Source organism: Puntigrus tetrazona, chromosome 13 (assembly GCF_018831695.1).
Source record: "Puntigrus tetrazona isolate hp1 chromosome 13, ASM1883169v1, whole genome shotgun sequence".
Lineage (NCBI taxonomy): Eukaryota > Metazoa > Chordata > Actinopteri > Cypriniformes > Cyprinidae > Puntigrus > Puntigrus tetrazona.
The window spans coordinates 15,105,373-15,342,025 of NC_056711.1; the positions used below are offsets into that span (position 1 = coordinate 15,105,373).

The 236,653-nt window shown below is 36.6% G+C and overlaps 7 protein-coding genes across 18 annotated transcripts in view; 5 read left to right on the forward strand and 2 right to left on the reverse strand.

The window, feature by feature from the left end:
• Positions 1–1,085: 1,085 nt before the first annotated feature.
• Positions 1,086–121,350, forward strand: LOC122357077 (collagen alpha-1(XIX) chain). Of its 6 annotated transcripts, none has more exons than XR_006252421.1 (52): positions 1,086–1,300; positions 2,830–2,954; positions 5,188–5,259; positions 6,478–6,577; positions 12,105–12,228; positions 12,435–12,710; positions 12,907–12,987; positions 15,306–15,425; positions 15,794–15,856; positions 35,958–36,011; positions 39,373–39,408; positions 41,259–41,288; positions 42,053–42,079; positions 42,409–42,462; positions 69,990–70,034; positions 73,064–73,099; positions 80,483–80,545; positions 80,663–80,707; positions 80,911–80,943; positions 83,993–84,028; positions 84,477–84,524; positions 85,359–85,394; positions 85,521–85,565; positions 86,035–86,088; positions 87,451–87,504; positions 88,761–88,850; positions 90,713–90,754; positions 91,373–91,450; positions 91,948–91,983; positions 92,176–92,220; positions 92,357–92,410; positions 92,650–92,691; positions 95,648–95,752; positions 96,165–96,218; positions 96,532–96,585; positions 96,975–97,028; positions 97,139–97,192; positions 97,999–98,043; positions 98,594–98,644; positions 98,754–98,798; positions 101,804–101,830; positions 103,676–103,729; positions 104,574–104,618; positions 105,398–105,442; positions 105,556–105,618; positions 108,294–108,329; positions 111,351–111,395; positions 111,737–111,883; positions 114,922–114,988; positions 115,650–118,114; positions 118,957–119,034; positions 120,763–120,811. XR_006252421.1 is itself a non-coding variant. In XM_043256264.1 (52 exons), coding segments are annotated over exons 1-52 (3,372 nt in total). In that variant the 5' UTR covers positions 1,086–1,298; the 3' UTR covers positions 120,876–121,350. The 6 variants fall into 6 exon arrangements, 5 of the variants coding, with proteins under 5 accessions (XP_043112199.1, XP_043112200.1, XP_043112203.1 ...); XM_043256264.1 differs by having other exon boundaries at positions 115,650–115,793; positions 120,763–121,350; XM_043256265.1 differs by having other exon boundaries at positions 84,480–84,524; positions 115,650–115,793; positions 120,763–121,350.
• A 609-nt stretch (positions 121,351–121,959) lies between these two features.
• col9a1b (collagen, type IX, alpha 1b) lies at positions 121,960–147,985 on the reverse strand. Its single transcript, XM_043254618.1, has 38 exons — positions 147,847–147,985; positions 147,591–147,658; positions 147,199–147,282; positions 146,988–147,120; positions 144,937–145,333; positions 143,163–143,246; positions 142,640–142,660; positions 142,258–142,314; positions 142,110–142,145; positions 141,957–142,019; positions 141,412–141,465; positions 140,732–140,767; positions 140,411–140,434; positions 140,278–140,331; positions 140,051–140,104; positions 139,658–139,693; positions 139,424–139,480; positions 139,130–139,183; positions 138,545–138,598; positions 138,382–138,435; positions 137,635–137,688; positions 137,372–137,425; positions 137,032–137,085; positions 136,793–136,846; positions 136,642–136,695; positions 135,974–136,018; positions 135,343–135,396; positions 135,215–135,268; positions 135,058–135,111; positions 133,069–133,140; positions 132,470–132,505; positions 132,285–132,329; positions 132,142–132,174; positions 131,799–131,945; positions 130,455–130,509; positions 128,121–128,309; positions 127,471–127,548; positions 121,960–126,712 (listed from the first exon to the last, which is right to left on the reverse strand). The coding sequence occupies exons 1-38, from the start codon at positions 147,855–147,857 to the stop codon at positions 126,507–126,509; spliced, it is 2,769 nt and encodes a 922-aa protein (XP_043110553.1). The 5' UTR covers positions 147,858–147,985; the 3' UTR covers positions 121,960–126,506.
• A 1,716-nt stretch (positions 147,986–149,701) lies between these two features.
• fam135a (family with sequence similarity 135 member A) lies at positions 149,702–169,862 on the forward strand. Of its 3 annotated transcripts, XR_006252370.1 has the most exons (23): positions 149,702–150,006; positions 150,408–150,462; positions 152,393–152,519; positions 157,979–158,058; positions 159,043–159,182; positions 159,286–159,356; positions 159,526–159,699; positions 159,887–160,013; positions 160,564–160,717; positions 162,036–162,113; positions 162,506–162,555; positions 163,255–163,413; positions 163,595–163,668; positions 163,767–163,921; positions 164,431–166,231; positions 166,856–167,016; positions 167,114–167,205; positions 167,424–167,521; positions 167,954–168,105; positions 168,192–168,302; positions 168,385–168,498; positions 168,692–168,990; positions 169,434–169,862. XR_006252370.1 is itself a non-coding variant. In XM_043255710.1 (22 exons), the coding sequence occupies exons 3-22, from the start codon at positions 152,443–152,445 to the stop codon at positions 168,895–168,897; spliced, it is 4,074 nt and encodes a 1,357-aa protein (XP_043111645.1). In that variant the 5' UTR covers positions 149,702–150,006; positions 150,408–150,462; positions 152,393–152,442; the 3' UTR covers positions 168,898–169,862. The 3 variants fall into 3 exon arrangements, 2 of the variants coding, with proteins under 2 accessions (XP_043111645.1, XP_043111646.1); XM_043255710.1 differs by having other exon boundaries at positions 168,692–169,862; XM_043255711.1 differs by lacking the exon at positions 162,036–162,113 and having other exon boundaries at positions 149,703–150,006; positions 168,692–169,862.
• Positions 169,863–172,987: 3,125 nt separating this feature from the next.
• On the forward strand, positions 172,988–189,822 carry zgc:172136 (uncharacterized protein LOC566376 homolog). Of its 3 annotated transcripts, none has more exons than XM_043256261.1 (14): positions 172,988–173,105; positions 177,494–177,711; positions 177,941–178,031; positions 180,112–180,191; positions 180,457–180,533; positions 182,403–182,598; positions 182,966–183,121; positions 183,741–183,806; positions 184,793–184,861; positions 185,309–185,483; positions 186,515–186,784; positions 187,193–187,324; positions 188,154–188,221; positions 188,299–189,822. In XM_043256261.1, the coding sequence occupies exons 2-14, from the start codon at positions 177,634–177,636 to the stop codon at positions 188,548–188,550; spliced, it is 1,710 nt and encodes a 569-aa protein (XP_043112196.1). In that variant the 5' UTR covers positions 172,988–173,105; positions 177,494–177,633; the 3' UTR covers positions 188,551–189,822. The 3 variants fall into 3 exon arrangements, with proteins under 3 accessions (XP_043112196.1, XP_043112195.1, XP_043112197.1); XM_043256260.1 differs by lacking the exon at positions 172,988–173,105 and adding an exon at positions 174,070–174,301; XM_043256262.1 differs by lacking the exon at positions 172,988–173,105 and adding an exon at positions 176,673–176,873.
• Positions 189,823–190,476: 654 nt separating this feature from the next.
• On the forward strand, positions 190,477–209,284 carry tarbp1 (TAR (HIV-1) RNA binding protein 1). 3 transcript variants are annotated; one of them, XM_043256048.1, is made up of 29 exons: positions 190,477–191,462; positions 191,553–191,650; positions 192,188–192,257; positions 192,363–192,508; positions 192,636–192,688; positions 192,769–192,866; positions 193,002–193,137; positions 193,469–193,565; positions 193,884–193,973; positions 194,085–194,250; positions 194,494–194,745; positions 194,825–194,922; positions 195,141–195,299; positions 196,482–196,690; positions 196,794–197,004; positions 197,602–197,790; positions 197,889–198,088; positions 198,415–198,486; positions 199,055–199,175; positions 199,358–199,468; positions 200,201–200,353; positions 200,535–200,621; positions 200,695–200,897; positions 203,832–203,913; positions 204,115–204,286; positions 204,478–204,657; positions 206,094–206,218; positions 206,689–206,825; positions 208,770–209,284. In XM_043256048.1, exons 1-29 carry the CDS (start codon positions 190,586–190,588, stop codon positions 208,930–208,932), a joined length of 4,755 nt encoding a protein of 1,584 aa, XP_043111983.1. In that variant the 5' UTR covers positions 190,477–190,585; the 3' UTR covers positions 208,933–209,284. The 3 variants fall into 3 exon arrangements, 2 of the variants coding, with proteins under 2 accessions (XP_043111983.1, XP_043111984.1); XR_006252400.1 differs by lacking the exon at positions 206,094–206,218 and having other exon boundaries at positions 208,770–208,907; XM_043256049.1 differs by lacking the exons at positions 203,832–203,913; positions 204,115–204,286; positions 204,478–204,657; ... (1 more) ...; positions 206,689–206,825; positions 208,770–209,284 and adding an exon at positions 201,991–202,484.
• A 157-nt stretch (positions 209,285–209,441) lies between these two features.
• Positions 209,442–212,805, forward strand: LOC122356934 (beta-3 adrenergic receptor). Its single transcript, XM_043256050.1, has 3 exons — positions 209,442–209,959; positions 210,539–210,699; positions 211,540–212,805. Exons 1-3 carry the CDS (start codon positions 209,812–209,814, stop codon positions 212,803–212,805), a joined length of 1,575 nt encoding a protein of 524 aa, XP_043111985.1. The 5' UTR covers positions 209,442–209,811.
• Positions 212,806–214,284: 1,479 nt separating this feature from the next.
• slc35f3b (solute carrier family 35 member F3b) overlaps positions 214,285–236,653 on the reverse strand; it is a 50,694-nt gene continuing 28,325 nt past the window's right edge. Inside the window, 6 exon segments of the mRNA XM_043254637.1 lie at positions 214,285–216,187; positions 216,893–216,982; positions 217,083–217,275; positions 217,887–218,012; positions 220,485–220,704; positions 223,539–223,881. Of these exon segments, the coding sequence (XP_043110572.1) occupies positions 215,949–216,187; positions 216,893–216,982; positions 217,083–217,275; positions 217,887–218,012; positions 220,485–220,704; positions 223,539–223,881 (1,211 nt within the window). The 3' untranslated portion in view covers positions 214,285–215,948.

A 236,653-nucleotide genomic window follows, 5' to 3' on the forward strand; every position in this document is an offset into this window, starting at 1 on the left:
TCATATGAAAGCCTCCAGAAGAATAAACAAGCTGTGGACTTATAGATAACTCTGTGTGGACAGTGTCGGAATTCATATCTTGAGTAGCACGTACCACAAATCTCCTCGACAAATCTCCCATATATTGAAGATCTGCGATATTTGTATTGGAGACTTGTAACGTAAGTTGCATTTGAAAATCAATGTTTGACTCGAATCATAGGGTTTTTGGTTGCAAACTCAATGCGTCGTTATTCAAAAACATTTCATTTTAATTTGACTTTTGTTTAATAATAATTCTATAATGTGGTATTTATTGAGTGATACACACAAGAAAACAAGCCCAAATTAAACAATGGCTAAAACTGACACGACACAGGATCGATAAACCACTAACAAATGAGAAATCGCAATCAAAAAAAAAAAAAAAAACATAAAAAATCCGTAACGAATTTGAAAAACAATGTACTGTATTAATGTAAAATTATTTCTTTTTTTACCTGTGTTTTGTAATTTTGCACTGCATCAAGCTATGTTGAAATGTATGTAAAATATGAATATTTTACAGATTTATTTCTTACAGTACAAGATACAAAAAAAAAACTACAGGCTGAACACTTCAAAAATAAAAGACAAGACTTTGCTCACATAAATAAAAAAATTCTAAATATAGGTTTTTTTATGTTTTTTGTGTCAAAAATTGTTTAATTTTGTAGCTAAAGACTTTGTTGCATGTGCTAAAAACACCCTGATAATCATTTAATGAAAAAGAATAATACTATTATAATATTTACACTATAATATATTTACATGATCAATAATATAATGTGCACTGAGATATAACAGCCATTCACAGTCCAAAATGTTTGCCGATGCAAATTAAATGTATTTTAATATTTTTATCATTATGCATGCAGCATGCACTGTGCATACAACCGACTAGAAATGTGAAAAACTTCAACTTAAAAAAAATACATATGCATTTTTTCCTGTTATTGGAAGTCTGCCTTTAAATGTTGACCTCTGATTTGAAGGAAAAGTTAGTACCCCTGCTATTGGTCAAGTAGCCCGTGCACTGTAGCGTGTTCCACAGGGAGCCCCTCAGAGTGTCCTGTCCGTCCTGATGTGTGCTGCTCTAATGAGTGGGTGGGAGGGTCAGGCAGTGCGACAAATAAGGACACGGTTCCTGCACGAGCTTTCATTCTCACTTTTATTTGCAAGTGCGCTTTGGACCCACAGCCGCCTAAAATGCGCTAATTAACCAAACAGGATTCGCTCGTGCTGTGTGTTTACGCCGGAATAATAAACTTTCTCAGCAAATGTAAGTAGCCCCGTGTTCATCTCTCTCTCTCTCTCTCTCTCTCTGTCGGTTGCTGTGACTTTGTAGGTGTTTTTTTTTTTTTTTTCTTGCAGAGTATGTGTGCGGTGTCATTTTTTTAATGATCATGTTTGATGTCATCTGAGTTTAACGCTGTCGGCGTTCGCGTGCTTGAAAGAGAGAGAGAGAGAGAGAGAGAGAGAGAGAGAGAGAGAGAGAGAGATTGAATGTTTTGGCATTGCTGATTTATCATCATTCGGCACACAGAGAAATTGCAGTAAGCAGGAGCTTTTGACCATTTTCGTGTAAATTAAATATTCGCAACTGTGCTTTCTTTTTTTTAAAGCGTGCTAATGAGACATGTGTTGGGTTTTTGTCTATTGCTAGTCAGTTTGGATTAAGTTTTAAGAAGCGATTTTGATCATTAATCATGACGTTTTGATATTAAACGATCTGGTTGAGGTGCACGTGCCGTTTGAGCATTGATTAGTTATGGATTTATATGTATGCGTGTGTCATAGATTCAACTTTCAAGCTTTAACGTTACATCAGATACATACGGTTAGTCGTGCAGAGTAACTTTCTCATTTTGTCTTTTTAACCACTTCAGGTACACTTACTATTGAGGGGGGAAAAGTAGTGCAAATATCCTAGTTAGTATGATTAGGCATGTCTAAATGAAAGAGAAAGGTTATTTGCTTCCATCAGTTTTTTTTTTTTTTTTTTTTTTTTTGGTAATATGTCATTTTTGCTTCAAAAGTGATGTGTAATGAAGTTATGAATGCAGGGTGAAAGTGCAATTTTAAAAATGTGTTGTTTTTATTTGTTTCCAAAAGTTTTAATTCGCTACCTGACATTGTGTGAAATACACCACCCGTGTAATGCAATGTTCGGTTTACAAAAAAAAATATAAAAAAAAAGCAGCTTTTCATATCGCTTTGTCATTATTTGAAAGTCAGGCTCTGAACTTGAGTTTGAAGTTCACAACAAACCATTTTGCCGCATGTTTACATGCAGAGATGCGCTAATGATTGAAGCCTGCAAAACAGCATGTGCTTCAAAACTCCATAGCACCGGTGTTTAATTATTTAGCGCAATTTGTTTGCCCTGTTACTTAAGAGCTCAATAACAACAGTCAGCGGTGGGTAACGGATCGTATTGGTTTACAGGAATCTGGCACTGGGTCCCCAGAAGCACCTCATGCTTGGAAACTTACTCTGGCCTGGAGTTTATTCTGAGGAGTGAAATGTCACACTTGACATTTTGCGTTAAAACGTTTCACCGCATAATTTGAAGCGCTGGACCGATTTTACAAAACACGATCTGTTCCCTACATGTTCTGTAAGATGGCTCGTTTTTCGTTTGCTGTCGGCTACGCTCGAAGATTCGCCATCCGGTTAAAGTTGAAATGGGTCAAACGTATTGAAAAGTAACTGTGTGAACGCACTGCAGTCGTACAGACGGTAACAAGTGGTGTTGCGTTACCCAGATCATCAAAGAGTTGTAAAAGTGACGTTGTTTTCTATTTCTAGGTTTTCAAGGGGCCCTTTCTCATGTGCCAAAGACGTCATGATTCGCTGTCTCGGATGGACTGTTTTCCTGTGGATCGTAAATTCCGTTCCTTTTACTTTGGGAATGACAGTGAATGAGAGACTAGGTATGTATTCCGTCACAGAAAGGTCCGCACCGAGATGTTTGCTTATCCTTCTCCTAAAGGTTTGATTAGAAGCGATTACATCTGTTTGGGTTTTTTTGAGCCTTGTTCGAGGTCAATGTTGACTTCGGCGCTCTGGTGCAGTGCGCCGCTGTCATCGCCTTTAATTAGCGCTCTGTTTAAGCTTTCTTGTTTGGAATCCTTGTATGCAAATGAATTGTTTGTGATGAAAGACGTCGAGCCCTCCTTTAAGAAGCAGGGACTCTTGCACGGCTATTTGAAATTCCTGCTCGCGAGGACATGGCGTCAAGCCCTTGACCTGGGTGGCATTAGTCAGAAGGCACCAGGACACATCCGCTCTGGTGTTATGTGTCTGATAGAATTGCTTTATTGGCCCCATTCAGATTAACCCGAGGCGATTAAGGAATATTATTGCACAGTGTAAATGCCCGCGAATGAGAGTCCTCTGAACAAGAGGACAGGCAAGCAATATTTTTGCCAGCTGAGTGAATTGCTATCTCCCGTGATCCACTGTGCGAGCGTGACATCCAGGAAGAGATTTAGAGAGGATTTACAGCATGTGTCTCGTCTCCTTAAGAGTCGGCAGTTTGCCAGCAGATGTGCTGATTTTTGGAATTTCCTGTTAATGCTGTGTTTCGTGGGTTTGCGGCTGTTGATGTAGATACGTTTGTGTGTTTTTGCATTTGTGTCTGTGTGAACGTCCTTTTTTATTTGGGATAATTGTTGTTGATGAAGCAGAATTCGTCCTTCAGCAATATCAGCCTGCAAATGTCATGGGAGGGGAGGCTGGGGCTTGTTGTTTCAATGGGATCTCGGCAGCTAGTAGGCTTTTCATGAAATAAAACCATTATTTGTTTCAGCCCAGTGTTATAAAAATGTTTTGCTTGATGCGAGTTTTCATATTTTCAGCTTGATTTTTATTAATCAAGGTGGATTTTATATTCCAATTTGGATCATGTTCTCGGGGGCAAACTGTTTTAATTAAATATCAGGTTGGGGAAGTTGAAGTTTTAGACTGTTGATGTGTTTACAACGTTTGTCAGCCAAAACAACTATTTGAAGTTTTTGAATGTTACTTTATTTCTTTACTTTTTTTTTTAGAATTGTTTTACAGCTTTGCTTTTGCTAAAAAGGCTATAATAGATTACAACAGTTTGGTTTTGGATATAAATATTCTGTTTATTTTATCAGTAAGGAAATTGATTTTTCAGCCATAATTTAAACTGTTAAAGACATAACTATGGTTAAGGTAGTTAATTTAATGGTACACTAGGCTGTATGTATGCTTTTGCAGGCTATATATATATATATATATATATATATATAATATATGCATATATATATATATATATATATATATATATATATATATATATATGTGTATGCATGTATATGTTTAACAGAAACATTTCTGGAGGTAAACTACATTACCCATAATTCTGCAAAAAATCATGCCAAAATAACTTTTTAGTGCTCCCTCATGCGAAGCCATGCGAATTATGTGATAGACTTCATATACTCTGAAATTGCGTACATGTTGTCATATAAATATGCAGGGTTTGCAAAAATATAAAATATATATTGGTTCTGTATACATAATCAACGTCTTTAAACCAAAAGTGTTTGAATAAAAGCGATGGTTAAATATGTCGTTCATAGAGTTTCGTGTGGTTGCATTAAAGACAAGCAGGTTTACACCTGTTGTAAAAAAACTTTTTTTTTTTTCTTCAAATTATGATTTTTAATGTTGTGATTTTACATTGTAGCTGGAGGGGTTAGGTTCATGGCTTATAACTGTTTGAATAAAGACTTACTTAAAACGTTTCTAGATTAAAGTGCTGGAAAAAGTGGACGGACACAGTTGCAATTTATGGGCTTGATGTCATAGTGTCATAGTTTCAATGTCCAGACACTCAAGCAAGCAAAAAAATCTAATATATTATTTTAAAAGCTAAGCTTAAAGATGTGCTCAAGTGAATAGTGCTCATGACATTATGAAAGTGAGTGGATGCTGCTTTTTATTTATTTTTTTATTTAGGGTACATGACTACACAAAAATAGATTTTTTGATACAAACCTACCCTTAGAAATATTCAGTGGAGTAAAAGCTGTGACTCTAGCTGTGGTCTCCTCTGTGCCGAATAACCTAAAACATTGGCAGTTTGTTTTGTTTTTTTTAAACTTCATTAACGCATGATATTTCTCTCCTCTGCAGATCATACATGTCCGCCCATGAAGCTGGAAGAGAAATGGCATACCAATGTGAACATCCACAGAGAATTCACAGGTACAAACAAAGAATCCTGTATATACAAATAGAAATCAAGAGCAGCTCGTCCTTACACAGTGCTGTTAAACATCACACTGGCTGTTTAAAACATCCCTAATGTTGCACATGGCTGACGCTGACAGAGCAATTTATACAGCTAATTTTGCATTTCCTGAAGGAAGTGCCAGTTCTTGCAAGCCAGCTAAAGAATACTGTCAAAGTTGTAGGTGAGCTGAGTTTTTTAAAAATGTGGTTCTGTAAAATCCAGCGTCGGAGGGTTTGCTATCTGTTGGCTGCACACAAAAATCAGTGTAAAGATGTCTAAATATAGTTTGGGGTTGGTAAAATTTTATAAATGATTTTGAAAGACGTCTGTTATGCTGACCAAGCAAAACAAAAAGACAGTAAAAACAGCAATGACGTAATGGTTACAGTTTAAAATAATTGTTTTGTATATTCCAGCATTTATTCCTGCTAAGCTGACTTTTCAACAGCCTTTACCTCAATCTTTAGTGTCACATTAGAAATGATTCTAATATGCTAATTAAGCTTAACAATGGTGAAGAGTTATTTTTTTTGTGAAAACTGAGATTTGATGAGTAGGATGTTCAAATGAGCAGCATTTATTTGAAATAGAATGTTTTTGTAACATTATAAATGTCTTTACTGTCACTTTTGATCCATTTAGTACACCCTAGCTGAATAAATATGCATATATATTAAAATAATTGACTGTAATGGTAAGGAAGACGTCAAGAAAGTAAAGACAAATCATTGTTTGATGTGCAAATACCTCAGTCCCTTTATCAATGTATGTTAGATGCTAGTTGTCAAATACTAGGATTTTAAAAGTATAAAGTGCATTAAAAATGGTATACCTAAGGCTGAAATCTACAAAACAAAGTTTGAATAGAATCTCTACTAATCGCAGAAGTTTAGAATAAGCCCCAAACCAAAATGTTTAAGGAATAACAATAGCGTTGCCTTGCTAATACTAATCATTCCAGATAAAAGACTACAAATGTGTGCCCAACAGTTTGCACAGGACAACATTTGCTGAAAATCTCTTTAGCCTAAAGCCAATGTTGTTCCTTTAGCGGAACATGGTGGTAACCGCTCTAAGGTCGTGTTTTCAATTCCCAAAATGTTTACACAATATACAGTTGCTTTGGATAAAAGTGCCTGGCGAATGCACAAACGTAATGTATGTTTGTCTTTTTCATCTCTTGTTTACAGGGTTTGATTTAGCTGAGAAGTTTCTTCTCAGAAAAGGCACTGTGACGGACAACAGGCCGTTGTTGAGACTGGGGAGTAAACCCTTGTTCAAACCGACAGAGTAAGTTCTGCAAACGTTGATGTGGTTTTGATAGCGTGCCATTTGTTTTCCACTCGCACATCGTTCAGGGGTTTGTTTTGTCTGAAAGCAATGTTAACTGTGACGGCCGAGCTGGACGTTGTTGCAGCAAATGCGCGTATCCATATGGATGTTTACGTAGTTTGGACGTGATCGACGATGTTCAGAATCTCTAGCATCTGGAGAGCGGAAAGTAGGACAGTTCCTTGCAGAATCGCTGCCGTGATGAGCATGTTATGATGGTAGTTTGAATTAATGCCCACTTCCACATGTTGCATGTTTTGGTTAGCCTTTCTGACAGCTTCTCGTATAAATCTCTGGACGGGAAAGAGCGCGGGTTGCCTCGCTGAACTACTGCCTGCTCTGAGCCATTCTCATTGCGTTTACCCCACTTAAGATTTGAAAATATGCCAAGCTGTTATTGGGTTTCTGCGACGCAAACCAATGTTTTCCTCGCTTTCTCTTCAACCGGCGTCCGCTGCAAAACTCAGGAGATGTCTTGTACGCTTTTAATGGTGTGTTGACATGGAATGACCCAGATATCGCGAGCTTGCTGAGATAATTCCCCTCGCATTGGTTAATAAGGATAAACTGTGAGGTGAGCCGTGAGACATGTTGAATAATTTGGACAGAATTAATTTGCAGACCGTGGGCAGTGGGCTCGACCAAGGAGAAAGAGAGGTGACTGTAATGGAGTACCGCCTAGAAGAGAAATCAAGCAGTAATGGGGAATCATGTCCTGTATATTAATTGCCTTAAAATGACTTTAATAACTTATAGCTCAAGGGTGACACCAAGTTCAAAGAAGGCTTCTGTGTTAGTTAGACTTTTCAGGTATGTTTAATATACGTAGAAAAGCCCTGGACATGTTGAGTTATGTAGGTCGTGTTCCATCAAGGTCAGCTGTCCAAACCGCGTGAACCCACAGCGTATTCATGAGTCCAAAGAGCTCAAATTGATGCTCAAAAGAAGTCTTTTGTATTTTGATGAAAAGCTTGTGGGATTGTGGAAAGTCGGAGGTGGGAAGACTAGAGTTGAAATTCCCCACTTCCGACCTCAAAGCGTTCCAATCGTCCGTACGTCATGGTAAACCGTAAACAAAATGGGGCGGCGGCATGATTTACGATAATTATGACAAGCATTAAAAGTGTGGTGTTTGCACTACAAACATCTGACAAAAAATCTTGGGTTGGATTATCAGGAAATGCAAGAACTGAAAGTCTTTAGGTAAAAGTGTCTGCTAAATGCATATGCAAATTACATTTAACATAATACCTTCTCAGAAGAAAAGGGATGTTTACACCTTTTTTTTTTTTTTTTTTGATGCTGTGAACATGACTATATAATATTTTATATTTTATGACAAAAATTATTTTTTAATAGTTGTTGATTTCCATAACTTTTTCCCTCACTGCTTAGCACTTTTTTTGCCGTAGTGTTGGAAATTACATCAAATTATACTCGTATGATCTAATTAAGTCAGGATTGATTATTCTTCCCCATTTTTTTTCACCAAAGTCTGTTGTTGAGCTTCATTCCCATGGTTGTGGAAGTAAGTTGGAAGTAAAGAATTCAGAGTTGTCTGTAACATTATTTTCTTAATTGTTTTATACACTGCAGGCCGCTGACTACCAAGACCACTATCTTTTATTTAAAAAAAAAAAAAAATTAATAATTGTATTTTTGTTTTTGGTGAACCTTGTTCAAAAAGCTCTGATAAATAAAAATAATTGTAAAATATATTTTTGTTTGATTTTTATTGTTATTTAAATATATTCAAAAATGCTGATTTGCTTCTCAAACAACGTTTATTATTATAATCAGTGTATTATTATTATAATCAGAAAGTGATACATTTTCCAGGATTCTTCAAATGGGAACTTCCAAAGCCCTGCATTTTATTTGGGATTAAAATCTTTTGAAACATTAAACTGTAAATGTCTTTACTGTTTGTTTTTTGATTGATACTTTTATTCAACAAGGACGCATTTAATCAATTTATTTAAACAGTATTTATTTGTACCATTTCCTCTGATTAATATCACTGTACCATACATAATCTCATTATTTTAAGTTGCAAAGCATTTAGACACTTTCAGTATGTTCTTAGTTAATGTGATGAGCTACATCTGTGTAAACTTGAAGAGAACCGACTACATAAATCCATTTAAAATGTCCCTGGGACCAGTTAGTTAAATGTAATCAACAGAAGAGGTTCTGAGAAAAGTTTTTTTTTTTTTTTTTTTTTGAATGCCACTGATTTGATCATTTGTTATCTGAAACAAAAAGATGAATTCATTTGCAAGCATCTAAGATTTCAGGGCAGTACATTGCACGATAAAGCAGTACATTGTTTAATATTTTTAGGTCATTTGTTCCTTTGTGTTTCATCACAGTATTTAGCTCAGTCTAACTGATTATTTTCTCTGGTTTTAAGCACACCTGCTGGTTTGGCCGTAGAGATTTAGAACCCAGTAGATGTCTCTTGTACCTCCACACAGTGAAAAATAACACCCAGTCATCAGCACAGGGAAAGGGGGGATATTTTTAGCGTTTTTTTATACAACTGTAAACACACTGTTTGCTCCCCGGGACCCTGATGGAGTCATGGGTCAGATGATTTGTGATCTGTTGCTCTATCTGACTCCTGGTGGTCAGTGGCCTGCTGTGGGGCCTTCTATCTGCTGCTCAGACCTGCCCTCACAGACCAACTGTGAGTCTTTTTGGCTGGAGGTGGAGTGCAGATTTGAGGGATGAGAATGCCAAGTTGTCTACCCGGACACACACACGCTCAGACACACGCACAGACACACACACACACACGCACAGATGCACACGCACACGCACAGACACACATGCACAGACACACACACACACACACCGCCAGACCTCAATTAAGCTGAACTCTGACAGGTGATGGCGTTAGTCAGCTGGATGTATCGGGGGAGGAGAAGGGGGTCAAAGAGCCCCCAGCACAAACTCCAAACATCTCTCACTTTACTCGCAGGAAATGCAGCCAGGCCCCGTCGTCCAGTTGATACGGTCACATGGAAAGAGGAGGCTCCACTCCTCCAGACTATTTTCCATTAGTTGATTCACAGATGACTCTGCTAAGAAGTGCTAATTGCATGTTTGGTATTTGTTTTTATGAGAGGCAAGGGGTGTGGGAACGATCTGAAAAGTGTTGGGGCAGGCACAATATAAAGATTGTAAACTTTGCTCGTGAATATTAATTTTGTGATGTAATGTTTGAGGGGTAGTCCTGACTGAGTTGTTGAAAGGAAGATTATGATAAAGTAGGCGTACTTCCCGTTTGTTCATGTCACTGCTTGTTTCTGTGTGGCCAGTTCATTATTTTATTTAATTACAAAAAATTTTTTGTATGGGGATTATATTATATTTATTGGATGCCAGCCTTTATTATGAAGTTAGATACTTTTTAATAATGTTTTATTACATTTTTAATTTGTGTGTGTGTGTGTGTGTGTGTGTGTGTATACACAAAAGAAAGATGTTTGTATAAATATATTGTGTGTGTGTGTGTGTGTGTAATAGAATATAATTAGCATAGGGGAATGAACTTAGGCCATAGGTCTTTTTTTTTAGCAGTTGTATTATTTGTTTGCTTATTAATCTGCATGTTCAGAGATTAGTTTAATATAGGCTGCATTAGAGTGTTACATCCCATCATATTTGGCATATGGCCTCTGATGTTCCTATTTAACAGCTCAGTGATGAAGTGAATTGATGTCATGGTGCCCAGGTTGGTGCGCCTCGAAACGCTGCACTCACTTATGAGGTCTCTCTCGGCACAAGTCCATTCCACCGGCTGGCCATATCAAGTTTAATTTAGGGTTGCATTCATAAAATCAATTACTCAACGTTTCCAAAAAAAGTCTTTATTCTCTAATTTTAAACCTGTCACCGCCTCCTTTATCTAGATAAATGCTAGATTGAGTTTCTAAAGCCGTTCCAACGAGACTTTATTTCTTATGTGGAATGCATAGAAGATGGTTTGAGAATATTATTTTATTGTATGCACAATTTTCAAAGCCATGTGATATTTTTTTGGCGTTATTCACAAAAATTTGTCACATCCATTGAAATTTTGAAACTTTATTCACGTTTCCTTACATCTCCCTTTGTGTTCCGCTGTATCTTCAGGGTGAGTAAGTGATATTTTGAGTAGATATAATTAAAAATTTTGTGGACAGTTTTAGTAATATTCTGGCCGTTGTCCTGTAATACATCTGTACTAGTTTCCAATAAGACCCTCTCCTGTGACTTCATCTTATCCCAAATCATTTGATTTTGCCAGCATGTAAAGTCAGAGTATATATCATTTTAATAATGTGCATTTCCCTCACTGTGCCTGTGAAAGCAGGAGATGCACTATGCAGACGTGCCTAGAGAGAATAGAGAATGATCTATTTGAGAATAAACTCATTTTCAGCCTGTCTCTTGCAAGCCTGATCTCTCTCTCTCTCTCTCTCTCTCTCTCTCTCTCTCTTTCTCTTCTGTCCTTTCATACATGAAATCTTCTCATTGTCAGTTTTGCTGACTGTGTTTGATGAAGTGCCAGTAAATTACCAAATAACGTGTGAAAGAAATGAAAAGGGAAAACTAGTAATTCTTACTTACAGTGTTATGAGATTCACTCAAAAATGTAATATTTCTCTTTCAGCAATTTTAATAACCGAATGAACGCTTTTAAAAGTGTTTTTGCTTGCTTTCTTGTACCATGAGCTTTCTTTAAATCACAGTTGCCGTCTTTTATTCAGAAAAGTGAAAAGATCTTGGTGGTTTCAAACAATGCACAGACAGTCAGAATGATCTCGGTTTATGAAAGAACACGTTCACAGTGTTTTCTGTTAAATTCATCTGATAAATCTTACAGGCAAGACTAAAGAGAAAAATGCAGAGGAGAACATGGATGCCAGTGCGCTTGGCTTATATAAGCTTTTAATAGAAGTTTTTGCTAATTGAAATTAGCACTTTATTGCTGAACTGATGCAGTAATTAAACACTCTTGAGAGCATTCTTGTGCTCTCTCATGTGGCATTAGGGAAGTGTGATTCAGTTACTGAGTCATTTTGTTTTCAATATGCAGTCGTTTCTTTCCACAATTTAGCCAAAATTTTGGTCAATTTTCTATTAATTTTGTATTAACTTATTTTAAGCAATAAGCTTACTTAAAATCAATTAGAAGTAACTTTATTTATCAATGAATCCTAAGAAAATGCATTACAGTATTAATAAAAAGTATTAAAAGTATCAGCGTATTAGAATGATTTCTGAAGGACCATGTGACACTGAAGTCTAGTAAAGATGCTGAAAACTTTGCATTACAGGAATAAATGTTTAAATATGGAAAAAAAAAACATTACTTTATAACTCTAGTTTTTAAATGCTCTTACTATGACTTAAATGTGGTCTTAATGGTCATATTTCTTTTTGTGTTCTACTTTTTATTTTAATAAAATTTGTTGTCTCTTTTTTTTTTTTAAAGATCTGTGTTCCCAAATGGTCTTTCTCATGAGTACTCCGTTATTGCCACGTTCCGGCTCAGAAAAACCACAAAGAAAGATCGCTGGTTTGTTCTGCAGATCTTTGATAAAGGTGGAGATACACAGGTATGTGAAAAAAAGATTTTATTTGGCTCTGCAAAAAATACATTGATCAAGACCACATTCAAAACCAATAAATCCTACGAGGCCGGCAAAATAATCATTATATAAATGGCACTCACACTACAGTCGCTTCAGACTTCAGTCAGCTTATCTCATTAACTGTCTTAATGAGCCACTAATGTTCATCCCTTCTTCTCTCCTTCATTTAGGTGTCATTAATAGTGGATGGAGCTAAAAAAACTGTTGAGTTTTTGGCTCAGGGTTTTCTGAAAAACAGCCTCTTGTACGTGTTCAAGAACCGAGACCTGCATGCCCTCTTCGATCGACAGTTTCACAAGCTAGGTGTGTCTGTCGAGAGCAATGGAGTCTCCATCTACCTGGACTGCAAATTGATCGAGCGTCAGGTGACCGCTGAAAGATCTGGCATGAACGTGAGCGGACGCACATTCATCACCACTCGAGTGGAGGATGGACGTCCAGTGGATGTGAGTTGGATGAAGGTTCTCATCGCTTGCTAAATCTGAATATGAATGCAAAGCTTTACTTTTAGTGATTGTTAAACTGTTTGAGGGAACTTCACTGACTTCATGCCAAATTGAGTAGTTTGCTGCAAAGTTGTTAGATTGATTTGTCACGTATGTCTGTGTTCATGCCCATAAATGTCAATTTAACAATTAACAGATTGAACTTCAGGAGATTCTGATCTTCTGTGACGCTAGAATAGCTGACCTGGACAGATGCTGCGATTCTCCTGGAGTTACGGTAAGATGTTCAGGTTTATGGTGCAGCAGTGTTAAAGGGTTTAATTTTTTGTTATTAAGTACTTAACCCCATGTCGTTTCAAACCCATAAAAGCTTTGTTTGTCTTTGGAACACAATTTAAGATATTTTAGATGAAAACTGTCCCATTGACTACCATCAGTGGTTCAACCACAACGCTACTGGAATACTTTTTGTATGAAAAGAAAACAAAAATAACGACTTTACTCAACAATTCATCACCGTTGCGCCATTTTTGTAGAATATCCACCAGAGGCAAATTGAGCATGCTGTTCCGTGTCGGATGCAAAAAATGGTGCTACGGTGACAAATTATTTTATGATGCTAAGGCTGAACCATCAACTTGACAGTGTCTTTTATACTTTTCTGGACTTTGACAGTGGTGTTTATTTGGCAGTCAGTGGGACAAACCTTCCTGTTTTCATCCAAAATAAAATTAACAAAGCTTTTATGGGGTTGGATGACATTGAGGGTAATATTAGTACTGAAATTAGGGGCATGAAATATTCATTAAATAAAACCAGGACAGTCACATTTCAGCACTGCTTACTGAATACCATTAATAATTCTGATAATGTTCGAAAATGGAACTGTCTCTTTGCAATTTCCTGTGTTGTGGTAATGTGGTCTAGGTAGCTTTTTGAAGAGGTCAAGTCAAGTGACTCACCTTGCTGCCTACTACCTACAAAGAAAACCGCCTCATAAGGGCTCATGTTTATCCGATCTGGAACGCTCTACATAGGCAGCAACTTTGTGTGTCTTTGACACCACTGAACAATTACAAAGTCATTCTGATTCTGATTCAATTTGTTCCTAACATATTGCTAAGCTGTTGATGTGATATACTAATAAACGTAAAACTACACCGTGCACTGAAATTGGTTTTCTGAAGAATACCATTTTCCATTGTTTTTCATCTCATTGCCATGCATTTCGTGATTTCCTTCTCTGAGAAGGATACATGAAATTCTGAATTTGGCCTAAAAAAAAGATATTACAACTCTTAAAATGTCATCCACGAAGGCAAAGATGTAGGTTTTGGGATAGAGTGCTTGTGATTTCTATGTATTTTTCTTGGACCGATCGTTTCCACTGTGGACAAAGCCCTAGAGGGCCTCCTTTTAGCTCGAGTTGCTCCGGTCGATAATTTCTAATTAATTAAAGGCAACATTCTGTCTTAAACGATTGGATTAGAGAAAATCCACAGCCCTGCTCAATGCTGTAATTGGTACATGGTCTTTACAGTTGTGTGCTAATCCCCCCTCTCAGCGTTTGGGATAATGTTTCCTTAGTGTTTTTCACATGGAAGTGGAATGGTCCAAATGGCCAGTGGGGCCGGTCATGTAATTAGGCAACACAGATGATTGCCTAGGGCACCAGCTCTTGAGGGGCCACAGTTTACTGAGCTCATTTTTTTTGAGGCATTAGTTAGGATGGGAAAAATTTAGAATAACAGTTTTGATTCCTCTTAACAATTCAGATTCATGACTCGAGTAAAAAATGTGACTTTGAAGGAATGTAAAGGAATAAAAGAGAAGATAAATTTAATTTACTAAAATATTCTTAGTTTATTTAAGCTGCTTTATTTAAACCCTGCCATTCAGTGTCTGACATCAGGATTTTATTTTAAGAAAGGATACATTAAATTGACCTAAAGGGACAGTAAAGGTATTTGTAGTTAGTGAAAACAAATCAACAATTAATCTTTGATATTAAGAAATGATAGTTAATAGTAAGAAATGATTCTTGATCAATAAATCAGCATATTAGAATTATTTGTATGATCTTATGACACTGAAGTAACGGCTGCTCAGGAATAAAACAGATTACTTAAAATATGTTAAACTATCTTAATTTCTGATACATTTTTTATACTATTATAGTTATTACTATAATATATGCGGCCGTGCTTAACCCAAATCTTTGAACAGTAGTGCATTTAGGCAATTCTTGAGACTTTTTAATTAATTTTCTTTAAGTTTTGATTCTCTGTAACTGAAAAGATTTTACTGAAGACGCTGCAAATGCTGCTCCTAAAGTCATTAAAACGGAGCTCTAATGCAGATAATTTTTTGCCCGCGTCACATTAATGTGACTTTACTGAACCAAATGATATATCAGGTGGTAGAATTATGCATTACACAAGAAAATGCATACATGCATGCATAATGTAGAAAATCCCCATAAATCCCATCTTTATGCAATTCAAAGTGTATAATTGATTATCCCGTTTGTCTACATTTGAATAATTTAACACTAACCCATGTATTTATTTTTTTTTATTTTTTTTTTTTAACCAGTGTGAACCTGTAGTGACCCACAACCCCACAGCGGCCCCACTGGTCACAGGATACCTCCACAGAATGCTGTCCATGCCTGCCCAGCTGCCCAGCGACCGATGCCACTGTCCCTCTCTGAAGGTAAAGTTAAACCACGAAGGCATGCTATAAGTGAGCGAGTTAGATCTCCACAATGGATCCTGAGGTAATGCCGCATACAAAATGAATGGCCAATTAAAGGACATTTATGCCAGTCCGTATACCTGGATGACAGCCAGAGGCAGAAATAAAAGCTTATTAGAAGCAATTTAGCACAAATAAGGGGGTGTTTGGGCACAGACATGCACTTCATCAGCGGGTGATGTTCAGCTAATCTCTTCTGAAGTACAAAGAGCCAGAGTTCAGGCTAGGACTCCTCTTTGAATTTTGATCACAGCGTTTTAGACCTGATACAGGCAGCCGATTTAGCATATTAACATTGAATAATGTGACTTATGTGTATTTGAAAGGGGGATCAAGGGCTTCCAGGTTTGGCAGGACATTCTGGACAAAAGGGAGATAAAGGACAAATGGTAAGGAATGGGTTTCATCAAAATCACACATTGATTTTTTTTTTCCCCCTTTAATAACACAAAATTGCTTAGCTCTTTGTTCAGTGACATTTTAATAGATTTTTCTTTTAAATGACAGAGTTCATGTGAATTACAACTTACAATCTGTAGTTTTCAGTGCAGGTTTTTAAATAACTTCATGGCATTTTTTTAATAACATTTAAGTGTTCACCTATACATAATTTCTAGTAGGCTTTAGTGTTTTTTTTTCCCAGAAGTTATATTATTATCCCAACACTTTGGCTTCTCTTTAAAGTGTGAAGTATCTTAGCAGTAAATGGCCACGTTCTCTCCCTCGTGTTTCATTGAGACTCGAGCCACTGCAAGAATGATTGAAATCCGTACAAATGAGCAGCTGATGATATGTTTGTTGAGGACAAATGGTCTTTAAGGTCATTTGCCTAATTAGTTTGTTGTGTTTTGGAATAGAGATGTTTCTCGACAAGTAACACTTGCTTAGTTTGGGGTAGAAACTTCCTCAGTACTGTTTGAGAACAAGCAGCCAATAAATTGTACTCCTATAGGACCAACTTCTAAGGAATTTTTCTTTACTTCCTGCATAATTAATACAGCTGCTTCCCAACATTTTTTTTGGTAGAAATCCAGTAGGAAATGAGACTACGGTTGTAGTATTGATCTTTCAAATTATACTGCACAACAGATGCATTACTGTAGGCCGTGTTGCAGCGCATATGAAAATGATTGTGTTGTTGCATTTTGATGCCGCCTTCTGCTTCAGATGCCGCCTTCCTCTGAAAGCGACTGTTCAATGTCAAACTGAACTACATTAATTTGTTGATCCCAAATATGATGCTGTATTTTTCTCAGTCTAATAGAATACCGAACAGGTAATTACTTTTGGAACGTGACATTTTTGTTATTAGCACATACTGAATTTATGATGCATTTCCAAGACGTTGTATCGGTGCTACGAACATTTTAATAGAGGTCTGCTGAAGGTGAAAGTGATTTTATTGTTTTGTAGGTGCCTCTGGGTTTGATAAAATCATTGTTTGGGCTACTGGAATCTCAAGTATTGTTACACTAGACAGGCTAGATAATTGGCTAATTCAGCATTTCATGACACTCAAGGCTATTGTTTTCTTTCCTCGTGGCTCGCTGTAGATGTTCATGCTCAGGTTCTCAAATTGTCACGGCTGGAATGCTGCACAGCACCCATGGAATAAGTGGACAATCCCATGGGATATTCTAGGATCGGGTTTAACACTTGTCAGAGAGTCAGATCTCCATTTGCAGTAGTTTAAAGTCAATAGGTCATCACAGAGAATTTTGTCTTTCATCGTGCTATTTTAAAATGAGCATTCTCGCGTATCTATCTTCTGACTTTTGTCTTGTCACGGTAGGGCGGTTGTTAATCAGCGCTTGGTGTCAGAACTGTCTGGACACACTTAATTTGTTGCCCGTGTAAGTGATGGTATTAGGCAAAGGGACATTCTCATTCTAGAAAGCATTTTATTGGACAAAGAAACCATAAAAGCTGCAGTGAACAAGTTATTTTGTCCCATTTGGTAAAAGCTTATTTTGTCAAATTTGAGGAGCATTTTGATTATGCGAGGGGCTTATTTCGATGGCATCTTCTCATCTAAACTAAAATAATCTTGCATATTTATCTGTGGATACAATGAGCCGCTTATTGTATACAAACCTAATTTTCCTTAGAGCTCACAGATATTGAATAAAAAGCAGAAGTTAGATTTTTAATTACATGGGGTCTTTTCGAGTTTTATTATTTTTTTTTTTTTTTTTTTTTTGTGGCTGTTGCTTTGCTGCTCATTAATCAATGTTCACTGTCAAAACAGTCTGGACACTTAATTTGTTGTCCAATTTTTTTTTTTAGTACTCCATCTGGTTTTAAGGCTTTCCTGAATGTTTACTGTGATTAAACAGCAATGAAAATGATGATTTCATGCGTACATATAATTAATCTATCATTTACTAGTCATATACTCATAGGCTTAAACTCATTTAACACTAGATTAAGTGGGCGTTAAGTTTTGTAAACAGATTATAATGAATTTCGGGCCAAGCTCATTTTAACAACTTATTTTTCTTTTTATGACCCCATATAATCATTGAAAAATGGCTTTTTCTTTCCTGTCGCACATTGATGCTGATATACTATACTATAGTCAGTAGTTTGTTTTTAGTAGCATTTGCTAATGCTAGCCGGTTTCAGATTTAATGGGGAGAGACAGTCTCATTCTAGAAAGCAGTTTATTAGATAAACAGTTTTCTTCCCCTCTACAGTCTTTTTGGTTTTTCCGTATCCATGTTTTTTGCCATCTTTCAGTAGTATGCTGGAATATCACTGGAATCAGCGCAGAGCTAATGGATACAAACTAAAAGCCACAAAAATGAGATTTTTTATTACATGGCTTCTTTATGTAGATGAAAGTTGTGGTTACATAAGCCTATTGTGTGCATTTGCCACATTTACATTAAACTCGTAACGAAAGCTCACGAGAATCTAAGCCCCATGTTTCTGACGTTACGCTTAAGCCAGAAGGCTCGTATCCAGCATTGAGAGAAGAATCTGACCCATATTTCTGCTATGTGGGAATTCATGAATGTTGGAAACTGAAAACGCATTACAGATAAACGAAGCACATGCATTTTATGGCTGGTGATATTTTCAGAGCCTCCCGCTGTTTCTGTTCTGTTATTTATTCCTCAAAGAGAAACATTTGAATATCATAGACAAGCATGCTGGGTATCAAACGGACATTTCAAGCTCTATGTTTGCAATGTAATTTGTCAATGACACACCATTCTTTCTTTCTTTTTTGGAAAGAAATGCAAAGTTATGGAGGCAGGGAGAATGGGAGAGTCATGCATATGCATTAAAGCACAGATTTGGTTTACTGCAGAACGGGAGAAAATAAAATCTTATATTTATAGACTGCATGCAAAACATATTTACTAAAGTGTCTGTCTATAAATTGTCTGATAGTATTTCTAAATATATTGACTTGCTTGGCTTGTACAGCATCTTATGTGCTGTTCCTTAGTGTTAAAGGGTCTGTATTTTTTATATATATATATATATATATATATATATATATATATATTATATTATATTATATTTTCTATTTAGTGCTGTCAATTGATCAATCACAATTAATTGCAACATATGTATATATAAATACAAAACCCACATTTGTATGTATATTTAAGAAAAAGTTTATACATTACATTTATATGTAATATTAAAATATAAGAATATAAATATATACATGTATGGACAAAATTGTTGGTACCCTTTGGTCAATGAAAGAAAAAGTCACAAAACAGAAATAACTATTATCTGACAAAAGTAATATAAATAAAAATATAAACAATGAAAGTCAGACATTGTTTTTCAACCATGCTTCAACAGAATTATTTTAAAAAATAAACTCACGAAACAGGCATGGACAAAAATGATTTACCCTAGAAAACACTGAAAATAATGTGACCAAAGGGACATGTTAATAAGGTGTGTCCACTAATTAGCATCACAGGTGTCTACAACCTTGTAATCAGCCATTGGGCCTATATATATGGCTCCAGGTAATCACTGTGTTGTTTGGTGATATGGTGTGTACCACACTCGACATGGACCAGAGGAAGCAAAAGAGTTGTCTCAAGAGATCAGAAAGAAAATTATAGACAAGCATGTTAAAGGTAAAGGCTATAAGACCATCTCCAAGCAACTAGATGTTCCTGTGACTACAGTTGCACATATTATCAGAAGTTTAAGATCCATGGGATTTAGCCAACCTCCTGGACGTGGCGCAGGAGGAAAATTGATGACAAATCTAAGAGACGGATAATCCGAATGGTAACAAAAGAGCCTAGAAAGACTTCTAAAGAGATTCAAGGTGAACTTCATGCTCAAGGAACATCAGTGTCAGATTTCGTTGTTTGAGCCAAAGTGGACTACATTGACCAAGGAGGACACCATTGTTGAAAACGAATCATAAAAAGCAAGACTGGAATATGCCAAACTACATGTTGACAAGCCACAAAGCTTCTGGGAGAATGTCCTGTGGACAGATGAGACAAAAATCGAAGTTTTTGCCAAGGCACATCAGCTGTATGTTCACAGACGAAAAAATGAAGCATATCAAGAAAAGAACACTGTCCCTACTGTGAAACATGGAGGAGGCTCTGTTATGTTCTGGGGCTGCTTTGCTGCGTCTGGCACAGGGTGTCTTGAATCTGTGCAGGGTACAATGAAATCTCAAGACTATCAAGGAATTCTAGAGAGAAATGTACTAGCCAGTGTCAGAAAGCTTGGTCTCAGTCGCAGGTCATGGGTCTTGCAACAGGACAATGACCCAAAACACACCGCTAAAAACACCCAAGAATGGCTAAGAGGAAAAAATTGACTATTGTAAAGTGGCCTTCTATGAGCCCTGACCTCAATCCTATTGAGCATCTTTGGAAGGAGCTGAAACATGCAGTCTGGAAAAGGCACCCTTCAAACCGGACACAACTGGAGCAGTTTGCTCATGAGGAGTGGGCCAAAATACCTGCTGAGAGGTGCAGAAGTCTCATTGACAGTTACAAGCGTTTGATTGCAGTGATTGCCTCAAAAGGTTGCGCAACAAAATATTAAGTTAGGGTACCATCATTTTTGTCCAGGTCTGTTTCATGAGTTTATTTTTTTAAATAATTCTGTTGAAGCATGGTTGAAAAACAATGTCTGACTTTCATTGGTTAACATTTATAGAATTTTATTTATTATTACTTTTGTCAGATTAAAGTTATTTCTGTGACCATTGTGAGTTTTTCTTTCATTGACCAAAGGGTACCAACAATTTTGTCCACGTCTGTATATACGGTAAACATATATTTAGATAGACATAATATACACAGTGCAAAAAACATTATGTAAACAAACTTATTTTCGATGTGATTGCGATTTATATATTATATTACAGTTTTTTTTAATAAATGATCATGATTCTCATCCTTACCTTGAATTTGCATGCATAATTCTTTCATACTTTCAACCAGTTTTGCACCGTTGTTTAAACTATGTATTTTAACCCAATTATGTTAATTGAAATGCGGTTTAAATGAAACATGAGCTGTATAAATGAGCCCGATAACTTAATAATATTGCAATTCAAGTGCAACGTCAAAACGTGTTCACGCTAGCCAGGTGTTTTAATAGACCAATTAACGGTGTCAGTTCTATCTGTTTGAAACGGATAGAGAGTCATAGTCTTTGACCGTGAACAGGGTCACCTTTTAACCCCAAAGTGAGTATAAAACGCTGCCAATTTGCAAGGTAAGTTGCGACCATTACAGTGTTCTGAGCTATTAAGCTCACATAATGTCACTCAAAGGTTAATTGCAGGGACCTACACAAGAACCTTTTTTTGTGGATCACTTTCGTATGTGTCTCTTGAAAGAGTTTGTACCCAGCGATGAAAATTGCCAGTCTCAATCGTGTTTCATGGATTGAGTGAAGTGGGATTAATCGCATGAGGCGTTTCTGTTCAGAGCGAACCAGCGTTTCTAGATCCTCAATACTAGCCCATGCACAACACGTCCAAAATGCAATTACCTGGGCTGGGTTTGTTGTTATGGAGATCTACTTTCTAACCACACTGCCTTCCTAAGAGCTCGCTCGCTCTCCTTGTAATCCAATATTCAACTAGATACCAAAATGACGTGAGTGTTTTTTGGCCAGAAAAACTGAATTCAGGGACCACCGGCATGCTTGAATTATTTATTAACTGGAGCAGGTTTTTTTTAATGGCCTCGCAATTCATTAAATCTAACTCTATATTGTTCTTTGTAAACTGATTAAAATCTAGGGAGTTTCAAGGTTGTTTTTAGGTGAAAGTGACGGCGCGAGTCCGGTTTGATTGATAGACCCAGTGGTTTAATAAAAAAATAGGAAGTTGTTTTTGATATATTATGAAAAAGTACATTTTATATTATTATTTTGTTAGTTCTCACATTCTCTTCTCAGTTTGACTCGTAGTGAAATACTTCCATCGTTTAAAAATGTGTGTTTGTTTGTATAGATATTTTAATTATAAAAATATTTAATTGCTATTGTTCTTTTCTGTGTATTAAATCAATAAGCTCATAAATAAAATCATAGCTTTAAATATCAGTTTGTATTATTTAGTTATAAAATGTGTTATATTATTTTAGTTAATAAATTACCATTTAGTTTACTAAAAGTACTGTGGCTTATGTTGGATTTTTATTAAACTAAAATAAGAAATTAATAAATGCAAAACTAACACACAAACTGAAATCAGTAATAAACTGCAATGTAATTTTATATAATTTATAATAACACAAAAAAAAATCTTAACACTAATCTAAAATAAAAGCAATAAAAACAAACACCTATGTAATTAAATATGGGTTTATTAGTTGTAGTTTGCATATTTTTTAATTCTATTTTATTTTGTGCTTTGTGTGTGTTTTTATATTTATTTATATACCCACACACACACACATATTTTATATATATATATATATATATATATATATATATATATATATATATATATATATATATATATATATATATATATATATATATATATATATATATATTTTTTTTTTTTTTTTTATTTATTACTTTAAACTACTAAATAAAATCGTAGTTTGTATCATTTTTTATTTTGTATATTACTTAGATTTATTGTTTTGTTCAATTTCTTAGTTTAATAAATCCTAAACTAACATATTGTAGTTTAATTAATTATTTCATTAGTTTTGATTTATTGATTTTAGGTTGTATATTTGTTTATGTATTATGTTTAGTCATGCATTTATCTGTATTTGTGTTGTAACTGGTCCCTGCCAGAGACAACATCCCAAAACCAAGGCACCCTCAGAAAAACCCTGCTAGTATTACACGCGTACCCTTAGACTTGCAGTAGTTTTACTCTATTAACCTTGACTGTAATGTTCTCAAGCACGTCAAACAAGGTTACTGCGGGTCTTGAGCTTGTAGCCTCCCAATTATCGAGTAATATTATCCAGCTCTGCAGCTGCTGGCCAGTGTGTTACAAAGAGCCCCGGACAGCTGTAACGGTGCTGCGGGAGTTCAGAGCACTAGACCTCAAAATCCACTGCTTAATGTGTCAATACGGGATTGTCCACCAGCATGCCCATCTGCCATGTCTTCTCCAGAGGGATTCAGGGAGAGACAGACCAGGAGAGAAGGTATGGCATTTTGAGTGGCATCGCTGCGGCGTGAGTTTGTTAACCCGAAGATCTGAGTTGTGTCTTGCTGTAAGATTGATGCCACACGAACAGATTTGTATCATCTCAACGTGCTTGAGAAATCATTAGTCTGTCATTAGTTTCTTTCCAGTGTCTTCTTGGGTGATAATAATAGGTCCACGGTCTGCAAATCGCACCGTTAGACGTCGTGAACGCATTTTAGGAGGATAGCTGCAGAAATTGCGAAGGGATTCCTGTGAATTTCACCGTTCTGCGTGACAGCTGGTGAACAAAGCCTGATGTTTCTCCGCAGATGTTATGATGATCTCTCATGAAATAACTTTGGTAGTGCAAAGCAAATGAGTCTAAAAGTCTTATAAGAGTAATTTGCGTGGTTTTCACTACCAAAACTAGTTTTTAAGGCATCACATGATTATTCATGTCAGTGCTGCCTTCACATATACCTTATTTTAACCAATGTTATTTGCTTATGGAAATGCTAGATTGCACTTAAAAAAAAACCTGAAAAAAATATGTGGAAAATGAGAGAAAAAAAAGTACATTTTATAAATACTTCCATTCAAAGGTTAGCAGGATCATTAAGATTTAAAAACTTTTTTTTTTTTTTTTTTTTTTTTTTTTCAAGTCTCTTATGCTCACCATGGCTGCTTATATTGTCAAATATAATTAGATTTTAAAATAGCTGTTTCTGTTTGAATACGTTTCATAATGTAATATGTTTCTGTGGAACGTTCCAGTATTAAGCTGAAGTAGTGTTCTTATTATTAATGTTTAAATCATCTGCGCTGCTTAATGTTTGTATTAATATTGAGCAATATTTTTCTTTAGGATTCTTTGAGTAGATAAAATGATCTTTTTGTAACATTATAAATATCTTTACATTCACTTTCAAACAATTGAATGCAGCCTTGAGGAATAAAAATTTCTTTAAAAAAATGTACAAATTTGCTCACCCCACACTGTTGAATAATAGCATTTTTACTAGTTTTACCAATAAGTTGTTTTTGGTTTTTTTTTTATGATATAAAGTTTTATGCATTTTAGAATACACTACACTAAAAACTATTTAAGAAATGAATCATTTGAATAATAATTATAATTTTAATAATATTATAATGTTTATATTAATTACAAAAAATGGCAAAACTGAGTGGAAAAACTAAAATATTATCTTGTAAAACGGTTAAATGTTTTTCACAACTCTGAAAAGTAAAAGTAGCACAAACAAAAGATTTGTGTTTTTAAATAATATTATTGTAAATAATATTATTACAACATGTTTTATAACACAATATTATTTCAATCTTTAATTGAGCGTGTTACTTTCCATATCTTTGTATTTATTGTAATTATTTGAATGGAGTAACATAATTGCCAATATACATTCTACTAAATCAGCCATTTATGAGTTCATATTTAAGTAAAACTAGGCAGTTCACTGGGTTTTGAAACCAAGCTAAAGTGTCCATTGAGAGATTCACAAGTCCCATAAAGTTAAGCAGGTTTTAAAAAGCTTCTAATAGCTTTGCAGCAGAAGGGACACATATTCCAGAATTTTATTGCTGTTGTAAATTTTAAGAAAACTCTGTAGAGAAAATTAGCCCATGAACCTCGATTATGATAGACATCATTACCTAATTATACTTTTACAAATCTTCTCGGTTTCAGACTTGTAAATTTCAAGCAACCATTTACACATCAAAAACCATTATCAGTCACAGATAAGCAGTGAGAGCAGTATTTGTCAGATATGGCCACAGCATTTGGTGTTTTCTGCTGGAAATGAACTCATTCGTCTTTCTTCAGGGTGCCAGTGTTTTAGCCGCTTCTCCTGATCTGGATGGCCTTTCTGACAGCAAGGTGAATCTGTGTGGATAAAAACTCTTTTATGAATTGTTGCGGAGAGTATAGGTTGTCTACAAGACTTTTAATAACGTCTTGCAACTAGTAAGTGGTTTCCAAATAGAGTTTCCATTGCTGGTCTGAAATGGTTCTTCTCACTTCACAATGCTGCTCCGTTCTGTTTGAGGAGGCGTTTTGGGAAAGAGCGTTTTTGTCTGCCAGTGGATCTTCACCAGATGCATATAATCTGCTAGAAAGGTTTATTTTATCCTGGGGTGTCTTGAGAGACCTGAAATCAGATTACTGCGATGGGATCTTTTCCATCAGTCGGCTGGGATTAGATGCTGACAGACCACAGGGGACAAAGTCTGCAGATTCATGGTTTCACATGCTTTGTATCGGACTGAGCTGTTCACTTCTGGAGTCTTAATCGGAGAGTTGCTTTGTGGAAGAAAAGGCTTTGATTGAAGGGAATTACTTCCTGGAAGTGCTGTAGCTGCTGGAGATGGGCTTTACAGTTTTGGCAAAGTTTAAGACGACTCTGACGGAGTTTAGGCTGGCAAGATATTAAGGTCCTAAAATGTGGCTTTGTTCACAGGGCAGCGCTGTATTGAATTAAGCTTGAATTAGCTTGAATTGTTTGTTTTCAGATTGTTTCAAACTTTCTGCATTTTGTACATTTTATATTAAAACGTTTTTTTTTTTTTTTTATTAGACATTATACGTAATTTCAGTAAGATTAATTACATGTACAATATTTGAGACCAGCCTCCAAACTGAGTTAACTGAATATTACGTAAATTTTATTGTGGCATAAAATGTGACTTTACTTGTTTACTGTAATAATAACAAGAAAGGAAAAAGTAGGCTAAAAATGACCATTTCCATTACGTTTATGGCCATGTTTCAATTGTAACACGATGAATAGATATGCAAGTAAAAACAACAACACTTTCAAACACTTATAAAATAAATTAGTTTTTACTTTACTTGCTCAATGACTCCCAAACGATTAGTTTAGTGATTTTGATTTTTCTAAACCAGTCCGATTGGTCTCATTTGCCTGATAAAGCATGTTTGTGAGTGCTGCTTTACGTACCGCGTTACCGTGGAAACTGCTATTTTAAAGCTCCAAAAGCAGCACCTAGTGGCAAAGATTGAATTTGCATTTTCATTCAGACCAACGTGAAAATACCAACAAGTGTGCGGGGAATATGCCGTTTCATGTTGACGTCAACATGACTGCTTAGGAATCGTTTTAAAACGACTTCAGTGATTCGACTCTTTCTTTTGAAAGACAATAACTTCCAATAATTTTCAGTAACTTGGAGCTGTTACACACTGCATCAAAGGTAATTTTCAGAAATTCATAGTAGGAGCACTTTAAGGTGTCATGAGCTTCAGTTAAACGTTTCTAAAAAGCCCTGAGTTCCTTCTTCATTTTGCTGCAGACTTCCAAAACCATGAACTTGGGATTGTAAGCTTCGGTTACTCTTAATCGCGCTTCATTTTAAAACGCGTATGCAGAAGCTTTCCTTAAACTACGACATTGTTCTTTTATTTCCGTGCAAGCACTGGATAAATTCTTTCCTCGAAAGGGAAGTTTTCTTCTAGTGAACAGGTAAACCTGGCCTGACGGGATAGCAGAGCATTGCAGGTGAAAAGGTAAACAGCTTCGGTTTATCACCTTGAACGCAAGGAGAATTCGCATTCTGATTTCCATTTCGTGCTATTAATATTTGATTTAGCTGCAAAGTCACGGCTACGGTGGAGTCTGGGTTCATGCTGTCAGTATTTCTACAAAGCAAACGCTCTCCTTTCTCCTACGTTCTCTTTTATTGCGTTACAAGCAAATAAACAAACACATTTGCATAGGCTTGCTGTGGCTTGGAAACCAATGGAGCTCTGTTAGGAGTTTGCAATGAACCGCATACATATTCATGTGTATATAAATCCCTTTATGCAGACGGGCAATTTAACATGCTGTAATTAAGATTGTCCAATTCGTAATCATCTCACCATGATCAGACCAAAGAGAGCACAACTGACTTGTAGACAGAAAGCGAGAGAGAGGGGCTGTGTTTCTTTGGCCCCTGGAGAGCATGGGGTGGCACTTTGTGCATCACAAAGAGTGAACTGTAATTATGAGCTGACGCAGAACCACTAAAACAGTTTAATTGAATCTCATTAGAGAACAATGGGCTGTTTTAGTAAACACTCAAAACAGGATAGCCTACAGTAAAGAACCAGAATTATCCACTGTGAACTATAGATGCTGCTAAAACCATTACAGATGTAGCGGTTTCATACAAAAGAAGGTGTATTTTTGGTAACATGACTAATTTTGAATTTAATTTAGTTTTTAATTGGAATTTACACATTTCATTCTATGAACCACACTATAAATAAAGTTGTAAACACATTAGTTTTAATTCAGCGTGTTACTTGCTGTTTCTTTTTAATTGTTAACTTTGTGGGTGAAACTTTTTTTTTTTTTTTTTTTTTTGTCCAGTGTATATGTATAGTATAGTGTTATTCTTTTGAATAACAGCAATTACGTTTATCATCAGTATAGACTCCAATTTTGATGTCTATATGGATATTTAGTTATCTAAAATCAATGTTGAGATGACTTTGTGGCGCAATTTAAATTTGAGGTTAGTTTTTGTTGGGTTTTTTTGGTGAACTTTTATTCAAAATGTTGTTGTTTTTTTTTGTGCTGTCAAATGATTAATTGTGATTTAATCACATTTTTGTTCACACAATATATGTAGGCTACATTTAGGCATATTTACTGTAAGCACACAAATACAGCATATGTTTTAAAAATATTTGTTTATTTTCATATAATTTATTTATACCAATATTTTAAATATATACACGACACTTTTTTTCTTAAATGTGCGTGTATATATATATAAGGTTAAGCAATACACTCCTATGTTATTTAGACTCAAGCTTTTACTTTGGATGCGATTTGACGGCGCACATTTTTTTTAATATATCGGAGTATAAAATACAGAATAACAGAATATTGTTTTCCAATGCAAACACGCTCTAGATGGACATTGCGCTCACATTTCGCACGCAAGCATTGCATTTTTGGGACTCCATGTCAATTTAAGAAAAATTCAGAGAAGGCCTTTTAGATGCTAAAACACGTTCTGTGTGAGAGGCCCCTTGGTCCAGATTAATAAAGCAAATTATGATTTGTGACTCAACTTGTGTTGAACTCTTTCTGCTGTGACTCTTAAAATTCACTAAATTCAACTTTACCTTTCAAATTTGGTCTCCTGCGCAGCTTTCCGAATTCGATTTAAATTCTCACTCCTAGCACGAAAGGCAGTCGGTTCTCACATTGTTTTTGCTCATCCCCGTACCGAACCGTTAGATCCTTCCTCTGGCAATGCGCACAGCTGCATTGTTACACATCACTAAGGGACCACAGTCCAAATAGTTTGGATCGGCTCTCCAATGAATCAAACGTAACTGAGAGTTGTCGTGACATGTTGCAGAAACCAAATGCTCAGCAAGGTGCACATATTCTCGGCCATTCTCACTGCTATCACATATTAGCGTCTTCTGAGGTCGACACTCAGCTGTCAGCCTCACCTGCTAGACCATTAAGCACATCTGATCCTTTAGTACACGCCGGTACATCGATTGCAATTGTAAGTTCACAGACACTGTATAAAATGTGTATATTGCTTTTTGACAGATCTGAGCACTGCATGTGATTTTTGAAATCTTATAGGGGACGTATCTTTTGTTCAGTCAGAGACAGAAATTCCGTTACATCATCCAAGAACTCCAGACTACGATGATTTTTCAATAATTAAATAAAGAGGAAAAAAAAAACATAAATAAAATAAAAGCAAGTTCTTGGAGGAAAACTTACAAAATGTATTTTTTTTTCTGTTAATATTTTAAGAATCCAACACTTTTGGATTAGCAAACTTGTATAAATCTATAAAGAGATGTGTTTTGAATGTGTTCATCTTTTTTTTTTTTTTTTCTGGAGCTTTTTGGAAATTAAGGGCAATACTTATTTATTTTTGTGGGACGTGTGCAGGAGTGTCAGCGTTACATCATATTTGATGAAAATATGAACCCAATGAATCATTAACAGACTAAAAAATTTAAAAACAATAACACTCGTTTTCCTCCGACATTTACTGCAGGACATAAATACAAATATCATACCTAGTGCTTTTTGAAAAGGGTTTACGGTAAGCATTTTTTTTATTTCTACACAAGAAAGTAGTTCAGCATAGAGCACATTGCTTTTATAATACTTGCATATGCCTGTTTTTCTGGACAACTTGTGTGTATAATGGATCAGATGAGAAACTTCAAGTGGTTGTCATCTTTTATTTTGGATACTGTCCGTTTTTTTCCTCCAGCCAGGGACATTGGCAAGGGTACTGTGGCCCCATCCTTGATTATATTGCTTTGGTGACAGGCAGTTTTACAGCCCGTCTGATAGATTTAGCCGTACTTTTGGGAGTGTGTTTAGACTGAACAGCCTCCCATGTCATTCAGCTGGCCATCAAAGTGTCTCAGAAACACCCATTGTGGCCAATTCCAATTGAGGTTTGAAATGAAAATAAACTCTTTTCGCCAGACTGCCGCTCTTGCTAAATAATGTAATGGAGGGAAGAGATTTTAGCTCTTAGTAAGAAAGAACTTACTGATTTCTGCTTCAGTACGGAAAACATGGATGAATATATAGATTTTCAGATCTGGTTCTGATGAAAGTATTGCTTACTTTAGGAGGCCCTTCTCGTTTGGTTGTTTATCTTAGAAATGAGGCAGATGAATGTCGATGTTGTCGGTCAAATGTTCTTTCTTTCTTGTGTTTTGTGTACCATGTTGACTTTTTGTATTAAATTATCCCTATTCCAGTAAGAGAATTAAATCTCCAGGTTTAATTTCGGATGCGTAAACAATGTTTTTTCTGTTGTTTTCGTCGTTTTTTTTGATCAGCATCTTGATTTTTGCATTTTTAAATGACTGAAATTTAAATGTAAAAATCTAAAAATGCATCTTAACACCCTTCGGTCTGATCTATTCTGCTCCTCCTGTTTTTGAAAACACCCTATATGACAAATAGCTGTTCAAAGAGAGAGGTTGGGCGAAAAGCCTTTATACGGAGATGGTTGGGTTGTGTTATGCAGATTTCTAGCTTCAGGCATGTGCTCAGTTATCCATAATAATCCGCATTCATCAATATTAGAATGAGGGTATTTATGTGCATGCTTAAAACAAATATAAACAAACATAAATAAACACATCCCTGTTCAGTATATGCACACTTGGCTTGAATCTGGAGGAACACAGTTTTCTGTACATAATTATTAGTCTTATTAGTGAAGTCAGCTCGCGTTTGGGAGTCAACAGGCCTTTATCTTTGTAAATACATTCAGATTTTTACACCCAGAAATGCTTTATGGCAGATGTAGCCTACTCCGCTTCACTTAGTAGACATTGACACTGTATCATCAGTGCTTAGTTCACAGCTGTGAGACGAGCATTTTGTGCCAGTGTTTTGCACAGTTTGTTGAGCAATCCGGGCAGAGGCGTGCATTCGGTCTAGCGGTATTTATATGACGTCAGTGTGAGAGTTGCAGTTGTTTAAGAATGCGAGTGTGCAATATCAGATACGAAACACAAAGAATACTTTGACTTTTCCTTGGGAAAATCCGTACTGCGGTTATGAATGGCTATTTCATAAACACGACCGGCAGATGGATTGGAGATAGCATCGGCCGAGGCTTTCGAGTTACTTCCTCTGAAAAAGGAGCGAGTGGATGCACAAAAAAAACGAACTCTTTTTAACGAAGCTACCTTCAGCTGCTCTTTGAAAATCGGCTGCGTTTTCTTAACATAATGGAGGCATTTTCCTAACTTCCCTCATTAAATATGATTGCCCTTGATGTTGAAAATTCAGAACTTTCCAGTTTCCGTGCTTTCTTTGACTATACGAAGTGCTTTCAAATCGCACATTAATTGAGCTGCAGCCTTGTTTTGTACAGTATGTTAATTGCAGACAGCCAGACAGCTTATGTGCATGTGCTCTGATTTTGTTGCATCCGCATGTAGATACTTGTTCCACTTTTCTAGTGTTAAAACATGCAAACAGATATAATGTAGGATACACAAAACGTAAATTCAGTTCAGGATACATATTACATGTACCGTAATAGAACATAAAGCTTTATGAATATCATGATTCAGATTACTTAAAAAAACAACAACAATATAATTAGGTTCAGAAATGGTCAACTTTCTGTGCTGTAGCTTTTCAATAATTTACGTTCAACTTAATTGGACTAAATTATGTTTTTGTTAATTGCTATGTAGGAGTTAATTAAAACTGCTATACTTTATCAACTGTTATTAAATTGTTTTATATATAACATCTGATATATAAGAATTTATACATGAATTTATACATAAATATAAATATTTTATATAGCCCCGACTTTTTTACTCCCGTAGGGCTGGGCTTGGGATCTGCATTCAGATGCACGCAATAGTCTTGCCGCAAAGTCCCAACAAAAGTAATTAAAAGTTTCAGGCAAGATTTGAGAAGGCTAACTTGATCAATCATAGTTTATTATGAACTCACTGTCTGCTGCTGGTCGCTTGGTCATTACTTTAAAGAAACACAAACTTATATTCTAAATTAGTTTTCTAAATTAACTAAAAAAACTAGATGAAATATAATCATTTTGCCATTATACTCAAAACTGACTATATTAATAGCCGAAACCATAGTCGGCTATAAGATTGTTGGTGTTAAGGGAAAAAAAGACGAGCTCGGGCCGATAATTCACACGGGCCTAAATTTGAGGCCCCTTCAAGGCTCTAATTCATATGGCTAAATTATGTATTTAAAACTGTCTTTTTGAAAAGAGTTAGCTTATGTGAATCATCTGTGTGTGAAATAAAATAGTTTTGCTGTGATTGTTTTCAGTTTCAACGCACATTAAATATTGATCCGATTCTTCTATTAATCTCATAAATTCTGTTTATTGTCTTGGTAGTATTTAATTGTATTTATATTTCAAATATATTATGCACTTTTTGTATTTTGTTCTTTTTAAATTATTATTTAATATTATAATTTTTTATTTTTTTTTTCCTTAATAGTTTTGTTTGGATTTTATTGCTTTTAATACATTTTTATGTATTGTCAAACCAGTTTTGCAGCGTGATTGTTGTCTACAAGTGGCGAGGACACATGAAATATTGATCCGATTCTTCTATTAATCCCATAAATTCTGTTTATTGTCTCGGTAGTATTTTGTGGCACCCGGTCTTTCTGTCTCATCACACTCAATTCAGACGGCAAGGCCACAACTCTGCTAGAATGTCACGGCGCTGTATATTCAGTGTGTGTTTTGATGCTGTGTATCATTACTCTGATTGCAAGGGTGAAAAGGCAGCAGCTGGAGAGCCCGTTCCTGTGGGATCACCTGGGGAAGATGTAAGAAATTTGATTAATCTACTGTACCTCAAGACATATGGCGTTATTCACAGAGAGTCACCACCCTGAGTCAATTCGTTCTAATGGCTGACTAATTTAAGTCTTTTAAAGTCAATACCTGATATCTGAGGCCCACGGGGGTTACATGAGAACGCTTCGAAAGGAATGTGCATGACGCCTTGTATCGCTTGTCCGTTGAGACGCTCCGAGCATAACGTGGACATGTTAGTTACACTATCCTTCAGAATATGACAGGTTACGTGTCGCGTTAATTTAGATGTCCTGAGCTATGAAAAGATGCAAATCGGTTTTTCAGTACTCGTAAGCGTTTGAGCATTTGAGTTACTTGAAATGTTTCTTTAAAATGTAGAGTTGCGGTGATTATTTATGATTCTGATGGCAATGGTGAAGCCATGCTCAGCATGTTTTCCTAAGTTAAAAAGTTTGATTCAGATAGCATCGTCCTGGGCTCCACTACTTCAAACGTTTGTAGCAATGAATCGCTGAGCAAATGGAAACTCACAAAAAGCATTTCCTGGCGTAACCCCCTTGGCATTTGTGGCCAGCGCTTGAGATATCTCTGTTACTCCACTGGATCTTGTTCCAAAGGTCTTTGAAGGCCTGCCATTCAGCATATCAACAGTTCTCTCTGCTTAAAACTAGCATGCCTCTGAGATGGGCTGTGTTCAAATTAATTCAAATTTAATCTCAACCAAAAGCTGTGGAAATCGGTTGCTGCATATTAAATATGCATTTGAGAGGTGTTGTAGGATGTTACATTTACTAGTGTTCATGTCTGTAAACATGTCTGTAAGTATCAGTGAGATTACATTAGCCAAATTTGCACAATTTTAGATAATTACACTTAATAAAATTATAGCTGGCTTCTCCAAACGAAAGCATGCTAAATCTTTTCTTAGATCTAACTTATTTTAACGAAATGGTGTCGATGTGAATATGAATTTGTGTTGATTTTGGTAGAAGCCTGTGTTTTAATCTAGTTGTATCAGTGTGTTTCTTTTTGTTTTGCTTTCGTGTTTTTGTTTTGTACAGTATAACAGTACAAAATCTATCAGTATAACCCTAATGTATAAGTATAACCCTATGGGTTTCAGTGTATTGTTTTGAAATTTGAAACCTATGGAAGCCTGTTTCAACTGTAGGATTTAATTTAATTTAATTTTAATTTAATTTTATTTAAATTTATTTAATTTTATATTTTATATTTTATATTTTATTTAATTTTTAATTTTATTTAAATAAAAAGATTGAATATTTTAAATGCCAAATATATTCAATTCAATTTAATTAAATGTAAAATAAATTAATATATGCATTAATTAGTAAATTATAAACCTGCTTCCAAATCTTTTTGTGAAATGTTTTAATTGTGCTATAGTTCTTTAAAACAAAATCAAAGCTGCTTGATTTAATCTCATGTGATGATATTCATAAATTAAGAGCTGCTACGGTATCCAGACACTTCTTGGGACTGCTGTATGTGTGCGCCTCTGTATTGGGAAGAAGCCAAATTGTATTGTGACCTGGCCTGTTCTGCAGCCAGGACGCACTGTGCAGTACATAATTATCAGGCAAGCGAGCAGAGATCCCTGCGGCATTTTGACCTCACACTTGCGTGACGAGACAGAGAGAGGGACACAGCCCTGATTTTAACCCATCCTTCACCTCACTGCTCTTGCTGAAATGCCCAAGGCGATCAGAGGCTAACTATGCAGTCATTCTCTCCACCGTCGCTCCCGAGGTCGGAACAGCCTGTAGGCCTGGAGCTCAAATCAAGTCCCTCTGAATAGCGCAAATGCAGCTGTTCTTAACTGGGGCTGCTCTTGGGGAGGTGGGACAACAAAGGAAAGGTGCACTGGTTCCCTCAAGGAGTCATTAGATTGTGCTGAAAGCAGGACGGGAATGCTCTCTCCTCTGAACATACATCTTTTAAGAGCAATCGAGGTCTAACCTCCATCATGCCGTCCCAGTGCGAGCTCCCCTACACCTGTGTTTTCACAGTACTATACTGATCAAGTGCAGATTCTTGCTTGCATCCATCTTTGATAGCTTCAGCCTAAGTTTGGTCGGGAAACGATAGATATAAAATAATCGCTACAACAAATGCTTTAAATTTGTAGGATACAACTTTGTCACATAAAGAGTGTTGCATGTGATTTAGGGAATTTTTTATTGTATTTATATCTAAAATATATAATGTACTTTTTTTTCTTCTTTTTTTTTAATATTAATCTTATATTGGAAGCAGTTACATGAAGTTACATTTTATTTCTTTTTTATATTTTATTTTATTCATTTTTTTTGGTTTGGATTTTATTGCTTTTATTACATTTTTATAGATTTATTATTCTATTCTATTCAAGTATGGCCCGAATTATCAAGCAAGCAACAGTGCTCTCTTGCAATTTCAATTCACCCGTTGTTCAGAAGAGCGCAAGTGAATAGGAACTGCTAAAATTGCACATCTAAAATATCATTCATATACAATAATTCATTTTTTTAGAATAAAACCTCTCTCATAAATTTGACAAAGAAGAGTGTTCAGTCAGACAGCTTATTTGTATTGATCTTGTTTTATGGAGAAGGTTCCAGATTAGTGTTTTCAAGCCTGTGCTTTCACTCAGCTGTCTTGACAAGCCTCGCCATCATAAGAGTAAATTAGTCGCATCTCTATCCGTGAACTCTGAGACATTATTTAAAAAAAAAGGGCCGTCCACTCATCTGGCCCTAATATAATTCAGTATTAATAGTCTCACTCCAAAGCTTAACTAAGACAAATTGCTGTATTTTGAAGGCCAGCGTTCCCGTCTCCCTAAGTACCTTCTGACTTATTTCAGAAATCTCTCTCTGTGTAGCTGCCGGTCTTGATGTGTCACACCTAACAAGAGCCGCTGTAAATTTAGCCTGTCGATACGTGTCAGGCCTCATTTATCAGCCACCTCTGCTCGGCTGGTTTTCCCTCCCTTACCTTCTTGCACCCCCCCCCCTCCACCTGTCCGCTCTCTTTTGCTTCTCAGCGCTAGCGGTTTTGACTTTGCCTGTGGTTTCGCCTTATCTCCAATCAGATTCCCTCTCACAAAGCCCTGGCAGGCAGGTGATGGGAATTCTAATCCCGGCTCCAGCCAGAAGGCTTGAGAAAACGAGAGCGTGGTTGTGCGTGTGCGTGCGCGCGTGTATATTCGGGGTGTGCAATTTGTGCAAATCATTCGCTAAAAAGCACAGAAGCGAGAAAACCGATTTGTCATTTAAATGAGGCCGTCTTAACACCTTGAGACACTCATTCTCGCCATCAGTGAGATAAGCCGCTGTGCTTCACTGACATGATTTTCGCTATATGATGGCTGGAGCGGCTCTCCGCTGAATTCCTAACACGGGGGAAGTCAAACTGATACATTGTCTGCCGACTGGAAAGATTTTCCCCAAAGTTATCCTGTCCGGACTCTGTGATTAAACTGCTTCTTGTTCTTTATGTCTCCTCAGGGTTTAAAAGGAGATCCTGGACCTCAAGGCCTACCTGGTCTCAAAGGCGATAAAGTAAGTTGCCCTGCATGTTTGATTTCTTGTACCATCTTATACAAACTGTAGCACAGAGAGAGATAGAGGCAGAGTCTCTATGATCCTAGGGATGTTTTTCAGTCAGTGAACTTTCCGGAATTTTTCTATGCAGCATACAGAAAGCCACAGAGGTCTGTATATGTGAATCATACTTGCCTAAAACATTTTCCAAGGTTTTTTTTTTTTTTTATCTTTATCGTTTTAACATTTTAAAGTTTGAAAATGTCACTGCTAAACTTTCTAGATTTTATTTAATTTTTTTTCCATCTCAGGTTCAGGCCTTTACTACCAGAGACTCCCACAGACCAATATTCAGATTAGCGGTCAACGGATATTGGTTTCTCGGTGGCAGATTCTGCAAGCCATCCAATCGTAAATATGTGGTGACAGTCTTGCAAAATGTCAATAGGTATTTGTTAGAACTCAAATATGACGTCAGAAAGGTCAAACTATAGGAGGAAATGTCTGCGTAGTTGGGTTGAGCAGAAAATGAGTTTATGCTTATGAGAAGCTGCGCAAAACGCTTTTCATGAAAAAAAGGTTTTTTTAAAAATTTAAATAAATTATGTAGTAATGTAATGATGGGATGTTCGTGGGCTTATACTATAGTAAAAAAAAGTTACACTAACGATCAAAAGTCTGAGGTCTTTCCCCCTTAAATTAAATTTCTCATGTCAAGATAAAAATATAAAATGTGTCTCTAATAATGATGTGTAGTTTCATTTTCTGTTGATTTATATCAGTAGTGATCAATGTGGACATAAATGGGGCACAGATGACACATTTTCATGAGAATGACGGATGTTTACTGACACTGATTTAACATGCTATGTGCGCAAGACCGAATCCAGAGATGCGAGTTTCAGCATCAAACTATAGTACGTTGTTTCACGAGCAATACATTTCATATACTGTATATATATATATATATATATATATATATATATATATATATATATAACATAGATCAATATCAAAGCCACCAGGGAACACAGACCTTATTACTCTAGTAATTGTTTGTATCGGTTATTGGTCGTGGAATGCAAAGGCATCCTTTTTATATCATGATATTAATTTACTGAAATCCTTTTAAGAACCCTGACCGCTGATGGTACAAGGAAACATGCAATCATTGATCATATTGCCTGCTCTGCGTGTAGCATATAGTAAATGCCCCTGTAAATCAGGCAGATGAAATGCTGCTCCGCTTTGTGGGATGTGGGGATCAATTTTATTACTGGAAGTCCCATTTGTAGTGACCAGGAAAACTATAATGTACAACAAAAAACAGAACATTGAAAATGTAGTGCGACTTGTATTGTGTGTAAATATTAAAAGACCGTTTTCGGTTATGATAACGTTAATCTTTATTTGCAGGATCCGTGTAATGCATTTGATTAACGCAGATATTAATTAAATTTTTTTTTAACAAATATGTTTATATTAAAATGGGCAAGGAATCCCAGAGCGTTTCAAAATCTCTTTAAAATGTGTATAAAAACAAGACAAACGTTTAGCTAATTAGCCAATAAAAATATAATTCACTTCTTTATAAAAATAAAAAAAAGTAAATAAATACAATTTCATAAATTATCTGAGATTGTCTTATGATTTTTCTTTTCAAGTAAAAAAAAAACTGCAAGGCTACTGGAAGGCAGTGCAAAAATACTTTTAATCGCAATTAATCTCATCCGAACAAAACCGTTTTTGGTTCCATAATATATGTGTGTGCACTGTATATGTTTATTATGCATATAAAAAATACAAACAGATAAAAATATATATGAATATATACAGTACGCACACACATATTGTAAACAAATATTGGATGCGATTCATTTTTTGCACTATTGGAAACACATTTTTTTTGCGCCGTTTACTTCGAGTTCCAGTGCAATGCCCTTCCACAATCACTTTGGTATTAAGTGTATCAATGTACCGTAAACATCACTTTTGTTTGTTTTTACGTAATAGACCACACGTCACACATGCTGCTGTTAAAACACGAGTCGCCTTTAATCTGGAACTTTCCTTTAAAATACCTTTCAGAGGTTCAGGCTCATCCAGACATACCTTCACAGCAGGAAAGATGTGACTTCAATGAAACAGAATGTAGAATAGAGCTTCCTACTCTGATATCTGATTCCCCAACCCCCACCCCGCACACACAGACACATATGCTCACACACACACACACACACACACACACAGACCACAGCGGGACTGCTTTCCAAACAATAGATCAAATGTTATTCGCTAATTAGCTGCCATATTACCCATGGTCTTTTACAGTATTGGGGTTCTTTGTTTGCCTGCGTGCTTGCGTAATTGTCAATGCAGTGTTTTCAAGCCTTGAAGTTCTAATGAGCTCCTCTGCGTTAGAGCAGAGAATAACCAGCTTCTTTTCATCTCATCTCCCAGTCAGACAGAGGGAGGGAGGAAAACCGTTAGTTCGGATTGAAACTGACAGTCGGAAAGACACGTCACGCTCTTCAAACATAGAATGACTCGGAATATCTTCAAACGGGCCAGCTTTAGGTGTTCACAACTTTATATTTCGGCAAACTTTGATGTGGAGTTTCTGTGGATTTAAAATTGAATTTGAGGAAGGCTCTGCCTGTTTTTGTCAAGGGGTTTGACTTAAACTGATGTCTCCACTTGTATTTCATAACCTTGAATATATGAAAGTCCTTCGTTTAAGAGCAGATAAGCACAGATACAGGAACAGCCCGGTCGTATTATTATGATTTTTTTTTTTTTTTTTTTAGGTATGGCTCACAGAATTATTAAAGGAATTATTTTCCTGAAAACGAAAATTTTGTCATCCTTTACTCGCTCTCGTGTCGCTCCAAACCTGCGTGACTTTCTTTCCTTTCAGCAGCACGGGAGGAGATGTCTCTCTTTTTAAAATATGGTAGAGTTTTCAGATAAATGTGTAACAATAGTTTTACTTTTGGGTGAACTATTCCCAAAACTGCGTACCCTGAATAAATATGTGGAAATGGGAGTTGAAAACCACAGTGCAGATTAGTTTAAGGGAATTATTTACATTTGGATTTGCATAATTTCTCAGTATTGTAACGCTCTGAAATATTAGATGCTGATTGGTCAGTCAGAAGAATGTGTTGACGCATTCTAAACTGTGTAATAAGTGGGATATTGTACATTTAAGCTGATAATTATGCTAAACTGGCTATATAAATAACGCACCAATGATGTGTTAATCGTACATTATCCTTTACTTATCTCTGGATATTTTAGGAGCGGGATGCTGCTGTTTTGATGATTTGCTTTTATTTGTACAGTATCCACTGCTCTGAATTTCGTCTTTGTGTTGCAGGGGGAACCAGGCCCGTCGGGTCAAGGAACACTCTCGGTACGCATCTCACTCCTTCATACAGCAACAATGCATGTTATTTCGTAGCTCAGTTTAAAACTCACTCTTTTTCAATGAACCTGCATTATTAATAATATGCATTAAGCACTGCAGTGAAATTAAGGAGAGACATTGCTAAGGTTTTAGGAGATGGTTAATGCTACTAATTTAGGTGCTAATATTAAATGTTCTCAAGCAGGGTGTAATGGTACAAATAATCTATTGAAACAGTTTTTAAAGCAAAGAATTACTTTTTAACTCCAGCTCCATTTGAGTATGGCCATTTTTCTCTGATCCTGATGAAGCACTTTTTTTTTTTTTTAATATATTTTACTTGCTGATTTAGTCTGGAACAAAGTCTAAGTTAAAATGAACGCTATTTTTTTTTTTAAAGCATTTCATTTGTTCAGTAAGGATATATATATATATATATATATATATATATATATATATATATATATATATATATATATATATATATATATATATATATATAATATTATGTTTATATATTAAATATAGTTATGTATAATATAAAATATAAATATATACATAAATTTTATGTATGTGTGTGCATTTATATATACTACACAAAATAGCACTAAAAATATTACACAGCACAGTTTTTTGATTAAACATTGATTAAACTTGGAAAGTTTCTTGATCACCAAATCAACATATTAGAATGAAATCCAAAGGATAAGACACTGGAGTATTGATTTGGAAAATTTAGCTTTGCATCACAGGAAGAAATTGCATTTTAATATATTTAAAAAAAATATTATTATTATTTTAATAATATTTCACAATATTTTTACTGTGCAAATGCGATTTTTTTTTTTTTTTTTTTTTTTTTCCCGAGACTTCGCTCAAAATAAAGTTTTATAAAATGTGTTATGATGTTTCATGTTGATTTTAATACTGAAAAGGCTGCACTCTTAAGCTTCAATTAAAGCAAATAAATAAAGAGCCCACACATCAGTCAGGGGCGACCAGCGGCAGTGCGGACAGACTGAAGGTTAAACGTGTCCTGCAAGTAGAGAGCTTATAATTCCACACGTTATACGAGGGACACATCCGATCTCATAAGAGACCAGAAATGGGATGCATGTTCTTTGTGTGTGAAAATATAGTACTGCAGCTCCTGCCCTTTATGTAACATAAACATTAAACTAACCCCAGCGGAACTATATCAGGGCGTAACAGTTATTTACTCATGCTAATTTTACATTTTATGAGGACAAGCAGGAATACCAGGCGTTCAAACGTGAGAGCCGACAACACACTTGGCATATCACCACTCGCTTTTGTAGTCGAGTTGTAAATCGTACAAGACAAAAACATCTAAAAAGTGACTAAAATTCATGTTGTTTAAACAAATAGCCGACATGTTTGATTGAAAGTTTTAGGTTTCTATATTGCATTATGGATATCTGTGTTATACACGTGTCACTCTTCTTTTTTTTTGACCTCTGACATTACAGGCCGTCTCTCCCCTGTTACATTCTGTCAGTTTTAGGAGCTTTTAAAGCTCTCGTTCTCCCGACTTTCCCCCGAACACAAGAAGTGAATGGCTATTTTCGCAGCTGTTTTTTAAGATGTGTCAGTATTTTCAAGAATGCCAGATGAAAGATGACACCACACTGTTTTACTCTGCGTCTGAAAGGCCGTCTGTGTGTGTGTGTGTGTGTGTGTGTGTGTGACTGGTCATGCGGTTTGTCCTTTTCGGTGGGTCGTGTACTGTAATGATACGTGTTCCTGACCTTTGTTCTAACGGTGTTAACAGCTGACTTTAATTGCTGTCTTCGTTTGATGAAACGCGTGATTACCTGTCTTCTGCTTCCTTCCAGGCTGAGCAGCAAGCTCAAAAAGGCGACCAGGTAAAAACACATTTGGTTTTTTGTGTTTTAAAACTGTACGTGTAACAGTGCCGAAATTGACTGATTTTACTGGATAATTGGGTAACACTTTAGACATTCTACTAACAGTAAGTAACTTCGCAAACTAAGTATATGGCGGCAGCATGTCATCTGCAGCACGCAAATAATTACTTCATTGCAAACACTCACTTTTCCAAATTTAATTACTGACTTTACACAAGACATTTTTATATTTACTTCTATTAAGAAGATCCAGATTCCTCTTCATTAAGAAATTATTTCATTCAGCAAGGATGCTTTGAATTACAAGGAGAAGGTGACTTATGAGGACAATAACCTCATGTTATGTCCCACTTTTCATAATGCTTCTAAATCATACAGAGTGAGATTTTCGAAAATGTAAATATGTATTTTTCTGTAAAGGGGTAGGTTTAGGTGTAGGATTGGTGTATGACAATAGCACATACAGTTTGTAAAGTGTAAAAACCATGTCCCCGCAATTCACAAAGCAATTGTGTGTGTGTGGGTTTATGTGGGTTTATATTATGTATATGTATGTTTTACTGATATTAATTAAATATTTTACTTTCTATTCATCATAGAACCCTGAAAAAAGTTTACACAAAAATATTAAACATCTGTTTTTAATCTTTATGATTATAAAAATAAATGTGCAACAAAAAATGTTGCTTAAATAGAAACAAATTTGGATGATTTGAAATATTCAGGTAATCTATATTTATTTATTTTAACTCTTTTTGCAGGGTCCCCCCGGAACTCCTGGAGAAAAAGTAAGCGCTTCAGCATTTTCATGAATTTATTTAATCATTTTATGTTTTCGCCTTCCTTAATGAAGTTCACCCATGAGTTGTGAACATGTTGTTTGAACATCTGTCTCCCAGCACTTAAGTAAGCGCCGGCATGTAAACCAGTCCAGGCAGAGCCAGCTGCTATGTCCTCATATTTAACATTAATATTGCTTCTGGATGTAATCACGTTTTTTTTTTTGAGAACATTAATGACCATGGACAGGTGGAAACCAAGAACCAGATCCGCCTGCTTTATGTACTGCGATGCTTTCTGAGAACTGAAACCCTGATCCTTTACCCATCATCCCCAGGGAGAAGCTGGCCTGCCCGGTCAACCAGGAGTACCAGGGAAAGAGGGCAAAAGGGTGAGTAAACCGAAGCAGGTCTCCGCCTGTGTGGGCTGGATCCATGTTGCGTATAAGTGTTTGTGCGACCGACCCATCAGCGAGACGGGCCTCCGGGAGTGACCCGGCAGCAGCTGGAACGAGAGAAAGATGAGGAAGCTCTGTGTGGGCCTAGTCTCATGGGAATGACTGTGAATATTCAACTGTAAGGTCAATCGTAGACTGACGGCACGTGTGGCCGACCCCAGCAGGAAACGGTCTCGAGGGTGATTTACGGTTCAGTCGTGACATGCTCTAACGTATTGAGAAAACGATACCGTTTCATTATTGATTTTATCCTTTGTTTCTCAACGCCACCGGCCATGGGTTAAATTGCTGGTCTGCCCACGGCGCGAATGCTTTATGCGAAGTTTGACTGCCTGCAACAAATTGCAGTTGCGCGTTCTGCTTATTTGAATTACCTAAGCCGCTGAGCCATTTCACTAGAGGCGCGCTAACACCTGTTAACGCAAATGTTATCTCGGCTCCTTGAGTGGTTAATGGTCCTGAATGCCGTACAGTTGTTTCTCGACTCCCTTGAATGTGATAAAAAGTATTAAAAATGCATGCCACTTAGATGGAGGAGAATACTTGGGCCTGCCGCAGGGACTGTAAGCACAGCATTAAGCCCATTCAACAGAATGAATGAATATTTATTATCCTCTGCAGTGGTGTTCACTGGAGTGTTATCATGACACTGTTGGGTATTTTCAGTTCAATGATGGATTGAGTGATGCACCGTACCATAGACATCTGGATTTTGTCCACAATGGTTGGGAGCGTTTCCACTCGGAAAGGCAGTGTAATTCCTTGCTCAAGTTCACAGTTGGTGTGTGTGTTCAGTTTGCAACAATCATGATTATGGATTTTTCCATTTGTTAATTTTTTTTTACTTTTTTTTTTACTTTTTATGTTATTAACTTTTGAAAATTGCCTAGAAATAACAAAGGTGAAAAATATACATATGCTGTATCTAACGCCACTTAGATTATAATAGTACAATAATACATTGATAATTGCAAACATTTTTTTATGCTACAGGTTTAAATACGAAATGTACGCTTTGGTTAGTTAAAAGGTTTTACAGAGGGAATTTTGGGCTCCGTAATTCAGAAAATACTTAGAACAGACAGAAAACAATACATTTTGACACTTTTTGGAGGACTATTATCAAGCAAATTATATATGAACAAATCTTTCTTCAAAAACCTTATCCTTAACCTTAGCGGAATAGAGGATATAATAAAAAAATAGTAGTTTGGTTTGCTGTGTGTAAGTACTACTGAAGTGGAGATGTATGGCTTAGTGTAGAAGAAAAAAACTCCCCAAAAAACAGCCTTTAAAATATGTATTGTAATTGATACAAATAGAGAAAGTAATATCAACAAACACTTAACAGTTTCTTTTGGATGTCGTTTTTCCATTATCTGAAAAAATATTTTATGAAAAGCCAAAAACCCAAAATCTCAAATTGACTGGTGCATGAAAAAACGAGTTTTGCCTGTAGTGTGTCAACAATTTTGTTTTAAAGCTATAATAAAATATTACAAATTTTGATTGCATGCATATATATATATATATATAATTTATTTTTATTTATTTAATTATTATTTTTATCATTTATATTATAATTAATTATTATAATTAATTATTATTTTTATTTCTGAAAGTAAATTCTAACAGTTATACAGCTGTCTACCTCCACATAAATTCATGAAACAATTACGAATTTGTTTACAATTCACTTTGTAATTATGTCTAAAAGTTTGATAGAAATGAGAAATAATACAGCTATCTAACTCTACATAAATTCATGAAAATGGTTGTTAAAGAATAGAAACTTGTTTGCAACAACATATTTACATGAATTCTACATGAGTTCTTGAAAGATTGATTGAAATTATACATCAACTCTTATACAGAAGCTACTGTATAATCAAATCATTACTAATTTAAAACTTTTTTAAAGATTTTTTTTGAAATCACGCAGCTCCAACTAAATTTATTAACACAATTTTTGCTGGAAAACTAACAAAAGCATAATAATTTTTTCTGAAAAAATGTAACCTGTCCTTAATCTTACCTATAATCTCACCCACCTCAATAGCAGCAAAAGTGTTTTGCAGTACAATATGAACAAACAGGTACTTTGTGCTTATTTTTTGGTGTAAGTACATAGTGGTTAGCATAGCTTTCTAGCGATTATCGTCGATTTGATTACAGAGACGGTCTCGCATTTAATAACCAATTGTTCATTCATGTCATTATAGCATCCCTATCATTGTAGTCTCCCATTTGATTCTGTTCAGTGCTTTGATACAATCTGTATAATTAAAAGTGCTAGATAAATGAAAGTGATCGATTGATTGATAGCTAAGGCCACCTAATATAAAGTGTGACCAGCTCTGGTATTATTAGTCTCGCATATCCAGACATTTGGCATTTGATCTGTTGTACAGTGCAGCTTGTTCTGGCAGAGATCCAGCCAGACCAGGAAGAGGTTGACCATCCACAATTCACACTTGTTTTATGTTGATCCGAAAGTGATTATACCAGGAACGGGAGAAAGTGTTTTCAACAGAATTTCTCTCTCCAAAATTCAGTAGCATTTCATAGTACGGGGAAAAATCACCAAGAAAGTGAAAACTTTCCTCACTTTCATGTTATTCCAAATTTTAATTGGTCACCCAGCATTGCTTAGACCTCGGTGTTCTTCAGAGTAGCTTATTTTGTGCTTTGTAGAAGAAAGGAAGTCGTACAGGTTTGGAATGACACAAGGGTATGTAAATAATGACAAATTTTTCGATTTTGAATGAGAATTTCCTTCAAAGCAGAACGTGCTGTTCTCTAAACGGTGTCTGAGTCTCTTTTAGGTCGCTCTTGGATAGTGCTGTCTCTCTCAGAGACCAAAACAAGAAGTGTGCTTTCGAGTCACTATGACCCATCCGCATTTTCTACAGTCAGTTAAACATTTTATTAAACTTTTCTCTGAAACGAGCGCAATGTTGTTGTATCTTATAGATTAAAAGGCCACTACAAACCCATGACCTTTCGTGGAAAATTCAGAACGTAATGTCAGCTTCTACCAACATGATTCCTCTTTAATTGGTTGGCGTAACGGGAAAAAAAAGCTGTTTAGAATCCAGACGCTGTGTTCTAATGAACTTGTGGGGTGCCGACTACGAATTCATTAAAGTTCCTGAGCTCGCAAGGGATCGCGCTAACGTTTTCCGCCCACGTGAGTTAGTTTGCCCAAAGACTGAATTATTTTCCCGCTGCCATTTAAATCAGCGTCAAGTATGTTGTTTTGTTGCAAAAGACACTGTTTGGCCCTATAAATAACTTTTGCTTTGATGACTGCAGAGCTTCCCGGCGAGCAGAGATGTGGTAAGGTTTCGGGTTATATTTGGCGAGTCACATGCAGCCGGGTAACTTCTTGAGCAGGACTGCGGCGCTCTGCAGTCTTGGAGGCTATTTGGGGAAAGGAGGGACATGGGGTCATTATTACTGGCCTTCTAGACGAGAAGACGAGCCTCTGCTGGCGAGAGACTCTCACCCAATTAGCAGCTCTCATTTTCCACGCTGCTATCGCTCATGCACGGCTGCCATCTTTGCGGCAGTGAATTTTTCACTGCTAGCAAGGGGTAAATCTTTGGCCTTTGTCACATGTCAAGTTAGGATTTATTTGCGTGTAGTTATTTTGTTAGCCAAACCGTAGTGTTGTATAACAGAGCGCAGTTGCATGTACAATTTTGGTGCCTTTTTTTCCTTGCTCAGAAATCAAAAGAAAGTGTTAAAATACGCTTGATCAATTTTTTTTTTTGCGTTATATACCTTTACAAAAAATATTTTCTGAATCAGTATTTATATTAAATAAATTCTGATTCAAATAAATCTATCTATTGATCGATCGGTTTATACACTTTAAGATAAATGTGTATGTTAAGTTTTTTTTATATATATATATATATATATATATATATATATCTCCACTATATCTCCACTATATATAGTCTTTTTCTGCTTTTCGCTAATGTGCTGATTATGCATGCAGATTGAAACAGGCCTTAGCCTTTAATAGTTCAGAGTTATTGGAAGAGATCACATTACGGTTACCTGCCTTCCTCACTGATTAAGCAAATACAATATCTCTTATAATATATTCAGGAAATTTGAGACGTGCGGGCTAAATCAATGTTCATAGAAGAAAGCCGGAAAGCCTTTCTCATAGATTTTTTTTGGTAAAGGGGTCAAAAGAGTCAGCCCTCCTGCCATCTGACTAATGAAGTTTAGTTAATAATGTCTGAATGTCAATATCTGTAATAACTCAAGCATATAGCAATAAAAGACACCAAAATAACAATGGAAATGGATCCGAGCACCCATGGGATAAGAGCTCATGCTAATTATAAGATGGAAGATCAGAGAGAGGGCAAGAGAGTTCTCACACTGCACAAAATCATTTCATTAATTGCTGTTTTCTTCAGGTTTTCTTGTCGAAAATATCCAAACACTCTTTAAATAGGATTAATTTACTTGAGATGCCAAGTTGCATAATGCTTGTTTTCAGACAATATATTTTTTCTTTCGCATTCTACCAAGTATAATACCATACACGGTTATTGTTTTTTAACTGTCCACATGTCTGGATTCTGTTTATATAGTGCTGTTTAGCCCCCCCAAAAACAGGATTTAATTGGTCCAAAATCCCACTCCTCCTTTTTTTTTTTTTTTTTTTTTGGATAGCCCTAAATATATTTCTTGTATATTTGTTACATTTCTCACAGAATTATGAGCACATTTGGCAGGGCGTCCATGCAAAAAGCCTTGTTATAATGGCTCATCGGTGCCACTTTCATGGGATTTTTCCCGCTTTCCCTTCTGCCCGCCCGCTTTTCTCACCGAAAATGAATTGCTACCTAGAAGGCAACTTTTTCGGAGCAGCTCCAAGCACTGTACTTCACCACCCCCTCACACTTCTGCTGCTATCTGTCTGTCTGCCCACAGGGGAAAAAAAGAAAACCTATTGGAAGCCGCATTAGTGTCATTCAGTCTCGGTAAAGTCAATCAGATCACTGAATTATGCACCCAAGTTTTCTTATACATATATACATATGTATTATATAAGTATTGCTTGTTATAAATATAAAAATTTATGTTTTTTAAATAAAAGTTTTAAAAAGCCATTAAAACATTCAGATTTGTTCATCTTTAGTTGATATTTTATCCTTTCCAGTATAAAATGCAACTCTAGTTTGAATTGTTTACTTTGCAGGCAGCTTTGCATTGCGCTAATGGGCTAAGCCTCCGATGTTATTTAAGTTTAGTGACGCCCCTGCTAATGAGACCACTTTGGTATGTGTTTACATGTGCGTGAATAAGTCTGAGTGCGTTTATTTACGTGTCTGTTGGAGGGTGGCATCGGGTTGATTTAAATAATAATGCGTTGCGACTGAATTGCACTAGAAGAAAAGACATGAATAGTAATGCGAAGTGCTTGCTTTTATCCATTATGGATGGCACTGACACCACATGATGAGCAAAACTGGAGGACTTTGGGACCATGTGACACACTACAAGAGATCAAACAGGAAGCAGAGGAGAACCAGCAAAAAAAAAAAAAAAAAAAGGATCTCTCTCCTTCCCGATGGCGGCACACTGAAATATTCATCAGTGCTTGGAATGGGGTGCAAAGCTCTGTGCTGCTGGCTTCCTGTGCTACAGGACGCAGAAAAGCACAGGCACGCATGCCATGGCAACGAGTCTGCCAGTTTACGTTACACGTAGTCAACTGGCAACTTCAGCTGACATACATTTGCGTAATTAGTCAGAATTGAGTTGGAGAACGGCTACTTGTGCTGCAGGTGTGTGTAGGAGTGTGTTTGTGCGAGAGTGTGTGTGCGCGCGCGCAAGCTCGGGTAAACAGAAAGGGCACAAACCTCAGTAATACACCCACAGTAAATAGATGTTTTTATTATGGTTTTATTAGGAGACAGAAAAGCAGCAGCCCACACTTGCGTATCACAGTGCGCTCGCCCCTGAGCCAGTACATACACAGAGCATGTTCTCTTTTAATGTTCTGCCAAGTTCTCCAGCGCTCAGTGCTGCCCTGGCTGCCGTACAGTCATGTGTGGGTTCAATGTGTGCGTTTACCTCACTCTCACACATATCTGTGTTCGTCGGCTGTTTAGATGGTGGGATGCAGAGTATTATCAAATAGGAGCTTCAAACTCTTCACTAAGCGGCTAAGGACACGGAGAGCGCACTCTTATCTGTCATGTACAATTCTGCTTTTTCGCAGAGTGTGCAGCACTGCAGTACAGAACACCTGAGAAAAAGTCATAATTAAATCATCGTTTTGGATCCATTTTGTAAAAGCAAAGGAAAGCAAAAGAAAGTCCTGAAATGAGATAAGAAGAACCCAGTTGAACAAATGCAATTTGATCCCATGACGAAAACATACCTGGGGAAACCTTTTAATGAAATACTTACCAGTAATTATATATATATATATATATATATATATATATATATATATATATATATATATATATATATATATATATATATATATATATATATATATATATATATATCTCTACACTCTTAAGATTTCAGAAAGAGTTGTTGTTGTTGTTGTTGTTTTTTTTTTTAGAGTTTGAACTTAAATGGAGGAAATTCAGGACCACTGTTGCCCTTCCCAGGAGTGATCGGCCAACAAAGATCAGTCCAATAGCAAGATATGAAATAGTCTGCCAAGGTTGCAAAGGAACACAGGGTAACTTCTAAGCAACTAAAGGCCAGTCTCACATTGGCAAATGTTAATGTTCATGTTCATGAGTCCACCATCAAAAAGAACATTGAACAACCATAGATTGCGCGGTAGAGTTGCAAGGAGATGGCCACGGCTCCTAAAAAAAAACGACTGTCGGCAGTTTGCTAAAGATCATGTGGACAAAAGCATAAGGCTACTGGATACAATTTTTGTGGATGGCTGAAGGATTTTGGTCTAAATGAGAAGTGTTCTGTTATCCCAGAACCTTATCCCATCTGTAAAACATAGTGGTGATGGTATCATTGTTTGGGCCTCTTTTGCTGGCTTGCCATCATTGATGGAGCACAAATTTCTGAATTATACCAACAAATTATATGAAATAAAATGTCAGGAAATCTGTACATGAGTGACAAGAGAAAATGGGTCATGCAGCAAGACAACAACCTCAGGCACACAAGTAGTTCTACCAAAGGATGGTTGAAGTAGAACAAAGTCTGGACTTTAGTTTAAAAGAAATGTAGTGGAAAGACCTGAAGCTAGCAGTTCATAGAAGAAACCCCACCAACATCACAGAGTTAAAGTGATTCTATACTGAGCAATGGGCTAAAATTCCTACATCCCTGCTGTGCAGGTCTGATCAGCAATTACTAGAAACTTTACCTGCAGTTATTGCTGCAAAATGAGGTCAAACCAGATACTCAAAGCAAAGATTCAAATGCTTTTGGTATGTAACACTGGATTATTTTTGATCACAAGTGTGAGTAAATATATATATATCTTTGTATACTTTCAGAACTTGTGTGAAAATCTGATGATGTTTTGGGTAATATTTATGCAGATTTTTTGTAAGTTTTGTAAAGGCATGATCAGTTTGTGTGGGTATCTGTCCCATGACTCTGGTCTTGGTAGCACCAAGCTCTTCCAGTTGAGTTACTGGTTTAAGGTTTATTCCCCTGTTTATGACCCTGCGACTCTTAATATGTGCACAGAAAATGCTGAGATACCGACGTGCTGTATTTTCTGCTGTAAGACTGGAGCGGTGGGTGCAGGCATCATAATTGCTCCTTTTATCTTAGCAAAAGTGTTACTCAGAGAAAAAGGAGTATAATGAATCCGCTAATTGTGGTGATGTATGTAATTAGTGACTCTTGGGCTAATTGTAGTCGAGTCAGAATGTTAATGAAGATTGAAGACTGCAGCTGTAGAAAATGAGCCGTTACTGTAGCTTGTAATGTTGCCAGTGCTGTAATACCTCATCCATACTGTTCAATGGCAGTGATGCGTTTGGGCTTTTATCTCCAGTCGGCTGTAAAATGTCCTGACATGCTCAGCCAAAAGAGCAAAGCACTATAGGAAGTTACCATATACTGTACTATTTTATTCTTCCCCATAGATACTGTAATCTTACTTGTATTGCATTCAGGTAATTTTTCTCTCTTGGTTATAGATGGGTTAAGTTTCAAACCACTGATGTGTTTAGCTTGTTCTCTCTATGATCTGATATCATTCGAAGTATACTTAATTACTCAGATCTTTCATTCAATGCTTAAATCCTTGGGTACTGATTTAAAGTCTTGTTCACTCAAGCATATATGTAAAGAACATGTTCGCCTGTTTGGACATCCATTTATTTATTAATTAATGAGATTAATATACAAGAAATCCCTTCAAACCTCAACATTTTGCTTATTTGTTTTTGTCAAGGCAATATTTCAAGTTTATCTTTAAAGTGTTAAATAGTTTTTATTGCAATTGGATGAATTTTAATAAAATGTCATGTAATATTAACACTTAAGTAAAAGTGTGAAGAACATATCTGACAGTTTCGGTTCCTACATTCCAGCTGCTGGATCAATTGTAAAATGTAATTAAATTTAAAAAAATATATGATGACATTCATGTTACGTTAAGTATTTTAATAAAATGGTTCCATATAAACGGCACCCATTAAAAAGAAAATGATTATTGATTTATAAGATTAATGAAAATATATGATATATGATTAAGAACAATTATTCATATTCCTTGTCCTTTTAATTGTATTGATTTCCTCTTTTAGACCTATAAAAATAAATGTATTTAATCCCAAAAACACATTTGGGATTTTACGCTTAGCTGTGTTAATGATGATGATAATAATTAACGTCACCACCTTAATCTTACAATTAAATTTATTTACATAATTTAGTTTACATCATCTAGTCAAATCATCTCTAGTTTGAATTACTAATTATAGTTTTAAATTATGTACTGTGGTATTTATTCATTCATTCCTAAAACAAAAACCACTTCAACAACAACACATTCTTTTTTTTTTTTTTATTTTATACTTATGTTAACAACAATAATTTAAGTGACCTTCCAATGACTCCCAAAATTGCACTATTAGCTCCAACAGATGGCATGCGTCCGGTTCTCTACGCAGCTCAGCCGACATCAGCAGGCGCCTAGAAACCATTAGCCATGCGATACGTGCTATAAAACATGAGGGAATGAAATGGGAGTGAGTACTAGTGTATAAACCAGTGAACGCGTTACTAGGTCACTCTATGTCATGTCATGGAAGTTTTCCCCAGCTGTTAGAGGTGGTTGACCGCTGAAAGAGAATATTACCTCGTAACCAGAGGATCCAGCAGCAGTGATATCAATTTGTGCCCTTTAAATAATTGATGGGAACCTCGTGCTGCGATGTGCAAAGCGGATGGCCACGGTTTCTTTATAAGTTATTTGACCTGCAGATTTGACACTTCAGCTACTGTGAAAATGTATTGCAATCATCCAGACGTTTCCGTAAAGCATTACAGATTTGGTATTGTCGTCGTATAACATATTGCATGTGTTTTCTAAACAATGGCAAGTAATTGCGTTCTATTCTCAGCCAGTGATTACAATATAAACAGACAGTAGATGGTGAAGCTCGGTGGAAAGAAACAATTTTGCCTAATTTAACGTACAATGCTATCTCGAGTGGTACTGAAAAGCAATTTGCATACAGTAAGGAAACTGTAGGTTAATTTAAAGTGGATGCCCTGCTGTTTGTATAAGAGACGGAATGAATGGTAATTGTACATATTTACACTGACACAAACGTTTTCCGGTGGACCGTTTCTCTAGTGACAGCTCCTGCTGGCGACTGCAGCTACAGAGAAATGTTTCCACACAAGGCTACATTTAAGTTAAATTGTCATTTTTGTTTTCAGGTTTCCACTTTCCAAAGGACTCTCGCTGTAAGCATTACTTAAGTCAATGCTGATTGTCCTGAAGTGCTTCTACAACCACAAACTTTGTTCTTTTAGGCACTATGAAATCCAGTTTGGAGTTTTGTGGCTTTTATTTTGTGACTGAATTTACTACAAGCATTCGTACAATGAAAAACCTTTTTTTTTTTTTTTTTTTTTTTTTTTTCGGTCACAACTACTACTTATATCAGGGCGACATACTGAATGTAAGTGCATGCTAATCTTTAGCAGATAAACGCATTGTAATATTTTTATTATTTTGATATCATAAATTAATGTAGCATTCTTATACTAAAAGCATAGTTATTTACTTATTCAATTGTTTATTTTTACATATAAAATTCTTTATTAAAAAAAAAATAAACAATTTAGAAAAATGTATATACGTTATCTAAAACGTTAGTTAAGCAACTTTAGGAAATGTCTGAAATAGTCTGAAGTTGCAATACAAAATGTACTTCTTGTAATATTAATGTTACATAATCTGAAATGCAAATTATTCATAAAATCGGTTACTTTATCAATTCATTTTTAGATGAAATCATTACAAAATATACCTGTATAAAGATTGCAATAAAGTAAAGAAGTTGCTAAACAACGGAGTTGTTCATTCTTTCTGTGTTGGCATATTTCTTATTCAAACAGAGAGCAACTTTAAAATAAGTTCCACCCACTTTATTGCTGTAAAATACAACATCGCATATATCCAAACAAACTGATGAACTATGACTTTCTATTTGAAATTGCATGTCACATGGTGATATTTGTAATTTAGGGGAGTGCATTTATTAGGGGACACCCCTCAATATAAGAGCCATAGTCGTAATTTTTTTTTTCCATTATGCTAGATGAAAAAATTTCATATTTTATTAGTATGCTAGCATATAAACAAGCTTTACTGATTGGGATAATGCATTCAGTGTTGGATTATTTCCAATATTTTCATCAACGACATGTAAGTGTTTGTAGACGTTTATGTGTGTCTGCTGACATGTTTCTGAAGCAGGGTTCTCTAAATCAAACATCATTTCTCTTCCTGAGATGATAGCCACAGCCTCACATTGCAGAATAACCGGCTTTATGCATGTTTTTTTCCTTTTCTTCCCCCTCTCCATTTCTTCTGAACTCTGTGTGTGCGGACAAGGTGACACAAGGTCACCGTCCTCCTCCTCTGTAAGTCTCCTCACGCCTTTGCAAAGTCTGCGACTACGCAGGCAGAACAGCGATTAGCTTTTCCGAAACCTCATGTCATGACAATCTCTTAACACTCGGTGCCGCCCAACTGGGCTGTGTGGTCAGGAGCCAGATCTCCATTTTGCATTAAACCTCAGGATAAATTCTATATACTGCTAGTTTTGATGGTGTATAAAGCAGTGGCTTTTGTCTTAGCACTGATGTTGCTAATAATGGACGCCCTGTGGACCGTTCCGTATGTGCATTGCTGTGCGCGTCCTGTCAAAGACAGACAGCTAGGAGAATGAGACGTACCAGCGGGATGTGGAGCTGTTGGCAGTGCTTTTCATTGGCTCGCTGTGTTAGATTAGGCTGCGCACATGCCAGTGACCTCTCGATGGGCACCTGTAGGGTGAGGTTATTGGCCGGCAGACTCCTGATGCGTCTGCCACCCCGCTCTGTTTGGACATGCAGTGGAGGAGGGCCAGGAGATATTTAAGCCTGTGTAAATGTTGGATAATTTTACCTTGGTATGAGTGGTATGAATTTTGAAGCGCAATGTTGCAGGAATATTTCGGGTTTGGTGCAAGATAAACACCATCAACAGAATATGTGTTGTGTTGTAAATTCTTCCATGCAAAAAGTGTAATTTATTTGAGGTGTGTTGTTTTTGGACCGTCTTTTCGTCTATCACACTGGCGGTTAGAGATTGCAATAGAGTGGACTACTTTATGTTGAAATGTTTTATTAGAACAAACATTGTAACAAAAAAAGAGTTATTACACAATATTACCTTTTTTTTACATATCAAAACAATATTACACAACAAATAAAAAACATTTAAATAAAATGCAATATTTATACACAAATTATATTTTAATTTGACCTAACATGTGGCAAATGCAATTGAACGGTATATGATTTGGAAAGGCACACGTCATAATAAAAGACCTAACATCCAAAAACCGCCGGACTGCAGAGACAGGATGGCTTCAAACCACACATGTGGGAAAGGGTTTAGAAAATCCTATTGAAGCTTCACAGAAGCGTGTGGCCTCCATTATCCATAATGGAAGATGTTTGGAGCAACTTGGAGCCTGATGAACCTCAATTCCGAGCATCATGTTTGAAGGAAACCATCACCTGCAGAGAATCATGCCAAAAGTAAAGTGTGTTTGTAGCCGCTCATGCTGTGGGGCTGTTTTTCAGCGACAGGGACTGAAGGACTTATCGGAGTAGAAGGAACACTCAGTGCAGCAAAATATAGAGCTAGCCTGAATTTAAACCCAGTCCAGAGCATTCGGAAACTCAGACTGGGGAGATTATTCACCTTCTAACACACAGTAAGAGTGGTTTATAGACAACTCTGATTGTCCTTGAGTGACCCAAATCAAATATTTCTATAGAAACATGAAAATGTGTCAGACAGGGCTTGAGAGATGAACAGATGAGGTGAAGAATGGAAGATAATTGCCAAATGATGATGAGCGAAATTATCATATTATACGCCAAAGTACTAGTAGGTTTGAATACTTATGCAATGCACTTATTTCTGTTACTAAATCTATTTAGTAATATTTTTTTACTAAATGTCTATACACTAAGATTACATTTATTTTATGTTTACTGTATTGGATAAAAACATTTCAGCTGTCTTATCAGTGAAGTTTCTTATAATAGAACTAATGCATTAAGCAGTAAACAATGCGTGTTTGCCGACTTTATCTTCATTGTTTCAGCACCTAATTTGGCGGATATGACATTGTCTGAGACCTTCTCTATTTATATCCGCGTTGGAATACTCGAAGCACGTTCCGTTTTTAAGGCATCTATTTTTTACATTGTAAGAGGCACACATGTGTCTAGTGTTTATGTCTCTGTCCTTCAGATTACCATCTCAAGCTCTCCTATTTTCTAGTTTCTATACTTGTGGGTAAATTTGGATTATGTGAATGCGAGCAACAGGAGAAATATATGTACTTTCTTATTTACAATGGTACTGAATGATTACCATATTCGTATACCATAGTAACTTTGGCACAGCAAGATACTCATAAATAATACAGCGCTCCCATCATAGTACATGTCCAGAAAACTAAGAAACCTGGTAATGTCTTGAGTTTTTGTTGTTGATGAAACTAAAGTAAAACAGCAATTTTTAAAAGTCATCTCACTTTCCTGTGATATTTGCACCTTGGTAAATTATCCAAAAACAATTCTACGCCATTCGTTTATACCATGGCCTTAATTTTGCCCTTGAAATATATATACTGGTGGGTTTTATTTATATGCATTTACTGGCATATATCTTCTCCGTGTTAGCATAATTTTCATTTTCAGGTAAATAAAACACTGGAAAAAATCCAACCAGGCCGTATGGAGATTTCCAGAGTTGATGCTCTCACAGCGGGAGTTTACTCCTAGATTTATGCCCTTCACAGGTAGGCTGGCTTCAGTTAACTATTTGTGGTCTAACATTGCGGAACCCAGTGCAGTGACCTTGTCGTACGGCGCTATTATCTGAGCAATAGATCTGAGTGTGTAATATTAACCTATGGCAGCAGCCTGTGGAAGAGGTAGACAGAGACAAACGTCCTCACCCAAAGGAAAAGAATTGCTTGAGTCTCCGATGAGGAGAAACGGAGGGAAAAAGAGGGAAAAGCGGAGAGAGAGGGAGGATGGATGGCCGCGACTGGGGACAGATGTGCCGAGTGATGATTTATCTGACTGTCTCAGACTGTTCCCAGGATGCCTCGTGTAGCAGGAGCCACGCTTGCATGGGATAAACACATTAAGCGGCCAGTTAATTAAAGGGGCCGCACGGGTGACCCAAGACCTTGAGGGTTTGATTCTGCTGGTTACGGACTAGATACAGTATGCAATCAGGATGTGTGTGTATGTGTGAGGGGTGTGTGGTGAAATGAACTCTCTCTCTCTGTGATACTGTAGATGGGTAATGTAGGTCAGAGCATCTTGCTTAAACGAGGAGGAGGATTGCTCAATGGCCGTAATGCAGTCCGGATTGGACCTAAAAAATTTAATTCATTCGTTGACTCAAAGGGTGGTGTTTCAAAGTAGAGTTTTTTTATGTGTGCGCTCTGTCAATACTTTTGATATAATAAATGGGGTCCAAAATGATAAAAAGCACCATGAATGACTCATCAAACTAGTTCTTAACTCGTATGCAGTATTCAAAGTATTTGTGTTAGGAACAAACGGAAATTCAAGTCATAAGTAATGTTCACTCAACTGTAGCTTTTTGCCATAAGGTTTGGTTTACCTTGATTAATAATAGTTGTGAATAATTGTAATGCTGCCAAAATATCTAACCTAACATGTTGTGCGTAAAAGCACCATATTTAAATCAGCGCAGATGATTAAGGGCAAGATTTTCAGGGATTTCCTGTTTAATGCTTTTTCAAAGCTGTCTTGTGATTCTGGAAAAAGCGAATTTAGTCATCTGAACTAGTTTTATAATAATTTAATAGTGTTTTTTTATAGCAGTGCACAGAATGGCGCAATATTGTTTATTGGCTAATATTATATCTCTCTATCATTAGCTCTGAAACAGTTCTGCTCAGTCTTTTTGATCCAGAGACCTCCGTTGTCAAGCACAATGTTCAAAACTCCCCCATATACACACAAACAAATTAAATAAAAATATTTTTTATTAATAGGAACTGGGACACTTCGTTTTTTGATTCCAGATGTTTCAAGAACTGCATGTTCTTTATGAAAACAGATGTCATTGAGGGGTGAATCATTAAACAGTCGCAATTACTTTTGTAATATCAGTGATTTAAATTATTATTTTAATGTCTTTAAATCATCCTGTGGTTCCCTTGTTTGCTGTGGGCCGTATTTAAGAACCCCTTGTATATGACACAGTACATTTACTAATTAGTTTTACTAATTTAAAAATACTTAAATTTAATTTTAAGTATTAAGTTTGTTCCTTTTTTCCCTGCTTTTAAAAGTTCTGATCCTCCTTTTTCATTATACTGGAAAAATGTGCATGCTAAAGTAAAGTATCGTCTAAAAAAAATCTCTTTGTGTTCCATAGAGGAAAAAGTGATATGGGTTTTGGAACGACCCATTGGTTAGCTATTTCTTTTTAACAGTAACTCAGAATGAAATGAGCCGGCGCTAAAGAGAACAACAATTTAAAGAGCAGCAATTTTTACGCTTCTCCTGTCACGCACTGGTGTTGCTGACGGATGTTTGTATACAGTGAAGTTAATTGGCTAGATGACAGCAAATTGCCTGATTAGCATTTAGTCGTCTTTCATTGAGCATTTGGACCTTCTTTGATTACAAACTACAATAACAGTTGTCACACTAGCCTGTTGTGTGACTCCACTGTCTGACCTTGTTTGTTCAAGTTGCCCGAGGCAGGAATCCTGGCCCGAGTCCTTCAGTGGCACCAATCTTTGGTCTGCGGGTCAGTCCAGTTGCTGTCCGGTAAGGTCAAGGGGTAGAACGATGTGACCTCATTATGGTTTCCAGTGCCGACATAGGGTTTGAAGACTTTTGAACCCCGTGCTTTCTGACGTCTGCAGACATGTGTGGCGTCTGGGCATGCGGTGTTGGGCTGGGGATGGCCAATCAGGAGCCAGGACCCTTTCACAGAGGGCAGGATTGGCGTAGACAGTGTTAGCTCTTTCCTTGAACCCCCGTGAGGTCAGTGAATATAGAAGTTAACGCTTCAGCGTGTTGACGTTTTTATCAAGTTGTAAAGTAGCTAGTATAGTCATTCATTCATACCGTTGTATTATTGAAAGTAATATACTGTAGAAGAAATGTTGGGTTGGGTTGGATTGGATTTAGACCTGCTTTGCTGGCTTCTTTCAACCTCATGCTTCACTGGTCCAGTGCCAGTTTACATTTGTGCATTTGTGCATTTGTGCTTTAAGCAGCATGCCACTGACTGGCGTGAGACTTTTCCCAGATGGTGTGTGTGCTCTGCTTTAATCTACTCTGCCCATCCGCTCGCTTAAGACCTGGAATACAATACATCCGGAGCTTTGAGAAAATCTCTAGTAATTTGAACTGAATCTGGATTCATAAAGTGTGGTCTTTCAGATGCACAGTGGGCTTTGCAGTATGTCACTCATCTACATTTTTAGTCAAGTGCTCTGCGAGGTGCACTAAAGGGTTACGCTCCGGGCCCCCAGTCAGTTGAGAAGAGAACCAATCTCGCAAAAAGGGCACAACAGATCCGCCTGTGAAATCTCGAAGAGCCATGACTGATTATGACTTACTTTTAAGATAGGAAAGCATTCTCAAAACTCTCACGTTTGTGCATGCACACGTGTGTTATGCCATCATTGCACGTAGGCGGTATAAATGCATTTACACAGCAATTGCTAATGCACAAATAAGGATGTAGATGTGAATTTAAAACGTATTTTTCACAAAAATGTTGAGTGGCACAACCATTTATAAAAATAATAAGATATTCGTTGAAAATAATAAGAAATAATTTATTTGAAAGATGGGACACTGAAGGTGTTGTCATTACAAGTATATATAATGATTATTATTCCATATTTTTGTATATAAAGATGTCTCTGAATGTTTTGTCATATTTTGCTTACTTCTCAGGAACATTTTGTCCCCAAAGTATAGCTAAGCAAGGAAGATGAGAGGAGGAGCGAAATTGGACTCAACACTAAATATAACATTCATTATGTTTCATACCACACAAAAAAATAGAAATTTGCATAATGACGTTAGCACAAGTTGTTAACTTTGATGAGCTCTTAATTGAGAGAGTGTAATATCCCTCTTAAAAGTGGCATTGGAACCCATTCTGTGTACGAGCAAACATTACATGTATTTTAAAAAGAGGTTATTTTAAGATGTACTTTGGTGCTGTAATAAGAAATGTGGCTCATTAATTTATTTTTTGATATCCGTCTCATGGCCAGCATAGAAAAGACTTCCCCCTTTTTGGTCCATCTCTCCACACCTATTTACCATTTGTATATTTGGTTAAGTTTGAACCTTTCAGAGCTCTAAATCATCATCACGTTACAATCAAGGCAAGCATGTACACAAGCTCCTTCTCACGTACCTCTAATTCCACACACGTGTCCTTTCCTTGGCTCGCAATAGCCTGCTTCATTCGCGCTTCCCAGAACCTATCCATGGAACCAGTTCGCCATCCAGTGGCCATCGGTGGAACGGTTTTCCAGTTCGTCCTGAAGTGATCTGCGTAGAATGGATCAGAGGGTGACAAAACCATCCATATTGAGCCTGAAGACGTCAAACAAAGCAGAGAGTGAAATGTTGGAGCTCCATTTTGGCCAGAGTGTGCTGAAGCTCTGCTCTTGACTGTCAGTCGTCTCTTTATGTGTGTGGGGATAGTTAGATGTTTGGAGGGTTGAATAGTTGCATTGTGTGCCACTCAGAACAGGGTGAACGTTAAGCTGCGTTTGAGAGGCTGCCAGGCAGCTGTCAGCTTTAGCGCTAACTATCTCTCTCTCTCTCTCCTTCTCTCCGTATACCCCCAGTAAACAACTGGAACAAATCCTGTTTTATTGAAGTTTTGCATTGTGCCAGTGCTGTGGGTGAGCCGTGTTGATTTAAGCCATAAATACTTCTAATGTTTGCACTGAAATATAGTGATTTAGTTTTTGTCGCTGTATCTTTAAATGACCACTGTTCTGATCGTAAACTACTTGAAGGTTAGTCAATTGTTCATCAGGGCGGTTTAAGTTGCTGAATACTGAGCAGGAATTGATACGTAAATGTTAATACGTTCATGATCTTGATGTCACAACCCTAATGATACCACTTTTTTTTTTTTTTTTTTTTGCATTGTGGCTCTGTTCCAATCCTTGTAAGCTGCCTTGTTTTCTACTGCATGCATAGGCAGCATCCCAGCATCCCAACCAATTTGGAACCTCATTAGTGAAAGATTTAAGCGCTATGCTCATTAGTAGGGTTAGCGCGTTGACAACTTTAAAGTTGCGTATTCTATTTTGGATTACTTTTAACAATATTTTTGTATTTTGTGAGTTTTGTTGCTGTAATGTACCATTGTTTTATCTCCGCGTTAGAAGAAAGCAAAGTGAAATACATTGACGCACATATATTAGTGGAGTCCAAAAATGCTGATTATGAATTTTATGCACGCTTCTTTCAAAACCGAAAAGTATAATTAAATCACTGTTATGAATGTTTCATGCATATTAAAACATCACGCTTAGTAACATTCTGTCATACTAGGAAGAAAGTACGTCCCTATTTTTACATTTTATAAAATGTTCAGGATTTGCCTTTTTCATACTTGCTGAGGGTAATGGATGAAATGTAGTTTGACCAGTCGAGTTCAGAAATGGCAAATAATTGGCCAATCATGGCATACAAGAATATTGGATGAATGGACAACGGTCAAAGTAATGCAATTACACACACACACACATATATATACTGGAGAGCATGTCAGTAGAAAACAAAACCAGTTTAAACTGCACATTTTTGGCAATTTAGAAGCTCCAGCCAAGAACTTTCCAGGAAAAACAGTTTAACTGTTTTGTTTAGTAGGCTGCAGATCTTTTCCTCTGTATACCTGTGCTGTGTTTTGTTGTATACACATCCAAGTGAAGCAGATTATTAAAAAACGAGAATATTGAATATCCATCAGCTGTTGATTTGGATGGAGCTAGATTTGAACGCGATCTTGCAGGTGTTTGAATGGATCTTGATGGTGTGACAATTTACTAGGTCAAATTTCTTTTTAATAATAAAAGCATGAATGAAAAAGGTCAGTAACATGCATTTAAAACAATTGCAAAATTACAAATATTAACTCCTAACCTAAACTCGAAACCTGATATAACATTTGTAACACATTGTTTATTGCGATAAATTCAGTCCAGCGATCGATCAAACTGTTTTTGACAGCTGACTGTGTGATTCAGTCGAACAACGAATTTGCTTTGAATTAACTTAATGGAAAAAATTCTCTCATTTTTCGACACAAGGAGAATGTGGAGATAAATCTCCCATGATATTCCATTTCAGTTAGGATGCTGTGTTAAAGACATAGTTGACCAAAAAATACTGTCACCATGTTTCAAACCAGTAAGACAAAAATTACGATATTTTTAATGGCATTCGAGAGCTTTCTGACTTTGCATAGATGGCATTCAGGGCCTAGAAAGACATTGTTAAAATAGTCCATAAATCAGTGGTTCAACTGTAATATTGCGCTCTCACAAAACAAAAATAATGACATCAGCAATTTCTTCTCTTTCTTGCTCGTCTTCAACACGTTTGTGATGATTAACAGTGCATGCGTGTGAAAGCATAATGCCTAATTATCCCTAATCTGGTTTTAAAAGTCAAGTAGTGCATTCCAGCCTCGCTAGCCATGTTTGGATCAAACTCTTCATCATATGGAACATTATCTGTGAGGTTACAAATTCGCTATATTACTGTTGATATTTCAGTGCTCCGAGATCCGTCTCGTAATCTGAAGGCTGTCAGTTCAGTTTGAATGCTAACCATGTTTTTGTGTGTATGGTTCATGAACTAAAGCAGTGCTGTTACCATCACTGTGCCTGGAGCAAGTCACTTCTCCTCAGGTTGCTCCAGGGTGACTGAACCTTCCAGTCACTTTAGATAAGAAGGTGTCTGCTAAAACACTTAACTGTATTGGACATAACGAGATCGCATTTGACTGTAATTCAGAGAAGAGCGCATTCAGAGCACATATCAGAACTAAATCATCTGCTCTCCTTGTCAAAAACCGCGCTACCCCAAAGGTGTGCTCACAGCGCAGCTCAAATGTTCTCTGGGAAGAAAACATCTGCAGAAGGGGGGGGAAAGACGACATTTCGGAAATTAATCTTAGTTACAGAATTAATTAGCTGTGTTTGCCTGCTGCTGGTAGACAGTTGAGGTAATTGCAAGTGTCTGGCAATTATGAATGTTGAGATGGGAAAGGTTAGCGTCTTGTATCCTGGTTTGACCGAGAGGCTGATCAAAGGCGCGTGTTGGGAATGTCTCACTCTTGCCGGTTTTTCATCAGTCAAAGGCCAGACATCAGTCGCATCAGTTCCAGAAAGGGAAGGTGCCATGGCAACCGCTGGGATGCTGTGAGATGATGCTTTATTCTTTGCTCACGTGTGTGTATGTCCACATCAGCTGCAATATTTCCAGTTATATAAGGGGCTTTGTATGTTTGTGTGCGAGTGCGTGATCTTGAATACCTCAAAATGTGCGGTAGAATCCTTTTGGAAATTCTATCTATCCTGATTCCTTATATTAAAAAGCTTATTTTCTAACAGTACTGTTAAGATTCCCAATAGGATAAAAGCCCTTGTTGGATATCAAAATGAAAATAAAGGAAAATCTTTCGGCGGTTTTAAATCTGCGGCAGCTCCCAGAGCAATTTCCTTTGACTGTCCCACGGCAGAACCTTGCTGTGTTTTGTGTTCCAATACCAGTAGGGTTCTGATCAAGATTGAGCGATATCCTATAAGACTATAGGAATCAAACAACGAGGATTGAAAAATCTTGTAGGACTTGCCATTTCATCCAGTAGGATTTTGTTTAATTCTTACAGCATTCTTACTTGATTCCTTTGAAATTGGTTCCAAATTATGATATAAATTCCAGTCGGAATGCTGTGTGCATTACTTTACTTTTTTTAGATTTAATCGTAATATATTCCAAATGGTAAAAGCGCAGTATATTGTGGCTAAATATAATATTTATGATGTTAAATAACACTAAGATCTGTTTTGTAAACAGCTATTCTTAAAGGTGTTATGCAACACTTTTGTCAAAGGGTGCTATGTAGGATAATAAGAGGAACACTGTTTTTTATTTGTGTGTAACCAACATTTATTATGGTTCTCGTGGTTCTTTTCCAGGTTTATATACATTTGTTTTGAAGAGACATTTGTTTCGCATACATCGTGTGCCATAAATGTGTACATCTCTAACTTATAATCTGTTGTGCGGGTCTGACTATCCGTCCGTGGCTATGCGACAACTGAGTGTGAATGGGCAGCGCACACAAGCGCTTGCTCCGCTCCAGAATGACTCACAGTGACACCAGTGGTGAAGCACAGGATCAATTGGCACAAAAGAGACTTCATTTCATCAGGCATCACTAGAAGAGCAACCTGTAGCCATGGAGACAAGACACTGGCTGGTGGCTGTCATGTCCTGTAGTGTTGGTTTCACGGGTATATCGCATTGCATTTGAGCACTGTAAAAACATCACTTTCCTTGCCCCAAGCGTGTACAGGCAAGGTCTCTTCAGTGGTGTCTTTACACAAACACACTCGTGCAGTATCGTCGGTAGGTTAACCGTAATGAGTGATAAGTGCTAAACTGCGCGAGGTTGTTTTGTTAGCTGCTCGTTGTGCAGATTTTTAATTACACCAATTACGGAAAGAGACCACTTTATTTTCAGGACTTTCCGAGCTTGACTGTTAGGGGGAAAAGCGAGTGCAGAAAAAAAGACTGCATGGAAATGTAATAAAGAAAGCCGGCCATACTCTTTCCTGGTTGACGAGCTGCCCATACGTAGACGGCATTTAAGTATACTTGTGTGTTTTTATTTGCTTGCATGTATTTCTACTTTTATCCATTCGCATTCAGTGTATATAATGGATGCTCATTAACGTAAGCTTTGTTGAATCATTAACAGTTGCTGCTGTTATCAGAAATTGCAGACTCATTGAAAATAAATTATTTCCGGATGCTTCGTCGTGCTCGTCACTGTAAACATCCCTTTATGTTGCAAATGAATCGTTTTGCTGAGAAGTTGATCCCAAAATGCACTGCAATAAGTACACTCTCAGAAAAGGTACAAAAGCTGTCCCTGGTGCGTTGCCTTTTTAAATGTACTAAAAGGTAACATTTAGGTACACATATGTACTTTTTACTTACTCCTAATATGCATTTTTTTATTAGGAGTAAACGAGGTACAAATGTGTGCTTCCTCAGTGACAGCATTTGTATCTTTTTTTTTTTTGTCTGAGAATGTAATGTTAAATTATAAATATAGTAGCCTACTTACGTTTCACACAGTAGTTTTGTTAGTACATTGAAAAACATTTAGTAGAAACGATTTTCACTCAGGAAAAAAAATTTAAATGGTCACAAAGAAATGGCAATTAACACTTTAAGAAAAATGTAAATATTATAGTAACTTTTTTGTAGTGTAAGGTTATTTTGTAATTGCTGATGCCAAACCTTTAAATTGTGTTGTAAATGTGCATATTTACGTATGTATTTTTATTGTCAAAACTATTTTACTATCAAGCGATTAATTGCATCCAAACAAAAGTTTTATATATATACTGTAGGGGTGTATATAAGTATTTAATACATGAACATTACATTTTTTTTATATATATATATTTTCATGCAGTATACACAAAAAAATACAGCAGAAAATTTTGAAGAATATGCCGTGGGAGTAAAAGAGACTTCCCAGGCTTGTTAACAGCTCATGGGAAGTATATTTGTGTGTGCGTGTGTGTGTGTATATATATGAGTATATAAGAGTGTATAGAGGATTAGACTCTTTAATGACAGACATTACAGGCTCTCTCTGGCTTATCATCTGACCTCTTCTTGGTAGGAGAGTGTGTGTTCACTGCAGATTACTGGAGCTTTTGAAATGCTAGATCTGCCTTTATGTCCGTCATTCCCTCCTCCTCGCCCCCCATACGTCCCTTTAACACATTTTCTGTAATCCATGGCACCTGACCCACGCGGAGTCTCAGTGAGACTGTTGACATTTCAGATCAGGATTAGAGGGCTGCTTTAAAGATTACCCAGGTTGATGTTTGTTTGCTTTGCTCCTGGCGAGACAGAAGTGGGTTAGATGTAAGCAACCCGTTTCATCTTAGTGTACTCCGTCCAGCGGGTACGCTGGCATTCTCCGGGCCCGTCTGTGTGAGGCACAGTTCAAATGAAAGATTAAAGCATGCGGTAAAACCGTCAGATAAGGCTTTGCAAGCTTCTGTCCTGAATGTGGAGATCGGGTGCGTTTTGGTTTTATTAGCGGTGCTGTAATTTTTCCACTGGATGCCGAACACTCTGCCGATACTTAGAGGCTTGAATCTTCTGTACCACAGCAACAAAAATTGTCGTTATCATTTGAGCAAGTCTACAGTGACTAAACAATTTAAAATGCAATATATTTGTTATGGCAAAGCTCGATTTTCAGCATGATCCTTCTAATAATAATTTTAATACGCTGATTTGTTGCTCAAGAAACGATTCTTATCAATGTTTTTTTCAGAATTCTTGGAATAGAAGGTTCAAAAGAACATTATTTAAATTAGAAATCTTTTGTAACATAAATGTCTGTCACTTTTGATCAATTGAATGCTTCCTTTCTGAATAAAAGTGCATTACTTTTCAAAATAAATATAAAAATAGAAATCTTACTGGCCCCAGACTTTTGAATGGTATGTGTAATATACTAGAATTGCAACCAGAATTGTTCATCTCATATGATTCCCATTGACTCTTTGTATACATAAAGATCTTGTTGAGAAATTGCGTGATGCAAATGTAAACTGATATTTTCGTAGGATTACGGAGTTTACAACTGTCATTAAAGTACTTTCAGACTCTGCAAATGGATGAATTTATTCAGTGTAAACAAGCATTAATCACACTATCTCTTTGTCTCTCACTCACTCACACACACACACACACACACACATGTTCGTGGGGACATCCCATAGGCGTAATGTTTTTTTATACTGTACAAACTGTATGTGCTATTGCCTTACACCTACCCTATACCCAACACCTTACCCCTTACAGGAGGCTGTGCATTTCTACTTTCCCCAAAAAATTCATCATTGTATGATTTATAAGCCTTTTGAAAAGTGGGGACATGCAATGTCCTGAAAAGTCACCTTCACCTTATAATGCCTGTATTATTATTATATGTCATACCTGTGTTATTATACAAAATCATGTCCTGATTTGTGACAGAAAAAGCGTCCGCACCTCCCACATCCCCCACATCTGGCCACTCTATAATGTATATCTGTGACCTAAACTTGGCACCTCGCAAGAACTCAAATAATAATCAAGGTTTCGGATGTTGTCAAATTCACAGGCCACTCTTTGTTGCATAGCAACAGGCAGCGCAGTGCTGAGTGAGAGAGAGAGAGGTGATGCTTTGTGTGAGTGATCTGAGCTCTGTGTGAAAGGCTGAAGTGTCATACAATTGATCTCTTTCTTTCTGGCATGCAGAGGACGCCCTTGTCTGACCAGGTCAGGACCAGCCAACGTCCACGGGCTTTCTTTCAATTAAGATGTAGTATGCAGTAGTTGTTTAGTAGCTCTAGTAGTTGCAGTTGATTATCTTAATAAACTGACACTTTTATCTTTCAGCATTTGATGACAATTCCCATAGCTGTGGTTGCAGGCATTTCTCAGAGCCTTTATTATAAAATTGATCCACCAACAGCTCAAACTTAAATTTGTCCATCCATAGTCATGTTCTGCCATTGAATCTGTATGTTCTTTTGCGCAAATGAAACATTTTCTTCTTAGCCGGAGTCTGTTTCTCTTTGAAACTCTTGTCTAAAGACCAGTGGCAAGCTGATGTTTGGTTGGAACTTTTCTGTCTGTCTCTCAAACTAGTTGCTCTGGTGTACTTTTGTTGTTGTGCATCTAGGCCTTCCACGTCTCTTGCGTAGCTCCAGTTTGCTTTCTTTTGGCAGAATAGTAGCGTGTGAATAGCCTTATCTTTTAGAAGAACTACAGGGCAACGTGTTTCCAGCGCATTTGCAATGTGTTTGGTCAGAATTTTACTTATACGTGTAATGTAAAGTGAATTGGAAAAATGCTTGAAAATTTGCTTAGTATTTCATAAAAAGGTTTCACACTTGAAGTAGTTTTTTTACTACCAGATGGGTTCATTATTAGGATTTTTGTTTAGTTTAATGATTTAGTTGAACAGATTCTCATAGTAGATGGATACATATTTTAATACATATAGTAGAAATTATATTATATGGTAATGTGTACTGTGTATAATTATGTATATATCAATGCAACATGTATATATTTCATTTATTTTTATATATAAAATATATATATATATCAAATTTCTTTATACATATATTTAGATTTGTAAATTATATGAACAAAAAAATAAAAATTTATGTTTGTGTGTGCGTTTGACAGCACTAATTATATTATTATTAATTTTGATTGTAAAATTTCAAATTAAAATATTTTAATTATAATATTAATTTATAATTACATCTAAAGAATATTAATTAAATATTTACAGATAGAAATACTATTTCTTTATTCACAGTAAAATTTACTTCTTTTTTTACAGCTTCTGCTTTAGTGCATTATTTAAAAAAAAAAGTGTTCAACATTCAGAATCATGGTATTGTTGTATTGTACATCTTTTGACTCCCATTTAACACATTATTCCAAATGTATTTATTTTTTAATTCATGAGCGCTGTTATGGCATATATTACAGCCACCAAGGTATTATTATTCACAGAAGAGCTTAATATATTTTAGAGGATGATTAGAAAATACATTATTCATCATCGGTTTTGTTTAATAGGATTACGAAATATTTAGTTTTATTTTTTTTTTTAGCTTCAGTTTTCTTGTGTTTTTCAGACGGCACAGACTGAAACCGGAACAAACTGTTCATTGACCTGTTTCACCATCTCTACGCAATGTTAACGTATCATTACTGCTGATAACAACCTGCTTGGTTTTCACTGAGCAGTATAATCAGATGATAGATTTAAACTTTCAGAGCCATGGGAATTACATATTACAACTTTGCCGTTAATATATCCTCGTGTTCTCTCTGTATAATAATGCCTCACTTACATAATTGCGATGGCATTACTGAACTACTTTAGCTAGTAATTAATATTTTACTAAAATACATCCTATTGCTGTAAATGAGTAGGAGGAGTTGAGGTTGTTCTTATTGCTTTCGGTTGGATTACAATGAAAATCCAATAACTCATTTTCACTTGCTTTTTTTGAAGTTAGATATGAATGGTACATTTAAAATTGTTTGTTGAATCGAAGCTTGTTGAACTAATGTGGTGAGAAGACTGAATTAAAAATCTGCTAGTTTCTAGCAGGTCCAACCTGGATATTAGTCAACCATCTACCGTTTTCCATAAACTACCTACTATGTTTCAAAACCATTAAAAGAGGGACTCAAACCGTATCAAGAAACTTTAGGTATAATTTATTTATTTATTTAGTCACGAACAGCAGTTAATAATTTTATTCTTCAGAATGTTCTTTGAATCTGGCTGAGGGCATGAAGGAAGCAAAAAAAAAAAAATCTAAGCTTTTTTGATTGTTTCGTCATTAAGGTTAACGTTTCCTTATTGGTCTGAAATTGCCAGCAAACACCTCTATTCAAACATTGCCTGATGATGACAGCGGTTCATTCATCGGGATTTCTTTATGTTGCAGGTAGCGAAAATATGACAAAACGCTGGCGAACTCGACATCATCGAATCAAAGAGTATGTAAATGAACAGTTCTGAGGACACAGGCGAGCCGCTGGCTTTTGTGTGCACGTTCCACTTCCTCTTTCATCCAACCATGAACGGCGATCTCACAAACACTCCCCACGCACACAAAAACGGACAAAAAAAAAAAAAGCTCTGGTCCTCCGCCTCCACCTGCTGAATTCTTAATACGGTGTACATATTGCTGAAATTGCACCGCGCGCTTGTATATAAAACGTCTCCATAAAATTAATTCAGCAAAGAAGACGCAGCCATCAAAGAAACGTCCGGCTTATTCATCGAGGGACAATGTGGAAACTAATTTCCCCGAGGTTGCCACACCGGCTGTCTTTATGTCATTTTTTCGATACGCTCGTGTCATCGCGGCGCGGCGAAAATTAAACCGGTGACTGGCAGTTTTGACGGCTTTCATCGAGCTCACCTCATGCACTTTGCCTTTTCGTGTGTTTCGAGCATACGAATTGAAGGCGCTTATTATATTTGTGAATAGTCCATTATGTCCAGGCGAGCATTAGGGGCCGTGCTCAGGGGTCTGTTCTGTTTGTCACAGAGGGCCTGTTATGATTGATGTGGTCGTGGTTTGTCACAGCTGGAAGGGAGGTGGTAGACTTGGGTGGTATGGAGAAAGCCATGCACCACACAGGGCTCTGCAATTAAGCTGTTTTCTTTCTGTTAATTAAAAGCAAATTAGTCACTGCAACGAGAGGAGCCGTCTTCTCATAATTGCCACCCAGCATTGCCAAACATGAACCTGTTGTCTTTTCTTACACTTTCATTTTCTATCTTGCAGGGTCGACGGGGGGAAAGAGGAGAGAAAGGGACCCCAGGACAACCGGTAAGACTTTTTTATAGTTTTATAGTTTATAGTTATAGAAGCGCAGAAAAGAAAATGACCAAATATCCAGTCCCGAGAAAGGCCAAAAGGGAAGGTTTATTGACTTGGCTGCTGTAAAAAGCTGAACGGCCTTTCCAAACCAATCATGAGCTTGGCATTGCAACAGAAAAAAATTAAACTTAATTCAAAATATATTCTCAGTAATTCAACATTATTATTATTTTTCTAACAGTTTTTAACTGAATTTGCAAAGACCCAAAAGTATTGACAAGAAGTCTGAATTATAATTCTGTTTTGGTTCTAAAAGTGTGCCTTTGCTTTATTCCCGTGTGCCTGGTTTGATATTTTACATAATACAATATAATTCATCAGTTTCAATGCAATGTAGTTCAACATTTCAAGTGTCCTGCATCTTGTTTTAGATATGTTTAGATATTGATTTGATCAACAGTAGCAAATAATAAACGGAACAGGTTTGTTTAGAGGATTTTCTTTTATTAAATTAGTGCAGAAAAGCGCTAATAATAAATAGAAATAAATAAATTACTTTGAGGTTGATACGTGATACTTGATGTATATGAGCATTAATATTGAGCCCACACATAATCTTTGCCCGCGAAGCTCTGCAGAAATCTCCACATATTTCTATGCCTGTCATTCAAAAAGTTTTAAACGCTGTGGGTTTTCTCTTACATATTTATTTTAGTGAGATATTTCAGCTACTAACAAGTGTAGTAGCTCCATTTTATCATATTTAAATCCATGCTCCAACTTTCTGCAAAATTTCTAGAACTTGAAATGTGAAGTCTGAAAGGCCAAATGTTTCAGGTTTGGAAAAGTTTTGTTCCTAAATATGGTTGAGCTCATTTCCTCTTAATTCAATGTAATTAGAAAATGCGTAAAAATTAAATTGCTGAAAAATAAATGTAGGCTACATGCAATTGAATATAGGTTTTGAAATGCAGCTCATTCGTACCGTTTCATTTATATCACTTCTCTGTCTAATTTCCTCCCCCTGCTATTCGTTTCAGATTCAGAAAGCGTAATTGTCGTCATAAATCTGCTTCAAAAGCAAACAAAATTTGTCATTGTGCATAATGGGCAGATACCTGCTGCTATATTCATCCCCCTACAGATGAGTTTATGCGTTGGTTCAAGTGAAACCTCCATCACGTGCAGTGTTTGGCTCAACGGTTCAAATTACGATTTCAAGCAGCCCAGAGGGCCATATTAAGAGCAGTCCCATGCATAAGTGTTATTGAAGATCCTGATGAGACTCTCAAAGGGGCCCTAGTTTACCGCTTGATAAATAGTCATCTCATCAAAGCCGTGGCATCAGTATGGAAATGTGTGTGACATAAAAATCACACACACGCACACTTCAGGCATCGAAACGTATGTTGCATCATAAATTTCTGGCATATTTACATTGCCTTTGGCTTTGTGGTTATACGCGCATATATAGAACTGGATAAGCGTTGCCCGTTTTACTGATTCTAAGTGGGAAATGAGTGATTAATACATTGCTACATTGAAAGAAAACGTAAAGTAATACTTCCCCCGAAAATGGAAATGCTGACATTTATTTGCTCTCTCTCGTATTCTAAAACAGTTTGACACTTTTATTTATTGAGACTGACTGTGCAGGTTGCTCTTTACCATGCAGGTACTATAAATAGGAGCTATGTAAAGAAACTCTACACTTTTTTTTTGGAAATAGGCCAAGTTAATAAGTCGAGTTTTAGCATTTTGGAATCTATTCAGCCCGTCTCCGGGTCTGGCGAAAGCACCTTTTAACGTAGCTTAGCATAGATCATTGAATCCAATCAGACCAGTAGCGTCATGTCCAAAAATTAGTTTCAATGAGTACGGCAGCAAATTTCTTTGATTGATACGCTGAGAGTGTAGTTTCTAATCATATCTAAAAAATCTAAACTTTTCATTTCACTCCAGTCTTAGTATAATATATAACTACAGAAGAGTCAGGTTTTAAGTTTTTTTTCATTTTTGTACGCTACTGGTCTAATTGGATTCAATGATCTATGCTAAGCTAAGCTAACCTAAATAGATTCAAAAACGGTTTGGTTTAATTATCTTTTGAACTACAGTAGGTCTTTTGAAGTAATTTTGTCGGCAAGTCTGATTTTATTAAAGTTCATTTTAATTTATGAAATGCTTTGTACTATACATTAAACATTTAAAGTACATTATTAATGCAAACTTTAAATATGAGATGAATAAAAAGTATGCTCCAAGCTGCTCAGAAAAGCAGCGTTGGATTTTTATGCAGATTAAGTTCAATAATCAATTAACGTTTATCAATTATAAAACAAATTTGATGGATCATATGGACCGCAATATTTACTTTTTTTTTTATTTTGGATTCAGCTGTTTCTTTAAGCATTCACTAAGCTGCGAAACGAAGCAAATGCTGCCTGATCTGCTCTGCATACTAACAGTGACTGATCGTTTTAGTTTCACACATGCTACTGTAAATGTCTGCCGCTTTCCATTACAGGAAAGTTATAGAGTGGTGGGCACAAAGTCATAAGAGTCGGGAGGGAAGTGGTTGTGACATTTTTAAATGGCAGTGTCTCGATAATTTCCGTGGCATGTGCCAACCTTGCTTCTGTCCTCGGGAGCTGGCATTTATGAGTGGCCTGTCATGGGTGGTTGTGGGGAGGAGGAGGGCCCCGGGCGGCACAGGCATCCTCCCCCAGCCTCGAGGTGTTGAGGAACGCCATGTGCGGTCCAGGAGGCCCTTATCTCTCTGGATGTTTACTTGAGCTGATGTGTCTAGTGACCTTTGTCAAGGACATTCGCAGGTGTTGTTGCTCCAGTCGTTGGCGACAGAGGCTAATACTCAGCAAATGCTGTCCTGGTTGAAGGGTCAGGCTGAATTTCATTTTTTTATAATATTGGGTTTCGATTAAATAAGCTTCCTTGCCCAAGACATTTTGAAATGATCTCCCGAATGTAAGTGTAAGTTATTTGATTTACTTGTAATGAGATTTATTTCTTTAACACAGGGTCAACCAGGAACATGTGATGCTGAAGCTGTCAAGGTAAGATTTAGATGTTCTTCAAAATTTAAACGTGATCATTTTTGTTTTAAAGCAAAAACACTAATGTAGGTTGTGTGTGGCACTTTTAAAACATACACGCCATGTTTAATCAATCCGACTGGCCTTGAATAGCAACACCGACTCAACCACTGGCATCGGGACAACCTTATTTTTGACCAATAGTAGATAGGATGTGTTCAGTATTTTTGTGGCTCTGTTGTATGACTCTAATGACGGTTTGAAGTGAATTAGATTAAAAAAAAAAAAAAAAAAAAAAGGTTTTACTTTCGCACGGCCTTATAAGTTGAATGTTTTTTTTTATTATTATTCTCAATGGCCTTGTTGTCTAATGTTCCCTTTTATGTATGCATTGAAACCTGTAAGACCGTAGGTTGTTTACTTGTTTATTGATTTAGAAGGATGCTCCCAATTGTCCCTTGAGGGCCGCCATAAGCTCTAACCCAAAATGAAAATTCTGTTATTAATTACTCACCCTTATTTCATTCCAAACCTTCATTTCCGTTCATCTTCTCAACACAAATTAAGATATTTTTGACGCATTCTGACAGCTCTGACTGTCCTATAGACAGCAATGTAATTAAACATCCAAAAAATACTTAGCAAGGAGATCTGTAAAATAATCCATGGGACATCAGGGTTTCAACTGTAATTGTACAAACCTATAAGCATACTTTTGTATGCGAAGAAAACCACTGACGTAAATAGAATGTACTCTTTGATTTGAGTGAAAACAACCCTATAATTGTTCCATTTCAATAAATAAGGAGATAATATATATATATATATATATATATATATATATATATATATATATATATATATATATATATATATATATATATATTATTATTATTATTATTATTATTATTATTATTATTATTTATTTATTTTTTAATACTTTAATTCTACAAAATATTTAATAATAAACATTGATAAATTAGCGTATATCAAAATTTTACAAAATTAACAAAATAACAAATTAAAACTTGATCAGGTCATGACAATCATTTAGCATACTAATGTATTTTGGAGTAATGTAATGGTTTTATTTACTATTTTAAAGAATATCATAAAGAAAAAACAGTGTATACTGCACAGTATTTAGTGAGTAGTAAGATAATAATATCCCATTGTGAACATAGACTTCAATAGATATCTGAGTTGTTGTGAGGTCAGTAGAAGCACATGCACCACTGTCAGTGACCGAGAAGACTGTTTAGACACATGCGCTGTCTTTCTGTCTGTAAGGTGAGATGAAGCATTTATTCACTGCTGTCCTCCTGAGAACAGAGAAGGAAGGACATGCTCACATCCTACCGATTGGCTTCCCTCAGTCAAACGCTAGCTGTCTGCTCAGCATGTTAAACAGCCACACACACACACACACACACACACACACATATATCCTGCATCACTCCTCAGTCTCAAGCCTGACAGATGGTAATTATGAACAGTGCTTTTGCAAAAGGTCTGCAATAATTTTCATGAAGCCCAGGGGTGTCATATCTCACCAGGGGCAATGGCAGTGTATGAATATAAATATACAGTATATAAATATATATATATATATTAAACGGAGCAAGAGTGAGAGTTTACATGCAGCTCCTTAACTTGTTAGTTGACACTCACAGCTGACACTCAGTCAGGTCTCAGGGTGGACCGTTTGCCTCTCTGACCTTTAACCTACTTTTATAATATAAGTTATGCTGTTTGCTTACAATTTGATTTCTGTTCACCTGACTTTTTTGGTCAATTAATTCCAAAGTACTGACATGCTGCAAAACGAATTTAAGTTATTGTTGTTGTTTTTAACCCATTGCCAATTTCTTTCTTTTTTTAAATAATAAAACATTTATTTTTTCATTTATGCATACATTTTTTTGGTAGTGGGATAAGACAAAAAGACTATCTTACGCAGTCTTAAATACATAAATCTTGTTTTATAGATATTTATTTTAATGAATTATTTTGTTTTATGTTTTACTATGCAATTATTGATTTAGCAAACAATATTTTGCCGTGCTGTTACTTACCTATTGATATGGATCTCTTCATCTCGTGCTCATTACGCCAGAATTGTGCCTGGATAACTTCATTAATTAAAAGATGTTTTATAACCTACATTTTTCTTTTCCAGTCAATTTGATATAACCTGTTTCAAGTCCCTCAGTTTGACGAGAACAGTAATTAAAGAGAGTTAATTTTATCTTTCAGATGGTGTGATGACAAACACTAGATTATTTTTGAGTCGTTCTGTTGTCAGCAGACATTTTAAATCAAAATAATCTTTCTTTATTTCCTCTAAGTGACAGTAATTACTGTTTCAGTGTAGTCAAATGGACAATATAACCAGGAGCATTGTTTACTTGATCCCAGATAAACCCACCTGACATCTAACTCGGGGCAAATGATTCAGGCTTGGGTGTAATTAAATGAACATTCTGGGTTAAAAGCAGGTTAAGGACTTTTAACAGCGTTTGTGACGTACTGTTGATTTCCACAGAAAGAGATTTCATCTCTTTCCCCAGTTTTGTCAAAACAAACATCAGTTTTACAGCCATTGAGTTACAATGGTAGTCTATGGGATGAGTCATTTCGAAGAGTTTAAAAGTAAAAATCAAAATCAAGTTTATTCCTCTATTTAATAAAAAAATATAAGATATAAGCAGCAATTTTCTGCTTTTAACTCCCCAATAGTCTTTCAAGGTAACTGGAAACTGATTGAAGTCCGATCTATTTTCTTGCTTTAAAACTGGACCATTAAAAATGGAAGACCTTAATAGTTTATCAAGAAATGTGTGCTTTAATTTTGGAAGCCCTTGAAGCTACGGATGTTTTCAAAAACCGGACATGCCATGATTCAACTGCACCAAGGCCCGGAGGGCTAAAAGCACAAGGACAAACAATGTAGGCTGATTTATTGTTGTTAAATATAGAATTTTGAGAATTTTTCTGTTATGACGTCTAATGACTCACTGTGGCATTATCTATTTTTGTAACATGTTCAGTTGAAGTGTAGTGTCTTAGCAACAAATAATTGTCAAAGATGCCTGCGTGCATTAGCCAATTATAAAACTTTTTTTTTTTTTTTTTTTTTTTTTTAGCTGTCAATCATTTTGGATTTGTGGGTGGGCGGGGTTTTGTAGGAGTGCGTAGTCTATACAGTAATGCTTCTATGCGGTAGGGCAGTTGAGTTTGCTGTAGGCAAGATGCACACACACACCAAACCGTTATGTGGAGAGGAGTTAATTTTAACCAAGAGCTGAATTCAGAGATGAAAGGTTCTTTGTCATCTGAGTGGGGCTCGGACCCTTTGGCTTTGCATTTAAAGTCAGTCTGTATCATATGGTATCAGGGCCGTCTGTCAATGTTTGACCTTCTAGTTGTCCTTTCATAGAACAAACTGCCTCGGGGTCTTTGGTATTTTTGCATTGCCCATTAGGAATACAGACATATTAAGAGAGCCAATCAGAAAGGCTGTTGACTTGTTTTCAAAACTACTGCTGAAACACTTGCTCATTGGTTAAATTCTTTGCTCACCCCAGAAACCCTTTGCATCATACTATAAGAAATGTAAGAAATGTATTTATTTTTGCCATTTTAATCTTTAAATTGAGAGAAATCAGTATTGCACAAATTAAAAATGTAATATTATTTAATATTTAAACTTTAATATTATTTTATCCATTTTAAAATCCTTATAAAATACGTCAGTTGTGGAATCATTTTCATTTTTTATTTATATTTTTTTTTAACCATGTCATGTTTGCCAAACTAGTTGTGATAGAAATAATATCTTTTGGATTAAATAAATGGTTCAGAGAAATAATTAATAATGCTTCGGTAACACGTGTGGGCAGCTTTGAAAGTTTAAGTGCATTTTAAGAGAATTTACATTTGTGATTTTGTTCAGTCTTGCTTTCGAGAACTTTATAAGTCAACAGGGCCAAAGGTTCCCACTGTTGAAAAGTGCCTGTGTAATAGTAATTTCCTTGCTGGAGAAAGCAGCACAAACAAGGGGTTTCGGGCACTCGCCGACTGGTTTTAGAGTGGTCAGGCTTCAAGACCCCTAAACCATCTAAAATAGCTGTTGTGACAGACCGCAAGTCCAACAGACCTCCTTAGGCTGGTTCAAGTTGCTTTTCTCCGCAGGAGAGCCCAACGTGAGAAGAGCAATTGTGCGGTCGAGCTCTTAGTAGAGCTATTCAGGCTCCGTCCATTCTGTGTGGCTTTTATTACTGATCACGAGTGACCGTCTATCATCAGCTGGCCGTAAAAGACACTCTCTTCCCTCAGCGAGAACACTTCCTATAAATCTTCACGCAGGGATTCAGGATCACATAGGGGTTTGGCGAGGGAGCTGATGCTTGACAAAGAGGACCAGAGGGAGAGGCTTTTTGCTTCACTGCACCTTTGAGCTCAGACAGAAGGAAAGTGTGTATGTAGTGCTCCAATTTGCTCTTGTGAGAGCTCTGTGTGTGTGTGTGTGTGTGTCATCTCCACCAGTTCACACAGGCATTGGACTGTGACTGGACTCTGAGAACAGTGAGAGGGCTGTGTAGCATCTGCATACGTTTGTCCTGACAGTGCAAAGAGAGCGCTTTGACAGACTCGCGCTACAAGAGTTCGGAGCTCAGTCATTGCTGCTCTTGAATTGTTCTTGGTCAGTACGCACGGTGTGGTTAACATACTTTCAACCTTAGCGTTCTACTGCGGGTCGAATATCTACATCATAGCCGCTTGTATAATAGGTCACTTGTTTGGCCTAGGACACTTATTTAAGTGCGTGTTGCCCTAAATGGCATTCAAATGTACACTTTTCATTAAAAAAAATACTGCAATCGTTTATAAAGTGTATATAACAAGGTAATAAGATTGTAACAAAGAAGCCTGGGTAGTACAGAATGGTCCTGAGGGGTGGCAAATTAATACATTTTTAAAAATACAAATGTTTAATAAAATATTAAAATTAGGTTATGAAAATTGTATGAGCAATAAATATTATAACATTTGAAATGGGCTGTTATGAATTCGTCACACCACTGGACATTTTTAAATTAGCCTTTGCAGATAACAATTAGCATTGTTTCCTTAATCTAATTTTATTTAAACGCATTTGATATGCTTTTTTCCAAAATTATTTTTGGATATTATTTAAATATTTTAAACCTCAACCTTAGTTTGTTTTTCATTTGTTAGTTAGCTCATTTTTTATTAGTTTCTTTTTTCGGATTGTTCCAGATGTCAGAAAGCCTAGGTAGTATTAGCTGTGCCAGTACTAAAACAGTTTGATAAATAACATTTAAATCATTTGAGGAAAAAAAAAATCTCTGAATTATTTTTTTTTTTTTGTCAGTCATGTTTAAGTCAATGAAATCCAAAGCTATATATTTTTTTTTTCTTTTTAATTCTTTATTCTTCTTATTATTATTTAAATAAAGTTCTTATGTGATATTCAGTGGGGACATACCGTTATTTCAATAGCTTTCTCAAAATTGCATCACGAAATTCAAAAATATTCAGAAAGTTACAAAAGAAACACATCATTGTTTGTGAAATACCAAAATATTTTTGTCTTTTTTTTCATGAAGCGCTGTCAACTTCTTTTTTTTTTTTTGTTTTTTTGTTTGTTTGGACTGATTGGATTGCTATAGTGCAGAGTCTCCAAAGTGCAATCAAAACGGATAGCAATCTGATCACTCAAGAGGTGGTTTGGGAGGTGGAAATTACAGAGGAACAGAGACTGTGAGCTTTGGCATTACACCAAACACACTGCTATCTTTTGTGTGCACTCCGTTGTGCTTGTAAGCAATATTATGAAAAGGAAAAAACTGTACAACTTGGGGGAATTGCCTTTTCCAGGTTGAGTAGACAAATTGTATTACCTTTCCACAGAGTTCCCCTCAGGAATGTTAATGTACATACAGCGTTCAGTCAAGTCTGACACCACTAAAGTCACCGCAGGGACGTTTCGTGACGGTCCCTTCTCTCCTCAACACTTCCTCTCAATGATGTTTGTTTTGAAAGATTCAGTTCCAAATTGATCTAAATCTTCATATCTTTACGTCGTTTAGCTATAAATCCTTTGTAGCACAAACTCGGTATATAGACACTAAGTGCTCAGCGAATCACCTGCCGGCGTAAAAAGATGCTCGGTTTGCATTGTCTTGAGAGAGGACAGCGTCTCAAAATGGATGCAGAGTGAGCGAGACAGGAATTTATCTTCAGTGAAAAAGTGCCATCTATTGGCCAATAAATTCCTGTCCTGTCTGTGTGACATGATGTACTAGGGTGACTTGAACAGAACATTGATTTCATGTTTAGTGGCTGTAATTAAGTGGCACACCGGCATGTGTGATGTATGCAAACATGGGCACATTCGTGTAATGGAAGTTGGATTAAATAAGGGTTTAAAGACCGGTTTGACATTTAACATTTAAATATTCTAGTTCGCTGTGCCACATCACATCGCATCAACACCACCAAAGAAAATAAGTGTGATGTTTGCGCCGCTGGATGCTAGACTCCCAGCATGCATCACAGCATGAATGAATCATGCTTATTACAGCTTCATTGCTTTTTCAGTGTTTGAAATGGTGTTGTTTTGCGTGTTGTTTCCATTGACTTATGTAATAACATAATGTGATTTTGAGTTTCGCAGTCATTGCTGTCATTACAGAAAATTGTGATTTTTCCCGTCATGAGAAAGGTCAAGGGAGTGTCTGCGCTGAATGTTAATAAACAACATTGGAAAAAAAAAAAAAACGGTTTACAAAAAAAATAAAAAAAATCAAATCAAATAAATCTGAATCTAGTAGTCATAAATGCTTGGAAAGGTCAAGTCAAGAAGGTCAAGAACTTGTATTAAATGCAAAAATTAAAAGCAAAGTGTGTGTGTGTATAATGTAAGTCATAAAAAGTTGTTTTTGCAAATAAACTACTTTTTTTTTTCCAAAAATAACGATTTTTATTATGTTTTTGTGTTAATTAGCTGTATTTTTAGTTATTTCTTAACCTAATTAAAATAACTCAAGGAGTTGGTTTCATTTAAAAAAAAAAAAATTAATAAAAAAAAAAATATATATATATATATATATATATATATATATATATATATATATATATTCTCAAAATTATCATATAAATGTTCTTTCAAAAGTATATCAACTGATTAAATAACTCTAAGAAGTAATAGCACAAAAATAACTAACATAACATAAAATAACAGTAAAGTAAAAACATTTTGAAGTTGATCTTTTGTGCCAGTGGTTGCCTCCTTGCAGATTATTCACCCCTAGACAGTATCATCAGTGTGTTCACATGTTGTATGCATATGTGTAATTATTTGTCCTTGATTTTCAGGGTATGAAGGGTGACCCGGGTGTCGCAGGAATAGATGGACAGAAGGGCGATAAAGGGGATTCTGTATGTAACATCTCAGAACTCTCATTAAAAATCCCATCACAGACACAGCCATCAGTTTTGTGTGTGTGCTTATTTACCTCCTGATACATTGGTCTCTTCTAACATCTCACTCCACAGGGTTTGCCTGGCCTGGAGGGAGCCGGTGGAATAAAGGGGCAAAAGGTGTGTAATGCATGTTTTATTTTGTTAGTTTGTGTGCTGGGAGGAGGTGAGTCTGTTCACTTGTTTACCAGTTCTGTCTAAAAAAATCATAGCCTTGCGTAGAAAACCTGCTGACTATAACTGAGGTTGAGAATCAGTCAATTCTGTGCTTCATTTGATTCACTTTTCTTTGTGTTTGTTTTTCTTTAACGTTGTTCCTTTAGGGTGAGGAAGGACCCCGAGGACCGCCGGGCCCCGTGAGTACTAGAAGTTTCTCACTCAGAGGTTTCTAAGCATACAGATATATCACATACAGTATAACACACACCAGACTCTACATATTACAGGGCTTCCTTCTAAACAGGTAACTTGGAGGTCTTTGATAGACACATTGATCCTCACGCCATGAACGACTCCACTGAGATGACTCAAGTCCAATAAATGATTCAGAGCCACCGCTGTAGGATTCGTTCGAACATTTTAAGTTTATTTCGAACTATTCCAGGCAGCAAAGTTAAATGCACTATTGTTTAAAACTTTGGAGACCGTCATTAGAAAAAGAAAAAGAAAAGTACTTTATAAAGGTTAAAATAACTTTTTCATTGGAACATATTCTAAAATGGAATTCGTTCAGTGTCACAGAAATCTAATTTGCTGAAATAATTCTAATGTGCTGATTTGGTGCTTAAGAATATTTTTTTTTATTATTAGCAGTGTTAAAAGCCAGTTCATTTTTATTATTTTTTTAACTATGATAGTTTTTAAGATTCTTAATGAATAGAAAGTTCACATAACAGCCTATGTATAAAATAAAATAGCATTTATAAATGTTAAATTTGCAACATAAATTACTTTACGGTCATGTTTGATAAATTTAATAAGTACATAAATAAAAATGTTAATTAAAAAAAAGTACTGATCCTAAACTTTTAAACAGCGGCACTAAAAAAAAGGCAATCTTTAAGTTAATGTATATCATGCTTATTAATTCACATTGCACTTACCGACATTTCATTGGAGGTTTAACATCACCTATATTACTTTCATTAACAAGAACCCTGTAGCAATCAATGATGAATGTTAATACCAATAAAATGAAGCTGTAATTCTTTTAACTTAATTTAACAGTGTATATGTTTGATTGAGGACAATTCACTTCCTTTCAGACATTCAGGAAGACCACAATTTGCTGTTTGTTCTGCGTTTAATGTTCGTTAGAGTTACAGTAACTACCGCCACAAACATCTTCCTCCGTATTGACGGTGTGTAAAGAGCACTGCTCATCGACCTCATCTCCGCTGACTGGTCGCTAATCAGAAAACCTTTGAGAGCTGAGAAGCCAAAAGCTTTTTGGTTGCACTTAGCACAAAATTTGCAGGTTTGGAACTGCGTTGCCTGTGTCAATTAAATCAAAAGAGGGAGACGAAAGGTGCGATTTGACAGCAGGGCACAAAATCAATTGATGCTGCCTGCTGTGTGAATCTCTAGCTAAATGGGAGAAGTGAGATCACTGTAGCCCTTTTAAACCAATTTACAAAGGTTCATGAAGAATGGAACACCAAAGAATCCGATGGATAGTGTTTTCTCCTGTTCTGAGATGGCTAATTACAATAATGGGTGACTCAAATATAAACTGGCTTTTAAGAGTTTGATTATTCTCTCATGGTTTCCTCTTTAGTTTGTAATTTGATTGTAGCTAGCTCTGAATGGAGCTTGTTGTTTAGAGCTACTTCTGTTTTAATTAAGGATTTGTAATTAATGGGGGGTTTTTTTCTGTCCAAAGACAAAAAACATGCTTTGAACAACTGTAACCCAAATCCCATTTCAAGATTTTAATTACATTCTAGCTCATTGTTAAATGGTAATTAGCTGTTTTTCTGAGCTCATAGCATGTATGGTTGGTGCAATATTTAACCCTAAAAAGGGCAGATCCGCAAAGAGACATCAGAAAAGAATTAATGTTTTTAATGTTATTGGAACAATTTCATTTTTTTTTTCAAAACTTTTGTGTTTATGTGTGTGTGAGTATATGTATATATGTTTTTTAAATTTACATTTTTTTGTTTGTTTTATGATTATGTGTACCACCTAATGTTAAAGTAAAATTTATTGTACTGAATAATTATTTATTATTCATCAGGCTTATAATAAGCACAACAAATCAGCATAATAAAATTATATTTGGAGGATCAAGTGACACTGAAGACTAGGAGTAATGATGCTAAATATTCAGCTTTAATATCACTGGAATGACATTTTAAATTATATTCAAATAAAAAACAGTTATATTAAGTTTTTTTTCCTTTTTTTTCCAATTTAGTGAACATAAAAGACTTGAAAAAAATATATATATAAAAATTGTACTACCAAACATGAATGATAGTGTTTAGCATATTTAGCTTTATTTATTATTAAGAATAATAACAATACCGTTTCTCACTATTTTTGTGCACTATGTTTTTGTGTTTATTATAATCTGTCATTAGCAACGTTCTAACACTTAATCCAGTATTTCAGTCACTTGTGAGGTTCGTTTTACCTAACATGATGTATTTGTAGGGAACTCCACGTGAAGAGATTAAGATAGGCAGCTCACTAGGTTTGGCGCAGAGCTCATATATTTTACATGCATTTATTCAGCGCAATGAATAAATGTACAAAACAGGAACAATTCTACTGTTCACTGTCTAGACCAACTTTGTCTTGAAGTTACATCAGGCCTCCTGTTGTTTCATCTTTATTCATAGGCTTCTGTTTTACAGCACATGAGACGCAGTAAATGAATCCACGGATACATCTAACAAAACAATCTGTCTTTCACCGCTGACTGAAAGCCGTCACAATGACTGACAGGCTATTAAACCAGCTGGTAGTTAATGGGAAAATGGAAAGCCGTATAGCAGATTCAGAATAGGCAGTTTTGGGTTTATATTTGCAGGCCACTTGTTGCAGTAAAAGGCTCTTGCCATTTTAAATGCCATAAACCCTGGATTAATGTTAATCTCTCGCATAGAGGCCATCCAGACAGTTGAGAACGAGAGAGGAAGCTTTTATTTTATGCTAGTGTAGAGATGTTGAGGTTATCACTGAACTGAGATCTAAGAGCGGAGCATGAGAAAGCATTAAAGCATAACTGATAAGGTCTTTCTAATGATATTTGATACCCGATCTTCCCCTTATCAAACTAACAAAACTCAACACCTACTTCTTTTTGCTGGTCCTGGGTTCATTTTAACACATGGTAGTTTTCTGTAACAGTATAAGCTAACATAAATATTTAAAAAATATATATTTTTCTTTATTAAGGTGATGACACCACATGGACTGAGACTTTCTGGACCTGTAAGTTTAGAAACTATTAAAACATATATTTTGAAATATTTTTGTATCGACCCGCTAGTGAAAATGCGTGTTTTGCATTTTTTTCTGATATTTTACCTTTTATTTTAATTTATTATCACAATTTAATACATTTTAGTTATATTAGATTTTAGTTTAATACTTTATTTAATTTTTTTATTATTTTTGCAAATCTGTGATTCAAAATGATCGAACAGAAAATTAATTTAGTATTCATTTTACATACTACCATTAAATTATGTTGTTATTCTTCTTATTAAATCCTAAAACGTCCATGTTTAATTACATCAATCCTAGATTTGTTTTTACATAATTTTAATTTTTACTGACTGCCATTGTGTTCATTATTATTATTATTATTATTATTGTAACCATGCGATTCCTTCTAATCTCTATCTATTGTTTTGTCTGTTTTCTCCTTATAATCCATGAGGGGGATGGAGGTGAGAAAGGCCAGAAAGGAGAGAAAGGAGACCAGGTTAGTAGCCAAGTCATTACCGTTGTTTGTCATGCATCCGCAATAGACTTTAAAATCATTAAAATGTTGAACTTGTACCTGTTTTGGCAGCCTTGTGTTAAAATGAAAAGGAAAATATGAAAGCTGTGCTAAATCAATACAGTGGACAGTCAATCAAAATGCTCAATCTGGCTCTCTCTTTAATCTGTCAGATGTTAGTAGAGACACAAAGGTTTGAAAAGGAGGGACGTTTAAAAGAAAACATTCTGAAAGCATGGACACATAAAAAAGATGTTTTTCGACCTTGGTCTCTTGCTCTACTGTAGGTCCTCTCAGGGCCGTACGCACATTTTCTAAATACCGTGTTCCCAAAACGGAGATTATTAGTGGGGTTAAGGTGGCATGCTCCTTGAAAATTTAGATTTTCCTGATTTACAGGTGTGCATTTTAAGACATTTTAAGGATCCTAAATCAAATAATAATATAGGTTAAATCAAACCAAGTCAGTGGGTAGTAGTAGCATAAAAACGTTTTCAAGATAACAGATTCGTAAGCATCGTAAGCAACAGGTTCGTAAGCAACAGATTCGTAAGTCATTTAAAAAGTTGATTCATTAAGGAACCAAACACCGTCATGTTGCTCAGAGATGCAAAACAGAGCTGTGGCTGCTTTTGGATTTTTTTTTGTTGAAAGCAAAGGCAACAAAAACAGGCAATATGGTCTCTTAATTAACTTTTAGTTTGAGCTGTTGTAGAAAAAAGCACATTTGTAATCATGATAACTGAGAAAAATGGATGATGGATTGAAAATGTGATTTTTACCGACCGCAGTCAGCATTTTCTCCTCTTTCACCAGGGCGAAAAAGGTCCTGAAGGCTCAAAAGGTCTACAGGTGAATAAAGTGCACCAACCTTTGACTTAACGCACATCAGAGGAACAGCATGTCATTCAATGTTTAAAGTCTGTGAGTTAAAAAAAAGTTCTTTCTCCTTTTTCTCCTTTTATAACTCTGATAAAGGGCAATACTGGATTGCCTGGACTTACAGGGCCGCCAGGACTTGAGGTAGGAACTTCTTGTCTCTGTAAACCCTCCACACGGGCACGTTATGATTTAACCAAGATAGAAAGAACATTAAAGTCTCTCTATTTTAGTGTGATGGAATTATTGCGGACCTTGTCAGTGTGGTTGACCAGTAGGATAGCAGCTCTGCCGTGATCTCTCTGATTTACTGCGCAGTGCCAAAAGCTTTCTTACGGGTGGCTTATTGCAATCAGTTCTTGTAAAATGGGTTGTGGCATGCTACCAAGGTCACAAAAAGCATCCGATTGCAGCCTTCATTTTAGTTAAGGGAACAGATAAGGACCTCTCAGAATAACAAGCGGTTGAAATGCCAAACAGCCTAAGTACATTTCATTCAGAGTTAGGCACAAACTGAATTCACATTATTTCATAGTATTCAGCTAATGACATAGTTTCAAACTTGAAATAAGGTCATGAGAAGAGATCTCAACATGCGTTTGTGTTCTTACAGGGAAAACAGGGTCCGCCTGGCTCTGTTGGCCTACGTGGTCTTCCAGGAGATCTGGTAAGCAGGAAACGGTTCAGTTTCTCAACTCGTCCCACGCTGCTTGGATAGATTTTGTAACCGATCAAAAGTACACTTTTGGCAGGCAAATCAGAAAACGCATGATAAAATACTGTAAATGAGGCAACCCGAGACCAGAATATCATACGCACTTAAAGAAATAGTTCACCGAAATAAAAATATACTCACCCTCAGGCCATCCGTTGTTACTTCATCGGAGTGCAGGTTGTTTTAACTTGTTTCTTCATTGAAATGAATTTTGAGAAATTTAGCGATACATCACTTGCTCACTAATGGATCCTGGATGTTGTGAATGGGTGCCGTCCGAATTAGTGCCAAGTTGTGAGTCTGTAATACATAATAATGCTTCCTCTAGTGAAAAAGTCCATCCTCTGCTTTCTCATCAAAATCCACCAACATATTTGTTCAGAAATGGACTGACTGGTGGATTTTTGTATATTTGCATATTTGTTCAGAAATGGTGCACACTCTTTTTTTCCACTGGAAAGAGCAATAGTGTGGATAGAAGACATTTTAGGTAGAAGCAGTAGGTTGATGAATTAGTTTATTACAAATGCTTTTCGCTTCAAAAGAAATGAATTGATCTACTAAGAATTATGTGGATTATTTTGACTTTATTGTTAGTTATTTAAACACTAATTCTGAGAGCACCCATTCGCTGCTGAGTTTCTAAATGGTGAGCAAGTTATATGTGTTTATATATGCTAAATTTGTCCAGATTTATTTCAATAAAGAAAGAAACAAACAAACAAACTGATCTATCTTGCAAGGTCTGAGGGTACATTTCCAAAAAAAAAAAAATTTGGGCAATGAATAATGATTTCAAAAATGAGTTTTTGGAGTAATGCCATACAAGAACAGTTTTGGGTTCGTAAGTATGAAGAATGTGTTTTGCAACTGAAAGAGTCTTCATAGTGCCACACACTTTTACATTTTCATGTGGTTTCTGGCCATGCAAAAGTCTGGTTTTATTTTATTCACGCACTCCACATCTAGTTTTTCCCTCTTGCTCTCTCACAAACAGAAAATGCTCGTATAAATAACAGAGGTGAGAAAAACGAGGATGCAGAGCTGTAAATTGTCGCACAGACAATCAGTAATCAATCGGTAATCTGAAAATTAATTTGCAGGGACGGGTACATCTGAGTTCTCTACGTGTGGGAGGAAACGGCATCAGCATCACAATCTGTTCTCGGCACCTGCTTCTGCTAACGAGCATCTGCCTTTATTCCAAAAAAGATGGGAACGCGGGGATGGGGGTGTTAGGGATCAAATTAAACGAACAAAGCGGGAACAGACAAAGCTGATAGGCGTGTGTCTTGTCTTTTCTGATTTTTCCAGGGCTCTCCCGGTCAGCCAGGACTGCCTGGAAAAGATGGAATGAAAGGAGAAAAGGTACTCGAGCGCTCTGTGACTGGTGCTGCATGTTTATAACGTGATGTTTTCCTTGTTTCTGCATATGTTGAAGCGCTAGGTCATGTTCGGTACAATTTGTTCACGTGAGACTTCACTGAGCTGTTTCGCTTGTAGATCTCGAGAGTTTGCACCAGCTGTAAGCAGATAAAAAGGTGCAGGCTGAAATTGTTTCAGAGTTAAGATCGATAGTAAGGTCACTTGAGGTATCTCAGAGAATTACAGCTTTGTGTTTGTTATTTATTGGGGTCCTTTGGAAGGCAAAATGTGACAAGTCTGTACAGATATTGGAAAGTATAATGAAAGTGGAAATTTAGTCTAAAGCATAACAAACTACCTTTGTTCTGAAGACTTGGCCTACAGCAAAATTGATTCTTGGATGATATTAAGAACTAAAGAATGGCTGTACATTTTACTAATTTATTTCCTGTGTTTTCTTCATATTAGAGTAACAACATTCATCACTGAATATTTTAAGTACTTAGAATAATTAATATGCGTGTTAAAGCAAAATAGCCAATAAAAAATAGAATAGTCCAATAAACTGATCTGCATCAGTGATAATTATTTGTATAATGTTGTAGATTCTTTTAACATTTTAAACTTTTACTTTATATACTTGTATTTTTATATTTTTATCGTAGTTTGAGTTTTTGTAATTTTTATTTTTTATTTGAGTATTATTTAGTTTCAATAACTTCAATCTACAATAATTTACATCAAGAATTTAAAAAGCAGTCTTTTTCTTGTAATGTAAATATTTATATTATGTTTTAATTGCTAAAAATATTCCAATTGAGATATTGATAACTAAGGTTGGGAGGGGGCATGGTGTGGGGGGCATTTTATTTTCCTGCAAAAATAATTCCAAATTTGCTCATATTTTATTTAGACGGCTAAATTAAATTTATTGTGAGAAAGTTCACTGGTAAAAACATGCTTCAAATCGTCAAATTTTGTGCATTAACTACAGCATCTCTAATATAGTGAGCGTTTTCAGCACAGCAGATGTTTAGACTGCTTTTTTTTTTTAATCTCACCTCCATAGCTGCGTGAGGCGATTTCCGGGTTGGTGGCATTTGCCCCAGATGTCTGTGATATTTACGTCCAGCACTTGTTTTGTATGTGCGTGTGAAGGAAGGCATGTGTGCGCATTTGTGTGGCGCTCCTCAACCTGTCAAATGACAAACCTGAGGTGACAGCGACTCTAAATGCCAGCTGTCTGTGTGTGTTTGCAGGGCGATGCAGGCGGAGCGGCGGGACCGATAGGCCCCCCGGGCCTCAAGGGTGAACCAGGTGAACCCTGCTCTGTCGGACCTTGCAATGGGGTAGGTGCACAACACCGTTCCTGTTTTCCTCTTTCACTTCACCTCCATGTTCCCCACTCGGTATCTTCTCTTTCAGCGCTCTTTTAAGACACAAACAGAATATCACTCGACGCTTATCAAATGTCCCACCGCTTTGATGACAGCTCCGATTTAAGAGGCACACTGACAATGATGTTATGCACCTGTAAATCTGCAACACGTTGGCGCGCACGCATTCTTCCTCCGCCAGCGGCCGGGTTATTGATGACAGCTCCTTGTTTTCCACTTTGACGATGAAATACCGTTCATGCTAATTCACAGCTTTGGTAAAACCTCTAAAAAAGCCTTTGCCGCCCTTACGGTACACCTGTCAGCTGTCCAAGCCATGAGAAAGAAAAATCAGCTATGAGATCTGCAAAAAGGACTCTGTGGACTCTGTGAGAAGCAAATCAAGACTTTTTGCTTTAGTCTCCTACTTAGTTTTCGCAAATAAAAAACTACTAATCTCAAGGTTTCGTCTGGAGAAATCTCAATAATGTCTAACACTTTGGACAAGATACTAGTATTCCGTCTGTCAGGAATCTCGCAATTCTCATCCTTTCAGAACCATTGTCTGGTCCAATCTTTCTTCTTCTTCTTATTATTATTTCTTTTATGTTAGAAGCAACATCTTGGTAGAAGCTATTCTGTTGATATAATCTGGGGTGTTATAGATGTGGTCAATTATATATTGTATAAACACTATTTAAAGTTGACATGAAACAGATGTAGTCTTTTGTTCCCCATTGTGACATATATCAAATTGAAATGGCTTCTAGAATGAGAAGAAATGTAGTAGCAGCCGGTTTTATTGATGACACTACAATTACAATTTTTTTTTAATGTCATTTCCTATTGTAACATATGTCTTAGTGAATCATCCTCTTGAACAATTCGCCACTGTCATTTGCTATTGCGTTTTATTTTGTGCTAGTTACGTGCCGGCTGAACTCTGACTTAAGAAGTGATGTTTGTTTGCGAGGGAAGGCGATAAACTGTATATTAACTGTAAAGGTGGTGAGTCATCCAGCACGAAGCTTATAGACAGATGGGCGGTGGGCAGACGGAGCACTTGTTGACCAGTTGAATGATGGTTTGCTGGACTGAAATCAATACAGCATGAAGCCGTCAGCCACCTTTGTCTGTTCTGATTTAGTGGAAGCGAGAAAGACATGGAAATTTACAGCGACGCAAACGAATCAAATCAATTCTGACGCCATCTACGTACACCCTCTGCTTTATTATTATTAGTTTTATTCTTATTATTATTAATTTTGTTGTTATCATTTTTAATGCCCACTTTTGATTCTGTCCAACTTCCCACAAGGGCCTCGCTGTGTTTATCTAATCAGTTCACTATACTTAAGTATCCTGTATTTTGACTTCATAGGATGCAAAAAGTCTGTTTACCTTCCTGCTGTGACAGCTTCTGCATTGCGAAAACTACTTGCTAATCTAATTCTTGCTGACCACAAAAATCAATTTTCCATCAGTGGCGTATAGCGAATAATGCTTACTGTAACTCTTTCACACTGTTGGCTCCTACGGTATCACTTGCAAATCACACCGAGAAAAACAATTAAAAATTTGCTGTGAATTGCACCAAACTCGAGCGCGCGATATTTTTTTAGCGACGTTGAGGAAGCTGCTTGATATTGTATCTTGTATAGTGTATAAATGCTACACTGTTCTTTTATTTACACCGTTTTAGTCGCGTCACCACTTTTTATATTCTCAAGCACTGTTTTCTTTAGATGTGTGCTTCTATAAAGGTTTCTGGCTGAAATTGAGTCTTATGTAAGTTTTAAGAACAGTCTTCGTTTGTGTTTGTATTTCATCTCTAGGAGGAGGTCGCGTCTGGTCTTCGGGGGTTGCGGGGCCCTAAGGTGGGTCACTGTGAAAAGATTCTTTTTAAAGTATTCAATTTTTGCTCTTGTGAAGTTTATCTGTAAAGGAACATCCCCAGAGTTCATATGAGCCATATTTCTCTGTGCTGTGCTTTGTCTTTTAGTCCAGTTTTTATGGTGTGAAAAGATATTGTCAGCATTGTGGATAATTAAAAGGACCATTTCAGTTCAAATTCTTATCCGGTTGCATATGTGACACAAATTTTTACCGCAGGAAACCATTTTGACTCATTCCCAAAATTTAAAACAAAGCAAAATACAGTTTTCAAGTCAGAATTTTCTGCGGTAGTAGAGCTTAACTTGTATTAAACCCTGAAAATGTATTTAAGCCAGTTACATGCTGTCATAAATGATTTGCTTATGCGGAACGCCTCGTTAAAGCTCTCATTTTACTGCTGTGTAAGCATCTGTTTGTAAGGGTTTGATTTTAAATATATTACTACGTACTGACTAAAGATGTTCAGGGTGTTGCTATGGCAGCACGTTCATTTTAAAACACAATTATTATGTAGCCAAGCGTTGTTACATAAACCGGCACTACTTGAGTTTTGGAGTTAATTTAGTTTGGATGAATGAGCTTTTTTTGCTCTCCACCAGGGCGAGCGAGGTGTACCTGGAGTCCCCGGAGATGCTGGAGAGAAAGGAGAACCTGGTATAGGAATCACTGGACCCCCTGTGAGTACCTGTTTGAGAGTAACTTCAACAACATTGTATTCATTTAAAAGGATAGCGTGCACAAAACAGAAAATAGTCATTTTCTCACTTTCATGTTGTTCCCGAACGTTCTTTGGCGGAACACAAATGCTGAAATTTCAGTCTGTTCCACGTACCAAAATATCCTACAGCATCAAAAGTGTACAAGTCAGCTGAACAACTGTTATGATAGTTTTTGTCAGAATTGGAACTTGGCAATGGCTTTGTTCTATTTCAGTGAGTCATACAGGTTTGCAACGACAATGACTTTTCATGCAGAAATACACAGTGTGCATTATCCTTTCTTCATCCCACACATTTCTCACAGACAACCACAAAGTACACATTATATAAAAGCTTTCAGGAGTAGCTTTAGATCTTAGCATTTAGCCCTTTTGCTTATCAGACTGAAAACAATATTTATAGGACACCTGCATTTATTAATAGAACATTTTTGTTCACTTATTTATTTTCTATAGGGTCTGATGGGATATAAAGGAGAACCTGGAATTCAGGTAAAAGATCATTTAACATCTAAATAACAGCAATTACATGTAGACCAAGCATGTCAATTATATATCATTGTTCATAATATACTTACACATTTATATTGCATATTTTTAAGGTTTTGTACAAGTTAAGATTGAATCTCTTTGTTTGGAAAATGTTAAAGCGAGAGAATTCACATGACGGTGGTATTTTCACAGGGTCCTCGTGGACCTCCAGGACCGCTTGGAACCCCAGGAATAATGGTGAGAAGTGTTTTTATTTCCTTGAGTCTAAATTTGTCAAAAGGTGAAGATATCAAGTTATTTAAATATTTGTGTATCTTTGAATTGGTTTATATAAAGAATTCTTAAATATCTTGAACGTGTCTTAATCTGAAAGGGACCTCCAGGCCCACAAGGCAGACCAGGACCCCCTGGACCCCCCGGAGAACCGGTACGTAACATTATTATTTATTTTTTATTTTTTTGCCTTTTCTCAACATTCTTAGAAACGTAAGGTTACTATGCAGTTACATTATGTACAGTTATTTTGTTTATGTTTGCTCTGCTTACATAAAAAATTGTTAGAATATGATATTGACATTGCACTGCGTTTGTGTTGCGTGTCATTTTCCAGTGTTGTATCATTTTCGAATGTTATTTCTAACGTTGTATCTGTTGCGTCTTTTTCAGACAGCACTACCTATTGTTGGAGACATGGGGATGTTACTAAAGGTACCGTTTCATCCAGCTATCTGTTCTCACTTCAGCAGATGCTAAATATTAATAGGATGAATTATCACGAACAGAACTAAAAAATAAATAAAAGATGGCGAATTTACAGTTAGGTCTGAACCCAAAAAGTTTCCTTTGAGATGCATATCAGCAAAACTTTTGCAGGCTTTGAAACCTGACATCTCAAACCGAAGGTGTTTAAAAAATCTATTTAAAACTCTGTTCCCTTCAGTCAGATTGCGTGTGGATCTTAAGACAGATCTTACCCTATGTAACCTAGAGGAAGCATTTTTTTTTTCTCCGTGCATTAAACCGTACGGTTTTAGAAAAACTGGCTTTCCTATTACACACAATATTTCAGTAACAAACACAAATGACAGAATATAGCCAGAGGTAATATAAAGCCCAATATTATCTAAAATTACTCTGAAGGATTTTTTAAGACTGTTATAAATTATTATATTGTCTCCTCTTTCAAACTCTTTGCATTCATGTATATTCAGCACTTAAAAAAAGAAACATTCTTTTAACTTTTACTCTTTGCTCTCTCTCTCTTTAATTCCTCATAAGTACTTTCTGTGCCGTCTTCCTCCTCCACTGCTCTTTATGTTTCTGTTTGCGCATCATGCATTCATCTTTATGCGACTGAAGAAACTTCTGACAAGATAAATGGCCATTTGCTCAAAAAATGAGGCAGGGATTCTTAGGACTGAAGTGTCAACCCCAACAACACAGAGCTACTTACAGTAGCCTATGTACTGTAATTCATTTCCAGATCGGATTTGATGCGTCTTCCTACACAAAGGAGAGGGAATTCATCAAAACACGCTTAAATGTCAAAAGAACAAACAAGTTTATAACAGATTTCGAGTTGGAGCTTGACTCGCATCAATAAATAAATGACATATTTTTATATTTTATATTTTAATAAATGACATATATATTTTATATTACTTTTTATTTTTAAATTTTTAATTTTAAAAAAATTATCATTCACTGTTTATGGTAAAGAGCAGCTGTGACATGCTGTCTATTTTTCCTTTAAATAAGGGATAATCAACAGCTAACTGCTCATTTTAAATGCACAGGGCTAAGAAAGGTGGTTGAATGAATTATACCATTTATTTGAATTAATTCTCGATCGAGAAAGTTTCCACACAGTGGAATTTCTCTGTCAAGTTGAGTTTAGTTCAAAAATAGCGAGTTTAGCACCTCGTTGCTGAGAAATATAATATAGAGATCTAGTATCTCTAGGCTAGTGTATTAATAACAGTCATGGGGCATCGTTGAGAAGTTTGTGTTTATGTGCAGGTGTCTCTCTCTCTCTCTCTCTCTCTCTCTCTCTCTCTCTCTCTCTCTCTCTCTCTCTCTTTCTCTCTCTCTCTCTTTCTCTCTCTCTCTCTCTCTCTCTCTCTCTCTCTCTCTCTCTCTCTCTCTCTCTCTCTCTCTCTCTCTCTCTCTCTCTCTCATAAAGCAGCGCATTAATATGAAACAGTGATTAAACTGACTTGGAACTGCCCGTGCATTAAACGGTTTTACTGCATACCTGCCAGCCAATCAGAGTCGAGCATTCAGACAGACCATGGGATAATGGTATTTATTTAATGAAGCTCACCGTTTTATGTCAAAATCTAAAAATGTCAAAGCACTCAGGTCATGTGTTCTGACTCTTTTTAAATTTGCATGCGAATTTCCTCCTTTCTCCTCTTAATGTTAAACCTTTACTGCTATATCGGTCACAGGCAATTTGTTAATTATCAGTCTTACACGAAGAACGCAAATATAAATGTGGTTCCTGAACTACCCTGCACTTATTGAGCAGGTTGGACTAATGCACTAGTAAATTGCTACCTTCAGAGACACGCTTGTGCTTCGTACGAAAAGTGCACCTGATGTGAAATGTCAACGCAATCCTTGCGACCCATTATGGTACACCATTGATTACGCTTCAAAGGTATACAGTTTCACTCTTAAAGAGCAGAAGAGAAAAAGGTTGCTTACTTAGTCCCCTAGTTTTAAAACCACTTTTGAAAGCACCTTCGCTTCTACTTTTCCTGTTTCTCTCTGTATCAGTGAGCAAATGTGTTGAGGTGAATGCATCAGGCTGGCAAGGTTAAAATCTGGGAAAAAAAGCTTCGGGAAAAAATTGTACTTCCCTAATGCATGCCTTTTATCAAGTTTTCTGCCTGTGAGTTGTTTGTATGTCTGGGTTTGACCTTTAGAGTTTTTAGCAGCTTGATTGCCATACCATATGTGCCTCTGTAAGCTGGTGAAAGCATATATCCAGATGGGCAAACATGAATCTTACACGGATGAAATTAATGTCAGCGTACAGAAGCAGATAAACCTATGTAGAGCTCATGAACACAAATAAGGACGTTTGAGTGTGTTTACTGTTTTTACACAGTAAGAATAAGGTAAAAGGTGCTACTTTTTACTTCAGTTGTCTTTTAGAAGAAATTAGTTGTAAAATGATCCCTTCTAGTAATATTTCAGAATATCTGCTATAAATTTGTACGGAGGCATCAATGACACAGTGAAAAAATGTCACTTGTCGAAATAACAAAATGTCTTCCATGTCAAGATTAGTAAGTTGGATCGTGCGAGTTTGTAAACCATTTTCAATTTAAATACAAAGATGCATGAGAAAAATAATTTATATATATATCATTTACTATGTTTATACACTGTGAATCACTAAGCTCTATATGTATTTTAAAACTATATTATTTTGCATTACAAAAAAAACCTAATTTTATATGCCAAATTTTAGTTTTTCAGCTTTGATTTGTTTCCGCATACGAGAATTCATTTATTCTCTATATATGTGAATCAAAAAATGGTTCTTTTGAGATGTGTTGCATTGTGCGCTTATCTGAACAGAAGGAGAAAGAGATTAAAAGAGAGAAAGTGGGATTTCTGCACCTTACATTGTGTGTGTTTGTGATTTTGGCAGAATGCCTGCAGTGTGTGTCAGACCAGAGTGCCAGGATTGCCAGGGCAGAAAGGAGAAAAAGGTTCCCTTGGAGCTCCAGGTATTCCAGGAATGGAAGGAGAAAAGGTAAAAATGGCTGCAAACACATTTAATCTTCTCGCTAATTAAAATTCTGTTCCTCCACCTGAGATTTTCTAGCACTGATTGCTGACATCCTTTCTGGCTGATGCAATGAATGATTTGTTTATTATACACCAGACGTTTTCTGCAGTCCAGTTATTTGATATGCATGCGTATGTAAGTTTTTAAGATCCACAATAACAAGAACCTTGTTCTTGCCTTTTAAAACTTATGCCTTTTAATAACCTTGTCTTTTAATTCTTTAAAATTAATTGCGCTTTGATCTTTAGCAATTTAACATCCTGACATCCATACATTAACTGTGACCTAAGTGTTTAGATGCGTTACTGGGCTGCTGTTTATTCTTATGTCTGTCTTGTGGATCTGGCTCCTTACGTTTTTGTGTTGGCTTTGACAGGGGGATCAGGGTCTTCGGGGCCCAGCTGGTAATCCCGGAAAAGAGGGTCCGAAGGTAAGCCGTCCTAAATCAGAGATTAGAGAAGAGAATTGTGTGATTGGCAGACGCATGAGCCCCAGATACATCCACAGTCTTTCCTTTCGCTGTAATTCTGGAAGTACATTTCCTCTGTTCCAACAAGACATAGCAGGGCAAATGCTTTACAAATGGTGCAACAATTATAGCAAAAAAATGGCTTGCATACTGTACATTAGAGCCGTTCAGCGACAGACGAGACGCATTAATAATGCATGAGAGCATCATAAGAGAGAAACTAAATCAAGAGAGTGTACTTTCTGTCTTAGAGATCTGTGTTGTTGTCATATAGGGAGTGAAGGGTGAGAGAGGCTTTCCTGGTCCAATGGGAGACAAGGGTGATGAGGTGAGTTTTTTTTTTTTTTTTTTTGAATTATACGCCAAAGCTCAACTCATCCTTTTACAGTTTTAACACTTGTCTGATGTGTTGACTACTACACTTCGGCCCCAGACACTTTATTTTCCAGACCGTGCATCTGAAATGAAGTGATTTTATTTGTTTGAGTAGATTCCCGTTTCAATATGCGTCTGAAAAAATAATGAGTTTGTACAGACTCGCATTTGAAACAAAGCTGACATTGCACAGAAGAGTATACTGTACAGTGTAACAATGGATTTTCATTTAAATTTTCATTTCATTGCTGTTGAAATCTATCCTCAAGCTCTCAGTTGATTGATCGAGGAACAGGGAATGAATTATCTATTATAGCTACAGTTGTTTTAATCTGTTCCCAGGGGTCCCCAGGTGTGCCAGGGTTGCCTGGATCAACAGGCCGTATGGGCCCACAGGTTAGAAACTTGAAAATAAATATCATCATGACTTCATGGTTTTTATATGGAGGCTCCCTGAGCGATGTATCTAATTAAAATGATACTTATGCATATATCTCTGCATTAAGGGACTGATTGGCAGACCAGGACCTGTTGGGCCCTCAGGACCAAAGGGAGAACGGGTAAGCATAATCAAGTGATCATTTCTGCTTTAAGATTTGAAAATTACTTTAAAAACAGATAATATTTCAAACCCAGGCATAGTATAAATGTTTTTTGAACACAAGTGAGCAACATTTTCATAGAACACAAGTACGGAGAGTGTCAAGTGAATAAGTAAACACTAGATTTCAAGGGCTGCTGTTGAGGGGGAAAAAATAAATATTAAAAACATTCGGTCCATCTTTCACAAAATGAACCGATGTTCTCAGAAGGCCTGAAATATTGTGTATCTTTTTTTATCTTTAAAAATTCCTTATTTTGTATAAGTTCTACAGGTTTAGCACAACATGATAGTGAGTACATTTTTACGTGTGCCATCCTATATCTTACATTTTCTAATTCTACAGTTTAAAACAAAATGTAAGGCACATCTTTGGCTTTTTTCGAATCTTTGGCCCATCTGCATCTGTATGAGTCACACACAGTTGAAGTAATACTCACAAACAGTTAGCAGGAGATAGTGAATGTGTTCGACGAGCTGGTGGTGTGCCCTGCAGTGTGCAGATATGCACTAGAAAGGGAATAGAGGCATTTTTCATCGGTTTTCATCAGCTGATCAGCTCCACTGAGAGCCAATAGAGCCAAGGGGTATTGAGTCTATCCTCAAAACTTTCAAATGCTCTGTCTGAAACCTGTTATTATTCACAACATTTGCTAACACTGCAGTGTGGTGTTGGCCCTGACTCTCAATGCAATCATATACTTTGTTTGGAGAGGCAGTTTGTGTTATGCATGTAAAGAAAAGAAATGTCTTTTTTTGTTCCAGGGCAGCGATGGACAGCAAGGCAGACCCGGACCTCCTGGACCTCCTGTAAGTTCTGAATTAAAGTGTGCCACTAGGAATTGCAAACGTAATTGAAAATATAATGAATGCTTTCCTGCAGGTTTCCATAACTGTTCTCGCTGTCTTTCATTGGTCACTAAACAGACTTCTCTTATCTTCTCTTATCTTCTCTTATCTAGCATCAATTGGTTGGAGTTTTGCAAAACTAAAGCAATTTTTCCTGCAACAAATTTTAATGATTTTAGGAAATTTTTTTCATAGTCATCTCTGCATATAAAAAAAATTAGTGTATGCAGTATGCCAACTGACAGCCATAATTTCATAAACACTTTAGTGGCCCCAAAATTACAAACAAAATGGCAATTTTAGGCTCATTACGTTTTTGATTTTATATGATTTTATAGTCTAGTGAATGATAAATAAAGGGAAAAATTACATTGACTTGCAATTTAAGCAGCAAACTGTGGCTTATCTGGAAACTATAATATAATATTGATTTGGGCAGGTTATTTTGCCTTTAGCCAAAAAGAAACCACCTAGCAATATGTCAAAAACTTTCTAAACTTGTTTTTTTCAGGGTGCCCCATATGCGGAGGGCAATGGGATGAGCAGTCTCTACAAACTTCAGGTAAAACTGTCACCTGATACTAAAACACGCTCTCTATTTTCGTATGTAACCGCATTGGTCATATTGTTCATACTTCACGAACTGTAGTAATCCTTATTGATATTTACAGAATGGAGCTGCTAATACAGGTCAACCCGGACCGCCAGGGCCCTCGGTATGTTTTTTTAAAATTATATTCCACATGAAATAAATAGTTCTTTGAACGTAACCCACCACAGGGAACCAGTTGTTGCACTTTTAATAAAGTTTAAATGTCAATACACAAAAAAGGCTGCATTGATTTGGGAATCTGTATTCGGTTAAGCTGCTGTCCGCCCCTGAATTCAAGAGTTGCATGAATTGAAGGACGGATCACGGCCACACAGACGTAAATCTGAAACTCAGACAATGACAGCAGCCCAAAGGGAGAAGGACAAAACAAACCCGTCACACATAGTCAACAAAGTAGCTGCTTGTAAAAAAAGGGGTAATTGAAATGCAGCGCTTTAAAAGGGGAAAAAAAAGAGAAATACATATAAAAGAGCTTTTTTGGCCTAGCGGAATCATCCGATTAGCTTATCAACGCAGCGACACGCACACTTATCTAGTCTGTATGTAATGTGTCCTTCCTTTCCATGAAGAACAAGAGTGTATTCCCTCCTGGGCCATCTTTACCAGACCGCCCAGAACTCTGGAAATGCTAAACCCTTATCAGCAGGTCTGAAAGAGGACACTCCAATCTCCCTTCTCACTGCGATAGACTCGAGGAGCTGCTTACAACTCCCTCAGGGTGCTTTGTTTCGGTTTATCCTCAGCTGAACCTGTTCTAAGTGGGACGTGACGCTTCCTGTTGACGTGCCGCAGCTGGAGGAGCCCACACTTAGACAAAGCGCGCTTAAACTCCGATTGAACTAATCAAGACTCTTGTGATTGGGAGAACGTTTGATGTGTCTGGATTGTGTTAGCATGCAGAGTCGGGGTATATTAGCTCACTAGTGTGCTAAAGGGTAAATTTAGCTTTCGAAAGTAATATTCAATCTTGTTTTATTGGGGGAAATAGGGTACATTTGGAGGCACTCTTGGCTGCCATCTCAAAAAGTGGTTCAATTTGACTCGATTCACTTTGGTGTTTATATTTTATGCCTAATGGAGCTCTGTTTAGGCTGTTTTCCAGAAACTAGCATGCTTCGTTACTGTCCATGGTCTACAAAGTCAGCATTCTAAGCATCATGAAACCTCATAAATGAATGATAAGTGAAAGGTCATGAATTGGCTTTTTAGTTTTTGTACTGTTCTCTAAGGTCCACTTATGATTTTATCAAGATTTTTACATAAAAACATAATAATTTAGAAGTAATAAGCTATTTTCTGTCCTGTTGCTGACCCCCCTCATTAGAACGCTCTGTTTAAAAATAGACTATGACCAGTAAACGGCCAGGGCTATGATTAGCTAACATGTCAGCCTACATCCTTCATAGATGGATGCGGATGTTTTTCAGGTTTAAAACGCATAAAAACTAATTTACGTGAAAGGTACATTTTAAAATGTTCTGTAATAAAAGACAAATCATTAGGGACCTCATAATAAAAAAGCTACTCACACTTGTACGCAGAGACTTCTGGTCTAATATAGTCAGCATTGCATCGTCTTTTTACAGTAGTTTGTCTTTTGAAAGGTCCTGCAGTGAATTGTGCCTTTTTTGTAAATGAATCCATGATAAAATGAAGTGAAAAAAGGACCAAGTTCCCACCGATCCGGTCTGGAACGTCAGTAAATGTAAAGTTTGTTGCTTGGTGTCTGCATAGCAAGCGTTGATCATCTGCTGCAGAGGTTCTGTTTAGCTACAAATATATACATTTCACAACCTGTCGTTTCGGCCAGTAGACTTCAGTATAAGCTGTTTTAATGAGTTCTGAAACTTGTTTTAATTATATATCAAAAGAGCAAAGGGAATATTGCTTTCTCAGTTCATGACCCCTTTAAAACATAAACAGTCACTGTCAAATGATGCCTTAAATCTTGAGGTAGATAGAGCTGTGCACCATTCAGCATTCAGTTAAGGGTGCTTAAAAAGCTTATTTAATTACTGTATTTAAACAAATAAGGAAATGTGAATTCAGAATTGTAATTCAAGTTGTAATTAAACTCTGTTAATGAAGCCTTTGCATTGCATGCATAATTGTAGACTCATTTGAAAGAGGATATTAACAGTGGAATTGCAAATTAAACAAAATACAGTGTTTAAGTGCAGCTTTTATGCAGTTTAGTGCGAATAATTCATAAATTATGCAGTTTAGTTTGATTTATTAATAAATTAAATGTAATCATTTTCAAATTTGCGTTAAATTAATATCGGTTCAGTTTTACATTTGTTGCTTAAAGATAGACTTTTTAAAATATAATTTTATAAAGTTTCCTTCATTCTAGGTCCTTGAATTCACAATACATACTATATATTCAATGTTTGTTTCAATTCAGAATCAGAAAGAGCTTTATTACCAAGTGTGCTTACTCACACAAGGAATAATTCGTTATATAATTTGTTGTTTTTAACAAATTAATTTATTTTCCAAAATGTGCTGAATGAGCACTTCCAAATGAGAGCTCCCAAACTGCATCAACATCTTAACACAAGATTTAAATGATGTGAAATGTTTTTCTGATAGCAATGTAGCGGTTATGGGAGGCATATTGGAGTTGTTTTGATTAGTATTAATATTTGCATTGGTTAATATTTCTAACTAGTTGAGCCAAAATGTATTCTACATATGTAAGCAATCATAATGGAACTATTTGTCATGCATTTCTTGCATGACTTTAATTTCTTTGAGTTACAAATCAATAAATTCTACTTTCAATCATACCAACTTCCTGGGGTACGTTGCCAGTTCAATTAAAAATGCGCATTCTTGAAATGCAAGAGATCCGTTTCTTAAATTCTAAATTGTGGTCTACCCAGTTAGATCGACAGCTCGCTAGGCTTTGGAACCGAATTCTGTCAGCCTAATTCCCTCGTGGCTCTTTTGTTTGACAGCCATTTGATTGTGTTACTGTTTGACAGCAAATCTAAGCAGATGTCATTCAGCTAATTACACAGATTGGATTAATTGATAGCACACAGTGCCGTAAGGTCAAATAAGGTCAGTTTCACAGGCTAATTCTACGCTTTTCTTTTCCAGGGGCCCAAAGGAGACGAAGGAAGGATGGTGAGTGTTGCGTCGCCGTGATTTGTATTGAATGGTCCTCTGCCCTTCTATGCCTCTGGATTGAGAAAAACCGGTCTGGCCAGAACTCGCTTTCTGGCTAGTCTCCATTAATCAACAGCTCCTGGCTCAGAAGTAGCTCGAGAGCAGCCGGGCACGACAGTTTAGTCACACGGCATTCTCAACAACAAAAGAAGTGATCAGGAACGCCGCCTAAATCAAATTGTCGCCGCGTATTTCTCTGCCTGTGGGAGATGTTGCGAACGGTACATGCCCAGCCCCCAAACAAAAGCGCATGCACGACAGCGACAGATCCCTACAATAGCAACAATGCACGTCCAGCAGCCAAAAAGCTGGCACTTCCTGTTCTCGCGGGTGCAATTTTGATATTTTTTTTTTATTGTTTCTTTTTTCGCAAAACCATTTTTCAGCGGCATGCTAATTTGACATTTGAATAAATGGTCCCAGCAGTCTCCGGCACCGCGCTAGAATTGCCCCCATCTGTCTCCAGTCGATCGTCTTTCTGGTCCCATGTAGGTCTGCGCTCTGTTATACATGGCAATCTACACGTGCGACAATTACTGCCGCAATCCGTCTCGGTGGTTAGCGTGGAGCCCACTGCTGTCCGTCAACTGCAACTGAGCCGTGAGACGAACGTAATATACGATGCTTGTACGCAGATTTTTCAGCGGCCCGTGGACGGGTTCGGTGTGGGGAAGCGGCCAATCACTTGGGGTGAATTACGAGCTGCTCTGTTTGAGGCGAAGTACGCGTGATTTATTAACGCGGCAGGCTAAATGAAAATGGAAGGAGGAAAGTAAATGCTTTGTCAGGATGGTAATGCGACAGAATTAGAGTTAACTCGACGCACTTGTCAGGGCGAAGATAAATATGTGGGTTTTAATTGAAATAATCAGCGACATGCTGGAAAAATGGCGTTTGGTGCATGTTGAGCCACTGAAATACATTACACAACCAGTTTGGTAGCTGCGCCACTGTGATCTGCTCCATCAGTCGTTTTGACCTGGAAATACATTTTGAGTTTCCACAGCTTTCTAAAGAAATCCTTTTTTCCGTTCCAAACCATTGATGTGATATAATCTTTTAAACTCCTGACACTTTCATGGCTCAGGGGTTGATTTTTATTATGTATATGTTTAATCCTTTTATACAATATATGCAGGTAACGTTAAATTTGACTTGGAAACTTTTTACTGGGCTTTCATCATTTGGTTTTACTACTTTTCAAATGCCGTTATGTATAGATTTCATAGTTTAACTTTTGTCCCAGAGCCAGAATATCCAATTTTCAGAATATAGCTAATCCATCATGAAAAATATATAAATGTTACATTTTAAAACTATTGTAGTATAAATGAACCGTAAAAATAAACCATTTCAATATTTGTTTGAAAATGTTGAATCATGCAACATGATGTAATGGCTGCAGAAAATTCATCTTTTGTCATCATATGAAAAAAAAAAACTACATATACCAAATTACACAAAAAAAACACATTGGTGAACCATTTTCATTATTTTTACAAAAGTCCAAAATTTATTATAATTTCTTTTTTTATCCTCATTTTGTGCCACAATTGAAACAGTTTGGAAGTATTTTACTTAAAATCGCCTTTTCCCCTTTAAACAACTCGACTCCCAATAGTGGCTTTTAATTAAAAATTCTTACGTTTTCATTAAAGAAAACGGGTTATCAGTTTTCCGAACAAATGAAGTAATGTCAGTTGCGCTTCCACTTTTACTTTGTCACTCCCGAACTCTGACACACACAGAGTTTCACGCATGAAGGTGTCCGTGCTGAGCTGGAATGTGTTTCCTTTATTCCAGGGTGAGCCGGGGCTGATGGGATTACCAGGTCTAGAGGGGCTGCCAGGTGCTAAGGTAAGCGCATTTGAATGAATCGTGTCACTGGACGCTCTCTCACCCTGTCTGAGTGTCCCAGATTACACACAGCTTTCAACAGCTCAACCCGCCGTTCCACTCTGTACCTTCACCATTTGACATGACATTGCAGTTTTGGCTTGTATGAGTGTGTGTGTGTGTGTGTGTGTGTGTGTGTTTGACAGACAGAGAGATGGAGGATGGTGCACAGACATTCATAATTGATTCAAGCATTGTTAGTATTCTAATTTCACCGCAGTGCTTAGTCAAAGCACTCGAGAATTCAAGAGAAAGACCATGAATACGAGAATACTAGAGAGGGTAGAAATAATAGGCTTCATTAAATCGAGCCCACAGAATGGGCCAGACCCCCCCGACTGCACGTATCAGATCGTTGGTGCATGGAGACTCTCTTTCGTCTGTCTGCCAGAGCAGCTTCCTCCTTTGAGCGGCATCAAACTCGCCCACTCTTCCCAGAAAGGACTTGTCAAGATGTAGTCGCAGCATTTTGCGCGCTCGCCGACTCCACAACAGCCACGAGGCTGCCTGATCTCAAGCTGTTTATTTGCATGCTGTGCCCCAAAACTTAAAAGCAGCTCATTAATTCCTAAAGCCAGCAGAGCGCATATGGAGGAAAGAGACTTCTCACACACACACACACACACTTCACACACACACACACACACACACACAGAAAGATACTCAAAGAATGATTTTGGAGGACTTGTCAAGCACAGTTGGTTTTGAGAACAGAAAGAAAAGCAATCATTGTGTTTTTCTGACATGTTCTCAGGCGGTTTTGCAGTAGATTTGTTGTCTTACATGTGTGTGTTTGTGTTATAAGGGTGATCCTGGTCTACCTGGTCCACCTGGTGTTCCTGGTCCTACTGTAAGTTATTGTGTTGCTATTTTCCTGCTTTAAAATCAATGTACTACACAAAAAACTATATATTATTTAGGATATTAATGTTTAAAGGCCATCTTTCTCTTCTTTTTTTCTTTTTTTTTTTTTAGCTAAAAAATGTTTTATTGTTAAATTAAAGCCATCGATGTTTTATTGTTAAATTAAAGCCATCGACCAATGTTGAATATTGTTCATGCTTGTTATTCATATTTTAACATTGAGTTTTTGTATTATTTAATAAATAATAAATACTACTAATTGAATAATACTATTAAATGTAAGCTTTAGCAAACCTCAAAATTAACGTCCAATTTCCATGCTATAGATTATAACTGTGTGATGCCAAAATTCACTTTCAGAGTATTTTTTCTTATTTAATTTTAGCGTCTATTTGTTTTAGTTGAATTATTCTGTAGTTTTATTTCTTTATTTCTTTAATTTTATTCATTTAAGTTTACTTGTGTTGGTCAAACCCTATAAAATAGAAGATACACGTCTGTTTCTGACATGTACGATCCTGGACCGTAAAATAACTGATATCATCTTTTTGGTTGCGTTGGATAACCATATTTAGTGCAGCAGTTCCTGTGGGATTTTCTTACATTGAAGCTTTGACAGCTTAGTGATCTGTCAAAAGATAAAGTTTCATATCACGTAGGAAGTTTTAGACAGAAGCCGTTGGATGCTTTAGCCATGTTCTCAGTCTACAGGTGGTTTAGATGGACACCAGGTTAGAGGTCTAACTCTTTCTCCTTGTCTGCTAGGGAAAGCCTGGTCCTCGTGGTGAGACAGGAATCCCTGGAGAACCGGTGAGATTTGCTTTTGTTGCTTGTTAGCAGCTGTCAATCATACTGCAGGATTTGGCGACAGGATGATGCGAGACTGATGATGTCCCATTTTCCCTCTTTGTCTTTCCACACAGGGAGAACGAGGGCCTGTGGGAGAGACTGGCTTCCCTGGACCTGAAGGGCCTCCTGGATCTTCTGTGAGCAATCCTAGCATTCATTACACCTGTAGTCTGCTGTGTGCACTAATAAACACCTGCCTGCGAACTGAAGCAGGGGTTTTCAGATGTCTTTATCAAAAGACCCACAAATATCAGTCTTCTTGTGAAGAACATCATCTCTAAATTTGCATGCGCTTCTGTATGTTTTCGAAGACCAATTTATGCTATTTGAAGTAACATTACATTTAATAATAATAACAGCAATATTACAACAATAATTCATGTATTCATTTACTTGATATTTGCACATTCGGTTTTAAAATATATTATGAAAACATTGTTATTTATAATTAGTGCTATATAATATAATTTATAATTATATTATATTTAATGTATTTACATAACATTATTCTTAAATATATACATGCATGTTTGAGTGTATGTATATGTGTGTGTGTGTGTGTGTATATATATATATATATATATATATATATATATCTACACACACATATAATATATATATAATGTGCACAACTTTGTTTTGGATTAAGTTTTTTCCACAATTAATCATTGCCCAGAACTATTTATAATTATTAGTTAATTGTTATTAATTTCAAATAATTTATACTTGTAATTACAAATCATTTTGAATAATTAAAATAATGTATAATATTGTAATGTAAATGTAAATTACAAAAAAAGAGATCTTCTTTGGTCCCCTTTGTGGCCCTGGGGGTCCCTGGATCTACCTGTAGTATACAATCTATTCTGCACCTGTCTGTGATCTACACCCTTTATAATAACATTTAGTTCTCGTTAGTTTCTGTCTTCTGTTTTTGACTCTGTGATCTTATAACAGATTGATCCAACATTTGATCCATCCTTGAATTGCAGACCAGATTTAATTAACTGATTAGTCCGCTGATTGATTCACAGTTTGACTCGCTCTGAATTCAGAGTTTTGACACAAACATTCCGTATGGAGTTTATTTCCGTTGATAGTTTGATTCAGAGTCTGGGCCGTTTTTAATTGGAGATCCCAGAATGCTAAAAATCACAGTAAACAAGCATCAGATATATCGCACAACTGAAAATATAGACATTTAGATTTGCTGAATTACTATGATTGACACAAATCTAGTGTGATATAGCAGCATAAAGCAGAGCTCTGTGTCAGGTTGTTTTCTACAAACCACTGCGAATGTTTTCGCCTGTAATATCTCACTTCATAGCACAGAGTAATCTCCTCGTATTCTTCTCTGTACTGTGCCGTTAAACCCGGCTGATTTGTGCTGTGGTAATGAGTGCAGTCACTGGGGTAAACGTTTGATTGGCTGTCTCAGTGAAGGAGTACAGTGGCTGTACAGGTCTCATATAATTGCTTCGTTATTCGCACAGCCGTAATGCCTTCAGCGCCTCCGCTGAATACACAGAATTCCCCTGAGGAGTTCCTGTTTCTTCCAGGTGATATTTTGCGATTTATTCCTAGTTTATGTAGCTTGAGTCCTAATTGTTTGCACTTAACCTTAATGGAACAATGTGCACTAAACTATCTATACGAACTGAACTGCATAGTATAGACATAGTATTTGCAACAAGTTTTACTTTTGTAATTTGAAGTGTGTGGATATTTTACACACGCTTATGATTGACATCGCAGTGTATGATTCAAAATAGCAAAGCGTAGATGGATAGATGGATGGAAAGATGATGGTCGGATGATGGAGGATGATGGTTGACTGATATGTTAACTGGATGGATGGATTTATAGATGGATATAACAAATGATGGATGTGTGGAGATGGATTGATATGTTGCGTGGGTGGATAGATAGATAGATAGATAGATAGATAGATAGATAGATAGATAGATAGATAGATAGGAAAATGGATGGATGGATGATAGAATGAATAATGGACAGATAGATTGATAAATAGATTTTGGGTGGATAGATGATGGTTGGTTAATGAATAATAGGATGGATTGATAGATGATGGATACAATGGATTAATAGATGATGGATGAATGGATGTAATGGTTGGATGGGTAGGTAGATGATGGCTGGATGATGGAGGGATTGATAGATGATGATTGAATAGATAGGATGATGGATGAATTGGTAGAATGAACAATAGATGGATAGATTGATAAATAGATGATGGGTCGGTGGATAGGTGATGGTTGGATGATGGATGAATGGAAGGTGGATTGATAGTTGATGTTTAGATGGATATAGCAAACGATGGATAGATAGGTAGATGATGGCTAGATGACAAAGGGATTGATAATAGATGACTGGTATATGATAGATAGAGAATGGATAGATGGATGGATGAATAGATAGGAAGAAGGGTGGAAGGATAAAATGAGTTATGGATGGATAGATCAATAATAAATAGATAGGTAGATAGATTGATAAATGATTGATATAACGAATGATGGATGTATGGAGATGGATTGATATGTTGCGTGGGTAGACTAGACAGATAGATAGACAGATAGACAGATTTATCTTTTTTTGTCTATTTCTCAACCATTCTGTTTCACATATCTGCATCTTTTTTTCACTTCTTAAAGAAGATATTGAAAGTGGTTTTCCAATAGCATCCCAAAATGTGTGCACATTGGACTATCTAGTTATGTATCGATATTATATGCAATGCAAAGTTGTTTTGATTGCAATGATTGATGGGAATGTTTTGTCTCCTTCACAGGGAAGGCCGGGAAAAGATGGAATTCCAGGCTATACGGTATGTGTGTGTGCAGTATATGCATAAAGAGCTTTGGCTTCAGCTGTACTGTGTATCCAAGATGATAATGTTAGCAAAAATTAATGCTTTTACTTAAATACCTGCAGCTTCTAATAACTTGTGCTCTAATATTTTGCCAGCGAGTAGTGGATAGCGGTTAGACTCGGGTTCGTGCTGGTCTACATTTATCTCTGTCTCACTCGATTTCTTTCTTTTCCAAGCAAATAAAAACCCAACACCAGTCATTAGTCTTGTAAAGTTTTCAATAAGACCGCTTACTCACTGCTAATGCTCTCCAGTGTGGATAAAATCCTGCCCACGAGCCATTAAATCATGAATAATGTATGCGATCACTAATTAAATGTCCCCTACAAACAGGGTTTGTAGTTTTGAAAGCCTTGTCACGTCAAACAAAAAATGTTCCGTTCTCTGATGCCTTGTCACAACAGAATGCATATCTACGGCAGAACTGTGACAAATCGCACTTCTGCACTTTACAGCAGCGAGCAGACACATCAGAGAGCCGACAACACGTATATACGCCTCCGTCACAGACAGACTAACACTGTAAATGCAACATGCATCTGCAGATCTTAATGAGGTGAGCGAGGAAGAGCAGGGATGAGTCAGAAGTCAGTTCGTTCGTCCACCATCCTGCTTGCTCTGTATTGGAATTAGTGCCGTCAAACGAGTTTTCAATTACATGATATGTGACCATGGACCACAAAACCAGCCATAAGTGTCGATTTGTCAAAATTGAGATGTATGTTTTATCTGAAAGCCGAATAAAATAAGCTTTCCATTGATGTATGGTTTGGTAGGATCGTACAATATTTGGCCGAGATGCAACGATTTGAATATCTGGAATCTAAGGATGCAAAAAAAATCGAAATACTGAGAAAATCACATTTAAAGTTGTCCAAATGAAGTTCTTAGCAATATATATTGCTTATCAAAAATTAAGTTTTAATATGTTTATGGTAGAAAATTGACAAAATATTTGATGCTGTAACTGCAACATCTGTCGGTAGTAATAAGCATTATGTATTATTTTAGTCTAATTTATAAACTGCTATAGTATTTCATGATATTTTGAATTGGATATTTACATTTCATTTAAATATTACTTTTAGCTATTTTTTTTCTTTAACTTTAAAGTTACCCCACAATTTTGGTACAATTTTTCTGATTTTAACAGTCTAACAGTTCCTTATTTTATTTTATTTTATTTTTGTTTGTTCATTTATTAATTTTACTACTTTATTACTAATTTAATCCAATCTAGTCAGTTTCTTATGTTGCTTTATATATTATACTATTTCAGATTTGTTTCAGTTTAGAGTTATTATGCACTGTAAAAAGTTGAGTAAACAAAGATTAATGCAACAAGCTTCAAAGCAACTTATTTTTGTAGTAATTGGAGTTTGCTTAACTTTTTGTTGTATGTAACTTGTTATTTTTTTACAGTGCAATATTTTCAAAACAACTTCTTTTGGAAATGTCAATGTATTTTTTTTCAGTTAGTTGCTAAGGAATATTTTCTTTAATGTTTGTGTTGGAAGTACTGAAATAACTCAAAACTATATATAATAAAACTATCACATAATAAAATCATTTCTATATAGACAATAAAAATGAAATGACTACTTTAAAACTGTGAAAGCTGAAAATCTAAAATCCAATTCAAAATATGAACAAACTATAATAGTATAGCAATGCCACTAAAATAACCTTGGTTTTTTTATTAGTTTTATTTGTAGTTAACTTGCATTTTATTTGTTTAACTTCGTTGGCTCAAGAAGAACGGAGCAGCAAGTTGCTGGATTTTTATTTATTTATTTTTTTTAAAAATCGGTTCACCTTTTCTCCCCTTTATACTGTCTCTGGATGAGTCAAGGTTCAAATGGGTGCGGATCATCTGGAGGAAGTTCACCGACCTTATTTTCACTTTCATTCACGTCACCATCTTCTCAAATGGCACGACCGCGTGTTTGCAGGGTGTTGGACCACTCATTGAGATTTCCTCTATTTTCCTTTCTTTTCCCCCCTCCCTACTTCGTTCACGGATGGCCGGCGGTCTCTTTCTGTAGTGCAACAGTGCCATCTAGTAGGAAGGAAGTTTCTCGGGCTTTTCCGTTACATACTTTTCCATCTCTTTTATGGCAGGGGCTGAGGGAAACACAATTCAGTGGGCACGGTGATGGCTTTAAGCTCTCCTCATCAGGAGCCTGGGAATAGAGAGGAGGAGAGAGAGTGTTAGACATTGATGGGGGTGTGGATGAAAGCAGATGGTTGAGGATGCTTTCACAAAGTGCCGCCCGCTTTAGAAACGCAGGCTAGATTGCATTTCTTTTTTGCTCGGCTGCTGTAATCCAGCAGGAGAATTTGATACCGAGATGTTCCCCGAGGAGCTAGTGGGAGCCGTGATGCGAGAGAGGAGCAGAGATAGATGGGAAAGCGAGGGGGAGGAATGCAAGAGTGGTTTTAGAGTACAATGAGAGGTGTTTCTCTACAGAGCCCTCTCAGAGGAGATGGAAAGAGAGGTAGAAGAGAAGAAGAGATCCAGAGGTTCACGGCTTTGATGAGCTCGGGGAGAAAATGGTCATTTGTAAATCCTCTGAGCTTTTCCGCTCTGCTCTCAGCTGAATAGCTGGAAAAGTTGGTCCATTAAAGCAGCCAAATAATTTCATTCCTCTAATGCGGCTTGGGAACGCTCTATGAAAAATAGTGCAGTTTAGCCGCTTGTATGGATGAGGGTTTACTACAGGGACAAAAAAAAAAAAAAAAAAAAAAAAGATCTGACATAACCACACTTCGGAGACATCCAGAGCATTCCTCAATTGTAAAAAAAAATATGCCTTTGAAAAAAAAAAAAAAAAATTAAATATATAAATAAGAAAATATGCATTGTATACGTGTGTGTGTGTGTGTGTGCGCATATATATATATATATATATATATATATATATATATATATATATATATATACACACTTTTAGATATTTTGATGTATTTTCACAGGGAGCCACAGGCAGACCTGGAGACAGAGGTACTAAAGGAGAACGGGTGAGATTTTTGTTTTGATGGATTGCATATACTTAAAAAGGGTCAGTCTGACTATCACTGTCACTGTTATGTACAGCATGAAATAAACCATTTTGCTATTGTGACAAGAAAGCTATAAGAGGAGAAGCAGAAAGAAGAAAATATCAGTAATAATAAAAAAAAAATGTGTTGCTCTAATGACTACAAATCTCTAATTTCCATGTCGTAGTTTTGATTAGTTATATGGTGCGTAGAATGTCATACTGCCGGATGCTATTATCAATTGAAGTTGTAGGAGCTCACAATAGCTAGCTAGAGTTGTTTAGATTTGTGTTATTTATATTCTGGCGTTGCCTTTGCAGGGAGATCCTGGGATTCCAGGAGAGAGAGGAGTACAGGGAGAAAGAGGCAAAACTGGAGAAAGAGGGATCATTGGTCCTCAGGGGCACCCTGGACAGAAAGGAGAACCAGGCACACTTTTAACAACACCAGGGACCGTCAATCTGTTGGTATGTAAATAATCCCAGAGATACAAGCCATAGAGAGAGAATGTAGTACCTGTTAAATCACTGTTCTTAACGTCTTCAGCACAAATACAAAAAAAGCTTTTTCCTAAGTAAAAGTGTTAAAAAATTACAAATTGAATATTTTGTAATTATATATTACTGATTAAATATATTTTTTTTATGTTCTATTCGCAGCACAATCATTTTAATATAGAAAATATGATGTTACTTGAGCACAAAATAAGCGTGTTAATTATTTCTGAATGCTCATGTGAAACTGAAAACTGGAGTAATGGCTACAAAGAAAATTCTGATTCAGATTCAGCAAATTAATAAATTACATTTTCCAATATATTAAAATAGAAAATAATTTCATCATATTTAGCTATATTTCTTTTTTATCAAATAAATTCAGCCTTAGTGAGAATAAAAAACACTGAATTCAAAAACTCTTCTTCAAAAAATCTTACTGGAAACAGTAATATGGGCAGTATTGATGCTGGTAATATTAATAATTTCATGCATTCTTAAAATCTTGACATTGTGTGCATCAAATGTCAGAGCATATTTAATGTATTTATTTAAAGATTTGTTAAAATTAAATTTGTACATAATTTGTTCAAAGCTTGAATGGTTTTAAAAGAAAAATAATTTACAATTTTATCTGACTTTTATTTCATAAATGCTCGTGTCAGGCTTTAAAGGGTTTACTTTTCCAGCAATAAATCAGCTGACAATCATTGGTTGGCAATGCGAGTTGATGGTTGAAGCAATTTGAAGCAACATCAGCAGTACACGAGAAAACGGATTCAGTGTCAAACAGTACAGCCCATTTGAGATCAGATTTTCAGGAGCACAGCAAATCAAATAAACCGTATAGGGCCTTCAGCAGCGTGAACACCCACTACAATCAACTGTACAGCCACTCGATAACCTCCAGCAATAAAATCACTGTCAGCGTGAACTCTTTCCAGATTACAGCGACTGCATACTCCTCTGGAGGTGGAGCACATCTTTGACCTCCATAAAGATCCGGTTTCTGGCTTTCTCCCAATCTGCACCTGCCTCCTGGCCCCTGTCCCGAATCCATAACCGCAGGTCGCCCCACGCTATTCAGAGGGCAACCGTCATTGATTGCTTTGTTGTGCATAACACTCGTGAACACTCCAGAATAAATAAATAGGAGCTCTGCATAACAATAATTACCCACACGTGTTCGCAAACCCATCGGCCTCTGAAAAGCACAGTCTGCAGCAATGAGCCGCCCGCTGCGAGGCCTGTATCCAACGCTCTCGCTCCCAATCAAACAAACTCACCGCCATGTCACTCAGGAGGGGACCATTAGGAGTGTATTGTGTGTGCCGCGGGGGTGGAAGGATATAGTAGAGTTAGGAGCTCTAGCAAATTTAACTCTAAACCGCACACACAGAGAGAACTACAAACATTCAAGGGATAGTTCCCTCAAAAACTAACAATCTGCCACCATTTACCAACCATCAAGTTCTTCCAAACCTAAAACGATAACTTTCTTTTTCTTTTGGACACAAAGAATGAAGAATGTTTGTAACCTAACGGTTGATAACCATTGGCCCTGGTTATTATCAGTCGTTTGGGTGTTTTTTGAAAGATAACCATTTTTTATGGTTTTAATAGAGGGATATTTCACTCATAAATGAAATCATGTTGTTCCAGTATGAAAGATATTTTTTTGTTGGGTACAGTAACTGAATTTGTGAATAATATGCTAGTTGGCCTTTTGTATAATGAAAGTAAATGAGAACTGTCGATCTTCAAAAACAATACAAAGGTGCAATACAATTGCATATTCACCAAGGATGCATTAAATTGGTTAAAAGTGACAGAAAAGATATTCATAATGTAACAAACAATGTTTTTTTTTAATAAATGCTGTTCTTTTGAACTCCATATTCATCAAGGAGTCTTGGAAATATAAACCGGCATGATGGTTTTCAACACCAAATCAGCCAATTAAAAATGATTTCTGAAGGATCATGTGGCACATAAGCCTGAAGTAATGATGAACAGTTGTGTTCAATTGTAATAATCCATAATATCATAGTTATTACTGTACTATGGTCAAGCCCTGGGGAGTATTCTTTAAAAAAAATAGTTAAATCTTAACAACACCAAACTTTTAAAAGGTAGTGTACAACAACTTTCTAAATTTTGAGTCATGATCATTAATTATTTTGTGAACTGAATCATTGAAAAGATCTGACTCAAAAGGACCTTTTATTTCATGAATCAAACATTACAGCTTTGTCAAAGTTTAATGAAAGTGCCAGGATAAGTTTTTATCTTTTCTCGGCGAATAACAACTTGAATTGTTTACAAACTGAAAACGATCACCAAGACCATCGTCAAGCAACTATTTTTTTAAACGCATGCAGGCTTTCACTTTTTCTGTACATTTTTCCGTGTTGCTACCTAGCAACCTTGTAAAGTTGCCCTCCCGTGACACTGTCTGCAAGGCTTTACTGTGGATGTCAAATTGGCGAATGACGCTTGTTATTAGGTATGTTAAGGCCCAGAGTCATGTTAAAGGGCTTTTAGGCTGATCGCTGAATCTCCACACTCTGAATATGCATTAGGCCATTTCCTTTTAACCCTGCACCAAGCGTTCAGGTGAGGGATGTGAGGATGTGAGGATGCGCTTGCAGCCCGAGGCACGGAGCGTCACAGCGCCCTCTGAGCATTTGACAGAATGGCCTTGAACTGTGAAAGGTATGTTTTTGATTGGAAGGAAGCGGTTTATTTTCTACGAGATGTTCTTCAAAATTCCGGCCTCCTCCTGTGCGGAGCAGTGATCACGAACGGCAAGATGCTTTGAGGAGAGATGGTGATTACGCCATTATGTGTCATCCATCCCTTTATCTCTGAGAACTCCAACATTTCTCAGCATGAATAAAACATGAATTGCTGCCATTTTGTAGCCGCACTTTTTAATCTGCAAATCATGTTGTGCTGATGTTTGTTTTCCCTCTCTGCCTTCTTTTTTTCCCTTTCATTTCTTCTTGCAGGGTGATACAGCTGCCTTGGAGGAAATTAAAACATTCATCCGAAATGAAGTATTGCGCGTATTTGAAGGTACATCATCTGCCGGCGCTTAGGTGTTTTGTTGCGGTCCTCACCAGTAGATGAGCATTTTTCCTTTATTTTGCTTTTTAGTTTTTTGTGTGTGTGTGTGTGCGTGACAGGAACTTTGTAAGACATTTAAAAGGCAATCGTCAACACTAAGGGTATTGCAAATAAGCTCTTTTCTAGAGGACTCCAAAAATCTTTAGGATTGTGTAGTGACTACTAATGTGTTACCAGCTTGTTTTGCCAAAATTTGCTCTTTAACCAAAGGGCCCTAAAAATGGGAAGATTTTATTTTATATTATTAATGCTCTGTTGTGACATTTATTTGTATTGCTTTTATTATTGTTTGTTTGTTGGCAAATTGAAATTATAATTTTATAATATACATAATCTGCAGTAGTATTGTAGTTCATATTGGTAATTCAACTTTTTTCATCGATAGGTCGGTAAATGCGCATATTTACAGCATTTACAGAAATGAGCTTTTTAATAAAACTTTTATTTATTTTTCTTAAGGACAAATCATAATTTAGTTAACCGAGAGCTCGACTCTCATGTTGTATGTATGCATTTTATCTATTTATCCAAACTGAGAAACGCATTGAGATTTCGTAACTAAGAGTTACAATAGTAGTGTAATTCATTTTAATTCTGCTTTTTGTTTCAGAGAGGTTTTCAGACAGTTCCGCTTTGCTACAGAAGACTCCAGCGGCTATATTAGCGGCGCAGGGTCGACAAGGTCCTCCAGGGCCACCCGGTAATGATGGCTCCCCAGGCCCCCCCGGAGAGTCAGGACCTCCAGGTCCCCAAGGTAGGAGCCAGAACCCGAAAGACTAAACGTGTTACGGACCTCTTTGCGCTGCTCCTACAATAGTCTCATCACACACAAAAAAAAAAACCAGATGCACAAGACTGTGATTTTATTTATATGACTCATCTATTTCCCCAGCATTAAGCTGCGTTTTTTTGCTTGCTTCAAGGATTCCAGTTTTTTTTCCCCCTCTTTCTCTCGGTGGAAAATAGTGTGTTTATACGTATCTATTTTAGTTTGACTTACCGCATCAGTTGCTTCTCGGATTGATTGAGTTACACTGAGCTGAGCAGGTTGAGGTCATTTTGCTCGAGCTTTGAACCTCAAGTTCAAAGTAATCTAGCTCACAAAACTAGAAAATGAGAAAGACGGCCCTCACTAAAGGCATGCAAAAATGGCCGCTGATTGCGAAATTGGGTGTAAGGTGTTCACAGGAATCTAGCTAGCTACGTCAGACAAGAAAGAAGCAGATAGCTGCATGACAAAGTGGCATATGGTGCCGAGAGCCTGGCGGGACATATGAAGACGGATGAAGAACCGACCCAGAATAGGAGAATGTAATATCGCCCTGGACAGACTTGTGAGAGCAAGAAAGATAAAGAGAAGAAGTGAGCAGATGGAAAAAGCCACGCAATATCTCACTTTGTTGGATTAAGCCCAGCCAAAAAAAAAAAAAAACCAAGGAGAGGGAGAAAATAAGCAATTCTGAACATTCATCAAAGACTGGCAACTAACGTACTGCTCCTGTAGCGTTTCTCATCAATAATGACTTGCAGTTCGGCCCTGCTTCTTCTGTCTGAGTTCTTAAGGACCGTTAACCATTAGGACATGATGTTTTTCAAGATATAAGACTATGTACATTTGAGTTCTAAAAAAGGGATAAAACACATGCTTTGAGTGTGTATACATATGTTATGTTGCGAACATTGTGTAATTGATATGCAGTTTGTGTCGATGCATTTTCAACAGCAGGTGAAAGTCTGAAAAGCCCATTTGTATCACTTTACTGTGCGTTGTGTAGACTTGGAGAAAGAAATATTTCTCCATAATGCGAGGTATCAGGAGGAAATTAAAAACGGGAATTTTAAACTCCTGCTCAGTCAGAAATTCAGCATTTTTTTGTTTTTTTTAATTTTGTCAGATGTTGATGTTGATGACGAAGTTTGTGGGTAATATTTCCTCATTATTTTTCGTCATCCTCCGCTGGAGCCTGTTCTCCTTTGGAATCCTCAATTTAACCACTTTTTTTTTTTTTTTTTCACGTGATGTGCTAAAATGAATAGTTTATGAAGAAAAATATCTCTGCAATCTCGGGTCACTTTACACGTCTGAGTCGCATTAATTCCACTCGGGGTCAGTTTTCTTGCGAGTTACACTAAATGAGAATTGGCAACGTTTAATACGTCTTTGTATCCTCTCTCGTGACCCGAAAGAGGTGGTTTTGCTCGAAAACGCTTCCAAATGCTGGTGTTGAATTTAAATGCTTTTGCTTTGTGATTTTTGTTGTTGTTGTGCCGTATAGCTTTACTTATTAATTTTTATTTCAAGTGTGTTCTTAAAATTAAATGATTTATGTATCAAATTGATGTTTCTTGTGCTCATGAACCACATGGTTCATGCGATCTGAGATTCATATAACATCATAACATCTAAAACTACTTATGCAACTGTTTTACAAAGTGTAATCAGCCATGCTTTTGTGTAACATTTATTTTTTTGGGGACGGGAGGTGGCATTTTTTTTAATCCCTTTGTAACTTTTTGTATTTAAATCTTCAAGGTTGATGAAATCCTCTAACTCGGTTTCATTTAAATGTATCTAATTTATACTTTAAGCTGTATTTCCCTGCATGCCAAGAACATACCCAATTATACTTATTATGCTGTGTGTGCGATATCATACGAATGTCAAATAATGGATTTTGATAATCTCAATACAACATTTTTAAAGATTTTTTTCAAATTCACTGCTGGTTTCTTTGAGCAAATCTGCAAAGCGTATGGAAATACGGAGCCATTTTAAGATTAATTCAATGTAAATATATTTCTATGTAATATTTCATGTTTTCATTCTCATTTTTCTTCCTCCACGAGGTTTAGTCTTGTTTTGTGAGTATGAAAAATGATTTTAAGTGTAAGATCTTAGAAAGATGACAGTGTGCAGATGTTGCTGCGGGCTGCGTTTTGCTAGTACTGTATTGCAGCTCCCCCTGCCGCTTTTTTTTTTCCTGTTATAACTGTGCAGTATGAACTCCCCCTCAAGCAGGGGTGGTAATGCAGTGATTGTGAGCGGCCACAGGAAGCCATGATGTGATGCCGCAGGTAGAGTGCCGTCCTTCCGTGGAATGCCATTGCATTGGATGAATGCATCTGAAGGTGTCCGGACACACTTTAGTTTAGTTAGTCAGTTAGTTAGTGTGTTTGCTTGTGTAAGTTGCACATGTACGAACTGGTACCGGCGACACTGACAATTACTGCATTATTTGGCATCTCTTGGGTATTTTCTTGTTTATTAACTGCTTCCAGGCTAGACTCGGTCCGCCTCAGAGGAAACCCATCACTAATGCATGTGTGTTTTGACTGGAGGCAGTTTTCTGCATGCCATTATAAAGATGATCTTAAGATTGGTTTCTAACTGCGTGTGTGAAAACAAGACTGAAAGATCAGCATCAGCTAATGCGTTTTTGTTTGTTGGTTTGCCTGCCCGCCGCGTGTGACATGCCGTCCAGCACTGTCAGCGTTTGTGGTGCTCCTTAAATACTTTGAAAGCGTGTTTCTGATAGATGGATTTGTCATTACTCCCGAAGGGCTTAGAAAAGTGTCTGAGATCTGAAGGATCTGAGACTTGTGTAATACTGCAGATTTTGGACAGGGCTTTATGTACCATTTCCCCCAGGTATTGTTTTCGAAGGCCAGATATATATGGAAATGCTGACATTAATTAATTAGTACTTTGTTAAATTATTAATCACTGAAATAATTAGTGTAGTGTTGCTAAATTCTGCCTGTGAAAGATGGTAATAATGGAATACAGTACATGACCTTCACTCTTCCTTCCATCATTGCAGCCTACATAGATTTTATAATTTTATTTTATGTTTGTTGTTTAAAACTGACATTGTGTTATTGTGTGTGTTTTTTTTGTTGTTTTTTTACCCCTGCAGGGTATCGAGGGCAGAAAGGGGAACGGGGTCAAATGGGCTTGGGACTTCCAGGAGGTCCGGGCCCAACTGGCCCACCAGGTAATTCTGAATAACCATGTTAAAGCTTGTTGACTTTCTATACGTGATGCGTCTTTCGTTTACTACAGAGAGTAATTTTTAGTTTTTTGAGAGCAAATTAAATAGCTAAAAATTGATAAAAACATTTATGTAAGAATTGTTTTTCGACTTTCTCGTCATCAAAGAAAACTGAAGTATCACGGCATAGAAGTAACACAATTGTTTTCAACATTGATAATAAGACGTTTTTCTTAAGTTCCAATTCATTATATTAAAGTGCCCCTATTATTTATGTAATACAGCTGAATGAAAACGTCCTGCAAAGTTTTAAAGCTGAAAGTGCTGAAAGTTATTGTTTTTCAAAAGAAAGAGTCTTTTAAGAGAGTCGACTCTGAATCTTTGAAAACGAGTCAATTTTAAAACAAGCTGCTTTATGTTGAAGTCAACATGAAACAATAGCATATTGCCCACCCACTTGTTGCACCCAGACAGATTTTCGCGTTGGTCTGAATGAAAATGCTAATTCATTTTTTGCCACTAGGTGCTTCTTTTAGAGCGTTAAAGCTCAAAAACACTGCTTTAAATGTAACCCATAATTTCTGAAGGATCATGTGACACAAAAGACTACTGTAATGGCTGAAAAAAATTCTGCTTTGCCATCACAGGAAAGAATTACGTTTTAAAATATATTAATAAACAAAAACAGCAATTGCCTTTTATTGCATTTTTGTAAATAAATGCAGCCTTGGTGAGCATAAGAGATGTTCAGAAACATTTTTAATCTTATCGACCCCAAACTTTTAAACTTTACTCTTAAGTCCTTTATATTTTTGCTTTCATGCTGTCCTTCCCTACAGGTTGCTGTAGAATAGCTTTGCTTTTACAAAATGAGAGATTCTTTTTGGACAGCATGTCTCTCAGATACCACCAATGGACTTTAAGATGAAGTTAGACCAGGATATTCCTTTAATACACAAGCCGTGACGCACCACATAATGATTAGAGATAAATAAAACAAAGCATCTTGTTGTTAGTTGTTGCTTTTAAGAGTGAGAAGTACATTATCTGTTATATAATAGCGCGTGTTTTTTGTAAAGATCTAGGCAGGCTAGATCAAACTCGCGTAGAACAATAGAATAACGTTGCTTTGTGTTTTTGCTGGGGTCCAGAAAGGCCCTCGGTGCTTGTAAATACATTTCTGTGATGGCCGTTCTTTGCACTTTTCACACTCTTGAAATCTGCAACACACAGATAGCAGCAATTATTTAAATTGGAGCTTTAATGTTTTACTTTTTAAAAGCACAGGCAGATAATGGCACCAAACTAAACTAATGACTACTGCATTCTTTAATGAACGGCTCTTTTATGGAGGTACAAAGTGCTCGCTGATTGTTCTTCAAATGGAAAAAATACAAAAGAGACTTTAACTGGGGATTCTTTATAATTGTACGGCACACTGCTATCAGCGTACGCTCTGATTTTCCTCTTTCTCTCATCCCATCCTCTGCAGTTAAAGGGTAACAAGACCATAAAAAGAAGTTTTATGGTGTGTATATATACTGCGCTATTTTGTTGTGATCACTTTGCGGTAAAAGTACCTTTAAATAACCGTGTTGACAAACATCATTATCGCTGTTATTACTGCTCATAGAAATCACCAGAAAACTGCGTAGCAACGCCCTAGCAACCCCTCAGTATCATGTTTCAAACAGGCATTTATCGTGGTTTTTGCTCTTGGTTTGTTTACAGGCTCACCTGGAATAGGTTTCCAGGGTCCCAAAGGTTCTCCGGGGCCCCAAGGTCCGGAGGGAAGATGCAACCCCAGCGACTGCTTCCATACTTACCCCAGAAGGGAAGGGTAGAATCTGACGCATTAACATCAAAGCTGATTATATCCTGGAAACCTGCGAACCAGCTCATCTATACAAGCATTAAATCCTATTAAAAACAAACGTAGGATCCCTGCTGGAGAAGAAACACGCAAACTACCCCACAGAGCAGCCATTACCGGTGATGTCATTTCGTCATTTATCTCTTTTTATTTTTTTTTCATTTCCCATATTTGTGACCAATGCATTTAGCTCATTTCCCATGTTTTGTGGGTATGACGTGAGAATTCGAATCTCATCGTAACACTAATCACACCGGACAGGTTTATATGAGGTGGCGCGGTCGGGGCGAATGCAGGTGGAATGAGAATTTACATTTTGCTTATTTTCTTCAAGCTGTTGTGAAGTTGAGTTTTGATTAAATTGTGATGGCTCTATGCAATCTAAAAAAAGAAAACGAGTAGGTTAACAAATATTAAGTTTGTGTAAATAACAGACATTGTAATTGTTTTTCAAACATTTCATTTAGAAAAAAATATTTTAATAAGTGTACTTTCCAGTCCTGCAGGAGGAACATTGCTTGAGAAGAGAGTTATTGTAATGAATATCACCTCGGATGCATATATGTGTGTGTGTGTGTGTGTATGCAAAATAAATATATATATATATATATATATATATATATATATATATATATATATATATATATATATATATATATATATATATATATATGTATATATATAATATATATATATATATATATGTGTGTATATATATATATATATATATATATATATATATATATATATATATATATATATATATATATATATATATATATATATATATATATATATATATATATATATATATATATATATATATGTGTGTGTGTGTGTGTGTGTGTGTGTGTGTGTGTGTATATATATATATATATATATATATATATATATATATATATATATATATATATATACACATGTATACATATGTATATGTATATACATACACATATATACGTTATACACATATATGCATTAAAACATGCAAGACCACTAGTAAAATTATAATCAATAAATATTTCTGTTTAGTGATAGTAAATAAATGCTAAAATACTAATGTTAAATATAATTTTCATTTGTTTTGTACTGTAGTGTTCTAATATTTAATTATTACAAAAACATTTTCAAAAATATTTTTAAATATAAATTATGTAATCCGCATAACTCATAAACTCTAAATTATCAACATAGAAAAATTATAAAGATGAATGCAAAATATCTCTTAATTGTTTCTTGTTCTTTAGTCTTTATTTCCAAATCATAAAACTATGTTCCATGTTATGTCCAAAACATCCTTCAAAGTAGTATCAGATTTGTATGTACACAGCAAACAACGATAAAAGAAATAACTGTATGATTTTGCTGTTTTGGCCAGTGCTGGTGAGGTGAAATCCGTTCATGATATTAATAAGCTTTAATTGTTTACAGGAAAATAAGCTCTGTTCCTTTTTCTGACTGTTTGAACACCTTCATACTGGTGTTGTATGTATATTTTGTCACATACCTTGTTTGGTTTTCCCAAAAAAAGACGTGGAGTGCTTTTTATTTGCATTTGAATATATTTATCTTTGCATTTGAATATATTTATCTCTAATTTCTTTTGCTTTGTATGGAAAGCGTCCTTCCATGTTACTTGAATATTTTTTTTATAAGACAACATATTCACAGTTTAACAAATGGCAAGCCACTTAACATCAAACTTTGTATAGTTTACTTTTCACGGGCAGCGATGTGTTTTAAGACCATGTTTCTGTGTAATTCAGTTTGTTCGTTTATTTATTTGTGTACAATTTTCAGACTGCAGTCTGGATTGAGTTTTTATTTATTTTATAGATGTCTGTAATATCTCGATCCAGCATCGGTAAGATGAGATTTTTCCGAAGGCGCGTGCGATTCATTGAATCTTTTGACTTCATCCATCTGCCTCCGTTGTGAAGATGAAGGTTGCTGGAGTCATGTGGGCAGATGTCAGTTTTGTGACGTTCTGCTTTTAGTGTGTTTGTGCTACTTTCACTTTTTAATTCTTCCCTGTCTCCTCCATTACAGCTTTCTTGCTTTCTCTCTATTCTTCCGTTCTCCCAGGATTTCTGAGTTGTTTTTTTTTTTTTTTTTTATGAAGGTACATTTAAGATCAAGTAAAGAAGTAAACACGTGGAATGTAACACAGTTTATCTTGTATTAGCCTTGTATCAATGTTTCAAAGTTTGGCATTAAAACTGATCTCCATTTATTTTTTTATTAATTTTACAAAAACAAACAAACACACAAAATATTATTGCTTGACTAGCTCTGCTGCAGAATATTTGACTAACTTCTGTTCGCGCTGTAGAAAGTACTGTTCTTTCTCATTTATTTTGGTTGAGATTTCCAGGGTAAATATCTAAAGATAATTTACAGTAAGATAAGAAGAATACAATTTTTTGGGCTCAGAAAAATCTGAAACACTTAACTGAAAGGGAAAAACGAGTTTTCACACCTCAGTGACAGATATTTGTTCTAGTTTTAATCATAAAGTCACAATTTTTGTCCTTGTTATGTTCAGTTTGCATCCAAAGTAATATATCTTGATTTAAGGATGTTTAGATGTTTGTTTCAGAAATCAAAACCAAAACTTTTTTCAAATTGCATGACTTGATTAAAGCTCTGATTTAAGTAGGCCTCAATATGTGGAAGGTCTATTTTTTTTTAAGAACTGCAGAAATCCCTTCTTCCTTTTCTTTCTTTCTTTCTATTGCACCTACAGTTAAGTGTGACAAAGCAAATCCTTAACAGATTTTTTGCTGTTTTACTCATTCATTTTATGCTTTTTATTTCTATATGTAATGTACCATATTACCTCTGCTGAGAGTTACAAACATTTTTGGTTCAGGGCATGACTCTTGTGAGAGATGGTTGAACTGCTTGTCTAACACGTATACAGAGAATCCTTCCAAGTAAGCATCTCAGAGCATCTCTTTTTTGTTAGTACCGTTAACCATTTTATTTATCCTAAAAATATATTTGTGTCGTTTTACCATCATCCAGAGATGTTTCAATTACAGAAATGGGCTATTAATGACATGTAGCGTGGATACAATATTCTTCTCAAGGGCTAAACCTGTGGACTTACTTGAAGGACAGTCTTAAGACAAAACGCCACATCTACCTGATATGCATTGCATCACCTGATGGAATATCTGGAAGATGATTCTGTTTCAGTATGGTTCTGTTCTCAATAGAATGAATGCTCATTGTGGTCTGATGCAGCACCATACATCCTCTATCAGTTCCTTTTTTTTTTTTTTTTTTTTTCTTTGTGCTTGTGTAAATGCATTTGGTTTGGATATTTATATAATTGTACATTTGTTTTAATAAATGTATTTAATTTAACGTTCATCGTGAAACAGTAGTGTCTTACGCGTCTCTCGATATGCAACTATATTTTTCTGACACAATCCATTGTGAATCAATATGTACTTTATGAGAGACAATAAAAGCATGGATTTCGGTTTAAACGGTAGGAGAAAGCTGAGAACTATTACTATTGGAGACTGTTGTGGGTTTAACTACGAATGTACTAACACGTTTGGTTCAATAATATTACTTTAGAGTTAGAGACTTGATTTGAGGAATGTTTAGCTTATAGTTGCGTGATGTATGATATTTGTTTATATTATTTTAACTGTATTGAGTGTTTCTCATGCTTGTGTGACTCTATGCCAAATCGTAATACCTTTTAATATTTAACTTTTAGATTATAGGCTGTACAAAGATTTGCTATATTGCGCATTAGATTGCATTTTCAGGATGCTCAAGTTCGGCCTTTCAGCATTCCACTTACATTGTTGTCGTTTAGATTGTTGAGTGCATTAGATGCGAATATGACCAGTGGCCTCAGAAAGAATTTGGGCACTTAAAGGAACAGTGCACCCAAAAATTAACATTTGCTTAAAAATAAAAGGCTTGACTTTCAGGCCGTCCGAGATATAGGCGTTTTTGTTCATCAGAAATTTACAGTAGATCCTGGTGCTCAGCAGTGAATGGGTGCCGTCAGAATGAGAGTATAAACGGTTGATAGCGATGTAATCCACATGACAGATCAGATCTTCAGTCTATGTCTTGTGAAGTAAAAATCTGCATGTTTGCAATAAACAAATCCATCATTGTATTTTGGGTTTTTTTTGTTTTATTTAAATGTTGCGTCCAGTTGAAATACAAGTCCTCTATCTATAATATAGTTTCCTTCAGGCAAAAGGACTATGGACTTACTTGTTAATTACAATTCATCGGTGAGGAAGTGATACAGTATAATGCCAAACTTCTTTGTTTTGATGAAGAAACAAACTCATTTGCATCAAGAATGAGTACATTTTAAGCACTTTTTGTTTATCTGAACTATTTAAATGATTATTGTTTAAAACATTTATAATAACAATGAATGTTTGCTTTAGATACACGCCATTGCATTAAAGCATCCAAATGCTTTTCGAGTCCACTTTAAATGGTAATGAAATGTCTCTTTTCAATTAACATTCAATTTCATTAAACATGCATTAACTTAATGCTTAACCATTGTCTAGTGTGTATGCATGTTTTAATTGAACTGAATGACATTTCATGTAATTCTAACCTAACATCTCCCTCATTTGAGTTTTGTTTCTGATTAATTGCTGATTTCGGTTTGCCTGCGTCTCTAAATTAGCATCTACGCTGAAAGAGCAATCGAAATGTGTTTGTGCCAACATTTTTGCGCTGACACGTAATGAGTTATTTAAGTGAGAAAGAGTGTGGAAAAAAAAGCTGCGATAAGTGCACTCGGGCTATTCAATGAGAAAGTGTTACTTGAAGGGGAAAAAGCATGAGAATGTTTGAGACCTACGTTTATTTTGAATTCGTATAAAAACATCGCATTCATTCAAATGTGTTTCCCTTGGATCTCTGTACAAACTTCGTCATCGAACACCTATGTAAAATAAATAGAAATACCATGAAATGACACGTCTGCATTTCTCTTGAGTGTATATGTCACAAAAGGGTCATGCATCAACAATCCTGGAACAATAAATCACACCGATGTTACTTGGCAGGGAAAGTTAATTTCTTACAAAACCCCATTTAAATCATTTACATAGATGTACAGAATACATTGCAGCATATCTATATATATATATTCTCTCTCCTTTTTGTTTTTGACAGCAGGTCTCTGGCAGCCGTTTCGGTTATGAACTTCCAGCACCATCAATATTTCTGGCAGGTTTATCTTTGGCACACAGAAATTAAAAAGGCCTCCGGTCTGAAGGCCACATTGATGTTTGTTCACTTCCTAGAGCAGATTTAGTATGAGCTGAGGGAAAAAAAAAAAAACATTTGGAAATGGCTTTCAGGAGAACACTAGATGGACAATAAGTTCTGTGAAAGTTCATTTGCACCAGCAGATAACTTGAGGTGGGCAAAAAAACAAATCATTTGTTTGGATCAAGAAATGTAGCCATTTTCTGTACGCAGGAAGTTGGTGTTTTAGGCATTGCAGCTGTAAAACTATCTGCAAAGGCGATACTGTTTTGTGCTCTTCTCAGAGCTTGTAACTGAGTCTCTCTGAACGTCCCGAACAGTGAAGTTCTTAGTTTCCGCCCGGTCCCTTCATGCTAGAGTCTTTGAGGGACTGATGGGCAGCACCTGCGCTCAGATTACAGGCCGAAGGATCGCAGTAACCAGGTGGTCCGGCTGAACCAGGAGGTCCAGGAACGCCCGGCTGACCGGGGGTACCAGGCGGACCCCGTTCTCCATCACGCCCATCTTGGCCGTATCCTGGTTTTCCAGGTTCACCTGCAAGACAGAAACAGGTAAATCATCTTCAACCTCACTACATTTCCCATTAAAATCCTTTAGATTGCAAAAGGCCAAAGCTTAAGGTCATTCTCATTATTACATTATAAGCTACCGTTACGGCTTTTTGCATTATTTTTGTTTTTCAGTGTCTGTCCACATTTATTTCTCGCCTTAAAAAAAAAAAAAAATAAACAAATATTTCCTTTAGTGTTATACTGAAGTCAGGCATGTTTGAAATGACACGAGGGTGAGTAAATTTTTACTTTTTTAGCATAACTTTTTTTAAAATGTCTAATTGAATTATGCGAATGCTTGTTTTTTTGCCATAGAAAACCTGAAAATAAAAATCTGAAATACTGCATGGCACTGGCACATAGCACTGCTGCAGATCTGTCTGTTACAATTAGAGCACTGGATAACGACTGCAAGAGAAATCCTGTTCAAACAGACAGCTTCATTCGACTGACAGTAAGTGTCAGTGACACAGATACAAAGACAACAGAAGGTTTCGTATACCTCCAATTCATCAGACATCTGACAGCTTCATTTAACACCAATTTAACTTTGCTTTCAGAAGTCTATTACCAGGATGGAGCTAAATATATCTCCAACATCATTTTAGAAATAAATTGAGTTGTTTCAGACTGAATTGGTTTGCAGATGATATTCATTAATGCCCCTTCCATTTATGCAATAATACTATGATTTCCTTTCACTTGAGGGAAGCTGGATATGACTGAACTGTCAGAACTGACCTGGTAGTCCTGGAGGTCCCGGCATGCCTTTGGGTCCCCGACTCGTAGGTCCCCTTTGACCTCTGTCTCCCATCTCACCTGCAACACGCACACATTAGTTCAGGACTAGAAATGCTGACACGGCTGTGCCTTTACACATGACTTTTTTTTTAAAGCTAATATTTTAATAAGTTGACTTAGCTTCAATGACAGAGAACTTCCAAATGTTAATTAAAACTTAAACTGAAGCTAAAACAAAACAAATACTTTTCGTGACTTAGATGCTAGCTGAAATATAATAAAACAAAAACAAAATAAATAAATAACAGCTAGCTGGCCATGTTTATCATGATAACTTGATACACTAAAATGACAAGCTAAAAAATAAAAAAAATGAAAAGGAAAAAACACTTAAAACCTTATTAATTAGTTTCTGAATGATGACACTGCTTTCATGTTGGCTAATGATCACATGCAAGTATGCAAATACAAATATTTGATCTTTTTATTTATATCTTATTTATTTTACATTTACATTCAATACTGTTATTAGCTTATCATCAAGTTCTGAGTTTTCAAGTTCAATTTTTTGTATCCTGCTCTAGTTGTCGTTTCAGGATCAACTAGAATCCTATAAAGCGGTCTGAAATCACAGTCCTATAATGACTCACCTTTCGGCCCCTTGAGACCCAAAAGTCCCGGAGGCCCTTTGAGTCCCGGGAGTCCTCTAGCACCAGCATGCCCAGGGAAGCCGCTGTCACCTGGGGGTCCGGGAGGACCAGGGGGGCCGGGTCTGCCTGGCAGTCCGACCGCTCCAGACTCTGGTCTCCTCAGACTGGCTGCCAACTGGGCCAGCTGCTCTGAAATGGCAAAGACCAAATGCGCTAATGAGTGTGAACACCACCCTGCTATTAGCACAGCTCATTTTTATTTCATTTATCCATTGATTTTGCAGTTGCACTCACTAATTAGAGTCGTCTAACTCTGCAGACTAACTGTTTTGTGTTCTGTCCGTTGTGTCTCTGTACTAATGTTAGGGCGCCTCCTTGAGGACGATGCATCTTCCTGTTCTGTCTTCATGATTCCTTCACTGTACACTACACTTAAAAGTTGCAATGAAACGGAAGCCGCACCATCTTTTATTCTATTAATGTGGATGTGTATTTGTGGGTAATGGATTAGCAAAAAACCAAAAATGCAGGCCATGAACTTGGTTCTATGCATCGGTTGCTAGTTGGATTGTAGAAGGCACTGCGGTGCTAAATGGGGCGGATGAATGTGAGGTTACAGGAGTGGGGTTTAAACGGATTAAATGATTAGATAAATCCTGCATACATCACCATAGAGAAATCTGCAGTATCACCGGAAGATCCAGTTATGATATTTTAATGAAACATTACTTTCTTGTATGGATGAAAAGCTGAAAATATGATCTAAAATGTGCATTTAGAATATAAGGTGAATCTTCACTTAAATAATAATTAAGCTATTTTAACCTTGATTTAAGAAAAGTGCATGAAATGCTAAAGTGTTACGAGCAGTTGTCACTTAACAGCAAACAACCAATGAGAAAGTGCTTCACTGCTTCAAGTGCTTTTTACAGCCTCAACATTGGAAATTTTGCTGTTACATTATGCTACATTTGATATATTTCACATATTTGATAAAAAAAAATTGTAAAGCCATGGTTGAGATTCCTTTAACATTTGTAATATGCAAAAGGGATATCTGCCATCATTTACTTTCTGTTGTTCCAAACCCTTATGACTGACTGACTTTGTGTAACACAAAGGAAGATATTTTAATAATATTTTTTATTGTAACCAAGCAGTTCTGTTTATCACTGACGTCCATGGTATAGACCCAAAAAAAGAAAAACCTTTACATTTCTTAAAATATAATTTTGTGTGCGTGTTCCACAGACAAAAAGGAAGTCGACAAAATGTTGATTCTTGCAAATTACATTTTTATGTATTTATGGTAGGACATTTACAAGCTATATTAATATCCTAATGAATTTTGACCCATGCGGTCTATAAATGCTGTGTGCAAATAAAATGAATTTATAATTAAGAAGTAATTAAAGAAAATAACAAAGGCTGTGTTTCATGAAATTGCTTGATTTGGTGTTGATGAATAGACCTATTAAGGTTGCTCACGACTGGATTCATCTGCTTTTTAATGCACACGCAGTAAGTTGCTTCATGTTTTGGAAGCAAAAAAAAGATCCTAGACTAATTTTATTTCACTATAGCTCTAATATTTTGATGTGAAAAAGCAGATAATTTGCCAGCTTCCAATATTCACTAAAAGCTCTGTTGCAGAACGCCGTTAAAGCCCACTCCTTTCATTTGTCCTCATTCATTCTTTGAATGGTGTTCTTGTACATTTTCAATTTGCTATGGGAAATTGAGCATAAAAGAAGAGCATTGCTGCCGTTTTTACAACTTCCTTTTCTATTGTGCGAAGGGATAAAAGGGCAGACCGATTTATTCATGATGTAAAGAATCCAATCCCAGGGCCTGAGCCATTGAGCAAGAGCTAGGGTACAGTGAATTTCAACTTTCAGTCAGAAAACGTCCTGAAAATGTATGCGGCGCGATGCTTGACTGAGCTTTTTCAGAGAGGGTTTGGCGGAGGAAAGCGGGAGCTGAAGGAGAAAACTCATCACTATGAGGCAAAAAGTGCAGATCAGCCGAAACCGAAATGAATTTTTCAGTGAGATGTGAATGAAAAAGTCATGAGGGAACCTGCGGCTGTGCGCAAGAGGACTTAGAGAGAGGCAGAACTGATGGCTAACTTTAGTAAAGTGTCTCTGCTCATCAGGGTAGAATCAAAAAGAATCTTTGAAACAAAACACAAATTTTTCCTTATATTCATCTCACTCCTGTGTTCTTCTGCCTGGAAAGTTCCAATCCTCTGATGGCAAAAGCGCGGCTCTGCGTGCTTAAAAGGGAAATGACGTTTATTTCTGAAATGATAAAAATCTTCGCTTCCAGACTCACCCTGCATAACGCGCATGCACACTTGTCTGATGTGCTGATCACTCGGCTCTTTACCCTGTAAACACAGGAGGAGTTGTTTGGAAGAAAATCACACGAAATCGAACCGTATTCTGATCAATTCATCACATTTCAGACCGCTAATTAGCTCCGCTTTAGAAAATAGAAACGAAAAAAAATTGGAGCTGGAATTAAGTGCTCTTAAAAGCTGCAGGATATTTCACGCTACTGTTTTTTTTATGTAACTTACCAAATGAAATGAGCGCGTACAAAAAAAAACTACAGGGTTTCCACACATTTTGGCAACCGAATTTTTAGTTTCTAAAACTTTCCTGTCATTCATGATTACTGGATAAGGATTAAATGATGTTCATTTTATGATTGCGCTCACGAACGGCATTTTTAGCCAATTAAACATGTTTTGACTTGAGCTTAACACAACAAAGTTATAGCCACTATATTGGACTGGAAAATTGTTTCAAAGTCGGCAAGATTACACACTGAATGAGCTAGCAAAATAGCAATATGATCACTACCGATGTTCTACCACTGCCATTGAAACATTTAGGGTCCGTATGACTTATTATTTTTTTAACAAAGTCTCTTTAGCTTAACAAGGTTGCACTGTAATATTGTGAAACATTATTAGAATCTTAAGTAAATAGTTTAACAAATGTGATGCTTAATATAAACAGCATTTTTGGTATATTTTAGAAGTGTTTTGTAAATATTTTATGAATGTCTCAACTTTCACTTTTGATCAATTTTGATAAATATTTTTTTCAGAAGCACTTTACAGTAAGGTGTCATTTGTTAACATTACTTAATGTATTAACTAACATGAACAAACAATAACAATACATTCATTACAGTATTTGTTCGTCTTTGCTGACGTTACTTCAAAAAAAGATAATTCATTGTTAATTCATGTTAGTGCATTAACTTATTTAACAAACATTAACTTTTATAAAGCATTAGTAAATTCTGAAATTAGCATTAACTAAGATTAATAAATGTTGTAGAAGTATTGTTCGTTCTTAGTTCATGTTAACTAATGATCCATTATTGTAAAGTGTGTAAACAATATTTTCTTTAAAAAAAATCTGACCCCAAACTTTTGAACTGTAGTGGTCATGCGAAGTGAAATCATGATAATGTGCAACAAAACAATGAAAATGACCAAGAAAAAGTCTTTAAAAGCAGATAGAACATTGATAATGCATCTTATATGACCAGAGAGATTTGTCTGACAGACAAAACTTTTTTTTTTTTTTTTAGTAACCGTACACAGCCTTGGTTTATGAAGGAATTGCTAATCACTCTGTCCTTGAAAGGTTGCAAACATACCGCCGGTCCCTGTGTGCCACGAGGTCCTGGAGCTCCTCTGTTCCCCTGCATGCCACGTGGTCCAGGACTACCAGGAGGCCCCTCGATGCCAGGCTGTCCACGGGCTCCCTCTGGTCCTCTGTTACCCGGATCCCCTAGGTTACCAACCTGAATTTACACCAGAGGTGCACACATGGATGTAATGCTAGGGTCTTTACATAATCATTTCAGTACAGTGTCACATCTAAGGGCTAGAGTGAGCCAAGATAAAGCCTCAGAATATTTTCATGGATATCCAACAGCCTAGCATACCATTGCCAAAAACGCATAAATATTCAAGAAAGAATGCTGATCAAAAACTCACTTCGCCTTTAGCTCCAGGTTGGCCAGGGTCACCCTAAGTGTAGAAGCAGCATAAGAATTAAAGTGCACTACAATATTTCAAAAATCTTACGTTAGCATACAACATTCATACTATGAGTTAAGTAGTTGTATGTAGCTACTCACAACATCTCCCTTGTCTCCTGCTGTCCCCTCGTCACCTTGAGCGCCCTACAATAAAAATCATCACCAAGAGAGAGATCAATTCATATGCATAAGTTCTGTTATAAATTGAGTCTTTCTTGCATTACTTTTTAAGGTATTTGATGTATTCGGTTTAGTTCTGCTGATAACGCGAATCATGCTCTTACCTGTTCTCCCTTTGGTCCAGGTTCTCCTGAATCACCCTGTGTAATATTACATTCAGAAATGAATTCCTTTGAATATTTAACCGAAAGCATGTGTCTGAAGAGTTTAAAACAACAATTATGCAATAACGTACGCTCAGCATTTTGCTCTTTCGATAAATCCTACATCGTTTTTTTTTCCAAATGCATTAAGGAAACCATGGGGTCTAAAACGGTCTGATTTGATTTTCAAAAGCCTCATTGTACTTTCAAAGCTTTTTAAACTTTAAAACACCGATGGGAGCATATAATAATTGAGGTGCCTTAAAGGCTAGCGAAGTAGAACCCTCACTATCTAATTGAGCGAGAACAATGTATATAAAGAGGTTAGCTGTTTTTAAAGAGCCGCAGATGATAATAATAGTTACGGGGATGTTAATGTAGCAACCCCAAGTGCACTTTGTTGGGATACAAACACCTTTTAGATTTCCTGACCGCAACAAGTCAGGGTTGCACGTTTTTATCGGTTCGCCAGGAAAGAAAATCATGTTGAAAAAGGTAACAAGGTATTTTGAAATGACAAAAAAAATATCTTCAAATGTGGCAAGGAGAGTCATCCTCACCCTATCTCCTTTTATTCCTGGCAGGCCCGGTGGTCCAGGAAGTCCAGGCAAGCCCAAGTCACCTTTAGGACCCTGAAAAGACAATCAATGTAAGATGGCGTGCAGTCAGAGTCTGGGGTTCACTGTAAAATTCTGGTTGATGTCTTTTTCATTCCCTCTTGCCTCACTGCAGGAATTCCAAACAGATAAGAAAGGTTGAAAAACCTTTGTCAATAAAGAGCTGCAGAATCCTTTAGTTCCCCTGCAAAAACACTCTCATGCATTTTTAAAAAGAGTGCGGTCTGAGAAAATGCAAGATCAGGACGGTGGCAAATGTTGATAAATCTGATATTTGTTTCCACCATTGTTTCCTGCGCTGCTGATTTAATCTGGTTACGTTCCTGTATGTTCCAAGCCATTCTATTCAATTCAGCCAACTAAGTCATTTCACGGATGCAGTTTTTTTGTAATTTCATATTTTTTTCCATTTCTACAGATCAAAAAGTGTCATTATAAAAGGTATTTTATTGGAAATCAATCAATAAATAAAGGATAATAAATAAGCATACATAACACATACATAGCAACAGCTGAATATATCAACATATAGTTGAACATTATGAATTTAAAAGAACGTAATTATTTTGCATTGTGATCAGAAGATACAGTAAATGTTATTTCTATATTCTAGTGGTCAGTAGCAGAACTATTCAAGCCTTAAGCTTTTTTTGTTTGTTTGTTTTGTGTAGAATAAATTAAAAAGTAATGGAGATCTATTAGAAGTTGTATTTTCAAAAAAATTTCTCTTTTTTTAAACTCCAATCAAACAACATGCTGAAACCCTTAATTTTTAATTTATAAAAATAAGGTTGACAATATTCACACAGTCATGTTTAAACCTTTGAAGTGTGATGGTGAATGTTTGTGTGCGTGTGCTCATGGGAACGGCTGGGGAACAGAGGGCTGTTTGAGAGACACTGCTGTGAGACATTCTTTTGACTGTTTACTCTTTACTGTGAAAACTGTGAGGTGAAATCCCATTCAAGAGAGAGACCGCTGGCTTCGATCTATTCCATGGGACACAGCATGATGTTTCCCCTCTTACCCACAGTGTCTGCGTTTCAGTACTGTGAATATTTGCCTTGGTTTGACCCTCAAATTAGCATAATATAAAAGTCACAAATTCCCCTAAAAGACTATTCATGAAAAGTTTTTTTGAATTCGCTGCGCACCAAACAGTCTAAATAAGTAAAAGCGACTGAGCTTAGTGGATGTCAAAATTACTTGCTTTCTCTTTGAACACAAGAATAATAGAATAATTTAAACGTAGCGCTAACTGTGACTTGTTTTGAACTTTGGGTTTGCTGCCAGCTTATAGGAAAGAAAAACTGCAAATGAGATCTCTTTAATGTCGGTAGTTTCCCTAACATAGAACAAAATCATTTTTTTTAATTCATTATTTTTGTCTCATTTTCCAGTAACTAAATATCTAAACATCCTTAATGCACTATGAATTGGCTTGACAAGCCGAACTGTGAGATTATTCCTTTTTAGAAATAAGTTTTAGTATATTCCATGCTTAAAACTAAATATTTACCAATGATGCTAAACAAAACTACAGAAACCGAAAAAAAAAAAAAAAAAATATGGGTGTTATGATTTTGTTTTGGATAAAAGGCAAACAATACTGATTAAGAGTGATTATTTTTGCAGTTAAGTCTTTGCTTCTTGGATATTTATGTGCGTAAAATCTGACATTTGAACTCCAACATTTCTCAAAGTCTTTCAGGTGCAATTAATTTGAATTATACTATCCGCATTAATTGTATAGCTAGCAAATATTTATCGTTTCTTTCTATGTTATGTAGAAACACCTACAACAAGGTGTTATGTTAAAGGGAAACCTCTGAGCAACTTTAGGACCCCCATCTCTGTACAGGCGAGGGCTTTTACTTTGTTCAGTAATTCACATGATGAAAGTGAATATCATTATACAGATTATGCACTTACTCTTGCTCCTGGTTTTCCCATTGGCCCAGGTGGCCCCTGCTCTCCTCGGTCTCCCTAAACAGCAGGATACTCTCATCATTTGGGAAATATTCTTTGATGAGTAAAGACACATCTAGCCTGTCCATTAGCTGTTGGTCATACTGCATTGGGTACTCACAGGTTGTCCAATAGGCCCAATGGGTCCGCCTTCTCCTTGTTCTCCACGTTCACCCTGAACAGAGGCGTTTTTTGTCAGATAATCTATTCCTGTATACTAATAGCAAAACGATTGGATGGTTTACCTACCGGTTTACCTGCAGATCCCATAGTACCGATGAGGCCCGGTTGTCCTGCATTACCCTGTAATTTTCATAATAACATGTGCATGACATAGTTGCTTAAAGCTTCAAAGTAGCGTAAAATGGCATCAAATTGAAAGTTGCAAAAATAATGTTTTGGGCCACTGAAACAAACAATGCTAGAAGAGCCACAGAAAAAAACAACTAGTTACGCACGTTACATTGCTATTATATCAGATGGAGATTTGTTTCATTTATTTGCAAGTATTGGATAAGCTGATATTGGATATTTTTAATTCTAAAATAACACTTAAATGTAATTGTTAGCAAGTTATAATTTTGTGATGCCAAAATTCATGTGTAGCACTTCAAATGCTTGTTTTTAGTGATTTTTCTTTTTTATGTATTTAGACACAAAGTATAGATTTTAATATCAGCCATTTTTAAGTTATCACAAAATATCTGTATCAGCTAAATTGTTTATACTGGAAACATGCTAAAACCAACCTACTTTTTTTTAATAGCCAGTTATTCTGAGACATAAGGAAAATTTTTCATGCTTCATGGTCCTTGTTCAGGGTGTTAAAAAATGTGATGACTCTGCACCGAGCACAGATAAATTTAGCAACATCTCTCACCTTTTCCCCACCTCCACCTTTCGGTCCTGGGCTTCCTGGTAAACCCTGCAGACACGAAATAAAAGCCACTAAATGTTAAAATGCAGTCGTCAATGCTACATCTCCTGAAGGAGGTAAAATGCCTTCTCTTTGTACTTTTAGATCAAAGTCAAATCCAAGGGGTGGATTTGAACAGTCTCGAAATTAACGATGATGTGAATTAGTCATGAAGACCTGACATCACGCTGGATAAAGTCAGAAGTATTTTATAATCTGCCATGAAATGGAGCACAAATGTGAAATTGAAATAAATTATTGACTTTTTTTGTCTGCTTAGTAGCTTTAGAGGAGACAGGTTGAACATGAGAATTTGACTATGTATGTCTGACAGGGATAAAATAAAAGTGCCTAGTGCTGCATCCTGTAGAAAGAAAGTGAGATTTAGGATACATGACCATTTAAAGTTCACTTTTTAAAGTTTTTGAAAGGAGTCACATTTATTTGATTGAAAATACAGTAGAACAGTAATTATGCAAAATATATTAAAAAAAAAAAAAAAAACTACTGAGCTCAAACCATTAAACATACTGTATTTGATTTATTTGATTTTATTATTCACTGGAATTTTTTTAACCCTCTGTACAGTCATATATTGAATGCATTTCTTTTTTTTTAACATTAAGACTTACAGGAAGTCCTTGAAGGCCAACTTCCCCAGGGCTTCCAGGCTTTCCACCAGCACCCTGTAATAAGTAAAAAAAAAAAAAAAAAACCATGCCATTATTACCACTTTTTCCATAACCATGTTCTGGAAATGACGAAAGCCAGATTTTGCTGTACCTTGGTACCTGGCATGCCAGGGATTCCCTCACGCCCATCCACACCTGGCAAACCCTGGAGAAAAACACAGATTGGTGCTGTTTGGATGCATACAAGTAAGTGTTCAAGTAAATCATTTTATCTACACTGACAAAAAAATACTGCTACTTTTTCGTGTTGTCTGACACCACCACTGTACCTTGGTACCAGCAGCATTTGTGTGCATTGTCATTAAAGGAAGTGAAAGTTTGTTTACATACACCGTCTCCCTTTGGCCCTGGAAGACCACTGTTGCCTCTTGGCCCTTGAGGTCCCTGCAGAAAGAGATAAAGAGATTTATTCAAATCCATACATATTAACCTTAATATGACAACTATCATAATAACAACAAAAATAGCCAGAATAGGGCATGTTTCTGGAAAAACTTTGGTTGGACGTTTGAATGTTATTTCAGGACTAAAAGGATGTTGAATCTAGATTCTGCCCTACCTGGCAAAATCCCATTTATTCTCAAATCCCAACTTCTCAAAGGCTAATTTAATAAAGAATAACCTCTTAAACCTGCAATTTTTGTTGTTATTATGATAGTTGTACACGTACCTGTTCGCCTTTAGGGCCACTTTCTCCCATTACTCCTCTCTGGCCTCGATCCCCCTAGAAAAAAAGAAGCACATACCACAGATATTTACTAATATTGATTTGTTTATTTACACCCAAGGCTCAGGACATCACCTTGCCATCAAGTTATGCCCACCGCTGAAGCAGACTGTCTTCAAAGCCTTCGACTTTGAATGAGAAGCAGAACTTTCCTGTTTCATGTCTGTTCACAACTTTAGATTATATTGGTTTCCTTTTGAACTTACAGTGGCTCCTGCAACACCTTGAGGCCCAGGGTCCCCATCAACACCTCGAGGCCCCTGTAAAAAGAATAACAATATTACTCATTTTCAGATTTATTTATTTTCTGTGTTTTGTATTGCATTTTTTTTTCTTCGTTATCAGCTTTTGATGACTGTTGCTGTGCTGCAGTAAAACATCTAATGCCACTCTAATTTTTCCTTTTTTTTTTCCATTAAATGGATAGTTTGCCTAAAGCTTTTGTCATCATGTCTTTCTTTCTTATGTTGAACATTAAAGAAGATATTTTAAATGCTAGTAATGAAACAGCTGATGGTCCCCATTGAGTTCCATAGCATTTCTTTCCCTACTATGGAAGTCAGTGGGGAAGCAACAACAGTTTGGTTCTATAAAATATCTTTCATGTTTAACATAAAGAAACTTATGCAGGTTTGGAACAACATGAAGCCGAGTAAATGCCAAAATGTTCATGCTCAGTTGAACCATTCCTTTGATTAGTGACATTTTGAGTCTCCATATAAAATGTAAATGAAATTACGACTTTTAGTTTATATAAATGCATTTACAATGTAGTCTTTCCCTTCCATTAAACATTTACAAAAATATTGATTCTCATCTTGTATGCAGGGTGTGCAAGTATTTGTCCAATCAAATGCTCTCAAGAATGAAAATGTTCCTCCCCCTTCATGTTGTGACATAAACTAAAGGCATAATATTATATTCCTGAACTGCTTATTTAATCAAAATCTTACCGTCTCTCCTTTGGAGCCAAGCATACCGGTGGAACCTCGAATTCCCTGCGGCCCCTGAGAGTACATAATTGGAACAAGGCTTTAAGACCAGATCAAGATATAGCTGCTGGATCAATTTAGCAATTTAGTGTACATTGCTTAAACAAACAGGAAGTGCACATACAGTTGGGCCTTGAGTTCCGACCTCTCCAGGTGCCCCCTGATCTCCCTCCTCTCCCTACAAAAGAAAGCCATGTTAGACACTGAAATCCAAAAAAGCCTCAAAACACACAATGACTAATAAATAGATAGAGAATAAATAGAAAGATAGACAGATAGATTGATTGATTTAGCATAATACTGTTTACTGCAAAGTTTGATTGTGAGGTAAATAATGTACAAATGTGCTGATTCTGGAGGAGATTATAGCAAGCAGCCACAAGTGAATTAAATGTCACCACACTAACTTATTCCTACAAAACTCAAATCCCTCATTATTCTTCATGCACCAATAGAGTGTATTTATTATACAGTACTTTAATAGACAGCATTTAAATACACCCTGCATGTTAATTCAGCCTGAGCATCAGTCCTTAATTATAAATGAACCTCCGTAATGATCTCGAAAATGTCACAGTTGGATAAAAAGTGTCTCAAACGCGATGCTTTCTCATAACAACAGACCGATTGCTTAATCCATATTCAAATTCACCACATACAAAAACCCAGATGTTTCTGGTTCCTCTCTTTTTGTAAACAAAGTTCTTACCTTGTGCCCTTGTTTGCCAGGCTCTCCAGATTCTCCTTTCACCCCTTTATGACCCTAACAGCGGGCAGGAGGACAGTTTATAAAATGTATTATTTAAAATACATATTCAAAAGCATGTGCATTTATTAATTTTTTTATAAAATAATAATAATCATTATCATTTGTATACGCATATTTATTTATAAAATTGGTGTTTTATTTTTAGAATGTATTTTTTAATCATTTAAAATTTATATCTATTACAAATTAATTATATATTGATTTACATTAATTCCCATCTACAGGAAAACCTACCTTCATTCCAGGCAAGCCAGGATGACCAGGAGATCCAGGTGGGCATGCGTTAGGGCACTTAACATCAGAAAAAACAATGTGGAGTCATTTTACGTCACTCAATCCGGCACACATCTAACAGTCATCTTGGAGCATGTTTATCAAAACATATTTTAAATGTGGATTTTGAAAACAATAAGACTTTCATAGTGTGAAACAAAAGGTTTTATGGAGCACCTAGTAATTTCCTCTTACCAATTCCATTGTTCCACCCAGCATCCCTGCAGCACCCTTTAAATAGATAGAACAGATACTTAGAGCAGTTTTCACTTATTTTGGAGGAAATAAAGGGCAATTAGTTAAGGAAGCAATTGTGCCACCCTGTTGTTTCATAATCATAACTTCTGCTCTACATGATGTTCATAATTAGGCTGTATATAATGATGTTTCTGTCACACATTCTAAACTGAAAATGAATCGTTTTGACCTTATGTTATCTAGCGTAACAATTATTTCTACTATGATCGGAATTTTAAAATGACTTTTGTTGGTGTAGGATAATGAAGTGAAGATTCATGATAAGTCCTGACTGATGTTTTTCTTCCAGGATGAAATGGATGAAAGGTAATTCATAACTGCAATACTCACACGGGGGCCTGTTGGTCCACGGGGCCCCTGTGGCCCTCTCACACCCATGGCTCCCTGTTTTACAAAGAGAAACGTGACATTTTTAATTGATCTGAATGCTTTTTTACTGTAAGCATTTCTGTGGTTGATTATTCGGAGTGAGATTTGAACTGCACAACTATATTATTACTGTTTATATTATTATTAATTGACGAGGAAAAACCCAGAGACCAATCAGAGTCACTCACAGGGGGTCCAACTTTTCCCTGCTCACCCGGAAGTCCTCCTGGTCCTGGTGGGCCCTGTATAAACACATCAAATGTAAACCTCTGTTTCCATCACCCAAAGAAAAACCCACATATGAAAACAAAAGCCACTTACAATTGGTCCATCAGGTCCAACACCCTAAAAAGACAAAGACAAAGAAGTTTTTTTCAAAGTTTTATATATATATATATATATATATATATATATATATATATATATATATATATATATATATATATAGTTTCCCCATTTATAAGTTATGTTTATGCAAAATCAATTTATATTTACTGAACATAAAGTAGATTTCTTTTGACTAACTGTTAGCAGCTGTCACATTAAGGCAAAGATGGTACAAATCAGCTTTAAAACTGTTTACAACTACTTATCTGCTTAAAGTGTTTTTAATAAATGTCGAAAGAACAAGATTAGGCTTACCGCCCCTCCTCTGGGTCCAGGTTTGCCAGGTTCTCCCTGTTTCGATCACACAAAGTCACTTTATAGACTTAAACATAATTTTACATAAATTATACATAAATGTAATGTTATATACAAATGTTATATACATATGCGTCCCTATTCATGCTATTCTATGCTGTTTTTATTGTAAGCAGTGTGATTAGTGTGTTGATATGATGTCCTTAATTAACCAAAAGAACTAAGTGTGAAATATTGGTCAATTAATGCACTTAACTATGGCGCTTTAATTACGTACTGGAGGGGGGAGGAGCTATCAGACTCATGTTGGGTGACAAAATAGCCTTATACAATTCATATACAGCCGAGTATAAAGTGCATAGAATAAGTGTATATTGCAAAATTTGGCACACAACCTAGGAAATAGAAATAGTGTTCTGAAAGTCACAGAAAATCTATTACTATTAAAATCACATAAAGGCAGAGAATCTTTACAGGCAGAGTGAGGTGCCGTGTTTGAGCATCGTTGAGTGAGTGAATCTGACTCGGCTGCACAGATCAGTGAGCACACAGACAGGATTAGGAGCTAGTGGTCATGTGAAAAGACTTTTAATTCCCTGTGCAAGGCCAGTCAGTAGTACACTGATTTGAGCTCTGGTTCCTACTGAAGCAGAAAACCGAGAAGCTCATTAGTCGCTCACCTTTTGTCCTGGGGGGCCATCGGGGCCTGGTTCTCCTGTGGGGCCAGTCAATCCCTGATGAACACAGAGGGGAAATGTTACATTATTACCTCTTACGGCAGCAAACGATGACAGTCTTTAAATGAAAATTATGTTTTAGGGGATGTTTTGCGGCATGAAACCTTTTTCGAACATTAATCAACCAATGATTACTCAATTAGTCACAGAACTTAATGCCAAAAAGACTTGTCATTCAACACCTCTCAAACCAGAGTGGATATTTTCTTGAACCCTACTTCCATTTTCTCAGGGAATCCACTTTAATTAAGTCCAGGCTTCGGGTGTCCGTGCTTAAACAAAAACCCTGTTGTCTGCTGGACAGACCTTTTTCCTTTGGTCTTTGCTTCGGTCCGGCATGAGAAATTCCCTGCATTTTTGACCTGGCTAAGAGTGCCGCCCACCCTTGACTGAACTCTGCGAAACCGAGGTTTGCTTTCCCATAGAAGACTGTCAATTTTAAAATGTTTCAAAGAAAATCCAAAAGATGTTTTAAAGTGTTTCCTTACATCAGCTCCAGGTAATCCAGGAAGTCCAGCAGAACCAGGTTTTCCAAGATCTCCATCAGGACCCTTTGGTTTCAAATTACAGTGTGTAAGATGCAAAAATATCTTATATGTAGCGAATTATAATATGCATGACAAAAGAAAACTGATATTTACAGCCGAACCGTCTTCACCGGTGTCGCCTCTATCACCCTGCAAATTAAAAAAAACATATACTTTTAGGTCTTCCGCAATGAGTAATGTTTTGGTCACTGAATTGCTTTATATTTTAAATTATATTCACATTTTTTCAAATTTAACTCACATCAATACCATCTATTCCAGGCACACCGGGAGGACCAGCAGGGCCGCCTCCAGCCCTCTGTTCAAAAACAATAAGTAAACAATGCTGTCATATTCCTACAGTGAGGTCACATGTTTTAGATGCATTAATACAACGTTCATGCAATATGAAAACTAAAGCGATCCAGTGGGTTAAAAAAAGTTCTACAAATCATTTTTAAGTTTAAGCATGCTAAAAAGTTTTAACAAACAGTTCAACCACCTGCCGTGCAACAGGTGTGCATTCGCATCTTATAACGTATGGATCAAACAGATGCAAAAATGCAGCCTATAATAATCTACGGCATGTGTGGTTCTATTTCCGCTGAAAACATCTTGCATATGCAGAAAATACAAGAACTCACCTGAAACTCTGCCTCGGATATCTAAAGGAAACGAACAAAGAAGGGTTGCATTTACCTGCGCCGTGCAAATGATGGTTATCTCCAACAAAATCAGTAAAAAGGGCCCGCGCACTCCTGTAGTGCGAGCCATAATTTCCCCCGAAGACACAAAAGCCCCTGTTTTCTGGGATCAGCTGGGTTGACGGACCCCCCGACCAAGAAAACCCAACTAAATCCCCTTTCAACTATCTGAACTCAAGAGAGACCATAACCACAGAGTGCTCATAAATATGCACGAGGTGCTTTGTTCTGGGACTGTGATTGGAAGACAGGGGCGCAGTGAGAGGAGGAGTCTGGCAGACATTCGAATAGACGGCGGGAAATTTTACTAGACGGTGACATTTGACCTCTGTTAACAAACACTAATGGGTCTTCGGGAGACAGAGTGGGAATGCTCAAATAGTAGAGCTGTACCATTACATTCCGTTTTTTTTTAAGCTTTTTAGCTTCTTAGATTAAAATTGTGATGTTAGACATGTCTCACCTCTCTCCTTGCAGGAAGGTCACCACATGTGTCTCTCTGCGGGATGTTTAAGTCGCAGTGGATCAGCATTGACTGCAGCTCAAACTAAAACAACAGACAAACAACCATCAAAAAGCATCATGCTAATGTGAGCCTGCGGGGCGTATTGAATTGTTTATCATTGGCTTATTATGTTCAAAAATGTGTAATGTTCAAAAAGAGATTGATTCGTTTTTTTGTTAAAAAAAGAGCTTTTTATGCTGCTCTTTTAGTTGAAAATTATTTTTGCAGAACAATGAATTTAAATGAGCTTTCTTGTTGATGGTAGTGGTAGATTAAGCTCATAATATGTGCATATATCATTTGGTGACACTTAATTTAAAAGTTACACAAAAGTTACTGAGATCATTACTTTAGGAAAGGCACAAAGCTCATGCCTGTCAATATAAAGATATATGCTGAGATTTTAAACTACCGTGGGGTCAGAAAGTTTTATTTTTGAAAGAAATTAATGCTTTCATGCGGCAAGGAAGAATTAAATTGATCAGTAGTGGCAGTGAAAACATTTATAAGGGTACAAAAGATTTCCATTTCACAATTAAATGCTGTTCTCTTCAACTTTCTGTTTATCGAAGGATCTTGAAACAAAAATATTAAACTGCAAAGCTGGGTTTTTTTACGTTAATAATAATAAGAAATGTAAATCAGAATAATTTCATATGTCATATGTCACTGAAGACTGGTGTAAATGCTGCTGTAAAATCTAGCTTTGACAACATAGCAATAAATTACACTCTATATAAATATATTAAAATAAAAGTTAAAGTTATTTAATATATATATATATATATATATATATATATATATATATATATATATATATATATATATATTTTTTTTTTTTTTTTTTTTTTTACTGCATTTAACAGCCTTGGTGAAAATCCTTCTTCAAAAAAAAACCTTGCAGAAATCAAATGTTTGAATGGCAGAGTACATACCTAATTTTTTAAAAGTAATAATACAAAATTGTGGCCATAAATTTTTAAGGCACCAGTTACCCACAATCTTGTAAATTATAACCTATGAAATTTAGCTACTTAAAAATTCTCCAAACATAAAAAGCAAAATGTATATTTACACAAAGACTGACTGTAGACTTAATGAAATAACAGGTCTGATACGGCTTAAAGAAAGAGAAGCGCAGATGTTTTGTTTGGATCTAACTCGACGTTGCAAATTTTATTGCTGAGTACTGTTGTGAGGAAAAATTCAGACTTTTTAAGCAGGCCAGCTGTCCGACTAGAATCTCACTGCTAGAATTCCCACATATCTGCTGAAATGTATCTGGCAAAATCCAGATCCATTTAAAGAGACAGTCTGCTGCTGAGCCTTTAAACAGCCTCCAAACTCACATCTTATAATGATACCACTATTTAAACACCTGCTTTAAAATACACCTTTTGTTGATAGCTGTTATATTCAGTTTTCTGATGTTTCTTTTTGATTTTTTTTGTTGTTGTTTTTAATTTACTTTAGCTGGATTGTACAGCACTTTGGATCAACCGATAGTTGTATGAAAGCGCTTTATAAATCAATGAAGAAAATAAGGTAATGACAAAAAAACATCGAGAAGAAAATGTGCATGTGTGCTTATGGTTTGGATGTATTGTACATTTTTAAGGGCTTTGAGGGACGCATAAATATCTGTGTACGAAAACAGTAATGGAAGGCCTTATGGAAACATAAATAGAGTTGTAAATTAATTTGTAAATATGGATAAGAAAGAAAAGTTTACCGGCACAGCTATTGCTGAATTGTCCTTCATTTTTCCAATATGCGTGAATCCATCTAGGTTTACTTGTCCTCTGGGTGCCAGCTGCTGTGAATCTGTTGCTGTGCAGTCTGTTATCAGGCTCACAGAACCTTTTTTGACAAGCAATACAATCTTGTGCCACTGAGAATTGAAGAGGAGTGTTTGGTAAGGGAATAAAGCCGTCATCTGTCTGTTCTCTTGGGTTCTGTAAGAGAACTCCACCGACAGGGCCTCCCCGTTGAGTCTGACTGCAAGCTGTTCATTTCCATTCAGATCTTGCATTTGCCATAAATTCCAACTCTTCTTGTGAGTATTTCCACTCATTCGATAGGTTGCAGAAAATGCTAATTCCTCAGGCAGCCCCGTGGGAAATGCAGATCTGATCGAAAGAACAATATCAAGACTCAATTAGACCAGATTACGAACAGAAATTATATCTGGATTTACCCGGCTGTACAGGTTAGCATCGATAACGTATTTTACAATATCTGCATGACATGAAAATATACCACACTGAACGTTATTAGCATGGTTCGATCTAACAAAAAAAATTGCTGTGATCTAATGAAACTATAATGGTATCAGATACCATATTGTTTATATCTGTTATCAAAATTTTTTTTTAAAAAGTGCTGCAATGTTCCATGGAATGATGAGGTATTTTTGTATTCACTATTATTAAATTTAAAATATAATAATAATAATAATAATAATAATAATAATAATAATAATAATAATAATTATTATTATTATTATTATTATTATATTAATGATTTAGCTTTATAATTCAGCACCATGGACAGAGGAAGTTCCATCAATGACCAGTAGATGTCACTACATGTCAACAGTACAAGTGAATCTCAAGCGTTGCCTTGGTTACCGGGTTAGAGATTTTCTGATAAAGGGGAGATTGCAAACACCAAGTCTCTATCACTGGGGAAAGCAATAATACAGTGGCTCTTAATCAGAAGCCCAAGGCCCACTAGGGGGCCTCGGCAAACTTCCAAGTGAGCCACAAGATGTCTTAAAATTATTTAAAAACCACACCGGGTTTAAACTAAAATAATAGATAACACAACTAAAATTAAAATATGAACTGGAATTATATTTCTTAATTTAGTTTTTTGCATTAACAATAGTATTTAATAATAATCTTTAAGCTCTGGAGTTCTTGGAAAACTTGGGAAAACATAAAAATAGGGAATTTAATAATTTTGGTTTGTAGAACAGGAAAAGTAATGTACATTAATAACATGACAATGACAAGTCATTTTTTTTATACATTTAGTCAGGCTCTAAAATATTTTATTTGGTATGCAATTCCTATATATTCCTATCTATAGTGATAATAATGTAATCACAGACTAGAAAAGTCATGTAAAGTCATTGGTAATAAAAGAAAAAATGCAAACCATGCATACATTTAATTATAGGAATTATAGAGTTTAATTATTTAAATTACTCAAAGTTTTTTTGTAATTCTTTTATTGTACTGCCATTCCAATGAGGAGCCTTAAAACTAAAAATGTTGTGAACCAAGCTGTCATATAAACCTAAACACAGCAAAGGACTAAAAGACTTTAATATTCCATGTGTACCACAACAGTTCTATTTTTCTAATTTAATTTGCAAGGCAGGTGTTGAAAGAGCGCTGATATAATGTCTATATGAGTGAGTACTTAAATCATTTGCTCATCCACTCGACAACATTTATTAATTCAGGAAAGCAATTGTGATGTTCACACACGCTCATATTGACTATTCATTGACTTTGATTGTAGCATAACTGGCAATAATGTATATAAATAAACTATAATCCCACTTGCAGTCACACTTAAAGCTGTTCCAAGTCCTTAAATTAAACCTTTCGCGATATTTACTTGGCTTTTATTATAAAACCGATATATTCTTGGAAACCAAATATAGCTCTATTCGAAATGAATGTGTCATGCAAACATTTTGGAATACCTCACTGCTCTTGAGCATAGGTTTTAGTCTCCTTCTGGTGAAGGGTCCCTGTCAGAAGCGTTTACCTGGTGTTTATCCTGAAGTTAAACTCGGGGCCAATCCTATATGCGATATGCTGAGATGTCGTTCCGGGCACCTTCTTCACCGTCCCTCTCCTCGCCAACTCGGCAATGTTGAACTGAGTCATTATGTAAAAACCTATGGGATGTTGGAGAGACTCGAGTTAAAAAACAACACAGTTAGTCCAAATGTACCTACTGTTTTTGAGACGTTTACCTGGAAATAAGTCATTCCCATCTTTAGTTAGAGGACACAGAGTTTGGTCCGTCTGCAGGTGACTCATACTGGAAAATGGCATGACTTTGAAAAAAATCGCATTACTGTTAAATAGCAAATGAAACCTTTTTATGCAACATTTATTGCTTTTCTCAGTCTTTCCTTTTGTTATTTTTACCCCTCCTCTCTGTGCTTGTGTGTTTGATGAACACACATTGCTCGCGGGAGATCTGTGTTGACTGTGCTAGCACACTGTTTGAAAAGCTGCGTCTCCTTTGAGTTCAAGGTTTTTATTGTCCTTTAAGCCTGGCTAAAATCTTAATTGTAATTCTTAATTCTCAAACCAGGAACCCAGCGAAATCACTTATAGCTCTAAATATTTTTTTACTTACTATGCGCATGAAGACCAGTGCAGAAGCATCGTTTGATCAAATCCCACAAAACGTAGAGACAAACTTCCCTAGAAAATAAAAGTATATGAATTGTTTGCGACTGAGCGATAAATATTTCAGTGTGCATCAAATATGTCAATATATAATGTTAATAAATACATCTGTGAATTTAGATATTTAAATATAATTCAAGTTACTGAATGAACCTCTTGAAATATAAGTACCTACAAAAATGAAAAATCGTGTTATGAATTACCTCCAGATCATTTTTCCTGATTCCCACAGATGTTGGTCTCACACAGGAGGCATCTGATCTGAGGAGTCCACCCAGATGTCACCAAACCAGCTAACTGCACATGATCTGCAGCTGTCCAGTGAGGTGAGGAACAGCTGACAACCCCAAACATGATGCTGCTGCTCATTAGTCCTGGAGGAGGGAACTGGTCCTTTTAGTTCCTTTAAGTGAGACATCTTGGAGTTTTAGAATCATTGATTAACATCTAATGGTTGAAACCAATGGTTGGGGTTTTTTTACATTTTAATTGTGAAAATCTATTTTAACAGAACATCATAATGGCGTCATGAGTAAATAATTTCTCCTTTTACCACTGTGGATGAGAATGGGCTGGAAAAACACATTTCAATAATTTACAATCAGTTGTTTTAAAACACAACGGTTCCCTTGGTAACATCCAGGGTGAATACGATGTCACAGTCGAGTATGGAAAATTTTCATGTTGGTCTAGTTTCACCACTCGCCAGCAGAGGAACACAAATGTATAATACGCCACACCTGACTGGCTGTTTGTGTTCTATATCTCATCCAGTAAATGTTGTGTTTTCATCTGGGTTGGAAACACTACATTGCAATGACAATAAATACTTTAAATAATATCCATAATTGATGGCTTGCAAAATAGGAGATCTGTGCAATAATTCATGACCACAAAATTAAATATTCATTTTGCACTGGGATGCCTATTTTGCTCTGGCATCCGAAGAACATCTTTTACAGAATACATAAATGAAAGTTTGCCCAGAAGTGTTGCTGGTAATTGCCACCTCAGACTTAAATAACACACGATACAGGAGGATCACAATCCGAGAGATCTTCGCAATTCACATTAAACCTGACTCAGTCATATACTTATAGAAAAGTTCTTTTCGCGTTAACCAGAAAGAGAGGAAGAGACAGAGAGAGAGAGAGAGAGAGAGAGAGAGAGAGAGAGAGTCATATGGTAGCACATATGGTGTACCCACAGGCTCCTTCAAAAACTTGTGACTTTTTTTTGGCAGTTTTTATGCTTCATGAGATTTGCTACCTTTTATGTGGAATAGTAGATATGTAAAATCATCTGCTAAACAGCTAAATGTGCATGTAAATAGAAATTTTGTAAAAACACAACAGATAGTACAGGATTGTCTTTAATGTGTGAATTTGATATTTACATTGCAAGGAGGATCAGCTTTGTGATAAGAGTTAGCTTTGCACAATGGTAAATTAAAAACCGGATAAACCAGTTGGTGATAAGTCATTTGAATACCACTGCAGAGGAACTGCTGTGAAACTTTATCCCTAAGTCTTAAAGTAATGCAATAATGATTGCTGTTGTTTGTGTGTGTCCTGTCTGTGGTTTAAAAATGGACAAAGACTCAAATTCACATGCAAAGAAATACTTTCAGATCTTAATATACAATAAGAAATGCACATATGGATTTTTGATAGCCTACTCTTTACATATTCTTGGTAATGTTAAATGCATTGGGATTGTTTCTTGTTTTCCTGTTTTTCCTAATTATTATTTTTTATTTAACAATATAATGATATATGTTTCAGGTCTTCAATCAGTCAACCAATCAATCAAAAAAGCGGGTTTATTTTATTTTATTCACATATATACACATTAATTAGGCTCTCATTAGGATTATACGTTTGCTGTTTTGTTTTTTTGTAAACAATATAACATAATTCTGTTATAATATTTCACTGTAATATTCGGCATAGTTGTCTTTTAGCTAAACCAAAACGTCTGAAATGAACCGTTATAAGAAGGAAGGGAGCGAATAACGTTTTCAATAAATAATAAGGGCAGGAATTATATACTAACGCCTTTGATAGGAACCGGCGTTGTACCGGCTTGTGTGAGCGCCTCCCTTAAAACTCACTCTTACAAGACACAAAACACAAGTTTGGACAATATTTACGATCTGCCGCTGACCGTATGGAGATGTGATCCATTTTTTTCCATCCACTCTGACCGATCCGTCGTTTTAAGTCCGCTGTGAAGACGGAGCCGTAAGGGAATTTTAAACGGCATGCCGAAGAATTAAGCAGCCGGGTGATCGGAGCGTCGAGGGCTGGATCACTCTGAAATTGAACCCGCGGATTGAGGCCTAATTTCCGAAGCGGATACATGTACGTGGTTTTTAATGATATAACAGCCATATATTTGGTAAACTGTAACTGTTTGTTCCGTTTCAGATTGTAGTTTTGAAAACGCATCTGTTAACCTACGCAAATATTGTTATGTTTGTAAAGGCTGGTCATTTGACAAGCAAAATAGGCTAGCGCTAAGAGCTAACTGCCTCTCAGAAAGCAAATTTACGCGACGCGAATAAAAAGACAACAGCTGTGTTTAAATAACTCTATAATGTATTTGTTATTGCAATTCATAATGAAATAAAATGGGCTGTAACGTTTAGTTGCATTATCAAATGACGTGCGTGTTTGAATGTTTTATTTGAGAAACTTTATTAAATTGTTAAGTTAGGCTTAATATGTGTTTTATAATATATGTTTATATGACTTTTACATAGGGTTGTGTTTATCAGTTGACATGAGGAGAGAAGATATTAAACCGAGTAAGGACGGGTGAGTCATTTAGACTAATAATGTTCTCAAATAACTGAATATGTAATAAAGTGTGTGTATATGCTAACTAAATACATTTTGTAAAATGAAAACGCTAAAGCATGAGTGAAACGTTCCCTTATCATTCAGTGTAATACATACACATATATATATATATATATATATATATATATATATATATATATATATATATATATATATATTCAATCCTATACTGGGTTGTTAATTGTTTTGATTGGTTGCAAACCAATCTTTTGAATAAATACTGAAGATTAAATGAAACCATTTGATTTGAAGACCAAAAAGTCAGAAAAAGGTACAGTATTTAGGATGAAATAACAGACTCTTGGATTGTACAGAAACAGATTCTTGAATGCTTGGCTGCATGGTAGATCTTGAAATATTTGTGTTGCAAAAAAACGTTTCTCTGTGAAGGAAATGAAGGATTTCTTCAGATCTTGACTCTTGTGTCATTGAATTTGACGGAGAGTGAGCAGAAGAAAACATAAAGCAGCAGGAATATCAAGGATATGCCATGCAGTAGGACAACATTGATATCATAACTTAATTTTTGCAGGCACTGCTCAGAAAAAGGGAAGTGGCTGCTCTTACATAAATAAGTCTTTCTGTGTTCTGTTATTTGTATCAGAGCAAGCAGTGCTAAGGCAGTGGGACCGGGCTCTAGTGTTCTTATCACCAGCTTAACACATGTTAGAAGGAAAATCTTACAGTGGTTGATCTGATTTGACTTTGTGGTTTGCATGTGATAGGCGGCTGCAGCTCGCCTCTCATTTAAGGTAGTTAATCTGTATTAATGAAAGCTAAAAGCCCCGATAATGCCACAAAGCAAAAGAAATCCTCCAGAGACCCCCGTGGGGCAGTCTAGCCAGTGTTAGTGGAGGTATTTGTATTGAACTGTCTGAAGTGTGCTGGACTTGTCAGGATCTTGCATCACGCCTCAGTACTGTAACTGTGACTTGCAAATAAGGGTGAATCATTCTGAAAGCCTGTGGGGTGTGTGTGAAAGCATTCTGTGTTAATTCAAAACAAGCACAGGCAGTGCCTAAAGATATAATGGTGAAGAGCATCGAGAATACACCGTACGAATGCCATTGCTATATTTGTGGGGTTTAAATGTCAAGAGGTAGTTAGACTCGTCTTATGAACTTGCGTCAGATTTTTTTAGTGAAGTGGAAGTGCATGAGGTTTCTTTTGTAAAAAAAAAAAAAAAAAAACAGTCTTCTGAACAGTAATCTTTCGAGCAACTTTCTTTGTGAGGTTTGTTAGAAGTATGAGAGTTGTGCGTTTTAGAAATTGTTCAGTTTTCTGTTATGAATAATGAAATCAAGTCATTACATAAGCATAGTTAGTATATGAAAAAAAAGATTTTCAAATCTGTATTTTTTTTTTTTTTTTGATTTCCATGAAAAATATTAAGCAGCACAACTGTTTTCAACATTGCTAAGAAATGTTTCTTAAGCAAATCAGCTTATAAGAAAGAGATTCAAATTTGTTGTCACAAAATAAATTCCATATATATATATATATATATATATATATAAGAAATTGATTTTAAATTGCAGTAATATTTCACAGTATTGCTGTCTTTACTGTGTTTCTGATCAGATAGATTTTAACAACATGAAAATTTGTATTGTCCCAAAATCTTTGAACATGAATGTGTATTTTGATATCTTTGATATATAAGTTAGTATATAATTTTGATTCAAATTCCATATTTAAATGTTAAAAATGTGATTATTACTGACATGCATCTGCTTCGGGTTGCACATGTATGTGTATATTTTCTTAAACGGTTTCACTTCAATCCATTTTGGGCTATATTTCAGCGTAGAAATGTTCCCACTTCTTTTGGTTCTTCCACATGTTATGACAGAGCTGTTCAATCCGATTATCTGTTCTTCCCCAGTTTTGCTGCCGATCGTTTGAGACAGGCCCTCCTCCAGCCCTGAAGCCAGCATGACGGAGGTCCAGGCCACAGTGGAGTTCTCTGTGGAGCTCCACAAGTTCTATAATGTGGATCTTTTCCAAAGAGGGTAAGAACATGTTCTAATACCCTTCTGTTCCACTAAAGATCTTATCCCGGTGAAAGTGTCATTCCAGGTCGGGTAGCACATGCAGATAAAATATTTTCAAGGTTGATTTTGGTTAGAAGCCACAACTAAAACAAAAGGAATTGGAATGATCTTCATTTGAAAACATCAGCAGTGTTTTATCAGGCTACTGCTCCTAAGAATGAGCTTATATTGTCTAGTTTATGTAGACAAATGGTGAAATGGTGGCAATGTGTTTGTAGTAAGATTCATTTAGAAGGAAGTTAATAGTGAATGTATTCATGCAAGGGTATAAATGTGTTTCACATCCCTTTGTATGTCGCTTTTTTGGTCTTAGAGTTTGTCTTAATGTTGAGTCTAATTGGTAAACCCTGTTGGTTCTTGATGCCATAAATGAAGCTATTTTGTTGACTGTAAAATGCAGTACAGAAACTTGCAGCCTGCAGCTCTCGACTTCATTTAGGCACTCCATATGAGATCATCTTCGCTGATATTAATAACATGCAGCGCTCTTTTACAGTCTGTACAGTCTCACTTTCGTTCCTGCCATTGCTTGCCGGCACGAGTCTTGTGCATCAGCTTTTCTTAGAATTCATAATTTAGGAGTCTTCTCTCAACTATTTTTGTTCAGGCATGTCACACATTGCACATGCTTGTACCGTTGTGTTTAATGTTGCACAGTTTTATTCTCCATAAGTTGACTAGCAGAGAAAAAAAAAACCCTTATAAAGAGCAAGGTATTTTTTTGACCCTGATCCGATAAGAGTAAATACAAGTTACTACAATAAGTACATTATGGTGCAGTAGAGAGTTAATGTTGCCTGCTGCTTGGTGAATTTGCATTGGTGGAATCCAGTCATTTCAAAAGGAATCTGTGCAGTTTGGAGGGGTTTTTTTGTGAAGGGGGAAAAAAGGTTTTCCATGCAGATCTGTATACTGGTATATCACCCACCCCTACTAAGTATTAGCATTTTAAAGGGATAATTCACCAAAAAGAAACATTCTGTCATTAATTAATTTTACACATTGTTCCAAACCCGTAAGACCTTTGTTGTTCTTGAGAAAACATTAAGATATTTTTGATGAAATCTGAGAGCTTCCTGACAGACATAGACCGCAACGACATAAGTAAAATAGTCTGTGTGACAGCAGTGGTTTGACCGTAAATTTACGAAGCTGCAAGAATGAAAAATGTATTCATCAATCTTCCTCCCTTCTAAATCATGTTTTCCATATTTATCGAGAGTACCTCTGCACACGATGGTGCATAAGTCATTATTGCACGCTCACACATAGAGATATACTACTGCTACATGTGAACATGTCAGTGGTAATATTGCACATCAATGCTTTTCTGCACAATCAGTATTACACTTGCACATACAGATTGCATTACAGCTATATTTCTGAAATATAGCTGTACTTATCTATTCTTATTACTGTTTTATTTTTACGTATTATAATATATATTTCTTATGCATATTTTGCACTTGTTTTGGCATTCAGTGTGTACAGCAAAATAAGAATTTTATTGTACAGGTAAACTTGTTTTTCCTCAATGTGCACATGATAAACACTTTGAATCTTGAATCTTGCTGTTGTAAAACATGCATGTTAATGTGCAAAGGAAAGCAATGGACATGCACAGTGGTGATTTGCAGGAGAAAAACTGTTGAATAAAGCCATTATTTTAGTTTTCTTTGCAAGTGAAAATATTCTTGTAGCTTTGGTAAAACACGATTAAACCACTGATGCCACATGGACTATTTTATTTTTGTGCTTAATACATTTCTGGGCCTGGGAACATTTTAGTTGCTTTGCTGCCTAAAGAGCTCTCGTATTTCAGCAAGATATTTTAGTTTAGTTTTTTGATGAGCGAAGGTCTTACTGGGTTGGAACGACATGAGGGCGAGTAATTTACGACAGCATTTTTGCTTTTCAGGTTAACTGTCCCTTTAACAGCTTGTACAATTTGAGGTTTCAGTCATGCCTGTAGCTCAAATGGTGCAGGACACAAAGTTAGCTTTGGGCTAGCAGTTTAAACAGCTAAGTATGTACAACTTCCACTAATGCATGTGTCATAGATCTAGACAGAATAAAAATAAAAAAAAATCATATTTAACATAAGGATGCCATTTCTATTAGCAGACAATCTCAGAATACAATTGAGGTTAACTGCAGATTGCACCAGTTTCAGTATGTGCCAGAAACCTGAAATGACCCAGCATGCGGTACAGGTGTTTGAACACTCCTAGTCTTATCCTAAGCAAGGAAATGTGGGCATTTGTACACGCAAGAGCCTAATGGCCCATTCCTGTAACGTGATCTCTAGAGTCCATTGTGCACTATGAAAAGCCACAGTTTTATTCGGTACAGGTAAGAGTTAAGTTACAAGTGCTGCCCACATTTCAAAACCAGTCACTAGATGTAGCTAGTGGTGGGCGGTATGAGTATGATACAGGTCTTTACTAATACATAAAGTTATTTTTGCTGGCTATCATAGCAAAAAAAAAAAAAAATTGTGGTAAAATGTTATTTAAGGGCATAGTCTATCGAAAACTGAAAATTCTTTCATCATTTATTCACCCTCATGTCATTCCATACATATGACTTTTTTTTTCTGGGGCTTCACAATTAATCAAATTTCTAATTGCTTTTGCAATTACTAATGAAACAACTATATAATCGCTAAAAGCGGCAATTAATTGTTCAAAATCCACTCATGTTGTTCTGCGCGCTTAAGATGTGTTCTTATCTTAAGGGATTTTGCATGGCTTTAATTGTAGTTTTAGTATAGCATTATAATGCTATGCATATTTGTACTTTTTTTTTTATTTAAAGAACAAATCAACTCGATGTTCACATTGGAGGCTTAATGCTATTGAAAAGTGTTCAAGGTTTTTTTTTTTCAGGTTTTATCTTTATTTTCATCTAAAAATACGAAATGCGGTTGCTTTAAGCAGTGATGTAAACGTCATTAATTGTAAATTACAATTACAATTTCCAGGGAATAGTCGGCAGTTAGGATTTTTGTCGTAATTGTGCAGCCCCGCTTTCTTCTGCAGAACGAAAAAAAGAATGTTGGTAGTCAGATGGCCTCAGTTCCTATTTATGCGGAATATAAAATGAAGGTCAATGGGAACCAAAACTGTTAAGATTGCAAACATTCTTTAAAATATCCTTGTTCCAGAGATTATACAGTTGAGAAAATGATGATAGAATTTAGATTTTTAGATGAACTATCACTTTTTACGTTTTATGCAGCATCACGTTTTCTTTGTTACAATGTAAAGAGTGTGCTTTAAACAATCAAATCAATCACTTTTATTTATGTATGTCCAATAAAGAAATGCTAATGGTTATGGTCAGTGCTCAGTAGGGTTGTTTGGTGTCAACAAAGCAGTTTGCAACCTCAGGTTAACATTCCACATCTGCTGACATTGTCGCCACGGGTCTAACTACAACACAGATCCATTGGGTTTGCTCAGCTGTGCGACAGGAAGCATAGCGCAACCGTCATTCTCCTCTTCAGGTCCTGCAGGGGGACTAGTTGTTTGTTCCTGTTCCCAGTTCTGTGTTCCGGCCAGCCGGTTGTATTCTTGCGTATCTCCTCGCTCCCACATAAGTGGCTCTGTGCGCTTTTGATGTCATGATATTCTTGTCAGAAGGAAAATTGCAGCTCTATTTTGGTTGCCTGAACTTCCTCCTTCATTGCAAATGCATGGGAGGACAGAGCGCAGGATATAAACACGAGCTGTGTGTGTGTGTGTGTGTGTGTGTGTGTGTGTGTGTGTGTGTGTGGATACAGCCATGTGCTGGAGCTCTCTGATGAGAATAGTGTGTCCGGATTATTCAGGCGAGCTCTGATGAGTAGAAATGAGGAACTGAGAGGGTGCGAGATGTATTTGCCCATCATAGCAGTATCATCCTTTCTAAAAAAAAAAAGGAGAAAAAGCGGACCGGTTTCTTAAAAAAAAAAAAAAAAAAAAAAATGCCGAAAATATTTTTTTCCAAGAGGTTTAGTCGTGTTACTGGTTTGTAAACTGCCATTTTCTGCTTAATGCAGTATTAATATATTCTGACAGCATTTTTCCGCATTGCTGAATCTGTGGTGGCTAAAGAAATAAAGGTTTAGCTGAGTTCTAATTCATTGTTATGAGGGGGAAAACAGACACTGCAAAATACATTCTCTCTAAGGACTTTTAGGGATGCACCGAATGTTCAGCAACTGAAACTGTTAATTAATGTTAAGAATAATAACTGAAAAGACTGAATAAATTATACACAACAATGATGTGATGATGTGCAGGACTTGACATTTTTTTGCTTCCCAGCCACTGTGGCTTGTGGTTTTCCTCATTTACTAGCCATTCAGCATTTTCAGTGACCACAATTTTCTTGTTGGGAAATTAATTTAATATGGCTTAATATTTCACACACAAGTTATTTAACCTATTTAAAGGGCATTTTCCCCTTACGGTGTTAACTGCATGTATAATCTTTCATAACAAAGTCTTATATTTTATTAATAATTTAACTTAAAATAAGATAATATAGGACAATTACGAATCATATGAAATCAGTATGTATGTATATTTTTTTTTATATCTATATACATAAAAATATATACATAAGTTTTTTATATTATAAATATAAAATTTAATGATTAGTTTAGACGGCTGATTTATTCGATTGATTTGGTAACAAAACACCCCTGCTCCGTGTATTGTAACTATTCAGCTGTGATTTTTGTTTGGAATTAGCCAAATAGAGCAAAAATGGTCAACAATAGGTCATTTCAATAAATTCAAATTTAAATACTGAACTAAAAAGTATATTAACTACTCATTTTAACTCTTGTAAATAATGTCAAATTTACAATCATGATTTTCAGGGAAATTCCCTCTCTTGGTCGTTTCATATTGCTTAACTAAGCTGAGTTTTATAATTAGAAACACTGTTAAATTTTCGTCTGTGATTCTTCAGAAATCGTTCTAATATTCTGATTTGCAGCTTATGAAACGTTTCTTGTTATTGTCAGTGTCAGATGGTTCTGAGGCTATGTTTTTGAAGAAACGTTGAGGATTCTTTTTATTAATAGAAAGTGCAAAAGAACAGCATTTGTTTGAAATACAAAACATTGGTAATATAACCGTCTAAAAAAATAGTTCAAAGACTAACTTTCTCAAATAACTTAACTATTTTGAGTATAATACTGAGCGTCAGGTATTTCTTACATGGACTGCACTCAGTAAGAAGAAAAATATCATCAAAAAGGGTCATTTAGATAGCAGTCCATAATAAAATCTGGTGTTAAAATCGTACGTGTTTGCGTGATAGTAATAAAGCAGGCATACGTTGTTACAGCTGCGAGAAGTATAATGCGTGTCTTGAATTTTTTTGCATTTTATGAACCCTTTATTTCTTGTATGTGATGACAGGTTCTATCAGATCCGAGCCAGTATGAAAGTGCCGCCACGGATCCCGCAGAGAGTAGAAGCCAGTCTGCTGCATCCCATAGGTAAAAAAAACAAAACACTTATACACCTCAGATGAACAAGTCCTGTCATGTGACGTAAGAATACAACAGAAATAAATCAGGCAACCAAAAAATTCATTTGTTCGAACGCAACAAATAGAGTTGGTATTTAAACTTAACAAAATGTTGACAAATATTATAAAATGCATGATGTGTTTGTTTTTGGTTTTTTTTGTCTAGATGTTGTTCAAAGCCACTTTTTTTTTTTTTTTTTTTTTTTTTAGATTTTGGTTTAATTAACAAAATAATAGTAGTACTTAATAGCATATTACAAATATAATAATAGTATTGTTTATTTTTAAAAATGTATTTATTTGTAATGTTATTTTAAAATATACATAAATGTATTTATTTAAGAAAAAGATTTGATCTGTATAGTTTCTCAGTCATTATTTTGGAGGTTTTTCTTTACTGATGCCTCATTCCATTTTTGCCATTAATGTGTATGTGCTGAAGTTGTATTTTCTAAAGACAAATAAAATGTTTCAGCCAGTTAAATTATCAGTTTAATCTCTACAGAGATTTCTTCAGGCTGTATATTTCAAAGGAATGCAGCTTATCTTCAGTTATGAGGGTTAAATGTTTCTTTTCTAACAATTCTCACAGCTGTAGCCTTCGGCTCTCTTAATATTGCATCAACATTCACCTCAGGGCTTACATTGATTGACACAGTGGGTTGAAAGTATCTTCACCTGCTCTTTAACAGGCTCTGTATCTATTGGAGTGTGTAATACCTTACACCCTGTGGGAAAATGCGGTGAGGAGCATCATTATCTGTCCAGCAATTCCTCAAATTCTTTACCAATACAAATGGCAGGGCAGTCTTTTAGCTTTGTGTTTGAAAAGCACGTGTTATGTTATTTGACAATGATAACGGTCAGATGCGAGATGCACTAATACCATTTAAGTTTAAGTAAGATTTTCAGGCCCTGTTTGTAAAGCCCTGTTAACGTGTTTTTCTCCCAGGTTCGCATCTGGCTTTTCCAGCATCAGTCCAGGATGACGTGGTCTGCAGCAAAACCTTTCAGATACTTTATAAAAATGAGGAGATTGTAGTCAACGACGTCCTTGTGTTCAAAGTGATGATGCTGCTAGATGCAAAGAAGGTAAGCGAGTCTCATGACTCCACGCGCACACCAAGGGTTCAGTGATTAAAATCTGCCTCCGTGTGCATCACTAGCGTTGGTGACTGTCTTTTTTTCCCTGCAGGTGGAAGAGTCCTTAAATGAAATGGACTTTCAGCTGTCGTTGGACCTGTTCTTTACCGATGGCGACTACTCGTATGTAAAATAATAAATTAATGCAGTTTAAATTTAAATATATATATATATTTAGAAACGACTATATTTTGCTGTTGTTTGTATTTAGAATCAGGGTTTTGAAAAACGCTATTACCTAAAAGAGTTGTTTCACATATAACAGTGCGTGCTTGTTTTTGTCTGTGTTCAGGCCCGAGGACCCAAGTTCTCTCCAGAGCATCAGCAGTCGAACGCTGCGTTTGCACTTTAGCCTCCACAGAGGCATCCACCAGCATGTCAACGTCATGTTTGACTACTTCCACCTGTCTGTCATCTCTGCCACTATCCACGCATCACTGGTGGCCCTGCATCAACCTCTAATCAGGTCAGCAAGTGCGCTGAGAACTGGACCAGCAGATCATAGTAGTCATTTTGAATATGTCACAAATAAAGACAGTTGACTGCCGTGCTTCCCGGCAGTCCCAAAGGAGCTCTTTATCAAATATGTGTCTTATTTTCAAAGCAGTAGAATTGCGTCTGCTATATTTGACTGTAAGTGTTTGCCCCCTCAGTTTCCCACGGCCAGTCAAAAGCACCTGGTTGAATCGTAACGCTCCGGCACAGAGCAAAGACTCTCTCATCCCAACTCTGGAGTCTGTGGTATTCGGCACCACCTACGTCAAGCAGTTGTCCCCAGATGTAAGAATACAAGTACACACGCACAAATATCTTCTATCAACCAAATCAACATTTAATGTGCAAGAGATCTAGACACTTTCCTATTAGGTATTGATTTCATAAGTTTCATTGACATTACATGCTCTTTTTTTTTTTTTTAAGCTAAGAAAGTAAAGTGTATTTTAGTCCAATTAGTATAACACTTTGCTGACATAACATTTGCAAAGTACAGAGGCAGTGATTTTCTCATATCAGTGAGTTTTAAATGTGTCCATAAATAGACATCATTATGTAACTGAAAGGCTTGAGCTGTTACTGTAAATAAGATGATGTGATTTTTGCATTACAGCAATTCTCATGAGACCCCAGTCACATTAAGATGTCATGTAGGTGTCTGAAGGACTGTTGTGAACTCTAGTAGAGTTCACCTTTATACCTTCTTCGAATAAGAAACTTTTTTTCAAGATTGTATCACTTAAGGGACATTATTATCGTAATGCAAAAACTTGTAATGCTCCTGCTGTTGATGCAGCGTTCAGTGGTGCATCAAGTCGTCTTTCATGATTTGCAGGGCAAAACCTTCCTGGTATCAGATCAGTGCCTACAGCACGCCTTCAGCCTGCACCAGAACATGTGTGCCAGCTTGCTGCAGGCATATCAGGGCCTGTTCTGCTATTTAACCTCCCTGACCAAGAATCTTCCTGCATCCCAGCGCATAGAACTAGGTATGTAGTCCACCAGAGCTGAGAGAATAAAAGACTTGTTTCCAACCTGAGTTGGAAGACTAAAATTATTTATGTTAAAACATTTTTACACCGCAATCTTCACTCTTTGACCCTGTATAAATCTTTTTTTTTTTTTTTTTATCATGATGTTTTGCTTTAATTTGCTTTGCAGTGTGTCATTTTAACAAAACGTTGAGTACTAAATCCAGCTTAATCAATGAGCTTTGGTATGTTTGCGTTCTTTGGGGGCTGTATGAATCTATTTTAAACATTTTATATTTCTCATATAAATCGAAAATGTATCATGGTTTCCACAAAAATATTAAGAAGATTTTTAAAAAGAAAAATATGTTTCTTGAGCACTAAATAAGCATGTCAGAATGATGTAACCCCGAAGACTGGAGTAATTCTTACTGATAATATGACATCACAGAAACTTAATTATTTGAAAATATATAAAACATGTACTTTTCTCATTATCTCATTGTTACTTAATTTTGATCAAATAAATGCATCCTTGGTGATCAAAAGAGAAAAAAATGAAAAAAATCATTGAAAAATATAAAAATATAAAAAGTCTATATAATATTTATCCACCAAATCCTATTAATTACATTTAGAGACAGTAATTCTCTGGGGCTAAAAGAATAACCCACTTTCATTAATCCATAATATTTGTATGTGTTTTTTTATCATTCTGTATGATTATATTTATTACATTAAAACTTTTATATATTAATATATTTTACATATAAAACTTAAAAAAATAATCTATAATAAGATATACATTTTTGCTTATTGCCATATATATGTCTGTATATATTTGTATATATCTGTATATTTGCTTTGTTGTCTATGCTTGGGATCATTTGTTTTCGCATATTAATATATATGTTTTAATCTCATTAGAGCACTGAATACTCACTTACACTAATGTACCCATTCACTTGAAAATCTATTTAGAGACTTTTGAAGAGCTGCTTTTCTGGACACTTACCTGTTAATGTTTATTTAACTGCATATTGTATTCCTCTGCCCTCTATCTTATGTATATATCAGCATGCGGATGCTTTAATGTCCCGTTTTTGTGTGTTTGGACCTCAGATCTATAATACCTATAGCCTATAATACGACTTTCCCTTCAGAACTTTCACTGTAACACCTCACTCACTTAGTCAAAACTAAACTACTCACCCCTTGCTGCTTCTGACAGTGACTGAACTGAACTTGCATGTATTTAAGGGTTCATTTAAAGTTAAAAAGCAAAAGGGGAGATTGACAGTTTTAAACGTGCCTATATGTGCAATCCCACCACTAGCCAAGCCCAGCATGCAGGTCCTTTATGAACGAGTTCTCAGAAGACCTTACCCTCCAGGCCAAAGGCACGTCTACATAGGTATGTCCCTCCAAAACCGACCCTAAAAATCGCTCCACATGCCTCTTTCCTTTCATTTGTGTCTTTTTTTAGCTTTCTTTCTTCCGTTCCCCTTAACTTGGGCGTTTGTCAATGGCAAGTGTCCTTCAGTCAGGGAGCTTTCAGCTCAACTTAGTCTTCCTTTCCTTTAGTAGTATCTCAGATCTCAGGCTGTCTTGGGATCAGTCTTATTGCTTAAACGTTGCTGGTATTCTCTGTCCTCTGATTCCTACTTCCTGTGCTGTTAAACCTCTAGATCCCTCTCATGTGCTGTCAATCACAGGCTCTTCAGACAGACCCTTCTCTCTCATTCACTCCATACTGCTGCTGTAGGACCAGAATTTTAACTGTCTTTTTTTTATTTTTTTTTATAGAGGAACTTGATGTGGAGACCCGACTTAATGAGCTTTGTGAACAAGTCAAGGTATGTCAAGGGAACCATTTAATACAAAAAATACAGAGCAGGATGTGTCCCAAGCAAGTCAATATCTTTATTAAGCTTTATAGAATGTCATAGAACTTTATTGAAGTGTCTTGTTACCGTCTGGCAACTGTAAAACAGAATTGGATTTCAGAATACAGTTTCGGAGCAAAGTTGTTCTTGGAATATGAATCAACAAATCAGAGATTTACAGTGAATATGAATAATGATGATTTGGTTTGTATCCATCAGTGTTCCAGTACTTAAAGGGATAGTTCACCCACAAATGAAATTTCTGTCATTAATTACTCATTCTTGTGTCATTCCAAACCCATAAGGTTTTACTCACATTTTTGATGAATTCTGAGAGCTGTCTGAATCTCATCTGCATCTCCCTGGTGCCATTTTGGAGACTTTTCACTGAACATAAACAATGTATGCTGTTCTGTTTTAGCCAAGCCACACAAATTTTCATTTTTGGTTGAACCATCCCTTTTATGCACTGAACTGTATAAACATAGGCATTACAACTTGGTAATTTAATGTACAAATAATTTCCAGCAAATATAAATGCAGATATTCAATGTGAGATATACAATTATAGTAATTTTACATTAGGGCATACCTCCTACTGCTGTGGTGTATTATGATGGTGTACTACACTCTTTTTATATTTATGGTTGTCTGCATGTAATCTTGTAGCAGAGGGCAGAGAGCCCAGATGAGTTGGCTGAACTGGTGAACATGAATTTGGCACAGCTGTGCTCTCTGCTCATGGCATTGTGGGGGAATTTCCTGGAAGTGGTGTCCCTGAATGAGCGGGTCTCTGCACTGTTGGCCCAGGAGCACCATACAGTACGGGTGAGTTGAGACATTTTTATCATACATATTCTAATTGCATACTTCCTTTGTGTTATTCATTGCATTCAGGCATCTTTGTATGTCAAAGATGCCTGAAATTCATATCGCATAATTAGGAGTGTTTGTGGTATATTTGACAGTATATTTCTGCCTTTGCTTATGTTGTATTTACCATTTTTAGGTGCAAAGATTTGCAGAAGCTTTCTTTTGTCTTGAACACCCAAGACAGAGTGCTCTGGCCTACCAGGAACTGCAGTATGGCTTCAAATATCATTACTGTAATATAGTTATTTAGCACACAGATTAGATGTGAATTCTCATGATAAATTTATATGAACTACTTTATTCAACAGTGCTCACAGTCACCAACAGATGACCACAGCTATCAAGAACTCCACCTACTTCTTGTCCTTGCCACCTCTTCCTGTTGAATGTGCTGATCTCGATGGAGATGTGAACTCTCTACCAATCATCTTTGAGGATAGATATTTAGAATCAGTTACTGAAGGTAACAGTACTTGTTTCTGCTCATAGAAAAAAACTCATTTTGAAAGTGTTCAAGATTTGTGCAAGCTTTAAAGCATGCTTTTGATGGATTAAAAACACTAAAGCAGTGCTGTTCGATGCTGTGTCCGGGAGGCCTTCCTAGATAGCTTAACTCAACCCTATCTGACCATAAAAAGATGTTGATTAGCTGGTTCAGTTATGTTTTATTAGGGTTAGAGCCTAACTCTTCTGAACTTTGGCCCTTCAGGAGCAGGACTGGACACACCTGAACTAAATATAGTGTAAAGAGAAAAGACTTTTGAAATTATAGGTTTTGTGCTAGTTCATGCTGTCTTTAAGATAAAGTAGGTGTGGCATGGTGATTTGGTTATGAATTACTTATGAAATGCTTAAAGGTTAAGACCCTTCATCCGTTTTTTTTTTATGTTAGTTAGTGCAATAGAAACAGTCCTTATAGATAAGTGAAAAGTCTGCTAAACAACTACTTACCATGTTTCTTCTACACTGAAGATCGCGATGGTCCATGGCTTGGTCTCCACAACACCAGGAGCAGCTCTGTGTCCACAAAAGCAGACAGGTCCAACTCAAAGGACTGCATTGCTAGTGGATTGGGAGGCATCGGCCCATACTCGGATAAACAGCAATCTGCCCTCGCCACGGCTTGGCCTGAACAGAATGAGCCTCCCCTCAAATCCAAAGCCAAATCTATCAAGCTAAAGAAGAATGCAAAGACTGAAAATTCAAAGAAGCTGATCAGGCAGAGCTCGAAAGACTCAGTGGTCCTCACAGGCTACAAGAACTTGAAGGTTCCTCATGGTGAACCGACCACCAAGTCCAAAGAAGTTGACGTTCAATGCAATCCGAAAGACGAGCTAGATGATGGAATCAAATACAGCCACCAGAATGAAACTGCAACCACGCATTGTGCTCAGAATACTAAACACTGCACCACAAGCGACATTCAAGGCAGCACCGGCATCCAGAGCGATAGCTTTTCCAATCTTTTGAGTTTGCAAATGCAGGCTAGGCCCCAGGCAGGTACTGGAGCAGAAGCCACACAAAGCGCAGCTGCCAGAATTGAATCGACACATCCCCCCACTGGGCTCAGACATATTGATGTCAAACCGAATGACAAGGACCCCTACCAGGGCGATAAGGTCACCATTCTCTTACCGCACCACTCTGATCCAACCGACAAGAGGGATGTTCCAGAGATCACACAGACCGATTTCTCTGAGTTCAAGAGCCGAGTCGGGGATGGTGCCACGTTCGTCGGAGCTTGTGGAGCTGCCTTGAGAAGTGATTGTGTTCCTCAAGCTTCCTCCAGGCTCTCAGACTCAGGAATCGAGAGCGAGCCCAGCTCTGCAACACAGTTAGCACCGGTTTCTCCATCTCCTTTTGCGAATACTAGCCTGGAGGCACCTACAGAGCCTATTCTGCAGAGTGCCCACCAGAGACCATCTCCACTCAGCCCGGCCTCCAGAGCCACCACCTTGGAGGCTCTCAATCCAGAGAGCACTAGTGGCATCAGCGGAGTTCAGTCTTCCCTCACCTCCATTAATTCGCTCCCCTCGGATGATGAGGTGGAGACGGAGGTCACTAGCAGAAAATCCAGCATCCTGGTGCAGGAACAGAGCCTGATATTTTCAGGAGAAACTCATAGCCTACCGTTATCAAGCTCTAAAGTTTTGACTCAACAAAAAGCCTCTATCAGTCATAGAGATGGGCTGGTGTCTTACAATGAGGACTCTGCTATCCAGCCCCGCTGTGAAACTAATGTTCCTGACAGGCTGACAGGATCTAATGAGATTGATCTTCCAGGTGGTGCAGCTTCGGGGCCAGAAGCATGTAGTGAGCCTCAGACGGCTGCCCAGTCCAGTACATCGGTCACAAGCAGCACGGACCTGGTAAAGAAAGGCTTTGTGGAGAACTACTTTGGTTCACGTTCCAGCACTGATGTATCTGAGATCAGCCCGTTAGAGACTGCAGCTGTAACGCTGGGGATTCAGACTAGCCTCAATCCTAATGACGAAGAGGATGAGGACGAAGAACAGGAACATGAGATGATTGAGAATGGTTATTATGAGGAGACAGATGGGCTGGTTTATGTTAATGGACTCCCCGGGGAGGATGGAAGTTGCGAGGATGGGGGAGCAGAGGGAAGGACCCTTTTTTATGATCACCTGGGTTTGGAACAGCTCCAGGAAACATACATCCCCTCAGCCGGCCTGCAGACACGGCCTCCCGGACCAGCACCAACCAGCAGCGACATGTGCTGGTACAAGAGCGCCCCCACTGCCCAGATGACAGCGTGAGTTTTCTTTTTAGCCTTTGCTCTTTTGAATTTTGCTATGCACAAAATTAATGTAATAAATTGAATTCAAACATAATTTTTCTAACTTTAAGATTTTCAGGATTGCTTAATGAATAGAAAGTTTAAAAGACTTAAAGATTAATGTAATGCATCTCTGCTGAGCATAAATTTCTTTCCTTTTTTTACCGGCACCAAACCTTTAAACACTAGTATACAGTATGTTATTTCAAACAGTAGTATCTTCATAAAACTTTAATAACTTGCTTCACTTCTACAACAACTTGCCTTTTTGACTGAAATCATCTAGGTCATACTAATTATATTAACGTTAATGTGAATTTTAATGTTAACCAGAAGCCATATAGCTATTTAGGCATTGTAATGTTTGCAAAATATGTTGCAGTAATCTAATGCCAATTATTACAAAAAAATTTAACAACAAATAATAAAAGTATATTTCAAATGTTCTTTTACATTGTGTAAGATGGGATTCTGTTACTGCATTGACATTTTTAGAAATACATTAAAATCAGAGTTCATATTGCTGCAGATGCATGAACTAATACTTCAAAGTAGGTTCCTTTTTTGTGCCACTGTTTGATTCTGTGTTTCGATCCTTAGGTTTGCCCAAGCAAAAGAGGAGCTGAAGCAACTAAAGTTACCAGGCTTCTTGTACAGCGAGGTGGCAAATCTGGCATCCACTGTGCCGTATTTCAGCATGGATGAGGATGAAAACTGTGACGAGGGCATACACTTAATAGTTTGCGTACACGGTCTGGATGGTAAGCAGTCACAATGTTGGTAATCCTATATATATAACCCAGAGTCCACATTTACAGATTAATTTATTTTTTCTTTAAATAAAAACTGTGTTTTTAGGTAACAGTGCGGATCTGCGTCTAGTGAAGACTTATTTGGAGCTCGGTTTACCTGGAGCTCGTATAGATTTCCTAATGTCAGAACGCAATCAGGTAAAGTGCAGAACGGTCCCATGTACAAGCACTGGGTTTGGGCTGTTTCTAGAATGAATACATTGTGTTATGTAAACTAAAACAATTGAAAATATACTTTAAAACTGATTTTTTTAATTATATGTAAAATCACTGATAAGAATTCTGTAGGGTTGGAAGATCATTTCAAAAGGGGACGTATTTTGAAATATTAACCTTCTTTGTTTTTGTTATTCAAGAATGATACATTTGCTGATTTTGAATCCATGACTGACAGACTTTTGGATGAAATAGTGCAGTACATACAAATCTACAACCTCACAGTTTCCAAGATAAGGTAAGATCTGTACGTTAAACTCAAATATATGAGAAAGCTAAAATCTAAAATCTGTATTTCTACAGATAACATTTTAATGACCCTGTCCAGTGTGACAGTGAGTGATTTTGAGGACACTATTTTGTGCAATTATCGTTACATATTTTTATTTAATAATTTAAATATTATTGTGGTGTCAAAACACTAGACTAAAAGACTGTGAGGATTGAACCAGTGTGCATCGTGGTACATTCTGGCACACTTGAGCAACATTTTGCACTAAATTATTTAATTTAATTTAATTACATTAAATTAAATTAAGCGGATGTTAAAATGGAGGTCAGTTCAAGTATGGGCCTGTAATTGAATTTTAACTTGACCTTGTTGAAAAAATGTGCTTGTCAAAGCTAAAACTCCTCTAGGATGACAGAATCACCATGTTGTCTTTCTCAGTTTTGTGGGCCATTCACTTGGAAATCTGATCGTGCGCTCGGTGCTGACGAGGCCCAGGTTTAAGTGTTATCTCAGCAGACTGCACACGTTTCTATCTCTGTCTGGACCGCATCTTGGCACGCTGTATAACAGCTCAGCCCTCGTCAATACCGGTAACCCATCCTCGTGAACTCAGCAGTTTTCTGAAGACAGTCATTTATGAGCCATTCATTTTTAAACCGCTTTTTCTCTCTGTCAGGGTTGTGGTTTATGCAGAAGTGGAAGAAATCTGGCTCTCTGCTGCAGCTGACCTGTCGCGACCACTCTGACCCACGCCAGACCTTCCTCTATAAGCTAAGCAAGAAAGCTGGTCAGTGGGACGTTATTTTGATTCCACTAAGTGGCTGTTAGTTCGTTTTTCTCCATATACCAACTTTCAAACTCTGCTTTAGGCCTTCAGTTCTTTAAGAATGTGGTGCTGGTGGGGTCTCTTCAGGACAGATATGTCCCCTATCACTCTGCTCGAATCGAGATGTGCAAAACAGCCTTAAAGGACAAACAGACTGGTGAGAATTAAAGAAAGAGTTCACACTCAATTTCATTTTTCATCATTTAGTTACCCTCGTGTCATTCCAAACCCATGTGATTTTTAATAACGCAAGTTTAGAGTCAATTCAATTTGAGTTAAAGGTGCAGTATGAAGATCTTGGGATTGTTTTACTAACAATGTATTCCTGTCTTTTTTTATTGTGGGATCAGGTCCGGTGTATGCCGAGATGATCGAGAACCTTCTACTCCCTGTGCTTCAGAACAAAGACTGCAACCTGGTGCGTTACGATGTCATCCACGCGCTGCCCAACACCGCCAACTCCCTGATTGGCAGAGCAGCCCACATCGCCGTCCTGGACTCCGAGATTTTCCTGGAAAAGTTCTTTCTGGTGGCGGGGCTCAAGTTTTTTCAGTAGCCTTGCTAGATCGGAAGCGAATACCTCACTGCAAAACGGACGTTTTTCTGCTTCTTTTTTTCCCCCCTCACGGTTTTAAGTATGCTATCGGAGGTAAAGCGAAATATATCAGTGTTATTTTTGTTGTTGATTTCGTTTCTATCTGGTCTGTTGTGAATGTGGAACTTACGGTTTTTATTTTTCTACTGCCATTTTTTTTTAATGGTCTGTTCATTAAGAAAATCAAACCTCCTTGTGGTATTTTTTTCAGTGTTATTTATGTACAACGTTAATTTTTACCATTTTTCATTTAACAATTCATTCTATTAAACTATCTTATGCTGAACTGGAAATGTAGCTGCTAAAAAAAAGAATGAACTATTTATTCGGGGTGGAAATCCAGGTCGTTTTCATGGTAAAAGAGCGTTCACTTGAACATTTTGGTATCTGGGGTTGGTTGGCTTGCATCCGAACTGCATAAAACATATTTTCTATTAAGAAATTGCCATTTGACTACACATTTTTTACAATTTTTTTTTTTTTTTACAACGTCAAAGGCTTCCTGAACCTAGACGAACATGATTGTAGCTGAAACGAAGCAGCCTTGGACCGCGTGTTGGTTTTATACGATGTCTCTGGTGCCCATTGCATTCTCATGCACAATCTCGACCTAGCCTGGAGTTGGGTGGAGAAAACGCACGCTTAGCATGTTAGTATTTTCTTTTTATTACAGGGGATACAGGTAACAAATGAACAATGGGCCAGGTGTGTGGGCTTAGACGGTTAGTCGGTTTAAAACAGCACAAATACTAGTAATCGAATCACATAGTTGTGGGAAAGTATTTATGTTTGATTTCCTATGGAGGAATTTGTTGATGCTTGTGTGCAAAATACTTTAAATAAAACATTGGAATTATCCTGTATTTGTTAAAATGGTTTTGTAACATTAACTCCACATTTCATTAAATGTATTCGCAATAAATGTTTTCGATGTCTCTCTTTCCTTTTTTTGTTTTGAATGGAAGTTTTGTTTTTATGGACTACTGTTTATTTTAAGTCTAAATAAAATGTCTGAAACCTGTGGAAGGCCTTTTCCATAACGGTAGGTAATTACAATCTTACACCTTGTTTGTTTTTAACATTTGACTTGATTTCAAGTTATGATTGAAGTATTTGGAGTCACACAAAAGCTTTGTGTAAGGCACATTAATACAAAAAACATGTACAATACTATTGTATTGTTGGTGTTTGTATGAACGAGTTGCATGTTGGGTCATTAGCACACTTCCTTCTCTAGATGGCACTGTTTACTAAATCTCCAAATGGAAGCTATGTTTGTATATTGGATGCATTTCGTAATATAGTTGGATACTATTGTAGTATTATATATTATTGTGTATTATTACTAGATTGAATTCATGTTTTTATTGAATTTATGTATTTGGGTAATTTTGTTCTTTTATTTGAGTGTATATATAGAGAGAGAGAGAAACGTTACCTTGGCAAATAGCTGAAATATAACTATATAACTATAAATTTTACTTTTAGCTTATTTTGCACTTATTTTGTTTTATTTTGGAATTTAAAAGGTGGAATTTTACTACAGCTAAAACAATTTCAAACCATTTTTTTTATTAGTGTATATGTTTTGTTCATGGAATGATCCCCCTCCTTTATTTAGCTGCTAGTGTTTTGCTGCATGCGGCCTCTTGAAACCAGCTGATCTTTGGAATGTGGGGTCACCATGGAAACCTTAAAGACCTGAATGAAAGCGGCCTGTTATCCGGCACCACCCCCCAGTTATCCAGACCGCCTCTGCGGGATGATGCCGTGCGGTCCGCGCGGAGAAAAAGCCAGGGATCGAAGGTCATGTGAATATGATCACAGCAGGGGTCAGTGGTCGAAAACAGCACGCAGCTATTTTCTTAGAGACTCTTAAGAGGCTGAAATTGGCAAGACAGCGGACATCTTTTTAACACAATGGAAGAAGAAGATAATCCCTGATGGCCTGTCATGACCCTTAACAGACCCTTAATCACCCCACACAAACACAATCAGCACAGCTCATCAAACACTCTCTTTTCATGCTGAAATATCAGTCATTTAAATGTTTTGTTCTCCAAATTACTGTTTGATTTAACTATAGATGTTTGATTTGATGATTCTGCACGACGATCAAACATTTGAGTTGTTAATTGTGGTATGGCACTGAATTAGTGCAATCTCAGACAGGTTAAATCTTAATTGGTAATCTGATTGTTAAGGATTTAATCTGACCCAGGCAGGTCCAGAGACTTGTTTTTACCCAAAGAAGAGGAAAGAAAAAGCAATACATAATAAGTGTGAAGGTGGTCTCTAGTTTCTGCGTGTGTCAAACAAGACTTGCGGTACACACTCCGAAGTCCTGATCTATATTTAATGATTTGTGATAAACCAAAATATCCATATTGTCATTTAGTTAACCAGCTGGACCCTGCCACTCCAGCTCTATAGCATCAGGTCGCCATCCAGTTAAGTTCATCAACAATTACCCCATCAGAAATCTTGGTCAAAGACCTTCAAAGATCACATTGCAAAAGCTCCTTGATCTGGCAGGTTTGCACTGCACAACATCAGAAAGATCAGGCTCTTCTAATTGGAGCATGCTGCACAACTTCTTCTCCAAGCTGGACTATCTCAATACTCTTCTTGCTGGTCTTCTACCATGCACAGTCTTTACACGTGATTCTGAATTCAGCGGCATGATTGGTCTTCAATAAACCCATAAAGGCCCATGTCACACTTCTATCTCTGCACTGGCTCCTGGTTGCAAAACGTCAAAGTTCAAGACGTTGATGCTTTCATATAGAAAAGCCACAGGCTCAGCACCCTTCTATTTGCATTCGCCTTTGAGACTCATCTACATCTCCAGAAGTCCGAGATCTCGTGGTACCATCACAGAGAGGCACAAAATCACTTTCCAGGACCTTTTTTTCGTTCAGCGTTCTTGGCTGGTGGAATGAACTTTCCACCCCTATCCAGAATGCTGTATCCATGACCATTTGATGAAAACAAACAAAACTTTGCTTTCTCTTTCCTTATTCTCTCCATGTCTAGCTTGTACTAATCTGAACAGTGTCTAAAACTTTGCATCGCAAGCATTTCCTGCGTTTATTTGCTTCTTTTTGATGAATCGCTTTTACGTTCCTTAATTGTTCCTCAATCCAAGTTGCTTTGGATAAAAATGTCTGCTAAATGAATAAATGTGAATGTAAATGTAAGTATTTTCATTCATCTAACACAAATCTCCAGACATGGTAGGAACATACACCCTGTTCCTACTAATTTATGTGACCATGGTTACAAGATATTGCAACTTTATATTTACGAGCTTTCCTTAACTCAATGTAATGTTTCATAATTTATTTACTATAGTACAAGGTTTTATGATTGTTGAGAGGGGTTTTATATTCTTTTATTATTATAATTATTATTTTTTTAAGGACTTCAGGTTGTAACTTCTGATTATAGTCATAAAATCTTAGTACAGTCATAAAAATATAGTATTTTTATGACTATAATAAGGACCTTGAAAATGTTTTATGGTCCTTGGTCCTTGACAGTGATGGCTACATGTTCTCAGTTTCACTGAATAAAAAGAATAGAAAAAGAAGTTCGATAATCAACTTCGTTTTTTTGGCGAAACCAGTTTTATTCACAGTAGCCTACATTTTTGTAGTTTAGCAATGTGTGACCAGTACACTTGTAAAACCTAGATTAATTAATGCATTTTACACTTTATACTGCATTCTTTAATCACCTCAACAAAATGCGACGCACACAGTTACACACATCTTACACACTGCACACACAGATTGTTGTTGTTGTGTATCAGTTTAAAGGAGGCTTATGCATATTCATGCATTTAGTGGAGGGGGAATTCGCTTATGTAGGTTTTCACCACCACGGAGAGCCAGTTGTACAGTTTTCCCTCGCTATTTCAGTTTTGTGATGTATTTATTGTTGTCGCTCAACAATGCTGCGTATTTAAAGTAGTATTAATGCGTCAGTCGTTAGTGCACTGTACCGAAACCTCCCCCCTCGCAGTAGTAATTTGGTTCAGTCCGACCCACAGCTCCGCTCCTCTCATCAGTCAGGCAGTCAGTGAGCGCGAGTCTGTGTTTATGTGAGATCTACTGCAACAGCATCAGACCTCAAAACAAACGTACACTCGGGCTTTTTAATTAGCGGTAAGTGCATTTTCACCTTTTAAGAGCATTTATTTATATTTGAAAGTCTAATGCACTAGTAGATGCATTAATATGTTCTAGAGAGTAGTTATAGTTCAACAGGTGTAACATTACAAAATAATTTGATATACACTGATAAGGCTCAACTAGTAACAGATCACACTTTGCTTCCTTCATTTATATTGAGTCCTGTAATTATTTTTGTTTGTTGTTGTTGCTTTCCTTCTGCAATATTTTGTCAAGTAATTAATTCATGTGTTTTTTTTTGCATGTTTTGCATTTATCTTTTCTTCATAGTCATTAAAGTTGATTTGACCTCAAACAATAATACAGTTATTAAGCATTTTGTTCCTAACGCATTGTAAGCAATGCATGATACAGTCCATACAGTTGAACTGCCGCTTGACTGTTAACAATGTAAAACTAGGCTAGTGCAAAACCTTTGGTTAGTTATTCATTAGTCATTAACAGAATTAAGATATATCTGTTATAAAACGTGTGTGTGTTCGTGAGTGATATTGAAAGTTCTACAGTTACTTTCCCACCCATGAAGTTGCTCTGCAGGTTGTTTCCTCATATAAATATTGAGACAATAATGTGTGAGGACACCGGTACAGACAATAAATGGATTTAATGCACAAGACTGCAAAATATGGATCATAGATTTTAAAAAAAAGGAAAAAGTATTGGATCATATTGCGCTGAATTGAACTTTGTGGCTGTGTGAACGGCACATAAAGGGAAGCAGTTGGAATTTAATTGCGGGTATAACAGACTCACCCTCTGACAGGTCTAAACACGAATGCACATTCAACGGGCAGAGAGGTATGATGGTTCATGACAAGATGATGAGTGGTTTTTTTTCACAGCCATAGGTGGGTGGAAAACCGGATTTTGACTTGTTCTCAGATCTTAGTGGTTGGTGAAGTCTTGTGATTGGCATTGTGCAATAACCCAAGCTGCCTTCCTGCAGGCACATCACTTTGGTGCACCATCGTTGATCACAAGCTCATCACCGCCCTGAAACGTATCTGAATCTACTTTCACTGGAAATGAAACACGCGGTGCTATTTACACGTCTTCAGGAGTGCTGGCAGACTCCTTAAGCACACAGCCTCACTCTGTTGGTGTGGTCGTGCTGAACATTTATTCTTGCTCCGAGGCTCGAGTGATCCTTCTTTATCTGTGCTTGCAGAGTAAGTGGCTTTTCCGGTCTGAAGAATGCATGCTAGAAGATTGATTTACAATTGTTGTTCTCAGAGAGGTGTGTGTGCCTGAAAGTTTGATTTGTTTTAGAGTGACAGTGAGTATTCAGTTGTTCCAAAACTGTTTTGAGTTTCTTTTTTTCTCTATAGAATTTTTTTTTGTTTTTTGGCCTTTTCTTGCCACTGTAAAACACTGCCAAACATACTTTTGAGTGTGTTTAATGTGGTTCACAAACCCTAGTCCGAATGATTCATTCACAAATTGATGGATTTGAATCTTGTGTTCAGTTCGTTGATTCAGTCATCATTAGTGACAGCACTGGTGGCAAGATTTATCAGTGTAAAATACTTTTTTTCAATACTTTAGTTCATATTACATTTTTTGGGGGGCTTCTGCATCATTTTATGAAGACTAAAATTGAAGTCAAAATTTAATAAAATTTAAACAAGTGACAAGCACAGTCCGTATAGTTTCTGTATTTATGTTACATTTTTGGTATTATTCATTATCATACTGTTATAGTTTTTCAGTTAGAAATTTTTGTCAGTTGTAAAAGTTTTTATTCCCTTTATTTCAGTTTTTATTTACCTAGTAATTTCTAGTGTTTCAGTTTAAATTTAAGGCATTTCTAGTTTTCATTTAGGCTAGTTTCAGCTTTTCATTTATTGCTTTATTCATTTGTTTTTAATAGTTTTAGTTGTGATAATAACCTTGGTTTTGTCCGACGTGAAGGTCAGTAAATGATGACAGAAGCTTCATTTTTGGCTGAACTGTTTCTTTAAAAGTGTTTGCACTTGCCCCCTAAGATCTAGAGCGGTCCGGAGCAGAGGTCTCCAGACGGGCCAGATTTAATCTGATTAATTGATTTAAAGATAAACCCCCACAAATCCCACCCGTCAGAGAGCTGTGCCACCTGAGGCTCTGTTGGGAGATGTGGATCTCTCTGACCTCACACACTTCGTCCTCTGACTCTTTGTCGAGGTTTTTAGGTCTTATTCACTTTCAGGTTAAACTAACTGTGTTTTGAGTCGGTTTGAAGTGTTGAGTTTCTTGACATCTCTCTAAATAAATTACGAGCACTTTGAAAATGTCTGGTGGCGATTTAATGCTGATATGATATTGAGTTGAATAATAGAACAAACGGGATGTAGATATCAGGGCTCAGAATGATGATCATTTAAGGCCAGTGTTGTTGTCCTACAACTGTTAACTACTTGGGTTTAGTCGAGACTTACGGTTGGTTGTTTAAAGTATTGGACATTGATATTTTGGTTTCTGATTTTAAAATGGCACAATGGTTGGCTGTTCGTTGGCTTATTTTGATTAGGTTTTTTCACAAATGTGAGACGAGTTGTGAAAGTCTTGGAAGGATCAAACAAATTAAGCAACGTTTTGCACTGCATGCCATTCAACAAAAGTGTGTATACTTCTGTTAATTGATTGAAATGATCTAGATAATGGCTGAATTATTGGGTTGGATGTTATATTGGTCTGTATACAGCCCTGCCTGTTGTATTTTGCTTCATTAGATCATAAAAATGTCATTATTAGAGGTGTGAGGTTCGCTTGGTTTTTGTTTCTGGTGTTGTTCCAGTGATGATTGTTCTCTGGAACACAAAAGGCAGAACGACTATCTCTTCCATAGAAGAAACTAACTCAACAGGATCTTCATTTCTGAGTGAACTATACCTTTATCATCATATCTCAGTCTTGATTCCCCTGAGGCTGTAGCGGTTAACTGTAGCCTATAGTTTATGTCTTGATTCACAGGTGTGACATCACCGTGGCTCTGAATCATCTGAAGTTAAACACACGCCGGAAACCCAGTGTGAGAGAGAAATAGCAGAATTGCAGCCAACAATATGAATATATAGAGATTTATGTAAACATTTAGAATGCAATTTTGGTTCAGACTTTAAAAGCATTATGGTTTGTAAGGGATTAAGTCTACCACTTTGTTGTCCTTTCACATCAAAATCCACAAACATATTTGTTAAGAACTATTTTGAACTTAAATTTTGAACTAATTAAAACAATGTGTGATCTAATCATATTCTTCCTCTGATTGAAACAAGAATACTGTTTACAATATTGTCAAAAGAGCACTTGTAGTTTAGCCTGCAGGCAACGATTTAAAGTTAAAAACTTCTCAGTTATGAATTTGTTTCAATACAAGCATGCAGCTTTTAGCTTCTCACGTCAGTTGGATTGATTGTGCATTATTGTGATTTTTTTGATCAGCTCTTTGGACAGTCGTTCTGACAACACCCATTCACTTTTGTTTACAAGTTATGTAATGCTAAAATACGCCAAATATGTAACAATCTTGGATAGCCTGAGGGTGAGGGTACTTTGCCAGGACATCTGTGTGAAATTTTTTTTTTGGCAAAAGCGATGACAAAAAGTGCATGAACGGTCGTACATTTTAATAGGCCTACGGAGAGTCCAAATAGTTTCGTGTCAGCAGGCCGGTGTTAAGATATTTCTATTCAGTGAAAACATACAGCAGGTGGAATTTGCCAAAAAATGAGAGGAATGCCGTTGCAGCAGATGTTTTCGCAGGTGAGCTTATCTGCATCGATAGTAGGAAAAATAAAGTTTCACGCAATAAGATCGCCCAATAAAATGTACCACGGGATTTGTGAAACTCATTGTTTAGCATTCATTTCATTATTACATAATTGCGTGTTTATATAATCTGACTCGACTTGGCAGATTGTGCAACGTAATGAGCTTTTATTGCATGATTGAACTGGGGGTTTGCATGAAATATGAGGGCAGGATAAAACCTTGTATTCCACCACAGACGTCATCAATATTTCTGGACAGTCCAGACATTTTATTTAACCTACCCAATGTTTCTTTTTTGCCTTGCTTTGTGTTTTGATACATGAGAAAATGACATTAGTATATATTTCAGCAACTAATCATTCTTCATTCTACAATTATCATGTTGTTAGTTTGCTAAGGCAACCAACACTATTACAATGACTCACACTTAATGTAATTTCATAGATTTTCCCTGCACCCATTTGTATTTTTGACATGAATGATATCTAAGAGGTGTGCTATTACTTTACAAGCGTATCTGATTTCCACCTTGCAGATGATAAAATGGGAATAAAATCCTATAGAATTACACTGAAGCAGAGTCCGGATTGTTTGTGTTTTTTTTTTTGCAGATATTCGAAATGAAGGAGCCAATATCTGTAGGGAAAGCATCTTGAAGAGAAAGAGGCCGTTTTGAGTGTGTGACTGTACGTGTGTGTGTGTGTGTGTGTGTGTGTGTGCATGTGCGGACGCGGATGAGCTTTTATAGGCCATGTCTGTCCCCACCAAACAAGAGAGGACAGTATGTGTCCTCCTTCCCACCAAGGAGACATTGGACATCACAGTGGGGGTAAATATTTAGCTTTTGTGAGATTTCAATTTTGTGATTTGCAGCGATGACAAATAACAAAAAAGCAATAACCTGCTTAAAGCTGTACTTTATATTCTCGCATACAGTATATAAAATGTGCAGGTGTGTGTTTATCGAGTTGAATGCAAGCGTTTAGAATCAGAATGCATTTTTAAATCAGGCTGTTGTACATGCCTTATTGTGAAATCTGTTTATCTTTTACTCCAAGCTGAAAGCGACGGGTCAAGATGTGTTTCATCGTGTCTGTGAGCTACTCGGGGTTAAAGAGCTGCACTACTTTGGATTAACTTTAGTCAAAAGTAAGAATTGATTCTTTCCAGTTACTGAGTGTACCCTTTTAAAGGTTCTTAAAAGAACCATTGTAAGAACATTATAATAATCTATAGAACCTTTTGTGGAATGGAAAGGTTGCATGAATGTTAAAGGCTCTTCACTGAACCATAGATGCAAAAGAACCTTTATTTTTGAGAGCGCGTGCGCATTTCAAAGGGTGCGTGGTTTTGTATCTACTGTAAATGAAAATTGTAACCACATTTGAATTGCTTACACTGAACACATTCAACTGCAAACGCTTACAGCTCAAGGCCTTCTTGTTTGCTAATTCAAACGATATATGCTCTGCACATGAACGACATAATCTGCAAAGACGCAATCTTGCCTGGGAAATATGAATCAAATCCATTTAAATCAAGCGTGGCATCTAATGTTTGTCTTTTGCCATTCCAATCAGACTCTCTGTTAAGAAGAGTTTGTTCGCTCAGTCTTTTTTTTTTACTCTCTTTTTCAACCTTAAAAGCCTCATTCCAGCTTTTTCTTCCCTTGAATACCTTTTTAAGATTTTGTGTCACTCTCCTCTTGGACAAGAGCGTCTTTGTTTTTATGCGTTTGAGGGCTTGTGACCCCCGAGGCTTGGAATCGAGCTATATTAACTTTGTTAAGCCTGGAATTCACCATGATTCACCACTTCAGTGCAGAGAGGCAGCGGGAGAGAGCAATTGATATTGGCTGAGCGTTTAGCAGGGTCACAACCTTCCCGTCATGAACCTCAGATAAAGAGACAGTGAGTCAGAAAGAGTTTGAGTCATTTAGTGAGGGAGGTAGTGATGCAAAGTTAGCAGTGATAAAGGATGGATAAACTGAACTGAACCAAACGTGAACTTGAGCTCGTAATAACATAGCATAAATTTTTAACAAATTGTTCACGTACATTTTTGTGTTTAACGTAAACATTCGGACAGTATCTAAATTAATGTGAATTACTTCATAATGTGAATTCCACTGTATTACTGTATAGAATTATCATATATTTATATTTTATATTATATTTATAAAACTGTGATACAGTGCCATTAAAAAAAAAAAAAACCTTTATTACACTTTATATTAAATTGATCAAAAGTAACCAAAAAAGTAAAAGAAATTCTAGTTAAAATAAAGTCTAAAATAGTTCTTAATTTTATTAAGAATCCTGAAAAGATGAAAGACTCAAAACATAAAAAGCATTCCAGACTAATCATTAAATGACCAGTAGTGTATATAGACTATATTTATGATTATAATACAGTACAAATATGAATAATTATGTTTAATTTTTTGACCAGTAGTGTGTATAGACTACATTTATGAATATAATATAATACAAATCTGAATGATTTTCTTATGTTAAAAATATATAAAAAAGATGACTTAATTTTATTAAATTATTATTTTACAAAAGTATATGAATAACTAATAATCCTATCCCTAATAATAATGTTCTTTATATTAATTCTAAACAATAATTTCAAATAATGGTAATTGAAATTTCGTGTAAAGTGTAATGATTTGCATTTTTGAGAGTAAATTGATAATGTACATGTAATGTCAGTGCATATTCAAACATATGATTATGTATGTATCGCTACTTTGCATACAGATACTAAGGCAATTGGCAAATGAAATAAATCACATGGACCTTTTCAATGAAAATGATGTGCTTGAAACATGTTCCAAACACTTTGGGAAATAGCATGCATTTACTGGTCTTAGCTAAATCTTCTTTCATTTTTCCATTGTGGCATTTATTTAAACCATCTTAACTCTTGCAAAAGCTCCTTTTTTTAGAAGTGTTTACACAATTTATTCAAAGCGTTAGAATTCTTTAGCAATCGCTCTGGCATGAGACTGCTAGTTTATACTGGGGTAAGTTTTGGCTGCGGTTGGGGTTGTTGCATACCGGACCCTGAGTTCACCAATGGCTCAACGGGTCTTTTCATTCCAGCCGTCTCCCTAATTGAGGTCATTGTTGGGCAGATTTCATGCATGAATTCTTGATGCCATTGTTTGCATGCCGAGAGCATTTACGCTTGTTTCCTGTGTGTCCTTTCTGGGCCGTTTTAGACAATGAGCACATCTTTCTGGACTTGGAAGAGAAACTTGCTAAGTACTTTCCTAAGGAGTGGAAACAGGACTCGGGGAAGGTGAGCATAACACGGTCCTCCATCATTATCGGTAGTGCCATGGCGTTCTAAATATCGTGGTTCATCAATGTAAAAATAATAGAAATATAAACAGTGTTGTGATTGTACTGATTCCGTCACGGTATCGGTGTTCCCTGCGGTTATCAGGGCAGTTACAGTATGATAGTAAAGATAAACACTAGTAGGCTGGTCGGGATGTGGGAGTGACTTCATAATGAGGGGGTTGCCACAGTAACCTAGTCAAGCCTGTTCTTTCTCTCTGCAGGGGTCACAGAGGAGGTCAATCCCTCCCCTGCTCTGTCTGAAGGTCCAGTACTATGTGGAGAACGGCAGGCTCATCTGGTAAGACACAGGCCAGAGATTCCCGAACGTTTGAAGGGAGGAACCCTCTACTTGGCCTCCTTCATTCATTAGTTTTAATCCACCAGGGGGTGAGGCCAGTTGGAGTGGGCTTGTGATCTGGTTTTAATGTGGCCTGTCTTTGAAAGTTGTTTTTATTATTAGAAGAATTTTCCTCCCTCGTCTGGGTGTGGTGTAATTGAAAACTGCATATAATGAAACTCAGCCTAACTTTAGATTTTATTGAATGTGGGAAAGGATTGCGAAGGCTGAGGAGAGCCTTTAATTAAATAGCTTTTTAAATTTATTTTTATGTCATTTTTAGTTTTGCAGGATTAATATGGTTAAAATAAATTCGGAAAATGAATGGCTTGATGTGAATTGTTAGAATAATTTTTTCAGTATAGTCTTGGATTCACAGAGGCTCCATTTATTTAACAGTACGGGTGTGAATTATTATTATTTTGTTATTTAAAATAGCTTTTTTTTTTTTTTTTTTATGTATTTTTTAGAAACAAATTATTTCTGTGATGTCAAAGTTGAATTTTTAGCATCATTTCCCGTCTTCAGTGTCACATGATCCTTCAGAAATATGTTAATTTGCTGCTCAAGAAAAAATTCTCAACATTATTATCAATATTAAAACAGTTGTGCTTAATAAGAGAAAATAACTCATTTTATTTTTCACATTGTTTTGATTAGTTTTGATGAGTAATACATTTTTAATGATTCTTTAATGGGATATTTCTAACAAAAAGGAAAATTCTGTCATTACCTACATTACCCTCACGACAAATCCGTAAGAACTTCATTCACACAAATGAAGATATTTTTTATGAAATCTAAGTACTTTCTGACCCCCCAAGGACTATTTTAACAATAGCCTTGCTATGTTTCGGTCCCACTTTATATTAAGTGGCCCTAATAGTTATGTACTTACATAGTAATAAGATGTGTATGTAGTATGCAACCACAAGTTTATGTACATAGCATTGTGTGTAACAGGACATTTGTAACAACACTTTTTGGTAATGACTTTATAACTAAACAATTCCTATGGATTTACCATGTAATTACTCTGATGTTACACAGCAGCAGCCAGTAAGTTAGGCTTTACATGTAAATTGTGGTTGGTGTGCAGAATGTTATGCTTTATATTAAGCGGAGAGTTCCTGAGCAGTTACCATGTAAGTACACTGTGGTGCACAAACTGCTCTCTTTACATATCCCAAAATCTACCCATCTCCACCCCCTGGATCCCATTCCCACCGCTAAACCAACCCATCTCCACCCCCTGGATCCCATTCCCACCGCTAAACCTACCCATCTCCACCCCCTGGATCCCATTTCCACCCCAAAACCTACCCATCTCCACCCCCTGGATCCCATTCCCACCGCTAAACCTACCCATCTCCACCCCCTGGATCCCATTTCCACCCCAAAACCTACCCATCTCCACCCCTGGATCCCATTTCCACTCCAAAAGCTACCCATCTCCACCCCCTGGATCCCATTTCCACCCAAAAACCTACCCATCTCCACCCCTGGATCAATTAGTTTCAATTACTCTTACAAATTATTGGCAAATAGTTATAAATGTCCTGTTACATACTTGTACTAATTTAGCACATTTGACAAAAAGTGCCTTATAGATGATCACGATGAGCACAAATTAAAAGAATGTACATACACAAACTACATACACATCTAGCTAGTATGTAAGTATCTTAATATAAGGTGGGACACCAAAATTATAATGACTTAGTTGGAAATATAATTACAAATAGAAAATAATTCTTAATAAATCATTTATATACGATGTCTAGTTTTTTTCCTCATGCTCTTTTTCTTGCTCTTTTCCTGTGTTCTCAGTGAGCGTAAAGCGAGAAAACTGTACTACTATGATCTGCGGGAACGGGTCTTGCGCTCAGAATGCCGGCAGCAGGAGGAAGTGTATTTCCAGCTGGCAGGATACGCCCTGCAGGCCGATCACTCTGACCACCCCTCAGACAGCCACAGTCAGGGACACGCTGTGTATTTCCAACCCAAAGAATACTTCCCACCCTGGGTAAATCTTCATTAGAGTGTCGAAAATACACTCACATACATTTGCATCCAAGCAAGCGGTGCTTCTTTGTTTTTACATATGTAAGGATTTGGTTTAAATTGGTTTAAATGAAATGTCAAGCATTGGACGCTGGTGTGCTATAGTCCTTACCAGGCTTTTTAACTAACAAGTCTTTCTTGGACAACCAGCTTCACTGGAAAGACCATGCTGACTGACTAGCATTTTTTGAAAAGAACCAAACCAGCAAATTCTTGTTGTGTTTTTGCAGCAGGGGTTTGATTACATTTTTTTTGTAAGCCTAATAAAGCACAGTGAGAGCCCACGCTCATTTTATAATCATGCGTGATCCGTGTCTGCTCCCTTATAGATAATTGCGAAGCGTGGCATCGACTACCTGCTGTGTCACGGGCCCAAGGTTCATAAAGAGCTGTGGGGGATGTCCTCGCGTGACGCTATCCTGCTCTTCATCAGAGAATCCTGCCGTCTGGAGGATGTCCCAGTCACCTTTTATCGCCTGCAGAAGGTCAGAGGTCATGCATGGTTATCAGAATCTCGCTGTAGGTCAAGACATTCTCAGCTGTGGAATGTAGGGAGGTTTTGAAATTGTTTTCATCAAAGTAGTAAGTTAAAGGTGAAGCAATATCTGCAATACTAGTGGCACCTGATGGAATTGCTGTGTGCTAAAATTAGTAATATTACAACAGCAGCTCAACCAATACTAGAATTATCTCTGAAGAATCATCTGACAGAAAATTAAAAGAAATTGTAGTAATATTTTAGTGTTACTAGTGTTATATTTTTTTTGTTTACATAATATATTTGAGTGTACTGTGTATATGTATTATGTATATATAAATACAGACACATGCATGTATATATTTAAGAAAAATGTGTTAGGTTTATATAATAAATATAATTATATATGATATAATTTATATGATTTATCTAAATATATGCTGTGTGCCTTTTATATGTTCATAATATACACAGTACACACACACACACACACACACACATATATATATATATATATATATATATATATATATATATATATATATATATATATATATATAATCTATTTTATGTATCTCATTGATTAGAAAGTGTGTGACACTAAGCATGTGTCTTTTTTACTGTAGGACAAGAAAGAAGAGAAAGGTTCAGCGCTACTTGGACTTACTCTACGAGGAATGCAAGTGTATCAGGTGTGTGTTTGTGAATGCATGAGCCATTTTTCTTGCCACTAAAAACAGCGAAAAACTCTTTTTGTTTATAAATTGCACCAGTACAAAAACTGAACTCAGCAACACCTAACTCGGTTGTTGCACGTCAGCTGTAATCACCAGCCCTAATTGAAAATTATGGACATGTCAATGACCTAACTCACCGTGCATCATCCTGTGATTCAGTGCAGTCCTGTGTTTTCTCTTTGAGCCGGTGCCAATCACAGTGATAGAGCTCTCCAGATAGGCCTGACTGGAATGCATATATTAGACGGTTCAGTCCATAAACAGGGATTTGGAGTGCATGCCTTTCCCCTGAGTCTTCTGATCTGCCTGTTAAAGCGTCTGGGGTTGGATTAAACCAAGGGCCCTGTGTCTAAGAGATCAAAGACCCGGTGTGGTGAGGCCCCGACCCCAACCTTAAAATGGGCTCCCCTTCTGCTTTGATAAAGAACAGGATTTATATATCACACCTTTCTCACACTGCCAAATAAGCTTATATTACAAATGGTCTAACAAATGATCTGTGGAAGTGGGTTTTGTACCGTAGCAAGTGGGGTCAGGAGATCTAAATGTTAATTCCGTTTTAAAGAAACTACTTCAACTGAATCATTTTGACCGGAATGAATTGTTATTTGCAACAAAATAAATTCTACAGTTCTATAAAAGTGTCACGTACAGTATATGTTTTTCTAAAATAAATAGTAATGTTTGTTATCTAATACAGTTACTATTGTAATCATTAATTTAATTAATATAAAAATTATGATAAGTGCTATATTAAGTGCTATAATAAAAAAAAAAAAAAACATTTTTTTTGTTAGATTTTTATGAAATATGATTACGGCCAATTATTTGGGTCCCCTAAAAAGTAATGAAAGAATCATTAATTAAATTCCATTTTATGCCATTTAATTTTCTAACAAATCCTTCTTACTTGACCGAGGCCTTTTTTCTTTTGTTTGCAGGAGGTGAACAACGTGCGTGATCTGCTGTATGACTTCCCCTGGTTTCACGTGGGACGGCTCACCTTTCTGGTAACATTTAATGTTATTTTTTGTTACATTTTTAGATCACACCATTATTATTTCCACTGAGCAGTACGGTACAGTACGCAGTCAACTGGTTGACTAAAATGATCACTTTTGCTTGATACAAGGGGATCGCCGTCACTTGTTCCGATCTCTGTGTTTTTTGCGCATGCACAAAAAATATAACAGTGTATTTCATAATTGTATATTTTCACACAGATATTAGTCAATATGCACTGACATCTCTGTAGTGATTAAATATGAGATACACTTAATTTTGGGTAACATTATATTTAACAGGCATTTTTTATTTGTTCCCGGTTATATGCTTCTAGCTAAAAACAAAGTTAAGTAATTAATCTGCACTCTTTGGTACGATTTGAATTGTCGTACTTGAACTTAAGTTATTTTTTGCGAAAAATACAGAGGTTCTGTGTTCTGCTCTCTGCACAGGGGAAGAAGTTTGAGATCCAGCCGGATGGTTTGCCCTCAGCGAGGAAGCTGGTGTACTACACAGGTTCCGCTTTTCGTTCCCGACATCTTCTGCTGCATTTAAGTTCCTGTCACCGACTGTACCTCAGTTTGCAACCTGCTCTCAAACACCTGCGGCAGCTGGAGGAGACAGAGGGTGTGTGTCCAAACTATATTCATCTAAAGGCTCTCATGCTTGCTTGCGTAGTATGATTTTGTTTTTGGTTTTGCTGCACACCAGAGAGGTTTGCCGGAGGTTGAGGAGAGATCCCCCCCTATGATTGATCAATACACAATAAAGCGCTATGCCTGATTTATTAGTTCGTTTGTTCATTTGTTCGGAGATTATGGGTGGATCTCACAAGAACAGTTTATATTTAAGCAATAAGCGCTGTGTTTATTTTCATTTCCACTTTAGAGTAGTGTGCAAATTTATTTTGATTATAGTAATAATTATTACTGGAGAAAAATGTCAGTAAAATGTCATAATACAAACTTAAAATACTACATAGAGGTGACAGTGTCAAGAAGATAGATTACAAAATATTTTTTTTCAATATTCTTTTTCTTCGACACAGTCACCTCTGGCTTCTTCATTGCAGTATTTGAATGAAGCATTTTTTATAAATGTGCTTGGAAACGGTTTGATTTGTGAAAAGTGCTATACAAGTATATATATTATGAATCGAATGGAGAAATATGAAGACCAGATTTCTGAAATAGATACATTTCCTCTTTGAGCGGTCAAAATATCTCAAGCGGTCGAAATATCACTTGTTTTTACCTATAAAGATACATTTTTATGCTTTTTTTTTAATGTAACATTATAACACTTAATAAATAAAATTATATTAAATGAATGCAAATCGCAAAAAAGCAAACAGTTCAAAACGGTACTGTAATAAAATTTTGATTTTACAAATAAAATTGTACTGAACATATATTTTTTCTAATTGGATTAAAATTTTTCATAAACTGTAGATATACCGTATACAGAAATTGATACTTTTTAGACACCAAAAACGTAGACTGACTCTTTAAAGCAGAAACTGGTTACCAAAATAGATTTTTGTCTGTTTAAAGTAAGGCCTAAATATGTTGAAGCATTTGTGAGAATCAGTATTATTAGTAAATTACTGTCACGGCATTTTGATTAAATCGTATTTTTGTCTCCCTTTTCGGATCCAGAGAAGAAAAGGTACCGTGAATCGTACATCAGTGATGAGCTAGACTTGGATCAGCCGTGCAGCGAGGGCAGTCCCCGTCTGTCTCGACACTCCACCAGCAGCTCTGGCATCGAGGCGGACACCAGGCAAAACAGCGTCTCCGTAGAGATGGTTTCCATGGAGGGGAAAGAAAAGTCCTTCATCTCCGCTGTCAGTCACGGCTCCTCACGCACCTCTGGCATTGATACGAGCAGCAAAGCTCGGGCTGAGGAAGACGAGTGGCAGGAGGAAGGTGAGGGTCGAACAACTTTAATCGTAATCGGCATTAAAAAAAATAATGTTTCATAATTAGCATTTCTCTAAACTCATCTGCCGGCGGTAGTCACATTTCATTTGCTGCGCTTGAATGCTTGTGCTGTTGTTTTTTCGCAACAGTACAGAATGTCACGCTCATCAATTTGACACGGTCTGCTGACAGATAGGCATTGCTGAGATGCCTCGCATATATATGCAGATGAAGCTGTAGAAGGTGTTTTGAAGCTGTTTAATGTATTTGCTCAGCCAACTCAGACTTGCAAAATGTCACGTTCGCAGTGAGGGTGAAAGACTAAATCTTTTGTCGCGGCATGTTAGGTTTTACGACAGGGTTAGTCACAGATTTAACCCATGATGGACTGTTTGTGGTGAAATCTGAATGTAGATCTGCAGGATGTGGGGAAGGAGCCGGGAGAGGTCTCTGTGGACGACCCTGTGGATTTTTTGCGATTGGCTGAGCTGCTGGAGGGCGTGTCCGTCGACTGTCCCACCGTCCAATCAGACACTGAATTTAAAGGTGACGGTTTAGGACACTTTCAAACAATTCTAATCTAAAACATTCGATCAGATATCTGATTCTTTAATTCGTTATCTATTTTTAGTGTGGCACAGCATTAAAATAAAACATAAACCTTTTTAAAAGCATGGTTAATGTGCAAATAATGGAGAAAGTGTAGGCATACCACTATGGCAAGTGGATGATTTGTGCAAGCTTATTATATATAAATTATATAAAAATATGTATTTATAATGATTAAAAGTATTGTTATATGAATATGATATATTTTATTTATATTATTACAGTTGATGTTTTGTTGTTGTTAAGACTTCTAAAACAAATGCTTACCAAGGCTGAGTTTATTTGATCAAAATACACTAAAAAACAGTAATGTTGTGAAATACTAATACAATTCAAAATGTAATTTATTCCTGTAATAAGAAAGCTAAATTTTCATCAGTCAATACTCTAGTCTTCAGTGTCACATGATTCTTGATAGCCAAAGAAATTATTTTTTTTAATTAATTTTTTTTATTGTATAATTTTTTTAATTGAAACTAGGTGTGCTGAATAATACAAGATTTCAAACTTTAAAAACAAAAAATGTACACTTTAAAAATATACTTAACTGTCACCTTTAATGTATATTTGTTCAGTAAAAGTATTTATTGCGTATATAAACTTTTAAACACCAGTATAATATATTGAATGTAAAAAGAAGGGACCAAAAAGGTTTTAAAGCATAAAAGCTAAATTGTTTTAACATTGTTTTGGTAAATCTGTGTTAGGCTGCACACTTTGATGAGAATATAAATCTGATCCTGTTTACTGTAACGTCTGTTTCCAGGTCTACAAATGAGTTCAGTTACAGGCAACGATCAAGTAGACCATTGTGATCCAGAGAGCATAAAACAGGTTTGCCACCTCTGTCTTCTCCAATCTTTCTCTTTCGTAGCTCCATCATGTCACTAATTGCTCATTACCCAATACAGGCTGCGAATCAGAAGTCTCGTAACCCAGCGGACCGCTACAGTCTGAGCCTGGATGACGTGCGACGGTATTCCCCTCTTCTCCCTCTGGGAACGGCATTGGTGCCAGACACCTCCGTCAGCTACACGTTTGGGCTTCCGCATTCCCCAACCTCCCTGTGTCCAGACAGTACTTCTTTCTGTGTCCAGCGCTCCACAAACTGCCTATCTCTGGACCTGCTGGATGATAACCAGCCGCTGGAGCTTGTCCTTTAAGAAACCCGAGAAGCTTCCTGTTGTCTGAAGCGCTAACGGGACCCATTTTTATCAGGAATTTTGTTAAACTCAACCAAGGCTGTGATGTGTTTCTATGCTGTTCAGCAGCAGGACAATACGAACAATTAATTGTGGGTTGTTTTACAGAACGTACAACATGTAGAACTTTCTACAGAATGAGTTAATGAATGATCTTAGAGGAGTCACGCGTTACTATGTGCTAAATCCGTGATAAAATGACTTGATAAAACCTTCTCTTCCAAGTAAATTCTAACCAGCTGTGACAACAATAAGCAGCGAGAGCTCACGGTGAACTTTCATTGGTCCAAATCGACATGGCTGAACTGTATAGGAAACATCAAAACGAAACATTTTCACGTTCTTTGTGAACAGACAAATTACCTGTGGGCTCGCACCAAGTTAGGACATGGTGTAACATGTTATGCTACAAAGTTTGCTTTGGGAAGGAAACGTTGGACCTCCGAATTTCACATTTGCTCTAAATTGACTTGAGAATGTCAAACTCGGAGGAGCATTCTCTGAATTACAGTGCGAATACAGAGAGAAGCCACCAGAAAATCCACTAAGAAGACAAAAAAACGTGTCTTGTACTCATGCAAATGCCGTACGTTCCTTTAAACAAAGACTTTAAACTTAATTTCCATTTAATGTATGCGATCAGTTACATTACTAACATCGATACATCAACTTATTTAACCATTTACAGTAGCACAGTATTTAATCCGTATCAAATACTCACGTTTCCAGTTTTTTTCTGTCATGATGAAACATCGAACATGACCTTTTCTCCAGTTTCAAACAATAATTGTGTACACACACTACTCATGTCCCCAAGTTACAAAGCGTATGTGAAATGCTTATACCTGCAGTTGTAACAAGTTAAAAGGTCAACCCAAAATATTCCACGCATTTTTTCTATGAGCTCTAACCACTGGTTTAGTATATCACATAGTTCTTTACTACGCAAGTAATGTTGAACTGGGATGAACTTTTGTAAGAACAATAAGAACAAAGACTCATTCGCTGTTTACAAGTCATGTTTGTTTTGTTCAGGATACATGGAGCTCTTTTGATTTCGGTAATTACAAAACACACATCAAGCCCTCAGAGGTTGTGTACATAATGGTGGGTGTAATTTCTTTATCTATGTATTGTAAACACACATCCTATTAAAAGTATGCCCATATATGCGTTCCTTTCAGTGAAAGGAAAAACAATAAATATGAATAAACATAGCTGGTGTTAAATTCAGTAGTACGACATGTGCGTGTGTTTTTCATGGAAATACAAGAAACTGATAAAAGCAATTAACGTTAGCGTAACAGCAGGGTCAGTGGTCAGGTTTCACTGAGTCTATTTAATTATTTACCGTGAAACTATGTCCGATTTGTGAGCAGAAGATTCTGTCATAATTTACCCTCATGTTGTTTTAAACCTGTGAGACTTTCTTCCGTGGAACATAATGGAAGATATTGTGAGAAATGTCCACTAAATGAAAGCCAGTGTTTGCAAAAACTTCTTCACAGATTTGAAGATGACAGAATTTTAATTTGTGGGGTGAGCTGTCCCTTTAAGAACTCTTTGATTCGAACGATTCCTTCGATTAGTTCAAACTGCTCACAAGTCAATTATTCGAATCATTAAGTCTTTTTCCATCAAGGGGGAGAACAAGCGAGTTAGTGAGGAGAGCGCAATACATTGTCAATAATAAATCGGTATGTTTGCAACTTGATTGTTTGTTTTCACTCGAAATATGTAAACAACGAGTCGTATTAATATGAGGTTATAAGCAGAATCGGTGTTGGAAAAAAAAATCGGTCCTGGTCATCCCATAATAGTCGTCACGCGCCCCCTGCTGGCGGTAGCGTTTGTCTCTCGGCGCATGCGTCAATCGGTCACGTTATATTTCAGGAAGTAGACGCGCACACGTGTGTGTAACAGGCGAAAACATCAGTTCAGATTTTAGCTATTTTAAAGCTGTGGATGTTTTAACGTTAAAAGGGCTAGTGAGAAAATGTCTAATTTTTTGATAAACACCCTTTTGTCCCGCTATCCCGATCCCGAGGACTTGTTCAGTACTTTGTGCTGGCCAAGCACAGCACGCCCAGACGCAGAGAAGATTGAAGCTCTAACTGTTTTGATCCGAGAGCTTTCCAACAAATCGCGAGAGGAGCGCTTTAATTGTAAAGTGCAGTCGGTGATATGGAATCAGTGCATGCCACTATTGCAAACTATCTCCAGCGCAGATGATGGAGGTAAAGACCTGCTCAGCGCTGTCTGTGGACTTTTTGCAGCGTGCGTCAGTACGTGTCAGACCCCTGATGTACCTGAGAAGGTAAGTCGCGTTCTTCTGCCTGTGCTGACGGCGAAAGATGATGGCAACCATGAAGCCAGCAGGTTTGACATGGATGTTGCCATTGAAGTCACTGCAGTGCTGTTATCCAGCATCTCTTACGACAGAGACATCATCTCCAGGACCTTGTTTTGCACTCTTTGCTGTGCTAAAGATCTCTCTGACTCCATCATCTCAAAAATCATAGTCCGGATCTGGTTCACCATACTCAAGTCCTGCGATAAAGACACTGAATCGGAGGTCCTACATCAGATATGGGATGATCTGCTGTCATGGCATCAGAGAGATCAGACAGAATCCGTATCAGCTCGGGTTCTGTTGTGTCTCACTGCTCTCTCTGACCACCTCTACTCATCGGAAACATCTCAGACCCGGCCGGACCCTAGAAGATCTCAAAGGTTTCTTAGGGCAATTCAGGCTGGATTGACCCATAAGGACAGCGTGACCCGCAAACGGGCTCTTTATCTGCTCACCAGGTGTGTTGCCCTGGCGGAAATCAAGAAAGAAGATGTGTTCACCAGCGAGGAACCCGACACAGGTGAGACGACATTCAGTATCTCGCGTAGTGTGTAAGATATGTGTGTGTGAACAGCGTAGGAAATCGTAAACGTCTCTTGGATCTCTGCAGATGAAATCCTGTTCCGATGGACTCCAGAAAAAAAACAGTTACTGAGAGAATTCTGGGAAGATTATGCGCTAGTTTTAGAGACTCTAGAGGAAAACCAGGTAAATATATTTTGTTTCAGATTCATAAAACCCCTCTGGTTATGTTCAGAATTGCAAACTACCATACTATGCACTGACAACTGATATTTATGTGGAGGAATGAAAAGTTATCTGCTATAAAGATCTCATTGATTTAATTTCATTTTATTAATTGTCTGTAAATGTGAGTGCCTGCACCAAATTGTAAAATTTCCTCAATTTGGGCTTCTAAATAAAATTTATATTCATTTTAAATTGATATTCATATTCTTCTATGTGAGCCATAAAAGCCATATGATACTCAGCAACAACCTTTTTTTCTGGAATTGAAACAATAAAAAAATTATAAATATATATACACACACATAATTTTTTTCTTATTTACATGTCAGGCTTTACAGGGGTTAAATAGTTTTTTGGGATAGCCAAAAAAATCAAAAAGCATACTGATTGACCAACAATCTGAATAGTTGCCATATTATTGTGCAAATAAATATTTGTGAACTGCCTTTCGCATTAGTGTGACTTGTATTGTTTTTTCTTTTTCCTTTTTCTAAGATTCACGTGATTCGACCTGTACTTAACAGGATCGACGTGCTTGTTGAGACCACAGCGACCGACATCCAAGGTTATCCGCATTCATTTTGTGGCAGCGCATAACATAATATCAGTTTATTGCTAGCTGGTCTTGTATCTCTGCTTGATACTGCTCTTTGACGCTCTCCGTCATCAGGTGGGCTGTTTTCTCCGTCCTGGCTGCTGTGTGTGTATCAGCGCATGTTTCACAGTGAGAACAAGGCGGTTATGAAGGAAGGAGTCAATCACCTGTTAGAACTCGAAGCGCTGCATCGTCCTGCGTTTGCTTTGGCGTTCTCACAGGTACCCAACCACCCAAAACCATATAAAATGCTGGAACTAAAATTCTGTTTAAACCAGAAATGTGTCACGTTATGAAGGTAATAGTCTGCAAATGCACTTTGATGGTGAATGTTCTTCTGGTTGTCAGTTTGTAGTCGGTCCTCTCATGGATGTTCTTGCAGAGAGCTCTCTCTATCACAGGTGATTATTGCCAGGGGTTCATTTTCATACCAGGAATATGCCATAATACAGCCTCAGTCTTAAAATGTCTGTTTTCTCAGAGCACCACAGCAGAACATCAGAGAGTGTCCAGAGCTTGGAGTAAAACTCCAAATGTTTATGGTGAAATTCTTCAACAGTTTGCCAGAAGGGAACAGAGGTGAACCAGTTTGTGTTTGTCCACATGTTTTGATCTCTGGGTTTTAGGCTGTACAATAAAACATGAACAAGACTAAAGGATGTTTTAGGGTGGTCTGAAATGTGCAGTTTCACAGAAGACTTCACTTGTGATCAGGTTCAGTGTTGCTGCAGCTCGTTCAGCGGTTGGGTTCACGTCCATGGTGCGCAGTCCCACTGCTCTTTCTGTCCCAGGCCCTGTCCTGTCTGACCCCCTGTCCTTTACTAGGATCCGATGGACTTCTTGCATTCAGGTACGAAGTACTAGCTGCTGGAATCAAATGATCCCGAAGTTGATCGGTGAGAATTAAAGAAGAGATGCTACTCATTTTATAAAGCATACATTTTATGACATAAAACGTTTAATTGGATTAATATTTTGTCATTCATTTATATTAGCTGGATCAAATAATGAAATTAATGCAGCCAAAAAGTGTCCAGCAAAGATGCGTGGTCCTTCAGTGCATCATGTGACGCAAACTGACATCTGTAACAATAATTCACTTGGGCAAAGCGCGCATGTTATTTGGTGCAATAATGAATGTGTTTGTAATTCTGATAATCTGCTCGTGTTTTTGTATTCAGAGAAGTTCTGCGCTGCACTATGATCACTCACCAGGTTCTTCTGAGAGGAGCTTCACAGTGTTTTCTGCTCCATGCTGCTCTCTGCCTGGCAGATGTGGTACTGAAGCTATTCTTATAAAGATATATATATATATACCGAGAAATATTTTTATTTGGTTCAAATATTGTTATTGATGTGGCCCAAATGTCAGATTTTTGATGCACAATCACAAATAAGATTTAAAGTGTTTCAGTGCTACGTGTATTTCTTAAAAAAAAAAAAAATCATGTAGAATTAAAGATGTTAAAGTTTAAGTTCTGTTTATTACGATTGTGGTATGTTTTTTATATATAATATACATATACACACAAAATTAATTTAATGATCATAAAGAATGAATTTCTTGTTTGGTTTTTTTTGTTTTGTTTTTGGCAGTCAGCAGTGTCTCTGGATGACATATTTGGTTTTCTCGTACATTTTCGAGCTGACGAGTCTTTATGCCGGGGCACAGCACTTTGGAAAGAGGTAAACTGGAGGTCTATCAGTTAAATCAGAATTCACAATCCTGCTCAATGTGCAAAGTATCTGACCACACAACTAATATTCACAACATGTTAAACGTTGCTCCCGTCACAGCTGTGTAATTGGCTCCAGGCTAACGAAGGCTGTTTTCGTTTGACCGACGGCGATTCGGGATCCAGCGAGGAGTTTCACACTGAAACCTCAAACGGAGATGAAGCTCCCGTGTTCAGCTACGTCCAGAAGCGTCTGAGGACCTTCCTCACAGTTCCAGCCACCTCAGGTGAAATACAGAACGACTGTTTAGCAACATTGGATACGTTTCTGCATTAACATTCACTGTTTTAATTCTGGAACAACATAACTGTCAGGTAACAATCGAAAATTAGGATACGCTTCTTTATGCTACATTTCCTCTTTAACATCATCTACCTTATTTATGTAACATGGCTCCACACATTTTCCACCAAGCTTGATGTACATCTTACAGTTTTATTTACATGATTTAATTTTTTTTTCCTGACAGATCAGACTGGAAGTCTACCTGATCCAGGTGAGGCCGAGCTGCTGGCACGAGCTGTACTGCTTACAGCCGACCTTCAGAGGAACAGGAGCGAGGAATTGGGCCTAGAACTGCTTCTCCAGCCCCTTCTGGACGTCTTAAGGAGACTCAGCACGAATGTCTATCTGGCGCTGCGCAAGACAGACAGGAGCCTGCAGTTACTGCTGCGTCTGCTGCAGCTGCATCGCAGACGCTCGGATACAGAGAAGGAGAAGGGTGTGTGTTGTGTTTGAGAGAATAAGAAAAACAGGCAGCGTTTAAACATGCCGAAGCCTTGAATCTGGTGTGTTTGTAGAGGATGTAGTGGCCGTCACGTTGAAGACTCTCATGCTGTCGGTGGTGGAATCGGTGCAGGAGTTTCTGCTGAGGAGGTTGAGCGGGGAACTGAGGGAGGTGAGTGTTTTCATGCATCACATACAATAATCCTGCTGGAAAAACTAGGTCCGGGAGATCTGGATTATTGCTGATCCAAGTTGGTCTACTGATACTTACTTGATGACAAGACGGTCTGTCAGGTCAGATAATGGGTCCAACTTGAACCACCTTGAATGTAAAACCAGGTAACATCTGGATTTCTGAGGGATTACTCTTCTCTCTCTTTTTTTCTCCAGTTATGTGATGTGGAGAGGTCTGATCTTTATCTCTCAGTACTGAGGGAGCTGGTTCTCACTTATTCCACTGTGTCGTGGTACGGATCTAACTTGCAGAAAAACTACATCCCAAAACTCATCACAAACTGCCTGAGGATCTTCAGTGAGCCCTCTGAAGAGGTACAGCGCTCAGCATAGGCTTGATCCTTCAAACTCAAACTCAGATTCAAATTTTATTTGTCACATACACATACATACATGGTACGACATGCAGTGAAATACTTTTTACAACCGTCCAGCGTCGGAATAGAAAAAAAAAAAATATATATATATATATGTATATATATATGTTCATCGTAATTACAGTCACCACACATGCACTACTTTTCAGCAGTAAGATTTTAAGATTTCAGTTCAACATTTTTTAAAGAAATCAGTACTTTTAAACAAGGAGGCTTTGAACAAATGTTATGTTGAAGGCAATTTTAATACATAATATGTGACCCTGGACCACAAAACATAAGCAGCGCAGGTATATTTGTAGCAAAAATACATTGGGTCAAATATATAGGCCAAAATTATATTTTTTTTCTGTTTTTGCAAAAACTTTGGGATATTAAGTAAAGTTCATGTTCTTTGAAGATATTTTGTAAATACATATAAACTATTTTTTATTAGTAATATGCATTAAGAACTTCATTTGGACAACTTTGAAAGCAATAATCTTAATATTGAGATTTTTTAATTTTTTTGTTGGATCTCAGACAAATATTGTCCTATCCTAACAAACTATACATCAATGGAAAGCTTTTTTTAATCTTGTTTTCAGATTATGTATAAATCTTAATTCTAATAATTATGAATAATTACGACTTGTCTTGTGGTCCAGGGGCACATATTACTATTTGAAATACATGCTTTAGAATGAATAAAAACTAAGAAATGTTTCTTGATCCGCAAATCTGCATATTATAATGATTTCTGAAAAATCACGTGACACCGAAGACTGAAATAATGAAAACAAGCTTACATTTTAAAATGCATTATGCAATTGAATATTTAATATATAAATGTATGATGCGATTTAAGTACTTTTTAAGTGCAATTTTTTAATTAAGTGCAAATTAATTAATTAATGTATATGTTTTATTTCTCCCCACTTCAAATATAAAAAGTATTTCAGATTTTTAGATATTTTTCAGTATTGTAAGTTACTTTTAAAGCGGCATGACAACCTTCGAAACAACAGCGAGGCGTAAGATTACTGTAGATTATTCTCAAGCACATTTGTATTACATCTTGTAAGTGAATGGAAATTTCTGATGAGAAATGAGATCTAAACTCTTTTTTTTTTTTTTCTAGGATGCATCTGTGTCGGGGCAGGTTCGGAGAGCGGTCAGTATGGCTACGCTTGCGCTGTTGTGTGACATGGCTAACCGAGGTATCCTGAACTCCCCATCTGAGGCCCTGGGATCACTTCACTCGATCGCTGACTACTTCTACCCTTCATCGCCTTCGTCATCTCAGCATCTCAACCGTACCTTACTGAAGCCCACAACTGTTACAGTCAGGTTTGTTCAGGCTCTTCGGTTGCTGTAGGATATCTGTATGTTTAAAAATATTTTATCTGTGAACCATTATCACATTTTTATTTGAGTTATGTGTTTATTTCAGTGATTCAGTGGATGGTCTCATGCTGAAGAACTGGGGACGAATTGTGGCCCAGTTTATTCGAGATCAGTGGACGTGTCTGTGTTTCCTGGAGAAGTCTGCTGGAACGCTCCGTGCTCCTGAGGTCCTGAGGGCTGCTGTAGATGCTCTGGCGTTGCTGCCTGGTCATCTTGTTCTGCCCGTGCTGGACTTCATGTCGTCAGTCTTACCACAGGTGGGCCGCGGTTTTCTCTTCAGTTTATCAGCTTTATTGCATTAACATTTTGGATATAAATAGCTAACAATACCTTTTCTACCCTTTTCTATGTGTTATTTTGCTTGAAGTCAACTGATTATGTTAACATTAAGTAACAAAGTAAGGAATTTTGGGGAATTTTTAGGTTTAAAAATGATCATTAGTTAACTATAAATTTATAACAAATGTATTTTTTTTATGGTAAATTAATATATAATTTAGTGCTGTCAAATGATTAATCTTGATTGATTTCATCCAAAAATAAAAGTTTTTGTTTGTATAATTTATATATACTGTGTATACTTATGCACATATAAACACAAGCACATGCATTTATATATTTAAGAAAAATTTGTTTTATATTTCAAATATATTTATATAAAATCTAATAACATAAATATATAAAAATATATAAATTTTTAAAATGTGCATTTATATATACGTAATAAATATACACAATACACACATGTAAACAAAAACTTTAATTTTAATTATTTGACAGCATTTCACCACCGTTTTATGGACATTGTTTGACGTGAACTGGTTTTATGTTGTCGGGCCTATTTTCTCCACCAGGTGGTGCAGTGTGATGAATCTCTCTGCATTGAGGCCATATGTGCATCATGGAAGGTGGTTCAGGCTCTGAGCACAAACCCTCATGACTTCTGGTCCACGCTGCAGGGATTTGTGCGCTTAGCTTTTCACCAGAGGCTTCTGCAGCTCACGGAGGAACAGAACCCCAGAATCACAGCCTGCATACAACAGGTCAGGGAAACGCCTCAATGACCAGTTGCGCAATGTTTGATTTAAAAAAAGCTAAATAGCTAAGTGTATATGTTAAAAGGTTGCTGTTTTTTTGGCAGATTGTTAGTAAGATTATGGAGTTGGCTCAGATCCGATCAGGAGTGTTTAATGTTCTGATCCAGCATTGCTGTGAGACTTGGCTTCCCTCTGGGACAGCAGAGGGTGTCCAGTCAGACGCTGTGTTCAGTGCGGCTCTCTTTTACCTCGACATCCTGACCGAGGCTTGTGTGTACGGCCCAGTGTTCAGAAGAGACCAAAGGTGACCGAAAAAAATCCCCCAAAAACTAGCAGAACATACAAACTAGTAAAGTAATGCATTTGTGTATTTAGGTACTTAATATTTATTTTCTTAATACGTCATTATATATATATATATATATATATATATATATATATATATATATATATATATATATATATATATATATATATATATATATATATATATATATTATTATTATTATATATTTTATATATATTATTATTATTATTATTATATAAGATTATATTTCTATACAAAAAAGTTTAAGAAATAATAATAAAAAAAACACACTCAAATACTGCTTTTCTCTCTTTTGCTTTCAGGCTTGTTCAGGAGGTTCAAAGCTATGTTGAGCAGCTTGGTGATAGTTGCGCAGCAAACACAGCTGTCAACAGGTAAACCACAACTGTTTGCATTGTGCCTAATAGAATGCAAACTAGCAGGGGGGAAAATCATTAAATATTCTTGATGAAAATATTGTTGCTGAAGAAACGGGTATATTTGCGAACAACGCACCGGTTTTATCCAAGGAGTTCAAGAAAACGAAATAGTCACTTCCTGGTTAATGTGCACTAAATATCACGAAGAAGACTACATTTGCTGCAATAGGAGAAGGCATATAAATAATTTGTGTATCAGAACTCACCGTTAAAATGCTCCGCTGTCTTATTTTCGGGAATCTGCTGTTTGGGAATGCAGTTCTTGGAGTTAATTATAACAAAGCACTTTGACGAGACTTTGCTCAAGCATTTCAATAGCATTTCAGATGCTGTGCAGTGAGATCCTTCCAGTCGCAAAAAATGTCTTGAAAAATGTGTTTAGATCATAGTTTGTGTGCATGTTTATTTTAATTTTTTTAGGTAGATTGAGACATAGTTATCAACTATGCAATGTAGACTTGACTATTTTCGTGCTGCAAAACTACTTGCATCAGTTCAAACACTCTTATTATTTTAAATCTAGTGATAACAGGGATGATCAGTTTCCTCGAGTGTGTGCTCTGGCTTTCCTCTGCCGCTTGAATCCATCCAATCAGCTTCACCAACGTCTGATGGAAGAGCTCGTGCGACGACTGCTGAAGAAGGTTTGCCTTCAATTCTTAACCACAGCTCTTACTGGAAATCGGGTGTTTAATTCTTAACGAAAGCGCTTCCTGAAAACAATGTTTGATTTTTTTTTTTTTTTTTTTTTGTTTTGAATGTCCCATCTCATGGTTTTTGCATGTGTTTTTGATTAAAGTTCCTTTGTCTCTTTTCCTTCCCTCAGGATGCCGAGATTTCCAAATCCAAAGTGCGTTACTATAGCAACTCCATCCAGCACAGAGTGAAGAACCGCGTGTGGCAGACGCTGCTGCTGCTCCTGCATAAACTCAGACCGGTTAGATATCTGCACCAACACACGCACGCATATTAATCCGCTTTGTACTAGAGATGCTCTAATTTAAAATTTTTGGTCAGTTCAAATTCTGGTCTTGTCGGGTGACTGTGTTGCTTCTGAATTATGCTTTTGAATAAACGCTATGTGATTACATCCCAACAAAGAGGAAGATGTTAACTTGTTTCTACTGAATATTACTGATTTCAAGAAGTGAAATGAAAGGCAAATAATATTTATTTAAAAAAAAAAAAAAAAAAAAAAAAAAATATATATATATATATATATATATATATATATATATATATATATATATATATATATATATATATATATATTAAATAAACATTAATCCAATATGATTTTTTTTTACCTCTATATTAATTCGATAATACATAATATCGGTGATTTAAATCTGTTGTATCTGTAAAAGGCCATCACTAAGCTAATAATAATACTTAAGGTTACTAATGCATTACTTAATGGGATTTTTTTTTTTAACATTTAATTTAATGCACTGTAAACTAACATGATGAACCAACAATGAATATATGTTAAATAATGCAAAAATAAATAAAAGGTTAATTAAAGATTAAATGTAAAATTTTCTATTTAAATAGAAACAATTGTGCTACATTATGTCTCTGTATTTGTAGTAAATGCATGCTTATCTATGCACACGATTTCTAGACCAGCGATGTTATCTGTGTTATCTTTTGATGTTATCTGTCACAGGAGTTTGTGTCAGAGAGTGTTTTGAGTCACGTGTGTGAGGCTGGGTTCTGCAGCAACCAAGCATCTGTCAAGTATCTGATCGAGTGGACCCTGATCCTGGTCCTCCACCAGAACCCCTCTCACATCCAGAACCTGTGGAACTGCTTCAGTGTGGTGAGTCAGCACCAAGCCTACCCTAAAAAAAAAGATGCTGTGTATATGGAACAAAACCTCTCTTATTAATCAAACGGAGTATAAATAACTATTTAAAACTAGGACGAGAGAAAGCATTTCAACATCTGAAATATTACGCATTTACGTTTCTTGTAAAGCATACAGTTCTTTGTTTTTTCAGGATCATGAGAAGACAAAAACGAGCATTTGCACCTTCCTCTCTGTCCTCGTGCACCTGAACGTCCTTCTCCCAGTACTGCAAGATAAGGTGATAATATTTCTTTCCGTGAGAACAATACAAACGTTTTATGCATTAACTGATTGGCTGGTGTTTTTCTCAGGAGGTTCAGTGGAAAAGAGCGGTGGAGGTGAGCCTGCAGTGGTGTTTCAGTCATAATTTCAGCATCCGTCTGTACGCCCTGCTCGCCCTTAAGAGGGTTTGGGAGCTGGAGGACGCCCGTGTTCTCTCAGAGGAAAACCAGGGTGGACTGACAACAGTGGTCCATGCCTGTTTACAGCAAGCTGAAGCCCTGCAGAATACCGGGTATGAAAAGATTTTCTGTTTAATCCCAAGATGCAGCATGCTGTTTCAGGCCTCAAAATTCTCAACATGCTGAAAAAACGAAACAAAAATGAATCTCACCCGCATAAGAGACAAATCCACTCAATTGTCTTTTGCCAAGTTTTATTCTTTGCAAATAAGTTCAGAAAGTCATACAGAAACAAGTTGCTGCAGAGTGGGACAGAAAAGGGAGGTGTCCATACTCTCTTAACAGCTGTACTTTTCCACACGCTGTAAGAAAGTCAAAAACACATTCTACTATATCATACCTCTAAAGCTCGAGCCCTAATATTTGACAACATGGACAGGTGACTTTGGGTCTCCTAGTTGATTTTTCCAAGCCTGGTTTAGCCCTGCATTAACCCCTTATTTTTTAGGCCCCGAACCATTTCCTATTTGGACTTCACAGTTGTTCTTAATAAAGCAGGCTGTTCCATAAACATATAAAATGATTTTTTTCCTTCCACCATTCCTCATTTTTAGTCATTAATTGATACGGTAACTGACTATTACGTTGATTACAATGTGGAAAACTTATTTACCAAGGTTAAATGTATATTTTCTATAACAACAATAAAGCAAATTTAAGTTGTAACATCACATTTATATTCATATAAGGCTCTGCTTGCAGACCGCACAGTCTTTCAACGAGTGTGAAATTTAGTTTACACGCATCTCGACCCATAAGGGGTACAGGGCATGCTGTGGAATAAATGAGTATGTTTCAGAAGCCGGCCCTCCTCTGTTTCACAATTTAAGAGCACTGTAAATCTTTTAAAAATGTTACGCCCCGATGCAGAGATGGATTTGTCTGTTTTGTTACTTAATGGCGGTAGACACGGCAAGTCGCATGGTCGTAAAGAAGACCTTGTCTCCCCAGAATATAATATAAACTGAACTATTACCCCCTCCACCAGCATGGGGTAATTTAGGCACGTTTAAAAAATCCTTTATATCATTTAACGTTTATCAGAAAGGCACAAAGAAATGCAAGCCTTTGTACATGTGTGTATATTTTGTATGTACGTCAGTTTATGTGTGGTTAAAATAAAATCTTCACTTCCCTGCGTTGTAGCTGTTGGCTGATCGCCCGGGACCCCTCCTTCCTGCTCTCCGTCTTTCTCGCTTCAGTCTGTTTCCTGATTTTGCTAGTGTTCAGGACATTCCCAGGCCCAATGACCATCTTTCTCATGAATGTGATCATCAGCTCCACAGACCCAGCAGAAGTTCCTTCAGCCCATCCTCTTCCTCTTCCCTCCCACATCTGCTGAGGTCGGGGCACAGGCCTTGATACGGCTTGCCTTAAGGTCCGCACTAATTCTCTGTCCGTCTTGACTTAAGTACTTTTCTTCTTTGCTGCTTCTTGTTCTTCTAAATGTTCTAAAATAGCGGATAATCGTCCATTCTTCCATTTAAAATGCGTCTTGATTTCGCTGCTTGCACAATTTCTGGTCTCAGTCCCTTCAGGAACCACATCTGCAAATGACTCCCCCAGATGCCGGGTTGATTTCCTCTGTCGTTGGGCTCTGTTAAGATGCCGTGTTTGCTGAATATCTTGTGAAATCGATGGTAATAATCTTTAACGGACTCTTCTCTGTTCTGGCAGCAGCTGGCAATCTTTTCTGTGTCCACACGCACTGGGAATGTTATTTTAATAGCTTCTGCTGTGCGGTACTCCGCATTAGCCCTGTTTTCCCAGTCATTGTTTTCTCTCTGGCAGTCATTCCTTTGCAGTTTTCCACTCGCTCTTTGCCACCTCGAAGCCCCCAGTTTCACTGTCAGCAGCCCTCTCAGTTCGTACATGGCGGGGCTGAACTCCTTGCAGAACATGACCAAATCAGCAGAAAATCTGTCACCTGCTTCATCAGTGCTTGGCAAATGGGCCATAAATTCCTTTATATCATCCAAAGTCCATGGTCTAAAAAACATTATTGACAGGCCCCGAAACGCCTGTTGGGAGTTTGAGGAATTATCTCGGGTTTCTTGTGTCCATACTACTGCCAGTGGTGCTCTTGGGTTTCTTGGTGGAGAGCAGTCGAGATCACTTGCAGTCCGAGCTATTATAGTCATGCTTTCTGCTTTCTGATTGAATTTTTATCTACTTTTCTTTGTGTTGTGGCAATTTAAAGCGACTCTCACCATGTAATAGACAATATCACTCCATTGGCTTTAAAAGTATTTGTTCTTGCAAGAAGGTCAGACAGACATATAGAAACACAAGTCACTACAGAGTGACAAAGAAGGGAGGGGGCTCCTCCGCCTTGTATTTCTCCCCAATCTCCAAGGTTACTGTTTCTCAACAGCTGTACTTTTCCACTTATGGTAGGAAAGTTAAAAACACTTCACTATATCATTCTCTTTAATCCTGAGCCTCTTATCTTTAGTGGCTAAAAAACCTCTCAGGCCGCATTTAGTCATTGGGACCCCCAGTTCTCAAAAATCCTAATAACTTAATAACCATTAGTTTTTATTAATAATACATTAAAACCATAATAATAAGACATTATTGGGAGATGGGCATATTGAAAGGTTTTTTTTTGTTTCCCTTACAAGCTATGATAATGGCTGTGCTCAGAATAGCAAATTATGACAACTGATTCTCATTTGCATTTATGACATTTGTCTGCCATGCTCTTTAATCTCATCGATTTACAAAATTCCATTTTGTAGATGTCAACAACTGCACCAGATTACATATTTCTCCTCATTTTGTGTCTCTGAATAAAATTGATGTTTTTTTCCTTTTCAACTATGAGCTCCATATTATGTTATACAGCACTAGTATATAGGACATAAAAGGTATGATATGGTACTCAGTAAAAATTTTTTTTTTGCTTGTGTGAACCCTGATGTTTCATTTCTTATGAGAAACTTGGAGATATCAGGCATTTTTAAGTGTTTTTTTTTTTCTGACAGAAATGCAATGAAAAATTGGTCTAGAATCCAGGACCATTTCTTTTTCAATGCTTTCAACCCAATCACGGACTATAGTGTTGAGGTGAGCGCTCTCTCTCTCTCTCTCTCTCTCTCTCTCTCTCTCTCTCTCTCTCTCTCTCTCTCTCTCTTTCTCTTTCTCTCTCTCTCTCTCTCTCTCTCTCTCTCTCTCTCTCTGACTCTCTCTCTGACTCTCTTTCTTTTATCTTCAGCATATAATCTGATCCAATCTGTGCTGTTAAATTCACATTCTCTGCTTCACCAGACAATATTCCAGATCTTTCCTCGCCTCTCTGAACTGGCAGAAGATGAGTGGCTTCCACTGTGGAAATTCGAGAGTTTTGTTGACTTCCCGATGTGTGCCGCCTTGCCGTTGAAAAACCCTGTGACGGATCTCTGTGAACTCCAGCCTGGTGACTGGATCCAGCAGGACAAAGGTAATCACCACATGAGGGCAGCAGAACCACACCACATTTAAAAAAAAAAGCAGCGAGAAACTAAAAGTCTGTAGTTGTTCTTGTTTCCATAGTCGTTAGTGAGATGGTGCTGAAGAAGAACGTCTTCTCTGTCTGTCTTGTCAGAGTTATGCATGAATGTTAAGCAAATACAAATGTTTTATGTCTGACAGGTGATTTGGAGCAGGAAGAGCGCTGGGCAGAAGTTCAGAAGAAAATCACTCCATGGAAGCTGAGTGTCCAGGAGCAGGAGCCTGAGCTCATGGCCCAGCAGAGAGCAGCACGCCTGGGCAAACTCACCAGCAACCTAATGGTGGTCGCATCTCTCATCGACAAGCCCACTAATCTGGGTGGTAAGACCAATAAAATAAATTAATTACAGTAGTCAATCAATCAATCACTTTTATTTATATAGCGTACAGATTGTATCACAGCACTGAACAGTATCAAATAGGAGAATAAAATGATAGGGATGTCGACAATAATCAATAAAAATTAAGTGCCCTAACTAAGCAAGCCAGAGGCAAGGAACCAAAACCCCATGCATACAGAATGGAGAAAAAAACTTGTGAGAAACCAGGTTTTGGCCAGTTCTCCCAGCACTTAATTTCCAGTTAAATTTTAAACATAGCTATGTCAGATTGTGTAAAGGACTTATAGTGAGTGTGTGTGTGTGCGTGTATCTTTTTCCGGTGATCTGTCCACGGGCCCAGCTAGGTGTTCTGGTCTCAGATGAACGTCAACCCTTGGTGCTGATCCACCATCTGATCTGGATACGATCATTAATGCAGCCTAACAGTTCTTTAGCAGATTTGAATAATACAAGCGTATGAGTGTGTTATGTGTAGGTTAGGTTATAATAGTACAAGGGAGTTATCAATAAAGCTGTTTATGATTGCTAAATCTTAAACAAAAAGGAATTGTGGTAATGAATCGCTGTTACTGAATGCCATAGAAATGTAATGACAATTAAATGCACATTTATTATTTTTATTACTAACACATCCTGTGATGGACTTCATTCTTCTTCCTGTCATGGATATTGCAGTGTCTCACTCTGTTTACATTAAGTTTTACTTTACTTATTTTTTTTATTTAACAGTCACCAAACAAATCAGTTTTAACACAAGCTCATTATAAAAGAGTCATTCATCTCATTCATTCGAACATTCAGCACAAGCCGCTTATTGTTGGTTTAATAGAAAGGTGGTTTTCATTTCACACAGTTTTATCTCAGTTACATTTCATGAATAAATATTGATTCGCTTAGTTGGGTTTAATAAAACTGCTAGAAGAAATCACTCATGGCTTCAATATTAAAACAGTCAACACTCTTTTTTTATTTTTTTAATATAGCATCTTTTTTTAAAAATAGTCTTTTATGCTCACCAAGGCTATATATATATATAAACTGTATTATTGTGAAAAACTACTGTAATTTAAAATAACTTTTTTATTTTAATATATAAACTTATTCCTGTGATTTGAATTTCAGTAGCTTTTTCTTCATCCTCTGTGTCACGAAATCCTCCTGATATGCCAGTTTGCTGCTCAGGAAACATTTCTTTATAAAAATTTAAAACACTTTTTCTGCTTAATTTTTTTGGTGGAAACCATGCGTCTTTGCCAAATGGAAAGTTGAAAAGAACAGCATTTGTTTGAAATTGAAATCTTCTGTCTTAGCTGTCACGTTTTATCATTTTAAAGCAATCGTTTTTAAATGGATTTAATATGTCCCTGTTAAGACCATCAGAGGACTAAAGTGCAAGTATTTGTGTGTCCGTTCAAGGTCTGTGCAGAACGTGTGAGATCTTTGGGGCCAAAGCTCTGGTTCTGGACAGTCTGCGACACGTCAGTGACAAACAGTTCCAGGCCCTTAGTGTGTCTTCAGAGTTGTGGCTGCCGATGCTAGAGGTTTGTGTGTGTGTGAGTGTGTTTTATATTTGTATGGTCAGTCCTATTCCATTTATTAACCAAGCAAATATATCAGTTGCTTAAAATCGGATCTGACGCCAATTAGAATTTCAAAAATAATAGAAACTTCCTTTATACCCACAAACTGACTTCATAAATTCATGTTCCTTTAACAAACAGATTGCAGTTCCATTTGGTGCCACTGGTCGTGCAGACATTACACACTGCATCTTTAAAGACGTGCTCGTTTTCTCATATTTCCTCTTGAGTGTGGGCTGAATCAAGCCTAGAGATGTAATTCATCGTAATCATGCATTACATCAGCCAAATACGTACACTATACAAAACCGTCAAAAGCTCCAGCCCGGTTTCGGGGAGCAGGATGTGGAACGTTAGCATTACATAGATTGAATCTGTCGAGATTAATGAAGCCGATCAGAAATTTCATGTCATGTGCCTTCAATTTCCAGGTGAAGCCGGCTGAGTTGTCAGATTTCCTGCAGCTGAAGAAGAGAGAGGGATACTGGGTAATAGGCGTGGAGCAAACGTCCAACAGCCAGAGTTTACAAGATTACATGTTTCCCGAGAGAAGCCTCCTACTGCTAGGGTAAACCAACACCTCCAGATTTCTCTATAGATTCTGTCTATATGCCTTTCGGTCATATTAGGACATGTCCTAGCAGAGTACACTGAAGAAAATCAGTTTTTAAGTAGAATTAATTAGGCTGTGCAATTAAGCAAAAAAAAAAAGTTATGTTATTTTAAGTTAAAGCAATGGAACAAAATATATTTTGACATGATTTACTAGTATCATTTTTAGCAGTGTACAGTAAATCTTGACAAAATACATTTTTTATACTTTTTTTTTTTTTTTTTTTTTTTTTTTTTTTTCAGGATGAGTGACTCAAAAAAAATCTGAAATTATGCAAAGAAATATTTTAAAAAGCTTGTTTAAAATGCTTGATGTTAAACATGTTTTAATGAATATTGTTTAATATTAATGCATTTTGAAATAATTCACTGACTTTAATTGCTCTTCTACTTTTCGCGGTCGTTATATATGAATGCAGCACACAAACAAGTGGCCATTGATTTGAGGACTTGTTTTCAAGGGCAGGATAGTCGTTGTGAAGGGATGTGAAAATAGAAGCCATTCAGTGTAGGCTGACGGTGCGGTTTAATGAGATGAGTTTAATTGATGTGTCTCTCCCTGTGAGATTTCCTCACCTCAGAATGCTGCTGGAGAAAGAGACGTGCGTGTCCTGACATGCCGAGCGTTCATCAGCAAAAGCACCCGGCATAAATGCGCAGTTTACACCTACAACAGTCATCAACCGCCGTTCAGTCTGAGATGCAGCGACGTAGCAGCTTCGCTGTTTTGTTTTATTTAAATTGTGTTTTGCACGATATAACAAGCATCAGCCATCAAGATCAGTGATGCTTTGACACGGTGATTGTCAAAACCGAGCAATAAAGGAGCAGAATCTCACCGTTGATGCAGTGAACACTTGAATATTTAATGCCAAGCTGCTTTGAAGTGGTGTCTTTTTTACAAAGTTCTAAAATTTTAATCCCAAAGGGCTTTTTACTTTATATTTCTCAAGGAGAGCTGTTATGTTGTCTATGTTTATAATCAACTTGTCATACAGTTTATGAAACAGCACTGATTCAATATATTAATCACAATTAAGGGGTGTGTGTGTGTGTGTTTTCCATGATTACTCTCGCTGAGTCATTTTGTCTTAGAGGCAGTAACGCCACCTGATGTTTTGCACGCAGCAGGTGTGTAAATCACTGCGTTATTATGCCTGATTATCCCACTGATTCAAAGCTATTGAGCAGCAGTTTAGATCTGACTTATTATTTAAAAGCTTGGTTTATTAGTTCAGTCTGTAAACAGCATTGCTGACTCTGAATCTTTAGTGAATATATTTAAGATAAGTCTTCTAAGATGAGAGTTTGTCAACTTATTATTTATTATTTTAAGTTATTATTATTATATTATTATTATTATTATTTTGAGTCAATTGTAAAGACTGTTTAAAATAGAAAAATGTCATAAATGTTATTAATTGTATATGGAATATTTTATAATTTATTATTAATAATAATTAAATAATTAAAAATATATTTGGATGTATTTTTTTGATAATTCTAAAATTTTGTGTGTGTGTGTGTATATGTATATATATATGTATATATATATGTATATATATATGTATATATATATATATATATATATATATATATATATATATATATATATATATATATATATATATATATATATATATATATATATATATATATAATACATACACACACAATTCTGTGGACCAGATGAGTCAACAGTTAATATTCCTAGAAGAGAAAGACTGTACATTTTGAAATGTGTGTGTTATGTTTTCCAAATTCCTGCTGAAACAGAATCCAAAATTGCACATCTAGTCAATTCATGTGGCCTTTAAACATGGTCAAGTGTTACTGCTGTATTCTTTTGGTAGAAAAATCAAATTGTGCATGACTCTGGTGTCTGATTGTCTCTGAACAGTAATGAACGAGAAGGCATTCCTGCAAACCTGCTGCAGCTGGTGGACGTGTGTGTGGAGATTCCTCAGCACGGTGTCACCCGCTCCCTCAACGTTCACGTCAGCGCCGCCCTGCTGGTGTGGGAATATACACGCCAGCATTTAGGACGCAACACTGGGTCGTAAAAAACTGCAGAACAGATTTCTGTGTTTTAGCAGAAAATATTTGTCAGTATTTGGCAGATACGCTTTATACGCCTTTTTTTTACCAAGGATAAGTTCATGTAAATCAAGTAAGCCAAATTTAGGGAGTCTTGCTTGACAAGAGTCCCCAAATTTGAATAAAAAGATGAAAAACCACAGGATTCGTGTTTAAAAGTGAAATCTATCCACACTACCATCTGATGTTCCTTTTCTCTCCTTCGAGTCATTTTATTTTTTTTATTCCGTATTACATTTAATAGTGATGTCTGATGATATTATAATCTCATGTTTTAAATGAAATATTTTAATATCGTTTTGAATTTGGGTTAAATAAACTGTTTCAAAAGCATTTCTGTCTCAGAATGAGTTTCTTGTTAATATTTAATTCGTATTTACATCGTATTCGTTTCTACAAATTTATTATGGAAAAATGCAATGCAATGGTGACATTTACGTCCGTTACTACTGTAAACCCTTGTGAAACTAACCTTCTGTGTAAATAGATTATTCAAATAACCCAGATATCAAACTGATCTGTTTTCTCTTGCTGTGTAATTCGCAAGTCAAGCGTTTGATTTTCCATGTTGTCATCGCTGCATATAAACCGCTGGGTTGATGGAGTGACCCTGGAGATACTAAAGTGCACTGTCAGGTGCTCACACGGGCAGATGAAGAACCAGAGAGCAGCTAGAACTCAAAACAACTGTCTTTGAGTACAGATCAGTTGTTTTGATTTAGTTTCTCTGATTTTGCATCATGCTGGATGCTTATTTAAAGCTGTAAATGGCCTGGTGGCTTGTAACGCGTACGAAGTCGGGATACCTCTTCAGAGAGTTTCCATATCAGATTGAATGTTTTTAAATGGAGTCCTCTGCTCAGGAGTGGTTTGATTCCGATGAGGCTGAGTTTGAGATGCGGACGGCGCTGAGGAACTCCACGGTTTTGTGGCCTCGGGCACGTCTGGTGCTGGAGACTCTGATGGTGCTGATGAGTCTGGGCGCAGTGACGGGTGAGCAGTACTCGACAACACCTCTCATTAATGTCTGAATCTTAGAGTCGTCTTGGGAACATGAGAGGGTTTCTAACAATATCTGAGGAATTAATGGGGTATAAGTAAGTTCAGATGAGTTCTTCATTTCTGTTAGTTGCAACATGTAAAAAAAAAATACATGTTGGCATTATTGTTTTAATTAATAGTTAAAATAATGAAAATGTCAATGTTTTTGAAATAATTTATTAAGTATTTTCGTAATTTGTATTCCCAGTAATTTCGTTTTTTTAAACCTACAAGAAATAATTTGAGGAACAAAAAATATATATATGTATATATAAATGTGTGTGTGTGTATGTATGTATGTATATGTGTATATGTATATATAATTTCATTTAGATATTTAAAATATAAAGTGTTAAAACAGTACAAAAAAATTGTTAAAATCATGTCTTGGAAATAAGAAATTAAATTTTGCTATACATTTCAGAACACTTTACTCAGTCTAAAAATAATTATAACCACATAATCTATAAAATATTTATTTGCACATAAAAATATACTTATCATTTTACTGTGTTTTTGTTCTCTTTTCAGGAAACATTCTGGTTATTGTGATTGTTGCAGCGACCAAATCCTTCCACACTGTGACCTCCGTCCTCATCATCAATCTGGCCATTAGTGATTTCTTAGTGGGAATAGGAGTAATGCCATTTGTGGCCATTTCCATTATGAACAACGGATGGGTCAACTGCAATGTAAGTAGGAAACTTTTTACATTTCACATTTAATTTACATAGCTTTTAATACAGTATGGAAGGTTTCAAAGCAGAATCACAGAATAAACAGGAAAATCACATTGTTAATGCTGTAAAATGAATCAGTTCTGAAAGTTCTATTCAGCCATGATCTGGTCTACAGGAAGCAATAGTGTCAGTGTTGTTTTAGTTCAGTTTTGCTGTTGCAAAGTTAAATTGACAGTATTATTGAAAATTTCATTTCTTTTAACCATTAAAGAGTAAAACCTTATAGTAGAAGTGTGTAATTTTCCAAGTCCTAGCATGACCTAACTGAATAGCAAAGGGAATCACTGTCAAAGTTTACTCCCATTTGCAATTGCTCAACCAAACCAGCTGTCCTGCCTACATGCTTCACCTTGAGTAATGAAAGGTAAATGAAAGCCCTGAACAACAGGTGAATGCATCCACTCTCATATATCTAATGCATATATATATATATATATATATATACACCTCTATTTTTAACACTCCAAAAGTCTCACCTACTGGCAAAGAATGAATTTGCATTTTCATTCAGACCAATGCGAAAAGACCAACAAGTGGGCGGACAATATGCTAATGTTTCATGTTGACGTCAACATGTAACAGCTTGGGGTTTGTTTTAATAATGACTTGTTTGAATGATTCAGAGTCGATTCTTTTGAGAGAGACAATGACTTTATACACGGTGGACAATCAGTGAGAGCTGTGTTACAAACTGCCTAATTAAAAAAATCCATAAAAGGAGCACTTTAAGTCCCAAAATTACATGCTTTATTAGTGTTTTTGATCATTTTGTACGCTCTCTTGCTCTTTCAGGATCTATGTCTGTATGTGGGCTACACATCTTCAGTCTACTGCACAGCATCGGTCTTAACACTTGCTGCTATAGCCCTGGACCGTTATTTCTCCATCGTGGACTGTCTGCGGTATGATTCCCGCTGCACAATATGGAGAACAGGCTTGGCAGTGCTTTGGATCTGGCTGCAAGCTATGGTGACCAGCTGTCCTCCTCTCTTGGGCTGGAGCAACATTAGTTTTGTGACTCCCATGTACAGCTGTGCAGTGAACTGGGCAAACAGCCCGAGCTACACCGTCGTAATGGCCTCATTAACATTTGTTCTACCAGCTATAGTCATTCTATTCTGCTACGTGAAGATTGTTCGTGTGGCACGGTACCACGCTAGGAGGATTCACAGTCTGGAAGAACATCTCCAACGTAACAGGACCCCATCTGTTTTGAATCTCCAGCACTCATTCATGGACTCCTTCGCACCATCTAAGCTGGTGTACCATGTGAGTGGGAACTTTGTGATGGATCGGTTGGATGTTGCTGGTGAAATCTTTCCAGATGCACCATCTGAGATGTCTTCTAAGTCGGCTGGTGGACGTCTGCACTCATTTTTGGCTCAAATCCATAGCAGCAGCCCGCAGAATCCCAACCAAACTCAGCATCATGGAGTCGTGAGATTGTTTTTGGTCATCGCTGCTTTTTTCTTGTGCTGGATGCCCTATATCAGTGTAGCTTTGGTGCAGGCCACCGAAACTGCTCTATCTCGCCCAAGCAGCCTTGTTCCCCCATCAGCAGTCACTTTGTCCTATTGGCTGGTGCTGTTCAGTTCTGATATCAATCCATTGTTGTATGCGCTCCTCAGCAAGCGTTTCCAAGTTGCCTTGCAGAGTTTAAGATGGAAGATCCAGGCCAGGTTGGGGAGCGTTGTGGGACAAGGAAGAGGAGCTGAGAGGTCTACAGCTGGAGGTGGAAGGGAAACCGACCCTACTAACGGAACGACCCATAGCTCAACAGCACTCTCCAGAAATGACGGGGAATCGGCATACCCTTCTGTCTTCACTCTTAGCTCTCAGTTACCCAGCAGCTTTAAGGAGCAGCTGAATAATGTCCTTCCTTCTCGTCCTGTTTGTCGTAAATGTGGCGAACAGGGTTCTAGGACGGTGGACCACCTGCAGGTTCCCTCCAAACAGCGTGAGCGGAACAGACTTCCTTACTCTGCTGCTACTAAAAAGAAACAAGCCACGTTCTTTTATGGACAGATCACAGTAAGAGTAGAACATGACATTTGCTGAGTTTATCACAGCTCTGTATTGGTGTGTGTGTATATATACAGATATATATATATATATATATATATATATATATATATATATATATATATATATATATATATATAGATATATATATATATATTATACGGACACATGAATAAATTCTATTTGAAAATAAAATACAGAAGTTATTTTAAATTGTAATACTGATTTACAATATTGCTGTTTTTACTGCGTTTTTAACCAAATAAACGCAGCCCTGGTATAAGGGACATATTTTTTTAAAAAGCATTCAGTTATTTCAAATGTTTAACCAGTAATTTAATATGTATTTTATATAAATAGTTTTTTTTACATTTCTTATGTTTCTTTTATATGTTAACTATATACTGTTATATGGATCAAGGTATGTACATTTGAAGGAAATATTTCAGAAATAATTATTACTGCTTATGTGTTTTAGAAGGTTTTAAAGCAGAAGTGAGGGTCATATTTTTTTGTTAAAGCACTTACATGAATTATTCAGTAAAACCTGTTTTTATTTGAGCTTTTAACTTCCTTTTAATTTTTCATTTTTTGGGTGGTCCTCCTTTCTGTATGGATGAACTTGAGGTTATGCTTTGCTGACATGATTTCTGTTGGTTGTGGCTTCAGGTTTTACCTGCGTTACATAACTGACATTTAAGTCAACAAATGTAATGAGTAGATAAACCTTATAGTAGATAAATCTCTTTTCATCAAGGTTTTTTTTAACTGATCTTTGTCTCTTTTGATGCATTTAATTCTAGGTAGTATTATAGAAAATGACTAATGACTTATTTACATGACTGGCTTGTTTCAACAAATTTTGAAGACTTTTTTTTCCGTTTCCTAAAACATTCGACAAATTCTATTTAACCCATTCACATGGTCTGTGTGAAATGAATCAAGTTCAAACAAACATATGTCTGTGGGACTTCACAGCACACTGAGCCCGAAATTTCCATTCAAATTTTTTGAATGGAAAAAAAATTAATACAACCTCACATTGTGTCAATCATGTTTAAACATTCTGAAACCTTCCCCCATTATAAAATTCAGTTCAGATCTGATTTTCTGTGTTTTTTTTCATTCGTAGTGAGAATTTTGATAGGAAAGCATGACAAATATGACATGTATATGAAAATTTCAGACTCAGTGTGCTAGGACCTTAATCCTGACGTTTTAAACAAGAGAAAATGTTTTACATGGTACCTGTGAAAACAGACAAAGCAGATCTAATAAATGGATGTTTTCATTTATTTTTATCATAATTGTCCTCAAATGTGATCCGAATGCATTTCAGTGTAAAAATCATTCCTTACAAAGGTTTACAATAATATCTAGCAATAATTCCAGAGGAATACAATATTATATTTATTGTCATTGTAACAATGACAATGGGAGACAGTGCTGATGAGATCCTATTGCAAATCAAAGAAAAGGCAGTGAAGCCATCATCTAGCATTTATTGGTGTTTTCTGCATGCGTTTTCCTGTAGAACTAATTCCCTTCCAAGGGAACAGTCCGTAAGATTAAAAAATGCAATGCAGTGTTCAAGAAAAGCGACTGGGTCTTATGAAGTGCAGAATGTGTTGTGTATGTAAAGGCGGCGTTTCAGTTCCAGTCACCACCTTTTTGCAGAGCACATAGCGTGGGTGCACTTTTCAGAAATGGTCATACATTCACAGGATACACAAGGCACCCTTTACGGTAACACGACTCACGGAAGATTGCCTTTTCAGTTTGCCAAAACTGCCCCTGAAGTGTCCTCACAGTGGTTAGCATGTGACTCGGAAAAATGTGATGGAAACAAAAGTACAGCTTCAGTCTGGATGCTGTCTTTAAACCCCTTTGTTCACAGTTTAGGAGATGAAATCCCTCTAGACCTCAGATGCACTTTGTATGAGGCCAGCTGGACATCTGCACTACTCCGGCATCCCAGCCAACCTCAGCACCACTGTATCCTGAGGCTATTCCGGGACCACCTTTTCTCCAAACCCATCGAGTTATCCAAAATATCTTCAGTCACAGTTTGGGAGAGGAAATCCCTCAGATGCACCTGTTGCAAGGTAGAACTTTGTTGTACGAGAAGTCTGCAGTTCTTAATGTCTATTTTTAATGTTTGGCACATGTTCTAATGGACACTGGCAGTGATTTGTGCCAGTGAAAGTCATAATGTGAGCATAAGTGACAGACTTGTTTCTCTGAGCCCCGAAGGGAAGTTAAACAATCTCAAAAACAAGCAGGGACTCTGGTCTCTTGGGTCTCTTGAGCGTAGGTCTCAAACTCAAACTACCGGGTGTTTTTTCCACTTGGGCCAGTTGAACGGTTACAAAAAATACAAATGACCTTACATTTTAACTACGTAGTTACATCTTTCCTTCATACCTAGCGCATGTTTAGTCGAGTAATGATGCCTGAAATTGCATTACTGCTACTTCAATTTTCTCCTTGCACAGACAGGTAGCACATCGGAAATAACATAAACATATAAAATGACTAAAATAGATAATTTTATTCTACATATATACACTGCATATCAGACGGACCAAATAAAATAAAAAGGTTGAAATAGCTATAGTGCATCAAAAATAGAAACTTCCATCTACTGAAGACGCCACAACAAGCGCTCTCAGTGTAACCACTCCATCGACTGTAATAAGAGCCATCTAGTTTTATATAGATGCATGTAACCCACACTTTTCTGTTCATTTACATTCAAGTTTTAGGCTTGTAAAACCCATGTCGAGAATAAGAAATATACATAATTAAATTACAATATATAATATACATTAAATTACAGATAATAATTTGAAATATATTTTTAAATGTAATATTTATTTATTAAAGTTTCAATTTATACTGAAAGGGGAAAAAAGTCTATAAACTGATAAACTATTAACCCAATAGCCTGTATGTTTGTAGTTTGAGACCCCTGCTCTTTAGTTCCAAATAAAGACCCAAGTCGTTTTTCAAATCCACTTACAGTTGGGTGAACTGCAAAAAAATATATAAATGTTTCTTTTGCACGACTGAAAGCTTTTGCTGTAATGTGTATGATTGTGAATTATAGCCTATGGAATGAACGCTCTTTCCAGCATCATCCAGTCACTGGACTTTAAACCCGAAAAGGTAAATGGGTGTCAGTGGGAGAATGTGGACATCGAGGTCCTGGCCCGTCGGGTCCAGTTGAGTCCTGAGCTGGTTCCAGTCTCAGCCGGCTCAACAGGCTGTTCTCGCTTTCTGAGTTTGGTGCCGAGCTCAATCAAACACTGATCCCAGTCCTCCGGTAACAGCAGCATCAGGAAGCCCAGACAGATGATAAACACAGCGATGAGTCGAACTGTGTTGAAGTGGATATCACAGGTGTACAGGTCCACCACTGCAACGTGAACCAAACACACACTTAGAGCCAATTACATCTACGACAAAACTGTCTAGATGAAGTTACAATGACTGTCCACTTTCAACTGGTCCACTTTCAAATCAAGTTTTCAACGTTTTTCTGTGATTTTTAACAGTAACTGCACTTTTGAACAGCAACACTAGGGTGACCATACTTGCCATTGTTCTCAAACGAGTTCTGGCCAGGAGTTCTATATTGCCTAAAATATCTAGTTCTGGCTTTGTTCGCGTGAGCACACCATTCAGTGTTTAACATCGGTTCCTTATGTTTTTAAGACACTATCGAGGTACTGGCCAGGACGCTTCCCGGAAAAATGGCACATACCCTAACTAACACAAACCATTTAAATATACAGTATGAGCTGTGAGTGTAATATGACAAGAAGTATGATAATAAATGCGTCTGAAGAAACCACAACTGATTTTGGTTTAAAATTGGTGGACATCAGTAGAATAAAATAAACATACTTTTTCTATAAGCAAGTTTGGATATGTGTGTGTGTATAAATATGGGTAGTTCTGTCCTGTGGTGTGACAGCAAAAATGTAAAAAAAAAAAAACTTCTAACATGAAAGAGAAGAGAAGAGTTTTTTTCTAGATTTTCTTTATGTTATAGGACACGGTCCAATTTGTATTTGATTACCCACACACACTATTTTTACGTTGAACAGAATAAACTCACTTGCATTGACTGGAACACTCAGCACAATTCCAAGTGAAATCAGCGTAGGGTATGTAATGGCAATGCCAAAATTCACCAGAATATTGAATGCTGTAAAAGAAAAAAAAGCACAGTAAATGTCTGATACAACTGTGTGCATAATCTGCAAATTATAGGTATAATCTACTTTTTCTGTCAGGGTTTTACCTACCTAGCAAGAGTCCAGCTACTCCACACAGGTAGGCCCAGGGAAGATCAACAATGGATGTGAAGTACTCAACATGTGTGAAGTACAGTATGACTGGAACAAAGCTCATAAAGACAAAGTTTGCGCCTCCGACAATGGTCAGAAACAGAGCCGCCTCACCAAACTTGGCACTGCCCAAGACGAGCTTGAAAAGCACCTGAAGAATATAAAACAAGACCAGGTCAGATTCTTTTCATTCATCTGTAAATTGGTTCATTTAATTGGTTAAGTTTAGTATGCTAATTCATAAGGAATTACGGTATGCATATTTTACTTATTCTGTTTCGTAGCATAATACATATTAGGTTAAATACTGCTCATTTAGTGTTAGTTATATACGACTGTGTGTAACTACATAAGCATGTAGATTAGCAAACTACAGATTCAAACCCAACACTGGCCAGAATAATTATAGAAAGGAACACGGTTTTATCTTTCAGATGTCAGAAGATGTAGGTATACCATGTCTGGTTTCTAGCTCATGATAAGCTGGAAATGTTAGCCAACTGATGAGCTAAAATTGATCTTTCTGTCCAGTTCCCTTATTGATCTGTCCTTTTCAGATGACCACAGGAGTTGCAAGCATATCGCAAATCAATCAAGACAAATAGATTAATGAGGTCATTTTAATTACAGAAAACAAGGCACTCCCAAGACACATCATATGTAATGAGATATAGTATAGTTTCAATGACACGGAACCAAATGGCATAACTGAAAAGCATTTGATAAATTACGAAAGGGTCATGACTGCTGAAGCGCGGTTACCTTATAGAGGGCAGAGGCAGATGCAGAGGCCACTACAAGCGTTATGCCGATAACGGAGTGACTGTGAAAGCCATCAGCGTAGGTCAGCATCACGATCCCAGCGATGGCCAGAATGGCAGCAACAATCTTGTAGGAGAAGAAAATAAAGGTCATTGCATTCACAATATGTTATGTCAAAAAGCACAAGTATTGCCTCTAGAGGTTTTGCCTGTAGAAGCATTTTAAATATAACAGGGTTTATATTTATATCATTTATAATTTAAAATTGTATAATTATATTTATATAATTTATCATTTATAATTTTAGGGAAATTATTTTAGAACATGCTCAATACAGCCACTTGTTAGATATACACTACAGATACATGGATACTTTTCTATTAGAACAGATCATATGCTCCAAAGAATACTGGTGATTGAAGTAAAAAGTGATTGATTACCAACCTCTTTCATTTTTATAAACTTTCTTGTTATTTCCCTTTTCATGCACAGATAATGAAAATTCAAGGAACTATGACTGGCATTATATAAGATGAAACAGGCCTGCTTTATAGTGTGTGTGTGTGTGTGTGTGTGCGTGCGCGTTTACATGCGTGCCCAAATGAAAAATGTTTCCAGAGCGTAGTTGAATTGAGTGCAGTACAGAAACATTATGAGGGTGTCAGAAAGACTGATTACTCCCACCCAGCGACCCTCCTGAACAGCTTTCCTCTAACGCTCTTTTCCTGCTCTGCCTTTTGTTTTGGCCCAGCTCTATCCGTTCTGTCTCCTTTGTTTGCAGGATTGTGGTTTTACCTTCTCACGGATGCTGCTATATTCATATTACTGTACCATGATTTCACCGGCAAAACATAGAAATGCACAAGTGAATATCATGAAACCTGAAACATCTCCAAGGTGTATTTCACCATAAAAAATCACAGGAAAACCGTAAGAAATAGGTGAATGTGTTGATCATCTTACACATCAAACTCTATCATCTATCATCACGCTCTCACTAAATCATGTGAACTCTCTGTCATCTTATCATGTCCTCTAGATGAAAACCCACTTAACTTCTAATGCGCTGTAGCGTATGGTCGGGCCAAAGGTCAACCCTCCAAAATTATAAGCACAGATAGGCAAACAGAACGGACAACTAAATGCGCAGTAAATGGACCAGCAGAGTTGGGAAAGGCCAAAATGGAGGGAATTCCACTATGAAACTATGGGTGAATGAACTCAAAATGTTTCATATGTAAATGCTCCTCCTGTTATTTCTTAAACGATGTAATTTGTCTTATTTCACCGTTATCTTATTCTTGTCTAAAACAATTTTCAACTCCAGACGCACGCTCGCGCGGGCGGTCATGAGACAACGTGGTTCTTTGTTTCAACTTTTCGCGCCCAAAACCGGCTCCTTTTCATTGGATCGCTGTACTCTTGGAGGTGGAACACAAAACAGCTGTGCGCCCAGGAATCATCGCTCTTTTGGACCTTCCCGCAACCTGCTCGTACCTGCTCGTCTCTGCGCACGCGCTGGTCACGCGCTCTCCCTTTCCTCTTCGAGACAGCTTTCTTCGTTAGTTTACTTCGCCTAAGTTCGCTTAGTTTAATCAACCTCTCCGGGACTCCGAAAACCGACAAACACCCGACTGCTGCGAACCGACAAGGACGCGAAACCGGACCTGATTCGCGCATACTCCGAAACTAACGCAAGTATCTGATCCACTTCTATAGCTGCTCAAGCTTAGCCCCTTTTCCTAAGGTCATTGGTGTCCTAATGGTCGATGCAGGTGGACAGCTGATTTAACACTGTAACTCTTTACTTGTCTGCCTTTCTCATTCCTTCTTGCTTTTATGTTTCGTGTTTTATTCGTTAACGTCCGTTGTTCGCTAGTTAGGTGTTTAATTTGTTGTCTTAATCAATAAACCATATATATATATATATATATATATATATATATATATTTCACGTTTGAATCCGTTGCTCACGCTTTAACGTCACTTAAACTGCTTGATTTTGTTACAAAACAGTATTATTGTTTGGCGTTGTTATTAATTCTGCTGCATCAGGTAAAGTGTATAAAATAATTGTAATTAATACCATTTAATTGTACATTTTTTACTGTAGTAAATACTAAATATTTACACACAAACACTACAACGCCGTAGACGGCCAAACACCCTGACTCGCCAAAATCTGTCCAGCAGTGTGTGTGTGTGTGTGTGTGTGTGTGTCAGAGAGAAACACTAGCACATGGAGACAAAGAAAACCTTACAAAGCACGTTGGTTCATTTGGGCCCAAGAAAAAAAAGGCATAGGAAGAAGAAAGGATGAGCACAAAGGAAGAATGCAGGAAAAAGTGATTGTAGAAGCAAAGTATTGTAGCGTGTTGGCACTGCTGACTCATGGGGTTACACAACAGAAGACATCAAGAGAGAACAACACAGAACACCACAAATACACATCTATTTATCTATGATTAAAGAGTTTACCGACAGACAGACAGATAATCTATCTCTCTTTTAGCAACAATTATTTATACTGAAAAAAGCATGTCGAATCGATATCAAGAGTTTTATTCATCTATCCGATAATCCATCTTATCTACTCACCCTGACGCCCATGAAGCGATCCCGCAGCACAATCCAGGACAGGAGAAAGACGAAGGCTTTGTTACAGCAGAAGAGGGCCGATACATCAGTGCTGTTGATCTTTCTCAGAGCCTGAAGGTATAGGTAGTTTGTCATAATCCACAGCAGGCCAAAAGGAGCCACTTTAGTGAAGAACACCTTCGCCGTCAGTCCATCGTCCCCGAAGAACCGACAGCACTCTCTGAAAACAACAGAGAATAAAAGACTATTGCTTAATTCACACAGTGCACATTTGAGCTGCCTAATGTACTTTGCTATTCAAAATGACTAATTAGCATTTTTTCAGTGCATTCAAATGGAAATGAACACTTTTATTTAAATTAATAAAAAGTGACAATTGTAGAGTCCTTTTCAACCTTAAGGTGTTGTTCATTTATATATAAAATGTGGAGTATGGATTCATATTGTGGAATCACTGACATTTTTGCTTATGGAAAGTGTGTCCTTTATTTTCCTTGTGCTGAAGTTTAAAATAAACAGAAAATGTCTTTTAATTTTTTAAAAAAGTTAACATAACCCCTAGAGTTTAAACAGGGTTTTAAAGAAAACATGGCGAGGCTTTGGGCATAGTCTTGGGTTCTGAAACATTACTCGTTCAGAGTTGGATGTTAGCAGGCTACAGAAGAGCTCGAATATGGGGGGAAAAAAATGCTATAAAAAGGGATTTCTGATTGGGAGTAAAAAGAATGAACAGCTATTGTGAAAGTATAAAAAGCTCATAAATGGAACTTGAGAGAAGACGGCGTGGCGCGGGAGGCTCCTGGTTTGTGCTTCTGATGATAGGATGTGCAAATTGTTTTGTTGTTGCATTGTGTCTTTGGAAATTTTTAGTATTCAATAAGTTTTAATACGATTTGAATAATTCATATGGTTTGTAAATCTTTGTTTGCATTGGGCATTTATTGAACTGAAGTGTCTGAGTTACAACTGTGGTGATTTGACTGTAATTTTAAATAGTTGGTTTGCTTGAATTCGTTAATTTTGAAAAAAAAAAGAGGAAAAATTCTTATGGATTTCCTGAAAAAATAAAAAAAGCTATGCAGCTAGACATTTATGTAGTCACTGGGATTGCAGTTGCATTTAGAGGATATTTTCACTCCAAGATTTTGTAAAAAAAAAAAAAAAAACTGTAATCTCTGAGATTGGGTTTCAACTGATCAGTGTATTAAAAAAACAAAAGTAATAATGCTTTTTCAAACCCTTATCTGGATGTCAGGCTTATATTACATATGACATATCAGTACATATACTTTAGTACACTTTCAAACCATTTCTGTCACACAAAACAACCATGGGTTGGATCATTTTAAAGCTTTATTTTTCATCAAAACATGAAAATGTATTGATGGAAAAACAGTGCTTCTTTTTACTTTCCATGTCTGGCCATTACACTCAGAGTTGTCCTCAGTTCACCTCTATTTGGGATAATGGACTGTAAATACAACCGAGAGTCAAAAAGTAAAACAAAGAAATTATTTAAGCTTTCTTTTCAGTTGCTTGAACTGTGTCCTTATGCGACACATTGTATCTTGAATATCCAATGCCTGTTAGCTTTTAAGCCTCCGATAAGTGAAAATAAGCCATTTCTCAAATCTCAGAGAACTTGTGGTGTCAGATGGCATTTTTCCACCCATCAGTTTCTGTGCTTGACAAATATATGACTGTCTGAACACATCAGTTCAATGATATTTTGCAATCTTCAGTGTCTTGGAGTTACTGCGGTGCTTCCAGGTAAAATCAGGGCAAAGTAAGAAATTTAGCATAGACTCTATCTATATGCTGTTTAAACGAGAAATTGGACTAAATCACTTTATTCAATAAAGCGTTTCCTTTTATTACTAGTTTTATCGAGTCAATTTAATTCTTTTGAATTTAATTTAAATGTGTGTTCATTTTAAATTAATTTACATAGTCATGTCTACATACTGATTGTGTGTGTGTCTTTGGTCCTTTGGCTATTTTTAGTTATATTTTGTTATATTTTAAGTTATCATTTTTGATTTATGATTATTGATTATTTATATATAGTTGATTATTTCCTTAAGATTGTACATTTCTTTTTTTCCCTTTTTTCTTAAACTGGAAAAATCTTTAACTCAAATCAAAATATTTTATAATAACGTATCGGTCATCATACTAATTTTAGTTAGTGAATGAATACAATTATGGCTTACATAAATTGTCATTCTTAAAAGAAACAAAACGATGTTATCAAGTGCCCTTTTTTATGCCCGGAAATCTATTTACTTTAATTCAAAGTCTCCATAGAGTTTATTAGATTTCATAGTTGGCTTTTGAAAGGCCAGCATGTTGGTTTATACTGAGAAAGAGAGCATGATTATGAGTACATTAGGACCTTTTATTACTGCCTTTTTACTGATATTCTCTAAATTGTTAAATAGGTCTCTGGGCTACGTGTCAACAAAATCATCCGCTTCTATTTTAATAACATTCGGCTTTTGATAAATTGGGTTGGCTAAACTGAATAATAATTAATGCATAACCATAAGGCACTTTATGTGACCGTAAACCTCTTTCTGCCTGTTTTTGCGTAGTCTTTGCACTCCACAGCTGGTGTTTACTCTTCAAATTCTGTATTGCATTGCTGCAAATATTGTTTTCCCCTGTATGATAAATTGCTTGGGCTTTTCCACATTTTACACAAAAGCATTTGCTAAGCGATTGAATAAAAGAAAGCACTTCCACCAAATCCGTTTACTTCCCCAAACTCTCTACTTTGGTCTTCCTAGACAGAACGAAAAAAATATTTTTCATCAGCGACTCAGTTTAAATGAGCAATGAGCCTGCTTAGTATTCAGCTCATGGAAGCTTGAAGGAGACACCCGGAAAGGACAAACCGTCCGTGCGTTACAGCATGGAATTTCCTCAGTGTCCCCCTCAAGAGAAAGGGATTTCACTAAACCGATTCATCAGCTGTCTGAGATGCACAAAACCGTTGGATATTTCAACTGTACACTGCTGGATAAACAAAATCTCACACAACCAGATTCTTACCTAAACCTCTGTTTTGGTGTCTGTCTCTCAGGACTCTTGCACAGATGTCCGATGTAGTACAGAGGAAAGAAGAGGCAGTTCCACGTGGTGGCGAACCACGTGAGAGTGAAAGGCGCGTCGTACTGCTTGAAGGTCAGTTTGGCCAGCTGGGTGGAGCCTGCCCACGACGAGCACACGCACATCACCATGGCCACGCCCCATATTGCTTTTCGCACTTGGACGGCTGTCACTCGCACACAGCAGTTTAATTTCTGCCTTCCGGTCCCTGACTCCGCCCCTGCTCCGCCCACCATCGCCTGTCCATCGGCAGTGCCCACGATGTTCTCCCTCGGCCGGTCCTCCCCTACAAGCAAACAAAAAAGACATCAGCTGCTGATTTACGAGCTGTTTTATTATGGTCTTGAGCAAACACTGAATACAGACAATCAAATCACATGCCGCTGTAAAAATACTCCCCATAACTGTTGCACTACTAATAAGATGTACAGTGAAAATTTGTAGTATAAATTTAGATGTAGTATTTACTGCAGTTACGTTTGTTGTAAATATCATATACCATTTATAGCCACTTTTTGCATGTGGCAGTTTAATCTTACAGAACTCTTGAAAAGATGGAGAGACTAAAAAAAAAGTGTGGATTTTTATACACACACAGGTTTTTTTTTATATATATATATATATATATATATATATATATATATATATATATATATATATATATATATATATATATATATATAAAAAAATATGGAAACTGTGAAACTTTAAGATTTGAATAATTTAAAATAACATTTATATAAGATAAAATCTTAATTTCTTTCCTGTCGATATTGACCAATTTAAACCATATATATAATTTATGATATTTATTAAATTACAAAATTTATAATAAAAAAATAAAAACCCCTGTATTGTACTGACATCAAACTTTTAAACACGTTTTTAAGTCTGTCTTTTATAAGCTTTTTCTTGTTCCAGAATTACATAAGTTTTTCTGTCATCTGCAAATTTCCCTCAAATGACACGATAGATGTCTAATCCATTGACTTCCAAACAATGCCCCCACCAGCGTCCCCTGAAACGTTCAAAGAGGAAATCAATAGCATGGTTTACTCATTCAGCCCAGTAACTCTTTTAAAGTGTCATGGGGAAATACTTGAAAAACCAAGAATATTTTATAATACAGAAACTCTGAATGGAATCTGTCTGCCGTCTCTCAAGAACTGCAGTGCTATTGTTCTGATCAGATAAGCACATCTCGAGCCCACCATCCATTCATAAACGCTCTTAATGGCTTTTAATAGCCCTTCATCTATTCACACGAATAAACGAGTGGAGTAATTACTCTGCCTGCATCTGGTGGAGGATTCGATCTGTTTATCCATAAAGAGAACAAGGTGCACTGAAGCACTGAAGCATCTGAGCAACATCTCTAATAACGTACATAAAGTATTGATTTTCTTCCTTTTTTATTTCACAAGAAAGTAAACACTCACAATATACTTACAATAGCACGCAGTACTAAGATTCTGCATTAATACTGTATTCCAAGATATAAGAATAAAGTATCTTATGTTTACCAATGATAATTTTTTTTGATCGTGATTTAACATGATTACACTTTAAAATAACAATTTTGATATTTTGAAGTACAATTTATTGCTTCGTTTCAAAGCTGCACCCACTTTCATCGCATATTACATATTACCTGCTATTAGCTGAAAGCAGGTACCATTTCAAACGGGAGCTTGATCATCATGTATTTATGCGCAGGCCTAATAATATCACAAACTAGCCTGAATCCTAATCTTTCTAGCAACTGATTCGAAGTGAAAGATGATTTTCTCTGGAGACCCTCAACAGCCTAGAGAAATTTCACACAGACAGATCCTGAGTGAAGACTGTAAGACAGCAACTATCACAACACAATGAATCTATCATGAAACAACACAGTATAAACTAGGGTTTACATTGGCCCCAATTTCTTTTAAACAGTATTTAATGTAGTTCATGCGATCATCATAATGCTCTGTCCTGAAGTAAAGAAGGGTTATTAGGATCCATATCCCAAACTAGACTCTTATGAACCATCTCAATAATTATATTTCTAGAGTTTCACTCAAGCAAATAACAGGGATGTGCCTAAAGAAGCTTCCAACATCCAAAGCTCAATACTAACAGTTTGTTCATCGACAGATCTGTTTCTGTTGACAGAAGTTACAGTTTCCATACAGAAGGAATCAAATAACCTGCAGTCAAATAACACCACCCACATGAGATTATGTGTAAACTGACACTATAGTGTACACTATTCTGTATTTACACACACACACACACACACACATGCTGTAGAGACTGTCATATCATACACCAGAGTAAATGTACAAAGTTCTTTGCTCAATTTTGGGTTTAATGCCAAATAATACACAATTAGAACGGCAAACTTTCATTTTTTTTTTGTAGCAGCACTGAATCTTTATGGGAAACCCCAAAGAGCCAAACTTCCATTCAAGGGACTCAATCTTTTAAATGACCCATGAAATGCAATCTGTACAAGGTGTGTGCACGGTTGTGTGAAGCTGCCCTTGAATACGAAAGCTAGCCGTCACTGCACTCTGCCAGAACTGTACATGTTTTCAACCCTATGCACCGCTTCCCGTTTCCTCATAATAAACTGCCACTACCACTGGGTATTTAACATGTGGGTAATTATCTGAAAGCAGTGAATGTGTGTAGTAACCATGGAGACTGATAATCAGTATAATGTGGATAAAAATCTCTGGGGACACATGCTCACAAATATGTGCAGTACATGATACACAAGCTCAGCAGAAATCATAAAGGAATTTGCTCTGGGAAAAAATGAAAGAATAATATAAACTAAAGAGAATAATTTAAATGGATAAATGTCAATATAAATACTACTACTATTATAACTATTTATTGTAACAATAATTTAAATTTGCAAAATGGAAGGGAAAAAATTGTGCATTTATTTTATTTATAATGTAAAATACAGTAACAATAATTATATTTTTTTTACGATTATTACATTCACAGTATGGAATAGAGATGAATAAATTCACAAAATCTAAAATAAAAATACATAATATTAAAAAAGTATTATATTAGTATAAGAATTATACAAGTATACGTATACATAAACATTATTATTATTATTGTTGTTGTTATTATTAATGTTAAAGGTGTATTGCATACCACACTCTGAAAAGCATGGTTTAGGGATCTGATCATTGATCTCAGTGTCACCTTCAGATTCTGACCCCATAAACCTCAAGACTTTTTTTATGCTGCTCACCACTGTTCCAGTCATTGATCGTCTAGCTAGATCATCAAACTCTGGCAAGCAGGACCAATCAACTCCTACACCAAAGAAAACCAAGCTAAGCACTTTTCAGCCAAGAGGAGCCTTTTCAACCAAAACCAGATCTACATTCGTTAACTTTGTCATCAACATACCATTAAAACCATGCTGCATGCGATTTGACCTGCAACAAATATACGCTTATTTCATCATATTATCAAGTGTTCTCCACCAGAAAAACTGTCATGTAGTTTCTGCAAGACCTCCCTGTGTAATTAACAGTAAGAGAAGGTCCTTAACTTCAGAAGAACATCTTCAGCAGGACCAATGGAGTATAAATCAGAATGTCACTTAGTGCTAATGACTACGCCTTTGACCTTCATAGCAATTCAAGATGATTATAAGGTTCTTGAGGAAACCTTCCAATTTAATTTCTAAAAGACTAAGTTAAGTGAATGACTTGAATGACATTTACATTTTTTACCATCAGAATGAGATCATCCAGCAGACTGCAAAAAAATTTCATATATAAAGTTTTAAAAACTGAGAAATGCTTCCAAAATTGCACAAATGCAATATAATTATTACATATATAATGTGTTGGATCTTATTGATCTTTATAATGTCACTTAATATTTTTCTCAAATGGACCTTAAAAAATCTTTAACCTTTAAATGCAAGTTCTTAACAAACAATCGCCGATTTTCGGGGGACTTGGTATCAAAAAGTTCGAAAACTCATTCATTCCTATTGGACTCTATAGAGTTCCTTTATTCAAAACTAAAATCGTTCTTTATGCCTGAACACTTCTGAAGAGGCTATTTTAAAGGCATCATAGCTTCAAGTAACAGCTCTTCTTTTTGACAGGGAAGATTAAAATCTGTCTGCGCCAGAGGCTTGATGCTGAATCAGGCCAGCGAGTGTTTCTAACAAAAAGCGTTTCTGAACGAATCGACGTGTCAAGTGCGGCTCAGACAAAGTGCATCGGCAATGAGGGCAGCGGTCACAGCTCAAAGTCTCAAAATGCCACGAAAGTTCAGACTCGGAGACGTGACAGATTCGAATCCGAACCTCTCCGACCCATACTCAGCAAAAACTGTGACACAGTGAGCATCAGGGAATGCCATTTGGTAGGTGCTGGTATAATGAGCACACAATCTGAACCCATAAGCAATGGAAAATTATTAAGATTTAATGAGTTATCTTTCACTCTATTTCCTGCGTTAGCCAAAATACGCCTTCAGCTCTCAACGGCGAGTCTTAAAAATGCTGGATGATCCATCATGTTTTCCATAAAGACCTTTTAACATCTATGGAACTTTTTCAATGCACAGAAGTTGTATTTTTTTAGTTTTATACCTTTTATTATTAAAAATGTAAAAATATAAAAAAAAAACTTAAATGTTTTAAAATTTATTTGTCTTAGTTGCCAAGAGAAATTAAAAAAAAAAATACAAAAAAAGTTAATAAAAAAATTAAAAAGGTAATTATGATCTTTTATTAGTGCTGTCAAATGACTAATCACTATTAATCGCATCCAAAATAAATGTTTTTGTTTTTACAACATGAGTTTACTGTTTATATTATGTACTGCATATATATATATATACACATATACATGTATATATTTCTATTTATATTTTAAATATATTCATATATAATATAAATTGTATACATGCATGTGTGTGTTAATGTATGCATAATAAATATACACAGCACAAACACATATTATGCGAGAAAAAAAACATTTATTTTAAATGCGAATAATCGTGATTAATTGTTTAACATCTTTATCCCCTCATCTCACAATTTAAACTTTTCTTTTTTTTTTTCGGCATAAGGATAAAAAATGTAAAAGGTAATTGCAACTTTTATCGTTCAATTGACTTTTCTCTTGCAATTGCTAGTTCATGTCTCCCAGTGCTGACTCTTCTTTGCAAGTTAACATTAAAAGTTAGATACAGAATTCTGTCAAACTCTAGACGGTGCAGGCCGAATGGTTCTAACTCTCACATAATCACGTCATTATTCACATCAGCAGGTTTCTCTTCACATCACAGCATTTCTTACATGCTCACAGCAGCATGTCTGTGGATGTATTGGCAGCAGAAAGTCTCAGCACTTGCTCTGCTGTAGCAGCATGCAGATCTATTCTGCCAAGACCGAACATATTAACATTGCCTTGTATATTATGCTAAACTCTACGAGAGTTATGACGGAAATACCGTTCTGACTTAAAACTCACAATTCCGTTTTTTCCCGATTTCTCCCGTAAATTGGGAAAAAGTTTTGTTTTTATTACAGTGTATATCATTCTAAACTCTATGAGAGTTTTCATGACAGAAATAGCATTCTGACATAAATCTCACAATTCAGTTTTTTTCCCCCCGTCTTTCCCTTGGCATGCACAATCTTAGAATCTCACAATCCTCAGGTTTACATCTGTCAGTTCTTTGTTCACATATCTGACAGAATTACACAAAAAGTCTCTGAAAATCAACTACACACAAAAAGTCAAATTGGGAAAATCAACTTTGCTTTTATATTTTTTATCGCATGGCAGAAACAAGCTTCCATAAAAACGTCACAGATAAACTAAATGAAAAATATAAAAATAAAAACTATTAACAATAGCTACAATAGTAGCGACGCTAAAGCAGCACTGCAGCTCTTTTGTGGAAGTCATTAGGTCTGATGATTGCTTGGTACGGCTTTATGACCGCCACAAAATATGAGCCTATTGTACAAGAACAGATGCACAGGATTACCCTAATCATTCCCTTTTCTAGCATGATAATGCGCACATGCACGACTAAACTCAAAGTGAATAAGTAATTGTTAAAATTGTGTCATTTTGAAATCAGGTATGCCTCTCAGAAGTCTCTAAATTGCACAAAAAACCCAGAGCATTTTTCTACCCCTCTTCGAATGCATCTGTGAGCTCTATACGTAGCCTTTGGTAGCTTTCTTCCCTCCTATGTTTGTCTCTGCAGTGCAGATCTCTTTTGCTGATAACTGCCAGTTCTTTGTAGTGCCAGCTCTGCACTGAGCTCAAGCAGCATGAAAGAGCACAGTCTCCTTTCTCACACACGCGCTACGGAGCAGGTCCATGTTATTTTGTAATGGCATCATGAGCGTGTCTGGGACATCGGTGCATGACTTCAAACAGTGTTGCCATCTCCTCTGCAGTGCAGCATCCCATGGATTCTGGGAACAGCTCGGTTTTTAGAGGATTTCCCTAGATGCGTAACTTGTACGTGAAGGGCTTTACCATGTTACATGCAAGTTAAGGTCTATATATATATATATAGATATATATAGATATATAGGCTGTTGATTATATATATATATATATAATTTTTACATTATATATATATATATATATATATATATATATATATATATATATATATATATATATATATATATATATATATATATATATATATATATTTTATTGTTTTTACATTTATACAGTATTTGCAATGATTTTCTTGGGGATATCAAAGTGAGCAACTTTCAATATTTTAATAGTTTTAATGGGGTTTATATATTTTTTTGTCGCTATAATTGTTTTTTATTTATTTTATTGTCCTCAATCCTTTCAACAAATCAGCATACTTAACTGATTTCAGTGATTTATGCTTTTTTAATTTAAACAGGCCACATTTGGAATAATTATTGTAAAAAATAAAATAATACAAATATTTGTTAACATCTAATTTATATAAAAGTACACTGTTTGGTATTAGTAAATTTATATATAAAATGCAATATATATATTATATGATTATTATTCATATTATATGATAATTTATTTTAAATAGTCAACAGTATGTCACATTAATCTGCAATTAACAAATATACTTTTTTTAATTTTTAAAATATTTTTTTAATTATTAGTTAGCTTCTTTTTTTCCCCCCATTATACATCAAAATGCAACTGCTAATTTGCATGCGTTTTGTAATTTGGAGTAAATTTCTGCACTCCAGTCATCCAGAACTGCTAAGAGTGGCAGATGCTTTGCTGTAGCATACTAAAGGCCCTCACAAATTACCATTCATTTAAGCTGACACCACCCATATGTTTTCAAGCTCATTGTTTAGGGACTGCAGCAGTGCTGGTCCAAGTTTATCACGATGACAATTTCTCCATTTGCGAATAAAGAAAAACATTATTCAGCAAGACATGGCTTGAGGATACACTCACTTAAACGCACTATTACGGTACGTCCAAACACTCTGATCATTGTCACGCTATATCTGTATCCAAATATTTTAAGTTCATTGTGATATATACTTGACATATTGATTTTGAGCATGTGGATTGGCTGGCAAATGCACACAGTACTGAAAAGATTGTGTGTGTGTGTGTGTGTGTGTCTACAAAAACAAGTGGCCTGTGTAGACAAGTGGACCTTGTAGTGTCCAGCTATAAGAACAGATGCCTGAGATGTCACACTCTGTTGTGACCCTGCCTGCTCACGAACATGACAGAGAGAAGCATAACCCTGCCAGTTGCCCACTGTTTGTGTGTGTGTGTGTGTGTGGCTGTGTGTACTGTAGTACTGAGCATCAGAGGCATCTAAATGGGCAGTAGTATGGATTTTTGATTCACTGGATTCACTTCTGTTTATCAAAAAGACGTGTTTACTAATTCATTCAACTCTTTTTGTACATTACATCATTGCACCAGTTGGTGACCACATATTATAAATGAGTAATTCTATTATTCAATTGACTGATAAAAAAAAGAAAAAGGTTAGAGATAGTTCTGGCAGGTCATGTTAGTCAAGTTCGCATTAGTTGACACTCAGTAAAAAAGCTTGTCCATTCAGTTTGCAAGCAATGACATGATGTCCTACCTGCCAGTCAACCTATGTATTTGCATGTCTCCTTTCCATGGGGTGACCATATAAACCATTTTTAAGGGACACGTCCTTGCCAGGACTACTATATTGTTTAAAATATTCAGGTTTTGGCTGTTTGCACTGTGCGGGTCAATTGTTGCGTGACATTTATGAGAGCTACAGCAGAGGAGACAGCTTTTTTTTATCGCTTGGTGCGCGGCGACCCTTCAAGTCAAACGAACAAACATGTACGCAGATGTAGATGTAGATCTCACCTTCTGACATGCAGACCATCAATTGGTCGATTATGTACAATACCTGCATGTTACTGGTCAAACTGCTCTAAATGTTTTAAGCAATATTAAAATCTTAGCCAGGACATGTTCCATATGAACGACACACACGACCACCCTACCTTTCCACCGATAGTTAGTTTGGGGGTGTGGCTACTGCAGAAGGCTCGGCCAGAAAGTACTTAGCTGGTGTGAAAGAAAGTACTTAGCTGGTGTACAATTTTAAAAAGAAATTTCAGATTCAGATAAAATTATATAATTATAAAAAAGTGTGTATATATATATATATATATATATATATATATATATATATATATATAAATATATATATAACCTCTCTCTAAAATCTATCCCAACCTCTCTCTGTCCCCTTCTCCGTCGCAGCCTATAGATCCTGCAGAAGAAGGACTGCAGTTTAACAGACTGGAGTCACGCCAGCGTTCCTGCTCTAGATCAATACATAATAGATTGACCGTAAGTCCCCTGCTGAATCTAATTGATGAGCTTGCGCTGCAGGTGTCTCCCCAAAGAGAGCTTTCACACTAATGTCCTGACAGTGTGAAGTGCCCAAGTAATCTGACAGTTAGCTCGCAGCCTTCGACTTTAAATATACAATACTAATCCAGCTCAGTCTGTAAACAGTGAGACAAGTGTGCCAAAACCCATCAATAAACTGCTGTCTCGCTAGATTTATAAAGTCCTCTTCTTGTAAATAAGTAGCACTTCTGAAAAATTATTTCGAAAAAAACAAAACAAGGTCATATTTTAAAGAAGAAAAAAAAGAAAAGCCTCAAGTTGTAGTAAATATAGTAAAACAAGTGACTGTCTTTTTGAATTATCAAACCGATTTGTTCAAACAGGCCTACAAAGACTCATTCTAGTAAGTCACTGAATCATTCACTCAAATGATTTGTTCAAAAAAAAAAGATTCTGTGAATCGGTTTCACTCTGAGGTGTGTAGTTAATGTGGTTATGACAGAACTGTTTTGTAGAGATGTACAAAATATCTACGGTCTGACGTTGCGACAATGTTTATTTTATCAAGTATACACGCCTATTTTATTCTACTGATGGAATAAAAATATGTCTGACGATATATATAAAAAAAATTCATTTCAGGGCTTTCTTAATATCTTTGTTCTAATTCAAACAAGAAAACATCTGAAATTAGGCTCAGATGAGATCTCTCCCCCTCACTAGTGCGCTGAACAAGAGACAAAAGCACTCGTTTCCACTCACGCAAAACACCTCTTAGTTGGGATTACGTGCATCCAAACACAAACATATCACAAGCAACACGCGAAAGTTATTCTTAGACTGAAGCTCTGTATCAAACCGATTGATGTCAGACAGAAAAATAACTCACAGCAACATAGATGTTTTGGGCCACGGCTGACTGCTATGAAATTTATTTGATTAAAACGCTTCAATTAAACGGCTGGGTATGTACCAAAAACCAACTTAAAGCGGCCCACTGGCTTCCAAACAGGGACGCAGTTCTTGCGAAAGCCAAGATGCGAACAGAAAGAGTTTGGCAGTGAAGGCGCGTGAGTCACATCAGTGTAATGACTCACTGCAGGTTTATTACGGACTCTTACTTCTGCCACCCAGCATTAGATTTAGTGCCTGATGGAGGATCGGCTCAGGTTTACAGATTCCTCTGGCTTAACGTTCAAGCTGAAATGAATCTTAGAACGAGTAAGTTGGCTAATAACTAAACATTGCATATCTTCATACAGCAGTGTGGCTGGTTAACAAGTACAACATGTTTATTAAAGAAGCAGTTAGTGATTTCTGGATATAAGCTACAGGGCTCCAAATGTAAAGATGAAATGAAAAATTGTATGACAGCGATGTAAAATGTAGTCAGGAAAACCGTTTGTCCAGTGTTACCTTCAAAACAAAAAATAGCACTAGCCATGATGTCCAATTTGCGAACAAATGACTCGTTTCTCACTAATTAGTCAGGCAAATGTATTCACTATTTAACGGGTTATTCAATTAGTTTGTGAATTGAATACGAGTCTGTCAATCAGTGAGTCTTTCGCAAACATTCGTAAATGACTCCTTCGCTGAACTGGGAGTCATTTTTTGCTAATGTACGATTCAAAATTAACCAAGAACTGTACTCGTTAGACTTTCGGTTATTAATAACAAATGTGAAAAAGACTCCTCACAACATTCACAGTTTGTTATAAATGAATGATAGTATTGTAAAAAGATATTTTGCAAAAATATTGTCGAACAAGGTTCAATTGTAATGTCGAATCAATTAGGGGTTTGGACAAAGGTCAAACAGGTTTCTATTGGCTGAACAAAGAAACAGCTCCGCCCCTAAAGTCACACCATTGGTTGAGACAATACAAAAGCACTACAGCATTTACTTTTTGAGGACATCAACCTCGTTTACTTGAAGATGCCTTTGTAAAGTATCAATGTGGGACGTGAAAAAGAGCATTAACTATTAATCTTAAAAATGCTTATTTCATATTTTCTGTTACTCACCTCAAAGGAAGCCGCAAAAGGCCCAACAGATCTTAGAACTGCCAACTTAAAGCTTTTAATAATCGCAGAAGCTGCCAGAATTTGGCTGCAGGCAGACCTAAACCACTGCAACGGTATGAGTACACCGCTGGGCCTGAGCCAGAGCTGAAACCAAAGATCAATGAGTGTTTAACATCCCACCTCATTCACCATATTACACATAAACATACTCTAGAGTATAGCAGCTTCTGTTCGTTCTGCCTCAGTCTCTGAACCAGACCCTGTGAAGATCCATATGTATGCACAAGAGTGCAAAGAAATCAATTAGACTATCCAAAGAAAAAGCGATGACCAATAACAAGTGCTGATCTGTCTTGAAAGCACGAGTTCATCAGTGACTCGATTTGTAGTTCATTTCTCCAGCTGGTGCTGGTCATCACATCAGATTGGACACTTGGGGAAGACGGTTACTCATACTATGAAGTGTCAGGATACGATAAAACTGCCTGCCACAACGTTTTTGTGAAGCCTTCACAAAACCTGCTGATGTTTTTCGTCTGTGCTGCTCATACAAGTTTGATACAGACCACAAAACCTGAAGAAAATGGGAGCTCAGAGTACCCGTCTTCTGTCCTGCTTTCTAAAATTAAAGCTAAAAAAAAAAATGCTTCATAGGCATCCAGAAAATGCAAGATAATGCAAGAAGAATTAATATAAATAATGGTTTGGAGCACAAATGCACACACGCTCTGCTTCTGGCAAAACAATATGTACAGGGTTCATACATCACAGAAATGGGCAAGTATGGGACATGCAATCAAGCTGATGTAGCCTGCTAAGCAGCTCGCTGCTCAAATCATTGTATTGCCATCAAATCGGGTCGCAACTAACTCTGATCAATAATAATTAAAATAACAACAACAATAGTGTGCACAAAAGTGAATCATTTTCAACATTTACATAATGTTTCAAATTGTAAGACAATTATACAGATTTAAAATGACAATGCATTTAATGCAAAGCAAAAAATAAAAAAAAATAATATATATATATATATATATATATATATATATATATATATATATATATATATATCAGCATTTTAGCAATTTAACACAATCTCAGCCAGTTACATCAACCAGCATCTACTAAAAGACAAGTGTGAAGTTTTTTGTCTGCAATAACAAACAGATAAACTTTCTATATGGTCATCTGGAATGAAGGAATGGCTTGTTTGTCAATAGAAAGAGCAAATTATATTCTTAAGAAACAGATTTCCAACCCATCTCTTTACTCCTTTTTAGAAACTGTAAAAGTCTTTTTTTTTTTTTTTTTTTTTGGAATTTTTTATACAGAGATGCCTAAACGCCCTTGGAGAAATTATACTATTAGGACTGATTCCAAATCATGACCGAAAACATAGACAGGTGTTTATAACCTCAACGATAGATAGCCTATATTAGTATTCCAATCATAAAAGGCGCAGAGAACCGCCGAACGTCTGCACTGGTGATGCGTAAAGGAGACAGGTGTTTCTCTGCCTTTCGCACGCACTATACAGTTCGATTACATTTAGAAAGACCGTTTTAAAGCAACAGAGCACACCGACCTGCGAGTTAAGACGCGTAGGAAAGCAGATCGCCGTAGAGAATGAGGTTAAATCGCGAATCGCGTTGCGGACGTACCTCTCACTTTGGTCAGGGTGAGCACCGGACTGTTACAGGCTGACAGCGGCGCGACCCGGGCCGAATGTTTCTTCATGTTGACGAGCTCGGACAGACGGAGCTCAAGCCGCATCGACTACATCCCTAAAGCTGATTGTGACCAAACTGCCGTCGATGTCTCGTGCGCCTCCTCTACCCCCGATCTGTGCTCTCCCCTCCCACTAAACACTCTGCGGTATCCTCCCGCATTCTCCACGCGGGACAGTCACGGCGCTGCAGTTCCTTTCCTTTGCCCTATAGAGAATTGCACGGGAGTTTTCGCAGCTTGGGTGAATAAACCTCTGCAATGATGTCGGCTCTGCCAGCTGCGTCGCTGTAATCCAACATGTTAACCCCCTTTATCCGTAAATGTAAAAGTAATGTCAGTGTTTAAACGAGAACGTGAAACACACACACACACACACGTGTTAAGATACACGACACACAAAAACGGCTAGGT

Coding starts and splice junctions, on each gene's coding strand:
- tarbp1 (XM_043256048.1), top strand. CDS start 190,586: ATGTCTAATTTTTTGATAAACACCCTTTTGTCCCGCTATCCCGATCCC. Junction 192,258..192,362: donor CACAGCGACCGACATCCAAG/GTTATCCGCATT, acceptor CTCCGTCATCAG/GTGGGCTGTTTTCTCCGTCC. Junction 199,176..199,357: donor TGCGACGACTGCTGAAGAAG/GTTTGCCTTCAA, acceptor TCCTTCCCTCAG/GATGCCGAGATTTCCAAATC.
- zgc:172136 (XM_043256261.1), top strand. CDS start 177,634: ATGTCTGTCCCCACCAAACAAGAGAGGACAGTATGTGTCCTCCTTCCC. Junction 177,712..177,940: donor CATTGGACATCACAGTGGGG/GTAAATATTTAG, acceptor TTTTACTCCAAG/CTGAAAGCGACGGGTCAAGA. Junction 186,785..187,192: donor AGACGAGTGGCAGGAGGAAG/GTGAGGGTCGAA, acceptor ATCTGAATGTAG/ATCTGCAGGATGTGGGGAAG.
- col9a1b (XM_043254618.1), bottom strand. Junction 147,283..147,590: donor CACTGGTCTTCATGCGCATA/GTAAGTAAAAAA, acceptor TTTTTTTCAAAG/TCATGCCATTTTCCAGTATG. Junction 135,269..135,342: donor TGGGATCTGCAGGTAAACCG/GTAGGTAAACCA, acceptor GCCTCTGTTCAG/GGTGAACGTGGAGAACAAGG.
- LOC122356934 (XM_043256050.1), top strand. CDS start 209,812: ATGGAGTCCTCTGCTCAGGAGTGGTTTGATTCCGATGAGGCTGAGTTT. Junction 209,960..210,538: donor GAGTCTGGGCGCAGTGACGG/GTGAGCAGTACT, acceptor TTCTCTTTTCAG/GAAACATTCTGGTTATTGTG. Junction 210,700..211,539: donor ACGGATGGGTCAACTGCAAT/GTAAGTAGGAAA, acceptor TTGCTCTTTCAG/GATCTATGTCTGTATGTGGG.
- fam135a (XM_043255710.1), top strand. CDS start 152,443: ATGACGGAGGTCCAGGCCACAGTGGAGTTCTCTGTGGAGCTCCACAAG. Junction 160,718..162,035: donor ATCCCAGCGCATAGAACTAG/GTATGTAGTCCA, acceptor TCCCACCACTAG/CCAAGCCCAGCATGCAGGTC. Junction 163,414..163,594: donor AGGAGCACCATACAGTACGG/GTGAGTTGAGAC, acceptor TACCATTTTTAG/GTGCAAAGATTTGCAGAAGC.
- LOC122357077 (XM_043256264.1), top strand. Junction 87,505..88,760: donor ATGGAATGAAAGGAGAAAAG/GTACTCGAGCGC, acceptor GTGTGTTTGCAG/GGCGATGCAGGCGGAGCGGC. Junction 101,831..103,675: donor AAGGAGACGAAGGAAGGATG/GTGAGTGTTGCG, acceptor CCTTTATTCCAG/GGTGAGCCGGGGCTGATGGG.